General features: G+C 38.3%; 4 protein-coding genes across 16 annotated transcripts in view; all 4 read right to left on the reverse strand.

The window, feature by feature from the left end:
- The window catches only part of GRIK4 (glutamate ionotropic receptor kainate type subunit 4), a 714,483-nt gene extending 705,191 nt beyond the window's left edge, over positions 1-9,292 (reverse strand). For all 5 annotated transcript variants that reach the window (XM_043998089.1, XM_043998087.1, XM_043998088.1 and 2 more), the window contains exon 1: positions 9,102-9,292. The gene's annotated coding sequence lies outside the window, so the exon portion shown is untranslated. The remainder of the gene's footprint in view (positions 1-9,101) is intronic.
- Positions 9,293-43,331: 34,039 nt separating this feature from the next.
- ARHGEF12 (Rho guanine nucleotide exchange factor 12) lies at positions 43,332-232,286 on the reverse strand. 7 transcript variants are annotated; one of them, XM_043994776.1, is made up of 42 exons: positions 231,933-232,286; positions 136,697-136,720; positions 134,814-134,899; positions 134,191-134,206; positions 133,075-133,131; positions 111,096-111,194; positions 110,297-110,346; positions 109,432-109,489; positions 99,563-99,741; positions 98,994-99,071; positions 98,681-98,800; positions 96,556-96,696; positions 92,446-92,520; positions 82,396-82,488; positions 78,728-78,838; positions 78,263-78,361; positions 75,231-75,273; positions 74,584-74,689; positions 73,864-74,001; positions 73,313-73,345; positions 72,661-72,775; positions 70,589-70,694; positions 70,066-70,275; positions 69,583-69,715; positions 68,524-68,559; positions 68,221-68,375; positions 65,171-65,317; positions 63,603-63,688; positions 61,743-61,868; positions 60,807-60,921; positions 58,382-58,482; positions 58,056-58,133; positions 56,683-56,758; positions 55,669-55,836; positions 55,136-55,223; positions 54,242-54,328; positions 54,052-54,131; positions 53,485-53,709; positions 46,957-47,445; positions 46,344-46,633; positions 45,089-45,158; positions 43,332-44,347 (listed from the first exon to the last, which is right to left on the reverse strand). In XM_043994776.1, exons 3-42 carry the CDS (start codon positions 134,829-134,831, stop codon positions 44,337-44,339), a joined length of 4,506 nt encoding a protein of 1,501 aa, XP_043850711.1. In that variant the 5' UTR covers positions 134,832-134,899; positions 136,697-136,720; positions 231,933-232,286; the 3' UTR covers positions 43,332-44,336. The 7 variants fall into 7 exon arrangements, with proteins under 7 accessions (XP_043850711.1, XP_043850712.1, XP_043850713.1 ...); XM_043994777.1 differs by lacking the exon at positions 231,933-232,286 and adding an exon at positions 179,891-180,049; XM_043994778.1 differs by lacking the exon at positions 136,697-136,720.
- A 7,746-nt stretch (positions 232,287-240,032) lies between these two features.
- TLCD5 (TLC domain containing 5) lies at positions 240,033-247,806 on the reverse strand. 3 transcript variants are annotated; one of them, XM_043991879.1, is made up of 5 exons: positions 247,126-247,806; positions 246,394-246,442; positions 243,335-243,534; positions 241,349-241,941; positions 240,033-240,461 (listed from the first exon to the last, which is right to left on the reverse strand). In XM_043991879.1, the coding sequence occupies exons 3-4, from the start codon at positions 243,531-243,533 to the stop codon at positions 241,403-241,405; spliced, it is 738 nt and encodes a 245-aa protein (XP_043847814.1). In that variant the 5' UTR covers position 243,534; positions 246,394-246,442; positions 247,126-247,806; the 3' UTR covers positions 240,033-240,461; positions 241,349-241,402. The 3 variants fall into 3 exon arrangements, with proteins under 3 accessions (XP_043847814.1, XP_043847812.1, XP_043847813.1); XM_043991877.1 differs by having other exon boundaries at positions 246,390-246,442; XM_043991878.1 differs by lacking the exon at positions 246,394-246,442 and having other exon boundaries at positions 247,126-247,802.
- A 16,483-nt stretch (positions 247,807-264,289) lies between these two features.
- The window catches only part of POU2F3 (POU class 2 homeobox 3), an 88,956-nt gene continuing 64,887 nt past the window's right edge, over positions 264,290-288,358 (reverse strand). Inside the window, exons 4-13 of the mRNA XM_043991875.1 lie at positions 284,644-284,748; positions 282,665-282,767; positions 280,154-280,236; positions 275,816-275,998; positions 274,879-275,020; positions 273,403-273,539; positions 272,957-273,118; positions 267,677-267,743; positions 266,616-266,745; positions 264,290-265,417 (exon numbers count right to left, since the gene is read on the reverse strand). Of these exons, the coding sequence (XP_043847810.1) occupies positions 265,378-265,417; positions 266,616-266,745; positions 267,677-267,743; positions 272,957-273,118; positions 273,403-273,539; positions 274,879-275,020; positions 275,816-275,998; positions 280,154-280,236; positions 282,665-282,767; positions 284,644-284,748 (1,152 nt within the window). The 3' untranslated portion in view covers positions 264,290-265,377. The remainder of the gene's footprint in view (positions 265,418-266,615; positions 266,746-267,676; positions 267,744-272,956; positions 273,119-273,402; positions 273,540-274,878; positions 275,021-275,815; positions 275,999-280,153; positions 280,237-282,664; positions 282,768-284,643; positions 284,749-288,358) is intronic.

The following is a 288,358-nucleotide window of genomic DNA, read 5'->3' on the forward strand; positions in this document are numbered from 1 at the left end:
AACATGTAATCAAATAAAGAATTACTGAGTAACAACTAAGGAGCATAAGGTACTATGGCTGCCCTCAAGGAACTTTGAATCTGGCTGAGAAAACAAGATATATACACTTGAAAGGGTAACTAATACCAGCAGCAGATATATAGAGTTCCAAAGGGCAATAGGTGGAAGAAGGATGACTTGAGAGCTGAAAGAGGCTCTGCAAAGGCTTCACAGAGAAAGTGTGAATTCATCTGGACTTTGAGGGATATGAGTGGTCCAAGCAGAGAAGGCAGAAGGTCACTTAAAGGACCATAAAGAGGCACAGGGTGTAAGAGTACCTGGGTGGTACAATGGATAGAGCGCTGGCCCTGGAATCAGGAAGACCTGAGTTCAAATCCAGCCTCAGACACATTAGCTGTGTGACCCTGGGCAAGTCACTAAGCCTCAATCTCTCTCTCACACACACACACACACACACACACACACACACACACACACACACACACACAGAGGGTGTGCAGAAGCAGGTTGCGACATTACCAATGGAGATATGGTGAAAAAAGAAAAAGATATCAACATCAAGATCATAGTATATGCTAGTCTTCATAGCCATTATCTGGGGAATCAACTTCTATAGAGAAGGAGCCAGCCATCCTCATCACCTGGCAACCAATTGCCACTTGAAGGGCAGGTATGCCAGCCTAGGTGAAGCAGTGAAGCACCTGAAGGAGAGGCAAGAGATAGCATGTGACCAGCAAGTCAAGCCTCCATCACCACCTTGAACATCATCTCTCCTCAGACTCCAATGAGGGTAGCCCAGGAGCTGACCTGAGTCCAAGCACCACAGGAATAATATAACAGGAAATAATGACTTTCAAGAAGAGACATTGCCATCTGCTTTGCTGCCATGCCCTAAGGACCATGGGACCTTTCCATCTGACTTGCAGCGGAAACCATCAATATGTGCTCTCTCCCCTATTAAAAGGCAAGCTCCCTGGGAGCATGGACAGTTTGGTTGTTCTGGTTATATCCCTGGTGCTTAGTACACTGATTTAAACACAGAAGGCACTTACATGTTTCATTCATTCATTCATTCATTCATTCATTCATTCATTCATTCATTCATTCATTCATTCATTCTAGAGCTAGAAGGGCCTTTAGGAGTCAAATAATCTGACTGCTTCATTTTACAGATTAGGAAAATAAACCCCAAAGAGGGAAGTGACTTGCTCAAGATCACATAGGTAGGCAGTGCCTGGATTCAAACCTAGATCACAGGACTAGAGAGCAAGGGATAAAGGATGGACAAGCTCTGTGGCTGTACTCCATAAGCATCCATGGGATGTCAGCTGCTCTAGAGGAGGGCCCTCACTGAACTGGGAGGACCCCCTGCCTGCCTGTAATGGCCTTACAAAAGGGCACAGACAAAAGCTACACAGAACGAAGAGCTGCGTGGGTGGTCTGCACCACTAGTGGAGTCCACCTGTGGATTAGATAGATGGTGTATCCATCCAAGGCTCAAAGTACTGAGTGAGGAGCATAATGCTTCACTTGCTTTCCATAATCCTAAACTGGTTCTTGGGTCCAAGCCCACCTCTAGCATCAGGAGAAACAGGTCTCAGCACAGTCTCTGGATTTACTCTCACTCCCATCCACAGGCCTGAACCCCAGAGGGCAGCTGACTGTGCCTTCCCACAGGCTTCTAGAGGTAACCTGGAGAGGCAGGAGGGGGGGGGTCCCTATTTTTCAGGAGCCCACATGTTTGTGCTTCCCAATGTCATTTAATCAATTAATATCAATTAGCTTTTATAAGGGGATATATAACAAGTACTGAAACACCAAAAAACATCCCTAAAAATCCTCCCCAAACAAAAAGACTGGGGCATATTCTCCCACAAGCACACACAGGGTTACGGGCAAAGTGGGCTCAAGCTTAGAGAGGATATTTGGCACACAGAAGCTCACAGCTCCTCCTGGGATTTCTCCCTTCCTGGAATCCTCATTATGTCCCCCTGAGTTCTATATAGCTCTTTCCAGGCCTTCAAGGGTCAGGGACCTTGTAGAATCCTAAAGTGGCCTTTCTTTGGTGTGTCCAGTTTGTCACAGAGACAGCTAGGTGGCACAAGGAACAGAGCACTGGGCCTGAAGTCTGGAAGCCTTGAGTTCATATCTCATACTAACTGGCCATATGGCCCTGGGCAAGTCACCTAACCTCTCTCTGCCTCAGTTTTCTCACAGATAAAATGGGTTTAACAATAGCAGCTCCTCCTACCCCCCAGCATTATTGTAAGGATCAAGCTATAAACATTTATTAAGTGCCTACTGTGTACCAGGCACTGTGGTGAGTGCTGGGGATATAAAAAGAGGCAAAAGACAGTATCTACTTTCAAGGAACTTTCAATCTAATGGGAGAGACAACATGTAAATAAAAATAGACAAAACTATATACAGGATAACTAGAAAATAATTAATAGAGGTAAGACACTAGAATTAAACAGGGATGGGGAAGGCTTCCTGGAGGAGGTGGGATTTACATTGGGATTTAAAGGAAGCCAAGGAGGTTGGTAGTCAGGGCAGAGGATGAACAGTATTCCAGACATGAGAGAGAGCCAGGAGCTGAAAGATGGAGTATCCTAGCCAGGAGGCCAGTGCCACTGGATCAAAGAGCACATTCTGGGAAGTAAGGTGTACAAAGACTGGAAAGGTAGGAGGGGGCTGGTTATGAAGGGCTTTAAATGCCAAATAGAGGATGTTGTATTTGACCCTGCAGGCTACAGGGAGCTACTGGAGTTTATTGAGCAGGGGAGTGACAATCAGACCTGAGTTTTAGGAAAAGGACTTTAGTGGCTGAATGGGGTAAGGACTGAAGTGGGGAGAGACTTGAGACAGGCAGACCCACCAGTAGCCTATTGCAGTAGTCCAGGTATGAGGTAATGAGAGTCTGCACCAGAGTAGTGGCAGTGACAGAGAAGAAAAAGAAGCATATTCAAGAAATTTCGCAAAGGTAAAACTGCCAAGCCTTGACAACATCTTGGATTTGAGGGATAAGAGATAGTGAAGAATAAAGGATGACTCCTAGGTTGGGAATTTGAGGGACTGGGAGGATGGTGTTGCTCTCTAGAGTACGAAGGAGGCAGGAGGTGGGGAAGGATTTAATGAGAAATATTATGAGTACAGTTTGGGGTATATTGAATTTAAGATGTCTATTGGGCATTGGGTTCGAGATGTCTGAAAGGCAGTTGGATATACAAGATTGGAAGTCAGCAAAGAGACTGGAGCAGGATAGATAGATTTGAGAATCATCCACATAGACATGATCATTAAATCCATGGGAGCTGATGAGATCAACAAGTGAAGCAGTATAGAGGGAGAAGACAAGAAGTCCCAGGACAGAACTTGGATCAAATGAGATGATATTCATAAAATGCCTGGTACATAGTAGGCCCTTTAACAATGGTTCTTCCATCTATCCATCACAAGCCTTTGATGCAAACGATACCATTAGCACTCACTCTTCTAAGAACACTGGTTATCCCTTCCTCTGGGCAAAGGGGGAGGATGAAAGACAGAAACGCTCTCCTCTCTGATCCCCTTCCCCCAAGTGCTTTCCTCTTAGGAGCTTGGCTGGTGCTGTTCCATCACTAGACTGGCCAGTGCTATTGGAAGCCTCGATTCTAAACTGGTTTGCTGTTTTTATCCAAGCCCCACAGGCCTAGACCAAATTCTCTTCAGCCGAGCCCAATATACTTTCTCTGTAGCTTCATCCCATTTTGTCCAATGGTTGTTAGCATTTCACTCCTTTCAGATTGATTAAGGACTTTTCCCCACCTAGTTTATGCCTTTAGTTGATTGATTGATTGATTCAAATGAGGTGTTTAGGAATTGTTCCTACCTATTTTTCATCTTTCACTGATTCTATAGCTCAATCAAAGAAGTGGTATCACCTGATAAAGGAATCAGGACATATATCATATCTTAGTTACATTAATTAGGTGGGAGTAATTGGTTGACTGATTGGACTGAAAAGTACAGGTCTTCCATGTTCACTCACTGGCACCGAAGAGAGAACTTCCTAAAAATGAGAGAGCCATTCTAAAGTAGGATGGCTGCCTCCAGCAGCAGTGGGTTCTCCCTCACTGGAGGCCTTCAAATAAAGGTTGGCTTGTTGGGACTGTCCTGTAGAAGGGAATCCTACTCAGATCCATGTTGGAGGTCCCTACCAACTGAACTTCTGTGATACTCCGTAAAAGCACAAAACGTGTCAAGGAGATAGTAAAGAGGCCAGTCTAACTCACACTAGGAATGAGTGGGTGATGAATCTAGAAGATGAGGAGCCATGGAGGGCCTTGAATGCCAGACTAAGGAGTTAACAGTTCATGCTGCAAACAATGAGCAAGTGCTGAAGGTTTCTGTGCAGGAGAATGATTTGTCAAAAGCAATGTTTTAGGAAAATTAATCTGGCAGCGGCGGCAGGGTGGAGAAGGGTTGGGGGGGCGGTGAACTAACTGGAAGAGAGGCTGCAGGCAAGGAGACCAATGAGGAAACTAGTGCAGTAATCTAGCCAGGGCCTGGACTACATAGTGGTAGTTGTGGGAATGGAGAAGTTCTAGAGACAAAAAAGGAAGATTTAGCAGGACTTGTTGATAGTAAGGAAGATGTCAAGAATGGTTCCAAGGTTATCAGCCAGGGTGACCTGAGGATAGCAGTTAACGAGATAGAGAGAACCTGCTTAGAAATAAATGAAGATGTTTGAAGGCCTTGCACAATATTAGACATATTTACTAAGGTAAATGCATTGGGATTGAATTCGATATAGAGCTAGAGGGATGTATGGATAGATAGATAGATAGATAGATAGATAGATAGATAGATAGATAGATAGATAGATAGATAGATAGATAGATAGATAGGGGATGGATAGATGGATGGATGGATGGGGTGGGGGTAGAATGGGGGTGGATGGATGGATAGATAGATGATGGATAGATGGACAGATTGACACACAGTTTAAGTAGGTAGAAAGATAGATGGATAGATAAATAATGGGTAGACAGACAGACAGAATGATGGACAGACAGATGGACAGACAGATAAAGGGTAGATAGATCGATAGACAGACAAATGGATCGAGAGACAGACTAGCTAGGTAGACAGACTTTGCCTAAGAAGAAACTTTCTTAAAAATAAAGCATTCAAAAGTAGGGGTACACACATATATCTATATCGGTATATGTCAATAAAAGGCAGTTTTGAGCATGTACAGGGGACACAGCTACAAGAAATAATGAAGTTAGAAAGAGTTGGTCAGGATTCTTGGCAACTGTGAAAAAAGTAAGTTTTGAGCCAGGTTTTAAAGGAGATAATAGAGATGGACAGAAAAAAGGAAGAGGGTGGCTCTTGAAGTGAATGAACATGTCAAGCATAGAGCATAGGAGCGGGTAACTTAGCTGTAATAGATCTAGGGACCAGAATGGAGAGGTGGGCTCGGAGAAAAGCACTGAACTTCAAGTGTTTGAAAACCTGGGTGTGAGCTCAGGTCCCAGATGGAGAAGAATGGCCTCTAAGGTGGCTTCTTTATTTTTTAATCATAAAAGCATTTTATTATTTCCAGTTACATGTAAAGATAATTGTCAATATTTGTTTTCTAAGGTAGCTTCTAACTCTGAGATTCTGCGTTTCTGTAAGACTCAGTTTTACCACATTCTTTTGTGAGCTTGGGCCTGAGCCTCAGTTTCCTCATCAAAAAGACCAGAAATAATTAAAAGCTGCCCTGACTATTTCCCCATTTTGTAGTAAAGAACAAATTAAATAATCTATTTGAAAGCTTTTTGAAAGGTGTTACACAGATGGTAAGGTATTGTTATGCAGAAATAGCAAGCGATTCTTTCCCAAACACATTAACCACAATTTACCTGCTCATTTCCAGCCTCATAACCATTTTCTCTTTTATTGGGCATGGGGTGGGGGAAGGGAGATAAGCATTTATATATACCTACTATGGATGTGCCAGGCATTTTGCTAAGTGGTTTACAAATATCTCATTTGATCCTCACAACAATCCTGAAATAAGTATTGTTCTTATCCCTGTTTCACAGTTAAGGAAACTGAGGCAACAGAAGTTAAGTGACTTGGGTTTCACAGCTAGTAAGGATCTAAAGTCAGGTTTGAACTCAGGTAGTCCTGACGCCCTGCCCAGTGTTCTATCCACTGTGTCACCTACCTGCCCCTAGTTCCCTCCTCTCCTAGGTGATTCCAAACACATCTAATGTTTCCAGTTCCCTGGTATCACTCCCAACCTCCTCTGCAATGGGTTGCAACCCGAGTTGGTCAACATCATTTTGCAGTTTGCAAAGGTTTTGTTCTTTTTAGGGAGGAGGACTACCAAGGGTCCTCTTCTGCAACTGCCTTGGGACCTTCACTTATACTCAGCCCTACTGTTGCCATGCTCAGGGTACTCTCTCAGTTTCTCCTTTTAAAAAGTTCTCTCCTTTTCTTAAATGACTAAGAGAATAACACCTCCCTCCTTTTCCATTTCCCCCTCCCTCTCTCCTCTCTGTGTATCTTTTTGTATGTCTCTGTTTCTCTCTGTCTCTCTGTCTATGTCTGTCTCTGTCTGTCTCTGTCTGTCTCTGCCTCTCTCTCTCTCTCTCTCTCTCTCTCTCTCTCTCTCTCTCTCTCTCTCTCTCTCTCTCTCTCTCTCTTTCTCTCTCTCTCTCTCCCAAACTAAAAAACAGACACAAGGAATTTTGGGGCAGAGGACCAATATCAGTCTGTGAAAGAGTTGAAGGGACAGAGAAAATCAAGGCTTTTCCCAAGCTTTACCCCACTCCCAGTAGCATCAACATCACCTCCCTCCCCACAGGGCTCAGAGGCCTGAGGGTGGCATCTGTAGACAGGTGGGTAACCCCACCACTCACCCTCTGGTGGAACAGCAGGCACAGGGACTTTAGGAAACCAGAAGATAAGACTAGCTGGGGGTAGGGGAGGGGGAGGGGAAGGAGATCTGAGAGAATGCTGATGGGAGAGCTGAGGCCTTGGCTCCCAGTGGAAGCCTTGATCAACAGAAATGGAATAAAAGGCAAAAAAAATTAAACAAACCCAGACACTGTAGTGTGTGCATTTTAGATTAATTCTCCAAAGGGTCATGACCTTGAGGAACACATCCAGCCAGTAGGAGAAAATAATAAACCTGATTAATTATAAGGAATGAGCTACAACTTCAGAAAAGAAGACTAGCACAGTGATGCTGAGCTGGAAGACCCCAGTGGTCCCCTCCTTCTTTGTGAGACTAGAGGAGTGAACTCCACACTGCCTCCCATCAAACATCCCATGAGATCCCCAGGATAAAGCAGAAGCTCATGTCTCCATTGGCACTGTATGGGTGTCCGCTGCTGAATGGACAGCTTCTGTCTTGTCCCAGGCGAATGCTAATCTGTTTCCAGGTGTGGAAGGAGGTGTTTCTAACCACCCAAATAACCCACAGGTAGTGGGAAGCCTCCTCTTTGCTTCTACTAGGAAACGGTCTCCTTTGCTAAGGCTGAAGCAAGTGTCCAGGAAAGAGGAAGAAGTCACATCCCAGTAATTTTTAAAACACCAGGGGGCACAGGTGTGCCCAGCCCCCAAGGAGAGAGCCAGCACAGGATCCCACTGCCCCTTCTGAACAATCTAAGCCACTCCAACACATGCTCAGGAGATCCACTGGAGGGAGACAGAGAGGTGGCACCAGCATGGTAACCAGACAGCAGGCACTGGGAGGAAGATGGCAGCGGAGAGAACAGATGCCAAGCTCTCTACAGCTAGAGGTCCGGATGGGAGAAATCTTAGCCTGCATGACTTTAGCTCCTGCCAGTCAGAAAGAACCAGATAACTCTGCTCTTACCCTCCCTCCCTCCCCAAACCTCAGGCACCCTGGCCAACTCTCTGCCCTGCTTCTCCCCAACTCCTCCCCTTTGGACTTAGGCTCTCAGGAAGCCAGGGGAGACATAAGCATTTCAAGTGTTTTGAAACCCCAACCCCAGAAGAAATTTTCTTCCTCCCAGATCCTCACCTCCCATCTCACCTCCCCCACCAACACACACACACACACACACACACACACACACACACACACACACCCTCTCTGTCTCCCCAGGCCTGAACCAATTCCAGCTTCACAGCACTGTTTGTGCCTCACTGGAGTGAATCTCAATCAGCAACGCCCCCCCCCCTTACACACATACACACACACACACACACACACACACACACACACCCCACTGCAGGTTTCTGGAGTTTCTCCCTCACTTCTAATTCCAGATTTTGGGTTCTGGTAAACTGGGGATAGAATGAAGGGGGGCACAATTGATCTAAGGGAGGTCAATGCTAGGCTCCCCCAGGGATGCACAAGGTAGTAGGGGTGGGGGGTGGGGGAATGAAAGATTGGTAGATGGAGTCCAGAAAGGGGGTGAGGGGGAGAAGCGTAAGGGAGAGGGAGGAGGAGGAGAAGAAGAAGCATATAGTACAGAAAAGGAGACTTAATGGGGGTACTGGGTTATTGGGCTGAGATGGAGGAAATGAGAAAGGGGCTAGATCCAGATCAGAGAAGCAGAGGCAGATGAGGTATGGGAGAAGAGCCCGTGTTGGGAGCCAGAAAGAAAGGAGGCAGGAATTGGGCAAGGGGGCCCATAATCGCGTGGAAGGGGACAAGAGCAAGAGAAGGAGTTTGGGGGGTAAGGCAGGATAGATGGGGCTATAGAGGGTTGGGGAACAGGACTGAATGAAGAGGGCTTTGAAAACTGGAAATAAGGATGCAGGAGACGGGGGTGGAGAAGGGATTCGGAAGGGTAGGGACTAAGGGTGCAGAGGGATGGGGGCTAAGAGCAGAAAATAAAGACGCAGGGGATGGGGCTTCGGGGGCAAGAGCAGAGAAGCAATGCAGGGGACGGGATGGCAGGGAGAGAAGGGGATGGAGATGCGGGGACACGGGGCAGAAAGGAGGGGAGGAACGGATGCGGGCGGGCAGAAGTGGGGGGGGCGAGGCAGGAGGGCGCGGGTCGGGGTACCCCGCACAGGTGGGACTCGGGGAGCCTCGCAGACGCGGGCGGTGAAGGTCCGAGGCTGGGGCGCGGGGGCGGCTGCCCTACCTGAGCGGGTCCGAACTCCGGGAGACTGGGCTGGGGGCCGCGCCGCGGGTCAGCCGGCCGCTGGGCGGTTGTTTTCCTCCTCCCTCCCCCCTTCTTCCGCAGCAGCCGCCGCCGCGGCTCCAACCCGATCCGCCGGCAGCTGAAGGCAGTCTGTGTCCGGCCCCAGCGAGCGAGAGAGCGAGCGAGCAAGAGAGCTGGGGAGCCAGAGAGGGAGGGAGGAGAGAGAGGGCCCGGGGAGGCGCGGGGCGACACCCGGTGGGCAGCCGGTTGAACTGCAGCGGGGCGTCCGGGCGCAAGACCGGGCAGCGGGCAGCGGGCGTACCATTGGCGCCCCGCGGAACAAAAGCGTTCTATGTGTGTGAAGGATGTGTGTGTGTGTGTGTGTGTGTGTGTGTGTGTGTGTGTGAAGGGCATTTGTGTAAAGGGAATATGTAAGAGGTGTGTATATATTGTGTGCGTGTGCAAGGGGTGTGTGTGGTGTGCTGTAAAAGGAGTGTGTATATACGGTGTAGGTGTAAAAGGTGTATGTGCAAAGGACCTGTGTAAAGGGTGTAAGTGATTGTGTATGAAAGGGATGTGTGTGGTTTAGGTGTAAAGGAGCTGTGTGTATATATGGTGTAAATGTAAAAGGGTTATGTGTAAAGGGCATGTGTAAAGGGTGTATGAAAAGGGGGTGTGTGTATAAGGGGTGTGTAAGGGGTATGTGCGGTGTGCTGTAAAGGGTGGGTGTGTGTGTGTGTGTGTGTGTGTGTGTGTGTGTGTGTGTGTAAAAGGCTTGTGTAAAGGACGTGTAAGGGTGTGTATATCAAGAGGGTTGTGAAAAGGACGTGTGTGTGTGTGTGTGTGTGTGTGTGTGTGTATTTGTAAGGAATATCATACTAAAGAAGGAAAAATAAAAGTTAACAGTCTGGGTGCTGGAGAAGGCGACACACCTGTGGCTGCACAGGGAATAGGAGAGGGTGGGGGCGAAAGTAGGCGCTTAGAGGAAACAGTGAGGTGCAAAAGCAGGGCGGCCCGAGGAGTGTTGTGGAAGGGCGGGAAGGAGCCCCGGGAATGTCAGGTATGCAAGGGGCCCCGCAGAAGCAGGATGACACAGGGGCACAGCTGGCCCTCACGCGACCAGAGGGATGATTGAGCTGCTGAACTAGGCGTCAAACCACGAAAGCCAAGCGTTAGTAACTTCGGAAGAGGCGAAGGGAAGCAATCTCCTCTGCCCTACAGGGTACAGAAAGAGAGGCCAAAATAAACCCTGGGCCACTGGGCCATGAGGATTTAGAAGACTCGGGCATTCTTCTGTAGGCAAAGGGCTCCCTCTGGTGGACAAAGGATGGACAGCGGGAAGGAAAGGGCTCTGATGAGGCTGAGGACAGAGAGGAATTTTAGTATTAGGGAAAGAGAGTGGGGAACAGGTGTTCCCAGAGAGATGGTGTTGAGTTAGAAAGAACTAAGGAAGGAAACATTTAGATATAGGTAAGGAGGGGACAATGGGAGAGGAGGAGAGGCAAAACAGAGAAGGAGGAAGGTTTGTGTCCCAAGCCAACCAGCTCTCCTGAAGTAAACCAAATATCTTCCTCCCCTTCCTACCCAGCTTAATGGATGAAATTCTATGAATTGTTTGCATTCTGACATATAATGTTGTACCAGTCTATCTCCTGAACTTGGCTATGATACCACTGGGAGAGGTATGGATCCCATAGTCATTGGGGAAAGATAGCTTGGATCTTTTCTTGGTTTATCTCTATAAACAAGGCTTTGAGGAGGAAAGGAATTTCCCCAAGAGTCAACGAGGCATTTGGATGGTATTGTAAATACAGAACTCAACCTGGAGTATGGAAAACCTGAGTTCAAAACAGGTTTCTGAGTCATTTAACTTACCTGCCTTAGTTTTCTCATCTGTAAAATGGGGTGAGTAATAGCATCTATCTCCCAGAGTTGTCATCAAAATGAGATATGTGTAAAGTGCTTTTTTTTTTTTTGGTGAGGCAATTGAGGTTAAGCAACTTGCCCAGGATCACACAGCTAGTAAGTGTTAAGTGTCTGAGGTTGGATATGAACTCAGGTCCTCCTGACTCCAGGGCCAGTGCTCTATCCATTGTGCCACCTAGCTGTCCCTGTAAAGTGCTTTTTAAACCTTAAAGTGCTATATAAATTCTAGCTATCATTATAGTACAGATATTATCACACCATTTTATATATTCAAAAACTGAGAGTCAAACAGGTAAAATGATTTGCCCTCTGCCACATAGCTAATAAGTAGTTGGGCTGGATTTTTAAAGCGTGATTCTGATTATCAGTCCTTTGCTCTTCCCACAATGAGAATCTGTCAGTCTAAACCTAGAACCTCAGATTGTATGTCAGGAACCCTGGCTTTAGAGTTAGAACTGGAAGGGACCATAGAGGTAAACTAATCTTAACTCCTTCATTTTATGCACTAGGAAACAGACTCAGAAGGGAAGTGACTTGCCCAAGGTCACACAGGTAGTAAATGACAAAGCCAGGATTCCAACCAACCTAGCTGCCATGACTCCAAAAGGAGAGTTTTTCCTACTGTATCACCCAACCATTCAATTATTTTTCTGTGGTGACCTTAGATAAATGACTCAGATTTCTCTGGGGCAGAACTCAATCATCTTGTCAATCCCCTCAATACTTTATACTATCCCTTATGCATAGGAAGTGTTTGATATTTGTCAAATATAATTAAATTCATTTCCCCATAAAGCAAAATGGACAGAAAGTAGTGGATCAAAAATGTAAAGCTCATTGAGGGCAGGGGATCATTCTCTATGTGTGTGTCTTTCTGTCTCTGTCTCTCCCTCTCTGTCTCTCTCTGTCTCTCTCTGTCTCTGTGTGTCTGTCTCTCTTTGTCTCTCTGTCTCTCCCTCTCTCCCTCTGTGTCTCTGTCTCTCCATGTATACACACGTGCACACACACACAAACACATCTCTCTAGGATCTACCACGGTGTCTTTCACATAAGAGATGTTTAACATATGCTTTTTGCACTGAATTAATAATGTCAGAAAACCTGGGTTCTAGTCCTAGCTTTGCAAGTGACTCACCATGGAGCTATGGAGAAGTCGTGTCATATCTTTGAGTCCCACTTTCCTTACTAACAAAATGCAGGGCTTGAGCTGGATGACTTCTAAGATCCCTGCCCCTCTCTTCAAAGAGGTCTTGAAGATCAGTGAGACCTGGGAAGAAACTATACTTTGACTGAAGACTGTGCTTTATTGCTAGGGGTGAGGACAAAAGAAGAGGGCTTTTATAGTGAGGAGAGAAAATCTGTCCACTGGTCAGCCCCACCTTAGGTAGGGATTGACTTTTTACCCAGAATATCTGGAAGCAGAATGATCTATTTATCAGGTGATCCTCCCAGAAAGTGATGTGGATGGAAGCTTGGCTCACGTCGAGCCAGAATAACCATCCATAGCCTCCCCTGGCACCTGGCCTTCCCTTGGGGGTACTTGGCATAATGGTAATGCCCTTTGACTTTCTGTCATCTCCACTTATAGACTCTCTGTTCTTTCTGATAAGTGTTCATCTCTTTTGGAGACTTGCTGCTTCTGCACCTTCCTTACCACCAAATATCAGTGCTACTTGCCAATCAAAATTTAATTCCAGTCAATCTCATTTCTTTTCCCCTCCCCCAATATCCCTCAACAGAAGGGGAAAGAAGGGAATACCAACTCCTTTTTGGAATCTACAAGCTATAGGATAAGGTTTCTTAACCTGGCATCGATGAACTTTTCTGTGTGAAACTTTTATTTTTTTTTACAGTGGCAAATTTTTTTAATTTTGAAGTTTTTGTTCCAAATTCTCTCCCACCCTTCCCCCACCCACTGAGAAGGCAAGAAATATAACCCATAATACATATGAAGTCATAGAAAACATATTTCCACGTCAGTGAACTGAAACAATATTTTGATGACTATATTTCAATACAATTGGTTTTCTTTGTAATCTTATACATTTAAAAATATTCTGAGGAGTGGTTCATAGGCTTCAGCAGAATGACAAAGAGTCCACTACACACACACACACACACACACACACACACACCACATATTAAGAACTCCTGCTATAGGGGAAAGATAAGAATGTCGGGCTGATTCATCTCTGGGACCATATCATTGAAGTAGAGCAAAAAGAAGACCAAAGCTCCATAAAGTCTAGAATTGTGCAATGTGGGGTTTCAGAGAAACCTAGGGAGGTTTCTATGAACTGAAGCAAAGTGAAGTGAGCAGAACCAGGAGAACACTGTACACAGTAACGGCAATATTTCACTTCAATCAACTGTGAATAACCTAGCTTTTCAGAGCAATACATTGATCTAAGACAATTCCTAAGGACTCATGATGGAAAATGCTCTCCACCTCCAGAGAAAGAAATGATGGAGTCTGCATGCAGATTGAAGCATACTATTTTCTACTTTATTTTTTTCATGGCTTTTTTTTCCTTTTGGTCTGTTTCTTCTTTCATAACATGAATAATATGGAATCAGTTTTATATGATAGCATATATATAACATATATTACATTGCTTGCCATGGGGGGAAGGGGGGGAAAATTTAGAACTCAAATTTTTTAAAATGAATATTAAAAAGAGTCTTTACATGTAATTGGAAAAAATAAAATACCATTTTTAAATAAGAACTGTGCTGGGGCAGCTAAATGGTGCAGTGGATAAGGCACTGGCCCTGGATTCAGGAGGACCTGAGTTCAAATCCAGCCTCAGACCCTTGACACTTACTAGCTGTATGACCCTGGGCAAGTCACTTAACCCCAATTGCTTCACAAAACAAACAAAAAAAGAACCGTGCCATGGTGTTGGACACAGTAGAATCTCTGTCTCCCATATAGCCTGGCAGTAATCTTTCACTGTAATGGTTGGGACCTACATACATTTACAATCAAGCAAGGACTCTGTCTGTTGTATGCAGACTAGTGAGGGGATGACCCAGGAGGCAAGTTCCTGAGCTCCCTTCCTAGATTTCAGGCATGGAAGGGTTGCAATCTGTATTGTTAGAGGGAGTCCCCCCATTGATGTTCCCACTGATTCAGTGATCTATTAAAGTTCCTAGCATTCGTTCAGTGTGTCTGTCTCCTTTGTTCCCAGGGAGCAGAATACTGTACCTTACAATGAAAAGTGAATAAATCCTGTTCCTTCTCCTCCCTACCTCTTATCTCTTTTCCAGTTCTAGTCTGGATCCAAGAAATAGATAATATAACATTTCCATCATAGAAATGGGAGAAGTATCTTGTTCTCCCTCTACCTTATTGTGGATGTAATATAAAAAGTAATTGGGGCAGAAAAAGGAGTCGCTCATGGAAGGAGGCAAGTATTTATTAATCACCTACTATGTGCCAGTTACTGTGATAAGCAATCTACAAATATCTAATTTGATCCTCACACCAGCCCTAAGAGGTACATGCTATTATTATGACCATTTTACAGTTAAGGAAAGTGAGGCAGACAGAGAGGTTAAGTGACTTGCCCAGGACCACACAGATAGTAAGTGTTTGAGGCTGGATTTGAATTCCAGTCTTTGTGATTCCAGGCCCAGTACTCAATCCACTGTACCACCTAGCTGCCACTAGCCAGTAAATCAAGATTTTTCTTTCATCTGTCTGGACTCAGCAAATATAAACGGTTCTTCATTTGTTCCCTTCTGTCTAGCAAACTCAGGAAGTCAGAGCTATAAGAAACGCAGAGGCTTGAGAAGAGGCTGATAATCTGGTGCTTTTTTTTTGTATCTTATACCAGTATATGTGCAGTTAGATCAACCCTGGAGTACCCCATGGAAATCTCTAAAAATAAAAATAATCCCCTCAATGTCTCACTCTCAGGACCCGCTCAGGAGATAAATGATTCGTTCCTAAGGGATTAAGCTCCTGGAGCCAGTAAAGAGGCAGAATTAAAGTTGTAAAAATAATTTCTCTTTTTATTTGAATTTATGTCCTGAGGTCCCAAATGAAACCAAAACTTTAGCTGTCATCATAGGATAAGGAGCAATTTCTGGCCAAAATTGGGGTACCCTGGACCAGCTTCTCAGGGTTAGTAAAGAACAAATATAGTTCCTTTCCTTTGCCAATCACTTCAAATTTATCATATGTATGTGTGTGTGCATGTGTGTGCACACGTGTGCATTTGTTATGGGCTTGGGATATATCAAGGAATTTGGGACTATTAACCTTTAAGCTGGCCGGCTAAAATAAAGGACATGGGTCTGGGGTAACTCTCCTTGGGAATCTAAGCTATTAGGACTGACACACCTAACAAGTAAGGGAGATAAGCAAATTAGATATGGCTATTGCCCGATCGGAGCTAGGGGACAGAGATAATTCCAGAAGTCTGGACCACAAACTCTCATTCAAGCTTTCCCCACCCCCAAAGGGAACTTTCCATTGTCAGGTGGATACCCCATCCAGTCACCCCATTTATAAAAGCTTTTGCCTTTCTCCTGTTCAAGGAAATAGATATCTCAGAGAATCATGTCTCTGAACCATCTCCACTTGAGAGAAGTCCTTGACTCTTCTCTTGGTCTCCTTTCTCTAGTGCCTAAATAAAAGATTATTTTATTCTAATTGGATTTGTGTGCAAGAAGGTGTAATTCTTTAAAGAGGAATACCTGGGGGCAGCTAGGTGGCACAGTGGATAAAGCACTGGCCTTGGATTCAGGAGGCCCTGAGTTCAAATCCAACCTCAGACACTTGACACTAGCTGTGTGACCCTGGGCAGGTCACTTAACCCTCATTGCCCTGCAAAAACAAAAAAGAGGACTACCTAAGGACCCCCACACCACCAATTTCCCCCATGACACACACACACACACATATATGTATGTATATATGCATATATATATATATGTAAATAATATGTATAGTTTGTACATAGCTATTTGCCTCTTGGCTCCCCCATTAAACTCAGCATTCCTTGAGAGCAGGGGTTGTCATTTAACTTTTCTTTGTATCCTCAGCCCTTACCACAGTGCCTGGCACATAGTAGGTGCTTAGTAAATGTTTGTTGACTAACTGCCTGATGAATTTGTGCATAGACATGGGGTCCTAGGTCATAGACTTCCATTACTACTCAATCCAACTCAGTTAGAAAGACCAAGTGTAACCTTAAATGTATCCCAGCCTTCTCCCACTCCTGTTTGAAAAACAGTTTTATTATTCTGCTACTCCTTCCTCCAACATTTTCTTATCTCCTCTTTATTATTCTGGGCATAAAGAGTGATGGTCATGGTGGAATTAAATTGAAAATACAGATTCTCCTTGATTAGGACAGAGCTTATTTCTTCATAATTCCACTTCTGTTACTGTGTCTGATGGGTCCTCCATCCCATTCATGTGCCCTGACTTCTCTGCACATCTGGAGGAAGGATGGGAGGTAAACATGCAGTGAATTCTTAGATTGAATCCCACAGTTTGACTTAGTAGCCAAAGGTGGGGGAACAGGGCTTTGCCATGTATAATCATATTGTTGGGGCATCCTTCCTGTACTTTCCCTGCTTCCTAGTCCTCCAGTAGCAGGTGGGAAAATTTCCACTAACCCACAGTCTGAGGGTCCTATTGCCCTAAGACCCTTCTTCTGATGCCCACTTTCACCTCTTGTCATCTGGATACTTGCAGATAGTAGGAATATCCCCCATGCCCTGTTGCTGCCTCTAAACTGAATCTTTGGGGGAGGCGGTGTGCCGGGTGTGCGATTACAATTGTATTCTCCAAAGTCCTGACCAGAGAAAAGGAGACAAGAGATTCAGCCTTGTAAAATCACTTGCCCACTTCCCTAGGGCAATTTCTAAATTTATTATTATTGTTTTTATTTCCTTTATTATAGCACCAAGTTAGACTTCTCTTTTTTTACTTTTTTTATTAATCCTATGCTTAGAAAACACCAAATAAAATGAACATTTCTATAACCATAGAACAGGGGGGGAAAGGATTGTATGTGAAAATGTAGCTCTATTACATCCAGCTTAGTTTTCTCTTAAAGTATATAAGTTCAATCTGTAGTTTTCAAAACTGGTCCTGCTTATTTGTCTTCTTTCTGGCCTTCTTTCTATTCTTTGCACTTAAAGAAAAAAGTCCTCCATCCCTTCCTTCCTTCCTTCCTTCCTTCCTTCCTTCCTTCCTTCCTTCCTTCCTTCCTTCCTTCCTTCCTTCCTTCCTTCCTTCCTTCCTTCCTTCCTTCTTTCCTTCCTTCTCTATTCTCCTTCACCCTCCTGGCCACCCCTACCCACTGAAAAAACAAAAAACAACAACCCAAAAGTCCATGTAACAAATGTGTATATTTACAACTTCTATTTCTCTAAGTGTTGGGGTTTTTTTTGTACTTTTCAAATTATGTTCACATCCATTATCTATTTGAACCTTACAACTAAGTCTGGATCATTACAGATAATGATCCAGATCTGTGCCTTACAAATAGAGAAAACAGACTGAGTGATGTGCCTGTGGTCACTTAGTAATTAAATGAAAAAACCGGAACTTGGAACTCAGATCTCCTCATTTCAAATTCACTGCATTTTCAACTAAGCCACACTATCTACCTGCATAAATTGTTTTGATTTAAAAAATGGCTAGGGGAATCACCCTCATTTTAATTAAACAAGAGAAACAGAAGCTGAAACACAGCCATTGCCCCCTCCCCACCCCTACTTCCTTACTATAATTTTAATAACAAGAAAGAGAATCTAACAAAATAGAAGGCCATGGTGGAGGTGGTAGTCACTAAGTTGGCGATGAAACCAACCCCCCCACACACACACACACTTTCAAAGTGGCTTTTTCTACCTGGAAGCAAGCCATAGCCACAATGATCCTATCCAATTAATCTTCCTCAGAAATACCAGACTGATATTCCTAAAACTCAGGTCTGATCATCTTTCTTCTCTGCTCATGAAGGTTCAGTGGCTCCCTATTGCAACTATTGTAAAATATACACTTTTGTTTGGTATATTAAAGCTTCACATTCTGTCTTTTCCAGACTGATTTCACATGATTCCAATTCACACATTCTATTTTCAGTCAAACTGAAAACTTGCTCTTCTTCATACACAACATTCTCTTTCCCTCTGTATCTTTGCATATGCTGTGCTCCATAACAGGGCAGCTGGGTAGGCAGAGTGCCAGGCACTCCTCTTCCTAAGTTAAAATCTGGCCTCAGATACTTACTAGCTGTGTGACCCTGGGCAAGTCACTTCACTCTGTTTGCCTCAGTTTCCTCATCTGTCAAATGAGCTGGAGAAGGAAATGGCGAACCTCTCCAGTATCTTTGCCAAGAAGGCCCTAAATGGGGTTGGAGTCAGACCTGACGGAAAACAACTGAACAACAAAAAATCTTGGGATTACACTACCTCTTAAAATCTCTAGCTTCCATCAAGGGGAAATAGGGAATGAACATTTATGTAGAGCCTAAAAACTCTTTATAATATGATCCTTATATAACAACCCTGGGACATAGGTGCTATGATTATTCCCAATTTATAGTTGAGGAAACTGAAGCAGACAGAGGTTAAGTGACTTGCCCAGTGCCAAACCACTAGTTAATGTCTGAGATTGGATTTTAATTCAGATCTTCCTCACTCCAGGTCCACCTATTTCTGGGCCAGCTCAAGTGCCACCTCCTAAATGAAACCTTTTCTGAATATCCCACTTTTCTCCCCCTAGAGTTGCCTGAACTTATATATTCCTGAATTTACTGTATTAACTCATCTATGCTTTCCTCCAGTAGACTGAAGATCATTGAGGACAACCATTCTTTCATTTTAGTATTCCTATTTCTGATGTCTAGCACAGTGCCCAGCAGGTAGTAGTGCTAATGAATACTAAACAAGTGAATGAATGGGTCTGTTGTTATACAATAGTTTCCATAAGAGCACCAAAAACCAGCTGGCATTTTTTCCTACCAGCCTAGGGTTTTGTTTTGTTTTGTTTTGTTTTGTTTTAGGGATTTACAACTTGTCCAGAATACTGTCTTAGCTGAAAGCAGGCATAAAATCATCTCATGAATTATAAAAGGGTATAGAGCTATCTTATATCTGTAGATCTCTATGTGTATGTTTTAGGCAGACAGTTTGCAAAAAGGGATACCCAAGTCATACACTTGGGTGCGTCTAATAGCAACACCAAGCATTTAGATGAAGCATTTAATTTGCTCTCTCTGAATAAAGCTCTCTCAGCAAGAATGCATACTTTACTGACTCACAGCAGTCTTCTTAGTAGTTTTGGTTTCTCCCAGCAATACACTAATAGTAAAATGAGTAAGTTCAGCATGCTTGTCTATTTGCCTGGAATAATTCCTTCCTCACCCTATTTCAAAGAGTGTGTGATTACTTTCAACTTTTCCATGTCACACCAGGCTATGCTACTAGACTTGCTGCGGGGAGTGACCTGGATTCAAATCTCACTCTACCATGTGTTCTCTGTGTGACTGTGTGGGCTGGTTAATTTATTCCTCTGGGCCTTGGTTTCGTCATCTGTAAAATGAAAGGATAAGGCCAAATGATCTCCTTCCAAGGGTCTTTCCAAGTCTAAAATCTCATAATTTTCCAGGGATGCTGAAGAAGTCATTAAATCTCTCTGAGCCTCAGTTTTCTTGTGTGTAGAATGGGGATGAAAGTACTTGCATTTGCAACCTCAAAAGGTGGTTGTAAGGAAAACTTTGTAAATTTTTAAAGTGCTTCATAAATGTTATTGTTAGATTATTAGAAGTATATTGGTGCTGGGAGGACTTCCATTCCAGCTAGCTTAATAAATAAAAAATTAGGATCACATGATTTAGAGTAGGACAAAATCTTAGAGATCAACTAACTTCAAACCCTTCAACTTATACACAAGGAAACTGAGGGAGGTTGTAATAATTGCCCAAGATCACTTAGGTATCAGTGTCAGAGACAGGATTGCAATCCATTCCTCTTCCTCCAGAATCCGAGCTCTTTCCAGGAGTATCCCACTGACCTCTTCTCTAATTTCCCCACATCTGGACAATTAATTGTATTGTAACCAGTCATTTTCAGTTGTGTCTGACTCTGTGATCCCATTTTGGGGGTTTTCTTGGTGAAGATACAAGGGTGGTTTGCCATGTCTGTCTCCAACTCATTTTATAGATGAGGAAACTGAGGCAAACAAGCTTAAGTGATTTGCCAAAGATCACAAGCTAGTAAGTGTCTAAGGCCAGATTTGAAGTCAGGAATATGTGTATGGAGACTACCCAATAGAGTGGTGTTGAGTGAGATAGGGAAACAATGGAAAAGAATCCCAGGCTGAAGCCAGATTATGAAGGGCTTAAATGTCATTGGAAGGACTTTTTAGTTTAGCCTAGAGTCAATGGGGAATCAATCTCATGAGCCAGGAAATAACATGGTCAGACCCGGACTTTGGAAATATCAATATGTACAGGAAGAATTGGAGTGGGGAAGAGACTGGAAATACATGGATCAGTGAGAAGGCTCATTATTTAGTTATGTTAGTAGGTGTTTTTGCATTTTGTAGTATTAAACGGGGCCCAGAGGGAGGGGTAGAAGGGACAAGAGATCATCAAGTCTAATCGGCTCATTTTATAGAGGAAACTGAAGGACAGATAGTTTAAGGTCTTGCCCAAGGTCACACAAGTTGAACAAGGTTGTAGGTTCTCTCTGACTACAAATCTGGAGTCAACACAGGGTAAAATGAGAAAGGCTGCCCTAGTGTTGTCTCTGAGCTTTATAAAGCCAGATATTTCACATTTGTAGGAAACTGAGGTAAAGAGAAAAAGGAGTTTTCCTGGGCATCGGCTAGGTGGGTCAGTGCATGGAGTGCTAAACCTGAGTTTGATTCCTGCCTCAATTACTTACTAGCTGTGTGGCCCTGGACAAGTCACTTAACCTCTGCCTCCCTCAGTTTCCTCATCTACAAAATGGAGATCATAACTGTACCTACCTCACAAGGTTATTGTGAGGATCAAATGAAACACCCTGTGTAAAGTGCTTCAGAAACCTTAAAAGCTAGCAATTATTAATATGATCTACCTATCCAACTCTAATCTTCTCCTAAGCTGCCTCAATCTAATATTATTATCACTGATCTTCAACCATCAATGCAAACTAAATCATTGCATTAAGTCAAAATGCATGAGGAGTTTACATTCTGAACAAATCTTATGTAAATGTGCAAATGGTAAACAGTAATACAGTCAAGGTTACTACAGTAAATAACTATTCCCACACTATGGAGGTATCTAGCACCTTTCCTATACCATTATTATTATACATTTTGACAAACATAATACCCCTGGACCATTATAGATGGAGAAACCATGGCATGATGTGGATAAGTGACCAAAGGTTATATGGTAAACAGCATTGACCATAATCCAAATTCATATTCCTTTTAAAATCCCAAGTCCTTTTTTTTTTTTTTTTTGACTATTGGTCTGGCCAACTGGGTGGGGCAGTAGATAGAACACCAGACCTGGAGTCAGGAAGACCTGAGTTTAAATTCAGCCTCAGATATTTCCTAGCTGTGTGACCCTGGGCAAGTCACTTACATCCTGTTTGCCTCAGTTCCTCATCTGTAAAAATAGGGACATTCTCGAGAAGGAAATAAATTGTAAACCACTCTAGTATCTTTGCCAAGAAAATTCCATGGACAAAGTCCATGGGGCCACATAGAATCAGACTGGACTAAATGACTCAACAACAACCACCAGGACTGTGGGTCTGGGCTCTGAGGCAAAGAAAGACAGAAGCCCTATCAAGAGAGGAGAAGATAGGTTCCAAGCAAAGCAGCTAACACAAGAAAACAAAATTAAGGTTGCCCCTCCACACACACACACACACACACACACACACACACACCTAGTTGTTGTCAGCCAGAACCAATGTTCCCCTGCTTACAGAAAAGGCTGTGCTTACTGGAATCTGGCTATGTTAGTAGTGTTAGAGAGGCTAAGTCACACACATACCTTAAGCTGAGGACAGAGGTTTACCAAATCATAAAGAAATCACATGGTCACAGTCCTGCAGGAAAGATACAAGCAGACATCCACTCATCTTTGGACCTCATCATGACCTGGGTTCAGGTCTTTTTCTGCCCCTAGATAACAAGGCTGCTGCAGGCCTCACTGCTCCCAGAAGGCCTGTTCCATTCAGGCAATAATTTTGTAAGCATGTGTGTATTGTGTGTGTATAAACATATACATGCATAGACACACAAACACATGTGTATATGTATGTGTATGTTTATTTTGTGTGTGTATATATGTGCACATGTATTTATTAATAACGATAAGCCTAACTATGACAAGGGAATATCCTAAAAACAAGAGCAGTTTCATGCAAAGTTAGACAAACGGAGCTGGAATCCTTGAAGAATCTAGAAATCACATGATGAAAAATGCTACTCACCTTGAGAGAGAGAACTGATGAATTCTGAGTACAGATTGAAGCATGCTTTTGTAACTTAATTTTTAATTTTTTTGTGAGGCAATTGGGGTTAAGTGACTTGCCCAAGGTCACACAGGTAGTAAGTGTCAAATGTCTGAAGCCAGATTTGAATTCAGGTCCTCCTGACTCCAGGGCCAGTGGTCTATCCACCGCACCACCTAGCTGCCCCTTTAACTTTATTTTTATTGTTTGTGTGTATGTGTGTGTTCTTTTGCAACACAGATAATATGGAAATAAGTTATACATGATTTCACATGTATAATTGAGGTCATATTGCTTATTTTTCAAAGGACAGGAGGGAGGGAGAGAAGTTGAAACTCAACATTTTAAAAAATGAATAAAGCCTCAGACACTTAACACACACTTACTAGCTGTGTGACCCTGGGCAAGTCACTTAACCCCAATTGCCTCACTTAAAGAAAGAAAGAAAGAAAGAAAGAAAGAAAGAAAGAAAGAAAGAAAGAAAGAAAGAAAGAAAGAAAGAAAGAAAGAAAGAATAAAAATTTTAATGTAATTGGAAAACATTTAAATAATAAAAATATTTTAAATTATCTAAAGATCCTATATACATGTTTACATAGCGAAATCTATCCATAGATGTTAGAATTCATTTGTAGTTAAAGGCTATACTCAGTAGTGTTTATTTACTGGTCATTCTAGTTCTCTTGTTCTCTCCCTTCCCATCCCACGAGTACAAGACTTGGAGTGAGGGGCAGCTAGGTGGCGCAGTGGACAGAGCACTGGCTCTGGAGTCAGGAGGACCTGGGTTCAAATCCAGCCTCAGACCCTTAATACTTACTAGCTGTGTGACCCTGGGCAAATCACTTAATCCCAATTTCCTCACCAAAACAAAACAAAAAAAAAAGACTTGGAGTGAGTCTGAAAGACCTGACTGAGTTCAAAATCAGGTTCAGATTTTTCTATCTATTTGTTTCTGGGCAAGTAATTTGCCTCAATTTCCTAAACCATCAAATGGGGATTATAACAGTATCTATTCGGCAGAGTTGTCTTGAGGATCAAATGAGATAACACTTGTAAAATGCTTAGCACAGTGCCTGGCACATACAAGGCACTCTATACACATTAGTTATTAACTATTAAGGCAGGGGGCGGCTAGGTGGCGCAGTGGATAAAGCACCGGCCCTGGATTCAGGAGTACCTGAGTTCAAATCCAGCCTTGGACACTTGACACTTGCTAGTTGTGTGACCCTGGGCAAGTCACTTAACCCCCATAGCCCCACAAAACAAACAAACAAACAAACAAACAAAAAACTATTAAGGCAAAGGTTCTCTGGAAAGTCCCAGGATACTCAGGAAAAGAAATTCAAAAGCACCTCAAGATAAAGAAATAAATTCTGCTTCTGATACTTAAGTGCCTTCAAAGTTCTCTTCTAGCTGTAAGTTTATGCTCCACATGACCTAGAACAAGCCACTTCTCTGTGGACTTTAGTTTTCTCATCTACAAAATGAAGGGGTCAGAACAGATGGCTGGTGAGGTTGCTGTCTAGCCCTAAGTCCTGTAATTCTAAGATATTGACAATACATAGGATTGAGTTACCAATCCTAAAACTATATTCAAAAAGTATTCCGGTCTGTAAATCTACTAGATAGGAAACATGTTATCCTTTCTGTTTGATATAGCACCTAACACAACACTAACATTTAATAAATGTCAGATAATAAAAATAGAAGACGACCTTCCAAGTAACTTCTTCTAAAGAATCTTGCTAAGCACAAAGTAACACACACACACACAAGCTGTTGTCACACATCTGGGTTCATCTAACTAGGTGATTTTCTTTCTTCCAGTACAGGAGAGATAGAATAGTTAGTAACCCATCTGACATGCTGTTCAATATGCTCACCCATCTAACATCCTGTTGCAAAGAAAGTTAATGTTTATTCCCTGGGTCAGCACCGACCTTTCCCTCATATCTCCCTTATCCCTAGGCTAATTATACCTTATATATGAAGAAAGAAAATATACCACACGTGTCCAGAAATAATTTACAAGGAAAGCAAAGCAACAGAGCAGAGCGTTTAATCTCATAATCAGTGTTGAGGTCAAAAGAAATGGACAGATGGGAGCATCATATTATGTATAATAGTATGAAACTGAAAGAAGGATTAAGAACCAGAGGAAATGAGGCAAGAATTTATAACTTGGTTCCTATGTTAATTCAAAACTGTGTTCTTTTAGGTATGGAAGAGAAGAAGCAATGAAAACTCCAGCAGGAAAAATACTCATTAATATCCTACTATAACGGTAACCTCGGATAATGGGAAATATTATGAAGCCTCCAGAGAGCAGAAAGAAATGTGGATTTACTCTCCCATCCTTGGAGCTCAGTTTAATGCAGTGTATTCAGCAGAGCTGAATAAATATCAGAAAGAAGGTTAAAACATTGATCAAATGTATAATATTTTACACAGCCAGCATCTGAAAACAAACACAAACCAGTTAAGAACCAGGAGGAAAGATTTAGGGTGTTTTATTCTGCTGGACAGTAACTGGAGATTTGTGAGTCTTGCAATCCCAGCTAGTGGAGGAAAGGGGAGGTGCTCTTGGTGCAAAGCTATTGAGGGAGGCAACTATTGGCTTTATTACTGTGTTTTATGTAGCAATAGAAAAGATTACTGAGACATCTTCAGTCAACAACAGGATTGAGTTGGACACATGATGTAACAAATGGCTTATAAAAGGTTGCCAAGTCTTCTAGATGATTGAACCCAAATAAATTGTCTCCTTCCTGCTTCTCAGTACCATGCTGAATCACAACCCCACCACACAAGAAGAAGCAAGGAGAAATCATAGTTCTTTTTTAAATGTCACTTTTAGTCTCCCTTTATTTTTATTTATTTTTAATTTTTTTATAATAAACATTTTTATTCATGGTTTTGAGTTCCAATTTTTACACCCTCTTTCCCTCCTTCCCCTCCCCCCTCCCTGAGGTGGCAAACAATCAGATATGGGCTATACACGTATGACCATACAAAGCATCACCATATCTGTCAAGAAATCATAGTTCTGAGAAGTCATAGTTCATAGACCTGTAGACAGAAGAAATCTTCTAGTCCAAACCCTTCATTTTGCAGTTGAAGAAACAGATCCAGAGAGGTTAAATGACTTACCCAAAGTCACCCAGGTAGTAAGCATCAGAGGGGAGATTTGAACCTAGGTCCTTGGAGAATCAGTGCTTTTATGTTGAGCTCAGGTATAGGAAACGTTAAATTCAAATTTGGCTATTATTTCACATGCCTTTCCAATGTAATTTCTGCCTCTGGAAACTCAGCTTATAGCATTTATTTACCATGAGCATAAGGGTATTAGGAAAGTGGAGGTCTTTTACCTCATTATTGTTAAGTATTGGATGAAGACCACACCATACTTATTATTTCTCCCACCTAAATTTCACCTCTTGCTCTGGAGTGTAATTGAATGGCTGTTTCTGGAAAGGGCATTCCAATGTACTACCCTATTGTTTAATCTTTGTGACTTCCCAGACTGTGACTTCCTTCCTACGCTACCACTCCCCAAAATAGGTTGTCTTCCTTATTGGAATATAAGTTCCCAAAGCACAGGGGCTGTCTCCCTTTTGTATTTGTATTCTTAGTACTTACTCAGTACTTGACATAGAATAAATGCTTTACATTCATTCAAGATCTTGCTTAAGGAAGGGTTTACTGGATCTTCCACCCTGTGGGGGGCTCTTGAGATCCAAAAGCAATAGCATGTGCAGAGGTACACTTTGTGTTTCCACAAGAAGGGAAATGCATGGCAAATTGACTTAACTGAGAGTGAAAACCTGTCAATGATGGGTTTCTTTATCCCTGTCCATTTATCTTTTAAAAGCTTATCATTGAGGGCAGCTAGGTGGCACAATGGATAAAGCACTGGCCTTGGATTCAGGAGGACCTGAATTCAAATATGGCCTTAGACACTTGACACTTACTAGCTGTGTGGCCCTGGGGAAGTCACTTAACCCTCATTGCCCTGTTTAAAAAAAAAAAAAGCTTATCATTTCTACCATCTACTTCAGTAATTTCATTGCCTTATAATCAGGGGCAGTCAGACCATGGACTTACTAGAGCAAAGATCACAATTAATACTGAATTTGAAGAATACAAATTAGAAGATATAGTATGCAATTAAAACTTATATGACCTATTAAACTAACCTTGAAAAATTGAAAATGGATAAAAGAATAGACACTTAAGTACATTATTACCATTTCCTTTGGAAGTTTAAATCATTCACCACAACAAAGAGATCAAAAGAACCCACCTTAGCTAGTAAACAACTGATCTCCATGGACAGCATGGAAAAGTGGGAAAAGTGCTGAATTTGGAGTCGAAGGACCTTAATTTAAATCCTGGTTCAGTCAATTACTGAGTGAGTGACCTTGGGGAAATTGCTTACCCTCTCTGCCCTTCAGGTTCCTCAATTGTAAATGAGGATATGGCCCTAAGATCTTTTTCAAAATGACTGATATAGCAGCAAAAGGCAACATCGGCTTAAAGCATAAACTCATCTGTTTAAAAATTTTACAAAGGATGATGGTAGAAGATTATGAACAATAACATCATAAAACAGCTAGAAGCTATAAGGGGGGAAAAATTAACAGAAAGCTTAGCAAGAAATAAGCAAATCTGATCATTCCGAAAATATTTAAAGATAAAACTGGAAACAGGAAAGCAAATATGCAAAACTGTTGTTCAGTTGTGTCTGACTTTTTGTGGCCTCATTTGGAGTTTTCTTGGCAAAGATACTGAAGTGGTTCACTATTTCCTTCTCCAGCTTATTTTACAGATAAGGGAACCAGGATCATATATTTTGAGGTAGGAGGGTCCTCAGAAACCGTCTAACCTAATTCTATTATTTTATAGGTGAGGAAACTGAGACCTACACAGTGTTTGGCCTAACTACCTACAGAGGAAAATCTAAGTGGATGTATTGCAGAAGGCCTACTATCTCTAGACTATGATATGTATTTGAATGGGCAGCCCATTTAGCTCAGATTGTCCAACAGTGTATATGTCTTGGAGGGAGACTGAGTAGGAAACAGGATGAATAGCATTTGAGATATCACCTAGTGCTTTTAATAACCCAAGCTTCTTCCTAAAATGAAGAATCACCTTTTTAACACTGACATTTTTTAGTTATGTCATTAGTCAGGGAATCATGGAACACGATAATGGTGAAGAATTAAAGCTTCCCAAGGAACCATGATGAGGCACGCGGTGGCTAGGAATAAGCTATAGCATGGTATAAATGCAATTGAGGAAAATGCAGAAATCTGCACAAGTTTTCTAAAACCATGGTATCAATCTCAAATAGAAACAGGGGCCACCAACCATACATAAGGAGTCCTGTGGCCAATGTGTTTGATATCTCTGGTCTGAAAACAAAAACAAAAACAAAAAAAGGAAGAGGGAAAGGAAGGGGCAGTCTGAGAATGTGAGGTAGGAATAACTGATGGACAGTCAATGTGTTCCACTAGTATCTACCTACTCTTGAGGTATCTAGAGGAAGACTGAACTTTTTAAATGAACTCCCTTTGGAAGATTTATGGGAAGGCATGGACAAGAGTTACATAATTCAATTCACTTCAACAAACACTCAGTAAGAAGAATGCATTTTAATTTGAATTGTTGGAGGGATTACCCACAACAATCACAGGTCCACTCAAACATCAACATGCAGGCATGCACGCATGTAATATACATGTATACACCTTTCTATATTTGCACACATATAAATTATGGTTGGTCGATTGTGATCCTTTGTGCTTGAAGAAAACCAAAATGACATCACTATATTAGAGCCAAGGTATAATGTGTCTGACTGGCTGCTTAGAACAGTATAAGCTTGGGATACAAATAGTCCACATGAACCTTTGGAGTGGAAATGTCTCTAAATTTGCCCACACACCCACACACACATACATATATACTGTGTGTATACAAATTTGCTAGTCAGCATGGTAGGAAAGCATTAAGGAAAAAAGGTGAGCCTTAAGATGAGCCTTGAGAGATGGTTGGGGTTGGGATAAGGTCTTCTGGGTTGGAGGAATAGCATGAGCAAGGGCAGGGAGGTAGGGATTGACATGGCATTAATTGAGGAAAGTTACAAGGCTACAATAGAGGTTTTGTGTTAGGCAGAAGTAGGAAATATGGTTTGATGAATATAAAAGCTTTTGCAAGCCAGGCAGAGAAGTTTAAACTTGATTGCGGTAGGTGATGGAGAGCCACTGTACATTCTAGAGTGGAAGAGTGACGTGAAAAGAAGCTATATTTTAAAAAGAATACATTGGTAATGGTACATAGGATGGATCAGAAAAGAGGAGCATCTCAGATCTCACAGAATCTCAGATCTGAAAGCAACCCACCTCCAAGGCACTTATAGCAGAATCCCCTTGGTAATCTTGTCAAGTAGCTATCAATTTTGTACCTGAAGATTTCCCATAATCAGGAACTCACCACTTTCTGAAGCAGAAAAGGGCACAGATAGCTTCCTTTTGTTCTAAGTTATCTGTTCTGCCCCACATGGACCAGTCCTTCCACAGTAGACAAGAGACCTGGACCTCCACACCTGGGACTTCCAGATTCCATGTCCCCAGTCCTTAGGGAAAATGAGTAGGCTGGATAGTCTGATGTCTAAAGCAGCTAGTTGGTATAGCAGATAGAGCACTGACTTTGGAGTCTGGAAGACCTGATTTTGAATCCTACCACAGGCACTTAATAGCTGTAAGCCTCTTGAAAAATCACTTGACCTCAACCTCAGTTTCCTTACTGTATAATGGGGATATTAGTAGTACCTTCTTACAAGGTTATGAAGATCAAATGAGACAACATATATAAAGTGCTTTGCAAATCTGAAAGTGTTATTTGAATGCTAGCTGTTATGATAGTATACATAGTGGGTTAAGTGGGCTAGGTGACAAACACTCCAGTTCTAGCCTGTTCTGTTATAAAGGTTTTTTTTTGTTTGTTTTTGTTTTTTTTTTCCTGGGGGGTAGCTAGGTGTGGGCACAGTGGATAAAGCACCAGCCCTGGAGGACCTGAGTTCAAATCCAGTCCCAGACACTTGACACTTACTAGCTGTGTGACCCTGGGCAAGTCACTTAACCCTCATTGCCCCATGCAAAAAAAAGGGGGGGGTTCCCCCTTACCTAAATTCTCAGTCTGCCTCTCTGTTACTTAAGCCCATTGTTCTTGATTCAGCATTCTGGGACCAGGCAGAACAAACCTAAACCTGTTTCTCCATGGCTGCTGGTCAAAGCTTAAAGATAGTTATCATGTCTTCTCTAAGTCTCCTTTTCTTTGGGTTGAACATTCCCTCTTCAATCCATCCCATATGGCATGGCTTCCAGTACCCTCACCATTCTCGTAGCTCTCCCCTCCATGTGGACCTTAAGGTCCTTCTTAAAATGTAATGCCTTGAATTGAACATAATATTCCACATTTTGCTTAACTGGCCTGCATGCTAGGATAATTGCTCCCCTTGTTCCAGCTATAATGTCTCTCATGATGCATTGGCTTTTTTGACTGCCTCATCACACTTTGATATTCTGTTGGCCAGTTTGGAAGTTGATTCATATTTGGCATGATTAGGGCAGTTGTAAAAACAAAAATGGAGAAAAAAATGTAAATCTGAGGAAAGGATTAGTGGCATGTTATTTTAACTATTAATGCTGCTATGCATCACAAAGTGTTTTTACAGTTTTCACTTTCACATATTATTTAATTATCATCTAAACCCCGTAAGGTGAGTAGCATTATAAATCTTGTTTTAAAGAATAAGAAACTGAGGCTCAGAAAAGTCGGGTGATTTTTTTTCCTGAAAAGTCACTTATCAAGTGTTTACTATGAACCTGGCACTGTGCTAAGTAGGAATGATACATATAGTAAAAATAAATCTGAAAAAAAAGGGCAGCCCCTGCCCTCAAGGAGCTTATAGTTGAATAAAGGAAGACAATACATATAAGGGAGTGGTTAGTAGGAAGGGTATTTTGTTCTGGGAAGGTAGAAAGTAGGGAGGCTCTGACAAATGGCCTGTGTAGATGGCTAGATGAGATTTGAAGCTGAAACTTGGTCTAGTATCTAGGATGAGCTAAAAGATATAAGACGACCAGTCTGCACAAACAAGCAGATGGGTTGGGCCTTTGGGCATCTTCTTCTAGCCCAAGACTGTTTCCATTTGTATCATGCTGACAGTCCTATCTTAATGCTTTGTACTCTTCTTCTAAGCCACTATCCCCTGCCCTTTTCCAGTGTCCTTTGCTCTGATTCCTCTAAAACTCTCCCATCTCTGTTGTCAAGTTGAGTTGACCCAGCCTAGATAAATTCCTGCTTGAGATCTGCCTAGGTATGTCCAACTTCAACTGTTGTTCAAATAACAGTTCCATGGAGAGACTGCAAGGGAGAGTTGAGAAGATATGTTCCTAGCTCATGCCTGAAGTGGGTCCATGAAACTCTTTAATTACAATATAAACCTTGGTGCTCTCCACTTGACTGTCATAGATGAGACTGTCTTCAAAATAAATGGATGAAAGGATGCACAGATGGATGAAAAAGCATTTATTAAGTAAAGATGACTGGTTTCAAAGAAAGAAAACCAATAAAGGCAGGTGATACCCTGGGTCACCTTTAGTATGTGGCAAGTCATAAGGAAAGGTCTTATCTTCTCTTCCTCTTGTGCTTTTAATGTTTGTTGTTGTTGTTTTATTGTCTTTATAGTGGGTGCATGAAAGCTTCCCAGTTCTTTGGGATTTGTTTTTGCTGACTGGACCGATTTTTCTCATGATGCATTTACTCATTAAATAATATGGCCAGCTGGAGAGATCATGTTATAGGCCCTCAAAATGATTTTTTAAAACTCTTCCATCCTTCATTAATGTTAAAGAATAGACCTACATTTATGGAGGGGGTCATGTAATGGAATTCACAGAGGTCATGGAGAAACCTGCCAGCCTTCTCCCAGACAAAGTAGTTCTTCTTTGAACTAATAAGCTTCCTTGGGAAAAGGAGTGAGGTCCTAAAATAATAGCTAAAAAAGTTGATTTGCTGACCTCCTTACTCTGAATAGCACTGGACTAAAGGGTTTTTTTCCCCCCCAAATAAAAGCTACTCCAAAAAAGAAAAAGGGAGAAAGAATTAATCCATGGACAGTGAATAACAGAATTAACTCAGTGATCCTATCCTGCTCCTATTCAAAGCATCTTCCTACTAAGGAGGTCCCAAGTTTATGATGCTGGAAATTGGGAGAGGGGACCCTTTGTAGCAAGTTTCTCTGACAAAGGCCTCATTTCTAACCTATGTAGGAAACTCAGCCAAATTTATAAGAATAAGAGCCATTCCCCAACTGTTAATAGTCAAAGGATATGAGCAGAAAGTTTTTGGAAGAAAAAATTCAAGCTATAGCCATATGAAGAAAAATGTTCTAAATTACTAACAGAGAATTGAAAATTAAAACAAGTCTGAGGCACTACCTTATAACCCATAAGTTTGGCAAAGGTGACATAAAAAGGAAAATGACAAATGCTGGAGGGGTTGTGGGAAAAGAAGTACTTTAACGAATTGCTGGTGGAGATGTGAACTGGTCCTACCACTCTCGAAATCATGTTGGAATCATGCCCCACCCCCCCCCCAAAACCCAACTAATAAACACTCCAGTTCTAGCCAGTTCTGTTATAAAGGTCAGACACTTGACCCACAATCAGCAAGGACTCAAAACCATTGAGATATAAAGGAGATCTACCAACAGCTAAGAAAAGAGTGAGGAGGAGAGTGGTTTTTCATAAAGATAAAATATTCTGCACATATTTTCTGTGTGTCATTCCACTGCATCCAATTTCTCAAGTCTTCTCCAGGATCTCTGATTCCCCTATCTGGCTAGAGCAGTTTTTTTTTTCCATAAAACTATTTTATTATTTTCCAGTTGCATGTAGACATAGTTTTCAACATTTGTTTTTATAAGCTTTCTAGTTTCAAATTTTTCTCCCTCCCTTCCTTCCCTCCCTTCTCCCCAAGACAGCAAGCAATCTGATATAGGTTATATACGCACAATCACATTAAACATTTCTGCATTAGTCATACTGTGAAAGAAGAATCAGAGCAAAAGGGAAAAACCTCAAAAAAGAAAAAAAATAGAAATAGTATGGTTCAATTTGCATCTAGATTTCATAGTTTTTTTTTTCTGGATTTGGAGAGCATTTTCCACCATGAGTCCTTTGGAACTATCTTGGACCATTGTATTGCTGAGAAGAGTCAAGTCTATCACAGTTGATCAACACACAATGTTGTTGATACTGTGTACAATGTTTTCCTGGTTCTGCTCATCTCACTCAGCATCAGCTCATGTAAGTCCTTCCAGTTTTCTCTGAAATGTGCCTGTAGAGCACAGTTCTAAGAGAGCTTTGGGAGAAAGCTAATACTTCTCTAGGGCCTGAATAAGTCTTATTTTAACTTTCAGGCAGCCTCAGAAACGGTATTATGAGCACTAAGTATGAAATGGGGCTTTCAGCAAGATGAAAACTACCATATTTACCCATGATTATGAAAGAACTGCTAGCACATTCACTATAATTCCACTCAAAAGCAGCAGTACTCAGCTTAGGGCCAATATTTAAGTTACTTTAAAATTGAAGTTTTAGTAAATCAATGGAAAAGCTTTTTTTTCTTTTCCTAAATTCTGGTGGGTGATTTGGTTAAAATACATAGAATAGAGGTTAAAATTAGAAGTAGAAGTAGAACAAGGGCTGAAGAATTTCTCTAAAAATGCAGACTATTCTAGTGCCAGAAAGGAACATTAATTATTCCAACCTTTTCATTTCCCCCCTTCTCCCCACCCTCTCCACATAAGTCCCCAAACTTTTGCCACTGGTACAAGATACACATTCATATCTTCCTTCCATACTCCATATTAATATTTGGGTAGAGCTGTCCAGAAAATGGAATAGCCTGTCTCAGGAGGTCGTGAGATCCCCAGTCACTACAGATTTTCAAACAAATGCTTCTTGCCATCTGGTCTGCCAAACCACAACAGAGGCTCGGGATATACTCAGTCAGAGGTTGTGACATGGATGCTCTAGCAAAGGGTGAATCAGCAGTCAGACAAGTAGGGGAACCAAGAGACATGTCACAAAAATATAGGAGGGACTTTAGAAGAGGGTGGCCAAAAGTGTTGAAGGGATAAGGAATGAGAAAAGACCACTTGTCAAATTGATTTGAGATTTGTCAATAAGAGACCATAGATAATTTTGAAGAGAAGTTTCAGTTCAGTGATTAGGTTAGAAGCCAAATTACAAAGGATTTAGAGGAGAGGAAAGGAAGTGGAGTATAGACAGCTTTTATAGGGAGGTTGAGAAAAGGTAGAGAGATACAGGATACCTTAAATTATGGTAAGGTTAGTAAGGGTTTTTTTGTTTTGTTTTGTTTTTGGTGAGGCAATTGGGGTTAAGTGACTTGCCCAGGGTCACACAGCTAGCACGTGTCAAGTGTCTGAGGCCGGATTTGAACTCAGGGCCTCCTGAATCCAGGGCCGGTGCTCTATCCACTGTGCCATCTAGCTGCCCTAGTAAGGGGTTTTTAATGGAGGATATTTGAATGTGTTTGGGAGAGAATAGGGGAATTCCAGAATATTTTATGTACCCTAAATAACCTTGAAAACAAAGTCATTTGATGAAGTGCATGGAAGGATATATGATCCATCACTACCACCAGCGAGCAGCTGGCAAAAAAATCATGGAATCTAAGTTAAATAGACCAGAGTTCATTTAGTTATGAGTACAAGTTAGAAAGGACCCTAAAGACAATGAAACCCAACACTATCATTTTATAGAAGGAATTGAGACCCAGAGAGGTAAAAGGATTTGTTGAATGAAAGTTACACTGCAAGTCAGTGGCAGAGAAATCTGGGGTCCTGATTCCTAATCCAAATCTTTAGCATTTTGTTTTCAAGTAGCAAACAAGACTCACATGTGACAAGAAGAGGTACATGAATGAGAAAGCTGAATTTTTCTCCCCCTTGTTCTGACCTTCATTGATAACTTCATTGATGGAGGAAGAATAAAACTGGTCTCTAGGGGGGCAGCTAGGTGGCGCAGTGGATAAAGCACCGGCCTTGGATTCAGGAGTACCTGAGTTCAAATCCGGCCTCAGACACTTGACACTTACTAGCTGTGTGACCCTGGGCAAGTCACTTAACCTCCTTTGCCCCGCAAAAACACCCCAAAACCAAAAACCTGGTCTCTGGACAAGTTATTTAACCTTAGTGTGCCACCATAAACTCTCTTAGACCATAAATTGCAGCACAGGTGCTGTTGTTTTCTTTGAGTTGTGTCCGACTCTTCGTGACCATATTTGGGGTTTTCTTGGTAAAGATACTGGAGTGGTCTGCCATTTCCTTCTCCAGCTCATTGTACAGATGAGGAAAGTGAGATAAATAGGGTTAAGTGACTTGCCCAGGGTTGCACTGCTAGTGTCTGAGGCCAGATTTGAAATCATGAAGATGAGTCTTTCTGATTCCAAGCCCAGCATTCTATACACAGCACCACCTAGCTGCCCAGAACAGATGTTAATCTTCTTTGGGAGAGGGATTTCCTCACTCAAAAGTTCTCTATACCAGTGAAATCAAGTTGCTTCCAGTCACTAAAAAAGAAAAAAAAAAGTCCTATTTACTTTCATGTCATTGATGTATCATTCTTTTCCCTTTAAAAACAAAACCTCTAGGAAACTTTACTTACTCTCCCTGCCTCTACTTCCTCTCATTTTAGATAATACTCAACCCTTTGTAATATGTCTTCTGAGCTTATCGCTAACTAAAAGAATTCCCTCTAGGGGCAGCTAGGTGGTGCAGTGGATAGAGCACCAGTCCTGGAGTCAGGAGGACCTGAATTCAAATCTGGCCTCAGACATTTGACACTTACTAGCTGTGTGACCCTGGGCAAGTCACTTAACCCCAATTGCCTCGCCAACCCCCCCCCAAAAAAAAACAAAAACAAAACCAGTTCCCTCTAAAGTCACCCTCTCCATGACATCTTTTGTTTCTCCTAACTGCTACTGATGCCACTACTCCTATCATGTGTTTACTGTATATGTACTCACAGAGTACATGTGGTATCCCTGATAGAACATAAGCCCCTTAAAGGCAGACACTTCCATTTTTTCTTTATATCCCTAGCATCCAGCACAGTGCCTGGCACATAGTTGTGCTTAATAGATGTGTGTTTATTTGTGGCTGGCATCCATCATATTATCCAGGCACTATGAACAAACAAAACCCAAATGGCATGGCAGAAAAGAGATAACCTCTTTTCTAAATTATCTAGTATAAAAAAAAGTCTTGTATAATAGCTGGTCTCAGAGAGGATGAGGGCAAAATTCAGGGTGGTATACTGCTAACAACATTGGACCTAGATACGTTCTCTGGACTTTATTTCCCTCATCTAGACAATAAGAGAATATTGCTTTTAGTATCTAACACAAAGGTCTGCCCACAGTAAGACTCAAATGAGAATGTTAAAAGTGCTTTATAAATGTGGAGAAAAAGTGTTCAGAGCTCCTGACACAACTACTCCAAAAAAACTACAAACAGACATAAGATAATTCCTGGAGCAGCAGAACCCATAAAAGGATGGACTGAGATCATTTTTCAGCCAAAGACTGCTTAGAAGTTCGGCAGGAGGGGGCTGCTGTGCTGGGGTGGGGGAGTGGAGTCCAACTCAGTTGTCGTGCTGATATAGATCCAGCCCCAGGCAGGCCATGCCAGAGAAATTTACCCCCAAGCCTCCAAATTAGTGCCAGCATCATCTAAAACTAAGCTCAGTCTGGTGAGAGAGCTGAATGGCTGGCTGCAGGAGACTACAGGGATTTCTGCTGGAGCTGAGGTGGAATTTGGTTGTTCTACCTCATCTGGAAACCAGGAAGAAATCTTGAGTGGTGGTGAACCAGGTGGGGGAGGGGTGCAGGCTCATCAGAGCTAACAACCAGAGCATACAAAGTTTTGCTGTCTGGTTAATTAGCAAGTTGGCCTGTGGTTATCTATGGACCAGAGAATAAGCCAGGCAAGTGAAGAACCTGCCCCTCCTTAAACCACACCACCTGGGACCCCCTAAAGCTTGGGACAGTGCATGCTAGAAGCAGAGCTCCACTTTAAGGAGTTAAAAGTCAAGAAATAGGTGGGCAAGATGAGCTGACAGAGAAAAATGCGGACCATGGAAAGTTTCTTTAGTGACAAGGAAGATCAAGGTGTACCCAGAGAAGAGGATAGCAATGTCAGGGCTCCTACATTCAAAACTTCCAAGAAAAATATAAATTGGTCTCAGGCCATAGAGGTGCTCAAAAAGGACTTTGAAGAAAAAGTAAAAGAGGTAGAGGAAAAAATGGAAAGAGAAATGAGAGTGATGTAGGAAAGTCATGGGGGAAAAATAAATAGCTTGAAAGGCCAAATGGAAAAGCTTTCTGAAGAAAATAATTGCCTAAGAATTATGACTGAACAAATGGGAGTTGATGACTTCATGAGAAACCAAGACACAATAAAGCAAATCCAAAAGAATAACAATAACAACAAAAAAAAAAGAGGACAAAGTGAAATATCTTCTTGGAAAAGCTACTGACCTGGAAAACAGATCCAGGAGAGATAATTTGAAAATTATTGGACTACCTGAAAACCATGATCAAAATAAGAGTCTAGACATCATCTTCCAAGAGATTGTCAGGGAAAATTGCCTTGATATTCTAGGAACAGAAGGTAAAAGAGAAATCGAAAGAATCTACTGATCACCTCCTGAAAGAGATCCCAAAAGGAAAACTTCCAGGAATATTAAAGCCAAATTCCAGAGCTCCCAGATCAAAGAGAAAATATTGCAAGCAGTCAGAAAGAAAAAATTCAAATATTGTGGAGCCACAGTAAGGACAGCACAGGATCTAGCAGCTTCTACATTAAAGGATCAGAGGGCATGGAAATATGATATTCCAGAGGGCAAAGGAATTGGGATTACAACCAAAAATCACCCACCCAGCAAAACTGATTTTTCAGGGGAAAAAATGGGACTTCAATAAAAAAAGGGACTTTCAGGTATTCTTGATGAAAAGACCTGAACTGAACAGAAAATTTGACAAGACCCTAGAGAAGCATAATAAAGATAAACAGGATAAAGAAATTAAGAGGGATGTTAAAAGGTCAAACAATTTACATTCCTACATGGGAAGATGATATGTCTAACTCATAAGAACTTTCTCAGTATTAGGGCAGATGATAGAAATACATTTAGACAGAGGGAACAGATGGGAATTGTTATGATGGGATAATGTATGTAAAGCATTTTTTTAATCTTTTTTTTTTTTTGGTTGGGTGGTCTGAATTGGGTGACATGCTCAGGGTCAAGCAGTGGGGGTCTTGTGACTGGGGCCAGATTTGGGCTCAGGTCCTCCTGGATTCAGGGTGGGTGCTTTGTCCACTGTGTCACCTAGCTGCCCCATGATGACATCTTTAGGGTAAAATTGAGGGGGGAGAGGATTGCACGGGGGAAGGGGGAAGGGAAGAGGAAGAATGGGGTGAAATCTCACATGAAAGAAGCAGGAAAGGGCTTATGGAGTGGGGGAGGAGTGGGGCAGCAAATGAGTCTTACACTCATCAGAATTGTCTCAAAGACCATAATCTCATCAGAGTAGCTCAAGGAAGGAATAACATACACAGTCAATTGGGTGGACCCAGCAGGAAAGTAGGAGGGGAAGGGGATAAGAAGGGAGGGATGAAAGAAGGGAGCACAGATTAGGGGAGGGGCAGTCAGAAGCAAAACAATTTTGAGGAGGGATAGGGCAAAAGAAGATAGAAAATAGAGTAAATATCATGGGAAGTGAATAGGATGGAGGGAAACAGTTAATAATAGTAATTGTGAAAAAATTTTGAAGCAGAGGCAAGGGTAATGTAAGATGATGATGGATGGATGGATGGATGGATGGATGGATGGATGGATGGATGGATGGATGGATGGATGGATGGATTGACTGAATTGATGATGATTGGAGGAAAATGAGGATTGATGAGGAGGACTGATGATGAAGAGGATTGAATGAAGATGAGGATTGAGGATGATGATGGCAAAATGTATGGGCTATTGTGAAGAAAAGTCTTTGTCAAGTATAAGGAACTATATAAATGTTATCTATTACTGTTGTTGCAATAATCAACCTCATCGGTTTATTGTAAGGAAATCTCTCTTAAAAGTATTATATAAATGAAGTTTACTATTAAAAAAAATGATGAGCAGGATGCTATCAGAAAGACCTGGAAGGACCTGCATGAGCTGATGCAAAGTGAAATATACCTTATACAAAATAACAGCAATACTGTGAGATGATCTACTCTGAATGACTTGGTTATTTTCAGCAATGCAATGATCCAAGACAATTCTGAAGGTCTTATGAAAAATGCAATCCATCTACAGAGAGAGAACTGATGGTATCTGAACAGACTGAAGCATAATTGTTTTTGTTAGTTCCTTTATCTGAAGTTTTGTTTTTGTCTGTTTTCTTTCACAACCTGGCTAATATGGAAATGTTTTTACATGACTGCTCATGTATAGCTTATATTGAATTGCTTGAGTTCTTATGGGGGTGGGGGAAAGAGGGAGAGAGGAAGAGAATTTGGAACAAAATTTTTTAAAAAGTGATGTCAAAATTTATATTTTACATATTATTTGGAAAATAAAATTCTAAATATAAAAAAATATGGAGGGGCAGCTGGGTGGTGCAGTGGATAGAGCACTGGCCCTGGAATCAGGAATACCTGAGTTCAAATCTGACCTCAGACATTTAACGCTTACTAGCTGTGTGACCCTGGGCAAGTCACTTAACCCCAATTGCCTCACTAAAAAAAAAAAAAATCAATATTAAAATTTTGGGGGCAGCTAGGTGGCGCAGTGGATAAAGCACGGTGCTGGATTCAGGAGGACCTGAGTTCAAATCCAGCATCAGACACCTGACACTTACTAGCTGTGTCACTTAACCCCCATGGCCCTGCCAAAAAAAAAAAAAAAACCTAAAAAAAATATGGAGAAAGCATTTTCTTTCATTTTCCTCAGAAGGTTGTTTTCTGGAAACAAAAGGGGAGGTACTAGACTTTTATTACTTATACAAAAGATAACAGGGTTGAAAGGACTAAGGAGTTAAGGGACTAAAGTACTTCTGGATAGTCTTAAGTAATTTATGCCACAAAATACTAAGCATATTCTTATGTGAAGACTTTTAATGTAAGACAGTAGTCATGTTTACTTCAGGATGACTGAAAATCAGAACAACATTGCAAAATCAAGATACAAGACTGTGTTCATTTACACAAATCATGCAGCCTCTCATTTCCATGAAGAAGAAAAGAATCAAATCACAGAGCTGTCTGAGGTTCCACTGGGGTAAACTGGCATCCATAAGAGCAGAGATGTTGGTATTTTAGGAAGCCTCAGCACCTGGTAATAGAAGTCACCCTAAAAACATTAAAACTTCAATTTAAGGCAATATTTAAGTAAAAATGTCTCTCTGTGAGCTATATTGAACTCTCATCAGATACCTGGGGCCCATGAACCCCAGATCCAACAATATTCATAAAAGTTGTCACATTTCTGAACTGTACTCAGGCATCTTCCCTAGGAAAGAGGCCTAGAGAAGCAAGATTTCTGAGAGTAGTTTCTACCAAGATTAACGAATGCTTGCCTTGCTTATCACTTTTCCCTATAGAACAGGCAACTGGAGATAGTCTAACAACACAAAAACAAACCAAAAATGGTTCCTTTAAACTTATTTAATGATATTTGAATGTTCATTTTCTATTTTCCCAGATCCCAGAAAACAAAGTTCTTTTTAGATGACCAATATTTTGTTCCAGAAACATACAACCTTATCATCTAGTTCATAAAAGAGCTATTTTACAAACATACATCTGGATAATTAGAACAATAAAGTCTTTCAGACATTTCAAAACATGATCAGTAAAAATACAGGATTATTAATAAAGTTTTCTTTAAAGAATACTTCCAGATTTTTTAAAGTAATCTCTGTTAAAAGAGTACATGATTGTATGGTGTACAAGGAAAATAAGATGTTCTAGTATGAAGAGATTCAAAGATTTATTAAAAATAATAACCAACCGTTTGCACATTACAGTAACCATTTTTGCAGTACACCTCCTTGTCAGTTTGCACCTGGAAATAGTGGGCATTGGGGGGGGGGGGGGAAGAAAGCACACTCCTTCAGCAAATTCATTAGCAAAACCACCAACACCAGTGGAAATGCAAACTCTTCGGAGAAAGGAAAACACTTGGGGAGGACATTTTAGAAGATATTGGGGATGTGAATTAAAGAACATTTTACAAAAATATAACAACACTGAAGGTGGGATACACGAGTTAAAACAACTAAATTTTTCTATTAATTTGTCTTTTTGAATTTTGCCTAAAGTTTTCAACAGTGGGATATCTGAGGTTATGAGTCCAATAGTCCAAATTAACACTTCCTTTTAGGGTATAGAGATAGATCCCAGCTTGAAATAAGTATATATCAATCCCCTTTCAGTCCCCATATAACTTACTGAATCTACCACCACCAAAGAGCAAAGGAAGTAAGCAATGGGAACTCCATTGACATTTTCAAAGTGATATCTGTTCTCTTTTGTACTAGCTTATAAACAAAGAATAAAAAACAAAAACAAAAAAAGGGATTAATTCTATCAGGGAAACAGCAATATGTTTGGGGGAAAAAAACCATGTAGAATTCTACAATAAATGTGATCCTTGATAGCTCTTAAAAGCCAAGATTCAGATGGAAATCTGGAAGTTAATTTCAACTCATACTTGTCCTGAATATAAGCTGATTTTAGAGTACACAAAGCATATGGCTTCTAGGGCAGGGAACTCGGTTTTAAATCATGGTGCTTTGGGATTGTCAATATAACTTGACTAACTGTTCTCTGAAAGGGAATGAGATGTTCTAAATGTACTTGACTACTTAACAGTCAAGAAGGCCATTAAAACAAACAGGACAGAACACATTTTATTAAGTCTCTTCAGCCTCCCCCAAAACAGCTCACTGGTTTTCTGTAGATCACTTTTTCTACTCTTGTGTCCTTCTGGGAAAATAGGATCCTATCTTCTCTATCTCTTCCCAAGAAAATGGCTTTCTAGTGACCAGTTTTGCTTAAGGAGTGTGATTCCCTAACCCATTCAACTGGAAGGGCAGGTAGGATGTTAAAGTAACAGAAGGATGTGGATTGAATGATTTAAAGGGAAACTTTCTCCCTCTTAACTGGCAGCTCTAAGATGGAAAGGGCACTTGAAGCTTTGGGATCTCTTCTGCACTATGCTCTGGAGATATGAAATAACTTATTTTGCAGTACCTGAACTACAGTTGATGTGCTTTTTTTTTTTTTTAGCTAGCCTTTGAATCTCCACTGTGCAGAGTAATAAGCTGAAGGAAGGACAAGATAACTAACTTGTTCAAGACCATTTAGTGAATTAACTAGGATAGAATTTAAAACATTGCACTTTTCCTACCTCCTGAAGGAGTTATGTAGTGTTAAGTGGTTACTCTATAGGTGTTTGGAGCAAACTTATAGCTGTGTTATACTGCTCTTACCCCAAATTAAACTGTCATGGCAAACACTTCTCAAATACCCACTTAACAGCATTTCCTTTGATGCAGCTGGGCTGGTGCTGGTGCATGGCTGGAGATGTGTACAGGTAACCCTTTGGGTTGGCAGTGACCGCCAGCATTCTTGCCAGCAGAATATAATGTAACCATTTCCTTACTGTAGTCTCCTCCTGTTACTTTAGGGAAAGCTCCAGGCTGGTGTTCTGTGTACTAGGGTTCTGCTTTGAAAGCTCCTTACTCCATTCTAATTTAAATTACATTTTTTTTTAGAGTCTGAGATGCAGTTCCAGTCTACAGGCATATCTCCAAGTGAGTGACTGTGGTCATGTCCAAAAAGCATAGCTCAGGTGACAAAACACAGACAGGAAACTCGAAGCAGTCTGATGAGCTGGTCAAGTTGTAGCTTCATGATACTTGAAAAGCAGCTGGGAATTCCTGCCTTTTATGGAGATAAATCTGATTTCTTTGAAACAGCTAAAAAGGGAGTAAAAATCACACACTGACCGTTCACAGAAAGTGGAGGACACTACTGGAAGATATGATGAAATTAATTCTTTGTATAGGAACAGGATTTTGCAGATTTGGCACATGGTTTTAATTGGCAAAAAAACAAACAAAACTCCAAAGCTTGTTTACTTGATGAACAAAGAATATTGTTCAAAGACTGTGACTGAAGATGTTTTCAAGTGACAGTTCTGAAACCCCTATCCTCTGTAGGGTACTGCCAATGCTGCTACTAACCCTAGTGCAGGCAGTATCCAGAACCAGCCTGGAGGGTCCAGTGTATGTTCTGGTATTAATCTGCAGGTTTCAATTTGCAAGGTCAGTCTTGTTCCCAGGATGGAAAGGGCTACAGCAGTATAGCCAAAGGAAGTGCTTACAGAGCTGGTGTGGGCAGTCCTGTCTTCTCCATTGCATTTCTTTCCATTCCAGCCTTAACTCTCTTTGCAATACAAGTAGAGAGCATTCTGGCACAATCAGTGCAAAAAATCAGAGTCAAACCTCCAGGTACTCAAAACTTACTGGCCCTATAATCAGCAGTCCCCGTGGCTAATGAAGCCATGGTTCAGCTCAGTAGTGATTCAGTTTGACAAACGACTTTCCAATTTCTCTACCCTTCTCTCCCTCCCACCCCCCACCCCACCCCACCCCACCATTTCCCTCTCTCTGAAGCATTTCCATTTTTTTTTTCTGCTCAAATTGCAGGGATAATTCATACAAGTGCCAAAGCCCTATGTATAACTGTAAAAATTAAACAATATCTAGACTATTTTACAGTCAAGAAAATAAAACTTGGCTTCTCTTTTCTCTTCCAGATCCCATGATTCAATGGAAGAGAAGAAAAGAAGAATGGATTTTGGGGATGTAGGAGGATGACAGGGAAGGGAATAAATCAATTTTCAAGTGCCTGGCTATTTAGTGCATTAAGAATTTTTGTGACATGGGAGGTGACCTTAGCTACAGAAGATGGATGCTTGCTCCACAGGTAGGAAGCTCATCTTCTATCTGACCCCTCTTAAATATAGTTTAGGTCACTCTGCACATGAAAATTATAGGGAAGTAGCCCTTCAAGAAGCAGTCTAGGGGCTAGCAGGGAGTGCTAAAATTCAGTCCAGTGAAACCAAAACACCCTAGTTCCCTCTAGCTCTCCCCAAATCACCCCAACCCCCAGGCCTGAATTGTGATTTCAGGAGCAGCTGATCCTTGGGTGTACTAAATAATAAGGGCTAAAACTCTTGCTACGCAATTAAAACAAAACCATAAAAGCAAAATTAAAATTAAAATGTGCTTTTAAAATGTGGAATGAAGTCAAATAAATACATCTGATTCTCTTTTTTAAAAATGTCTAAATACATTTTTTATATCCTACACCCAAAGCTCTGTACATTTGGTTTTTGTTTTGAAATCAAAATTAATTTCCAATAGTGAGGGGAAGAAGAGGAAAGAATGGACACTCCCTCACTGACAGACAAGTGCAGCTGCCATACTGGGAAACAATGGTTCCCACTTTGAGCATACTGGGACACGGCTAGCACTAAGATGGTCCACAGGAAGATCCTCTGTCACATACTCTCTCCCAGGCCACCTTGGAGCCAGGATGTGGTGATGCAAGGCTGAGGCTCAGAATCCAACCTTCAGCCACAAATAAGAGCTGTGGCTTTAACTTTTATCTGAGAAAAAGCAAGACATACAGAGATCACAGTGAGTATGGGGAAATGGTTCCCAGGACCTTAATAACATGCATTTTAATTTCTACACACACATACATATGAGTATATATACATAAACACACATGATATATATGAAATATCTGCCATTTTGCTAAATCAACCCCTCTCTCTCTCTCTCCACACACACACACACACACACACACACACACACATCTATGTATATCTCTGAGGGCCTCTATCAGAAAGTAGAGGTATACTCTGATGTCATTTTGCAAGAAAGTCCAAAAGGACATAGCTAAATCCTCCCATGATGACATGAAGCTTTCTATAACAACCAGCTGATGGTGCTGTAGGAACAATGTTAGAAATGGATGAAAACAATGAATTGGTAATGGTGTGCTTAACCAATTACCCTTAGGGAGATATGATAAATAACACATTATAACATCTACATCGAGTACAGACCCATGCAAAGGCATAGGAAAACCCTTCTTTAAACACCTTTTTTATATAAAGGACACACAAATGTTATAAAAGCCAAGGGAGACTCATTTTCTCTATCGTTAGGAAATCAGAGAAACATCAGTAAATCTTTCTCTACTGTACTCATGATTTTTAAAATTTACTGTTTTCCTAATCCCTGGCTCTTGAAAAAGTTGAGGAGAGAAGATAAAATGACACTAGAGCTGCTAACTGAAGAAAATATATGATCACTTAAGAGCATATTGATTCTGCACATACCTGAGTGCTCCTCTGTGAGGGCTGATCCAGCCAGCCTTTGGCAAAGAGTCATGTAACTTTCCTCCACCTTCTGTAAAACACAACCCATATGATTTTCATCTGATTTCAGGGTTGAGGGGAGGGAAGACTTTTAGAAAGGGGAAATAAAGCTTTTTTATGCAGTAACAGTGCAGAAATGTTTTAGTCTTTACTTATATTTCACTTACATGCCTTCAAATAACATTATCTTGTTTAGAAATTTTGCTATGAAAAAGAACAACTTTCATTTCTCTTACAAGCCTATGCTCATAAATAATTTAGAAGTGATACATAAGAAAGATGGCAAGAATAAGGGATGGCAAGTGGACATCCGGAGTATTCCTGGTACCCCAACAAAGTCAGTAGAAAGTCCTATAGTACACTGGGCTGACCCCCTTGTGCCAAAATTTTGAGAGGATGTAGATAGAAGTTAAATAGGAAAGGCAGGCATGGATGAGTAATCATGTGCATTGTCCTGAATCAATGAAATTACAGATCCATATGAGTACACACAAAAAATGGAGAGAAAAACATGTAAGGTACCCACAAAGGTTTTTGTTAAGCTGCCTTATTAACTATTTGATGTTGTATAACACAAGGTTCATTAGAATTAGTCTGCTTATGAATTCCAGACATTTCATCAACAGGACAACACACTATAACACTGTATAAAAATCAAGATAATCTATTTGAATGAAGCCAAAATTTGGAAGTGAGAGAGGTTAGACTGCCAAAATGATAGAAGACTCCCACCTTTCCCCTGTAGGTGGGACTATCAAAGGAAAAGGTTGTAGGCTTAGTCTAAGAGCCACCAAAGCTCATCTTCATCTGCCACAAGACTCAGAAAACTACCACCGCCACCACAATGTGTCACCAAACAAATATTAGGCAACAGCAAGTTATGGCTTTTCCTAGCCTAGATTTAAAATTATACAGACACCATCTACCTTAACATATTACTGAAATCTTCTCAAATATCAGCCAAGAAAATCACATACACTCGGAACAAACAAGAAAACAGACACAGAAACATGCTTCCCGTCCTTTGCTTTCACCACTGGAGAAGCCCAGCCGCCCATCCTCGCCATGGACAGGGAGAGTGCACACCATCAGATTCTACCAGGTTTACTGACATCAGAGCTTCCTTCTTTCTCTGCTTCCATTCTGCAGCATTTGCCACTTGGAAGCAAGTGTTAGGGATGCTGAAATAGGCTTTTAAAAAAGCAGCAGTGGATACCTTTAAGTGTTCAAGGTCAGCCTCTATCTTCTGGATGTACTGCATGATTTGGCTGTGTGAGTCTGCAGAGGAAGAGGGACTCTGGGCACCGAAGCCAGACTCTTCCCCAGGCCCCCAGCGCTGCTGGGCTAGGAATGCAGGGGTGAATGGAGAATTTCCTCCATCAGACCGAGTGTCACCAAGTGACTGCTGATGCTGAGCCCAGCCCACAGAAGGAAGGCCTGAAGCAATTTCATCCTCTGTTGAGCTCTCCTGAACTGTATCATAGCCATCGAGAATCAGAACATTTCCTAGTGATGGAGCAGAAGAACAAGTTATCACCACTATCAACAGCTGACAAATCAGAGCTGATATTAGGCAAGAAGTCTGTAAATACCCAAAGACCTATATTTAACCATTCTGTGGCTAGTGTTTTTCTTGTTTTGTTTTGACATTTCCAAGCTGTTTAATAATTACAGATACAATTAGAATTTTAAAATATTACACATTCCAAACAAGTAAATAATTCAATACTTTTTATCCAGCTTTCTTGGTACATGTATACCAAGATATCATCTATTTCAGGTGAAGGAACAATATACTTGCATCAGAACTGATTCATAATTGAACTTGCCTGAGATCCGTAAGTGAAGAGCTTCCTCTTCCTTTCTTTCTGTTCCATCACTTTCTGAAGGATTATCATCACTGTGGGCTTCACGGGCATCAAAAAAGTGCTCTCCGCTGTCATCAGGACCCCCTTCTAGCTCTGTGCTAGATGGCTCTGGGGTCATGATCATGTGGTCCATGACTAAAACATTACTTGCCCTGCTATCTTGAGATGCCAGTTCCATATAATCCTGTGGAACTGGGGGTTCAATTGAAGTCCTTGGGCTGTAACACATGGCAATTTCGCCAGTTCCGGTTTGGAGGGGTATCTGTCCTTCACCAGGTTGGGTGGTCTTACTGTTTTCAGAGTGCTCTAGGACATTTTGGACTGCACCTGGACTTTCTACCTGTACCCCCTGAGAGGCTGTCCTAAACCTAGGGAAATGCTGCCAGTCTTCATGAGTCTTCTTCTCAGTCAAACCTAGCTGCTGTACCAGCAACTGCTTCAACAGACCCACTAAAAGAAAAAATAGAATATTCACCAGTTTCTATCAGGATTCAGTTGAGTGGCCAAGCCATTTCTAAATGCAAATCAATCAACAAGCATTTATTAACATCTAATAAACAAACAAGTTTCTAATAACACAAATACCAAATGCTAAGGCCATTTTGTATATGGTTCGGTATTTAAAACACTGAAAAAAAATTGCCAAGTGCACCTATGGTGCATTTAAGTTTGGCTTTAGAGCCAGAAGGTATCATCTAGTTGCATTATGATGCCTTCAAGAACCTGCTACGTGACCTGGACAAGTTAACCAGATACTAATGACTTAATTTCCTCTACTTTCTAGATATACTCAGAAAATTAGGTTTGAAAAAAAGGCATGACCTTTTTTGAGCTACTCAGAAATATATGTTCTGTGAATTAATGAGTCTTTTTTTGGTAATTCACTTAGTAATCTGATAATTCCCTAAAGCACAGATCTTACTGCTCAATACATTCCAGCGGCTCTCTATTTCCTCTAAAATCAAAGGAAAACTCTTCTGTGATTTCAAACCCTTTGTAACCCGGCTCCTCCTTATTTTTCCAACCTACAAACTAATCACCTTCATGAGCTCTGCTCCAGCTGAACTGACCTGCTTGCTGTTCCCCCTTCCATTTCTGTTCCTTTCTATGGGCTAATCTTCCCTAGCTGGAATGTAGGGCACTCCTTCCTTACCTCTGCTAGTTTCCTTCAAAGTTCAGTTCAGGGGCCTCTTTTCCCAATACCCTCACTGTGGGTGCCTCTCCATCCTCCCTCCCCCCATTAAACTGTATTCACTTTGCATAGACTTCTCTGTATCCATGTTTTCTCCCCTATAGAATGTAAGCTCCTTGAGGATGTGAACATTTCACTTATGTCTTGATATCCTCAGTGTCTGGACAAGTCTCTAGCACAAAGCTGGCAATTAATAAATAGTTGTTGGCTGAACAGTAGAGAGTCTTAAAGTAGAACATTTAAAATGCCAAGGCATCAATAAGAGGGCTGTAACAACTGAAGCAAATACATTTTAGTTAGAATCAAAATTTCCCTACTAACTATAATAAACATACTACAAAGTTCTCAGTTGATGATCTATTTTCTCTCATCACATCTGGGTCCATTAATTGTAAGGAAAGTTGGCAGTACAATACAGAGTCAGGTTTAGTGCTTTTTAAAATTTTGATTTAAAATTGAACACTTTCCTGGGTTATTTGGACACCTTAGGAGTAGATCAGTGTACACACATATCAATCATTCTCACAAACATTAGCTAACTCTACCACACTCTCCTTGTACTACCCAATCAGCCAACACACATTTATTAAATACCAGCAATGTTCCAGGTACTGTCCTCAGTCAGCCCTGGGGATAAGAAGATGAAAATGAAAGTCTTTGCCTTTGAGGAGCTCACCTTCCATTGGGCAAGAATGAAAGGGGTACAGAGTAAACTGGAGGAGAATTAAGGAATTAAGAAAGGATTCATGTATTCGTGTGTTCAGAAGGAAAAATAGGTTGTTAAGGCAAAGGTGAAGTAAGAGTGCAGAGTACATTCTCAGCATGAGAAGGTAATGAAAGGTACAGAGAAGGGAGCTGGCATGTCACAGAAGAGGAACATAAAAAGATCAGTCTGTGTGAGGAAAGGAGCCATGCATAATACAGTCTGGAAAGGAAGAATGGGCCAGGTTGCAAAGGGCTTTAAAAACTAAACAGAGGAGTTTATATTTAACCTTGGAAGCAAAAGAGATCCCTTGGAGTTTAGTAAAAATCATTTTAGCAGGAAGACAGTCCAGAGAAGAGAAAGATTTGAAGCTTGAAGACCAATGAGGAGGCTACTGTAAGAGTCCAGGCAATATGTGAGAAGTGCCTAATCTAAGGTGCTGATAAACAGAAGGGGAATGTCAAGGAGGGGCAGGATCAACAAAATTGAGCAACTGGTATAGAGAAAGGGGGAGTGAGGAGGCAGTGACAACACTGAGGCTGAGAATCTAGATAGTGCTGCCTTCAGAAGAAAGAGAGAGGTCCATCAGGGCAATGACATTTAGGGAAAAGAGAATTTGTTCAGTTTTAGACATGCTAAATTTGAGATGTCCATAGTTTATCTAGGTTGAAACATGTAAGCGGCAGATGGTGATGAACAGCTGGCAAGGCTTTAGCTCAGGAAAAATATGAGGGCAGGATAGATTTGGGAGTTATCTGCATCAAGATGATAATTACATCCTTGGGAGCTGATAAATGAGAGGACACAGCCTTGGGATACACCCACAGTTAGGGACAATGATATCAGAGATGGATCAGAAAAGTAGACTGAGGAGATAAACAGAAGAACCAAGAGAGAATTATCATGAAAACCCAGAAAGGAGAGAGTATCCAGAAGTGTGGTCAACTGTCAAATGTTGCAGAGAGGTCAAGAAGGATAAGAACTGAGAAAAAGCTATCAGCTTTGCCAGTTAAGAAATCATTGGCAATTTTAGAGAAAGGTATTGATTGAGGGTTGAGGTTGAAAGCCACACCGCAAAAGGCTCAAAGGTATGGGAGGAGAGAAAATGGAGGCAACAGCTATAAGTAGCTTTTCTAGGAGTTTGGCTATGAAAGGGAGGCAGGATATAAACTGATCAAATGAGGAGGTGGTAGCTTCTGAAGGGGGTTTTTTTTTCAAAATGGGGGACACAAGTATGTCTTGTAGGTATCAGGAGAGAAACTAGTTAAAAGGGACAAACTAGAGGAAGGAGAGAGAGAGAGAGAGAGAGAGAGAGAGAGAGAGAGAGAGAGAGAGAGAGAGAGAGAGAGAGAGAGAGAGAGAAAGAAGAGAAGAGAAGAGAAGAGAAGAGAAGAGAAGAGAAGAGAAGAGAAGAGAAGAGAAGAGAAGAGAAGAGAAGAGAAGAGAAGAGAAGAGAAGAGAAGAGAAAGGGGGAGAATTTGATGGAAAAGACCAAAGGGGAAGGGATCAAGGTCACATCTAGAAGGAGTTAACTTTATGGGGGAAAGGGCCACTCAATTATCAGAGGCAAAAAGAGGAGAGAGTGGGGCATGATATCAGCAGGTTGTATGATACAGCAGAGAGAAATTAGCCAAGTCTAATACAAGGTTCTCAGCTGAGAGAGCTGAGGAAGGGGTGGTGTGGAAAGCTTGAGAAGAGAAGCTTTGAACAGCCTCTGTGAGAAGAAGGAGAATCAATCAAGGAGAAGGAAAGTAAATATCTTGCTTTGGTGAGGGCCCAACTTGAATTAGATAGCATAAATCTGTAGTGGATAAAGTCTGCTTAGGTGCCTGATTTCCTCCAACTCCATCCAGAAGTATGTTAGCAGTAGGAGACAAAGCAAATGATGGGAGTAATCTGCAAAGAACACTTCAAATAAAGGAAACTAAAGAAAAATTTCTCATTAAATACACAAACTTAAAACATGTAAGTTATTATTCTGCTCTTAAAAAATAACCTAAGGATTTTTCCTCAGGTGTTTAAGAAGAAAAATGAAAATGCTCCACAATTATCTTTGGTTCCAATCATTTAGTCAGGTAGTAGAATTAACTAAAGGACAATGTTTTTCTGCTTTGTTTTGTTTAGACTGATATACACATTTATTTTGGATATATACAAGAGTTTGTTTTGCTTGACTGAACATTTTTTGAAAAATTTCCATATTGGCCATGTTGCGAAAGAAAACACATACCAAAAACGAAACAAAACAAAACAAAAAAAACAAGAAAAATAAAGAAAGTTAAAAAAAACCCCAACATGCTTCCATCTGTATTCAGAGTCCATCAGTTCTTTCTCTGCATATGGACAGCATTTTTCATCATGAATCCTTTGGGATTGTCTTGGATCATTGTATTGCTGAGAATACGAAGTCATTCACAGTTGATCCTCACACAATGTTGCCATTACTATGTACAATGTTCTCCTGGTTCTGCTCACTTCACTATGCATCAGTTCATTTAAGTCTTTCCAGGTTTTTCTGAAATTGGCCTGCTCATCATTTCTTATATCACAATAGCATTTCATCACAATCATAATCCTCAACTTGTTCAACCGTTCCCTAATATTGTTGGGGGGGGGAATCCTCTCAATTTCCAATTCTTTGCCACCACAAAAAGAGCTGCTATAAAAATTTTTGTACAAATAGGTCCTTTTCCCTTTAATCTCTTTGGGATACAGAACTAGTAGTAGTATTGCTGGACCAAAGGGTATGCAGAGTTTTATAGCCCTTTGGGTATAGTTCTTGTTTTCCAGAATGGTTGGATCAGTTCATAGTTCCACCAACAGTGCATCAGTGTCCTAATTTTTTCCACATCACCTCCAGAATTTGTCATTTTCTTTTTCTGTAATGTCAATAAATCTGATAGGTGGTACCCCAGAATTGTTTTAATTTGCATTTCCTTAATCAGTACTGATTTAGAGCTTCTTTTCATGCGACTACTGACAGCTTTGATTTCTTCTCCTGATAATTAACTTTTCATATTTTTTTTACCATTTATCAATTAAGAAATGGTTTATATTTTTGTAAATCTGGCCCAGTTCCTCACATATTTGAGAAATGCAGCCAAAGGCTAAGTTTTGATGAGTTCTGGTAAAACTACATTGTCAAAAATGGACATTTTCTTTAATTTATTTTAAATAAAAAAATTAGTGTAAATTCTGAGCTTCAAAGTCTATCTTGCTGTCCCCTTTACAATGAGGATGTTAATAGGAGTGGGCAAAACTTATCCATAAATTAGATAAGAGGAAGAAGCTCCAAGTAGATTTAATAGATTCTACAAGGCTCTTGAGTTTTGAGTTAACCTTCTGTGCCCTTCCCAGGCACTAATTCTCACCATCTTTAAATAGCCTGCTCTTCAAATACTGAAACTCTCCTTCAGAGATCCCAGTCACCCCAACAGCTTTAACTTACTTCTACATGGATGATTCCCAAATTTAGCTCTCTAAACCTATTTTCTTCCACATACTCCAGTCCTACATCTCCAAATTCTGCCTAGACATTTTCACTTGGATATATTGTCACAACCTGAAGCTCAACATGTCTAAGATATAACTCAAGCTTCCCTCTTCTCTTTCTTGATGCTGTTAACATCACTATCATTCTTTCCATTATTCAAAGGTAAAACAATGATGTTATCTTTTATTCCTCCTTTTGTCACTTCTACCCTACCCAGATCCAGTCACCAAGTTCTGTGGATTCTTCCCTTAGAACATTGCTAAAATCGTCATTTCTATCACTGCTACCATCCAAGTTCAAGCCTTTCCAACCTTAAATCTCCAGGCAAATGGTTACCTTACTGCAATATCTAACCAACTAATATCTCCATTTCTGGCCTTTATTTGCTCAAATCCATCTTGCATATTGCCACTATTTCAGTTTAATCTTCTTAAAATGCCACTCTCATTATAACATCACCCTGCTGAAATACCTTGTCTTGCTCCTGACTATCAAGAGGCCTTTCACAATCCGGCCTCAACCTCACCTTTCCAATTTAATCTATCATTACTCCTTTGCATGAATCTTCTACTTCTGTCATACTAGTCTAATTCACGATCTGCCAACCAAGACACAGGCCTTTCTGCCTCCATGCCTATCCATTTTTCAAGCCACTGCACAGATTCTAACTACTCAATGATCCTCTTCCCTGTCATTTCAGCCCATGGCAGTCTCTAAACTTTTTTAGTTGTTAATGTCTCCACCATTTATTAGATACTCAACTGTCTCTTACTGTCAGGTTTTATTTTTGTTTTTAACTCGTATGTATATTACTAATATAAGAATATAGGATTTTGTACCAGAAGGGACTTTAGCAATCATCCAGGCTAACACCTTGATTGTGCAGATGAAGAACGTAAGGCCCAGATGTGCTAAGTAGCTGAAGGTCACCCAGGCAGTAAGAGCACAGCCAGGATCTGACTCGTAATCCAGCACTTTCAATTATCCTATGCTGTCTTGTCATTTCAACGAAAACTGCTAACATCTTTGAGAGCAGGCATTCTCTCTTATCCTTATGGTACAATGCTTTGCACAAAGTATGTGACTGACTGAATCACTTACGGTTCCTCAATGCATCCAATGCCCACCGCTCTTCAGAGACAGGGAAATGTGGCTCTGGGACAGTACTCTGATAGTCCATTCTAGACTCTTTCGATGTCTCTTCTGCTTGTTCCTTTTCAAACTGTCTTTCAGCCAGTAGATCACTGACCTCTGATTTCCCAGATGTAACTGATGAAGGAGACTGAGGTTTTGACATTAAAGGAGTCTCTCCTCCTGTGTGTTTTTCTGCTCAATGAAGAAGGAAAAGTGCAATGTTTATAAATGGTAGGGCCCCAAATACCAAAGTAATCCCCTCACATGCTCACAAATGAAAAAAGAAATTCTATATAACGTTCAAGCATTTTAAACAGAAACTTAGCAAAAAGCAAAGAAAACCATTTCTAGCAAAGCTTATCATTCTCAACCGGAAGAATTCAAATGGAATCTCAATTGTATGGGCTACCCTAACAATCTTGCTGTGTTAGGTCAGTAGCCCAAATCTATGAACTACAGAGTCTTCAAAGACTACTTAAAAATTTAATAAGCTATACTGATCACACTTTTCCTTGAGCTAATAGTAAAGTTCACCTGGACTTTGAAGACTAGAGGTAGAAACACCATGTGATTCCTCCTTCAGCTTTGATGCTTCTTCTTCATCACGTTCCCCTCTGCAGAAAGATAAAAACCATCTTTCAGTACCATCAGGTACCTAACATCTCTGCACCAAAATGTACAAAATACAAAATCACAGTCATCAAAAATCAAAGCAAAAACTCACTCGCAAGGGGGTGAATCTGGCAGTGAGATGGACTTTGGGGACTGTTCCTTTACTGTCAGGGCCATCCTGCCAATCAAGTCCTGCCAGCTGCAGGAAGTTCCAAGAGGTTGTTGAGGTGGAGATGGAAGGTGCCACAAGGGAGGATGGAAGAAAAGAAGAGAAAAAATAAGGGAAAATGAAAAAAATTACATACAACACAACCAGGAAAAAGAAAGTAACTTTCAAATTTGCAAAAAGGAAATTTCTATGCCAGCAAAGTGCAGGTGCCAAAGTCATATCTCAACAAGAAAACTAACAGTAATATAGTAATCTATTTAAAGGCTCCACTAGTGACGTGAGGCAATTTTTTTTTTTTGGCACAGTGATGAGGGATAAGTGACTTGCCCAGGGTCACACAGGTAGTAAGTGCATGAGAGAATTTTTGGTGTTTTTTTTTTTTTTTTTTTTTTTTTTTTTTTTAGGCAACGGGGGTTAAGTGACTTGCCCACGGTCACACAGCTAGTAAATGTCAAGTGTCTGAGGCCGGATTTGAACTCAGGTACTCCTGAGTCCAGGGCCGGTGCTTTAACCACTGCGCCATCTAGCTGCCCCCGAGAGAATTTTTAAAAAGAAAATTTATGAACAGATTAAATTTAATTCAATAAACATTTATTAAAAACCTACTAAAATTTGGTTGCGGTGGGTGCTGGGAATACAAGGGCAATAAAACAAAACAATCCTTGCCCCAGAAGAGGATAAACTTCCTCAAAAATTGGAGTGGGAAAGATATTCAGTCTCCAGTCAGTGTTTTTGTAGTTCAACTGATTCTAGACAATAAAGCAGGTTTGTGAAATATTATGCTTTGAGACTAATAGAAATGTTAGGTAGAAAAATAAAGTTGAGACTGTCACTTACACTGCCTTTTCAGAAACTGTCTGTGCCACCAATTCATAAATTTGGGCTCCATTGTCTGACATAGAGATGACGAATAATGCTTTGTTATCTGGAAGAGAGAACAGGAAATGCTGATGTACTGATATTATTGAATCAAACATTATTACTGCATTGTACTTATTTTACATTGTAGATATGACATTCCAACTTCAACTATTCTAAACTCTTAAATATTCACTTATTTTACCTAAGACAAAAAAAGTTTCCTACTCTTCATGTATATAATGGCATGTGTTAAAAAAGCTCAGAGAATCTAGGCATCTCAAGTCTCTTGTGAGATATGTGTCACACACACACACACACACACACACACACACACACACAGACACGTAAATTGCTTCACTTTACAAATGGGAAACAAAGCTTGTGAAGTTTCACCACATTTACCCAAGGGCAGAATTTGATGACCCCTGCCCTAACTAGACAATATGTTATTTCTAAAGTCACTTTATAATGAACCATGAGTTGTAGTTTCTCCCAATGGAAATACTTGCCTGTTGCAACTTGTCGAACCAAAACGGTATTCAGTTTGATTACAGGGCTGAATGTGTGTTTGCTATCTGCTGTAGATGCTAGAATTTTACTATGACACCTCAACACCAGTCTATCATCCTGCTTTTGTAATAATACAAGGATGTCTTCCAGCAGCAATGTGTATAGATCTACAAAAGAGAAGGTACCATACATTTATACCCAACTTCATTGGGGAAAATAGCAGTATGATGATGTATGAGACCCAATAATCAGTTTGCTTCCTTAAAATAGCCAAAATTCACACAGCACTCAAAGAATTGCAAGGTATCTCCCTCAATAAATATTTAATAAGCACCTATTATATGCCAGACACTGTTTTAAGTATCAGGGATACATAAAGAGGCAAAAGGTACTCACTGCCTTCAAGGACCTCAGAATCTAATGGAGGAGCTCACATTCTGATTTATTATTTCATTTAAGCCTCAAAACAACACAGTAGATAAAGATTAAGTGACTTGCCCATAGTGAGTCATCAAGTGTTTGAGGCAAGATTCAAATTCATATCCCTAAGTCTATGTCAAAAACTTTAACCACTATGTCAAACTTCCCTTGCTTAGAAATGAAATGCTTACAAATATTTTTTAAAACAGTAATAATACTCGGGTAGAGATGGAATTGGATCATAGCAAAGCCCACTGCTTATCATCCCTGAATATTTATAGTAAGTGTTATATAAATGTTAGTTGTTAGCTATGGGCTTAGCACACAGTGCCTGGCACATTGTAAGGACTATATAACACATTTCAGAACTAACCAAAACAAATAAGCAATAAAACAACTCCTAAAAAAGAGATCTTCACATTTATAAGTTGTTCAAGGTAGCACTGCAATTTGACATTACTTGAAATCATGAACAAGAAGTCTCTTCTCCTCATGGGAATTTCACCTTCCTCTCAATTCCATTTCCATATTCCCATTCCCACAACTGGAAAAAAAAAAGCAAAAAACAACTGAAATAAAGAAATACAACCTACCAATAGTCTTATCTCTATTCACCTTCCATACCAATGGTCCTTCATGAATCATCTTCCTCTTTGTTAAATCCAAATTCTGTCAAAATGAAAAAAAAGCAAACCCAAGTGACTTCTTGGAACTCAGAGTAAGGTAATAATATTCTGCCAAAACTTGTACCTTCATTATTACCATCACCAGTGCAATATGTATATTCATTATTTAAATTCAAACTATCCATATAAAGCAGGCATTACTCTTTCTTTATTTTTAAATTTTTTTTTAAATTTATTTATTTATTTTTTTTATTTTAGTGAGGCAATTGGGGTTAAGTGACTTGCCCAGGGTCACACAGCTAGTGTTAAGTGTCTGAGGCCGGATTTGAACTCAGGTACTCCTGACTCCAGGGCCGGTGCTCTATCCACTTCGCCCCCTAGCTGCCCCATTACTCTTTCTAAATTAACTGAAAAAGGGACAAATAAGGTGGAATAATTAACACAAAATGACACAAAGGAATGGAGATACCTCAGAAAGCCATTGCAAGACCTGCTTTCTCAATCTTCTTATTACCATGAGCTAACTACTTTTTCAACTTGACTCTCATCATTAGCCAGTCACCAGATCCTGAATATATATGCTTGGTCCCATAAGGACCATTGTTCATACTCAGTCTAAAAAGCCTAGATGATCAAGAGGCTTCAAATAATACCAATTATTAGTATAAAAATCCTCATTTTGTCATTCACTTAGTCATGAAAGAAAAGTGTTAGGACAACAAAAAGAAGACAAACTCATTAAAACATGCTTAACCGTGAAGAGTTGTAGCACACAATGAAGTCTATTTTAAATACCTATTCAAGAGATCTACCTAAATTGGCTATATAGTGAGGGTAGCATTTAATGAAATTATATCTTTAAGGATACTCAAAAGTAGTCATGAAGAAATAATTTTGTAAACCAGAAGTAGTTTTTAGTATAGGTTTTGCCATTGACCATGGTCACATTTATACTAGTTGAGCTTTTTTGTGCTTTAGAAGTATCTAAAATATCCTGCCCAACCCAATAATGTGTGCAGTCCATTCAGTAAACAGCACTACTGAGCAAACTACAAACAATTTTTTTTTTAAAAATTCAATTATAATTAGCATCCCTGAGCTTCTTGGAAGCTTCCTCCATACTCTCACGTGCAAGAGTAGAGAGAACCATACAAACAGTCCTCTAAATTAGCTACCATCTCAATATGGTACAGAGGCTTAAAGGAACATCAAAAATACAAATGTAGACAATATGTCATGTCCTTTACGTGGTGGTAAATGCCAGCAAACCTTGATTACCTATCATTTTCCTGTTAAACCGAACCCTATGAAAACTATTAAGACCATGAGACCTCTCTCACCCTGAGCTCTTCAACATTTGGATACTCTGACAGCTTCAAGTTAGATGTATCGAGGCGGCGCTGATAATCTTCTAAGCGCTGGAAATGAGATAACATGGAGCAAGGGTTATTGCTTTAGTGAAGTAATGTTCACATAATGGTAGCATGACCTGCTGCTGTACCAGGGCACAGTGACCTTGATATACCAATTACAGAAACAAAGTCTTTCCCTCCAATTTTCCAATAACTAAAACCGGTGGTCCTTCAGGGATATCAGTTTCCTTTTTACCAGTCCCACCTTTTCTTCCCTTTGCTGCCCTTATAGCTGTGCATTTTTTGCTCTTTACCTGTTTGTTCTCTGCCTCCTTGACAGCTTGATTCACATAATTTAGGATCTGACGACAGTGATCTGCTGCTTTCTTCACCTTCTCTCTTTCCTTTGGTCGTTCTGAAATTGGGCAAGATAGAAAAAAACAAAATGATAGAAATTTGATGAGCAGATGGAAAATGGAATTTTATTTCAATCCATTAAGTCAATGCTCCAATACTTTGTTTTTTTTTTTCTACTGTGTTTAAAAATAATTTATTTGTAAGTCCAAAAAGGTCATGACAGTCTCAGTCAATGTCAAGTGACTAAACAGGTTTGAAAACATTTTGCTTTGCAGTAAAGCTATAAAAATAGCACAACAAAAGACCTCTGGCAACAGCATTATTTTAAACAATAAATAGGGTACAGAGTACCATGTATAAGGAACCATATTAATTTTAAGACACAATTGTTTGAAAAGTGCTATGAATCCAAATAACTCCATGAAAAGTATTTCATTGAATGTGAAATCAGATTTAAACAGAGAAAAAAATGGTTTACAAAATCCATATTACTAAAAAGAAATTCACTGTTTGTTATACTCTTGCTGAGAATTTAAGAGATGCTAAAATCGGTTATCAAAGTTATACTTCCCCAGACAACTACAATCCAGTCACAATGTATAAATATAGTAAAGCATAATATTTAATGGCATTTTTTAATAAGCCAAAATCCTACTTATACAATAAGAAGTATGCTATTTTTTCTAGGAAGAACTATAATTTTCAATTTCCTGATTTGTATATTCAAATTTCGAGGTATAACATTAGATGATCAAAAGTTTAACTGCACTAAATTATTTTAAAAGCTATAATCATATGACCTTAAAGGAAGACTGAAGAAAACTTTGTTTCAGTTTTCACCAAAGGAAAGTCAGTATTACAGTAAGTACTTTATGCATCTCTATAAAGCCTGAAGAGAATCAAAGAGCCATACATAGGCAATTGAACCTAGAAAGACCTTTAAAAAGAACATTTAGTCCAATGTTTCCCAATTACCATGACTTGGCAAATTTCCAACAATTCATAAAACATTTACTAACAAAAGACTATTACTTCTTAAAAATAGACTTGAAAAAGTTTCAAAAACTTACTCCTTTTCAGCAGCTTTCTATCTTCCCCTTCTAGCTACCCTAGACTCCCAAACTCTTCCCTTAAGGTATTTGAAATTGCCTAGAAGGGCCCTTGGCAGATAGTTCAAACAAATTACCAGTCTAACGTATAGTTTGGGAAATCCAACTATCTCCTCAGGACCTCCCTACTCCCCAAACTAATTTATAGACTAAGAAAATTTCCCTTGATCCTGGTGTAGCATGCACTACACAATATGAGTATATGACATTTTAAAGAGGCCACAAAGTAGACTAATATCTTGGTTGATAATCTTTCCATATTATTTGGTCAGCTGGTCAGTCAATATATACTTATTAGGTGCCTACTATATGACAGGCACTGTGCTAAGGGCCAGGGATAAAAAAAGAGGCAAAAGACAGTCCCTGAACTCAAGGAGCTTACAATCTAATGGTGGGGAAAAGCAAGCAAGCAAATAAGTACAAACAAGCTATATACATGATAAACAGGAAATAATTAAGAGAGGGAAGGCCCTAGAATTAAGAGAGATTGGTACAGATTTCCTGAAGAACAGAACTTCTGAGTGCTGTAGAGCCAAAATAAAATGTAACTAGAAAATGTTTAACAAAATCAATAAAAATACAATACATCAGAGATAATGTTAATTTGTGGTTTTCCAAGTCAATATGCAACCTAAAGGAGTCATTTCCATTTGAATTTGACACCTCTGCTATAAAAGATGGGATTTTAGATGGTATTTGAAGAAAGCCAGGGAAGCCAGAAGGCAGAGCTGAGGAAAAGCATTCTAGCATGGAGGAAATATCCAGTCAACAAATGGAGTGTCTTGTGTTAGGAACAGTCAGGAGGCCAATGTCACTGGATCAAAGAGTATATACTGGGGAATAAAGTGTAAAAAGATTGAAAAAGGGGTGGGGGGAGGGAAGGAGGCATATTATGAAGCGCTTTGAATACTGAACACAGCATTTCATATTTGATCCTTGAAGTGATAGAGAATCACTGGGGTGGAATAAATTGGGGATGGATTGAGGGGTGGAGGGTGACATTGTTGGTCTGGGAAAGAAAGAATTAGAGGTCACTGTATGAATGAAAAGTAAGGTTTGGTAAGAAAAAGCAAAGGGAAAAGAAGAGAAAGTAGAGCTAGTGCAGGGGAGATGGCCTGAGAGAGAACTGAGGGGGTCAAAGGATTAGAAGACTTGGTATGAGGTTTTATAAGGGAAAGCAGAAGGAAAACGAGTCTGCAGATAAGGGGGTGTCATGTGAGGCTAACAGGAGGTGGTATTTTATGACTTTTTCATTTAAGTGGCAATACTATACCTGTGTACTTAGCAATATTATCCAGCAGAAGGGGATATTTAGTGAGCCTCTGCATCTGAGTAGGAATAATATCCTTGAGCTGCAGTCGACGGCACAGTGGATTACTCTCAGCATCCTAAAATTAAATAGTATAAAATTAAACTAAAACTGCCACTTATATTAAAGCTACAATTACTTGAACACGTACCATCTACCTTTTCATAATATACATATCTATTATTCCACATTTCCAGTAATTAAGGCAAAAAATGCCAAGATTTATCACCAATATTTCACAAACCTCTTGTGTCTTTAATCAAATACAGAAAAAATAGCATCACTAAACCAATGACTTCCTTCCTACATTACAGATACCTGTTATCATTTGTAAGAAATTTAAGTGACTGTCTCTTAGGGACACTATCAATTTCATATTAAAAATTAAGAAACCATATGCCATTTTTCAAAATCAAACTACATTTTACAACATTTGACATTTCCTATTACAAATTAGTGATCTAAAGTGGTATTTTTTCATGGAAATGGGCACAGTACACAATGCATCTACATCATTCTCTTTCCCAAAGCATATGCCTACAATTGTTTTCTTGAGTTTTTTATTCTACTACTTTCAACTTAGTATCCTAATGGATGCAAACTATCTCCTGATCATACGTCAGTAGCACTGCTGAACATCTGTGGCAGGTGTCTTGATCCTGATATTAAATATTCTTTTTATCAAAGTATTAGTGACCACTTTACAATGTTAATATTCTGCCCTCCAGAAATGATTTAATGGAGATAATCCAGGGCTGGGAATAAATCTTGATATAAGGCCAATGCCAGACACAATTCTAATAAGTAATTTGATCTTAATTATACTCTTACTTTATCCTAGCTTTGTTAAGAACCAGAATTGGCACTAGCTCTTACTGCTGACTCAGCAACTCAATTCACCTGCACAAAAGTCTGGAATCGAGAGTCCTTTTTCTGACGAGACTTGATCATTTCCAGGGCAAAAGGCTGGTTACTACAGAAGGTAGCAGCTGCATGTTTCAACTTCTCCTCTCCTGCTCCACTGAACTGTGCCAAGAATGTAAGGAAAACAATAGAGAAAGGGAAAAAAGACAACACAAGGCAAAATGATGAACAACCAAAGTCCCTTTTGAGTGGAAGTATTTTCAAGTGATTATAGATATAGATTAACTACTTATTTACATGGCAGGGAGGAGAGAAACTTTCACCCATTAAAAATAATATCCTTTCCATTCCACTAAAATAATCAGGTCTTTTCTCACCATCTAAGATCTTGATCTCAAAAGATCAATTTGTCAATCAAGAAATATTTATTTAGAGAAATTCATAGATTAGTAGAGTTGAAAGGGACTTAAAGGATCATCTCCATTTAACTGTCATCTTAAAGGAAAGGAGACCCAAGTCCAGAGTGGGGTAAGTGACCTCTCAAAGATCTTACTTGACAGTCCCCTTTCTGTCAATGACATATAACTAAAATGCACAGAAAAGCTAGTTCTTCACTAGCATGGAACACCAAGTGTATTTGCTGCTGTTCTGGGGAAGACGAAACATAAATGTAAGGTGACAAAGTTAAAATTTACCTAGGTAGTAACACTGTTGCTAACCATCTTTGTAAACTATTTCAGGTATCCTTCGCTGGCTCATCATCCACAGCAGGTCCTAACTATGGGTTCTGCACAGGCGGCCTTCTTGCTTCCCTCTAGACTCTCTTTTGGTAACCCAATCAGTTTGCATGGACTAACAATTATTATCTCAATGAAGACAACTCCCAGATGGACAAATTTTGCTGCCATCCCTCCTCTGACCTCACTATCGTTCCACTAAATCCTTTCCTATCCAAAGAGTTTTCTTTTAGACTGCACTGAGTTACTACCTTCTGCACGAAGCCTTTCCTGATCCTCATATTCTTCTTGCTACCTTCCTCTCTAAGGTTACCTAGAATTAGCTTTATTTTGCATATACCTATCTGTGTGGTTGTGGTCTCCCTTGTAAGAATGCAAGTTATTGAAGGGAAGGGACTGTTATGCTTTTATTTCATTGAGGCAGCTGGTGGTGCTGTGGAGGGAGTCCTGGGCCTGGAGTCAGGAAAACCTCAGTTCAAATTTGGCTTCAGAAACTCACTAGCTGTGTAACTTTGAGTAAGTCATTTCAACTCTATTTGCCTCAGTTTCCTCACTATAAAATGGGGATAATAAAAACAACTACCTCACAGAGTTACTGTAGTCTCAAAAGGGATAATATTTGTAAAATAGTTAGCACAGTGCCTGTCATGCAGCAGATATAAATGCCTACTTTCCCCATCACCTCCATCCCCTACCCACCCCCACTTTATCCCTAGCACCTAGCACAGAGCTTATAAAACAGCAGATGTTTAATAAGTGCTTGTCAGTTGACTGGTTTTGCTATTTCCTTCCCTATATTTTAAACAGGGTGAAGTTATATTCATTTTTAAATTGTTGGGATAGTGAGAATATATCAACATACATACTCTAGGTATATATACAGGTCTTGATGGAATGTAGGAATTGGAGTCATGCCGCTGATATACAATTTTAGCCAACCTATTCATTTTACACCATACCCTTTAGAAGACAAATAACTCATCTCTTTAGATAAATGAAAAATAGCACAGTTTGAGTACTTAATGTGACACAACCAACGGAGTTCAGGTTTATAAAGTATGGCAGCTTGCATATTTTAGGAAAGGTTATATTTGCTTAACTTCCATTGTGATTACAAATCAATTGGTTCTAGAAATATTCAGAGTAAAAATATTTTTACCCAGATCAATAAATCTTCTCCAATCTCATCAATTACTGAAGTCTCATTCCTCTTCCGAACAGCCTTCATTTGTTCATTCAACCCAACTTAAAAAAACAAAAGGAAAAAAAAATAATTCTCAACTTAATCATAAGTTTAAACTCCAACAAATATTTATTAAAGGTCAAATATATGCTCGGCTATAATCTGGGAGAGACAACAATTAAATAAGATATTTTCCCTCACTGAGCACACAATATAGGGGAGTGGGAAGAAATGTTAATGAAATACACACAGAAAAAAGATGATATCTATGCCAAATGCATAAGAGAGGCACAAACCAAGTGCTATGTGAGGTCTGAAGAGGTAAAGATTATTACTGAATTGGAGAGGAGGGTGACTAGGGAAGTCTTAATGAGATAGTCTTCTGAGCTGGGCCTTAAAGAATGGTTAGGATTTTGTAGGCTGGGGGTAGGTGGATAGAAAAACAGCATTATTTCATGTAGGGGCAACAGCATGAATAAAGGAAAGGAAGTAGGTCTGCATGGCATGTACATAGTTTTGTGTGTGTGTCTGTGTGTGTGTGTGTGTGTGTGTGTGTAGTACATATAAAGGGAAGTAGTGAGAGGTAATAACAGAAAAGTAGAGTGTTGCCGGGTTTTGGAAAGCCAAGCTAAGAAGTTTTAACTTTATTCTGTAGGTAAACTTTAACTTTACATATAGGTAATGGGGAACTTATGAAGCATTTTGAGCAGAAGACTAACACGATCAAGTTGGCAAATAAGATTATATGGCAACAGCAGAAAGGACAGAATGTAAAGAGTTGATACACAAAGGAGGACAAAAGTACATTGCAATAAGGGCCTGTACTAGGGTAATAATAGAGAGAACAGAGTGAAGAGAATGAACTGAAAGAATCTGACAACTGACTGGCTGGATGAGAAGGGTGAAAAGCCAGTCATATCAAAACCAAGGTTCTAAACATGGATGGAGGTGCCACTGACAAAGATAAAAGAAACAAATGTATGGGGAGAGCAACTAAACTTAGCTTTATATACCTATGTCAGTTTGTTGTATACCTGGGATATACACGTGGAAGCATACTGTTTACAGGTTGAGATATAAGACTCAAAAGAAAGATCAGGGCTTGAGACAGAAATTTGGGAGTGATTTTCATAGAGGTTATTAGTTGAAGCCATCAGAATATGATGGATTACTAATGGATACAGTGCAGGAGAACAAATAAAAGAGCTGAAGAGAGAATTTGATGGAAATATTAGCATCAGATTTATTTCACCTTGGATTTTCAGAGTAGCTTCTCCCTTTTAAAAACAGAATCTGCACATTAATTAACAAATCTAGTCATCAATAAGCATCTATGGAATATATTGTTAGGGATAAATTCCACAGTAAAATACTCTTCCTAAAAACTGCTTTATATGCACTAGAATTTAACCAAAAGGACACACTGCTCAAATCAAAAGGTTTCTCTTTATAGATGTGCTCGTTTCTTTCCGGGTGGCATCTTCCTGTGTTTCATACTCTGCGCCCTGCAGCCCCAGTGATCATGCTGTGTTAGTCTCTCTTACCGTGAAGCTGAAGAATCTCTTCCAGGTTAGAGAAGATTCTTCTCAATTCTGACGTTGATAGAATCCCCTCTCGGGACACTCGCTGGTAGAATACCTGATCTAGAACCTTCAGGGTACGGACGTGAGCTCGCTCAGTGTAAAACAACTCTGCACGGGAAAGAAAGGGTGATTTCAGTGGAGAAATGGTCCTATGATGCCATGCAAGGTTTCTAGCAGAAGTCGGGGCTCAGGAAGGATGTAGTTATGGAATATAGAATTCCATTTAGAGAGGATATATCTATTTTAAGCTGTTTATTCACACTGGCTCGGGTAAACACCTATTTGATGTCACAAGCCACAGAAGACCTGAGCTAACTATTCCATGTCTTGCATAATCTAGGTGACCTTGGGGAAGGCAATAAGCCTCTCTGAGCCTCAGTCTCCCTATCTGCAAGCTGGGATGATGCAAAGGAGTCCTTTAATCAGAATCTACCATTTATTAGTCATGTGATATTAGGCAAGGAAATTTACCTTCCTGAGACCCAGTTTCCTGATGTTATATAAAATTGAATAATGTATAGATATGTGATAAAATAATGGAATTTGGCAGATGCTCAGGGGACCCACCTGACTGATTCGGTATTATCCGAATTGGGTGAGAATGAGAAACTGACTAAGTACCTACTTGGGGATGATTAGATGGAGGCCACACCTGGTCAGCCCTGAGTGACATGTTGGCGTACTACTGACTTCAGCAGGGGACCACTCTCAGCCAACCAGCTTGAAGGACCTCCCCTTTCGGGGAGGGAGAGAGAAAGTAGGAGAGAAAGTAGCTATGAGAAGCTCTCTTTCCTTCTGGTGAGCTTCCGGAGTGTATCGGCGAGGGACTAAACAGCTGACTCTCATTGAAAAACTACAGACCCCAGGTGGTGAGTGGAAGTGAAGCCAGCTCTTCAAGCTAGCTGAGCGGGAAGCGAGTTTGCGGTTTGAGTCAAGTCTTTGCTAGAGCCAGGGAGCTTATTCTTTTTTCTCTTCCTCTATTCCCTTGTCCCTGGCTTTATTAACTTCACCTTTGTTGTAAATTCTGTTCCCATTAATAAAACCTGGTTTGTTTGTGGAAAAGAGGCTGTTAATCTCCTTTCTTATTAGCCTGGGAGAATTAACTAAAAAAGGCAGTTTGTAAGGGAGGAAACTTTGGACCTAGAGGTCTCTCATTATTTTCTGAACCCTAATATTACAGTAAGCCACCCAATTAACTCTCCCCATAATAAATTTGGCCCTCACAGATAGCATTTGGTAAACTTTAAAACAATCAACAATAATAATACTATAATCTGTAATATAAAGATGGAAATTATAGTACTTCCACTGCCAACCCTGAAAGAGTTGTTTTAAGGATCAAATGGAATCATTCACATGAAAGAAATTATCAGGTAAGGTAAGAACAGCTAGATGGCGAGGTGATACAACACCAGCCCCAAAGTCAGAAAGACTTATCTTCTTGAGTCCAAACCTGGACTCAGAAACTTACTAGATGTGTGACCCTGTTCGCTGTTAACTAGCTGTTAACCCTATTTGCTTCAGTTTCCTCATCTATAAAATGAGTTGGAGAAGATAATGGCAAGCCACTCCAGAATTGTTGCCAAGAAAACCCCAAATGGGGTCACCAAGAGAGTCAGACACAACTGAAAAATGACTGAACAACAGCAAAAAACATAAGGTACCTGAGTACGGACTATTAGGGAGAGAGAGGAACTGGACCTGTGATTTCAGTGTCCTGGCCAACTCTAAGGTGAGGAAACTAACTCTGCCGAATGAAGTTGACAACTTCTCTACAACTTGTTATCTTAGAAAAGTTCCCAGAGCACAAGGGGTTAAATGACCTGCCCAGTGTCTCACCTAAATGTTCTGAGCCTAGTGAGGTGGGACTGAGGCCAGGTTTTCCTGGCTTTGAGGCCAGATCTCTTTTCCTTAAACCAAAAGGCCTCTCCTAGTGACAAGGAGGAAGTACCATTCTAGAATTTTGAACTTTTAAGCTAATAATAATCAAGGACACTTACTGTAATTAACTTTTTAACAGAACACCACTGCTCGATCAAAACTTTAGCACCATCAATTTATGGGTTTTGCCATCAAACTTAAGTCCCATAATTATTATGGTTAAAAGACTATACTATAGTTAGAAGGCTTGTGATTTTATCATATCAGGTGCTCCATGGTGAACATTCCTCCATGCTTAAGTAGACGGTCTTCACAGAAAAGGTCATTACCTAGATGGGGGAGGGGGAGGAATGAACCTCATGGTAAAATGTCTTCTTGTAGAGACAAAATTAAGTAATATTTGTAAAATACTTAATACAGTGCCTGGCACATAGGACGCACTATGTAAAAGTTATTCCTCTTATTGTTGCTGTTGTTGTTACAACAGGAGTCTTTTTTCACTTGAAGCAGAAAATCTACCTTATTCTAGTTATGCTCTAAAGGTGGTGGATAGTCTGTTATATGCTTGCCACAAATACATAGTCTAGTGGTTAAAGTACCATATAATGATGCAGAAGGCCTCCAATATACACTCCTATTACCAATGTGTCCCTAATTAAGCCCCTCCCAAGGTCTCAGCCACTTCTTTTTTTTTTTTTTTGGTGAATCAATTGGGGTTAAGTGACTTGCCCAGGGTCACACAGCTAGTAAGTATCAAGTGTCTGGAGGCAGAATTGAACTCAGGTCCTCCTGAATCCAGGGCCAGTGCTCCATCCACTGCGCCACCGAGCTGTTCCACTAAGCCACTTCTATAAAAATGAGGATAATGATACTTTATCTGCCTGAAGGCACAGGACTAGAGCAGATGATCACTTAAGGTCACTTCCTGCTATATGATCTACAAATATCTGTATTCTGAAGGCTGATTAATAATAATCAAAGATTTTAAAATGGAAAGTACTTTTGGGGTTCATCTTGTCTAACCTTATTTTATGAGGCTAGAGGAGACTGATAAAAGACCAAGGATGAAGAATGTGCTTTATTCCTACAGAACATGATAAAAGGTCAAGAAGAAAAGTGATTAAACTTACCATTGATCACTTCCTGCCGTTTGATTTCACAAGGTTTTAGCCCTAGTAGCACCTCTCTGCTAACAAGCTGCTGCCAATTTGGTGGATCTGTTTCTAAGTCATTTTCAAACTGTTCATCTTCACTCTGACTTTCTCCAAAAGCTATACTATCAAGCCTAGAAGAGAGAAAGTCAAACTTACTTAAGATCTAATCAGTGAATATAGATACAAAATGGATTTTTAAAACAGTAGCAATTAGCTATATTAAAATGTATCTATCTTAATATATGTCTTTGCCAAAAGCTTTTTAAAATGAGTACTCACTTTCGAAAAGATTTTGGTGTTCCATGTTCAGGTAACCTAAACAATAAAAAAAAAAAAAGATAACATGAAAAAATAGAGGACGCTATTAATAGCAAGTGAGTAGAACCAGGAGAACCAATTTATACCATGACTATAATGCAAAGGAAAATTAACTTCTGATAATGGCCCTGACCAATCAATACAAGGACTTACTTCTGCAGAGAAGTAATGGAGTAAAGGTGGAGAATGAGCTATATATTTTTAATCATGGTGAGTGTATGACATTGCTTTGCTTGAATAGACTTGTGTTACCAGAAAGTGCTTTTCCTGGAGGAAGAAATGTTGATAGGTGATGTTAATGGTGAAAGAAAGAGAGGAAGGGAGGGAGGGAGGAAGGAAGGGAAGAAGGAAGGAAAAGCAATAATGCAAAACCAAAGAAATAAAAAGAGAAAAGCATAAAGAAGTTCAGAAGGAGAAAGACAATCAGGACAGTTTTGTTACTATTATGTTAAATTTAATGTAGACTTAAATCTATGTAATGGAAATTCACAATTTCATATTCATTTTCTATTCTTTGAATACTGAAATGCTCGATATGTGGTCAAGTTAATTAAAAAAAAAATGATGACAGAATGGGGGCAGCTAGGTGGCGCAGTGGATAAAGCACTGGCCCTGGATTCAGGAGATCCTGAGTTCAAATCTGGTCTCAGACTTGACACTTACTACCTGTGTGACCTTGAGCAAGTCACTTAACCCTCGTTGCCCCCCCCCCCAAAACAATGGTGACAGAAAAAGAAATGTATCTCATACATTCAGTTAAAGTAAAGGCTAAGTCATCAATGAGATAATCAATTTTCCTAAATATTATAATAGTTTAACAGTATCTTTTCTTAGAATTTGGACTTCTTATTCTAGTTACTAGTTCAATTTGAAAGATAATTTCCAAAAGGCTACTTGTGAGGAAGACTGAAATAATTCATCAAGTCATATCTGTACATTTATTTATATAAAAAGATCCTAACTGTTCCTAAGCAATTGAACAATGCCTTAAATCCTCAAAGACTGAGTGTCCAGCATTACCTTTCTACTTCACCTTCCTCCTCCTGCAATTGGTCTAATGGTGGAGCTGGGAAATCAAAGACTGTATTGGGAGTCCGTGGTGTACCATCTGTAGAATCTCCAGAAGCTGGTGCTTCTCCAATCTGTTTTGACCCTGAAGAGAGAAATCAAGCATTTCAGTGGCACTTGTACTAACCAAAGCAACACTTTTGTCAGTTATACATTTCTTTTAAAGGAACTCAATCTAATCTTCAAAAACATATGAAGAGTTGGGATCAAGAAAGATCTAAGTTATTAAATTCTACCCTGAGTAACTTGGACAACAATTTCTAAGGCTTATGAATAGTCCAGATTTGAGCAACTCAAAAGTTACTTCTTTCTGATAAATAAGAAAAAATTCAAACTAAGTAATATGAGGTGGAATTACTTTCTGATTACTATAACCTGACAGAAAACTATAACAACCAACATTCTGAAGTATGTTGCTCTATATCACCAACTTACCCTCATTCTCTTTCCCTCCTTCTTGGGAGGCACTAGTCCCTGAAGTCAAAGAAGACATGGGATTAGCAGGCATATATGTAATATCTGCTACATCACTGGAGGTCCCGCTCTGGCGCAACTTGGCAGAGTCCTGAGGTTCAGGACTCACTGATGAGGGTGTAGATAAGTGCTTGGGATGGCGTTGCTTTTGTAGTTCCATGGCTCTGCCAACTGAACAGACAGAAACTAATTAGAAATCAAGGAGGTCACTGTTGAAATTCTGATTTTTGCTAATTCAAGTAAGTATTTTCTCAATAAAAGTGAAAATGAATTTTATATAAATATCACATTTTATATGACCCCCCCCAAAAGGGATGAAAATCTATATGCAAAAATATATCAAGTGTTTACATATTCACCTATACATGTTATTTGGATTGATCTCACTTTTAATTCCTCTCTGATAATTTATTCTAATGAAATAAACATCTGATTTGCCAAGTGGCAAACAATGGAGAATGGAGCATTTTGAAAACCAACATACTTGCACTGCTATCATGACGGCTTGGCCTCCGTGGGGGTCCTAAAATGCTTGGGAATCCTCTTCTCTTCACTTTTTCTTCGCCTTCCCTATCTTTCTTTATACTTTGCTATAGGCAACAAAAACAAAGAATTAAAAAACATATCACATTTTTTAAAGGGTCTATTTTCTCTTGGTCCTTGTAAATAAAAATACATTCTCAAAATCTAAGTAAAAATTAAAAGGATTATAAAGGCTTGGATACATTAACTTATCATTTACTTATATTAAAGAATAAAGTATTTAAATAATGTAGACAGATCCGCTGATCATTTAAATAAGTTATTTACAACAGTACTAATGAGGCCATATTATAGGATGATCTTTTGATGTTACAGATTGATTTTGCTTCATATGCTGTATCCATATGTTAGAATACAAGGCTCGGGGCAGCTAGGTGGCACAGTGGATATAGCACCAGCCCTGGAGTCAGGAGTACCTGAGTTCAAATCTGACCTCAGACACTTAACACTTACTAGCTGTGTGACCCTGGGCAAGTCACTTAACCCCAAATGCCTCACTTAAAAAAAAAATACAAGGCTCCTTGATTATAGGGTCAGTCTCTCTTTTGTATGTGAAATTTCAGTGCTTTAGCAGTGCCTAGCACAGTGACAGGCAGTCAAAAAGCATCTATCAAGAGCTTACTATTTGCCATACACTGAGCTAAATGCTAGTAATACAAAGAAAAGTAAAAACACGGTCCTCATTCTCAGTGAGCTCACATTCTAAGCAGGGAGACAGTATGCAAACAACTGAGTACATATATGATATAAACAGCATAAATGGGAGGTCATTTATTCCATCCAAAGTTATACTCCAAATACATGCTCCTGATTTCAAAAGCACTAGACCAAAAAAATAATATATCTAATATCTAATATATATATATATATATATATATATATATATATATATATATATATATATATATATATATATATAGACATTAATTCAATCACTCTATCAACACTATTGGACAGACAACTCTAAGTACACGCCCTACTGATGGAAGGCTAGTATTTCTTAGAATCACAGAAATGGAGAGTTAGAAAATAACTCTGAGATTATTCCAATGAATTTTCTTTCACAGATGAAAAGATTGGATGAGTAGCCCATAGAGGTTAATTGTCTTCCCCTAGGTCACAGAGAGATAGGATTGGAATCCAGGTCTCCTAACTCCAAATCAATGTCCCTTCCTACTTCTCCTATGCTGCCTCTTTTAAAAAAAAAAAAAAAGACAACTTTACTGTGCGGAACATTACATGTTCCCCTGGTGAAAAACAAAATAAAACATGCATCTGGCCTTGGTGAGCACACAAAGTCTTTACTATCTAAGAGAGGATTCTATTTAAATTCATGATATTTATTCATACTGCTATCTGAGTCAACTTCTATTGAAGGCCAATAATTTAAATCAAACCACTTTTAAAGCTTTCAAGAGTACAATAATATGCAAATAATAGTGCAAAATACTATTAAAAATGGGCTGGGGGGGCAGCTAGGTGGTGCAGTGGATAAAGCACTGGCCCTGGATTTAGGAGGACCTGAGTTCAAATCTGGTCTTAGATACTTGACACTAGCTGTGTGACCCTGGGCAAGTCACTTAACCCCACATTGCCCTGAAAAAAAAAATGGGCTCTGAATCTAGAGGCTGGACAGAAAAATAGAAAATTAATCCATATGTTAAGAGTCAAATTGAACAATATTGCACAATCAAAGGTAAAATACCACATAGAACAGAAATATCTTAAAGGAAAGTTTCAGAAGACAGAAGGAAGCTTGACAACATATTAAATTTTAGGAAAAATGAATAAAGTAGGGCAGGGGAAGGATGAGCTGAATGGGGAAACATAAACTTGAGAGATTAAGCAAGGATACAGAAGACTAAATTTGCTGGAGAGTATTTTCACAGAGTATACAGCCAATGGAGGGGGAGAGGGGGATTATCAATAATATAAACACATAATGAGGAAAATTAAACCAACACAAATAAAAGATAGGGATCTGTGCAGAAATCCTCTTTATGCCACTTGTACCTTGATCTTTGGCAGAAATCCAATGCGACCTCGCTTATGCTCCAAATTCCGAGGCTCTTTTACTCTGACTCCCAAATGCTTCATGTACATAAGGATCACATACTGCATTGTTGAACTAAAAGAAAAAAGGTTAACTGTTACTTTTTTTTTTGGTAAACAGTATTTTATTTTTCTCAATTATATGTAAAAATAGTTTGCAAAGTTCATTTTGAGTTTCAAATTTTTTTTTTAATTTGTTTGGCTTTTTTTTTTGAGGCAATTGGGACCGAGTGACTTGCCCAAGGTCACACAGCTAGTAAGTGTCTGCAGCCAGATTTGAGACTGATGCTAAGGCCAGTAGTGCTCTATTCACTGTGCCACTTGGCTGCCCCTCAACTGTTACTTTTGATAAAGAAAGGTGAATAGGATAAAGTCATCAGTGACCTTTATAGACCTATGGGCAATATGCCTAAGGCAATAAATATAAATAATAATCTATAGCTCCAAAGAGAAAAAAAATTCCATTCATAAAGAGACTAGGAAGTCTCTTCGTAAATATATGCCACTAGAGGGAGACTGTTGTATTACTTATAAATCACAAAGAATGAATCACAAATTAGGATTAGGGAATTTTCTTAATACTCCATTGAAAATGTAGGAAACAATATATTACCTCTTGTCTTCTTCAACAGCCTGAGCTGTCATCCTACAAACAAGAAACAGTTTAGAAATAATAAATTAAAATTTGATAAGCTATCTTTTCATCACTTAACATTGATAACTTGTAATTCAAGATAGTAGATGCCAAAGTCATGGTACTAAATTCTTAGTACAAAGAATTTGGTGCCAGAGGCAGTCTAATCCATAGTAAGGCTAAAATCTTTTTACCTTTATTTGGTGTCCTATGAAATTAAAACCAAAATAGCTAAAAAATAGTTTATTTTTTAAAAAAGCTTTACTCATTTAACAAAAATTCTCAGAATATCGAAACAGAAAATCATTAACATTTCATGTGTGTGTGTGTGTGTGTGTGTGTGTGTGTGTGTGTGTGTGTGTGTGTGTGTGTATTGTCCATTAATCTGTAAAGAGGTGTATTCTCCACCCCTCCCTGCTTTCTTATGCTGATTCTTTCAGTCTGGTTTTATATATATATATATATATATATATATATATATATATATATATATAAAGAAAGTTCCATTTTCATAGACTCCTATTACTTACAACACTTCTTCAATTTTGGCAATGATCTGCTCTGCACATGCCCGTTCTTTGTCCAGGGTTACCCGGTCACGGTCTCGCTCTGCATCAAGTTTGGTCAGTTCACTTTCAGCTAAGGTTAGTCCCATACTACGTTTCTGCCTGGAAAGAGTGAAATGAATGCTATAGAAGAAAAATCTCCCTTTGGGGATGTTGGGACTGCATGTCCCTCTAGCTAACAGTTTCTGGCTCTGGGGAAAATGTATATAGTTGCATACTCTAAACTGATGTTGGGGGAATGCTGGGGAAAGAAACTTTAAACACAATCCCATATCAGAACACAGACTTAAAACCCCGAAGGGATACATTTCTTTCTTTCTTTTTTAAAGTGAGGCAATTAGGGTTAAGTGACTTGCACAGGGTCACACAGACAGTAAGTGTTAAGTGTCTGAGGCCGGATTTGAACTCAGGTCCTCCTGACTCCATGGCCGGTGCTCTATCCACTGTGCCACCTAGCTGCCCCAGGGATAAATTTCTCACTACAAAACACAGAGCTCTACAACTCTGCAAGCAACTGGAAGAATGGACCAAGGTATGTCAGGTCTACTCCACGCACAGAAGACCTAGATGTTCAAGATTGGTTTGAACCATGCTCCTAAAGTTAGGGTTAAGGGTTTTAAAGTCTAACTCTACCTAAAATAATCTCTAATGATGAAATTAATTACAATATACCAACATACAGACCTAAAGTCTTCCAAGTGCTTCTGAACTTCAGGATAGACTTTATCTTGCATAGTTTGGACATAATGTCGGTGCAAATCTTCAGGAATAAGTTCTGGCCTTCTCTTCTCTAAAGGAAAATAAGAAAGGAATTATTTGTAACATACACCAGTTGACAGAAAGATCAACATCACCTCTTATGTTAAATACAATCTAAAATTATTTATTAAAAACTTTATCTTTACCTCATAGCTTTTTGGCTATGGGTCTGAACCTTTGAAACAAATCTGGTGACTAGCTATTGTGTCTCTCCTTCAAGTTAAATAAACCCCACTTGACATGACCTTGTAAAGAAATTAGTTGGAAATCTCTCAAAAACAATAACCATAACAATAGCTTTTATATATTAATTCAAGGTTTACACAAATTATCTAATTTTGATCCTCACAACAACCCTGAAAGGTAGATGTTATTAGCATCTTCATTTTACAGATAAGGAAATTGATGCACAGAAAGGTTATATAACTTACCAAGGGTCACAAAGCCAATAAGTATCTGAGGTCAGATTTTAAATCAGGTCTTGCTGACTCCAGACCCAGCGCTATATCAACTACATCACCTAATTGCTCTATATGTCTTATTCTCTGAGAATTGTGGTGCCATGGACTTACCCAGGTCTAGAGATATTTCATCTGGAACAGAAACCTTCAAGTGCTTTTAAAAAGAAGGGGGGGGGGGAGACAAAAAAAAAAAGCTAAGAAACAGCATGGTATAGTTTTCAACGTGTGTGTGTGTACACATATATATACACAATGTCAGTGATATAGTCTAGATTTTATGTGCTCTTTAGTGCTTAGCATGGTAAAGATAACACTTGATCAATATTTACTGAATTATATACATACACACTGATCTATGCATATTGTAAATATTATATTACTTTCTTTGCAAGGCTGAAGAATAGCTTAAGTTCTAATACAGTTATCTATATATTGTTAAAATACCAAAAGAAAGGAATCTAGTCTGCTGGGGGACTGTCTATGGAGTATGTGAGGACAAGAGCTGTGGGATGTCTTCCACCAGTGGAGGGTCTGTCTGTACCACCTGAAAAAGTACCCATACTTATGAGATTGTAAGTCCACTTTAATGTTTACATCCTCATTGTCTATGTCCCTACTTATCCAAATCTGTTAGATTTAGACCATTTTTATATTTGACCCATCAAATATTTTCTTTTAGATAAAAACTCATTTTAGGGGGTTTTGAATCAGAGATGTTTTCTAGGTACTTATAACAAACATGTTTGGTTAGTTTGTCCTCCTAGCCATTTTGCTATGTAAATTCACAGAATTCATGCTATCCAGTTCTAATCATCAGAAAATTCATCATCTTCTGGATCCAATCCACACCTCACTGGTACCCTTAGTACCTTCTATCCTACTGATCTGAGGGCTAGACAGCAGAGCAAAGAGATTCTCCCAAAGCCACCATTTAAAGAGGACCCTCAAGCCCTTACTTGCACCCTTTTATCCCTCCTCCCCAATTCCCATCCCTTTGCTTTTTAGTTTCATTTTGTGTATTGTCTTCCCCCACCCCCATTAGATTGTAAGATCCCTTATAGCAGAGACTATCTTTAGACTATCTTTCTTTTTCATATTTATATCCCAAGCAGTTAGCCCAGTGTCTTTCACAGAATAAGCAGTTAATAAATGTTTTACTGAATAACTTAATTGATTATTCCAAAGTAAATTTCTGAAGTAAAAAAAAAATGAAGTAAAATTCACTAAGTTTACAGGTAGTACAATCAATTGATTGCTTATTTGGAGCAATATGGGTAAATTAATACAATTTATATATTATCAAGGTCCTCTCAGTTATCTGTTAGCATGTAGAGATGCACCTGAGTTCTCATAGCCTATGCCAGCAGGATTCAAGTCCTGGCAGTTTCTATGTAGTAGGAAAGGCTTTTGGTGTGGGTCCAGATGGCAAGCCATCTAAAAGCCAGATTAAGTTTAGACAGCTAATCAATCACTAGAAGGCTGGCTACTAGGTGAGGAATATTTTTGATGATAGCTAACCATGAAGACAGTCTATAAAGACAGAAGGAGAGTGATATACTTTGATCAACAAAAGTACTCACAGGAATGAAATCATGTTGAGTTTGAAGCACTAAAGTTTATATTATCATGTATTTTTAAAAACCTCATATGAGACTCATAATTTGTGGATACAAAATCAGAGATGCTTTTTCTAGATATCCACAGTGAACACTCTCTATACAGAATACACTCAGTCATTCTGCTATCTAAGTTTATAGCATTTTTCACTTGAGGAAGTATTGAAATAAATGTTGTATTTTTAGAGTCTTATCATCTCCTCTGCTTAAACTTTCTGCAATTATGTCTTATTGAATTAAAATAATGAAAGGGTTGTACCATAGGTGCTTTTAGCTACGCTTTATTTGGTATTCTCCCTCTGAGGATACTCAAGGATCTATAAAACCCTTGATTTATATATAATAACCACTTCAGTTAAAAACCTTCTAAAAAGGTCTGTATCTCTAAGATTGTGTAATAAATCACAAGAGTTGCAGCCTGTGGTTCTAGTAATTTTTAAAAAAGGGTAAGTGCAGAACATAGGAAGAGACTTCTAATATTTCAGCAAGAAATTTAATATGGAAGTTCTTAAAAACTGAGTTTCAAAGCTTTTATTTGACTGAATTAGTCAATATAACAAATCGCCATTTCTTAAAAATGTTTAAATGTGTTTATTTTAAATCTCCATTTATGTGTTAAATAAGCATTAAGACCCAATGGTAATAGTATGTATTATGTGAGATGGCTTTCTGGGGGAAGAAGGAGGAGAGTTTACTAGGGAAAAGTATGATGACATAAAGAACAGGGGGCATCAAAAAAAAAAAAAAAACCCTAATCAAAATTTTTTTTTAAAACCAACAGTGATGACTTATCCTGAGTTGCTACTATAAAATGAAAATGCATGAAGTCCAAATATACTTGGGAAATTTAAACACAACTCACTGTTAACAATTTTAACAAAAGTAGGATATTTTACTTAAGAAAAATGAGTAGTATTGATAATAGCAATATATATACAGGGTCTTACCAAATTTGCTAACATTTAGCCATAAAATAGTTTTGCTAACATTTAGCCATAAAATAGTTTAAAATGTTAATATTTTCTTATGGGAAAAATCCACCAGCTCATTATGAATGACTTTTTTTCCTATCATAATTTTGAAAAATATTTATTATGTGCCAAATTGTTGGCATCTCACTTAGAATGTAATTAGGCAGGTATTACAAGAACTGTGCACACATATACACACGTAAACATATAATACACACTCCAAAACATATACTTGTGTACACTTAAATATGTTTTAATTCAACAAACACCTGACTACACACTAACTTATAAGTGTAATCCACAACAGGAAGTGAGGCATCCCCTAACTGATATTGTTTCGTTTCTGTATTCCTTTTAGGCATGTATCATATCCTAATTTATATTATACATATGTACATATGTATGCCACTTCCTAACAGACTGTAAATTCTTTCAAGACAAAAACTTTTTTTTGCTTGTCTTTTTATCTCACACAATAATTAAGCATATGGCAAGTGCTTAATACATAGTTGGTAGACATTCAATTATAGATGAAAACATTAAATTGGCAACTCACTGCTGCTCGGTCTAGGAAGAACTGGTGAAATTCAAGGAAGATGCGCCGAGTCTCCTTGGAATTGGTCTGTTTATATAAGTCTGAATAAAGATAACAGAGCTGTAGTAGAGGAAAAAAGAACAAAAGAGAGAAAATGAGAGGTCATCACAAATTCAATCTGTTCATTTCCTCATAGAATAGTCATATGTCCTGATAAGTTATTTCAAGAAATATTATTACTAAGTCACCAAGAACTCTACATCGAAAGGAGTTTTGTGGTGATTTCTATCTGTCTTTACATTTGTCATTCTATGCCAGGTGAACAGGAATAGTCTGAACTTCATAGGCAAGAATTCTTACCCATTCCTCCATTCCCCGCCCCCGTGGCCCATTCTACCTATCCTTTAATGTGAACACCCGAACTTTAAGCTTTGAGAGGAATACGGTTCACTTATGAATAGAATGGGTCAAAGAGAGATGCGTCACCAATGTTGCTGGGTCGAACTGTGAAACCACATGGTGTAAGAACACAGCTAGGTGAGCAGGGCGGGATCTCAGCAGTTCAATACTTTGGAAGCAGCTGCATTGTCCATTAATCTGTAAAGAGGAATAGTAACATCGGGAGAATTATATACATGTGTGTGCACACAGAATGCTGTGTGACCTGCCTGGTCAGATCTCATTTTTTATTTTTTAACTGGATGGAAGGAAGAGAAAATTTAAGGCTATTAAAAATAATTATAAGAATTCATTAGCAAAGTAAACTATCGAGTTTTTGTCTCTGGAGATGAGTCAATATTTCAGGGTGGCCAGAATGGCTCTTTGATAGTAAAGGAATGAACTAGATTAAATGGCTTGGCTTTAACAATGTCGGGAGTCAAAAAAAATTATAAAAATCAATTTTACTCAAAGTGACAACATGGCACTTCTTCCTGTACTAAATAATAGTTGTCCTACAAAGGAGATAGAGTGCTGAGCCTGGAGTCTAGAAAAGTCATCATCCTGAGTTCAAATCTGGCCTCAGACACTTCCTGGATGTGTGACCCTGGGCAAGTCACTTAACCCCTTTTGCCTCAGTTTGTCATCTGAAAAATAAGCTGGAGAAAGAAATGGCAAACCACTTCAGTATCTTTGCCAAGAAAACCCCAAATGGGGTCACAAAGAGTTGGACACAACTGAAAAATGAATGAACAACAAAGTTATTATATACATTTTAACTCTGCAATGGATTTCTCTTCCTTTTGTACAGTCAATAAACACTTATGAAAGTGGTGTAATGAAAAGAGCACTGGACCTGGAGTCAGGAAGACCTAAGTTCAAAGCCAGTCTCAGATACTTAATAGTTGTATAACCTAGCAAGTTACTTAACCTCCCTCTCTGATTCTTCATCTGTAAAATGAAGACAGTAAGAGCACCTACTTCCCAGGGTTTTGTTTTGTTGGACAGAATGACAGAATATTTGTAAAATGCTTTGTAAATCTTAAAGAATAAATGCTAGAGATGGTGATGATGATGGTGCATTAGTGATACAAAGATAGAAGTGAATCAGTCCCTGCCTTCGAAAGCTTACATTCTATTGTGGGGAGATAACATATACATATATAATTATATTTAAAATATACATTAAATAAATACAAGGGAATAGAAAGAAATAGAGAGGCACTGGCAGCTAGGGGATTCATGAAAGGCCTCACACATAAAAGGTAACATCTGTACTATTTGGAAGAAAACTAAGGATTCTAAAAGGTGGATGTGAGGAGAGAAGGTATCCCAGATATGAAAGCCAGCCTGTGCAAAGGCACTGAGACAGGAGATGAAATGTCTTATATGAGAAACAGCAAGGAAAGTCTGGCTGCATCCCAGAATACAGAAAGAGGAACAATACACAGTAAGACTGGAAAGGTAGGTTAGAACCAAGTTAAGAAGGATTTTTTTTAAAGCCAGAGTTTGTGTCTGAGATAATGGGAAGACAATGGAGTTTACTGTGTAGGAGAATGGCATGGATCTGACCTGTGTTTTGGAAAATCCCTTTGACAGCTGTGTATGGAATGGGTTGAAGAGCAGAAGACACCAATTAGCAGGGTAACAGTAATGAGAGAGGTGCTGGAGGCTTGGATACACAAGAGATATTGTGGAGATAGAAACAGTAAAACCAGGCAACCAACTAGGTATGTGTGTGAAGTAAAGGAGCATGAAGCACTAAGGATCAGGATGAAGTTAAAACCTTGGGCAAGAGAAAAAATGATGATGCCCTCAACAGAAATGAGGAAGTTGAGAAGAAAAGGAGGTTTTGAGCAAAAGATTATCAACTCTATTTGGGGCGTGTTGAATTTGAGATGCCAAAGGAGAGTAAGTTCAGAGCAGAAATTACCAAAGCAGGGGGCCACTGCTTGACCACAAGGTGTGTGTGATCAACCTGTTGGAAAGCTGAAAGATGAGCTGTATCCCATCCCCCCATAGGCAACTGGTGGCTTATCTCCAGCACATTTACCCTACTTCTCTTTCAATATTCACCCCAACCCCACCCCCTCCCTCTACTGACCAACTTTGGTGAAAAACTCTCAGATACATTATAATCTCACCCATTCCCAAGCTCTCCACAGGCAAAGTTTCCTGTTCCTCACCCTCAACCCCACATCCTGGATAATGGCCTATGAATAAGTCCTCCCCAGCACTTTTCATTTTTTGGTGAGAAAGCCTGAGTGGTATGGGATGAGCAGGCATGGAGGGGTTGCAATTACATTACCTTAATCCCAAATCCCAACCTCTTGAGAACTTCCCTGTGTCTATCAGATACCACTAGCCTTTCAGTTTCTCAACTGTCTCATTACCCTTAATCAATTGAAATTGCTCTCTTCAAAGTAACCAGGAATCTAACTGCCAGATCTGGTGGCCTTTTTCATTCAGCCTTCTTAACCTCTCTGTGGCATCTGACACTTACTTATTCTCTCTCTGGGTTGTGCTGACACTTCTATTTCTTGGTTCTCTCTCAGTCTGAACATTCTTTTTCAGACTCCTTTACTGTATTATCATCTATATCATATCCCCAAACTTTGGATGTGCCCAAAGGCACTGACTATGGCTCTCTCTTCTCTTCATTTTGTATACTCTCTCACTTAAGAGACTTCATCAGCTCCCATGAGTTTAGAGCATTTCAATGAAGATTACTCCCAGATGTGTGTATATACACAAATGTGTGTATATGTACTTGGCATTATCCCTCATGCTGTTCTTCATCTCATACAACTAATCAGTTACTAAATTATGTTGCTTTTACCTCTGTGACATCTCTCATATCTGCCCCCTTTTATTTACACAGGCACCATACCAATTTAGGCCCTCATTGCTTAAACTATTGCAATAGCTTCCTAACTAGTCTGTCTGCCTCAAATCTCTCCATTCTCCAATACATCCTCCATGAAGTTGCCAAAATGTTTTTTCAAAGTACAGATCTGACAGTGTCACTCTCCTATATAACTAAAACTTCAGAAGCTCTTTACTGATTCTAGGACCAAACATTTCTTCATCTTATATTCTTCTTAATTTTTATTTCTGTGCAAGTTTCAGAATATATATAATTACTAATACAAAATTACCTGTATGTAATTTATAAAGAGGCAAATATAGAATAAATAGGCAAATATAGTAAATAAGCAAATAATAAATTAAAAACTTTGGAGACTACTAATTTAAAGAATGGAGAGTGAACTTATGTGTTTTTGTTAAAACTATCACTAAGTTTCTTTGCTATTCATTCTATGCATCACATAATTAAAATAATACTATCACCATAATTATACTATATCAACTCAAATTTGGGGGGATTTAAGTATGAGGAAATTGGTAAGGCAAGATAAAGACAAACTAAAGCTTTTTTTTTTAAAGGCTACTTGAAAGAAACAAATTCTAACAGTTAATTATTGAGTGCACTTAATGCCCAAAGTGACATGAGCTTTAACACCAGAACCTTTACTATTAGGGAAAAGTTTAAGGATAAAAACTGCAATTTACCCAAGAAACTGTCAGCTTGAAAATTTAACATCAAATCCAGGCAAATGCTGTTTCATGGCCCCAAGAAGGTATTAGTTTCTGCTAACAAATTGGACAATATCTTAAAAATTGATAAAGTTCCTGCTTTAGTAAAAAAACATCACCTGTTCATGTTCTGTGCCAAAGTCATCATCCTCTGCTCCAATGATCTGAGGTGCTGTTCGAATTAAGGGACTCCCAATGTTTGACTGAGAATCCTGGGAAAGAATCATATATAAAGAACCAGGTGTTAATATTTCAGAGAAGGCAAGTCAATAAGCATTTATTTAAAGTTTACTACATGAGCAGCTAGGTGGCACAGTGGATAAGGCGCTGACCCTGGATTCAGGAGGACCTGAGTTCAAGTCTGGCCTCAGACACTTGACACTTACTAGCTGTGTGGCCCTGGGCAAATCATTTAACTCTCATTGCCCTGCCAAAAACAAACAAAAAAAGTCTACTATGTGCCAGGTGCTATGCTGAGTGCTGGAGATAAAGAAAAAGGCATAAAACAGCGCCTGCTCTCAAAGAGCTCATAATCTAATGGTGGAGACAACACATACAAAAATATGTCCAGACAAGATGCATACAGAAGTAAATGGAAGTGAGGAGAGGGCACTAGAATTAGAGGAGAAATCTGGAAAGAGAAGTCAAGTCATTCTCAGGCCTAAAAGACTTGATTTACCTAATGTGAGAGAGAATTTTTTTTCATATAGAAGCCCTCAAATATTCCAAAACATATACCACCTTGGCAGGGGGGAAACACCCAGAAGACTCTTCTGTTTGCGACAGAATCCCCAAAAACCCTTCTTTGGAGATAGAGTCCTATGTTTTAATACACTCTTGGCTCTAAACCTTTCTTATTTTACACTATTAGTCAAGGGAACACAGAGGAAAAAGAATGGGAGGAATGGATAGAGCCAGGAGTGGGGGGAAAAGGAAGGGAGGAAATTGATTTTTATTGTGTTCCAATTATTTTCAAGGCCTTGTACTGTAGCACTGGACCACACTACTGGATGAAACCTAAGATTCTGTATTCTTATAATCCATTACTCCTTCAGGAAGCTCTCCTCACATCAGGAGGATAGAATTCATGATGGAAGTAACAGTACTTAAAACTAGAAGAGAGGACTTAGTCCAAATCCCTCATAAAGCGGTTGAGAAAACAGGTCCTGAGAGGTTATGAGGTTTTCTTAAAGCTGCAAATCTCATTAGCAAGAAGAGCTGGGTTTCAGCTGTCCTAATCCCAACTCTAGTCATCTTTCCACCACATGATAGTAAAAGGCATTGAAGTCATATTTTAATTCTTTCAAATGTTCTAAGCCTGCAAGTCTTTTTGTCTGTTTGTTTGTTTTTTGTTGAGGCAATTGGGGTTAAGTGACTTGCCCAGGGTCACACAGCTAGTAAGTGTCAAGTATGTGAGGCCGGATTTGAACTCAGGGCCTCCTGAATCCAGGGCCGGTGCTCTATCCCCTGCGCCACCTAGGTGCCCCAAGCCTACAAGTCTTAACCAATCAAGTAGCTAATTAATTACTTTTTGTGGTCCCAATTTGGTTGAGAAACTTTATTCAAACAAATTCTATCTTCACACTTTAGATTAACCCATGAATCTTATTATCAGACAACACTTTAAGAACTACTGTTTTAAAGTAATCAGAGGTGGTTTAAATAAAATATTTGTCATTATGGTCCAATGGGTACCTAAATGTGTTTTTTTATCCTTTTATAGACCTCTCATTTTAGGGGTACAGCATGTATAGTGAGGGGTCTAATATTCAGGGCAACAGATAGCTTGAAAAGAGGAAGAATAAGTGAGATTCTCATCTAGATTCATTGCTATTTGAGCAGTTGAAAATTTTGTGAATATTTACTTAATCATATGTCCACTTCAGCTGACAAAGTGTAAATACATAAGCTACAAAATCTAGGTATCCTGTAATCATTTGTCTCATTAATTGAATCACTGAGTTCTAGCATTGGTAAATGATCCATTCTGTAGTAACACTTTGATTTGAGGCTAATTAAGAAGCAGAATATTAGAAAGTCTGAGTGCCCTCTTCAAAGTAACTAATGATCTCTTAGTTGCTAAATCCAATGGCCTTTTCTCGATCCTCATTCTCCTTGAATTCTCTGCTGCCTTTGAAACTGTTGATCTCTAGCTCCTCTTTGATAGTCTCTTCTTTGTAAGTTTTTGGGACACTCTCCTGATTTCCTTCCTACCTACCTGACCACACCTCCTTCTCCTTTGCTGGATCCTCTTCAAGAGCACACCCTATAACCTTAGGTATTTCTCGAGGTTCTTTCCTGGGTCCTCTTCCCTTCTCCCTCTACTTCTTCACTTGGCAATCTCATCAACTCCCATATATTTAATTACCATTTCTATGGTAACTAAATCTACCTTTCCTGCCTCAATCTCTCTCCTGACTTCCAATCTGACATCTCCAAATATCTTTCAGTGGACGTCCAGAGACATCTTAAACTCACCATGTCCAAAAAGAACTCCTACCTTCCCTATTACTGTAGATGGCAACACTGTTCTCCTAATTTCTCAACTCAGGAGCCATCCTGGGTTCCTCACTATTTCTCATCCCCTACATTCAAGCTGTTGCCAAGGCCTGTTGATTTCACCTTTGCAAGATCTCTCCAATATGCCCCCTTCTCTCCTCTTACACTGCTACTGCTTTGGTGCAGGACACTATCACCTCCATAATACTGGACGACTGCAATAGCCTGCTGGTGGGTCTGCCTACTTCGAGTTGCTCCCAACCCGGATAATTTTCTTAAAATGCAGGTCTGATCATGTCACTTCTACTCAATAAACTACAGAGGCTCCCTTTCGCCTCCAGGAGCATATACAAAATCCTCTATTTGGTATTCATAGCCTTGCCCCCTCCTACCTTTGCAGTCTTCTTCATCTTACTCATCAGCACATACTCATTGATCCAGTGACACTGGTCTCCGGACTGTTCCACAAACAAGATGCCCTGTTTCTCTGTTGCAGGCATTCTCTCTGTTTGTCCCTCATGCCTGGAATCCTGCCCCTTCTCTGCTCTGCCTACCGACCTCCATGACATCCTTTAAGTCCCAACTAAAATTCTATCTTTTACTGGAAGCCTTCCCCAATCCCTCTGAATTTAAATTACTTCCCTCCATTAATTATTTTCTATTTATCCTACACAGAGCTTGTTTTGTATTTATTTGCATGTTGTCTCCCCCACTGGATTGTAAACTCCTTGAGGGCAGAAACTATAGTTTGTTCCTCCCCCCCTTTTTTGCATTCCTAGTGCTCATTAGCACAGTGCCTGGCACATAGTAGGCACTTACTGATTTCTTATTTATTGACTGCTTCACTGGTAGCCCTGCAAAAAAGGAGAAAGTGATCAAGGGCTTACCACCCCCTGTGGCAAATTTATGGAAGAATATGGATAAGAGTCACATAGGATGGAAACTAATGACTGAGTTATAAAACATATTGCTGGAGGAAACTCCCAAATCAATGATGTCACAGATCCATCAGAGTATCTAAGTTAAAATCAATATAAAGAAAATACCATGAGCATAAACAATGAGAATTGGAGGTGCAAGAAAACCAAAAAGACTGACAACTTAGAAAAATGACATGACTAAAAATAAAACAAATAAAAACAAAGTTCTGCACTCAGAATTTAAAAAATAATCACCCAAGTATGAGATTGGAGGTAGGGAGAGGAAGGTGACAGTTAGAAGTGAAATTTTATGAAAAAGACAAAAGAGTTTGTAGTGGGTTACAAGATCATTAAATCAACAATATGATGTGAGAGTGAAAAAGAGTTATACAATATTACGGTGAATTAATAGAAGCATTGTGTCCAGAAGAAGGATACTGCTATTTTTATTACAGCCTACCCAATCAGATCATATCTTGAGAACTATGTCTAGTTCAAGGCACCATAGGTCAAGAGGAAGGGAGACAAGCTTGTGAAGAGTCTGATGCCATATAAGGAACTAGGGATAAAGAACTATAGGCATGTGGGGCAGCTAGGTAGCGCAGTGGATAGAGCACCGGCCCTGGAGTCAGGAGTACCTGAGTTCAAATCCGGCCTCAGACACTTAACACTTACTAGCTGTGTAACCCTGGGCAAGTCACTTAACTCCAATTGCCTCACTTAAAAAAAAAAAAATCCTCAAAGAACTATAGGCATGGTGTCAAGAATAAAAGAAGAGAATCATACCATATGAGGACTGATTGAAAGAAATGGAGATGTTTATCCTGGATAAGAGAAGAATTGGTAGGGAAGGGAAGGGGAACAGAGAGAGACAGTGGATATGGACCCTCAAGTACCTTAAGGCTTGTCAAGAGGAAAAAAGATCTGCCTTTACCTGCCTGGTCCTAGAAAACAGATAATGAACCAAAATCGATAAATTACAGCAATGCATATTTGGTTTAGAAAAGGAAGAGATTCCTAACTCTTAGAAGTCTAAAAACGGAACAGAGATAGGGTAGTCCTATGCGTCCGAGATCCTGAAACAGGCTGGATGACTATTTGTCATGGATACTCTAGAGCAGGGCTTCTTAAACTTTTTCCACTCATGACCCCTTTTTGCTCAAGAAATTTTTACGTGACCCCAGGTATATAGGTATATAAAACAGGTATACATAACCTTTTTCTGTTGCAACTCCCACATTCAGTATGTGACCCCATATGGGGTCATGACCCACAGTATAAGAAAATAGGCTCTAGAGGAGATTCATGCTTTCAGGAAGGAGTTGGACTAGATGACTTCTTTGGTCCTTTTGCAACTTCGAGATTCTTTAACGCCATGGCTTCTGGCCATACTCTCCTCTTTCCTATCTGTTCAACCCCTTAGTGAAATAATTCAAAGCTTTGCCATCCCTAATATTTGAGCCCTTATCCCTTTATCCTATCACTGATAGCAAGGTATACCTTGCTAAACCCCAATCTTGGATCAATCCCACCATTCACTGTCTTCAGTCCTATTCATATGGCGCTGAATAGAGCTGGAGGAAACACACACACACACACACACACACACACACACACACACACACACACACACACTCTCCCTCTGTCTCCAGTTCTGACTGGGTCCATTATAAAATTGTTAATCTCAACCGGGCCCTAACTTCAGCAAAGCAATCCTTTTATAATTCCCTCAGCTACTCATTAGAGTAGCTATTCAAAACCTTTTCATCCTTCCTCAAAGTATCCCCTTCCCTCATGCCTCATACTTCACCGAAAAAATTAAGATCGTTTGCTGAGAGTTCTCTCTTCCACCCTCTTTCTTATTTCATATCACTCATATGGCTCCCCTCACAGCCTCTTCACCCCATTTCACATGAAGAGGTGTCCATTCTCCTAGCCAAAGCAAACCCCTCTACAAGTCATCCCATCCCATCTTCTCCTACAGATTGCCCTCTCTATCATCCTTATTCTCCCACTACCTACTGATCACTTCCCTGTTGCCTACGAAGTACACCTATTACTTCCTTTATCCTTTAAAAAACAAACCAAAAACCCTTATGTATGCATCCCCTTTAGCTATCACCTCTTTCCCCTTTCATAGCTAAACTCTTTTAAAAAACCACCTACAATCAATGTCTCCGCTTCTTCTCTTGCTCCTCTAAAACCTTTGTAGTCTGGCACCCAATCTCATCATCCAACTGAAACTGTTCTCCAAAGTGACCAATGATAACTTAACTACCGAGTCTTTTCTCAGTCCTCATCCTTAACCATTCTACAAGCTTTAACACTGTCAATCACCTACCTCTCCTGAACATTCTCTCCTCTTCAGGAGTTTCACAACACTGCTTTCTCCTGGTTCTTCTCCTATCTTTCTGATCACACTTTTTCAGTCTCCTCCACCGAATTTTTATCCAAGTCATGTCCAGGCACTATGAATATCTCCCAAGGTTCCATCCTGGGCCCTCCTCTCTTGTTCTTCTATACTATCTCACTTGCTGATCTCATCAGTTCCTCTATTAGGATCTCCAGCAGCCCTAAGCTCCAGTCTTCCATTACCAACTGCCTCTGAGACATCTCAAACTGGATATACCACAGACATGAACTGCAATTATTATCTTTCACCAAAATCTCTCTACTCTTTCAGATTTCCTTACTATTCACAACTTACTACTACCATTCTCCCAGTGACCCTGGTCTGCAACCATGGCATATTCTCTGACTCTCAGACTTACTCCACATACTGAAGCTGTTGCCGAGTCTTCTTGTTTCTATCTTCACATCTTGATTATTTCCCCTTCACTCCACTCACATAGCTACCACCCTGGTGGAGGCTCTCACTGCTTCCTGCAGACTACTGCAATGGCTTGCTTCAGTGCAAGAAACTCCCTACCTCAAGTCTCTCCCAAAACAAAACCTAGCCTCTGCTCAACTATCAAAATGATCTTCCTAAAGAACAAGTCTATGTCATCCTCCATTCAATAAATTCTAGTGCCTCTATTATTTCCAGGATCAAATAGATTTTATCCTATTTTTGACTTTTTATGTACTTCACAAACTAGCCCCTTCCTACTTTTTCAGTCTTCTTACACTTCACTCTCTTCCATATATTCTACAATCCATCCACACTGGCCTGTTTCCACCCACACCTCACTTCCCAACTGATTGGCTTTTCCTCATGCCTTGCATGGGCTCCTTCCTCATTTCTACCTCCCAGCTTCCTTCAAGATTTGACTCAAATTGCATCTTTTACAAGGAGTTTCTTCCTTCCCCTCTCTCCTTAACACCTCTCCTGCTAGTACCTTTCCTTTGAAGTTATCTCCCATTTACTCTGTGTGTGTGTGTGTGTGTGTGTGTGTGTGTGTGTACATGCAGATCTGTGCATATATATACATGTGTGGTGTGTACATAATTATTGATATTTTGTCTTCCTCATTAGAATATGAGCTCCTTAAAGGTATTTTTTTTTTTTTGCCTATGTATGCCCAGTGCTTGAGCATGCATGTAATAAATACTTATTTGTTAAGGACAGATAATTAGAACGACAGTGTGCTGAACTGGACCTTGAGAGACAAGTAGACATTGATTCGGGCAGAGGAAACAACATATTCAAAGATGTGGAACAGGGAAGACTGAAAATAAGTTCAAGGAATATCAATGGGATTAGATATGCTCCGTGGATAGTAGATTTAGGGATTTTTCCATAGCATTATCTACAGTTCCATTTAAGTCATCTAGTTAAATCTTCCTTTTATAGATGAGGAAACAGAGGAACTGGCAACTTGCCCAAGGTCACACAGTTAGATGGCAGGGCTGAATTCAAACCTAGATCCTCTGATGTCAAATTCACAGCTCTTCCCACTGTACCATAAATAGAAGATAAGGCTGGGAATGTATGGTGGAAACAGCCTTAGTAGGGCTCTCAAATGTTAAGCTGAGGCTATTTTGTAGGGAATGGGGGACTATTTCTTTATGATCCTAAATACCATTTGGTTGCACTCAGTGTTAGCTGGTAAATTTTTAACAACAGACTCCCCCACCAATAAGTACACAACTAACTTTTAAGTTTAATTTGTATCACCATGAGTCTGTTAAGTCTAGACACAATCAGAATGGGGAACTTATTAAATATTTCTGAGCAGAGGAGCAACATGACTTAATGCAACATTTATTAAGCATCTACTAAGTTTAGGGCATTAATAATAACATTAATTCCATGTGTCAAGGAAGATGAAATTCCTAGAAGGCAGACATGAATGAAAGGGGCACATTGTAGACATGGAGGGACAGCTTGTGTGAATGCAAAAGACAATATATTTAAAAACACAGAGTATGTGAAGGGGAATAATGTGAAATAAAGTTGGGAAAGTCGATTGTAATTATATAGCAGAAGGCCAATTAAGATAATGTTAAGCTACTTTATTTTTTCCCTCTTATAAGCAATAGGAAATGCCTGAAAGTCTTTGAATAGGAAGTTGTGTTGTCAAACATGAGCCTTAGGACAATTTTTCTGGTAAAAGATAGATTAAAGAAGGGAAAGAAAGTCTATTGGCATGAAGACTGGGAGGTTATAATCATTCAGGCTAAAAGTGGTAAGAATTTGAAATGAGGTAGTGGCAATATAATGTGGAAAGTAAAATTTCAAAATGATGATTTAAGGAAGATAATTTGTTTATTTTTTCAAGTATTCATTAACCCATGATTTTCATACATGGATTCTGGAAATAACAATGTAATATAAAGTGATTTCACTTACACTACTTTATATTCATATTCTTTAGTTTCTGTTTCCATTTTCAACTGGGAAAAACACAAATTAATAAGGTATATTTCTTGCCCTCAAAGAAGTGGGTTGTTGTTGGGTATTTGGGGTTTTTTTTTGGGGGGGAGATATAGAATTATACCCACAGAGTGGTGGTGAAGTGGTAAGAGCATGAATTGGGGTGTTCTGTAGTGGGAAGGGTAAAAAAAGGATAGATGTAAGAGATGAGGGAATAGGAATTGACTAATGATCTGATGGTAGAGAAGAAGTAAAAAAGATTTTGAGTCTAAGTGACTAAGAAAATGATGAGTGGCATTACTGATAGAAGTCAAGAAAAGAAATGTTTCTGGTGGTATATGGGGGTGCTGGAGGGGTGAATGGATAATTATTTCAGATTCATATATTATGAGTTTCAGGTATTGATAATATAAGCCAGTCAAAACATGTAGCAGTCAGTTAAAACATGGGACTAAAATAGTGAAGAGAGGTCAGGACCAAAGACATAAATCTAGGTGTCATCTGCACAGCGATTGTAACTGAAGCTTGTAATGGAATTTATTAATTTGATCATTGACAATGCTATGCTAAGGTTTAGTAAAAATGCAGCAATTCAAACAGTTAAAGAAGAGAATCCAGCTTTCCAGACCAGAGTCCAGAATCCAGTTTTCCAGACCAGAATCCAGCTTCCTCCTGATGACATCTTACCACTTCAAGAAAACAAGAGAACTCAGAGAGTTTATATGAACTGTTTTGTTTTGTTAGTTTTTACTATCTCCTTCTGTTATTATATACCATCTGTAACATGCACTCTCTGCAGAGGCCCTCCCTTTGCAAGACTAATGTCAAAGCATTGGTTCATGAGGACGAAAAACCGCCCCTCTGGACAAAACTTTCCTCTCTTCCTTTTCTATATTGTTGTTCATATATTATTAGTTAGGAATAGTTATTATATTGTTATTTTTTGCTGTTCTGTCAAGGAAACATTTCGTTTCTTGAGGAAGCAAAGAGGGGAATGTGGTAAAAAAGTGAAAGTTTTTAAGTCGGTTAGCAATAACAGAAAGACGCCAGTTTTTGAAGGACCACCCTTTCGGGGAGGAGACCATGACGAACGGCCGTGCACTCCACCTCCATCCGCTAGGCACTCCACTTCCGGGGTGCGAGCTTAAAAGGCAAGGAGAGAACGGAAGTGATGTCTTTTGTTGTCTCTTTTCGCTCTCCTTGTCCACTGACTGGTGCTGCACACAGAGACACTGACTGAGGTTCTACTCAGCCCAGTTCGCCGTAACAGCACGTGCTTGATGTGCTCTCAGCTTCAGAGGTTGGCCTTGGGTTTTTGGTGAGTTTTATACGGAATATAGACTAAGCTTAGATTTAAGACTATTTAAGACTATTTCTCTAATCATCATCACCTTGTAATTTCCAAACAATAAAAGCTCTAACTAGAGATCAGAGGCTTCTTTAACTTACTGATCTGGGAGATAAATAAGGGAAAGGTTAAAGGGGAGGTTAATGCTCTAGTATCCAATTTTAAATCTCACAAGCTCCACAAGTGGATACAAATATGGATAATTGAGAGGTGGATGTGATTTGTTATTTCTCTATGTATAATGTAACAGCATGCACTAATCCCTCCTAAAACATCAATTTTTGCCTCTAATATTTCAAAAGGAATTCAGTTGAAAGAATAGAAATTGGTATGCAGTTTTGGTAACTTCCTTGATTTTACTGTTGATGAAAGGAATAGTCCTCCTACTGCTGGTCATTTAACATTTTCATACACTATTCTTGGTTATAACTCTTTATTTCAAAACACTAATCAAATCTAACTTTAATAATCAAAATATTTAAAAATCTTTATTTGAATGTTTTACATAAATCCCAGAGTTTATTTCATGTAAACATAGAAAAACATTAACAGAAAAGCACTAATACAGCATGGGCTACATACTTACATTATCTGGCATCACCTCACTTTTCTCTGGGCTTTCTTCTACATAAATCCTTTCCTTCAAGCCACCTCTGGGACTCTACCACCACCACCACCACAAAAAAAAAAAAATCAATGAGTTTCAGTAACTTCACAAAAAAAAAAGGAATCAGGAAAAAATTCTGTCATAACCAAAGTAAATCTTCTACCTGTTTCAAAATTACTGAACAACTATAAAGGAAAAAAGGAAAACACATGGTAAAATATGTGCAGAAACAACCAATATAGATGTGGGCATGAGGACTAAAGCTGTAGAACATGAGAAATATAAAGGATGTGGTACCAGCAAGACAATTTGAGAGAGTATCAGGAGATTTCAGCAGCAGTGAAAGCTTTTTGTATTTCTTTCACTTTCTAAACTAATTTCAATATGGAGGAAATATTAATCTTCCATACAATAAAGTATAAAACTAACCTGTTTACTTGCTGAAATTTAAATGTCTCACCGAAACTTCAAATTTACCTATTCAGGAGTCTTATCAACACCTTTCCAAAAGTTGCCCAAATTTCATTTGCATAGTATTCAAAAGTCTTGGATGATTCCCCCCCCTCAAAGATGCTTATTGCACAATATTCCTTATGAAATGGCATTTATACTGTTCCTCAGAGATTAAGTACATAACCCATCAAGGACTCACAGGAGCCCACAAACAAATACAGAAACACAAAATGCTCAAATCACTCATTAGTGCCCTCCCAAGAAGGAAACTGAATTGAGGGTTGTTGTCAGGCCAACTTTTCATCTTTCCAGTAAACCCTTCTTTCTTGAAGAGCACTGGAGAATTCTTAATAAAGCTTCCTAAAACACCTCTAAGTGTATACTTAATGACTTCTAGCCAAAATACTATATCTAAATCAATGTTTTTGGATGGGAAAGAATTGTTTGAAAGGAAAAAAAACTTACTTGATACCAAGTCTCTTTAAAGAAGATTAATATTGTAGGCCTACTAATTATTAAAAGCTATCTTTTTTTTAAGGCCATCTATCAACACATAGCTTTAATCCTACTCTACTGCTTGGAGGTCAATATAGGTCAAATATCATTAGAAATGTCATAGCAAAATCTCATTTTAATGAATCCATGAAATAAATCACATTATTTTCAAGCTGAGTCACTATGAGAATGGCAATACCATAGTAGTAATGTGTAGAGAAATGAGCACTAGATGGAAAATCTGCAAGTTCAGTTTTAGTCCAGCATTTTCCATTAAATAGACTATGGACATGTCACTTAATCTCTTTAAGTCCCAATTTTCTCATGTATAAAATAACAAGAGGATGCTATAAGATCCCTAATATCCTTTCTAGGTTTAAATACTATATAATTAAAAAACATAAGTCCTGGGGGCAGCTACGTGGCACAGTGGATAAAGCACCAGCCCTGGATTCAGGAGTACCTGAGTTCAAATCCAACTCAGACACTTGACACTTACTAGCTGTGTGACCCTGAGCAAGTCACTTAACCCCCATTGCTCCACCAAAAAAAAGAAAAAGAAACCCATAATTCCTTAAGATAAAATGAATTAACATATGAAAAGTGCTCTACACAGAGAAGAGGAAAGAAGGTGATATCATTCATACAACTTCAGGCCCTATCTTCCCCACACTCCATGATATTTTGTATATTTTTTTGCTCAGGGAGATAAAGCATTTTGATTTTCCATTTGTTTGGGGGTAGGGGCAGGAAGGTGAAGTAGGAGGTTAGGTGGTCAGAATGTCTGACAAGAGGAAGAATCTTGTTGTGATGGTGGTCATGACGTCTTATCCTACTCTTCCTCGCTCCATTTGGGATTTTCTTGGCAAAATGATGGATGGAGTGGTTTGCCATTTCCTTTTTCAGCTCATTTTATAGATGAGGAAATTAAGACAAACAGGGTTAAATGACTTGCCTAGGGTCACACAGTTAGCGCCTAAGGCCAGATTTGAACTCGGAAAGATAAGTCTTACTGATTCTCAGCCCAGGGCTCTATCCACTGTACCACCTAGCTTCTGGGGAGGAAGAATAAGAAAAGATAAAAAGTTATCTTTCTTCATTCCTTTTGAACATGAATTAATGAGTATGAAATGCTACAAAAACTGCAAAGTATTAAATAGAGTGCTATACTTGGGAGTCCAGAAAATCCATATTCAAATTTCACCTCTGATACTTAACCTTTGTGACTCTAAGTAATTTAGGGGCAGCTAGGTGGCGCAGTGGATAGAGCACCGGCCCTGGAGTCAGGAGTACCTGAGTTCAAATCCGGCCTCAGACACTTAACACTTACTAGCTGTGTGACCCTGGGCAAGTCACTTAATCCCAATTGCCTCACCAAAAAAAAAAGAAAGAAAGTAATTTAATCTTTTAGCCTCACTTTCCTCATTTGTAAAATACGAGGGTTGGACTGAATGGCTTCTAAGGCCAATTCCAGTTCTAAATTGGTAACCTATGATCCATATTTCTCTCTCTCTCTCTCTTTGGACAGGGATGAGAAAAGGGATAGAATGCTAAATAAAGTAACTATTGAGAAATACTGCTAAAATGAATTAACAGTTGTAAATAAACAAGCATGTACTACTACAACTGGACATGAAAATAATTTCGTCATATAGGATAACTCATTAAAGTGATTATTACTAGTCTAGCAATTGATCTGTAATCTTCTCAGTTGTCAAAACTGAAATGTCCTCAAAGGATAGGCTGAATGACTGGTTAATTACTTTCATCTATTCCTTTAAAGAGAATGTAGTTTTGACCAATCCAACGAGATTATAAAACTTTAATAAACTCTTCTTATATACTGACAGAAGAACGAGATTTAAGATTCAACTTATGGCTTTTTTATAATCTAGTAAATATTTGTGTGTAGTTGACAACTGAGAGATTAATGAAAAAACATCTATTGATAATCATAACCTAATAACTGAAGTCTATCTAGTAAGGCTGGTACTTTTCCTCTCAGCAATGGCAGTCTGCCCTATGATTCAGGACTGAGTCACTCAGACCACAAATGGAATATTAACATGCTTTTAAAGATATCAGCAAAAGACCCCCTGGTTCAGTAAGAAAGCAATAACATCACTGACCTCTCTATACAGTAAAACAATGCTTACTGGGAAATTCCACCTCCTTGAAAGAAACCACATTAGTTGTTGAGGAAACCTGGGGAAAAAGTGAGCTCCAAAACTGGAAGTCACAATACAATATTGCATTTAACATTTTCACTTATAATATTGCTCTGTTAGAAGATAATGGTGGTGGGGGCGGCTATGTGGCACAGTGGATAAAGCACTGGCCCTGGATTCAGGAGTTCCTGAGTTCAAATCCGGTCTCAGACACTTGACATTTACTGACTTGTGACCCTGGGCAAGTCACTTAACCCCCATTGCCCCACCAAAACAAAAACAAAAACAAAACAAAAAAGGTAATGGTGGTGTTCATAAGAAAGAAATGCTATAAATAATAAGATTAGAGTGTGAAAAAGGACCGAGCTCTGAGCTAGGAAACCTGGAATCATAGGATTATAGATTTAGAGATGGAAGGGACCTTAGTGGTCATGTAGTTCAATGCTTACATTTTACAGATGAGGAACTGATGCAGGCCCATAAAGGTAAAATAACTTGCTATAGTTCACTTTCAGAGCTAAGTGGGAAAACCAGATCCTCTGTCTCTAAAACTAAAGTTTTCTGATAACCTTGGCAAGTCACTTAGCTATTATAAGCATCATTTTCTTCATTTGTAGAATAAGGGTACTGGACTAGATGATGTCTGAATCGCTTTTCAAATTTAAGATCCTGGGGCAACTAGGTAGCACGGTGAATAAAGCACTGGCCCTGGATTCAGGAGTACCTGAGTTCAAATCCAGTCTCAGACACTTGACACCTACTAGCTGTGTGACCCTGGCAAAGTCACTTAACCCTCATTGCCCCACCAAAAAAACAAAACAAATTTAAGATCCTAAGAATCTTATTATTTTTAATATTAATCTACTATGATCTACTTAGCAATCAAATAACCAAAAACAAGATTTTAAAAGCAAAACAAAAAAGTAGATGTAGGGAAGAATAATGATTAAGGTTTGAAATATTTAATACTTACGTCTGCAATGTCACTATTCGGTCGAGAACCATCTCCACTGCTATAGTCAATTCTGCCCAATCCATCACCACTGTCTGCTTCTACTTCACTGAGTAGAAGGGAGTCACCAGAAGTCTTGCTGGATATAACTACAGCTCCATCCTAAAACAGATTTTAAAAATAAATGTATTTGTGTATATGTGTGCACATGTGTGTGTGTGTATATGTGTGCACATGTGTGTGTGTGTATACACATGTGTTTAAAAATCATTAATGAGAAGACAAAGGCGCAGGGACCAGCCAAAAGTAAAGGGTCATATTATAGGCTGGAAGCTGAACCAGCATGTAGCTAGCACAGTGCTCTGCAAATAGAGAACACTCAACAAACATTTATTGTAGCTGTTATTGTACACATAAACAAACGTAAAACAATGGCAGACTTAAAAAAAAAAACCTGCTAACTACTACTGTGGTTTTTAAAAAAACATGTTCATGAAGAAGGGTGAACTATCACTTCAGTGACTGCAGGTTGAAGCTACAAATGCAACACAGAGACACAGTGATCTATAAATCTGTGAAAATACAGTGTGTTTTACTTCTTTTCCATTAGTTTTTGTGTCTTGGGACTCAAATTACTACACTATAGCTTCTAGTTAATCAACTTCCGAACTTCAAGTGAAAGAATATTTGTGCAGTGATTAACACAGTGCCTGGCACATAGAAAGCATTATAAAAATGCTTATTAGCATCTCTTCCCTCTTTCATAGTTTAAATGAGTCAAACTCTTAGACACCTTTCTAGAAACAAACCACCACAACGGGCAAAGACCACATGTTTTGTATGGATCTATAAGCACTGAACATGTTGTCCATTACCTAGAAATTACAGAAAAATCAAATTATATCAATAGCACTGAGATAGAATTCTCACGGCTTTGGGGAATAGTGGAAAGAGCAATGGATTTGGAGCTAGTAGACTTGGGTTTGCATCTTGGATCAACTACTTATTACCTGTATGAACGTGGGTATGTCATCTAACTAACCTCTGCAGGCCTCATTTTCCCTGTACATTAACATAAGGGAGTTGGACAGTGATTCTGAAGGTTCCTTCTAATTTGAAATCCTATGATTTAGGGAATTCAGTCTATTCACACTATCAGGACCTAAATCTTTATCAGCTAGCTCTTTGACCTTGGGCAAGTAATATCTCCTTAAAGCTTCAGTTTATCTATCTGTAAAATAATGGTATTAGAGTAGATGATCTATCTCATCTCTTTGACAGAGATGTCTACATAAAAGTGTTCATTGTGTAATAAAAACATTCCTCGGGAGTCAAGTGACAACCACGACAAATAAACCAATGTGGGTATAAGGAAGTTTTTCCCCTTCCTCCCCCCCAACCTCATGTAAATGTTATATACAATGTTTTGCTTTATGATGGAAGCCTATAAGAGGCAGCAAGGTGGTTCAGTGAAGAAAGTGCCTGACCCTGAGTCAGAAAGAGTTGAGTTTAAACCTGGCCTCAGACAAAGATTTAGCTATGGGACCTTGGGCAAGTCACTTAACCCCTCTCTAACTCACTTTCCCCACCTCTAAAATGGGAATAATAATGGCATCTCCCTCTCTCAGAGTTGTTATGAAGACCAAATCCCTAGCACATCGTGTTATGTAAATATTAGCTATTATTATTAATGTTTAGATTGAATACTAGCTTAAAAATATTTTCCACCATAAATGCTTGACCATTTTTCTAGTAAGACATCATCTCTATCACTTCTACCAACAATATCAACTTTAAATGGAGTTTATTAAAACCACAGAAAATTAACTATCTTCTTTTGAGGGGGCACGCTGAACCAAACATACAGTGGCATACCTTAATACTTCTTAGTAGTATATCAAATAAGATAAAACTCAGTTAACTTCTTTAAAAAGGCACAAAATTGGGAAAGCACAAACATTTCAGAGTTCAATCAGAGACCTAGTTTCTTTCAGTTCATCAGCATTTCTGTAATTTCCTACACAGTGCTTCCTGCAAGATCAGTTTACAGGAATACATGACTTTCTTTAGTCATTTGTCAGCTCACTTAAAATATTTCTTGAAGGGAAACCTGAAAGATTGAAGAGCATTCAAATATCAGTATTACCTGAGGAGAACCTGTTGCTTTGGATAACTGCTCCTGCAATTGAGGGATATGTTTCTTGGTCTCCTGGATCTCCTTAAGCAATCGCTGAACAGGCGTGCGGCTGTAATCTTCTTGCAACCACTGATAAATAATAAAAAATATTTTGTTAATCACCAAAGCCTAGAACAATACAGCAAAGACTACTTACTGCTCTTGTGAGTGTATTAGCTAACACTATTAATGTGCTACTGAGATCATGATATTTCAGCTCTCAACAATCTGTACAATCTTTCCTTTCCTGACCTCTTCCCCAGTCCCATTTCTAATTTAGTACCTGTAGCCGTTCCTGCTCTTTCTGTAGCATTTTTCTCAGAATCTCTACTTTCTGGTTGTGAACCACATTGTTTTCTTCCTGGAAAAACAAGAAACAAAAGAAGAAAAAGTCAAGCTAAAAAATGAATTTTAAAAGACAGATAACTCTGTGCCTTTGTTCAATTTATCAGTAATAACAGAATTTCCTCTATTGTAGACTGTTGTAGGGATTTCCATTTGCATAGACCCATAGCTGAATGAACAGAGTGGGACTTCTAAATGTCCACATCTTATAATACTCAATTTGGTTCTCAGAAATATTAGCAATTAATAGCACTGACTGGAAAAGGAAGCTGTCTAAGCAAGTAATGTAAAAGTTTCCCTTACTCAATTTGGCTGGTGCATTTCAATCATTTGTTATCCCCATGTTTTCTCATTTCCTAAACTATCAAACAGGTTAAATTACATGGCAGTTTTCTAAAATCCAAATTTTTAATGTACACACATGCTCTCTACTTCAGCCCAGAAATTTTACGATAAAACATCAGACATCATTACAGCTAGGCTTTTTAGGCTTTTTCTGATTCTTACCCCCATCAACACTGGGCTGGTGATTCTTTCCGTATTTCCAGATGTTCCAGGTGAATGGGGGGATGTCATGATGGGAGACATATGTCCAAAGGCTGCTGGTTCCACTTCAGAATCAGCTAATGGAATCTGGGGCGACCCAGGTGGGCGTCCCTGAACAGTGAGAGCTACATAGGAACCCGCTAAGGAGAAATTTGAGAAAACAGGAGTAGGAAAATAGAGAAAGAGGAAAAAAAAGAATATAATATTGATATGGAATTTTTGATAATCAGAAGCTTTACTGTCAAATAATTAGTAGTTAGAAGGAATTTTTAAGTCATCAAGTTCAAATTTCTCATTTCCTAGGGGAGAGCACTGAAGGTCAGCCACATTAAGTGAATGGTCCAATATCACACAATTACACAGTAGCAAAGCAGATACTAACCCCCGCCCCCCTGTCCAGCGCTCTAGTTTGCCACATTTCTTCATACAGGCGAGTGAAAAATGAAAATCTGTATTTCTCAGGTCTGAAAGGACTGGCTACACCAGAATATCATCTTTTAATCATCTCTAAAAAGGGGCACTCTGTAATCTATTAACTCTTAAAGAGTTAAGTTATATGTTCCAGTGAGCAAGTTAAACTTTGAGACCAGATGAAATCAAGAAACTAAAAATCATACACAGAAGAGTTAGGGAATTTCAAACATACTATTGTCTCTGTTCAAAGAGTAAGTCATCAAAACTGCAGACTTCACAAAAATCTTATTCTGATGTCTTATGTTGCATAAATTTCCCTGGGTTCTTGAAAGTTATGTCATGAGCAGAAGCTTCAATCAAACTAAAGAAACTCTGAGTACAGTCCTGGAAATGGACTGTGTGTGCTGAGGACCATCCCTGCTAAATATAAAAGGACTTTTCACTGGGAGGATGACAAGAAACTGATAAATTATTTGACCACGGAAATCCTTAAAGTGGACAGAAATACAAAATAGTTCTTGGTCTTGTGCAATTCCCTTCTATTCAATAGTGAAGATATCAGAGTGAGAGGGAAAGGGGACACAAGAGAGCAAGGATCATCTAGCTAGCTTTATTAACATCTACTAAAATTAAATTAATTGTTGATATTTTAAGTACAAGATCTTTATCCAATCAGTCAATTGCTAAGCATTTATTAAGAACCCACTGTGCTAGGTGCCAGGGATATAATGAGCTAAGAACTGAACAACATACATGTTGCAGCTATATGGGAAGATGGTTTACAGATTCTCTTCAGAGAGTAAATAAAAAAAAAACTGCCAGGGTTAATTTCATCATGTACCTAAAGGCAATAAAAAATATTTCATGGTATATTTGTCATTTTTCTCTAGAGAACTAATAATGAGTTTAGCAAAAGGTCCAGCCATAAAACCATTTGCAACTTGTGTCAACATTCACTGTGGAAGAAAAGAGAATTCTAAAGAAAACTTGACCTGATCCTGCAAACCAAGTTAACATATATCTTAATACCCTGGGAATTTAATGTAAATGTGGGCAGAGTGTAAAATAGAGAAAAAATATGTTGGAAAACATGGTTTCTGATTAAAAAATAAAAGAGGCTAAAGGTTTATAAGTTAATTAGAAACCTCAGGACTATGTATCACAAATGCCTACTTCACAAAGAGAGCAAGATATAGTAAATGCCAAAGGAGGGAGGCAGCTGAGATGGTAGAAAGAACATTGACTATGGAGTCAGAAAACTTGTGTCCAATCATATTTGTGACATTAACTACGGGACTTTGGGCAATTCACTTAACCTCTTTGGGCATCAATTTCCTCTCTGACAAAGAGGGGGTTGGATTAGATGGCTTTTGTGATCCCTTTAAGATCTAGATGTATGAAACTTCAAAAATACTTTAAAAAAAGAAGTAAACTATTTATTAGTACTTATCTTAAAACTTACATCTTACCAGCCAGTGACTAATAACCAATGTAGAAGTCACTTAAGAATCAACTATGTATACACTCAGATCAGCTACTTAGAGCTATGGTCAAATTAGTACCAAATTAAAAGAAAAGATAAAGACACTGTGTGTCTTTACAATTACATCTTTAACTGTTAACTTTAGAAGGTGAGAAATAGATACCAGATTAGAGGGTTACAGATTTATAGTTCATCTGGCATAATCCTGCCATTTTAAAGAGGAAGAAACCGAGAACCAGAAAGATTAAATGGCTTGCCCAAGGTCATACAGGCAATTAAAGCAGAGCTAGGATTCAAGTCGAGGTCCTCTGACTCCAGAGCAAACACTATTTCTACTACCATACTCCCTCTCAATTCCTTCTTGAATCCTAGAGCTTCAGGCTCAGAGAATTTAAGGGACTTATTCATAGTCATACTACTAAATGTTGGAAGTGGTATTTGAACCCATGTTTCTCCTAATTCCAGTGTCAACACTTTTTTCAGTACCAGCACTGACTCTCAAATGACTAAGAGGTATACAGAATATAAGACCCAATAGCCTAAAAGCATCCGTCTTAGTAGAATAAAATTCAGCATTAAAGGCTTTCCTGCAAAAAATGACTTGTGTGTACAACAGATCATACATGATCCCTTGATGAAGAACACACAGATAATCTTTATTAATGATCCTGTTTTTATCAGTATCAAATAATGCTTAACATGAACACATAAGCTGATAAATATTGTTACTACTGTCATGGAGTATGTCCTACATAAAGTCCAAATATAAGAGTACCTATATAACAGGGTTCTCCAGATATTATTATTCACAGATGCTTTTTGTTGTTTAGTTGTGTCTGACTCTTTGTGACCCCAATTGGGATTTTCTTGGTAAATATACTGAAGTGGTTTGTCATTTTCTTCTCCAGCTCATTTTAGAGATGAAAAAACTGAAGCAAACAGAATTAAGTGACTTGTCCAAGGTCATAAAGATAGTAAATATCTGAGGCCAAATTTGAACTCAGGTCTTCCTAACTCTAAGCCCAGCATTCTACTTACTGCGCCACCTAGCTGCCCATTCAAAGATCATGTTAATTATATCAATGCATGGACCATTATATAGAGCCTCCCAAATGAGATCCCTGAGCCCTTATGAGATTAGCTAAGCATTCAATACAGGAAAAAACAAGCCAATAAAGAATGTACATTTTCAGTTTATGCCTTATAGTTAGATAGATGGCCTATATTTTTAGGATGTCAGTATGTATATTTATATACCAAAGGCATGCCTATGTATAGACATGCTTACTACACACACACACACACACACACACACACACACACACACACACACACACAGAGGCAGCTGGTCAGTGAGCTAGGCCCACAAATGAAAAGGAGGAAGAAAATAGGCCAAACCACATTTGGAAAGCTGAATAGCATAGTCAATGATTCCAATGATCCCAAGTAGTTCTCTCTTGTTGAGTACAATGTCAAATACAAAAACAAATACCAATGTATTCTGTGACACTATATGCTATTATTTGTGGAATCTCAGGAGGATCAAATTTTAAGGTGACCCAAAGATCAATGGGAAGATATATGCTGGGTTTAGGAAGGATAGGGTATATCACCAACAAAGATTTAGGTGCAAAAAGTGATATAAAGACATCTGCTACAGCATATATAACTGGGAAAGGAGGTGGTCAGTGATGTAGCAACATAACAGATAGGTAATAAAAATGTTATACTGGAAAGACTTGTGTCTACCCAGAATTATGGATTGATACTTTATTGAGAATTTATGGAAAGACATGGAAAAGAATGACACTGAAGAAGAATACATGAATAGGTGGTAATCAGCTCTAGTGGAGAGAGTACCCACATAGATGAAACCACATATTAAACAAAGTACCAAACTGAATAGGTTGCTAAAATTCTGGAAGACAGCGATCCAATTTTAAATGATTTTAATTAACTGCAAAAATGGTCTCACAAAACTGGTAAAAAAACACAACAGAGAAATACAGTGTGGTATACTTGGGACCAAAAAGAAAATAAAAGATGGGAAAATACTAGTTAGGCATCGATAGAGCAGAAAAAGATCTTGAGAGAAAAGATATGATCTGAATGAGCTAGCTAAATAAGTCAATGATTCATTTATCTGACATTTTGAGGGGATGCAGTATTTCCACATAAATGTATCTTAGAAGTAACCAATAGTTACTAAGTTGTAATTTTTAATTGCTATTTTATGGGAATATTTCTAAAGTATTCTAAACTTCTGTTTTCTTCTTGTGTAAAATATATTATTTAAACTTCTCTTCATGATTCACCATCTGAACATGTCACTTCCCTGCTCAAGAAGATTCAATGACTGCTTCTCACCTCTAAGACAAGACAAATGCAACCAAAATTAAAAGGAAAGCAGAAAGCTAGGAAACAATTTTTATAGCCAGTGTTTCTGATAAAGGCCTCATTTCTAAAATATATAGAGAACTAAATCAATTTTATAAGAGCCCAACTGAGAAATGGTCAAAGGAAGTTTGACAACAAAATAGGCAGTGTTCAGATGAAGAAATTAAAGCTATCTACAGACATATGAAAAAATGTTCTCAATCACTAATGATTAAAAAAATGCACATTAAAACTACTCTGAGGTACCACCATCACATATCTATCCAACTGGAAAATGATAAATGTTGCAGAAGATGTGGGAAAATTGGGGCACTAATGCAACTGATCTAACCAATCTGGAGAGTAATTCAGAAACATGCCCCAAAGGCTATAAAACTGTGCATACCCTTTGACCCAGCCACTACTAAGTCTATATCCCAAAGAAATCATAAAACAGGAAAGGACCCACATGCACAAAAACATTTATACCTGCTCTTTTGGTAGTGACAAAGAATTTGAAATTGAGGGGGATGCCCATCAACTGGGCAATGGCTAAACAAGTTGTGGTATATGAATATAATGGAATATTATTGCACCATAAGGAATGATGAGCAGGCAGATTTCAGAAAAACCTGGAAAGACTTAAATGGACTGATGCTAAGTGAAATGAGCAGAACCAAGAGAACATTATACATAGTAACAACAACACTGTATGATGATGAACTGTGATAAACTTTGCTCTTCTCAGCAAGACAATGCCAAAGACGCATAATGGAAAATGCTGTCCACATCCAGAAAAAGAACTATGGAGTCTGAATGCAGATCAAAGCACACTATTTTCACTTTTGTTGTTGTTTTTTGTTTCTTCTTTCTTGTGGTTTTTCTCTTTTGTTCTGATTCTTCTCTCTCAACATGACTAATCTAGAAATATGTTTAATATGATTGTATTGTATAACCCATATCAGATTGCTTGCTGGCTTTGGGAGGAGGGAGGGAGGGGAGAAAGGGAAACAAATTTAGAATTCAAAATCTTACAAAAAGGTAATAGGAAAAATAAAAATAAAATAATTCATTTTTTAAAAAGACAAAAAACAATTTCTTCTGTTTGGTTTTCAAAGCCCCTCACAATCTGGCTCCCACATTCCTGTCCAACCTTATTGCACATTATTCTCCTTCATGTATGGGGAGTCCATCCAAACCAACTGTTGTCCACTCCATACTAAATTCCATTTCCCATCTCCACAGCTTTGTACAGGGAGTTTCACAAGCTTAGAATGTACTTTCTCTTCATCTCTGCCATTCTATAGCTTGGGAGCTTTGTTTTGTATCCTTACTCCTTGTTAGGAACTTGTCATTACTTATTCTTCTCAGTGTGCTAGATTCTTTTCTTTACAATTTTGACAGGACTAAGATTCATACAAGAAGTATGGGCACACATAGCTCTTCTTCAAAGAAGGGGATTCGCAACCTTTACTCATCCGTTTCTCCTCCTACCTTTCTAATCTGGTGCTTCTGATGTGCTAAGAGCTGGAAAACAATCCATTTTACTAGAATTATGTCAAAGCAATCAGGATCTGAGTGAAGAGCCCTACTATAATTAAAATGCATAAACTACTTTATAGCTTGCACTTTGGTTGCTCAGAGACCACTTTTACTCAAGTGTTCATTCTCAGCTGGCTTTTGGAAAGAAGCTTTTTAAGAGTGAAGTTGCCTACAGTTTCACTATGAAAAAAGTGGTAGTGTCTAGTTGTAATTAATATATTTATAAAATGATACAAAGAAGATCAGGAGAAAAGTGATAAAAAGGGATGAAAAATAGAAATTGTGAGGAAAAAAATTTTTTTAATTAGGCTTGTTTGGCTTTAAGAAAAAAGAGCTATGAAGGTACTCAGTAAGAGTGTTTTGTGATGCAAAGAGTCCATATCTGGAAGCCATGAGACCTAATATTAGTTCTGCTACTTGTTTTATCACCTTAGATCAGGGTGTGAAACTCACAGCCTAAAAATCCCAAGTATGGGAACCATATTAAAATAGAATTCAGAAATGTTTAACAAAATAATTTTTTAAAAATACAATACAGATAATATTAATTTGTGGCTTTCTAAGTCAAGATATGACCAGAAAGGATCTATTTGTATTTGACACCACTGGTTTAGACAATTCACTTAGACTCTCTTAGACTTGATATTTTCATCTTTAAAATAAGAGCATCATGCTAAGAACACTTTCAGGATTAACAGTCTATGACTGAGCTATTGCCTTCAATATATAAAGGATATTTACATAAGGACTAGTTGCAAAGTCATAGGATCTAGAACTGAAAAACACCTAACAAGTTATTTAGTCCCATGCCAGATGCTCACTAGTATTATCTATGCCCAATATTAAGAGAAAATGGAATTAAATTGAATGCAATTCTGGTTGCCTGGTAGGATAGCATGGCCTGTTACCCACCAATGCCATGCTCCACTCCCCTCCGCCAGCCACCAAGGAAGAGAACAGGGCAACCTGGTAGGCCTGGGCCAAAGCCAGATCCAGGTCTGACTACTGACCAGCATCTCTTCTAGTCCTGTGGAACCCTCTCCCCTACTCTCCAAAAATTAGCCCCTCGACTCTCCCAATCTCCCAGGCTGCACCAGCTCTCTATGTAAGGCCTTGGAGAATGAGGTTGTTTCCCTATCTGAAAGCCACTATTACTCATATATCCTCTCCTATGTCTCATTTAGAAGAAACTGTCCCCTATCCCCTTTTCATGTTCTTTTATCCTCATCCTCTTCAACCAAACACTAGCCATGCACCAACCTAACCTGGTCCACCCCTTCCACTGTGCATTCTGGAATTTCTGTTCCATAGCAAACAAACTCCTCTTTATCCTGGACTTCTTTTTATCCTAATCCCATCTATTGGACTTCACAAAACCCTCTCTCATATAACACTGGATCCAAGCTATTCTCTCCAGCAGAGGCTATACCTTCTCTCATTCCTGCCCTAGAACCTAACTTTGGTCCAGGGTGGGAGAGACAGGAGAAGAGAGGAGTAGGAATACTCCTTGCTCCCCTTTATCTCTTCTAGACTCTCCCTCTGCCTCTTTCATTCAGTAATCTTTACTCTTTTGAAATCCACATAATTATAATTTTTCACCCAGTCAAAATTATGGTAGCTGTAAAATACTGACCCCCAGTTCATTCTCCCTCCTTTCTTAAGGAATTCAATACTTGACTCTCCACCTTCCTCTACTCCCTAACTCCTTCCCTTATATTGGGGGACTTTTAGTACTTATGTAAATACTTCCTCAAACTCTGACTTCCCTTTCTTCAACTTCTTTAAATCCCCTAAGTCACTTCTTCACTCCATTTCAGTCACATTTAGATATGGTCACACACTAGATACTGCCATTACTTGCAAGTACTCCATGTCCCAAATTAGAAACTGACATTCAACTATCTGACCAAATCTCCTGTCATTCTACCTGTTTCTATGCTCCACCCCCCCACCTCTATTCTTCAACCTCATTGGAGACCTCCATTCCTCCCACACCTCAGTGCTTTCAAGCCATTAATCTTAATCTTTCTTTACTTGCCTCCCCTTCCAACCTCAACCCAATAGTTAATCATTTCAACTCTACGCTGTCCTCTTCTCTTGAATCTCCTGCCTCCTTTGTCCTGTCATCACTCTTTTGTAAAAGTTCAGCCCAGAATTACTCCCACCACCCTTTTCTGCTCCTACTCACAAGCTGCTGAATGAACCTCGAAGAAATCCCACAATTGTGCTAAGTGGGTACATTACAATCTAATGTTCTCCAACCTCAAATGGACTCACTGGAACAAGCTAGTGCTACTTGAATTCCTATCTCACTCCCCACAGAAGCTATTCTAACCTTTCTTTTCCCTCCTGCAGCTCCCCAATAACCAATTATTCCCTTCTTTAGGTGAGACTCTTGCAGCTTACTTTAGTGGAAGCCATTCACCTTGAGCCTCTTCTTTTGCCATTCTCTTTAACTCAGAACTCCTTGCTATCATCTCTGAATTACCTCCTTTCCTCCACCTCTGACAATGGGGTAGCTCTTCTTGCTAAGTCAACTCCTTTAAATTCGTACTTGATCACATCTCTTGTCTCCTCCAGCGGACTCAATCACACCTTCCCCAAATGGTCAACCTCTTCCTATCAACTGGTTCATTTCCTACAGTCTTCAAACATTTCCAAATCTCCGCCCCCCTTGCTAAAAAAAAAAAAAAATCCTCACTACACTCTATCATCCCATCAAACTATCATACTATATCTCTCTTCTTTTTCTCAGTCAAAATCCTTGAAAAAGTTGTCTATATTTGCTTCATCTATTTCCTCTCCTCTCCTCAACTCTGTTCAACTTGGCTTTTAAGCTACTCATGCAAATGAAAGAGCTCTCTCTGAAATTATCATTGTTCTGTTATTAAGTCGTTTTTCAATCATGCTCAACTCTGTGACCTCATTTGGGGTTTTCTTGGCAGATATACTGGAGAGGTTTTCCATTTCCTTCTCCAGTTCATTGTACATATGAAGAAACTGAGACAAACAGTGTTAAGTCACTTGTCCATGGTCACACAGTTAGTGAGTGTTTAAAGCCAAATTTAAACTCACAAAGATGAGTCTTCCTGACTCCAGACCCAGTACTCTATCCACTACACCACTTAGTTGATCCACTGTTTCCTAACTGTCAAATCTAATAATTTCTCAGTACTGATCCTTCATGACTTATGTATATGAGACTAGTGGCCACCTTCTCCCTCCCAGATACTTTTTCCATTGTGCGTTTTCATTATGTTACTCTTTTCTGGTTCACTTCCTATTTGTCCAACTGTTCCTTTTCAGTCTCCTCTGCTGGTTTAATATCTAAACATCATGTCACCTATTCCCTCAGGTTCTTCTAAGGCTTCTCTTCTCCCTCTATACCTGGGGTTAACTTTTTTGAGGTTATTGGCCCCTTTTACAGTGTGGTGACCATAATGGATCCCTTCTTAGAATAATGTTTATAAATGAACAAAATATACACATAAAATTACAAAACAAGTCAATTATGTTGAAATAGGGTTATCAAGATATTAAAAGTTCCAAGTTCACAGAACCCCTAAAATCCATCCAGACTCTTTGGGTATCCACAGCCACAGGTTAAGAACACTTGTTCTATACTCTCCCTGTAACCTTACCAGATTCCACTGCTTTAACTATTATTTCTATATTGATGATTCCTAGATCAATATGGTTTAGACATTCATTTGAGCAAAAAAGTAGCTATACCTCATGATCTCTCAGATCCCTTCTAGTTTAGTTCATCATTCAATATAATCTTCCATTTCCTTTCATCTTCCCTTCCCCCACCTCCAAGGAATTCCCTAAAGCATACATCATTTCTTTTACATATGTTTCCAATACTATGTCAATTAATATATTGTGGAAAACTCTATACATTGAGTCCATAGCATAAAAACCTATTAGCAAATTAGCAGTTTTGCTCAGACACAGACATTTCTTAAATGTTTCAGGAAATGTCAAATTAGGAATGTCATAAACATTTACTTACATTTGATAAGCTTCACCACTTCCAAATGGTTTGAATGAGTCACTAGAGTTCCGTTTACCTATAAGAAACAAAAAAAGGGAATCGGGTATTTCTGATTCACTATAATGGTGTAAAGGATATAAATATTCATCTACAAACTTGCACACACAATACAAAATATCCATAATATAACAAAGATATTAAGAGATTTTGATATATTTGACCCCATTTTCCTTCATCATCATTAATGTTAGCAACTAATGTATATTTAACACTATTATGAATCTGAGCATAAGATACTTGCTGTGAAGCACATTACATCCTATTCAAATGAGAAGACTTATCACACAATGAATTTTCAAATTCTCTAGAGTGAAGAGTACTTGAAAATATGAGACATTTTTGTTTTTTTCATGTGAACTCCACAGCCAAGGTATAGAATAAGCAAACAAAAAGATAAGAAATAAATGTTTTCAGAAACATATTAATTTCCTTCCAAAAGCCTAACTTATAAACATTTCAACAAGTTCATTTTCAAACATTTTCAATTTAAATGCTACCCAAAGGCTCTAAAACTTAAGTGCTTTCTCATATTTTGTTTAATGTAACATTTTTCAGCAAATCCCTAGTAAGTCATATAAACTATTTGAGGACAGGAAAATGTCTAGTTTAACCTCTATATTACTAGCTCCTAGCACAATGTCTTATTCATAGTAAAAACTAAACAAGTGTTGGTTGAAATGAACTCAAATATAACAAATTAATCTTTTTCTTAGCTATAATACTTGTATAATATGCAACTGGATTGAAATTTAAGAAAGCACTAGTCAAGAAGTACATTTAGCATCATTCAGCAAACTATCAACAAAAGAAAAGTCTTCTTTACCTTGATGATTCGATCACCTGTTTGTACTCCAGCTCGCATGGCTGCTCCATCTAAAGAAGGATTTGCTTATGTAAAAATTTAGTTCATTTCTTTAATTTCAATGAATATTAGAATGGTCTTCATTATTCTTGGGTCTGAGCTTTATTCAAGATGTCTTTGTAAAACCCATTTCACTAGTATCACAAATAAATGAAATGTCAGGAATCCACACTGTATTATGGCCATCAAATATGCATGAGTGCAGTGCATGCACATGCATGCAGGCACTGTGGCCTAGTGGATAGAGAGCAAATTTCAGTGCCAAGAAGACTTAAATTTAAGTCGTCTCTCACATATATTAGCTATGTAACACCAAACAAGTTACTTAACCTCTCATTCCCCCAAACAACCACAAGTTGCAGAACAGGTACTAATTTGTACTGGCACAAGAATTTTCTCATTAAAAGCAGCCTATAATAATTAAATCACAGTTCTAATCCAATATATGAGCACATACATGTATATGTTTATGTGTATATTTACATGTATGTATATGTACACATATATATATTTTTTGCAGTAAACAAAAAATTCTTCTTGTAAAACACTAAACATTGATATAATTTCACTCTAAGGTGAGTCCACACCTCACCTAACATAGCCTATAAGGGATACAAACTAGTTTATCTCTCCCCACCCCACCCCCCGCCTCCCCCCCGAAAAAGTAAAGTGTGGAAAATGAATGCCACTTTTCTAATCTTACCCCCTTACTTCCTAAGACACAAAACATTTATCAAAATGCTTATCAAGAACTGCTTGCCTTCTTTAACAGACTGTACGAAGACTGGATTGTCTCCACTGACCGTCAGCCCAAATCCATTGTCATCCTTCTGGATAATCACACAGCGCTGAACAAGACCTATACAAAATATGGGATGAGGAAAGGAAGACGTGATATAAGAAAAAGGAAAAATACAGAAATGGTTATTAAATATTGATAACAAACCACATCATAGAAGAATTACAAAATAACACATGAAATCTTTGTAGATATATTAAAAAAATAGGGATCTAGGAACCAAAACAGAAGAGAAACATCAGTAAGATCACACCCAGATGACAGTCATTTCTCAATACAGTGTTAGAGCAGAATTAACCATAAGAACCAGGAAACTTTGGCTGAGATAGGTATTAAAAAATGACAGTATAACTGCAGATGTATAACCTATATCTGATTGCTTACCTCCTCAGGGAGGAGAGGAGAAGGAGGAAGGGACATAATTTAGAACTCAAAACTTTTAAGTAAAAATTTTTATTAAAAAAAAAAAGAATGTCACTCCTCTAAGCAAAATAGTCTAACAGTTTTTCTCCTACATTCTTATAACTTTACGTACTTTTTAAAACTACAAAATCAAGTATTTTAGGATAGACAGATTGTTAAACTCCTCCAGTCCTACAAAGAGAGATCCTAAAATCATAGATCTAGAGCTAAAAAGGGCCTTAGAAAAGATCTCATCTCACTCCTTCATTTCCTAAATGAAGAAAACAAAAGCCCAGAGAGAGTAAGAGACTTTTAGAAGCAAAGTCAATTTTGGAGTAAAGTTCTTGTTTGAATGTGTATATACACATATACATATGTACACATATATATTGGGAGGGGGATGGTGGTGCAGAGAGAAGACTATATAATTATGTGGAAGATCCAGTCTTCACAGTACATTTAAGAAGGTAAACAGAAAGAGCTAATAAAAGAAGAAAGAAAAGTCAAGAATGCATCACCACATTCACCCACATTCACTCAAGACTTATTTGAATTTTGGGAAACAGTTCAGGTACTTTATGCAACAAAAGAAAGCTGAAAAGGAGTGATATATAACATAAGGGATAAATAAAGACATATAAAGACAACCCTTGGCTAAGGAGGGGAAATTGGAATAAAAGCCTATACCTAGATAACACTCAGGAACCAGAGTCATGGATCTACTAAAGATGAGTAGAGCAATCATCATGTACCCTTTTACCTTTAGAGTATCTGTATAAGAACCTCACCAAAATGGAGTATATGGGCAATGGGTAGGGGAATGGGAGTGAGGCATGGGGATTACTGAAATTATCTTTTCCTACATTAAGATTTTCTAAATCTCAAAAAAAACAACACCATTTCAACTCCATTTGACCTAAAACCAAAGCAAAGATAATAAACAATGGCTCTAAGTTTGTAGTGCACTAGGCAAGGGTACTGGACTACAAAGTGAGAAACTAGAATTTTAGTTCTGTTCTTGCCACTATCTTACTACATGTTATTGATAAAGTCACTGTCATATTACCTCCACTCCCCTTTAGATATTAATGTCCTTGTCTGTAAAATGAGGGAATTAAGGCAAAATTATCCCTAAGGTCGCTTTCAGTTCTAATGATTTAGTATATACAGAGATAAAAATGGGATAAGTGTCAATAAGTCAAATCCAGTAACAAAAAATTCAAAATAAGTTCATGCATAATAAAGTATTAAATAGGAGGGAAAAGAAGAAGAAAAGTAGGAGGAAAAATTAAAGGAAAAAATTGGAACTGTGAAGCAGTGAGAAAAATTTCAGATATGGAACTAGAAGCCTATGGTTTGAATTGTAGCTCTGATAACTTGCTATATATGACTTTGAGCAAATCACATTATTAATCCTGCTAGGACTCACTTTCCTTATCTATAACATGGGGATACTACCCAAAAGAGTTAAAAGAAATGTGCTTTCTAAACTGCAAATCACTATGAGGTAAGAATATGATGAATATAAATTTTGATTCAATGTTTCTAATAACTTGTTAATAACCCCATGGAACCACTCTATTTCACTAATCCCGGTAAAAGACAGAGTCTCTAACTAAGATAAGGAAAAAATGCACTGCTATTTTGAGAATTCTTGGTGGGTTTTTTTGATGTTGGGAACAAATACAGTAAGGAATTCATATGTAAGGCCCCCACCCCACCACCATCTCCCTCCCATATAGCATAGCAATCAGAGATTATTTGGGGTTAACTACTCTCCTAGGGGTAGCTTAGGTGGCACAGCAGCTAAAACACTGACCTTGGATTCAGGAGGACCTAAGTTCAAATCCAGCCTCAGACACTTGACACTTACTAGCAGTGTGACCCTGGGCAAGTCACTTAACCTTCATTGCCCCGCAAAAATAAATTTTTTAAAAATTGTTTTAATAAAATTTTTAAAATTAACTACTCTCCTAGGCTACAGTACTCTCCTAAAATACAAAAATCCCTTGCAAAGTCACGTTTGTATAAATTATTTTAATCAGATAATCAGATCAAAATGTAGGGTATGTGGCACTAGGGTTTTATTGGAATATTCTTGAAAAAGGAAGAAAAATCTTGATGGTTAGGCTTTAAATAATCAAGGCATCAGGTGTAGGGGTAGGGGACAGTAACTAGGAAAGATATTCCAAAAGGAAAGTAGGAAAACCAAAGACAAACAATAACTACTTTTCAATCGTTCTAGGGCCCTAGTATGTCTAAGCTAAGACATCAAGACTAATTTTGAGTGCTTTAAATCTCTTCTTCCCCTAATTCAACTCCATCTTCCAAGTCTGGGCATTCTAAATCTGGTCTCTTAGCACTACCTTCAAGCTCAGCTTTCTCAGTTCAACTTTTCATTTCAACCTACTGAATCCTTAACTCTACATGGCCTTAGGAATGAAAATAAGAAAAACAAGAGAGGAATAATCATGTGTTTCCCACCCATATTTTCTCTTTTACTATTTCATTAGTAGTCCCATTCTCAGATCAGTGAGCTACATTTTACCATTCAAAAATTGACAGGCCTAGTAGAGAAGGTATATTTTAAGAATCCAAAACATTTTTATGCCATGTCTACGTTAGAGTAATTTCTGAATCTATGGGAATCAAATTTAATGATGATATCATCAGTTAACAAGTACTTATTAAGTACCTGATATATGCCAGAAAATGGCTTAGGTGCTTGGGATACAAAGACAAAAGTTAATAGCCCTTACCCTCAAAGAACTTAAATTATATCAAGCCGGACAATAAGTATATAGTACATATACAAAATACAAGTTAGAATTACTTATACGTTTTCTGATTAAATTATTGTTTTATCTTACACTGTACCTGAAAACACATTCTTTCAACTGAAAATACATCTCAGACTCAGAAATCTTATGTTCTTTAACATTCAAAATGTATAAAATTTCTCCCTTCAAAAGCAACTTTTTATTTTCATACTGGGTTATAAATTATCAAGCTATAATTGTTCTTACTTCTTCAACATATAACAGATAATAACAATTTGCTTTTGTTAACCCTACCTCTCATGTCACAGTACTGTGTCCTAAAAAGTACAAGTTCTCTTTGGAATCTTTCTAAAAATGCAGGATGTTAAAGCTGGAAGGAATTGATGATATCATCTAATCTAGCTTATTGAGACACAGAAGAATTAGTTTATGGGTCCTCGGCTACCGAGCTAATAACTGGTAGAATATAAATCAGAATTCAGGTCATTTGATTCCTAATCCAGTGCACCAATTCAAATCGAGTCAACTAAATATCATTTTCATTTCATTTCAACAAGTTTTTATTGACTTATATGCCTAACACTATGAGGCAGTATGGTAGAGGAGGGAGGGCTTGTCTCTTAATCAGAAATACATGGGTTTAAGTTTTGCTTGTGACATATGCTGATTATGTGGCCCTGAGAAAATCCCTTTTCAGTGTGCCCAGATTTCAGAGAAGATACTGATTTACATTGGTTAAGGGTGTTTTCTCAGTAGGAGTTCCCAATACAAATGTAAACACAAGTTTGGGCCAAGAAACAAAAACCAAACTCACTATGCTAGGTGTCTGTAACACGGAAAGAACAGTGTTTGATGTGGTATAACTGTCAAAGAATTTATCAGAGTCTGTTAAGTAAAGCTTCTTAAACTGGGGTCACATAACTGAATATGACGGTTGCGAAAAATTTGGCAGTAAATGTTTGATTTGTGTACCTATTTTTTATACTTATATACCTGAGGTTATGAAAAAATTTCTCAGGGAAAAAAGGGTTGCAAATGGAAAAACTTTAAGAAGCCCTGCTGTAAACTATAGGTCAGTGAACTTGACTTTAAGAAATATGAAAGTACTAGAATACATCATTAAAGAGATGGTTGATGAACACCTAGAAAGGGAAGCAGTATTACAATGACTTCATCAAGGATAGGTCACACTGGGCTGACATACATTCTTTTTTGTCAGGACTTTAAAATGAGTAGATAATGGTAATTTTGTAGACCCAGGTAACCTAGATTTTGGCAAAAGTTTTGATAAATTATATCACACCATTATCAAGAAGATAGATGTAGATTAAAAAAACCACAATAATATGGATTCAGAACTAATTGGATGGCTGGATTCAGAGAACAGTTATTAGTGATGTGATGTCATATGTGGGCTCCAAGCTCAATGGTTTAGAATTATGTTGTGGCAGCCAAACAATCTTATATAATTTTAGGATACAGTAAGAGAGGCAAAGCTATTAGGAATAGGGAGGTGACTAGTCCCAATAGACTCTACCTTTGCCACACTATAGCACGAGTACTGTGATCTAGTCTTTGTATCTTAGGTTAAAAAGGATATTTAAAAGCTGGAGAATGTCCAAAGGATGGTAAACCAGGATGGTAAAGAACCTTGAGCATGTCATATACAAATTGCCTGAAGGAACTAGCAATATTAAAATCCTGAGAAAGAGAAGAAACAGGGAAAGCAAGATGGTGGGGAAGGGGATGATGAAGATGGAAACACCATTTCTATCTTCAAGTATGTCTGACCCCAAAGGGCATGCAAAAGAAGTACAAAGGGTGGAAGATGCAGAGGCAAATTTAGGTGTGATGTCAGAAAGAGCTTCTTAATAATTAGAGTTGTCCAAGAATAAAACTGACTACCTAAGCAAGGTGGTGAGTTTCCCCTTGATGGAAGTATTCAAGCAGAGGCTGGAAGATCAATTAATGGGCACATGACATTGGAGATTCTTTATCACAGTACCTGACACACAGTAAGTGCTTAATAAATGCTTGTAGAATTGACAGGTATCAATAGGAATAGATAAATGCCTAGGTCCCTTCCAACCCTAAAATTCTGATTCTGCAATTCTGTGATCAACATGAAGTGTTAGAAAAGCTATCACATGAGAAAGAATTAAGTAATATACAAAAAATAATTAAGTAGTAAAATAAATGATAGTCAGAAAGTATCATTGAAAGTAATAGGGGGGTCAGCTAGGTGGCGCGGTGGATAAAGCACTGGCCTTAGATTCAGGAGGACCTGAGTTCAAATCCAGCCTCTGACACTTGACACTTACTAGCTGTGTGACCTTGGACAAGTCACTTAAACCTCAATGCCCTGTCCCCCTCCCCAAAAGAAAGTAATAGGGAAGAAATAAAAACTGGCCTCTCCAACAGCTAATCAACCTCACATCCCTAAAATTCAACTGTCATGTTTTTCCATTAATAAAAATATTTTCATGTTTTTTGTCTCTCATTTCAACACTTAATATAAACTTATATTTTGGTTCCACATGTATATGTGAAAATTTTATAAATCTCTTATGAAGTTATAAAATGTTGAGATAACATTGTTTGAGACTCCCAGGTCACTCACTAGCTAATGGACTAGAGACTTACCCCAATCCTCATTAACTCTGAATACCAATCCCCACCAGATGTGGGGTATTATAAAGAACAATTACAACTGATATGATAGAGGTATTATAAAGAATAATTTCAACTGAACATACTGGACAAAAGAGAGAACCCAGATATGGGGAAATCCTTATGAATTAACACTGAAGAACACTAATCCTTAAAGAGTTCACTTAGCACCTCTCTCCCACACTACACTCCCATAAGGGGTACAAAAAACAACCTCAGGGCTAGTACCTGGGGCCCATACCTTTCAGTTGCAAACTCTGTTGTTGTATCCCTTCAATTACTGATTCCCCTACCCATACCCATACACACACACACACACACACACACACACACACACACACACAAAATAAAAGACATTGATTCTAAGAATTAGGGAGAAAGAAAATACAGAAGCATGCTGCCTTTTGCTTGGGGCAGTCCCCAAGGTAGGGGCTCCCAAGCCCTACAAAGGTCTGAAACACTCTCCCTTCCTTCTTTCAAGCCAGGGGGGAAAAAAAAAGCAGAGAAAGAAAATATATGAACCACGAAAGGAACTGGTGGAGGGGTCTGGTGTGAGTGGCTATAAAGGGATTTAGGAAATGGAAACTCAGCTGGGAGTAATATTGTTCCTTCTACCCAGTTTACTAAGGACCATGGGTTAGTGAAATACATAAAATGGCAGAAGGCTAATATACCTTTTCAGCCCAAATCTTTCTTCACCTCTATCCATCAGGAAAGAGGGGAAAGTAAGAAATGAGTGGACAATATAAGGTAAAAACACTGAAACACCAAAACTTATAGGAAAATGAAAACTCAGTAAAAAGTCAGAGCAGCAACAGATTAATCAAAAAAGAAGATGCTAATAAGATTAGAAGGATGAGCAATAAGCCATCAAAGAGATTACAAAACTCTTATACTTCTAGGAATATTATAAGACAAAGGAAAGTGAACCAATGCCTGATGAAATAATATTATGGAATGTCAAGAGACCACAAAATAAGAAATTCTAGAATAATTCAAAAGGAAAATGAAATCCATTAAAAAATGGAAAAAGGTAATTTTTAAAAATTCCATAGGCAGACTAGAAAAGTTTTCCTAAGAAGCAAAAGAGAAATGAATTAATTTATAATACAAAATGTCAGTGGAACTAAAGCTGAAAGAAAATAAGCAAAAACTATTTTTTAAGTAGTCATTATCTCTGTACAAGCCAAAACTTCAAAGACAGGCTGGACAGAAACAACTTACAGATTATAGTGTTTTTAAAATAACATGACAAAATAGGTAAATGATTTACAGATAAAGGGTGATACCATAAGCAAATTAAGAGAGCATGGAATAGTTTATCCGTAAGATTTATGAACAGGAGAAGAATCTAGGACCAAAAGAGATATAAAGAGCATTATCCAACGTAAAACAGATAGTTTTATGTAAAATTAAAAATATGTTGCACAAACAAAACCAACGCAACCAAAATTATAAGGAAAGCAGAAAACTGGGAAAGAATTTTTGCAACAAATATCTCTGATAAAAGGCCTAATTTCTCAAATATATAGAGAACTGAGTCAAATTTACAAAAAATACAAGTTACTCCCTTGAGAAATGGTCAAAGGATATAAACAGGCAGCTTTCAGACAAAGAAATCAAAGCTATCTATAGTTATATGAAAAAATTCTCTAAATCATTACTGATCAGATAAATGCAAATTAAAACAACTTTGAGGTACCACCTCACACCTATTATAGTGACAACTATAACAAAAAAGGAAAATGTTAGATGTTGGAGGGTTGTTGGGAAAGCTGATGCTAATCCACTGTTGGTGGAGTTGTGAACTGATCCAACCATTCTGGAGAACAATTTGGAACTATGCCCAAAGGCCTATAAAACTCTGCATACCCTTTGATCCAGCAATACCATTGCTAGGTTTATACCCCAAAGCCATCCCAAAAAAGAGAAAAAGACTTATTTGTACAAAAATATTTATAGAAACTCTTTTTGTGGTGGCTAAGAACTGGAAATCAAAGGAATGCCCATCGACTGGGGGAATGGCTAACCAAGCTGTGGTATATGATTGTGTTATAATATTATTGTGCCATAAGAAATGACATGCAGGATGATTTCAGAAAGGCCTGCAAAGACTTACATGAACTGATATACAGCAAAGTGAGCAGAACCAAAAGAATGTTGTACACAGAGACAGCAATATCATTTAATGAAGAACTGTGAATGGCAACTATTCTCAGCAATACAATGATCCAAGATAATCACAAAGGTCTAATGATGAATCATACTATCCACTTCCAAAGAAAGAAATGATATTGACTGAATACAGAAACATGTGATTTTTCACTTCCTTTCTTTCTTTTTTCTTTTATTCAAGTTTTCTTCTACAAAATCCCTATTATGGAAATGTTTTACATAATTGCACATGTATAACCTATATCTGATTGCTTATTGACTTGGGGAGGAGGGAGGGGAGGGAGAGAAGGAGGGATAGAATTTGCAACTCAAAACTTTAAATAAAAATGTTTATTATCCTAAAAAAAGAAGAAAATTTTAAAATCCTGAATACCATACTGTAAGAAATGATGTAAGGAAACTATCCAGAACTTATTAATTTAGAAAAGAAAGCACCAGTGGAAAAAATACATAGATTGCTTCCATAGTGGTTCAATTTAACAATTCCACTACAAAGAAATTTTGCAATTGACCAAGAGACCTTCAAATATAAAGTAAAGGAAAGTCAAGTAACACAAGATTATGTTGCAAGCCACTTAAAACCATAAAGTAGAATGGAATAGTACAAGGTGTTCCAAAAGTCTTAGTTCATCTTTAAGCCAATTGTTCTAAAATTCTGGGGATACCATGCACTAGTTCAACAAAGCAAAGGAGTTCAAACTACAGCCCCAAATGACATAGTTTACAAATCTGAGTCTATTCATCAATGAAAAAATACAGCCATTTAACAAAGTAGAGCATCTGGGATATTTCTGAAAATCTCTCTCTCTCTCTCTCTCTCTCTCTCTCTCTCTCTCTCTCTCTCTCTCACTCACACACACACACACACACACACACACACACACACACACACACACACACACACACTCTCCCTCCCTCCCTCCCAACACACAGGGGAAAAAAAGTAGTTACCAAGACTAAGTAATTAAATCAATTACCACATGTTTAAACGTAATTTTAAAAAGAAACCCAAAAAAGCTTAAGTGTTTACGACCGTCAGATACTTAACATCAAGTGTTATGTAATACAGCATAGCATGACTTATGCTTGCCAAAAGTGTGTGCCACTATCAGAGGTTGTCCAATGCAGCTGGTAGTCATGATTCCATGTTATCTTGGAAGTAGGTCTTCAGTGATATACCCCAGGAATTTGTCATACATCCAATAACATTTTAGCTTTTTATTTTTAAAATAAAGGACTTGAATAAAGACATAGAATGTTTATGAAATCTGCAGAGGACACAAAGCTAAGAGGGATAGTTAACATGTTAGATAACAGAATCAGGATTCAAAAAGATTATGATAGGTTAGAAGACCGAGTTAAATTTAACAAGTGAAATTAAAAGGTTAAAGTTTCTACACTTGGTTTCAAAAAATTCAACAAGGTTAACATGAGGAATATTTACTATTGGTCTGAAAAAGTTAGAAGGGTTTTAGTGAACTCTAAAATCATAATGAATCAGTACAAAATGGCAACCAAAAAAATTTATGTGTGCATACAACCCCACACTATACTACATTAGGATAGACAAAAGGGTCCAGGACCAAAAAGCTGAGAATCATGATATATTTCACTGAACAGTCTGTGTTTTTCACTTGGCTATGGACACCACATAATATGAAGTTGCAGAACATCCAAAGAAGGGTAATTCAAATATTGAAGGATTTGAATCATGCTCTGTAAAGATGCTAAAAGAAGGAAATGGATATATTTATCCTAGATTTGGGAGATTTGAAGAAGATATATGAGAAATGTGTGATAGTTTTCTTCAAGGATTTAAAGGTGTTATCAGCTAGAAAAGGGATTTGACATTTTTTGCTTGATGCCAGAGGGAAGAATTCAAAAGAATGGGTAGAAGTTGCAAAGAGGCAAATTTAGGCTCAGAATAAAGAAAAAAAAAATCCTAATGCTTAGAGCTGTCCAAAAATGGAATAGGCTGACTCAGCAAACAGTAGTCACCCCCCCCCCCCAAAGATCTCTATATAAGACTAAAGGACCACTTATCAGGTATGTTGTAGAGGAGATTCTTGTTCAGAGATACTGGTTGGGCTAGATGGCCTCAGGCTTCTGTCAAGCCTGTGATTCTGTTAGTTGAAGTGGAACAGGAATTCCTTATAGACAGTGATGTTCTCTAGATGCTCTTATTCATGGATGACATGGTATCAACTGCATCAAGACCTGGAATACTGTAGAGATTCCTAAATGAGATCTATAATTACCCAAAAGAATTCAGCTTAACTATCTACACTGGAAAAATCAACTGGATATAAAATTACCTATTGACTAGACTACGGCATGCAGCTGAAGATAAAGCCCATACAACTAGGCTAACTAGGACAAACCCTGCAAATAGACAACGAACCGAAATGAAGAGAACAAAATTAATTTTAATCAGGAAATGCTTAGTGCTTTAAATTACCCACAGTTCCTTCTTGAGACAAAGGTTCACTTAAGGAAAAAATACTGATCACTTTTGGTTTTTTTATAAAACTTTCATTTATTTGACCTCTAATATCTCTATCCCTAAGTCCCAGGCCATCCTGCCCCTGCAATGGATACATTCTTTTCCATTCCCTATCTTCAACCCTTGGTGAATAAATTCAACTCTACATTATCTTCTAACAAATGAGTCCTTTGCCCCCTTATCCTATCACACATCATACCCTAACAAGCCCCAATTTTGCACGGGTTGCAATTCACTCCTACTGAGTGATATGATCCCATCTATCACCTCCAGAAGAATCTCTCTACCATTCCCACTTTTAACACTAATCTTCAATCTATATTTACTGATTGCTTTCCTTTTACTTAAATTCATTCCCAAATTTCCTTCCTAGCTATCTCTCTCTCATCTCCTGCTCAGCTAACCTCTTTGAAAAGGTCATCTATACTTGGTGCCTCTACTTCCTTTCATTTTATTCTCTTAAATCTGCAGTATAGGTTCTGATGTAATCATTCAACTAAAACTGATCCCTCCAAAGTTACCAATGATCTCTATTGCCAAATCTAATGGCCTTTTCTCAATTCTCATTCTTTTTCATTTCTCTGCAGCCTTTGACACTGCTGATCACCTGGTTTTCCTGGTTATTCTCTTTTATCAAGGTTTTTGTAACATTGTCCTCTCCTGTTTCTCCTAATTGACAACTGTTTTAGTTTTGAATCTTCATCCAAGTCGCACCTGCCAACCTGTGGGTGTCCCATAAGGCTCTGTCTTGGGTCTTCTCTTCTCCCTCTAAACTATTACACTTAGAGATCTCATCAGTTTCCATGGATTCAATTATTATCTTCTATGGGGATGATTCTCATATCTATTTATCCAGACCTCCGGTATCAAATCTCCATCCACCTACTAGACATCTAGAACTGGATGTCCTATAAACATGTTAAACTCAAAAACAGAGCTCATTTTCTTTCCCTCCAAAACCTCCCCTCTTCCTAAATTTCCTATTACTATTAAAGATACTACCATCCTTCCAGTTACCAGGTGACTAGGCATCCATCTTCAACTCTTCAACCTCTTACCCCACCAAAAGCAACTATCATTTCTACTTTCATAACATCTCTCATATACTCATCCTTCTATCCTCTGATACTAGCACCACTCTGGTGCAGGCTCAACTTCTGATGCCTGAAGTACTGCAAAAGCTTTCTGGTTGGTCTCTGCCTCAAGTCTCTCCCCATGCCAATCCAGCTTCCACCTAGCTGTAATGCAAGTCTGACTATGTCCCCTTCCTATTTAATAAACATAAGTGGTTCCATATTACTCCAGGATCAAATATATAATCTTTTGTTTAGCTTTTAAAGCCCTTCCTATCTTGGGCCCTCCTACCTTTCCAGACTTCTTACGCCTTATTCTCCCTTCCATGGACTCTATGACACAGTGCCACAGGTCTCCTTGCTTTTTCTCCCACAATACACTTCATCTTTCCCAAAGAAATCATAAAAATGGGAAAAGACCCACCTGTACCAAAATATTTATAGCTGCTCTTTTTGTGGTGGCAGAGAATTGGAAACTGAGGGGATGCCCATCAACTGGGAAATGGCTGAACAAGTTGTGGTATATGAATGTAATGGAATACTATTGTGCTGTAAGAAACGATGAGCAAAAAGATTTTAGAAAAACCTGGAAAGACTTTCATGAATTGATGCTGAGTGAAATGAACCAAGAGAACATTGTACACAGTACCAACAACATTGTGTGATGATCAACCGTGATAGACTTAGCTCTTCTCAGAAGTACAATGATCCAAGGCAATGCCAAAAGACTCATGAAGGAAAATGCTCTCTACATACAGAAAAAAGAACTATGGAGTCTGCATGCAGATTGAAGCATACTATTTAGTTCACTTTTGTTGTTGTTTCTTCTTTCTTGAGGTTTTTTTTCCCTTTTGTTCTGACTCTTCTCTTACAACATGACTCCTATGAAAATATGTTAACATGATTATAATGTATAACCTATATCAGACTGCTAGCTAGCCTCAGGAGGAGGGAAGAAAATTTGGAACTCAAAATCTTACAAAAATGAATATTGAAAACTATCTTTCCATGAAATATGAAAAAAAATAAAAGTCTGGAAAAAAGAAAAAATAAAAGACAATACACTTCATCCCCTCACTCCTTGTCTTTTAACAGTGTTGCCCATGCTTCCCTGGCCTCCTTTAGTACTCAGCTAAAATCCCACCAGAAAAGAAGAGAAGAGAAGAGAAGAGAAGAGAAGAGAAGAGAAGAGAAGAGAAGAGAAGAGAAGAGAAGAGAAGAGAAGAGAAGAGAAGAGAAGAGAAGAGAAGAGAAGAGAAGAGAAGAGAAGAGAAGAGAAGAGAAGAGAAGAGAAGAGAAGAGAAGAGAAGAGAAGAGAAGAAAAAGAAAACAAAATCCCACCGTCTGCAAGAAGCCTTTCCCAATTGCCCTTAATGTTAGTGTCTTCCCTCTGAGATCATCTCCAGCATATCCTATATACATTTTATCTGCACATGCTTGTTTGCAAGTTGTTTCCACCATTAGATTGCAAACTCCTTCAAAGGCATGGATTGTTTTTGCCTTTTTCTGTATCCCCAGCACTTAGCACAATGCTTGGTACATAAGAGATACTTAATGTTTCCTGACTTATTAACTTGACTATACAAGCGGGGTTGGATGAAGCTAGAAAGAGTCACAAAAAACACTACAAATTATATTACATAATCTCAATTAAGCCCTAAATGCAATAAGATGATATTCCTTAATCAATTCTTTATTCCACTCACCATTTAGGCTATTCAAAAGAATTTCATTTGGCCTCAGGTCTCCCACAGCAGATCGATACCCCATCCTATCAACTGAAGGCCTAGCCTCCTAATTCATTGAGAACACTGAGATCAATCCCCAGAATCCCTCTTCTTCCTTCTTCTTCATCACACATGCCTCACTATCTCTTCCTTCACTCATCTCTTATGAAGAAGTGACCTTTCTCCTTTCAAAGGCAAACCACGTTGTATAGACTTGTACTTATTAATTTTATACAGTGTGGGCCAAAAGTCACAAAGGGGTTCCAATATTTAATAACTCCTTTATTTTTTTTCTTAATATAGAATACCATAGCATCATATACAGTATAGATAGGAAATGAATTTACATTATGTGTGAAAAATCAAATCTTGTAAATAACAAAAAATAAAGAAAAAAAATTTTTAAGTTATTAAAACATTGTGACTTTTGGCCCATCCTGTATTTATGCTGTATGTATCATTTTACGTACTTGTGGTTTCCTCCATTAGAATATAAGCTTACATTAGAATGTGAGTAGGAATTGCTTCAGTTTTTTTTTTTCCTTGGGTGGGGCAATGAGGGTTAAGTAACTTGCCCAGGGTTACACAGCTAGTAAGTGTCAAGTGTCTGAGGCCAGATTTGAACTCAGGTCCTCCTGAATCCAAGGCCAGTGCTCTATCCACTGCACCACCTAGCTATCCCCTAACACCCACCTTTTTGCTCCAATTTAATTTTAAGCCCCTTGGGGAAATGAGATGTTCCATTTTGTTTTTGTATTCCCAACAACTAGCATAGTTTTTGCATATACCAGGCACAAAACAAATGTTCACTTAATGAATAAAATATCTTATTACAATATTGTGTGACTAAAAATCAAAGAATACCAGCATCTGAACAATTAAAGTGACAGACGACCAGAAGGGCAATGGAAAAAGACAATGTGTAAATAGGCTATCACATATGACTAACAAAGAATTATGCATAAAAAGTAGTGTTAATATTCTCAAAGATATATACTAGAAAAAGGAATAGGGAAGCTTATATAGCAAGAGTGATGGATAACTGAAAGATAGCCTCTGTGCCTCATTAGTCTCTCTATAAAGTGCATAGCAAAGACTCCTTATAAAGGATTTCTAGGAAAATATTAACAAGAAACAAAGAATAAGAAGACACTGATAAGCTGTGATCTGTAACACTGAAGAGAACGTGCACATTGATGAGGGCATGGATATAAGAAGTTTTTGTTATTCAATCTCTTGTTGACATTCTTTTCTGTGAGCATGTATATTTTTTTCCATTTAAATATAAGCACCATACAATCAGTGCATCACTTTGACTAACCCATGTATTTAAAAGCATAGTATATTAAGATAAAAAGGTGCTCAATAATCATTGATGATGATACTCAAATCCTAAAATTCAGTCTTTTTTATTTCTTTGTTCCTAAGTATCAAAAGTTCCATGAAAAATAGTTGTAAATTATTTTGCAATTTTCTGATGAAAAATGAAATCAAAGACCTAACTACCACTTATTACTCAAGGGGGGGAAATACTTGTAAAAGAGGCCAGATATTAACACTTTTTTGTTTTGACTGACTTCCAGCCTCACAAGCATATCCCAACTAACACCAATATAATTTTTTCTTCTCAATGAAGTCTGCTATGCTTAATCTTTCCAGGGCTACCATATTTCATTGGGAAAATGTTAAACATTTATTTTACATCATTATCAACAGTGATATAAAATGATCCTTAGTCACATATTTATTATAAAGGTTTCTTGAAAAAGTGCTAAATCAAATATTTGTCGACTAGATTTATCTCTATTTCCAGTGACCCCCATCTCTTGATAACAATAACAACAAAAAAACCTCTTCATTTAAAATGATGAAAATGACTTTTTAAAAAAAAAATGAGATGCTTCTTCCTTACTGTGATCTAGACTGCATTATTGAGATCCTGGGATAGAGGTGGAAGGCAAGGAAGATTCTCCTTCTGGAGAGACTAGAAAGTTATTCAACTTTACTACACTATACTTCTGGTAAAAGAGGCAAAGTGCAGAGTGCTAAGTAGTAAAATGTAGTGGAAATAGAGAATGTTTAAACAGAAGGTAAAAGAACACATGCTAAACCTCCCATAAAGTATGTATTTTGATGAAAGTGTGTCCTAGTCTTTCCTCAACTCTAATTTCATTACATGATCAAACTTCTTTAAGCCTCATGTCTAAAGAATTAAGCTTAAGGGAAAGGTGTGGGGAAAGACCATGTGCTACTCCATAAAAACAGCTCATTTTAAAACTCTTCTGCCAGACATACATGTTTTATGAGTAAGACCTCAGATAATCCTTTGATTAAGAAGCCTCGTGGTTAAATGTGTAAGAATGCTGCCAATTCCAGGGGGCCTAAAATTCCAACTATGTTAATTATATTTTTGTTCATGACTGAATATAACCAGAAATAAATCTCTTTCAGAGAAAAAAATAAGAAAAAAGAATAGACAAATTCAATTTAAGATATGTCAAGTTCGGCAGCTAGGTGGCACATTGGATAAAGCGCCTGCCCTGGATTCAGGAAAACCTGAGTTCAAATTCCACCTCAGTCACTTGATACTTACTAGCTGTGTGACTCTGAGCAAGTCACTTAACCCTTATTGCCCTGTGAATGAATGAACAAACAAACAAATAAATAAATAAATAAGCAGCTAGATAGATAAATAATTTTTTTTTAATTTAAAAGGAAAAAAAAAGAGAGGGCAGCTAGGTGGTGCAGTAGATAAAGCACCAGACCTGGATTCAGGAAGATCTGAATTCAAATCTGGCCTCAGACACTTGATACTTACTAGCTGTGTGACCCTGGGCAAGTCACTTAACCTTCATTGCCCCACAGAAAACCAAAACCAAAAGGAAAAACAAAAACAAAAATGCTATAAAGGTAGGGGTTGTTGAGATACATCAAGGTTCCATTTTTTACTTCCATTCACGTCTTTTTTTTTTTTTTTAAAGTGAGGCAATTGGGGTTACGTGACTTGCCCAGGGTCACACAGCTATTAAGTGTTAAGTGTCTGAGGCCAGATTTGAACTCAGGTATTCCTGACTCCAGGGCTGGTGCTCTATCCACTGTGCCACCTAGCTGCCCCTTATTAATGTCTTCTTACCAAACATTTTACCCAATCCCAAAAGTTATTCTTTTAAATCAATGAAAATAAACATGAATATCACCATATTATGGATGATATGAAGATGATTAAAACTGCTCCTGTACTCAAGGATATTTAGATCTTAATGGGGGAAGCAAGACATCCAATAACAGCACTTACTTACATGGTAATTTACAGTTAATAGCCAATTTCCAATCACCAATCTACACAATAATAATTATCACTTTTTTATAGATGAGGAAACGAAGGTTAAGTGTAAGCAGCAGAACCTATCGTAACATGTTATCTGTACACAACCAAAATATAAAGTGATATGGAATAAGAACCACAAGTAAAATGTTATAAGAGTTCAGAGGTAGATGGTGCCATTTCTGACTGGGAGGGTCAGGAAAGATTTTATGGAGAAAGTAGCATTTCATTTGAACCTTGAAGTATAGGTAGGATTTAGAAAGAATAGATGGAGGGGACAGCTAAGTGGTACAGTGGATAAAGCACTGGCCCTGGATTCAGGAGTACCTGAGTTCAAATCCGACCTCAGACACTTGACACTTACTAGCTGTGTGACCCTGGGCAAGTCACTTAACGGTTAACCTCATTGCCCCACCAAAAAATAAACAAACAAACCAACAAAAAGAATAGATGGGAAGAAAAGACATTCTGGACAGAAGAGACAGAATAATACAAGGGAAAGATATGAAAAGGCAAAACTGTATTTGGGGTACAAGGCTAAAAAGGTAGACTGGGGCCACATAATATGGAGAATTGTCAGATTATCTGGAATTTATGTGGCAGTCAAACATGAAACACTCAGTGTTTTAAAGAAGGAAATTATATGATCAGGAACGTGATTCAGAAAAAACAACTGGGAGCAGTGTGAAGTTTAGATTGAAAGAGAGTCAAGAAGCAGGAACACCAGTTTGCCAAAGTTCAAGATCATGAAAGCCTAAAACAGGAGAGGGCAATAATCAAAAATCAAGCAATCAACATTTATTAAGTGAATACTATGTCCCTGGCACTGTGCTAGGTACAGGAATACAAAAACAAAAGTGAAACAGTTCCTACCCTCTAGTAGCTTACATTCTACTGGGGGGGGGGGATTAAATAGGATAATAGATACATAAATAAAAGATGCATGAATCAAGCAAATGAAAAGCATGTATCAAGTGCCTACTCTGAGCCTAGAATGATGCTAGATACAGGAATACAAAGTCAAAAAGTATAATTATCACTGTTCCCGGGGAAGGATACAGTAAGTTCAGATAAGTAAACACAATATCTATAAAAAAAACAAATACAAAGTTATGGGAGGGGGCATTAACAAATAGGGGATTCAGCAAAGGCCTCCTGAAGGAAATAGTACTTGAGCAAAGCTTAAAGGGAGCTAAGGTTCCAAGTGGAAGAGAGGAGAGAGAACATTCCAGGAATAATAGGATAGGCTGTAAACAGGGCACAGAAGATGTAATGTGATGATGTGAGAACAGCAAATAAAAGTTTGGCTAGAGTGCAGAGTAAGTGAAAAGGAGTAATGTATTCTATAGGCTTAAAATCCCCATTTTCTCCAAATGATCGCCTAAGACGTTCTCAAGGCTCTTAGCCATCCTGGCTGTCTTCTTCTGGATTGCTCTCCTTTCTGAAATAGACAGCCCATAATGGAATACTACAAATATAACCTGATCAAAGCAAAGGACAGTGGACATGTTATCTCCCTAGTTGAAAATAACAGACTGGAGCATGAGAGAGACAAATGCTAGAGATACAGTGTTGAGAATGTGATGGAAGAAATTTTGGGAAACCTGACATTATGTCAAATCATTGTTTTCAGGGTAATGAGTAAATACTTTAATGGTATGTAACAGATATATTTATTTCCAATGGAATAAAATATCTCCTGTCTGGAATGAGGAGGGAGAGCATCTCATTTGCTAAATAATTGCATAGGGATGTGGGAGGATCACCATCATTTTGCCAGCAATAGGGCTTACTGAATAAATTTGAGATGGTAGAACAGGTCAGCAAGGCCAGGTAGGTGAATTCCAAACTGGAAGGAGGTTTTCTGAGGTATATATGATGCCATTGTGATTTGAGGGTTAAAAGGCAGTTAAATATCATGGCATAGGTTCTCAATAGAGAGAGGCTCATGAGAACCAATCTAAGTACAGGGGAATTTCATCTAAGTATTAACTAGCAAGTTCAGGCATCATACAATTAGACAGGTTGAAAAATTTTTTAATATATACCTCTAGTTTATCTTGAGATATTTTTTAATCGACACTCCCCTTTTCCTACTCAAAATAACTATCTCTGATTAAATCCTAGATTAACTGTAATCTAGTATGGAAAAGAGTCAGTAAATACTAAAATCAGATACCCAGTTCATAGAAGAAAGGGGAAAGGGATTGGGGTTCAAATGCAACAGAACCAGAAACCCAGAAGGCCCTGAAGACCTAAGGGCAAGAAGGCATTGGACCAAGAGTGATGTTTAGAAATTGCTGAGGGGGGAAGCCCTAGGGTCAAGGGCAAAGTCAAACGGATTCATTTTCAAGAACGAGATATTGCCCAAGAAACTTGTACAGTTCAATGATGCCTGAATCTCAGTCAGACACTTTGCAGAGAACAATATAACAATTCTACATTTTAAAAATATCTACTATGTCCTACAAATTGTGCTTGGTTCTAGAGTATACATAGAGGGAATAATTAAGCCTTAGAAGTAATAAGATTACCAAGGGAGAGAGTATAAAGAAAGAAGAAATATATAATAAGAACTAGAGCTTTTAAGAAAACATTTGTTTTGTTTTTCCTTCTAAATATATCCTCAAAGGTAAGGGGAATGAGAAGAAATAGAATGCAAATTTTCCAGTTATAATGAACAGTAACTGGGAAAATAACTTTTATGATGGAAACAAAAAACCAATTTTTATTAGAAATTAGCTAAGTAAAAGAAGCTCAAATCACTGTCCTCACAAATTAACTTTTAAAATGGCTAACTCAGTTTAAAAAACACCAAGCTTGTAAATTAACAGTTGGAAAGTATAATGAGTATCTGGTTTTCAAAATTCACTCCAAGAGAAAAAAAGTAAGCAAAACCTCAAAAGAAAAATCTCAAAGATTGACATTTCAAGACGCCCTATACCTAAGCCAAATGTCACCAATAGGTATTACTCATTCAAATTCTAGTCTGTGCTTACTTAACTTCATGATGTGAGTTCAGCCTCCCTTTCCGGGCTTCTTAGACATTACTCTCTTTCACACAACTTTTGGTGCAGTCAAACTTGACCTCCTAACTCTTCCTCCCATCTTCCACCTCTATTTTTTTGCACAGGCCATCCCTCTATTCCTGAAATTCCTCTTCTCGTTTCCACCTTTCAAAATCTCTAGATTCCTTTAAAAGCTTCACTCAGGTACCACATTTACATAAGGCCTTTGCTGATTCCCCCTGAAATTATCTTGTAGTGACTTTGCATAATTTTTGTATATACTTACATGTGGCTTTTCCCTTAGAAAGAGGAGAGCAAGAGCTATGTCACTTCGTGTCCTCAATGCCTAGCATAGAACTAGTAGCTTGGGGGGGGGGGGGGACACTTGTTGAATGAATGACTTCCTAAGAGATCCTTTTTAATGGAACTATCTGGCAAACTGTCTTCAACTGGCTAGGAAGGAGCTTTCTCATTTAAGTAACAACCTTCAGTAGCTTTGAAGCATTTCTATTACCCACTGTAAGATAGCTCTGTAGCATCTAGACCTCGGACATAGTCCAGAAACTGCCTCCCCCTCCAGTCCCTCTGCTAAGTGCTTTTGATAATCTGGGCTCACTCATAATGCTTTATTTCAAGAGCACAAATACGCAGAAAAAACCACACCTTAGTTCCCCATGACCACTTAAGATGTTTCTATTACTACACAGCCAATGGCATGTCTGAACCAGTGTTAAAATCCTCATCACTGGTAAGAAAAATATTAGCAAAACATTTCTTGTCATAGATCTTAAATTGTCAAGCCTTGTCCAAAGCAAATAGCAAGTATGTCTTCATATGGCACAGCCCTAGACAAATGGAAAGTCAAAGCCAATGGAAGGAAATGAGTAAGATTATGAAGAAATTCTATAAAGAAACTGAATTCTGAGCTTCTAAGAAGAGTATAAATTAAAGGAAATTATTTGTGGAGGCAAAATGTTGGAGTGAAAATCCAGTTTAAGTTAGTAACTCACCTCAAGCCTATAAAAAGCCAGGATACTATACAGTAGGAGGGAAAACCATATTTCCCCAGGCATTGTACACATTTTCTACTGAACAAGGTATAAAAAGGGAATAGGCAAAGGGCTCCTTCCCACAAGTAAAAGCAGAGAAAGGGCCCTAGTATTAATATTTTAGTAATGTGGATTCCTTCATAATTTTAACTAAATTCTGAGGTCTCACAACTATGAAGCCATTTAATACTGTGCCAGCAGATAAAAAATGTAAAATGCCTATATATGTGTATGCATATGATTGATATTATAAACATATACAAAATTTCCTTGATTTTCCCACTTGTATATAGCAGTTCAAAAAATAGGTACAACCAGGGAAGGTGCCACATGATAGATTTTCATTTCAACTAGAAAAGGCAAGAGTTCCCTTTTTACTATCAACCTCCTAACTTTAGAAAAAGTGTGAGATCTTCCTGAAAAGGGATAATTTACCAGCCCTGTTTCCAAATTATTTGAATAAATTTGATATGAATTTGTCTTTCCGATGTCTATGATTCCTGAAACACAGAACAGTCAGATATTAGGAGATAGAAAGATACTTATCTCAGCTTTCAAATTTGCATACCTCCCCCCCCTTTGGACTATCTTTGGAAGATACAAACATAGCCTAAAGGTAACTGAGGAAATCAACCACCCACTAAGGTAGCTGACCCAGCTAGACTAAACTTGTTTCTTCTAAAGATTAGTATATTTAAAAGATTCTGTTTTGAAATTTTCAAATTGAGGGGAAACTTTTTGAGAATCTTATGAAATGTAATGACAAAGTGCTTAAGCCAAGAAAATGAAAAAGGCTACTAAGAGTGCCTCTGTCATTTTTTAGGAACAGCTTTTCAAGATCATAAAAAGAAGAAAAAGAAGCTGATGTAATATGACATCTTAACCACTTGAAATTGCTGTTCCAAACTAAAGCAGTTTACCACAGTGATGGTACATGGCATAAAAAGGAGACAAAACCTGTCTACATCATGTGGAAAGCAACAAAATGGAGATATTGTACTTTCAGAAACAAGAAGACAACAGAATGTGGAGAACATAGCCTATCCCTGCACCTAGGCTGTTAGTCTCTAGTAACTACAAGCTGCCAAATCACTGCCACAGGAAAGCCCCAGACTCCCTCTCCCTTGCCATGCAGGGCAGACAAAAGAAAGAGGCTGCAGGAGCACAGAAATAAAACGGCACAAATCAGGCTGAAAAGTACAAGGCTGAAGGTGCTGCATTAGCTTACCATACGTCTCCGATCTACTCTCCTCTGAACTAGACTTTGTCTTCTTGGAGGAGCTGTCTGCACAAAAGCGGGAGAAAAGGAGAAAGATATAGAAAATATGGAGACTGACGTAAGGAGAAAAAACTTCATGAAAAAAGAATGAATCATGACCAGGTTAAATCGTGCAAAACACAAACAAGGTGTGAACACCACAGGTGACAGCACTTAGAACAAGCCATGAACAGCACATTCTAAAGATTTATCATAGAAAAGACAATTAAAAACACATTTATTCATACTATGACACATGGATAGAGAAATTCTTTAGAATAGAGTTCTAATGACTATACAGACAAAGATACTAAACAGGGCAATATCCTTAATAAAGACCACTGAATACAACTTCCCTAAATCTGTCTCTGGAGAGAATTCAACAGATCAAAGTAACAAAACCATCAGTATTTTCTTGGAGTGAGGTAGAAACTTGTGTCCCCTAAAAAGTATCTATTGTTACTGTAAGAAAAGCCACTGGGTCTCATGATCTCAAAATTAAATGAGAAACACAGAAACTGTTCTCTCCCAAACTGAGATCCAGCTTGGTAACACATTACATACTCCTACCATCCAAATCTCCTAAAATGATCACAACAAATATTTCTACTTTTCCTGTCCAAGAAGGTGGGGAATTATGGACATTTTTATTAGCTTGTCATACATTATCTTTCCTTTGTTGGATAAGATTTATTAGCTACAAGTTCACTTTTAATACTTTTCTCCCCAAAAGGGAAAGAGTAGCTTCTTTAAAATTTTTTTTTTTACTGTGAGCCATCTTACATTGAAACATGAACTATGTTTACTTTCCTTTGAAAATAGATTTCTATTCACATGTCTTGGACAAGCAACATCCTTTCTTAGCCTCCTCTTATCACATAATCTCATAGAGATATACAACTGAACATCATATCATGGGGGCACACATACATGAGTACACACACACATCTCAAAGGTCATAAAAGAATCACTCAGACAATTTTATAAACTAAATACTTAAATAGATTTATGTGGACTGGGGGTTAAAAAGAGGGAAAGGAGGTTCTATGTGTGTGGGGGGTGTATTATAACAAACAGTGAGTTTACCTTTAGAATGCAGATTCTGAATGCTCAGAAACAAAAGAGTGAGTTCAAGCAACACTATTTACATAAAATCAAATTCATTCATACTGAAAAACCCACATGCGTAATGAATATTTCAGGAAGGGACTCAAAATTACTAAGGTTTAATGTCAGATATTTCTGGGTATAGAACGCTGTTAAACTTACCACAACTGAGGCAAGGGAAAGTATCCACTATTCACTTACTTTTTTATACAATGAGATCTATTATTTATTTTGATATCATGTTAAATGTTAATCCATGACTATATCTTGAAAAACTACATTACTTTCAATTGTTTTATCCTTGCATTTATGACCTATTTGGGGCACATCTATGTTGGTTTTTTATGTTGAGCCGATGACAAGAAACACAAAGCCTACTTATATTGTTTCTGTGGAGGAAAAAATGGTTTGTAAATTCTATATAAATGTACTGTGGTAAGAAGCAGGGACTATCTGTATTCTTCCAAAACAAAGGTTTGATCCCACAGCTAAAAGTCGTTATGTGTCTCCTAACTGACTGAATGCTTGCAGGCGATTTATGCAGCTTTATGTCAAACTCTTCTACATTATGTACTCTCACAGTGAAGACGGATGGTCGTTACCTGTGGGGTCAAAGTCATGCGATGTACTGCGTTCAACTTTCTGCTTCTTGTCTGTCGGAGACTCTCGGGTCAAAATACTTGCATGCCTAAGTTTAAAATAGACAATAAAAAGGTAGGTAAGTAAATAAATAAATGGTTCGACAGATATATAAACATAAAATAACTGCATGTCAATCTCAAAATCACTAGGATGGAAACTTTGCAAAAACCTAAAAGGTTAAAAGTTTTAAAACAGGAACAAGGAAGAAGAAAGCAATTTTTTTTTGTCCTACATCTAATTTGTTCTACTTTTTTTCCTTACTCTATTCTCAAGTGGCTTAAAGCTTTAGTCTCTCTAACATACAATATTGTATGCTTCTTCAGTAATTAGATATATTTATAAACATTTAAAATGCTATTTACTCTTCATAGTTCACATTTGTATTTACACAAAAGTTTGTTCAAAAAATCTTGTAGGTTCATTAAAGATTGACCATTATTATTTTCATTTGACAAATAGGAAGACGGGTATTTAAGAGAGGCAGCTGGTGCAAATTTAAAAAACAAAAACAAACAAACCAAAAACCAATGGATTTAAGAGTGAAAGACTTAGGTTCCAGTTCCAATTCTGATAATAGCTATGCTACTATGGGCAAATCACTTAGCCTCTCTAAACCTCAGCTTCTTCAATTGTAAAATGGGGATAAGACATTTGCAATGTCTATGCAGCAGTGTTACCTGGAAAGCACTTTATAAACTGTAAAAGTTATTTCTACATATGAATTATTATTATTCACTTCTCTATCCAATAAGCATCAATTAAGCACCTACTCTATGCCACTAACTGTGCCAAACTCTGGGGTTATAAAACCTACATATATTAACAGCCAAGGTCAAATTCATTGTCTTCACTGCAATTTCGTCCATCTATACTAAAAGATAGCCAGCCAGGGAGCCAAGGTAATAATATTGAGCAAACCACACCCCAACTTGTCTAAAACTCTGACCAAAGAAACCTCAGCCAAACACTACTAAGTCTTGATAGAACTGGAACGATTACTGATTTTAAAGCTTAGACAGGACATAATCCTGAGCAAGCCAATTTATTACATTCTGGCTATAATACATAAAGGCTATTTAATCATTAGAAGAACCAATATTGGTGCTAAATCATTCTTTACACAGTTTATTCTAGATGAGAAAAAAAGCTATTACATTGCTTGTAAAACATTATGTAATATTTTATATAATTATGTTAAGATGAGAGAATAACTGCTGAAATACAAGTAGTGAAGAAAAAGAGAGCTAGTTCTTTTATCATTGGATTACATGTATATACTGGATATCTGAATTTAAATTTTCATTATATGTAAAGTTAACATTCCTTAAACATTTAAAAATTAATCAAGATTCTTGTAATGTATCAGCATGCCAGAACTCATTTCTTAAAATGAGGCCAACTGCAGTCATATACATGCTAAAAAAAAAAAAATCCCAACTGGCAATATACTCCCATCACCAACTCCAACCTAGTTCACTTCTTAAATTAGTTAGAAAGACTGAAAAATTAAGTATGTTCAGAAATTACAACCCTAAATACCATTTAACACTAACTTAACCAGACTACGATCAATATTTACAATCTACTGAAAACACATTATTAATGCAATGCTATTTTGTAAAAATAAAATTAGGAACATTAGGTATCTTTTACAATTGTAAAATATTCTGTTATTTTTAAGGTTCTAAAAAACGGAATCCTTTTCTACAATTCACATTTTCAACCCTAACATAATTAAATAAAAACATAACCTGTGATGTTTTAAACTAAATTCATAATGTATACTTAAGTCTTATAATGTAATGACTGAGAAACTTTTAAAAGTTCACAGTACTGAACTTACCTTATAGGTTTTTTGAGGGGAAACCTGAAACAAAGAAAAAAAAGTTAACATTGAAATAGCTTCTTCTAATACTGTATCAAATAGCCTAAGCTGGTAGTTTGTTTTCATCCAAACCTATGATTTAATTGATACAGGGAAACTCCAACTATGGAAAATACCTCCACTGATATAGATAATCAGCTTCTCTGTAGCAAAGCCTGAGAGAGCTGCCTAGGGCAAGAAGGAAATAAGTGGCTTGTCCATAGTCACACAGCCAAAACTTCTAGACTCCAAGGCTAGTCCTCTATTCACCATGCTAGGCTACTAGTCATCTAAGATAACATGATTCAATGGTTGATTATTTTGACCCAGAGATTCATCAAATATATAGAGAAAGAGACAGGTTAGAAGTTATCTTTTTTTAAAAGATCATAACACTCTAAATTCGAATGGATTTCTGAAGTCATCCCAATCAATCTGTACCTAAACATGAATCTCATTTATAAATATCCCTGAAAGTGTCATCTAAACTGTGCTTATTATCTCCATTAACAGGTAACATGACTCTATAATACTGCCTGATACACTTTTGGAAGTTCTAAAGATTGGGAGGATTTTCCTTATATTAAATAAAAATATGTATCTCTGCAACTCTCACTTATTATTTCTGGTTCTGCTCTCTAAGGCTATGCAGAACCAGTTTAATTTCTCTTTTATATTTCAAAGTTCTCCAAATAACTAAAGACAGCTCTCATGTCCCTAGCTCCCTATGCAAGTCTCCTCTTTGCCAAGCTAAACATTCCGGGTTCCTTTTTATTCAATCCTCAAAGAGCCCCGTCCTCCAGTTCCCTTCCTCTGGATAGATCCCAGATCTTGTTATTGTTTGATGAAGACAGTATTCTGGAGGCTATTTAGGGGAGAGTATTAACAATAGTAACCATTACCCTCACATTTATTTACAAATGTTATCTATCTATGTACATACATACACATCTATATGCGTATATTTGCAAACACACACTCTCTCTCTTTATGGCTTGCAAAAGCATATTATATACATTCTCCATTTGATTCTTAAACTATCCAATGAGATTTGGATATCCAACTGACTGGGATCACATTGCTATTATCAAAGCCTGTATAATGAATGACCTAAGTCTCTCTTGATGCCCTGGCAGTATTTTGTTCAATAAGCCACACTGCCATTCGGACTACCACTGCGAATACTATTGCTTCTATTAATGCAAACTAATATCTAATTAGCTTACTTTTTCTGCTACATCATATTCATAATGATTTTCTAGTCCACTAAAACTCCTTTACATGCTTCTAGCCATTACTGAATCCCTGTTAAATTTGTATTGCCAAAACACTTAGTGAGTCCTTCAATAACCGTGTATTTATTCTCTAAAAAACCTAGATCACCAAATAAATCTTTTCCTTCTCAGATAATGAAAATTCCAACCTTACTCTTAACAATCAAAAATGGTTAACTTAGTAAAAAAAAACCAAAATAATGATGATGGCCACTGATATTTATATAACAGTATATACAGTATCTCATTTGTATACAACTCCCCTATGAGAAAAGTACTACAAATATTATTATTCCCATTTTGCAGATAAGAAAACTGAGGTTTCAAATAGGTTAAAAGACTTGCCCAACTTCACACAGGAACTAACTTAGAAGGCCTAGGACTTACACCCAAGTCCTAAATCAAATTTCAATTCTTTTCTCACCATATAATATACTACTTCTCACTAGCACATAGTCTTATCTAGTATAACTGGGACAGTTTATAAGATGATCAGAAAGTGTCAACTTCTTTCCCCCTATGCAACTTGAATTATTTTTGTCCAAACACCCTTTTGTCAGCATGACCATTTTTAAATTACCCAAATCCTAATGCTCCATGACAGTACTATATTACCTTCTTGAAAATCACTCAAAGTTTGTTTTCTCAACTGTTTATGGCCCCCAAAGAATTCCTTAACTAATCAGGGTGGACAGTCCATTTATTTCCTACACTTGTCCCCTACCAGAGTTGTCCATGAAGGGATGAGGAATGGGTTTTGGCATTATGGAGTAAGTCCAGGGAAACAAAATACTTTCACATTATGTTATAATTTTAAAGCACCTACTAAAATATGAGAAAGTAGAAAATTTTGTGAAAAACAAATAATTGCCATTAATTTTACTACCTTTAATTATTTCAAGAATAAAGATACTGTTTTTATAAATCCACTAATTAGAAAACCACCACCCCAACCCCCAAATCTGGCTGTTAGTTATGATCCACCTTGACCAAGTTTCTGTTATACAAGGTGGACCAAAAGTCATGAAGGGGTGTCAATATTTAATAAATCCTTTATTTGTTGTTTTTAATTTACAATACCATAGCATCATATATGGTATATAGGAAATGAATTTATATTACATGTGAAAAACCAAATCTCATAAATGGTTAAAAAAAAAAGAAAAGAAAAGAAAGAAAGAAAGAAAAAATTTTCAAAAAGTTAGTAAAACATCATGACTTTTGGCCCACGTTGTATTTTGATCAAACTCATGAGCTTCTATTATAGGTGTATAGCTATAACCAACATATCTAATTATTGTTAAGAAATGGAGAAAACAGAAATTTATTGCCATTTCCTTTGGTTCTAGAGACTCGATCATATAAATGTTACTCTAAGGATTTTTCTTTTAGGATAAAACTCAACTTCTTTCTTTGAAAAGATGACTTTCTTCAGGTAAAAACAAACTATCAGTGAAATCAAGATGGTGCAATAAAATAAGGACTCACCTGAGCTCTCCCAAATTCCCCACCAAAAAACTTGAAAATAACTCCTCAAATCAAATCCTAGAGCAGCAGAACCAACAAGGAGTGGGGCTAAACCAATATTCCAGAGCAGGAAAACATAGGAGGTCAGAGGGAAAGATCTGACTCAGCAGGCTGATAGTTGGAACTGAAGTCCAGCCACATTAGAAGTGGGGATGAGGGTGATGATGGGGATGCTGAAGCTGCCAGCCGCAGTCTGTAGAGGCAGTTCTTCAATGCCAACAACAACTTTAGGAACTCTCAATTGATAGATAGTAAGGGGGTCAGACAAGTGGTCACAAGGAGACTGCAGTGGACCCTTTGCTGACACTAACTACAGGACCCTGTGACATTGCCCATACTTCTAGGTCACAGTCCCAGAAACATTAGCACACTAGTGCTTTCAGCCACAATGGGGCAGGGACCCTAATCACAGATTCAGGGAAGAGAAGAGTGTTTTTGGTCACTCACAGACCAAATTACGGGCCAAGAGGGCAGTGATCACACCTTTCTTTGGATTAGACCACCTTAAAAGAACCAAAAAACTGCAGACCCCAGAGCTAGTTCTGAAATACCAGCAAAGAAGGTCTGAAGCTTGAGACAGTGCTCTCTCCACCCCAGATGAAAGCCCAACTTTAACATAAAGTTATAAATCAAGAAATAGGCTGGAAAATGAGCAAGCAATAAAAGAACCTGACCCTGGAAAATTACTATAGTGGCAGGGAGGATCAAGACACAAACTCAGAAGAAGACAACAAAGTCAAAACGGCTTACATCTAAAGCCTCAAAACAAAATGTGAATTGATTGCATACCCAAAAAGAATTCTTGGATTAGCTCAAAAATTATTTTTAAAAATCAAATAAGAGAGGTAGAGGAAAAACTGGGGGTGGGGGAGACTGAGAATGATGCAAATATCTATATCTATACCTATATCTATATAAAACAGAGTCAACAGCTTGGTAAAGCAGGCACGAAAAAATACTAAAGAAATTAACACCTTAAAAAGCAGAATTGGCCACATTAAAAAAGAGGTACAAAAGCTCACTGAAGAAAATCATTCTTTAAAAATTAGAATTAGGCAAATAGAAGTTAATGACTTTATGAGACATCAAGAAACTATACAACAAAGTCAAAAGAATGAAAAAATATTTAAAAATGTGAAATATCTCACTGGAAAAACAAATTACCTGGAAAATAAAACCAGGAGATAATTTAAGAATTATTGGACTACCTGAAAGCTATGATCAAAACAAAAATGAACAAACCAACAACAATAACAACAACAAAAAAGCTTAGACATTATCTTTAAAGAAATTATCAAGCAAAACTGTCCTGATATCCTGGAACCAGAGGATAAAATAGAAATGGAAAGAATCCACCAATCAAAGAAATCCCAAAATGAAAACTTCAAGGAATATTACAGCCAAATTCCAGAGCACGGAGGTCAAGGAGAAAATATTACAAGCAGTTAGAAAGAAACAATACAAAAAACCACGTAGCCACAGTCAGGATAACACAAGATTTGGCAGCTTTGATATTAAATGACTGGGGAACCTGGAATGTGATATTTTGGAGGGCAAAGAAGCTTAGACTAGACTAAAGAATCACCTACCCAGCAAAACTGAGCATAATCCTACAGGGGAAAATAGATATTCAATGAAATAGAGAACTTTTGAGCATTCCTGATGAAAAGACCATAATGCATAAACTCAAGAAGCATTAAAAGGTAAACAGGAAAGAGAAATTATTAGGGATTCAATAAGGTTAAACTTTATACACTTTTACATTGGAATAATGATACTTGAAACTCTTAAAGGCTTTATCATTATTAGGACAGTTAGATAAAAAATTATAAAGGATAAGAAAGAGGGATACACTGGGAGAAGGGGTAAGGGAGCAGTGGAATAGAGTGAAATATCTCATAAAAGAAACAAAAAAGGAAGAGCTTTTACAAGGGAGGGGAAGCAGGTAGTTGACAGATAATGCTTGAATTTTACTCCCATCTGAATTGGTTCAAAAAGGGAATAACATACACATTCATATGGGTATAGAAATTTTTCTTACTATCAGGGAAGCAGATGAGGAGGGGGCTGAGAAGGAGAGGGTGATAGGAAAGCAGATTAGGGGAGGCAATGGTCAGAAGTAAAACAGAATTTTAAGGAGGGACAGGGTAAAAGGAAAAAGAAATAAGGATAAACAGGGAAAATAGGATAGAATGAAATACAAAGTACTCATAATTATGAATATGAAAGGGATGAATTCACCCATAAAACAGATGCAGATAGCAGTATATATTAAAAAGCCAAATCTGACAATATGTTGTTTACAAGAGATAGAGTAAAGGTAAGGGACTGGGGCAGAATGTTATATTTTACCTGATGCAAAAAAGCAGGGGTCGTCATCATTATTTCATAGAAAGCAAAAGCAAAAATAGATCTAATTAAAAGAGATAAAGGGACAGCTAGGTGGCGCAGTGGATAGAACATTGGCCCTGGATACAGGAGGACCTGAGTTCAAATCTGACCCCAGACACTTGACACTTACTAGCTGTGTGACCTTGGGCAAGTCACTTAATCCCAGTTGCCTCACCAAAAAACAAACAAAAAATTGTTTGGGCAGCTAGGTGGCGCAGTAGATAAAGCACAGGCCCTGGATTCAGGAAGACCTGAGTTCAAATGTGGCCTCAGACACTTAACAATTACTAGCTGTGTGACCCTGGGCAAGTCACTTAACCCCAAATGCCTCACAAAAAAACAAAAAACAAAAAAAGAGATAAGCAGGTAAATAACATTTTATTAAAAGGTAACAAAGTGAAGTAATATCAATACTAAACACATATATACTAAATGGTATAGCATCCAAATTAAAGGAAAAATTAAATGAGTTACAGGAGATATACAATAAAACTATACTAGTAGGGGCAGCTAGGTGGCACTGTGGATAGAGCACTGGCCTTGGAGTCAGGAGGATCTGAGTTCAAATTCAGACTCAGACACTTAACACTTACTAGCTGTGTGACCCTGGGCAAGTCACTTAACCCCAATTGCCTCACACACACACATACAAAAAAACCCCAAAACTATACTAGTTAGGGACTTCAACTTTCTCCTCTCAGAGCTAGATAAATGTAACCAAAAAAACAAATAAACAAGAAAGAAGTTAAGGAGATGAATAGCATTTTAGAAATTTTAGAAATGTTAGACCTCTGGAGAAAACTGAGTAGGAACAGAAAGAAATACATCCTTTTCACGGTGGTACATGGCAACTACACAAAACCTGATCATTTCTTAAGATATAAAAACCTTACAACTAAAACTAGAAAAGCAAAAATATTAAATGCATCCTTTTTAGAGCATAATGCAGAAAAAAAATTCAATAAAGGGCTGTGGAAACACAGATTGAAAATTAATTAGAAACTAATTTAATCCTAAAGAACGGGTTAAAAAAAAAAAACCAACAAATCATAGAAACAATAACTTCCTTAAAGAGACTGACAACAAGACAACATACCAACATTCATGAGATGCTGCCAAAAGAGTACTATGGGGAAATTTTATATCTTTAAACACGTACATCAATAAAATAGAGAAAGAACAGATCGATGAATTGGGTGTGCAACTAAAAAGAACTTTAAAAGAAACAAACTAAAAGTCCCCAATTAAACACCAAATTGGAAATAAAACAAAGAAAACCACTGAACTAATAAATAAAACTAGAAACAGGTTTTATGAAAAAAAAAATTGATAAACTATCACTACTTTGATTTTTTTTTAAAAAGAAAGAAAATCAAATAACCACTGTCAAAAATGAAAAGAGTAAATTCAGCACCAATTAAGAGGAAATTAAAGCAAATATTAGGAGCTATTTTGCCCAATTAAATGCCAAAAAATCTAATAATCTAAGTAAAATGGGTGGATATTTCCAAAAACATAAATTGTCCAGAACAGAATATTTAAATAGTCCCATCTTAGAAAAAGCAAGTGAACAAGTCATAAATGATCTCCCTAAGAAAAAGTCCCCAGGACCAGACAGATTCGCATACAAATTCTACCAAATATTTAAAGAACAATTAATTCTGTGATGTTTAAAATCTAAATTGTGGTCGCCTTAAATTAGAAGCTTCAGCACCAGTCTTTGGGCATTACACATTTATTAAAGCATGCAGGTGTTCAAAAGGAGTTCAGAAAGTTAAGAAAAAGCCTATCTCGCATAGAGTTCCAGCCTGGTTGGGTTCTACCTCAAGTCCTCCTCCAGGAGCCTGCTTTAATCAGGAACTGTACAGCAAGCTGACTGTGGAAGCTTTTTATAGTTCTGGAACAGAGGCGGTCCTTACACACTGCTTCAAGCTGACTGGTTGGCATCATCCAAATCCATTGGTTCTGAAGGTGTTCTCAAGGTGTGATTACAATCCAGTTAACTTGAAGTAGGCTAATCAGCAGTTAGTCACTCTCACTTGATTCAATCAGTCTAGATTAATCTCCAGGGGGTCTTTGAGTATCTGCTAAATCTCATTATTTCATCACAATTCTAAAACCATATAAACTATTTGGAAAAACAGACAAAGAAGTAGTCCTACCAAATTCTTTTTACAACACAAATATAGTGATGATACTTAAAGCAAGAACAGCAAAAACAGAAAAAGAAAACTATAAGATAATTTCCCTAATGAAACACTGGTGTAAAAATTTTCTTTTTTGTTTTGTTTTTTGGGTTTTTTGCGGGGCAGTGAGGGTTAAGTGACTTGCCCAGGGTCACACAGCTAATAAGTGTCAAGTGTCTGAGGCCAGATTTGAACTCAGGTCCTCCTGAATCCAAGGCTGGTGCTTTATCCACTGTGCCACCTAGCTGCCCCAATGCAAAAAATTTTTTAATAAAGTACTAGTAAGGAGATCACAGCAATATATCACAAAGATCATATACAATGACCAGATGGAATTTATAACAGGAATGCAGGCCTGGTTGGATATGGGGGGAAATATCAGTATAATTAACCATATCAACAACAAAAACCATAAGATTATCTCAACAGATACAGAAAAGGCTTTTGACAAAATACAACACTTGTTCCTATTAAAAATACTGGAAAACATAGGAATAAATAGACCTTTCTTTAAAATGACAAGTAGCATATACCTAAAACCAAAAGCAAACATCATCTGTAAAGGGGATAAGCTAGAAGCCTTTCCACTAACAGCAAGGATATCCAATATCACCACTATTATTCAATATTGTATTAGAAATGCCAGCTATAGCAATTAAGAGAAAAAAAGAAATTAAAGGAATTAGAATAGGAAATGAGGAAACAAAACTATCACTCTGTAGATGATATGCTTAAAGAATTCTAGAGAATCAACTAAAAACTAGCTGAAATTATTAACAACTTCAGCAAAAATGCAAATTATAAAATAAACCCACACAAATCATTAGCATTTCTATATATAAGCAAGAAAGTCAAGTAGCAAGAGATAGAAAAATTCCATTTAAAATAACAGCAAATAATATCAAATACTTGGGAGTCTATCTTCCAAGACAAACCCAGGAACCATATGAACACAATTAAAATTAAATCTAAACAACCAGAGAATTTTTTTTTTTTAAGTGAGGCAGTTGGGGTTAAGTGACTTGCCCAGGGTCACACAGCTTGTAAGTGTTAAGTGTCTGAGGCCAGATTTGAACTCAGGTCCTCCTGACTCCAGGGCTGGTGCTCCATCCACTGCGCCATCTAGCTGCCCCTAACCAGAGAAATATTAATTGCTCATGGGTAGGCTGAACCAAGATAATAAAAATGTTAATTCTACTTAAATTAACTTATTTGGTACCATACAAACAAAATGAAGGGAATTAATGAAAAAAAATGTGAAGAAAGGTAGTCTAGCAGTGTCAGATCTCAAACTGTATTACAAAGCTATAATCATCAAAACAATTTGTTACTGGTTAAGAAACAAGTGGTGAACCAGTGAAATAGATTATATAGTAATTATAGTACAGATTACAGTAGTAAATGACCATAGTAATCTAGTGTTTGATAAACCCCCAAATCCAAGCTTTTGCATCAAAAACTCACTATTTCACAAAAACTGATGGGAAAACTAGAAAGCAGCTTGGCACAAAATAAATGCACACTAGGATCTCCCAGAATATACCAAGATAAGGTCAAAATAGGTACATGATTTAGAAATAAAGGATATGGAACAGCTAGATGGGTGCAGTGGATAAAGCACCAACCCTGGATTCAGGAGGACCTGAGTTCAAATTTGGCCTGAGACACTTGACACTTACTGGCTGTGTGACCCTAGGCAAATCACTTAACCCTCATTGCCCTGCAAAATTAATTAATTAATTAATTAAAGAAGAAAGAAAGAAAGGATGATATCATAAGCAAATTAGGTGAGCATGAAACCACCTGTCAGATCTATGGATAATGGAAGGATTTATGTGCAAATAAAAAAATAGAGAACATTACAGGAAATAAAATGGATAATTTTTATTATATTAAATTAAAAAGGTCTTACACAAATAAAACCAATGCAGCCGAGATTAGAAGGAAAGCAGAATATTAGGAAGTAATTTTTACAGCACATGTCTCTGATAGAAACCTTATTTCACAAATATATAGAGAACTAAGTCAAAGTTAGAAGAATACAAGTCATTCCCCCAAATAATATATCAAAAAAAGGATATAAACAGTTTTCAGATGAAGAAATAAAAGCTATCTTTAGCAATATGAAAAAATGCTCTAAATCACTACTGATTAGAGAAATGCGAATTAAAACAACTGTGAGGTACCTCCTCACACCTATTAGATTGGCTAGTATGACAGAAAAGGAAAATGACAAATGTTGGAGAGGATGTGGGAAAACTGGGACACTAATCTACTGTTAAGAGTTGTAAACTGGGGCAGCTAGGTGGCACAGCGGATAAAGCACTGGCCTTGGATTCAGGAGGACCTGAGTTCAAATCTGTCCTCAGACACTTGACACTTAACTAGCTGTGTGACCCTGGGTAAGTCACTTAACCCTCATTCCTGCCCCCACCCCAAAAGTTATGAACTGATCAAACCATTATGTAGAGCAATTTCGAACTATGCCCAAAGAGCTATAAAACTGTGGATTCCCTTTGACCCAGAAATACCACTACTAGGTCTATGTCCCAAGGGAATTTAAAAAAGGGGGGGGGGGGAGCGGGAATGGACCTGTATGTACAAAAATGTTTAAAGCAGCTGTTTTTGTGGTATGTATATAAGGGCTATTTTTACATAATAGTTGCTAAATTCAGAATTTTGAAAATGGGATAAATAAAGCTAAGTTTTCAAAATTCACTTTATCTTTTTTTGAAAACTGTAGCATTTGCCCTTCTCTGATTTTGTTGTTGTTGTTGTTGTTTTTGCAACTCTCTTTATTCTGGTAATTCCTCAGGGGTTACTAATATAATTTCAACAATATATGGGGTAAAATTCCTGGTGAGAAGACCAACTGATTTAGAGTAATTAAGTGATCCTACTTTTAGGCTTGAATTCTACCTTCAAATTTGTCTTTATTCTGTTCTACAATTTCCAGTCTGAACATCATCCTCTAAATAAGAGTATAACCTTTTTTTGTGTCATGAACCCTTTGACAGGCTGGTGAATTCTATTGGCCTGTTCTCAGAACAGTGTTTTTAAATGCATAAAAGACCTAGTATTAGAAAGGAAAGCAATTATATTGAAATAGTTAGCAAAAAAAATTTTAACAAGTTTATGGACCCCAGATTCTTGCTCTGCATAAAGGAGATAAATGGAACTAAAAGATCATAGATCAGATTAGAAGACTGATAGCTGCAAAGAATCTATGAGATGACAGTCCAATAACTCCTTTATTTTACAGAAGCTAAAACTGAGGCTATGTGAGAAGTCATTTGTCTTAGGTTATAGAGATAGCTGGTAATGGCTGAAGCCCAGATTCTAATTCAGGTCTTTGACTCCCAAATTCCTTGAAGGAAAGGAATGTGCCAAGTATTTTATAAATATTAAATGGATGAATCAACAGAATGGTATGAAGTGAACTAATCTAAAATCCCAGCTTCTCTAAGAAGCCCTTCCCGGTCCCCCTTAATGATACTGCATTTCCTCTGAGATTATTTCCAATTTATTCTATACACAGAGTGTCCCAAAGTCTTAGTGTAGTTTTAAGCTATTAAAGAACTAAGCTGCACTAAGACTTTTGATTATTCCATTGTTTTTAGTCTGGTTCGATTCTTCATGACCCCATTTGGGGTTTTCTTGGCAAAGATATTGGAGTGGTTTGCCATTTCCTTCTCTATCTCATTTCATAGATGAGGAAACTGAGGCAAACAGGGTTAAGTGACCTGAGGCCACAATGAACTTACAATGTTTCTTCCTGACTGCAGGCCGGACACTCTATCCACTGTGCCACGTAGCTGACCTAAGACTTTTGGAACACACTCTTTATCTTTTTTGTGCATAGTTATGTTTGCAAGTTTTCTTCATAAGCTATATATGCTCCTTGAGGGCTGTTTTCCCCCCTTTGTTTCCCTAACAGTATAGTACCTGGCACATAGGAGGATCTTAATTAAATAGTTGCTGACTTTACTTTTGCCACAGCATTGTCACCTCTTTTTTTTCCACCCCTTCCTTAGGACACTACAACAGTAAAGAAAATTCATTCATTTATTCACCAACTGAATTTTTTGTTTTTTAAAGATTGGTTCTCCCTATGTCACCTAGGCTCAAAGTGCTCACAAACCGAATCCCCCAAATGATGAGCACAGAAGCTTTAATCTGCTCCATTTCCAAATTGGCCCAACCTGTCAGATATCTATTCTCTGCTGTACAGGTAGTCTCATTCCTAGAAAGCACACAGTAGAATATATTCATCATGGTAGAGATTTTCTTTTTCCCCCTTCCTTCCTTCTTTTTTTTTTCTTTTTGCCTTTTCTGGAACCAAAGCTTAAGCACAAGTGATAGCACGATTTATAACTTATAAAGTAATCGATTTTATCTACTAAACATTTAGAATGTATACTATTGACAGAAAAGACTTTTTTGTAGCCATTCTGAAGGAACAACAACAACAACAAAAAAAAAAAAAAAAAAAAACACCTGAAACTATCTGTAGGAATAGTTAACACTTTACTGACCTAGACTCTCAAAAGAAACAATTGGTGGAAGAAAGGTATTAACTCCTCAGAATGGACTATGAACTCTATAAGGACACTGATCCTCAGAGTCCTGTAGAGAAGTACATATAATGGAAACTTCATGAGAACTGAGGGGGCAGTTAGGTGGTGCAGCGGTTAGAGTACTGGCCCTGGAGTCAAGAGGATCTAAGTTCAAATCCAGCTTCAGACACTTGACACTTAATAGCTGTGTGACCCTGGGCAAGTCACTTAACCCTGACTGCCCCAAACATCCAGGGCCATCTCCAATTAACCTGATGTATATCTTGCTATTAGACCCGGATGGCTCTGGTGACTTTGCACAGCCCTCCCTCACTTAAATCCAATTCACTGCAAGTCACGACATCGTGGTCCTCTTTGAGAACCTGAAGGACAAACAACAACAACAACAACATGAGAACTCCACAAAGAGTAACTGAGAGCCATTAGTTTACCCTTTGGCCATAAGTACTCCCTAAGTCTGAGCATACTCTCCTTGGGGCCCTAATTGTGCAAGGGAAGATTAAGTCTCTAGTTTGGAGGAATGCTTCTGGCTGACAATCACAGGGAAGCACATTGGATGGGGGTTCAAAAACCATAATACTAGGAACCTCAAACTTCTATGGCTACCCCTGGAACCCTAAAAAAGAAAAAGAAATACCTGCCTTCTGGGAGCCCAGCCCATCAACGCAAGTGGAAGTTGAAAAATTAGCCCTGGAAGGGGTGTCAGATATGTGAACTAAGGTGGCCCAGCAAAAGATTTCATAAAAAGCATACATCTATCTATCTTACACAGCTCTAGTGGAAAAGTAGACTGGCTTATAAAATCACCTTGGATCAGGAGTCTGAAAGTGATACCTCTCATCAACATCTCTCTCTCTCTGCCTTTGTACACATACAGCTACAGATCATGAAAATGTAAAAAAGCTTTCAGAATTATACATCTAGAGCTACAAGGGAGCTCAGAGACCACCTAATCCAAAGACTTGACCAAGGTAATACATTTGGTAATGATTATAGGTGGGATTTGAACCTAGATCCAGAGTTAATGCTCTTTGCATTGTACCAATCTAATCCAACAAATATTTAAGAAGCACCTACTTTGTATAAAAGCACCACACTAAATGCAGGGGATATAAAGACAAAGGCGGCTCCAACCTCTAGCCCAGATAATTGGTTGGTTCAGTTACAGAACACTCAGGCAAAAAACACTTGGAAGTGCCAAAATTTTAAATTAATTAAGAAAGAAAATAGAGATTCAAGGAATAAACAACATTCAAATAGTTTTTAAATACTTTGAAAAAGCCAATCAAAATGTCTTAGGGCTAGAATTCCAGCTTTAATTCACTTCAAATTCAAGTAAAAGGAATCCCATTACATCATTTTCAGTGTTAAGTCATTTTAAAACGAATAGGATAGGGACATAATAGATGAAATTTCAGTCTAGACTTGTAATTTTTCTGGCCACTAGCCTCATAAAATTTTTTAAAGCTCACAATATTTTAGTTGACTATACATACTACATGATAGCAAATGTTTTTAAATAAACCAGATTTTCTATCTTCTTTTATATGCCAAAAATGATTAGGACATTTTGTGGTCTAGATATCTATATCTATCTATAGATATATCTAGATAGATACGTCAAATTTCATTTTTTATTCCTATATAATGATTTTTAGTCTAGGCCTAGTGCTATATGATTTCTCACAAAATAAGCAACCAAAACAGAAGGTAGTTTGTCTGCAATATATAAGAGCTCTTAAGTACAGGGATTTATCAGATAATGCCAATATCCCATAAATCTAAACTCAATCAATATAGAACTGAAGGCGGTTAAGCCTCTGGAAAGCAGAGTACAACAGAACTAATAAGCAAATGAGAAGAGGAGTTTTTTTTTTTTTTTTTTTTTGCGGGGCAATGGTGGTTAAGTGACTTGCCCAGGGTCACACAGCTAGTAAGTGTCAAGTGTCTGAGGCCGGATTTGAACTCAGGAACTCCTGAATCCAGGGCCGGTGCTTTATCCACTGCACCACCTAGCTGCCCCTGGAGATATTTTTTAAAAAGAATAACTGTCTCTAGCTTTATCCCTCATTCAAAATCTATTTTTAGGGAATCATCACTGTAAAGACAAGGCTCTGAATTACAGAAACAATACCACGAATTTTTAGAAATGAAAAAAAAACAGCACCGGTAAATAAAATATGAACATTTGGCTACAATGAAGTAACCAAGACATTTTAATGAACAAACTACCATACAGATCAAATGTATGCAGGAGGATAGAGCTGAGCTAGTGATAAAAACATCCTTGTTATTTCAGTAGGCGTATAAGTCAGGAGCCACAGCTGACAGAATGACTCATGGGAGAATTTTTCATGGTGTTATTAGTTTTAAATTTCTGCCAGTTAGGTGAGGGGTTCTTATCTCCATTCTAGCAGTGCAAAAGACTAACATACAAGGAAATCAGAAATCCTACTGAAATCTCCCCTCTAGCAGAATAAAAAGTCAATTGATCAAAACAACATAATTTCCCATTTAAATAAATGAAAGTTTATTCAACTGCTACTTTGATTAAAGCACTAAAAAAAGATATCAGTCATAATGTTTTGCAGAATCAAATTAGAAATTACAGACTGTATTTTGTTGTTGTTTCTATGGCACTCTTTTCAAAAGTCACAAATTCAATTCTAACATTTATTAGTTACCTAGTATATGCTTAGCACAGTTGGGTAGAAATTTGAAATTTGAATTTGAAATCAGAAAACCTGGGTTTGAATCCTGCTTCTAAAACCAAACAATTGTGTAACCCTGACCAAGTCACTAAAGCTCTCTGTTTCTCTCAGTTTCCTCATTTGTAAAATGAGGGGGTTGGACTAGACAATCTTTAACATCTATTCCAGTTCTAAATCTATGATTTTTATTGCGGGTGGGGGGGGGGAGAGTGGGGGATGGGGGATGGGGAAAAATAGAACAATCCTTGACCTATTTCTACACCCTCTGGTAAAAGGGATATGAAATATAGACAAAAACTGTGCCATTAGGATTTGGGAACAGGAAAAACTTCATGCACAGAGGTGATAGTACGTAAGCTAGGCTCAAAGGAAGAGGAATAGTTCAAAATGCTATTCATGCAAAGGCTCCTTCCTTATTGCTTACAAATATGTGTAGAACAGCTCTATCCTTTAAAAACCACAGCTTGACCCTACTAACCCATCAAGCTATATAAGTCTTCTATAGTCCTCTCACTTCTCTTATATAGCCAAACTCATGGCGGGTGGGGGTGGGGGTGGGGGTGGGGAAGGAACCTGTATAATCATTTCCTTATCATCCTTTTCTCTAATACACTTTCTGGTATCTTGAAAACTGGCTTCCCATCCCACTACTCTAGTGGCAACTGGTCTCTCCAGTTACCCATGATCTCTTAATAATTAAATCCAAAAGCCTTTTCTCGATACTCATTCTTCTTGACTTCTCCGCAGCTTGATAATGCAGCTATTGAGCTCTTTTCCCCTTCCTCTCCATCCTTGATACTCCAAGAACTTTTCCTGACATTGCTCTGTCCTGATTTTTCCCCTATCTTACACTGCTGGGTATCTCTAGCTATATGTGGCATCTCATCAATTCAAAATGTCCCAAACAAAACTAATTAAAGATGATATGGGACCTTGGAAGTCAAATAATTCAACTCTGACATTTTACAGATAAGGCGCTAGAGGATTAAGTGACTTGCCCAAGGTCACACATGTAGGAGGAGTCAAAGTTGTGTAAATTGATGTCTTCTGACTAGAGTCAGTGCTCCGTTCGTTCGTTGTACCATTCACTCTTTTTGTAGCACTCCTTTGTTCCTTATATGTTTGTATTTATTTTGCCTTCTCCTTTAGAATCTAAGAACCCTGAGGGCAGGACATTATCTTTGCTTTTTTTAAAATTCCCAGTGATTGGCACATTGTAAGTGCCAATAAAAAATTTGTGTATTTCTTGATTGTCTCTCTCTCTCAAACTTCACAATTTCTTTTGATTACACTACTTCTCTTTAATTAAAAAAATCTTCCTGATGCATTAAAAAATGCTGCCATCTAGATTCAAACTTGTAACAATAAGGAATGGTTAAGCAAAATGAACTGAAACACTGATGATATCTAATAGCACATGCTTCATTCTACACCTGCAGTCTAACATCTACTTCTCTACCAGGAGAAGGGAGATATTTTTCACCATCAGTTCTCTTAGAATTAAGACTGGTCACTGAATTAATCTATATTCTGATGTCTTTTCAGTGTTATTTTCTATTATATTATTGTGGTCATTATGTATGCTGTTTTTTAGGTTCTTTGTATTTTGCTCTGCATCAGTTTAATACAGGTCTTCCTCAGTTTCATTCAATTTTTCATATTTATCATTACTTAGAGCAAAAAAAAACATTCATATATCACAATCTGCTCAACTACCCCTCAACCACTGGGCACCTACTTTATTTCTAGTTCTTTTTTTTTTCTGTTACCATAAAAATATTAAATAAACATGTTGTTATACATGGGATTTTTCTATCTTTGACCTTTAAAGGATATATGCCAAATACAGGGAATACTGGGTCAAAAGGGGCAGCTAGGTGGTGGAGTGGATAGAGCACAGAACCTGGATTCAGAAGGACCTGGGTTCAAATCTGACCTCAGACACTTGACACTTATTAGCTGTGTGACCCTGGGAAAGTCACTTAACCTCCACTGCCTGCCCAAAAAACAAACAAAAAAAACACAGAAGAGTGGGATCAATTCATAGTTTTTTGTTTCTTTGGTTTTTTTTTGAAGGGCAATGAGGGTTAAGTGACTTGCCCAGGGTCACACAGCTAGTTAAGTGTCAAGTGTCTGAGTCTGGATTTGAACTCAGGTCCTCCTGAATCCAAGGCCAGTGCTTTATCCACTGTACCACCTAGCTGCCCCAATTCATAGTTTTATGAACAATATATATATGTATATATATTAAGAAAGTTTTCTTCTCCAAAATGGACTATTTCTATTTTTAATTCTTCATTCATTTCTAGTTACCAGTGGTTCAACAACCTTCAAATCATGCTTGATTCTTTCTCCTGTGTCCCCACCAGCCTTATCCCATCAGTTAAACAAGCCTTATTGATTCTACTTGTAAAACATCTCTCAAATCTGTTTACTTATCTTGATTCACATAAGCATTCTTACCTCCTTATTGATCATCATTTTCAGTCTATTTCCTACCCAATTCTTCCTCTGTACTACTGACAGATTAATATTCCTAAAGTACATCTAGCCACATCACTCCCCTGCTCAAGAAGTTTCAGTGGCTCCCTAGTTTCTTCTTTGATAAAAATATAAACACAGTAGTACTTGGCATTTGAAGGCATTCACAATTTAGTTCAAGTCTTTCCCTTCAAATTTACTTCACATTATTCCAGTTCATGAATTTTACGTTCCACCTCAACTAGCTTACTCAGTATTATTCCCTGTACAAAACAGTCTATCTTTTGCATCCAAATCTTTGGGACAGGCTTATCCCCATACTCTGGAAAGTGCTCCTTCCTTGTCTCTGTCTAGTAGACTCACTAGCTCCCTTTAAGGCTCAGCTCAGATGTCACTTCCCACAAGAGAACCTTTCTTAATCCTTCTAGTCATTAGCATTCTTCTCCCTAAACCCTATTACATTTTGTCATATTTACTTATCTGTTTACATGTTGTATCTAGCCCACCCTCACTAAGAATGTAAGTGCTCTGAGTGCAAAGACTTTTTATCTTTTAGTAGGCACTTAATAATGACATTTAATTGGGAGAACAATTTAACAAACATTTTTCAGACACAGTAGTATGCACAGGAGAGAATACAAAATTTAGATTAAATTTAGATCATCACAAAGCTTATGAAATTGTAAAAGCAGTGAGCACACAAACTCAGATAACTAAAAAACACAATGCAAAAGAAGCAAAATCCTAATCCCTTTCTCCATGAGGGTTAGACTAGTTTTGTTTTGTTTTTTCCTCAAGAGATACTGAGACATTCTTTCATATCCATACTTGGTTGGCTCAGGGTCTAAGGGTTCAGACTGTTGGTATTACATCCTTATTGCCTGGGTGAAAAGCAGGCACACGGAGCTAGAGGGGCTCTCAGAGGCATGACTGGTAGATGATGAAGAAAGCTTCACTCAACTGAACAAACTCAACAGGTTCTCAATGCCAATCCTTTTTTTTTTTTTAATATCCTTCTGTAATGGCAGAGTAAATCTTTTGTTAGATGTTGAATGACCTAAAAGTGTCTCATTGTGTTCTAATATCAAAATTTTAAAACCAGGGGACTGGTCTGAGAACTGACTTAGAACAGAACACACAGCCAAATACCACTGGAATTCTGAGGGGGAAGAGGAAGATATCCAGTAAGAATCCCTACAAAAGGTGGAATTTTAGTCTGATCAGGTGTTTGATCAAGGAATGAACAAACAGCAGAACTGATAGGGTTTAGGAGCTGACTAAATATGAGAGGTGAAAGAAAGATCAGAATTGGAGATAATAAATACTAAAGTTTCAGACACAGAAAGCTAAATGAATGGTGTGCTACTACTGACTGTACTACTAAAGTCTAGGTAGATGTCATTCCAAGAATTGGAAAGGAGTATACATAAAGATAGGAGTAAGAGGAGAAATCCTTATTAGGCAGGTAACCAATAACAGTCTGGTTTGGATGGAAGGCAGAATGCAAAAGTTGCATGGAGATGCAGCTGAAAAGGTATATTAGAGCTAAACTGTGATGGGGTTGTAGAATCTATATTTTGTTGAGCAGGTGTCTTTACCCCTACCTTTTCTGTTTATAAATTATTTGCTTCAAAAATTAGAGAGCCACTAATTTTTTTGAGCACTAAATATAATCAGGCATATATTAAGATGAGTAATCTGACAGTCATGAAGAAGGAACAGAAACACCAATTTGTAAGTCCAAGGGAGAAATAATAAGGGACTGAACTAGCGTCAGCAATGAAAACAGAAATAATGGGACAACTCAGAGACAACTGTAAGAGTACAATCTCCAGGAACCAACTATTAGATATGGCTTTATCTGAATTAGGCGAAAATGCTTTACTACTATAACCATTTAAAACAGCTTACATTTCCTTATTATTTTCGTTTTGAGTTTTTTTGGTTTTGGGTTTTGGTTTTTTTTGGTGAGGCAACTGGGGTTAAGTGACTTGCCCAGGGTCACACAGCTAGTAAGTGTCAAGTGTCTGAGGCCGCATTTGAACTCAGGTCCTCCTGAATCCAGGGCCAATGCTTTATTCACTGTGCCACCTAGCTGCCCCCTCCTTATTATTTTCTAAAGATGTTGTCTCTTTTGTATATTTAACCTGTAACCTAGAATATTTCCAATGTCACTTCTGCCTTTTACGTATCTAAATTATTTCATAAAATCAAGGGATAAGAATACTTAACATCTGAAAAACGATAGGTTACCCTCAAGGGTACTAAATAAATTGATCATGGATACATTTAATATTACCCCTTCTATTAATGCCAAGGTAGCAGAACGTTTTCTTTCCATTAATATGTTAATGAGCAAGACTTTGTTTATAATTCTCTAGACCTGTTGTCTATTTATGATTTTGCAAAATAAAAATAAGTAGGGTTTTTTTTTCCATTTCATGGGAATGCAATACTTTGTTTTCATCTATCTCTATTTTAGGATTACTGGTATGAAGCATAGCATTCCTAAGCTGTCCTAGGTATTCTTCTTTCAAAAAAACCCCAGAAAATCCATCCTTTGATCCAGCAATACAAATACTAGGTCTGTATCCCAAGGAGATTTAAGAAGGACTTCATGTTGTTCAGTTGTTTCAGTTATGTCTGACTTCATGACCCCATTTGGGGTTTTCTTGGCAAAGATATTAGAATGATTTTGACATTTCTTTCTCCAACTCATTTTACAGATGAGGAAACTGAGGCAAACAGGGTTTAAGTGTATACAAAGATATTTATATCAGCTCTTTTTGTGGTGGCAAAGAACTGTAAATTAAGGGGATACCCGTCAATTAGGGAATGGTTGAAAAAACTGTCATACATAATTATGTTGGAATACCACTGTGCTTTAAGAAATGAAGAAGGGGCAGCTAGGTGGCACAACGGATAAAGCACAGGCCTTGGATTCAGGAGGACCTGAGTTCAAATCCAACCTCAGACACTTGACTTACTAGCTGTGTGACCCTGGGCAAGTCACTTAACCCTCATTGCCCTGAAAAAAAAAATAAATATGAAGAAGATGATTTCAGGAAAACCTAGGTACTTATATGAGCTGATGTAAAGTGAACACAGCCAGGAAAACACTGTATACAATAACAACAATATTGTAAAATAATAAATTGTAAAAGACTTAGCTATTAGCATCAAAACATCGATCAAGACAATTCTAATGGACTTGTAATGAAAAATGCTATCCACCTCAGATGGAGAACTTCCTGATGGTCTCAGAGTACAAATGAAAGCATTTTTTTCACTTTCATTTTTCATTTTCTACTTTTTTCAACATGGCTAATGTGGAAATGTTTTGTGTGACTTCATATGTATAATAGATATCATATTTTTTGCTTTCTTGATGGGCAGGAGAAAAGATGGAGGAAAGGAGATAATTTGGAACCAAAAACAAAACAAAAAAAATTAACCCCAAAAAATCCATGATTCCTAAATGTTGAAATCTGATAAGCTCATGTAGGATTTGGGCCATATACTATTTGTAAAGAAAAACCAAACATATTTGGAAGAGACCAAGAACAGATACTGACATTAAAAAAACATGAAAAGTCTCAGCTGACTTTCTATTTTGTATATTTTGAAGGTGCCATTCAAACAAGCTCTAGCACGCAATACTTCTTTCCTGATTTGAGCACAATATTTTTTCTAGCAAAATATGTATCATAGAAGGCAGCAGTTAAAGATCTTTCAATAAGACTACATAGGAAAGAAAAGTTCCACTAGATATTTAACTGTATACTTTTCAAAAATATTCCTACAAACTCAGCAAAAAAAAAGGGGGGGCAGGGGTAGTGGGGGATGGGAAGGGGAAGGTGGGGAGACTAGCACCCCAGTCTGTTTGCTAAAAGTAGACATTCTCTCTCAAAGGGAAAGTGACTCATGATGAAAATAAGCTACTTTGTCTTTACCTAAGTTGCCTTGAATTTTCCTTAAAGGACTTAATACTTCTTTAGGCACATGGGTCTCCATTTCTGAGAATCTCAGAGGAAAAACAAAAGACCCTAGCATCCAAAGCTATAGAAGAGTTTTTCATAGCTCTTCATTTACCTGTGGGAGAGTGCTGTGTTTGGTATGCATTCATTCTGTGAATACAAAAGAGTATATAACTGCAGTCTGACCTTTAACACAAAGCTAAACAGACAAGAATTTGCCCAGAAAACACAGGGCCGTGGAACCAGGAAGAAGTCAGTCCCCACATACTTTGTGAATGTGGGTATTAATTTCTCTGAGCAAAACTACACAGGTATAGAATACATTATACATATTTCCATTAAAAGTTCTATCCTAAGAACAATGATTTATCAAATCCCATTTTCTTCGTTTGAAGAAAACGTTTTAATTATGTAATCACTAAGTTTTAGATAAGCCTGTAAGTTATATATGCTTAAGTTTCTATGAATCATATTCTTTAGCCAACAAATACAATTTCACATTTAAAAGCTAATCAATAGGGGCAGCTAGGTGGCGCAGTGTATAGAGCATGGGTCCTGGATTCAGGAGGACCTGAGTTCAAATCCGACCTCAGACCCTTGACAGTTACTAGCTGTGTGACCCTGGGCAAGTCACTTAACCCCAACTGACTGCCTCACCCCCCCCCAAAAAAAAGCTAATCAATATAAACTTGAAAGACAAAGAGTTAAAATCTTCTTATATAGAGAATAACATTAGGATAAATATTCCATATAAACAAATATTTTAGTTAATAGTGTTTTGTATTTCCACACATAACAAATGCTTTCACGATGGTCCCTGCCCATGTAAAACTCATTTTAACAAAACTGTTTTTATTAGCACTACTTTTTTTAACTGAAGGGAAAACTGAACTCCTTTGCACAACTTTTTGTTCTTGCCATGAAAAGCAATTACTTTTCAACTCTCTCTTACACCAGTCTCAGCCAATAATCTCAAACACCTCAGGTAAAATTAAATACTCAAACACAGGTAAAATTAAATACTCAAACTCCCAAATTATCTACAAAAACAAAGCACAAACACAGAAAAAAATCAAAGTGTGTGGAAGAAGAGGTGAGAGAATTGTGTGCACGACACCTCACTCTTTCCTTTACATAGTTCTGAGTATTTTGACTGGCTAAGACCACTGAGACTAAAAACAGGGTTTCTGGCACACTATCCATCAGAACATGAGAGTAATTAAAGGTGAGTGGAGAACTTACTGTGTTTTCATATGCTTCTCATCTTTCCTTTAGCTTCAGCCATGAAAATCTGTTTATGGGCTTCAAAATCCATTTGTACAAAAATTTCTGACATCTGTACTAAGCAACTCGGAAACATAGGCCATGAAAGTATTAGCTGTCATCTATTAAAAAGTAGTTACTCATTTCCAGGTCAGTACCTATACTTCCTCCCTCAAATACCAGTTATCCATTTTAAAGCTATTTCCAAGTGCAAAAGATGCTGCATTTCTAAGAAGAATAAGGATGGCTAGTGGTATATACACAATAACCCAATATGCAAATATCACCAAACTTATATCATTTTTTTTTATTTTAAATTTTAATTTTTGGCAGGGCAGTGAGGGTTAAGTGACTTGTCCAGGGTCACACAGCTAGTAAGTGTCAAGTGTCTGAGGCTGAATTTGAACTTAGGTGCTCCTGAATCCAAGGCTGGTGCTTTATCCACTGCGCCACCTAGATGCCCCCAACTTATACCATTTTAATTGACAAAAATAAGAGAAATTTGAAATGTAGAAAATGATCTGTCCTCTTTATCTCAAGGTAAGAGAAAATATAGACAAAAGACCATTTCTACAATTTTCCCTCATTCATTCATTCATAATTCATTCCGTAAATATTTATTAAGTACCTACAAATTACAGAACACTATGCTAGGTAAACTAAGATAAATTAACTGAAACACCACCAGTATGTCAAAGATCTCAATGTAATTTTTTGTTGTTCATCCTTCATTTCAAAGAGGTTCAACCACAGGTGATGTCTTGATTTGTGAGTGAAATGGATTTAAGTGAGACAGAATTGCACAAAGTTTTCAGTCTCATTCTCTCATCCTGAGTCATCAAAGTCCAGTGGCAGGACAAAATTGAGGATGACTGGCCATGGCCCGAGATACAGGGCATGATGTTGGCTTCTTTGATGTCTGATCAAGCTCTAAGTGTTCCACAGTACCTGCTTCAGTCCTCTTCATGGCCATTGGAACAAATTGTCCTCATTTGTCCATTCCACCAAGGAAAGTCTTTACATGCTTGGGACAGACAACTCATTAATGCGTTTGGGACCTATCAGTTATCCTCAACTTGGTTTAGCTATCTGCCCAGATGGTTTTACCAGGGTGTGGCTACTGCTGAGAATGCTATAGCTTCTTGGAGCCACAAGTGAGAATTGGGTGAAAGGTGAACACCAAAGGTACAGGAACAACTCTAAAAAGGGCTGAGCAAGTCCTCACACCAGATGTGCTAGTCCTCCCAGAAAACCCTGTACAAAGTAGTAGTGGAATATGAAACATATATGAATATAATACAAGTGTATAAAAAGTACAAAGACCTGAGAGGTAAATTAAAGAAGGTTTTAAAAACGGCCACCTGATTTGAGTTTTCAAGTTTAAGCATGATTTCACTAGGAAAAGAGGATGAGGAGCACATTTTAGGCATGTAAATGGCTTGAGGAAAAGCACAAATGAGAAATTTTGGAATGTGTATTGGAAGCAGTAAGTAGCTCCTTTTAGATGTGGTACAGAAATATGTAAAGGGGTGTATTAAGGATGAGGTAGAGTGGCATCAAAATTATAAATGGTCTTGAACACCAGGTGAAGGAACATGTACTTTGTTCTCTAAGCACTAGAAAGTTCCTGAAAATTTTCATCTGAAGGACAAATTGGAAGGGAAGGTGTGGAGATGCAATGGTCTAAGTTAGTGGTAATGAAGGCCTATACCAAGACTGATAATGATGATAATAAGAGCTGACATTATATAGCCTTTACATAGCTTATGTGATCCTCATAAACCTTTACCTCTGAAACAGGAAGAACAAGCATTCCCATTTCAGATGAGGACAACTGAAATTCAGAAAGTTTCTTTCCCAGGTCACATGGGTAGTAAGTGGAAAGAGGTTTTGAGGTGTAAAGTAGGAAAGAGGGTAACAAAGTGGGTAACAGAGAAATTGAAATAGGAAAAAATTCCAAAAACTTGCTAATGAGAGTGTGATAAACAGGCAAGGGCGGGGGCAGGATAAAAGGATTTCTCTGAAGCAGTAGGGGCCTATTTGAGATGAGATATTAAGAATTTAGGAACAGGCTAATCTGCAAGGTTGTATGACTTCACCAAGACTAAATAAATTTAATCTGGAAAAGAGAAGACTTAGGGAGAACATGATAACTAACTTCAAGTATCTGAAGGATCATCAAGATGAAGAATGATTAGACGTATTCTACTTTGCCCCAGAAGGCAGAAAGAGTGATGTATCATAATTGCAGAGATTTATGTGCAGCATAAGGAAAACATCTAACAGTGATAGCTACCCAAAAATGGAATGAAATGCCCCAGAAAGAGGTTTTCTCTCATCAGAAGATTGAACTAGATGGCCTCTAAGATCCCTTCCAATTCACACATCCTGGGATAATCTTTCTATCTTCCCATTTCTATTTCCTCCTTCATTACTAAACTTCTTTTAAAAGTCATCACTTTGGGGCAGCTAGGTGGTGCAGTGGATAGAGCACCGGCCCAGGATTCAGGAGGACCTGAGTTCAAATCCAGCCTCAGACCCTTGACACTTACTAGCTGTGTGACTCTGGGCAAGTCACTTAACCCCAATTGCCTCACCCCCCCCCAAAAAAAAGAAAGAAAGAAAAAGTCATCAATTTTCAATGCCACCTCCTTATAATCTGCTGGTTCCTCAACCTCTTGTTAAGGCTTCTGATCCCACAATCCTACTGGAACTGCTCTCTCTAAAATCAATGAAGACCTCTTACCAAAACCAGTAACTTTTTCTGGTCTTCATTCTCTTTCACCTCCGGGCTGACACTGATATAGATTAGTCAGTCAATAAACATTTATTTGTGGTTACTATGTGCCAGGCACCATGTTAAGCACTAAAGATACAAAAAGAGGCAAACATCAGTAACTGTCCTTGAGCTCACAATCTAATGAGAGTGCTAACAAGTAAACAAATATGGACAAGCAAGTTATACATAGAACAATTAGGAAATAATTAAGAGAGGGAGAATACCAGAATTAAGAGGTTGGGAAGGGCTTCCTGTAGAAGATAGGATTTTAGCTGAACTTAAAGGAAACCAGTGGGCAGAGATGGTAAGCGAGAGGATTCCAGTCATTGGAGATAGCCAGAGACAATACCTAGAGATGGAGTGTCTTATTGGTGGAACATCAAGGCCAATGTCAGTGGAGAAGAAGAATGGAAATAGAGCAAGGGGGGACTAAATTATAAAGGTCTTTCAACGTCAGAGGATTTTTTATTTGATCCTGAAGGTGATAGGAAACCTCTGGAGTTTACTGAGTAAAGGGGTAAGATAGCTGGACCTATTATACTTTAGGAAAATCACTTTTGTGGCTGAATGAAGGATGGACTAAAGAGGCAGGCAGACCCATCAGTAGGCTATTGTAATAATCCAGGCATGAGGTAATGAGGGTCTGCACTAGAGTGGTGGCAGTGTCAAAGGAGAAAAGAGAGTGTATTCAAGAGATGCTGCAGAGATGATATCAATAGTCCTTGAAAAGAGATTGGATATGAGGGGTGAGAGACACTGAGGAGCCAAGGACGACTTCTAGATGAGTTTGAGGGGATTTACTAATTTATCCACCTGGATGTTTGTTCCTTGGCTTCAGAGGCACCACACTCTTTAATTCTCCTATCCATCTAATATCCATTTTCAGTGTTTGTTGCACCATTCTCCAACTTCTTATCCTCATTTTGGTGTATTTCCAAAGGAGTTGTTCTTGGCTCTCATTTTTCTCTCTACACTATCTCCTAGGATAATCTTATTCACTCCTATGGCTTTAATTTGCTTTATACAAATGTCTTTTTTTCTATCCAATTTTATAATTTTATTTTCAGGTCTGTTATCTTCTCTCCCTATCTCTCTTCCCTCTTGAGAAAGCAAATACACACACACACACACACACACACACACCACAGCTGCTACAAACATGCATAATCAAGCAAAACAAATTCCTGAATTGGCCGTGTCCAAAAACAAACCATGTCTCAATCTGTACTTTGAGTCCATCACCTCTTTATCAGAAACTGGGCAGCATGCTTCATCATGAGGCCACTGGAACTGTGGTTGTCCATTATACTGATCAGAGTTCCTATGTCTTTCAAAGTTGTTTGTCTTTAAAATATTCCTGTTACTGTATAAATTGTTCTTCTGGTTTTGCTCACTTCATTTTATATCAGTTCACACATGTTTTCAGGTTTCTCTGAAATCATTCCCTCCAACATTTTTAATAGCACAATAGTATTTACTGTCACCTTCTTATGCCCTAACTTGTTCAGCCATTCCACAATTAATGAGTACCCTCTCAGTTTCCAATTCTTTGCCACCACACATACACAAAAAGTTGTTATAAATGTTTTTGTACACATGGGTCCTTTTCCTCTTTCTTTGATCTCTTTGGGGTATAGACTTATGAGTGGTATCACTGGGTCGAAGCATTTCCAGAATGTAGTAACTTTTAGGGGATAATTCCAAACACATTTCCAAAATGGCTGGATCAGTTCACAAGTCTACCAACATTGCATTAACATACCTGTTTTACCACAGGCCCTCCAGCATTTATAATTTCCCTTTTTTGGGGCGGGGGGTAACTTTGCCAATGAAATGGATATGAGGGAGTACCTCCAAGATGTTTTATTTTGCATTTTTCTAATTATTAGCAATTTAGTACATTTTTTCATATGTCTATGGCTAGATAATTTGGGTTCTTCCTCTGAAAACAGACTCTTAATAGCCTTTGATCATTTATCAATTGGGGAATGGCTCCTATACTTATAAGTTTGAATAAGTTCCCTATATATACCTTACCAATGAATCTTTTATCAAAGAAACTTTTTCCCCATTTGCCTTTTAGCTGAACTGGTTTTGTTTCTAAGCAAAATTATTTTATCTATCTCTAGCATTAATCTCTATGCTGTTACACTTAACCCATCTTAGGCTCAGTTTCTTCATCTGCAAAACGGACACAATACTACCATGAACCTCACAGGATTATTGTAGGTGTGTATATGTGTAGTACATGTACAAGTACATACACACATATGTATATATACATATACATGCACATTTGTACATATACATACTTGTATATATATAATATATGTATACATGTGTATGTATATATCCCTTTGCAAACCTTAAAACTCTATATAAATATTAATCATCATCATTATTATTATTGACCTCTCTTCTGAGCTCCAGATCCACATCCTGCTGCTTTTAGATATATCTACCAGAACTTCCCACCAACACTTCAAATATAGTGTCCAAATGGAACTTTTTTTTCCTACCTTTTTACTTGTGGGAGCACCCTTTATCTAGTCTGTCATTTTTACAACTTTGGAGTTATCTTTGACTCTTCCCTCTTTCTCCATATCTAATCAGTTACTAAATCCTGTCGATTCTAATTACACAATATCCAGGATCTGGTTCTTATCTCTATTCCCGTTGCATTAGGCCAGGCAGGTGTTAATGAAAGCCTGTATTTGGAAGGTAGCATGAATCTCAGGTTTCCTTGACTCTCTTCTCTCCAATCTGTGTTTGATATCAAAGCCAAATTAAGCTTTCTTATATATAGTTAAATAATTTTCTGCTCAAAAATCTCATAGCACCACAGGTTTAGTGCTGGAAAAACTGTTAGAAGCCATAAAATCCAATCCCTTCGTTATTGTGATGAATAAATTGAGACTCAGAGAAGTTAGGTGACTTATCCGAACTTACACATTTAGTATCTGAGGAAGAATTTAAACCCAGGGCTTCTTGTGTTCTAACCCACTACACAGGAAAATTAGGGAAGATAAATGGCAGAAAATAGCTAATATACAGGTCATCAGGTGGACTAGAAAAACTGGATGAAGAGTTCTTGTTACAAATCAATAAGCCTAGAGGTAGCTAGGCGGTACAGTGGATAAATCACTGGCCCTGGATTCTAAAGGACCTGAGTTCAAATTTGGCCTCAAACACTTGACACTTACTAGTTGTGTGACCCTGGGCAAGTCACTTAACCTTCATTACCCCACCCCTCCAAAAAAATAAATTCTGAAGTACTGCCTCACAACCTATCAGATTGGTTAATAGGACAGAAAAGGAAAATGACAAATGTTGGAAGGGTTATGGGAAAAATTGAGACACTAAAGGCACTGTTGGTGGAGTTGTGAAGTGATTAAACCATTATGTAAAGCAATTTGGAACTATGCCCAAAGGGCTATAAAATCATGTATACCCTTTGATCCAACAAAAGCACTACAAGGTCTATATCCCAAAAGAGATAAAAAAACAAAAAACAAAAAAGGGTAAAGTATCTATATGTACAAAAATATTTATAGCAGCTCTTTTATGGTAGCAAAGAATTGAAAATTATGGGAATGCCCATCAATTGGAGAATGGCTGAACAAGTTGTGGTATATGAATGTAATAGAATACTATTGTGCTGTAAGAAATGATGAGCAGGATGCTCTCAGAAAAAAAAACTGAACTTACATGAACTGATGCAAAGTGAAATGAGTAGAACCATGACAACAATGTATAGAGTAACAGCAATACTATAAAATGATCAACTGTGAATGACTTAGCTATTCTCAGCAATACAATGATCCAAGACAACTCTGAAGGACTTATGATGAAAAATGCTATCCATCCCCAGAGAAAGAACCAATGGAATCTGAATACAGATCAAAGCATATTTTTCTTGGTTTGTTTTTGGGGGGGTGGTCTATTTTCTTTTACAACATGGCTAATATGAAAATGTTTTGCATGACTACACATGTATAACCTATATCAAATTCTCCGTGAGGGTGGTAGGGAGGGAGAGAATTTGGAATTATACAGCTAAACTGGACAACTAGCATTTCCCAGTTCCTGACCAGTTCCTCTCCAGCCTCCATGCAATCTCAAAGGCTGACCCCCATGCCTATACATTTTTTCATCTCTACAGGTTGAAATTCTTCTCATTCTTCAAAGCTTGAAAGTTCAGGTCTCACCTGTTTACAAACCCCCACCCCCGAAGATGAAATTGACTTCCTAAAATTTTCCTTGTTACCTGTTTGAATTCTGCTCTGCTATGAATATACAATACCTTTTTTCATATGTTCTGTGTATGTCATATCCCCTCTTAATAATCAGTAATAAATTAGTTGAGAAAAGAATTGTATTTTTTTTCATCTTGGTAGCCTCAATGCTCTGCACACAGTAGGCATTTAAGTGTTAGCTGACTTGAAACAATTCGGTAAATTAAATCTTTAACCACCACATGGCTATGGCATGGGAGCAAGGGAAATCATTTAGTAAACACACATCTGTAGTTCAACCATTTAGTCCCTGCCCAGGCAAGTGTTTGAGCTCTGTTCCATGACACAAGTGTTTGGATTTTTCCAAGAGCTGATGTCAGGGCTTTTCATGGAGACAGAACAGCATTTATAGGGCAGAGGGGGAAAGAGGGCTTCCCCAGCAGCTCTTCTCAATGTGGGCTTTGTACTGTTCTGCTGGGAAAGCCAGGAGGACCCTGCAGAGCTTTAGTCCCTGAAGAAATTCTGCCCTAGAAGGATGGGGGTAGGGCAGTGGGCATTTTACAGATAGCCAGTAAAGGAACCAAGCATCGTTCTTCTAAATTTTAAATTCTCCCATCATTAGGACCCCAGTTATTTTACTCTCATACAAGTGGGGAATGTACTGTTCAACATATTCTGCTGGTTTGGGATAGGGAGGAAAAAAAAATGAACATGCATTTGCAAGGTCAAAAGATTAATGAAGCAAATAATTCTGTATTCTCTAAAGTATGCTTTCTCAAAGCAAAGCCTTAAAAGGTCTCATACACCAGGTTTAGTTTCAATGCCATCTAATATCTATGCATTCAAGGATTAGAGGAAGGGCCAAGTCCCCTCATTGGCTTAGATAATTGGCTCCAAGACAAAAAATTGGGATATTCTATACACGAAGCTCATAGAGTAAGTACTAGTAAAATTTTATTTCAGTGAGTATACATCCCCAAATTTATGCTTTGCTTATTATTTATAATACTCAGAAGATTTTTTTGAGCATGTTGAAGCATTCGAGTAATCTTGTGTGCTTTTAACATATGGATGGGAGAAATCTTGAAGAAGTATCCTTAAGATGTCATTGTGATTTACGCAATAAAATGCTTTTATAAACTCAGTAAACAATAAGCACAGAATGATTAAATATAGTTATATCTGCGTTTAAGAAAGGTTCAAAAAGAATGGTGTGAGGTTTCCTCAAACTGGGGGAGATAATATACTCAACACTGAAGAAAACCCTGGAGTAGAACTGATATAACTAAGGATAGAAGAGTGAATTCCCCCATCAGTCAGGCTCTGGGACTCCACAAGACCATGAACTTGTCATTTGCTCAGCCAATAAGCATGTACTCCCTGTTCCTTCTCCATTTTTTGCAAATGGATTAATACTCAAGTCAACATTATCATTGTGTTTTTGAAGGGAATGACAATCTACTGCCCTGTGGTTCTGAGGCAGCTAAGGGGCACAGTGAATACAGTGGTAGGCCTGGAGTTAGGAAAACCTGAATTCAGACACTTACTAGCTGTATGACTAGCTGGGCAAGTCACTTGACTTCTGTTTGCCTCAATTTACACAACTGGAAAATAGGAATAATAATTGCATCTAACAGCCATTGCCCCTTCAAAGAGCTTACATTCCAGTGGAATCTTTTATTTCCTGCTCCATGACTTTACACAATGTCTCCTTATTTGTAATGTTTTTTTTTTCCAACACTTTCCATATTTTGAAATTTTATCCCTTCTTCAAGGCACAGTTCAGTCTGTAAGGCTTTCACTGATTTTTCTACCCATCCCCCAGCCATAAGTGATTTTGCCCTTCTTAAAATCACTTCAGTAAGCATATATTAAGGGCTTACTATGTGTTATGTTAGGTACTATGCAAAAATAAATAAATAAATAAAAAGGATGGTCTCTACTCTCAAGTCACAAACTCTTTGAGTGGAAAATAGCAGTTAGGTATTTTTGAATCTTAAGGACCTAGCAAAATCCTTAGCTGATGAGTGCTACACTTATACTTACTGAATTGAACTGAATTGTTTAAAGGGCAGAAAAAGCAGCATATAGTCCAGTTTGGCTAGAATGTTGAGAATAAGAAGGGAGTTTGGAAGGGGAAAAAAAGGCTGCAAGGGCAAGTTGCAGCCAACTGACAGAGTGTCATGAATGCAGAGCTAAGGAGTTTGAATTTATTTGGCAAGCTTTAGCGAGCCATCGAAGATTTTTTACCATTAGCATGAATGGCCAAATAAGTGCATTGGGAACATTACTCCCAGCGGCTGACTAAAGAGCAGAGATCAGAGGTAGGAAGACTGATTAGAAAGCTAATTCACAGGAATGGGTCCCCAGGAATGAGAACCTTACCTAAGATGGTGACAATGGAAATAGAGAGAAGGGGATAAATGCAAGAGACATTGTAGAGATAAAAACAATAGGACTTGGCAACTGATTGAATTGTGTAGAGTGATAAATATAAAATCTTAAACTTCACAAGTATAAGGTAAGGGAGGCATGGGGTTTTAATAGACTGCAAGCTCAAATATGAATAAGCAGTGTGCTATAACAAACAAAAATCAAATACATAAACTTAATATGATCTTGGGATACATTAAGAGAGTCAGAGCTTTCAGTACTAAGAAAGTGTCAGTACCACCATACTCTGTCCTCATCAAGTGTACAGTGTTTATTTATAGGCACTACAGAAAGACACTGATAAACTGTATAGTATTCAGAAGGGAGTAACCAGAATGATGGAAGGGTCCTAAGTCCATACCATATGAAAATTATTTGAATGAACTAGAGATGTTTAAACTGTAAAAGAAAAGGCTCTGCTGTCTTCAAATGTCTGAAGAACTGTCACAAAGAGGCTAATTTAAGCTTGATGATAGGGAAAACTTCCTAAACAGAGCTGTCCAGAAGAGGAACAGACTACCTCTACTCAAGTAGAGGCCTTCAAAAAGAGGTAATATGATTCCTTTTCAAATACTATACTGTACTTAGTAAACATTCTTTTTTTTCATGAGTTAAACTGGATGGTCATTGAGGCCTCTTCCAAATCTCAAATTCTGTGAATATTTGAAATTACAAATAATGGTATTCAGTCAAGCACCAGTTATATGGAAAGCTATTGAAAGTTTGGGGGGGGGGGATGTGTTTCTCTTGGCAACTTAAATCCAAGAAATGCCATAGGGATTACTACCACAATATTTAATGTTGTTTCTATTTCCATAATTAATAAACCAATGGGGGAAAGTGATTTCTATGTGTTTTATTTAAAAAGCAACTGATTATTTTCTTTGTAAAGTGAGAAACTTAGAATCTAATCTGTTTTCCTAAACAGTACTTAATATTAATATTGAATTAAATGTTTGTTTCTTCTGTCAATAATCATTTGAATATGCAGTAAATAGCCAAAGTAAAATCAAAAGTTAAGTAAAAGCTTTTTAAGAAAGGAAAAATGATTGTCAATTTTATTCAACCAAATCAAGTCCCTGAAAATTGGGAACATTTCAATGACCACATTCTTATTCTCTTAATATATACTAAAGTTTAGAAACCAGATATTTAACTGCCTGTAGAACTGCATATAAGTCTAGTTCATTATAAATATATCTTCCTTATAGCTATAATTGACCAGTAAGAAGCATATATTAAGGTCCTCCCAAAATAATAATGTTACCGTAAACATAAAGCACCAGAAAAGCAATGTGGAATGGCAGAAACGTTTGCTGGACTGGACAACAGGAAGCGAAACTTATAGTCCTGACTGTGGCTTTGCTACATACCCCAAACTTCCCTTCTCTGGACCTGTTTTCTCATCTATAAAATAAGAAAATTGAGCTGTTTGACTTCTAAGTTTGTTCAGTTTTTTAAAAAATTTTAATTCCATTTAGAAATGTAATGGAGGTAACCAATGAGCACAGAATAAACTAGACTTTGGACTAAAAGGTAACTGGTGACAATGAAGTCAGATAATACTAGAATGATGTTTATAAGAGCTAGCATTGGTATACTATAAAGCAGCAGTCATCAAAACTATTTGGTACTGGCTAAGAAATAGTGGTGGATCAATGGAATAGGTTAGGCACAAGAGACAGAGTAGTAAACGACTATAGTAATCTACTGTTTGATAAACCCAAAGACTCCAGCTTCTGGGATAGGAACTCAGGATTTGACAAAAAACTGCTGGGAAAATTGGAAGATAGTACGGCAGAAGCTAAGTATAGACCAACATCTTATACCATATACTAAAATAAGGTCAAAATGGGTACATGATTTAGACATAAAGAATAATACCACAGGTAAATTAGGAGAGGAAGGAATAGTTTACCTCTCAGGTCTATGGAAAGAAGAACAATTTATAACCAAACAAGAGATAGAGAATATTATGAAATGCAAAATGGATGATTTTGATTACATTAAATTAAAATGATTTTGTACAAACAGAAGCAATGCAGCCAAAATTAGAAGGGAAGCAGAAAGCTGGGAAACAATTTTTACAGCCAGTGTTTCTAATAAAGGCCTCATTTCTAACATATATAAGAAGGGGGCAGCTAAGTGACACTGCCCTGACACCGGCCCTGGATTCAGGAGGACCTGAGTTCAAATCTGGCCTCAGGCACTTGACACTTACTAGCTGTGTGACCCTGGGCAAGTCACTTAACCCTCGTTGCCCAGCAAATAGATGATATAGATATAGATATAGATATAGATATAGATATAGATATAGATATAGATATAGATATAGATATAGATATAGATATAGATATAGATATAGATATAGATATAGATATAGATATAGATATAGATATAGATATAGATATAGATATAGATATAGATATAGATATAGATATAGATATAGATATAGATATAGATATAGATATAGATATAGATATAGATATGGAACGAAATCAAATTTAGAAGGACTCAAGTCATTCCCCAATTGAGAAATGGTCAAGGGATATGAACAGGCAGTTTTCAGATGAAAAAAATCAAAGCTACCTATTGCCACATGGAAAAAATGCCCTATATCACTATTCATTAGAGAAATGCAAATTAAAACAATTCTGAGGCACCACCTCATACCTATCAGATTGGCTAATGTGACAAAAAAGTAAAATAATAAATGTTGGAGAAACTGTGGAAAAATTGGAACACTAATGCATTGTTGGTGGAGTTGTGAACTGATCCAGGCATTCTGAAGAACAATTTGGAACTATGCCCAAAAGGCTATGGGACTGTGCATACCCTTTGACCCAGTAATATCACTACTAGGTCTGTATCCTGAAGAAATCATAAAAAAGGGAAAAGGACCCACATGTACAAAAATATTTATAGCAGCTCTCTTTGTGGTGGCAAAGAATTGGAAATTGAGGGAATGCCCATCAATAGGGGAATGGCTGAACACAAGCTGTGGTATATGAATGTAATAGAATACTATTGTGCTGCAAGAAATGATGAGCAGGCATCCAGGAAATACCTGGAAAGACTTAAGTGGACTGATGTTGTGAAGTGAGCAGAACCAGGAAAACACTGTACACAGTAACAGCAACATTGTGTGATAATCAACTGTGATAGATTTAGCTCTTCTCAGAAATACAATGATCCAAGACAATTCCAAGGAACTCATGATGGAAAATGTTCTCTACATCCAGAAAAAGACTGTGGATTCTGAATTCAGATTGAACCACACTGTTTCTACTTTTATCTTTATTTTTTGATGTTTTCCCTTTTGTTCTGATTCTTCTTTCACAACATGACTAATGCAGAAATATGTTTAATGTGATTGTACATATATAACCTATATCAGATTGCTTTCTGTCTTAGGGAGTGGGGAGGGAAAGGAGGGAAGGAGAAAAATTTGGAACTAAAAATCTTATGAAAACAAATGTTGAAAACTATCTTTACATGTAACTGGAAAATCACAAAATACTTTTATGATTTAAAATAAAGAGCTAGCACTGGACTTAGCTCTGCAATGTGATAAATTAGTATCTTCTCTGAAACAACTTTCAAAACAGCTACTTTTCTCAATTCTCATCCTTCTAGAACTCTGGGACCTTTGACATGGCCAATCACTCTCTTCTCTTTGATACTCTTTTCCTCTCTGGTTTTCATGACACTGCTTTCTCCTAGTTCTCCTCCTACTTTCTGACTGCTCCTTCTCTGTCTCATTTGCTGGCTATTCAGCCATATCACAACCACTAACAGTAAGGATTCCTCAAGACTCTGTCCTAGGCCCTCTTCCCTTCTCCACTATTTCACTTGGTGATCTCATCAGTTACCATGATTCCAATTATCTGATGGAGGAGATATGGAAAAATAGGGACACTAATGCACTATTGATGAAGTTCTGAAGTGGTTAAATCATTCTGGAGAACAATTTGGAATTACATCCAAAGGACTATAAAACTGAGTGTGTCCTTTGACCCAGCAATTCCACTACTAGGTCTGTATCCCAAAGAAATCAAAAATAAAGGAGAAGGACCTATGTGTACAGTGATAAAATAATAGGATTTGGCAGAGGCCCCACCTGAAGACTGATTTAGAACTGTTTGAATTGGGCGAGACTGAGAAACTGACTGAGTACCTACTTAAGGGTGATTGGATGGAGACCACACCTGGCTGGCCCTGAGTGACCTGTTATTCTCAGAGGCAGTGTACTACTGACATTAGCAAGAGACCACTCTCAACCAATCAGCTTGAAGGACCTCCCTTTTGTGGAGGGAGACAGGAACTAGGAAGCAGAGGTTAGCTAGATGGATTGTGGCTCTTTTCATTGAGGAACAGCATGTGGCGGCAGACGGGGAGGAAAAAAGGAGGGTCCCTTTTTTCGTGGCTGGACGGGGGCTTGGTGGCAGAGACAGGCAGGATAGGGAGAGCAGGCAAATCTCATACTTCATCCACATGTTTCTCTTTACTAACCCTAATATACTTTAATAAATACTTAATGCCCAAATATTGGTGCTATACATTTTCCAGTTTAAGGTGACCACTCATTAGATTTTAGACATCATAGCTAGAATTTTAGACCCTTACAGTACAAATATTCACAGCAACTCATTTTGTGGTGTCAAAAAAACTGGAAAATTAAGGGATGCCCATTAACTGGGTTAAGATTGAACAAGTTGTGGTATATAATTGTGATGGAATACTACTGTGCTGTAAGCAATGATGAGCAAAATGATTAAAAAAAAAAAAAACCTGAGAAGACTTATATGAACTAACTGATGCAAAGTAAAGTGAGGAGAACCAGAAAATTATACATGGTAACAGCAATAATGTAACAATATTTAAGACTTAGTTACTCTGATCAGGGAAATAATCCAAGACAATTCAAAAGGACTCATGATGAAAAATGTTGTTATCCATCTCCAGAGAGAGAACTAAAGAATTCTGAATATAGATAGAAACATATTGTTTTTCACTTTATTTTTTCATGGGTTTTTTTTGCAACATAATTAATATGGAAATGTTTTGCATGACTTCACATGTATAATGTATATCATATTAACTTGCCTTCTCAGTGGTGGGGGAGGAGCTAGAGGAAGGAAATTTAGAACTCAAAATTTTTTAATGGAAAATTAAAAATAAATTTTATAAAATTAGTTTGATTATCATTTCTATGCAAATGATTCTCACATCTGTTTATTTAGTCCTAACTACTTCTACTGATCTCCAGTCTTGCATCTCCAATTGCCACCTGGACATCTCAAACTGGATATCCTTTAGATATCTTAAATACCAAAAGTTCAAAACTATTATTTTCCCCCCAAAAAACCCTCTCCCTTTAATTGTCAAGGCACTACCACCCTCCCAGTCACCTAAGTTCACAACCTAGGTGAGGTCAACTCCTTCCAGTAAGTAATATCCCATATCCAATCATCTATCAAATCCTGTCAACACCACCTTTATAACATGTTTACACTAACCTTTTCTCCTCTTACATTGCAGACACCCTGGTGAAGGCCCTTTTCACTTCACACTTAGACAACTGGCAATAGTCAGCTAGTTGGTCTCCCTGCGTCAAGTCTCTCTTTACTCCAATTCATTTTCCACTCAGCTATAAAACTGATCACCCTAAAATTCAGACTTAATCATATCACTACGCTATTCAATAATCTCAATGGCTCCCTATTACCTCCAAGATCAAATATAAAATCCTCTCATCTTTCCAGGCTTCTTCCATTTTACTACCATTTTACTACCATTCAGGTACTCAATGATGCAGCAACTGGACTTCTTGCTATTCCTCTATCTCCTGATTTTGAACTTTAAAGGTCAAAGTCCCTTCCTCATACCTTGCCCCTTCCTAATTTTCTAGTCTTCTTATACATTATTCACCTCCAAATATTCTTCAGTCCAATGACACTGGCCTCCTTGTGGCTTTTTCTACAAGACACTGACTCCCAACTCTGAGCCTTTTCACTGCCTGTGCTCACTCCTGAAACATTCTCCCTGCTTTCCTTTCTCATCTCCACCTTCTAGTTTCCCTGGCTTCCTTCAAATCTCAGCTAAGATGCCACCTTCTGTAAGAAACCTTTCTCTGTCCTCCTTAATCTCAGTACCTTCTTTTTGAGATTATCACTAAATTATCCTGTGTATATCTTCTTTGTACACATATTTTTGCATGTTGTCTCCCCCAAAAGATTGTGAGTTCCTTGAGAGCAGAGACCTTTTGTATTTTGTTTTGTTTGTTTATTTTGCATGATATGACAGTGCTTAGCACAGTGCTTGGCACACAGGAAGTGTTTACTGACTGACTGACTAGAAGGACAGTGGTTCCCTAGAGAGTAATAGCTAAGCTTAAAAGAGGAATAGTTTGAGGGAGGAAAGTAGATGAGTTCTAACTATCTTGGATATGCTCTATTTGAGATGCCCATGGAACAGTTTGAAAGACATCATTCAGTTGTCTTCTCCCCACTGCCTCCTCATTCACTCCTACCTCTTATAACTGTGGTCCTTCTTCTACACGCATCTTTGATCCTATTCCATTCCATCTATCTTCTCCAACAGATTGCCTTCTCTATCATTCCCCATACACTCTCTCATCTCCAATATATCCCTATCTACTATCTCCTCAGTTGCCCAGATATGCCCATGTCTTCTCCATTCTCATTCTCATTCTTTCATTCTCTCTCTCTCTCTCTCTCTCTCAGGGGTGTGGCAATGAGGGTTAAGTGACTTGCCCAGGGTCACAAAGCTAGTAAGTGTCAAGTGTCTGAAGCCATATTTGAACTCAGGTCCTGAATCCAGGGCCAGTGCTCTATCCATTTCACCACCTGCAGCTGCCCCCTTCTCCATTCTTTTTAAAGGAAAATAAAAAACCCCTACTCAATCCAACCTTCCCAGCTAGCTATTGTCCTAGAACTCCCATTCACCTCTTAGCTAAATAAAGAAAGCATGCTACAATCAGGTGGCTCCATTTCCTTTCCTCTCACTCTTCTAAACTCTGCAGTCTGGCTTCTGATCTCATCATGCAACTAAAATTACTCTCTCAAAAGTTACCCGTGATCTCTTAATTGCCAAATCTAATGTTTTTTTTTTCTTCTTCTTTTTTTTTTTTTGGTGAGGCAATTGGGGTCAAGTGACTTGCCCAGGATCATACAGCTAGTAAGTGTTAAGTGTCTGAGGCCAGATTTGAACTCAGGTACTCCTGAATCCAGGGCCGGTGCTCTATCCACTTCACCACCTAGCTGCCCCAAATCTAATGGTTTTTTAATCACTTTCCTTTTTGAACTTTCTGAAACCTTTGACACTGTCCCCCCTCCCTTCTTCTTGACACGCCTCTCTAAATTTTCAGGGTAGCAGCTCTCCTGGTTTTTATAGCTATATGAGCATTCTTCAGTTTCCTTTGGGGGGGGCATTTAAGTTATACCCAGCAATTATGGGTGTCCCCCAAGGTTCTGCCCTAGGCCCTCTTTTCTTCTTCCTTTATACAATTTGACTAGGTGATCTCACAGTTCCAATGAAATCAATTATCATCTCTATACAATAATTCTCAGATCTATTTATCTAGCCCTAAAGTTTTCTCTTCACCTTCAATTTGCAATTCCGACTGCCTCTTTAACAAGTCAAACTGGATGACCCATTGACACTCTTCTCACACTCACTCCACATATATAATCTGTTGTCAAGTCTTGTTATTTTTCACCACAACTCTTGAATGAGTCCTTTTCTCTCTATTCACATAGCCACCACCTTGGTATAGGTCCTAATGACCTCATGCTTAGTCTATTAGAACAGTTTTCTGGTTTGTAGCCCTACTTTAAGTTTCTCTCCACTCCAATTCATCCTCCTTTCAGTTGTAAAATTAATTTTCCTAAAGTGTGGTTCAACAATATCACCCCCTAATCAATAAACTCCAGTGATTCCTTGTTTTCTTCCAGGATCAAAAAATCCTATGTTTAGTTCTTAAAGCCCTTCATAACCTGATCCCTTCATATCTCTACAGTCTTCTTCCACTTGACTACCCCTCAGGTACTCAATGATCCAATGACATTGGCCTTCTTGCTATCCCTCCATCTCCTGACTTTCTGCCTTTTGATTAAGCTGTCCTCCATGTCTAGAAAGCTCTTCCTCCTCACCTTCACCTCTTGGCTTCAGCACTCGGTACAAATCCCACCTTCTACTGGAGCACTTTCCTAGTTTTCCCTAGTACCCCAATTGCTAAAAAAAAAATTTTTTTTTTGCTTAGCAAAAAAGAAATACAGGGGGAAAACAGTACATGTAGAGAGGTTGGCCTCAAAAAAACCTCACTCTGAGATTATCCCCCATTTACTCTGCATATATCTTTTACCTACATAGTTATTTGATGTTGTCTCCATTAGAATGTGACTGTTTTTGCCGTTCTTTGTATTCCCAGTGCTTAGCAATATGTGGTACATCCTAAGTGATTAATAAATGCTGACTGACTTGACTCAATTGTGAATTGGTTTAGCCATTCTGGAAAGCAATCTGGAACTATGCCCAAAACATCATCAACTGTGCATACCCTTTAACCTCGTGAAATCTCTATCAGACTCAAACCCCAGAAAAAAGTCAAAGAATGAGGAAATGGACCAATATGTACAAAAACATAGCTCTTTTTTGTAGTAGCAAAGAACTGGATTGAGGGTTCCCATCTATTGGGAATTGGCTGAACAAATTATGACATATAATGAATATAATATAATATAATATAATATAATATAATATAATATAATATAATATAATATAATATAATACAATACAATACAATATAATACAATATAATATAATATAACACTTTTGTACCATAAAGGATAAGAAACAGGTTAAAGTTTAGAGAAATCTGTAAAGACTTGTATGAACTAAAGCAGAGTGAAGAAAGTAGAATCAGAAAAACAGTAACACTGTAAAAGCAAACAACTTTTTTTGTTTGTTTGTTTTTTTAGTGAGGCAATTGGGATTGAGTGACTTGTCCAGGGTCACACAGCTAGTAAGTGTGTGTTAAGTGTCTGAGGCTGGATTTGAACTCAGGTACTCCTGACTCCAGGGCTGGTGTTCTATTCACTGCACCACCTAGCTGCCCCGCAAACAACTTTCAAAGACAAGAATTCTGATTAATAGTGTCCAACCAGGATGAACTCCGCTGCTTACTTTCTGTCAAAGAGGTAAAGGATTCAAGATACAGAATGAGAAATACATTTCTGAACATAATCGATGTAGGTTTGTTTTGCTTGACTATGCATATCTGTTGTAAGGATTTTCCTTTTCTTTTTTTAAAATTAGAGGTGAGAGTTGAGAGGGGGCATTTTTTTTTTTTTTTTGCTTAGCAAAAAAGAAATACAGGGGGAAAACAGTACATGTAGAGGGGTTGGCCTCAAAAAAAAGTTATTTCTTAATGAGAGGCTGATAAAAAAGAATAGATGATGGAGAATGATGCCACAGGGTTGTAAATGAAGAAAAGTAGCCCATGGAGGACTGACTCAATAGCCTAAGCATTAGTATTATTAAAGTAACAATTTTATAAGTATAATAATCAAATGGAATATTTATAAAGTGCCTGGCACATACTAAGCACTTAATAAAAGCTTGTTCCCTTCCTTGTTAAAATACTGATTGTTCCATATTTGTCCTATTTTCAAAGCATCATTGAGTGCATATTTCTCTTCTACTAGAGTGTAATACCTTTAAGCAAATATCATTTATGATTATTCCTTGAGAAAAACAAAACAAGAAGCAGAGAAGAACTGATCCAAGAGAAGCATTATATTTTGCTGAAAGTCAGGTGGTCAAGTTTATCAGTCCCAATTTCTCCACTAACCTTGGTCAAATAACTAAACCTCTTTAGCCTCAGTTTCCTCATATGTAAAATGAAAGGTTGGATGAAATTATCTATAAAGTCCCTTCTGGCTCTCAAGTTACATAATTCCACTCTATATTACTCTAAATCACACACAATACCTACAAAATAATATCCAATAAACTTGTTGAAATGAATAAAAATATTACTCCTCAAGGAGGATTAGAAACTAAAAGAAGGGGGCAGCTAGGTGGTGCAGTGGATAAAGCACCAGCCCTAAATTCAGGAAGACCTGAGTTCAAATCCGGCCTCAGACACTTGATACTTACTAGCTGTGTGACCCTGGGCAAGTCACTTAACTCTCATTGCCCAGCAAAAAAAAAAAAGAAAAGAAAAGAAAAGAAACTAAGAGAAGCAAACTAGTTGTCAAAGTAGGTTAGTTAAAATATCTTGTATTTTCTGTCAACAATAATAGAACTAATCAAATCAAATGGGATGCTCCTAAATGTGCCTCAAGATGTTTTGGGTTTATAGTCTTTAAAAAGAACAGTTCTCGGCACAAAGCACCCATCAATGTCATAAAATATCAGAAGGAAATACATTCTTGTTGATTAAAAAAACCATTACCTTTCTTTTTAAAAAATACTTTGAAGGAAAAAAAGTCTTTAGCATTTTCAGTTTCATGCCATCTCTATATTTTAGATAGTTCTTTTGCTTATTTTACAAATAATTCTTATTATACAATGTGCTTCCAATGCCATCACAAATTAACATGGCAGTCTTTTCATACTGCTATCCATCAGTTACCTAACAAGGTAAATAACACAGAAAATCAAAGGACAAAATCCAGGTTTAGAGAGGTAGTACTGAATATAATATTATTTAAGTCTCTTTCTCATTCCCACTAAAGTATTATAGATTATTTTAATCTAGCTTGAATTCAAAAAGCCAAAGCTGAAATATTATTCAGAGTGCTTTTATAGAAGAAAAACCATTTCCCTTCCCCCATACAAATCCCTCACCTATAATAATAGACCCTTGGGTATAAAATGGAAACACACAACCATTCTAACACTTTGGTTTATTAAATCTCAATTCACTAGATCATATTTCAAAATGCCCAGAACAGAATTCACAAGAGACTATGCAGATATATTTCTAAAAACAGTAAGAGGAGAAGCTGCTTTCTATGCGTTTGGATGGAAACATCTTCACAATGCTGGAGGTTGAAAACCTTTGTTCTCAAGATAAGAAATTGATGCAGACTCAGAAATAACAGGTTTCTCTCCTTTGGTTCAATTAGGCTTTTAAATTAAAAAAAAAACCCTCAGGACTTATTTCAGAAATCACAATGAATAATGTAAGAAAGGCTGTCCATTTTAATGTTCCTTCCTATTATAGCAACATCCTACTCACAAGAACTATTTTTCTACCCTTTCACTACATTTCACATACCAAACTAGAAACAAAGACTACCAGAAATTACCTGGATCACAAGACAAATCGGCTGACAAAAGGCTTGTTTCCATGGAGTAGATCAGGCTGAAACCCTTTCTCCATAGCACCATTCCCCCGGCCATTCCTTGGCTTTTCCTTTCACGTTTTCATGTGACTTTCCTGGAAAGGCATCTGTCTGATGGTTTTACTGACTATATGAAGGATGCTAAGAAACTCCACCTCTTCCCTTATCCTCCACCACCAATCATCTACCATCATCATCTGAGGCCCAGCACTGCGCTGCTAATGGACAGGCAGAGAACAGCATCTATTTGTATACCTCCCCCAACAGTAAAGGAAGCAAAGATTTAACTTGAGATTTTTTACACAGTTACTACATAAAGAATATGATGTAAGTATAAAAGGTCAAACTACAGCATCACAAATGTCTCACCATAAATATATACGTGTAACTTTCCTCAGAATTTAACAGCCATGATTTTTAATAAATATAATCCTTCACCAGAAAGAGAGGGGGAGAAGAGGGTGAAATGATCCTGAGGACATCGTTAAAATTTGTTGTTCCTTATTCCTCCTTACTCTTAGAATATAATAAACCAATAAGCATGATTTATAAAAAGGCATTTTCAGATTTCCCACTGTGACAGGTTAAATCCATAGACAATTAAGGGTAAGGTGCACAAAAACTGAGAGAGGGGAAAGCATTTTCTGCCCCAATGATCTGAAATTAGGTTTGTAAGCAAGGTTAGCAGGAGAGAAATTTCTTCAAGCTATTCTGTTTGATTATTGTAATCTTCCCTGGGCCCTAACTGTGCCCAAGGCAATATGAGGTCTAGTGGTCTACTAATGCATCAATACTGCAGCAGAATGAGACAGTGACAGGGGAGAAAGTCATTTAAACCATTTTCTAGAAACTATGCAGTTTTGCTAAAAACAAAAAGTTGAATCCAACACTACTCTCATAAAATCATAAGATTGTAGACAGGACTTCAAAGACCATCTACTTGAACTCCATTTCACAAATGGGGAAAAAACAACAACAAAAAAAACAGGTACAGAGTGGTTAAAAGACTTGCCCAGGTTCACACTAGTAAGTGGATGAGGCAATATTTGAATCCAGGTCATCGTGACCCAAAGTCAAGAGCCCTAGCTACTACAGCACTCAATGCCCTGAATATTCCACTGCTATTCCAAATGATTTCCCAATATGAAGAGGTCAAGAGAACTTTAGGAATTGTTTTTTTCACCTAGTTGCCAAAGGTAAGGATTAAGCACCAGCTTCTACTTGCTCCTAGACTGCAATTCAACAAACATTTAAGTTTCTACCATGTACAAGTGACTCTGTTTGGTATTAGGGACCCCCCCCAAAAAAAGCCAATCAATAAAAGATATATAGTTTCTGGACTATCCCAAATGAAAAACAAGCACCTTACTTTAATCAATCATTAATGCAGTACCTACTATCGGTCAGGCACTATGCCAGATAGGCACTGATGATACAAAGACAAAAATGAAATAGCCCTTACAATCCAGGAGCTTACATGGTATCAGGAGAGATAACATATGTACCTAAAAGTACATACAAAATATATGCAAAGTAAATTACAAGTTGGGGGGGGGGGTGAGACGATATGAGGAGGTACTAGTCCTGGAAGATCAAATATAAAATGACATTTGAGTTCAAGAATTCAAATATTTATTAAACGCCTACTGATCTCCTCAGTACTCACTGGTGGTTGTTTATAATATTAATCTCAAAGAATATTAGGGTTCTTAGAGATTATTTACTTTAACATATTTATTTTACAAATAAAGAATTTGAGGTCCACAGTATTGAACATTTCTTTGGCTTTGAAAAAAGGTATTGCCCTCTTCAAGGCAGTTTCTATTGAGGAAAGAAGTCAAAATCTATACTGTAGTGAACTAAGTTTCTAAATCTTTCCCCTCATCCATCTCCTTTCCATAGATCGGTGATAAAAATGCATACAAACAACAAAAATATACAACAATGATAAGGATTGTGAAGTGTGCACAACATCCACCAAAGCAGATTGCAACTCCCTTCACAATTTAGAAGATAAGCTATGAGAATGGTTTATACAGAAAAAAAATTCATCGACCTATGGCCAGCCTGGTGAAGAACCTCTATAATAACAGTAAGATGTAAAAATATTAAAAGACTCAGAAGACAGCCTCCAGAACATTGAGGGGATTTATGAGTAGATATGGCCAAGAGCAGATGGGATGGGATGAGAGGTGATGAACAAGGAACGTAGAAAACTTTGCCTTGGCAAAAAAGGGCCACCTCTTTATGAGATGGGTGGAGGAGGTGGTGAGAGCAGACATCCTATGAGACAGGAAATATGAAAATTACTAACTGAATTTTACTCAAGAGGAAATCAAGTCTTACAGAGTTAAGAAACTTATCCAATATCACATGTTAGGGAGTCTGCAAGTCAGGATTCAAACTGAGGGCTATTAACTCCAAAGCTAACATAACTCTTACTAAATTTTGGCCTGTTATTGACAGAAAGCAGTATAAAACAAATCCAATCCTGGGTCTTTCTTAAACCTCAGTAACCTTTAATCATTTTCCCAGCAGAGCAATTATACTACTCTAGGCTGGGTATATCCAGTTATCTGCTCAAGTTATCTAGTCAAGTCAGTCCATAAGCATTTCTTAAGAGCACACTATATGTGTGCACTGTTCTAAGGGCAGAGGATTTAAAAAAAAAAAAAAGCAAAAATAGTCCCTATTTTCAAGGATTCTAATTGGGGAGAGAACATAAAAATAATTAGGTATATACAGAGAAGGAAAGTAATCTTAGAAGGGAAGGAACTAGCAGCTGCAGTGACTTAGAAAAGGCCTCCTGCAGAAGATAAGACAATTTAAGTCTTGGAAAGAAACCAGGAAAGAATCTCAGGGCCCCAGCTAAGAGTATCTTCCAAATCTTTGCATCAAATTTCTCTGATAGGAGTTTGGTATCCAAGATAGATATACAATTAACAGATTTAAAACCAAAAGCTATTCCCTCAATAGATAAGTGGTCAAGGAATATTAACAAACTTCTCATAAGAATAAAAATGATAACAATAGCACTGCTATATTACTATAAGATTTGCAGCCAGGGATACCTAGATGGCTCAGCAGATAGAGTACCTAGCCTGCAGTCAAGAAGACCTGGATTCAAATCCAGCCTCAGACACTTCCTACCTGTGTGACCCTGAGCAAGTTACTTAACCCTGTCTGCCTTAGTTTCCTCATCTGTATGAGAAATAAATGGCAGTATCTTTGCCAAGAAAACCCAAATGCAGTCATGAAGAGTCCAACACAATTGAAATGACTGAACAACAATGGTCTGTAAAGAGCTTTACAAATCTTCTCTCATTTGATCCTGTCTAAGGCTATATTTTAACTCAGGTCTTCCTAACTCCAGGTCCAACACTTTCACTATACCACCTAGCTGCCTATTAAAAACCATAAGAAACAATGCCTCAAATCATTAATATTTAAAAGAAATGCAAATTAAAATAACCTTGAAGTTATACCTTACACCCTGAACAGACAAAGATGACGAAAGATGGTAATAATCAGTGTTAATTCGGGAATGGGTAAACAAATTGTGGTACATGAATGAAATAGTTCTATGTTGTAAGACACGACCATTTTTAGATTTATGATTAATATGGAGAAGCATGGAAAGATACGCATGAACTGATGAAGACTGAAGTAAGCAGAGCCAAGAATCCAATAAACACAATGATTCCAATGACATAAATGGAAAGAACCACAGAAAAATCAAAAGTATATGAGGGGGCAGCTAGATGGCGCAGTGGATAAAGCACCGGCCCTGGATTCAGGAGTACCTGAGTTCAAATCCGGACTCAGACACTTAACACTTACTAGCTGTGTGACCCTGGACAAGTCACTTAACCCCAATTGCCTCACACACACACACAAAAAAGTATATGTATGCTACAATATTACAAAGAACAAGCAAGGCTCCAAAGAGAAACAAGATGCTCCCATCTCAGTCCTTTACACAGAGGGAAGGTCTACAAGTGTAGTAGAGTACACATACTTTGAACAGTTTCATGATGTAATAATCAATTTTGCTGATTTTTAAAATCTTTTTTATTTTTTAAATGCATTATTTATTATATAGGGTGGCTCTCTTGGAAGGGAAGGGAGAGCAATACTAGGGAAAATTTTGGTGATAAAAAAAGACATCAAAAATTTTTTAAAATTCAATTATCTTCCACTGCAGAAGACAATCCTATAGCCAGATTCACCTACTCTATGAATTGAATTCACTGTTCCATTTTCTGATCCCGAATTTACTCTCAGCCAACCAGGAAGCTTCTCAAAATTATGCCAGACTTGTGGGAATAGAGACCATACAACCACTCGGCTAATCGACTTTCCCTCACAAAAGGAAATACAGATGTTTCCTTCACTGCAAAAATAAAAATTTAAATGGACAGATGTCACCCCCAAAGTTTCCAAAAGACCCTTTCCATACTAACTGCATTAGCAAGTGGGACATATTAGAGGATCTAAATCAAGAATGAAATGGCATCTTAGTATATAAAATAGTTTTTCAAGCCCAGATTCTATTTTCATATGTAGAAAATTTCAAATCCAGAAGAGTAGAATTTAACCACAAATTGAAATATAAGGCCAATGTATTTTAGTGTCAAAATTTAAAATAACCATCCTATATCAAGCAATAACAATAAACAACAACAAGGACAAGAACAACAAAGCAGACCACGCATTCCAATCAAAAAAAGAGGTCCAGAATTTAACAGAGAACACAGAAGAGAAGGAAAGGGGGAAAATGCTTTGGAGAGGGTAATCAGCCAGTATGCTAATTTAAGCACCACCATTATAGCTTCAGAGTACTAACTACTTGTTCCAATAAGGATTTTTTTTTTAATTAAGGGAGAGTGGAGGAGGAATAGAAGGGTCAAAGAGGAGCTCTAACAGGGGACATAAAAATACTCTATCTGCTGCTTACACAGCTGTATTACTGTCTTGACGTCAATCTCAAGACTCCTGGGGAGTTCAGCAACAACTCATTCCTTGGTGTTTGCTGTATAGTACGAGTTGAAAAGTAAAATTAATCTTGATTATTTTTTAAATTAGTTTCCATGATAATTATTTTCAATTCGAAAAAAACTTGGGGCATGAGAAAAGAATAGCAGGAGTGGACAAATAAACATTACCTTTGTAAGACAATAACTGTGATTTTATTGGTAAGGGTTAACTCACATTAAAAAAAAAAATCACTCTATTAACACCTGTCTGTAAACACTCTAAAATTTATAGGTGCAGTCTGAAGTACTGCGGCTAGAGATAGAGAACTAGCCTCAGTCGCTGAGTCTAGGCTTCAAGACTAGCCACTGACACATATGAGTAGTGTTACTCTAGTTAAGTCACAACTTCTCAGTGCTGCAGGTATTTCCCAAATTAAGCAGTTAACACTTAATTATTCAGAGACTGATTAACCAGTTTGTATATGAATTATGTCTTTTTTGTGCTTGGACTCTGAGTGGCAGTTTATTTTCACTGTAAGAGTAAAACTCCAATCTCTCAAGTTAACATTTTTCAGTTGTGGTTATGGGGAAAAGAGATAGTGAGTGACTCTGCAGGAGTAGTTTAGTGGGCAAAGGGACAAGAGAGCTATATGAAACTAAATGGTGAATCTTTATGTAAAAAATTATAATGAGTTATTAGTAAAATTGAAAACATCTATGTAAAGTAGGTGAGGGCAGATTTGATTAAAATCAAACTGATTTAAATCATGACAAAGCAACAGACAAGATTCTATTTAAACAATTTTGTTCACAATTCTCTGATATAAGATTAATAACACTTCACAACTCAGATAACAACACACACAATAACATTCACAATGCAGATAAATATTAAGACACTATGCAGTTGGGGGCGGCTAGGTGGCGCAGTGGATAGAGCACCGGCCCTGGAGTCAGGAGTACCTGAGTTCAAATCCGGCCTCAGACACTTAACACTTACTAGCTGTGTGACCCTGGGCAAGTCACTTAACCCCAATTGCCCTGCAAAACAAAACGAACAAAAACCCCACAAATAACAAAGGAGAAAAAAAGTTAAGCTCAATATATATAAACCAAATCTGACAGTGTATGCAACATATACATATATAATCCTGGACCTTTCATACAAAACGGAGATGGGACATTTTTTCATTTCTTCTCTGGAGTAAACACCAGTCATCAATAAAAGGTGTCACATTTTGTTTTATTCTTTTCATTTATATTTTGTTATAGACATAGTTTCTGGTTCTGCTTACTTGATACTCTACATCAGTTAATACAAATTGTTCTGAATTCCTAGTACTTAAAACTCAAATTATAGTATATTATATTATATACTATAATTTATGCAATTCCTAAGAAATGAGCACCAACTTCGTTCCCAGTTTTTCACTACGACAACAGGTCCTACTATTAATATGTTCTGGCTATGTAGGGCCTTTCTTTTGATCCTGTACCTCTTCATGGTATATAACCAGCAGTAAGATCGCTGGGTCAGAGGTCATGGACAGGTGATTCCTTTGTTATCTCCCCCCACCCTACCCTCACTTGCCACCCCACAAAAGAAGGATGAACTAATTTGTAGCTGAATCTCTATAGTCTCTATGTAGCTCTTCCAATGCTGACTATCCCATTTTTGCCAATTTAGATATTCATTGGTTGTAGCTGGGCCACACTAATACAATTAACATGATAATACTATCTAAATTTAGTGATTTAGTGCTATATCAAACTATCAAGGAGTTCTTTTATAGAAAGAGACCAAAAATTTTAAAAGCAAAATTTATCAGAATAAAAGTCCTATAATATCAAGGAACTGATGGGGGGGGGCAGGAAGTATTAATGATAGGAGTACTTCTAAATTTCAAACATGTCAAACATTATAAAGGTGTAATCAAAATAAAACAAAAAAGCAAACACCCCAACCCTATTTAATACTGATTTTAAAAATAGAAAATTCATTAAGGGACCAAATAATATAAGCAAAAATAAAAAACAACTGAACTTAATAGCCCAGTGTTAGATAAACCCAAGAACATAAAATATTTGGGAAAAGACTTCCTATACAAAAACTTCTGAAAAACAATTTGACAAAAAATATGTTTAAATCAGCATCATAAACCATACAACAATCACAAGATCACAGATTTATAGCTAGAAGGGAGCCTAGTCCAACCTCCTCAATTTAAAAATGAGTAAAATGAAGCACAGAGAAAATGAGGGACTTGCACAGGGTCACACAGCTGCTAAGTATTTGAGGTGGGATTTGAACCTAGGTCTTCCTAAATCAGATACAGTGTTCTTTCCAGTACACTACGCTGCCTCTCAAAATACTAAAAATAAATAAATAACTGGTCTAAATATAAAAGGTTATACCATAAAAAAAAAGAATTGGAGGAAAATAGAAATGGTACTTTTCATAACAAGAGCAATAGGGAGAATTCTTAACCAAACAGGGGATGGAAGAGACAAAAGAAGATAAATTACAGGCATCTAAGTGACAGTACACAAAGAGGTACACTCAGAGTCAGAAAGACTTAAGTTGAAAATCTGTCTCAGACACTTGATGGCTACGTGACCCCAGATAAGTCACTATACCTGTTTGTCTCGGTTTTCTCACCTGTAAAATGCAGATAATAATACCACCTAGTTCCCAGAGTTGTAAGGATCAGATGAGGTATTTGTAAAGTGCTCTGAATATGTTTAAGAACTATATAAATGCTAGCTATTATTAATTTTATTTAAATAAAATTGAAAAGTTTCTCTAGGAACAAAATCATGGGAAAGAACTACCTATTTTACAAGAATTGTTAGTAAAAACAAGCTGACAGAAATTAGGGTTAGACAAAGGTCTTACATTACAATAAGTGCAAAATGAATATCTGACCTAATCATTATCAAGAAAATCAGAAGAGATATAGATCTTACATCATTCACAGTTATGGCTAGGACATGAATTCTTATCCAAATAAGGAACAAAAACAATTACAAAAGACAGAACACATAACTGTGACAAGATAAAATTAAAGATCTTTTACATTACCAATATTAATTCAACTCTGATAAAAAGAGAAGCAGCAGAAAAGGAAAAAAAATTGTATAAAATAACTCTGATAAGGGCTTAATAGCCAAGTTATGTAGACAACTAATAGAAAAATGTATGACTAAAAATAATTTTCCAATAGATAACTGGTCAAAAAATATAAAGAAGCTGTTCTCGAAATAAGAATTACAAACTAGAAACAACCATAACAGAATATTCCAAATCATTAATGAGAGAAATTCAAATGAAAATGACTGAGGTTTCACCTCAAACCCAGAAAACTGGCAAAGATGACAAAAGGCAGGAATGATCAAAACTGAAAGGGTTATACATATTAGTACAATGTTGGTTTTGCTCTGAATTGGTTCCAATATTTTGTAAAGTAATTTGTAATTTTGTGAAGAAAATAACTAATTTGTCTATATACTTCGACCCAAAATGTCCAATGTTAGGTATATACTCCAAGGAGGTCAACAATAAAAATAAATAACCCACACAGATCAAAATATTTATAGCAGCATTTGTTATAGTAGTAGTAGTAGTCTTCAATGAAAAAGAGGAAAAAAACATAGTTGGGTCTTTTTTTAACTTTGAAAATTACAAAGTTATTTAAAATATGCAAGACTATTTACACCAACAGTAAGGAAGAAAGTCTTTCTATGACAACTGTCCCCATATTGAGTTTATTTTTAGGTAACGACTAATGGTTCTGAGGTTCCTTACAAACTCAATGTTTTCATTAATGACTTCTGGCTTCCTTTTATGGTTTGTGACAGGTTGGTAACCGTCATTCTATAAATGATTATCTGAAGCTCATCTGCCATTTTTATGCCCATTTTATGCCATCTTCTACAATTTATGCCTTTGTACTTAAAATTTTACTACCTACAAAACTGTACCTTTCCCTTTTCTCCCCAGACCATCTATAAAAATGATAAGACCAGTTTCAGGATCAATTCCTACAGAATCCTACTTTTAATACTTATCCATCCATAAAAGTGCTGATTTATTCCCGTTCTTTGTTTTCTTTTTTAAGTCAATTTCCTATCCATCAGTAAACATTCCCATTCATCAGAGAGTAACTTAATTTGTTTTAATTTTTTTCAAATATTCTTTGGTGAGATACCAACCTCTTCAAAGATTCTTTGAAGTCAGCAAGATATAGTTTTTTAAAAAGAAAGAAAAGAAAAAAGGCAATGGATTTTAAGTCAGAAGCTCTGAGTTCAAATCCTGACTCTTCCACTTACTACTTTTGTGGTTTGGGGAAAGTAATTTAGTATCTCTAAACCTCTGTTTCCTCATCCGTAAAATATGGTTGAGCTAGATTACTTCTAAGGTTCCTTCCAATTCTTTATGATCCTATTTAAGTTGATATAAATTGCATCCGCTAGCTCCCTTCATCAGCCTATTTGGGATGTACCCAATACTATCCACTTCTTACTTGTCTCCTCAGAGGATTTTTCTAAATTAACCTAGATTTCCTTTATTGGAATTATCTTTTCTCCCAAAAGGAGGTTGTAATAATAGTTTCAATACATTAGTGACTGTCACCAAAATATGAAATAACTGTAAAATAGCTAGTTGAGTTTTTTAAGAACATAGCAAAACTGACAAATATTTTATCTTCAAAGTAGTAACCTCAAGAAACAAACTTATTCCCAACAATGTCACCATTACTGAAAACTTTTTTGAAACTGCCTTCAGAGTTATACCTAGGAAAATCGTATTACTCTGAAGTCACTACCCAGTACTCAGTCTTCTTCAGCAGATTGCCCCCATTATCATCTCTTCTTTCTCACTTCTTATCTTCAATCTCCAGCTGCTTTCCTACTGCCTCCAAATATGCTCATTCCTCCATACTCAAAAAATTCCACTTAAACTAAACATTCCCATTAGTTACTGTTTCATATCTCTCCTTCCTTTTCTGGCTAAACTTCTTGTGGAGGCTATCTGCAAACTGTGGCTCCACTTACTTTCCTCTCTCTTCTTACCTCTGTATGGTTTGGCTTCTGACTTCATTATTCAACTGAAACTCTTCTCTCAAAAGTTACCAATGATCTCTTAATTGCCACATCTAATACCTTATTTTTCAATTCTCACCCCTTTCTTTTTAACCTCTCTGCAACTTTTGTCACTGTCAATCACCCTCTTCTCCCTGATAACCTCTTCCCGATAGGTTTTCACTATGCCATTCTCCTCTGGTTCTCTTCCTACTTATTTAACCACTCCTCATTCTCTAATGAATTTCTATCCAGATCACAAACGCTAAGAGTAGATGTTTCCCAGTGCCCTGTCCTGGTCCTTCTCTTCTCCCTCTATTTCATTCAGTGATCTCATCAGCTTCCATGGATTCAGTTATCATTTCTATGCTGATGATTCTCAGACCTACTTACCTAGCCTTAACCCCTCTCTTAACCTGCACTCACCAATGACATATGTCAAACAATGTCCCCATGACATCTGAAGCTCAACATATCCAAAACTGCATTCATTATTTTCCCCCAAAACCTTCCCTTTTCCAAACTTACTTATTAAAGTTGAGGGCACCACCAACTTCCTAATCACCCAGGCTTACAACCTAAGTGTTATCCTCAAGTCCTCACTTTCAACACTCCCCCCCCCACCCCGCAAATCCATCTGGTCATCAAGTTCTGTCATGTCTAGCTTTCTAGCTTCATAGATCTCGTTTAATCCCCTATCTCTTCTCCAAGATCACCACTGATGCATCACCCTGGTGTAGACCATAATCACTGCATGCTTGAACTACTACAGTAGCCTTGTGGTTGGTCTTCCTGCCTCAAGTCTCTCCCCACTCCAATCCATTCTACACTTACCTATCAAGCTAATCTTCTTAAAGTACAGATCTGATCATTCCCCATTCATTCAATTCCAGTGGTTCCCTATCTGACTCAAATATAAAACTCTCTATTTGGCATTCGAAACTCTTTATAGGCGCTCTCCTTCTTTACTCACCATCAATGACTCTGTGATCCAGTGACACTGGGTTCTTACTGAGCCTTTGCACTGGTTGTTCCCCTTGGCTGGAATGCCCTTCCCCCTCACTTCAGTCTCCTGGCTTCCCTTCAACAGGAAGCCTTCCCTTTCACATCTCTTTTCTCCCTGTACTCCCCCATCCTAGTGCCTTTCATCTGAGATAGAATCTTCTCTAGATATCTTTTATGTACAATTTTTTGCATGTTATCTCCCACATTAGAATGTTATTAGTTCCTTGAGGAAAGCACTGGTTTTTTGCCTTTCTTTGTATCTCTAGTGCTGTAGCACAATGCCTGGCACCAAGTGCTTAATAAATATTTGTTGCATATCTCTGAATAATCTAGTTTCCAAAATCCCAATCTGCACTTAAAGATCAAAGACTTGTTACTACTTAAAGATATTAAGTATATGCTAAAGATCATTAGAATTTTTACAAAATAGCTTTGAACAAAAGCAAGCAAAATGGCTGAATTAAACACACACACACACACACACACACACACACACACACACACACACACACACACACACACCCCTTTCTAAAGTGACTACTTTCATCTGTGTGTGTTTAGGCCCTAGTATGCATTTAAAAATCAATACTTTATAATTAGAACATGTTTATAAGGCTTATTATTCCAGTTCCATAATTTTATCCAAGTTCCTTCAGAATTCTTGATATAGATGATCTTGATGATATCCACAGTTTAACAGCTTCATCTAAATATATGCATATTTACCACCATTTCATCTTATATAGGTCACAAGTCTGCATTAAAAGACAATGAGGAAATTTTAAAAAACTTATAAAAGACAATTGTGGAGTGGAAGTATTCTAGTAAGACTAAGGAAAAAATAATCTTCTTGGTCTCTCTCTTTTTTCATTAGTGAACACGCTTTTTTTCACTATACAGATAGATCAAGTGGTGATCCAAATAGTTCAGAAAACATGAAAATTACAAAGTGTGCCTTGAATTCAGTTTTAATCCAGCTAATTTCCAATCTTGCCCACCTAGCTATAGTCTACATTCTTTTACCTTCTTTGCTTGTGGTTAATGTTTGCATAAAAAAAATAATAACATAGAACGAACATTAAAGAGAGCTGCGCATTAATCCTTGTGCTACTGAGTAACTTTTGCAAAGTCACTTAAAATCCCTGTAGCTCAGTTTCACTGAGTGTAAAATGAAGGGGTGTTGGCCCTGATAAATTCCAATGTTATTTCCAATTCTAAAATTGTATGTCTATGACCTTTCCCCTCTCTACAAAAGCCACTCTGTACTGTGTCTCCTAGTATCTAATCTTTTTTTTTAATCTATGACACATAATATTCCTGGATTTTGAATGGTCTTATAATCACAGATATTAAGAGTTGGAAGGAACCTCAAGAGATCATCTGGTCCAGACTCTTGTCTTTTGGAAGGTGAGGTACTATAAAAACAATTTACAGATGATCTTAAAAATCATGTAAGATATGGAGAAGCTAAATGATTTATCCACTGAAAACTTGAAATACCAGAGAGGTTAAATAACTCACCCAATTTCACATAGTTAGCAAGTAGCAGAGGAAGAAATGGAACACAGATCTTCTACCTACTAGTGTGTACAGATCTTTTCAAAATTGCATGTTGTCCTTTCCATATGGTAAAAAGTCCAATGAAATGTTTAAGTTGAATGGACTACCTTATGAAGTAATACGTTACCTCTCACTGATGATCGTCTAATGAAGACTAATGTAACCACTTATCCATTAAGTTGTACAAAGGATTCTCATTCAGGTATAGATGAACTAGACTAGGGTCCTTTCCAACTTATACTATAACACTTATTATTTATATTTACCTCAATATATACCACCCTTACATTCAACCTTCCCTATGAGTTTGAAGCTTAGCAGCACATTATTATCATCACTAATAATAAGTATTATATCAATAATTAGGCACTTACACGAATATACACTTTTTAAACTTAGCAAGATCTTTCAACACTTTCAATCACAGTGATATTGATCCATTTATTTTCAAAGGATGAACAACACCACCATTACATCTCACTTTCTAAGCGTCTCACGTGTTCAGATTCACATATAAAGCATGACCTTACTTTCTTTCCCAATACTTCTCACTTCTGTCTTCTGCACATATGATGGTCAACTACTTTGTCATATACATGTTCCTTAAGTAAGTCATCAAATTCCCTCCTGTTTTCTGTCAATACAAGTCTCATGCAGTTCATTCTTAATACAAGCTCTCTCAACCCCCTACTTTTCAGTTTAAAAAATATTCTTGTATCTTTTTAATTTCAACAACCTGGTACAATTTAGTTCATTTTCATGTATAGGCTACATCTTTACAAGGCCTAAAAGGTTTTCAAAAGTCTGAAATAAATCTAAATCCTTATTCTGACCACACATTAAGACTCTACAGGGAGGCAGCTAGGTGGCGCAGTGGATAAAGCACTGGCCTTGGATTCAGGAATACCCGAGTTCAAATCCAGCCTCAGACACTTGACACTTACTAGCTGTGTGACCCTGGGCAAGTCACTTAACCCTCATTGCCCTGCAAACAAATAAACAAACAAACAAAAAACCACAAAACCAAAAAAAAAAAAAGAATAAGCTTTTAGGGGGCAGCTAGGTAATGCAGTGGATAAAGCACCAGCCCTGGATTCAGGAGGTCCTGAGTTCAAAACCGCCCTTAGACACAGACACTTGACACTAGCCGTGTGACCCTGGGCAAGTCACTTAACCCTCATTGCCCTCCAAAACAAAAACAAAAACACAAAAAACACCCCCCCCCAAAACAAACAAACAAACAAAAAAGACTACAGCATGATGTGGCAATTTATGACAAGTATAGTAGGTTGTTGTCCTTTGTAGTAAAAGAGGACCAAAACTATATCACTAAGGTCAGGGTCAGTGTACATACATTATGTCCAACTGTGGCTGAACAGACCAATACAATCTTGGAAGGCTCTAACACAGGTTGGGCACAAATAGTTCATATGAACATTTGAAATAAATGCCTCTAAATTTGCACACCTCACATCTCTTTTGAGCTATGGAAATATGACTTTGTTCATAGAATACAGCAACATCTTTTATGCGGGCATGGCATGCTGGGTGATCCTATGCCAGTGTCTCCCATGTCTCACAACAGATTCCAGAGTTCTACAGAGAGGCCTTGGGAGTGTCATTGCAACACTCATGACCTCCATGTGAACACTTGCCTTGTGTGAGTCCTCCATAAAACAGGCTTTTAGGCAAACATACTTTTGACATTCATGGTCAGCCCATCAGAGTTGCATTTTGCCATAGTTTGAATGCTTGGCAATTCAGCTCAAGAAAAGACTTCAGTGTTTGGTACCTTATCTTGCCAGATGACCTTCAGAATTTTCCTTAGACAATTTAAATGGAAGCAATACAGTTTCCTGGGTTGGTGCTGGTAGACTGTCCAGGTTGCACAGGCAAACAACCATTAGGTCAGCACAATGACTCTGCAAACCTTCAGTCTGATAGGCAGCCTGATACCTCTTCTCTCCCGCACCTTTCATTCCTTTGGAGCACCCAAACACTGAGCTACCTCTGGCAATGCATGCACCAACCTCATGATCTGTGTGTACATCCCTGGAAAGTATACTGCCAATATTAAGTAAACGTATTCACAGCATTTAAAATGTCTCCATTTCCTTTAACCAATAGTTCCAGGTGTGGATGGTGTGGTGCTGGCTAGTGGAGACCTCTGTTTTCTTGCTGTTGCCAGTCCAAAATCAGTACAAGCAGGCTCTGTTTCATCTCAACCTCAGAGGATGCATTGAGTACACAAACAGCACTGAACAAAAAGTCACACAACAATTCTCCCTCCTCTTTAGTCTTGGTTTGTAGCCTTTTCAAGTTAGGTAATTAACCATGAGTGTGATAGCTGACCCTGATGTCATTTTCATTCTCTTTGAAGGCATCCAACAAGGCAGCACCACATCGCTGAAATCATCATGCTAAACAGCACAAATCCCTTCACTCCACTGGTGACTGTGAAAGTGCAAAAGCATCATCCATTATCCAAAATCCACGCACGCTATCATGGATCTGGTGTACAATACTTATGAATTTCTCACAGCCACCAAATTTTGCCATGATCTTCCACAATCCATCACAACTGACAGTATCAAAGGCCTTGGTCAGATCAATGAACATTGTGTGCTCTCTTCTGCTCCTGGCATTTCTCTGGGAATTGTCAGGTAGCAAACACCGTATCAACTGTACCTTGGCCCTTTCTGAAGCCATACTGGCTCTCGGGTAGATAACTATATTCCAGGAAAAGGATCAGCTTATTAAGGAGGACTCTGGCAAGAATCTTGCTGGCAATGACTAAGATAGGGATGCCCCCTGTGACTGTCACAGGACAACTTCTTTCCTTTTCCATTATAGAGCTGGGAAATGGAGGCAAACTTGAATTTCTGGGGAACAACCTTCTCTTGTAATATAGTCCAGAAGATTTCAGTCAGCTTTTGTATGAGCAGCAGACCCTCTGTCTTGTAAACCTCAGCTGCAATAGTATCAGCACCAGGTGCTCTGCCACACAAGAGAAGCCTAGTGGCGGGCATTCAAAACTTCTTATTTGGAACTTCAGCTAAAGAGGGGTTAGCTTCAACCTGAGGTACACTGTCAATGGTTTCAGCATTGGCTGATGTCAATCTGTTGAAAACATTATGGAAGTGTTTAGGCCATCTCCCCAGGATCATGTCCTTATCACTAATCAATGTAGCTCCATGGTGCTGAGTCATTGAGATGCACCACAGGCCTTTGGCCCACAGCCTTCAGGGAATCATAAAAGCACTTTAGATTGTGTAAAACGAAATGTCATCTACCTTCCTTCTGAGCCAAGAATCCTCTATCTCTCTAAGCTTTGCTCACACTTTAGTTTTGACAGGGTCAAATGCTGCCTTCTTAGAAACAAACTATCCTCTTGGCAAAACCCTGTGGAGTTCTTGCTTTACATTTAGTAATGTCTGAATTTCTCCATCATTTTCATCAAACCAATTCTGATGTTTGCAAGTGTTCTGACCCAAATGAGTGAATGCAGTGCTGTACACAAAATCTCTAAAAGCTGCCCACTCCTTTTCTGCTACACTGTTGCCAACCATGTGTTGGCTCAGCTTTCCCTCCAAATTAGCAAGGAACTCTTCCCACTCTGAGAAGTGCTTTAATCTGTTCACATTAAATTTTCTGGTAGTCATCTTGCTTTGGGGGCCATCATTTTTGTCAAATGTGAATGATTAGCATAGGCCCTATACTCTGTGCCACACACTGCCTTCATCATTCACATCCTTTCTGTCTCTTCTCCTTGTGATGACATAGTCTATTAAATGCCAATGTTTGCCTTGAGGGTACATCCACAAAGTTGTGTTGCTTTTAGATAAATGCAAAACAGTGTTGGTGGTGAACAGGTCATGAGACAGACAAGGCTGACAGATGCTGTTGCTGTTTCTGACTCCATTCCTTCCAAGGACTCCCTGCCATGTCTGATAGACTATAATGCCTACTCTGGCACTATATTCACCCAACTGGGAATAAGGAATTGATAGTCCCACTCTACTCTGTCCTTGTCAGACTTAATTTGATGTACTCTATTGGGTTCTGGGAATGATTGATTAAGGATATTGATAAGCTAGAGAATACCAGAGGAGGGCAACCAAGATAGTAAAGAACCTTGAATTTCATGCCACAGAAGGTTGAAGGAACTGGTGATGTTAAGCCTGGAAAAGAGAAGACTCGGGATTATGACAGCTGTACTCAAATATTTGAAGGAATGTCATGAAGAGGAGATACTAGAATTACTCTAGTCCCAGTGGTGAGAAACAGAAATAATTATGAAGAAGTAAACTCAGGCTTGATGTCAGGTAAAAGTTTCTAGAAATTTGACTTGTTCAAAAGCAGGGTGGTCAGCTTCAAGAGATAGTGTGCCCATCAGCTGGGAATTGGCTAAACAAGCTCTGGTATATGATTGTGATGGAATATTATTGTGCTATGAGAAATGACAAGCAGGGGGCAGCTAGACGGTGTGGTAGATAAAGCACCAGACCTAGATTCAGGGGGACCTGAGTTCAAATCTAGCTTCAGACACTTGACACTAGCTGTGTGACCCTGGGCAAGTCACTTAACCCTCATTGCCCCCCCCCCCAAATCACACATAAAGACCATTCTCCTAGACAGAAAACAAAAGCAAAATAAGAAATGACAAGCAGGGTGATTTCAGAAAAACCTGGAAAGACTTACACGAACTGATTTATAGTGAAGTGAACAGAACCGAGAACATTGTACACAGTAACAGCAACACTTTTCAATGAAGAACTGTGAATGATTTAACTATTATCAGCAATACAATGATCCAAGACAATCCTAATGATGAAGCATACTATCCACCTCCAGAGAAAGAACTGAAATGGATTGAATACAGACTGGATCATGCTATTTTTTTTCACTTTTTTCTTTCATTTTTTTTTATTTGAGTCTCACATAATTGCACATGTCTAACCTATATCTGATTACTTACCACCTCAGGGAATGGGAAGGCAAGGGAGGGGAGAGGAATAGAATCTGGAAGTCAAAACTTTAAACAAAAATGTTTTTTTTTAAAAGATAATGGTGGGGCAGCTAAGTGGCACAGTGGATATACCACTGGCCCTGGAGTCAGGAGTACCTGAGTTCAAATCCGACCTCAGACACTTGACACTTACCAGCTGTGTGACCCTGGGCAAGTCACTTAACCCCCATTGCCCCGCAAAAAAAAAAAAGGGGGGGGCAGCTAGGTGGCGCAGTGGATAGAGCACCAGCCCTGGAGTCAGGAGTACCTGAGTTCAAATCCGGCCTCAGACACTTAACACTTACTAGCTGTGTGACCCTGGGCAAGTCACTTAACCCCAATTGTCTCACTTAAAACAAAACAAAACAAAACAAAACAAAAAAATCATCAATCCCCCAGACCCTAAAACATATAAAGCTACATTATGCCTAAAAACTCTAAAGTGAGGTCACCGTGGCTGTCACAGAGAAATTAATTAAAACCCCACCCATCTTTATATAAGAAAAGTGCCTTAGTATATGTTGCAGCCACAGTGAACATCTCAATAAAGAACATCATGTGCTGCATACTGTCAAAAAAAAAAAAAAGAAATAATCTAAGGAAGGGAGGACTAGCAAATTGGGGTTGGAGATCAGGCAAGGTTTTACAGCTGGTGTCCCTTGAGCTGAATCTTAAAGATGCTCCTAAGTATCTAAGCAAAGCAAACAACACTTAGCCCAATCATGGCCAGAGGCTACCAACACTTCTAAGAAGTAGAACTTCAAGTACTGGGAAAACCAATGAGGGCTGAACTTACAAGTCAAGATGCCTACTTGGACTTAGGTAAAATAGTTCTCACACATCTACTCCAGAAAGGGGAAAAAAAAAACCACTATAAATAGCAGCATATCAAATAATGATCAAGAAATGCAATAAGACACTACAATAAGTCATTTCACCTATCCCAGAAGTGAACGAAAAAATCATCCAATAGCCCATGGACAATAGGAAAGGGCGTTCACCAGAAAAGCCAACACCAATATAAACAAATAAGAGAGAAGCCTCCCAGTGGGACCAGAGACAGAACAAACACCTGTAGCCTAAAAGCACTGGTAGGCTACTTATTCTGAGGCAGCAAGAGCAGAGGGCTGCCATGGGTGGTCAGAAACCCATTGCATAGGTGACCAGGAATAGCCAGGCATCTGAGACTCCAAGGTCCATAGCACTCTATCCTGTGACATCAAAGAGGGGCCTGAAGATGCAGCACCATGAACCTCAGATCCAGAGGGGCTAAAAATCTATCATCTCTCTTAGTGAGAAAATACCTCAAGAGATGGCAGTCAATGCAGGAACTCAGGTGAAGAACAACAAGGGTCAATCACCTCCGACCAAAAGCATAGTAGAGGCTAGAGACCAACCCTGACCCAAAGCTGCAATCTGGGGACTAAAGCTGAAGATATGGGTAAACAATAAAGACTATAAAGAATTATTATAAACCCAGAGACACTCGAATCCAGAAATAGAAGAGTAAATTCAACAATAACTACAATATACACTCAAAGGAAAAAAATTATTTCTTATAAGGATTACATGAAAAATGGAAGAGGGTAGGAAGTGGGAAATGAAATTAAAGCCCAAGAAGAAGGGATTGGAAGAATATATAGCTTAGAATATAAAGAGGTAAATCTTATTTAAGTAATGTATGTAAGCCCCAATCTGAGAACTAAGGCTGAAGATATGAGTAAAGAGAGGAAGACACTGAACTTTATAAAGATATATCCAGAGGAATTCAAATACAGAAATAGCAGAAGAATAAACTCAACAATAACTCCAATATTGACTTGAAGGAAAAAAAATTGGATTTTCCACAAAAAGGACATGAATGGAGGAAAGAAAGAAATGAAATTAAAGCCCTAGAAGAAAGGACTGGAAGTAGAATAAACAGTTTAGAATAGAAAGTGGTTGAATCTTATCTAATAGACTCCCCAAAAATTAGAAAGGGGGTGGTGAAGAAGAGGAAAATACAAAGATTGAAAAATAGAATAAAACATAAAATGTTTACTATCAAAAACAACTGATTTGGAAAACAGGTCAAGGAGAGAATTAATGAAATATCATTCTACCCCAAAATCATGATTTAAAAAAAAAAAGTCTGCTCTCTTTATTTCAAGAAATCATAAATGAAAGCTGCCCAGATCTTTAGAACCAGAAGGCCGACAGAAAGAAGTCACCTTATTCTATTTCCTGAAAGAAATCTCAAAGGGAAAAGTTCCAGGGATGTCACAGCCAAAACTCAGAGCTTCCATAGCAAAGAAAAAATACTTTAAGCAGCCCGAAAGATTTGAAATTCCAAGGAACTACAATCAGGATGACACAGGACCTGGTAGTTTCTATTAAAAACAAGAAAAGAGGGGGCAGCTAGGTGGCGCAGTGGATAAAGCACTGGCCTTGGATTCAGGAGTACCCGAGTTCAAATCCAGCCTCAGACACTTGACACTTAACTAGCTGTGTGACCCTGGGCAAGTCACTTAACCCTCATTGCCCTGCAAAAATTAAAAAAACAAAAAAACAAACAAAAACAAGAAAAGACCTTGGAATATAATATTCCAAAAGGCAAAAAGATATGTTCACAATCAACAGTAACTTAACTCTGCAAAGCTAAGTATACCCAAAAGGGGGAAAAACAGATCTTTAATGTAATAGAGGACTTTCAAATATTGCTGATGGAAACACCAGAGCTGAACAGAATCTCTGAGATACAAACACACAACTGTTACACCTAAAACAAATCTAATCCCTCTTCCATGTTATAGACCTTCAAAAACTTGACAAAAGCTATCATCCTCTCTAAATTTTCTTTTTCCAGGCTAACTATCCTAGTTCCTTTAACTGATCCTAATATAACACAGTTAAATAAACCTAACCACCCTGGTCAGGTTCCTCTGTATATGTTTCCTAAAATGTGGCACAGAGAACCAAGTATAATATTTGTATCATGGCAGGGATTTCGTAGGAGCCAAACATTTTCTGGCTTGGGCAGCTAAGTGCCACAATGGACCAAGTGGGGGGGTTGTGGCATCTGGAAGACTCTTCTTCTGGAGTCCAAATCTTGTCTCAGACACTTGGGCAAATGTATGACCCTGTGCAAATCACTTAACCCTATTTGCCTCAGTTTCTTCATTTGAAAAATGAGCTGCAGAAGGAAACAGCAAACCACTCCAATTATCTTTGCCACGAAAGCCCCAAATGGGGTGACAAAAAGTCAAACATGACTGAAATACCTGAATAACAACAATTTTTTTTTTCTATTTCTGCAAATAGTTTATGTTTGGAATTGATTATTCTTTAACTGTTTGATAGGATTTACTTGTAAATTCATCTCTATTTCAACCAGGGTTGTGCCCTCCCCTACTACTCATTTGAGAGTCCATTTGTAACTTTTTCATTTTTACCCTGAGATTGATTTATTAAAATTCTCTATTTCTTGTTTTAAGTCTCTTAATCTTTATAAGCTTCAGTTTCCTCAGATGCAAAATGAAGACAGTAATACTTATATATGCTACCTCTCAGTACTATTGTGAACAAAATTATCTGTAAATTTTAAAATGCCATGTAAGTTTGAGATGTTCTTTTCTCTTACCCGGGTATCTCTTAAGTGGGCTGACTGAATAATAGGCACTCAATATATCAAAAGATTATTAGATTTAGAGCTGGAAGAATTATTACAATAGCTATTTTTTAATACTAGAGAGGCTGGATTTGAGAATGTGTTACAGATGATGAGAACAGGATATATTGCCATGGTAAAATTATTTTTTTAAAAAAAGAGAATAAGGGAGGGAGAATAAAAGCAAAAGGAACCTATTACTTAGGCATTGCCCTTCTAAGCATTCTTAAGGATGTGAGGACCTTCTATTCCTTAGGGAAAACACCACACATCCGCTATGTGGTGTTTTGGGAAGTTGCTTTTTTTCCCATGCTTGAAGCCTCCTTGTTGGGGTAAAGGTCTGAATTTTGGATAAATATTTACCATATCCCATTCTAGCTAACATTGCCTCTTCACACTGTTAGTAAAAGGAGACCTTTCCTTGTACAGCCTGAAAATTTTACTGTTATTAATATGACTACATTGAAAGAATGTCCTGTAATTTCATGAGGTTAAAGAAAATTAAGGGGGGGGGTATATTGTAGTAGGGAGTTAATAAGGATAGAATCCATGGAAATTTTAGTTATTTTCAGTAATAAAGAAATTAGTGTGTTTGTTAGAATAAAGTAACAACACTTTATATGTATAAAGCACATTACAGTTAGAATTTCAAATACATTCTTATTTGATTCCCCTCATAATAATGCTGAGATAGACAAGGTATTTTACATGTAGCAAAATTGAAGGTCAGGGAGGTTAAGTGAACACTAGTGGTAAAAAGAAGACTAGAAAAGAATTTGGTTTACCTGGGTTCCAATCCCAACTCTGCCATTAATTCACTGTTATTTTGGGTAAATCATTTAAACTCTTTAAGCGTCAGTTTCCTCATATTTAAAAAGAAATGGTTGGATTAATTGCTCTCTTTAATTCCTTCCAGCATAAGTTTCTATGGCTGTGGGAAATGCTTGTGATCACAAAATTAGTAAGTTATGGAGCCAGAATTTGAGCCCAAGTCTTTATTGAATCCCATGATCTCCCATTATCAAGCAATAAGCCTTGAAGAGCCTACTATGTAGTAACTGGCTCTATACTAAGGAAGGCACTAAGGAATAATGAGAAAAATCAAAGAGTTCCTGCAGTCAAAAAGCTTGTATTCTATTGGGGAAAACAACATGTTTTATAGATGATTATATACAAAATCAGAAAACATCAGAGGTAAGCACTAGCAGCTTGGTAGAGATCAGAAAAGGCTTTATGTAGAAAGTGCTACTTGAACTAAGATTCAAAGGAAACAAGGGATTCTAAGAAGCATAGATGGGAATGCATCTCAGGAACAGGGAACAACTAGTACCAAAAAAGCAGAGATGGGAGATATAATATTATGTGTGAGGAATAATAAGACAGTCTGAGTAGACCACAGGGGGCAAAGAATAGAATACTATATAATAATGGTAGAAAAGAAGCTAAAGCTAGCTTACAAATAGCTTTAAAAGCCAATGAGAGGGGCAGCGAGGTGGCGCAGTGGATAGAGCACCGGCCCTGGAGTCAGGAGTACCTGAGTTCAAATCCGGCCTCAGACACTTAACAGTTACTAGCTGTGTGACCCTGGGCAAGTCACTTAACCCCAATTGCCTCCCTTAAAAAAAAAAAAAAAGCCAATGAGAGGGGGGCAGCTAGGTGGTGCAGTGGATAGAGCACCGGCCCTGGAGTCAGGAGTACCTGAGTTCAAAACCGACCTCAGACACTTAACACTTACTAGCTGTGTGACCCTGGGCAAGTCACTCAACCCAAATTGCCTCACTTTAAAAAAAAAAAAAAAAAGCCGAGGGGGCAGCTAGGTGGCGCAGTGGATAAAGCATCGGCCCTGGATTCAGGAGGACCCGAGTTCAAATCCAGCCTCAGACACTTAACACTTACTGGCTGTGTGACCCTGGGCAAGTCACTTAATCCCAATTACCTCACCAAAAAATAAAAAAAAAGAAAAGCTGATGAGAGAGGGGCAGTTAGGTGGCACAGTGAATAGAGCACCAGCCCTGAAGTCAGGAGGACCTGAGTTCAAATCCGGCCTCAGACACTGAACACTTACTGGCTGTATGACCCTGGGCAAGTCACTTAACCCCAATTGCCTCACCAAAAAAAAAAAAAAAAAAAGCCAATGTGAGGAGGCAGCTAGGTGGCGCAGTGGATAAAATACTGGCCTTGGATTCAGGAGGACCTGAGTTCAAATCCAGCCTCAGACACATGACACTTACTAGCTGTGTGACCCTGGGCAAGTCACTTGACCCTCACTGCCCCACGCAAAAAAAAAAAAAAAAAAAAAAAGCTGATGAGAGTTCATTTTTGTTCAGCTGTTGGAATTTGCTTAGTTGAGGAGTAACATAGTCAGATTTAACTTTAAGAAAATTATTTTAGCACCTCTGTGGAGAATGAATTAGAGTGGAGAGAGATTAGGCTAGGAGACCAATTTGGAGGCTATTCAATAATCCAGATAAACTGATGAGGACTTGAACTAGGGAGTTGACAGTGTGTATAGAGAGAAGGAAACATTTGTGAAAAATGCTGCAGAAGTATAAATAAGATTTGGATTTTGGGGATGAAGGAAGCATGAAGAATCTAGTATAATGAGATTATGAACCTGGGTGACTGGAAGAATGGGAATATCTTTAAATAGAGAAATTCAGAAAAGTGATGGGTTCTAGAAGAAAGATGAGTCCTATTTTGGCTATTCTATATTGTTATATAGGAATTACTAAAGCATAAACATTTTAATAAATAATGAGATAGTAGAATACAAGTAGAAAGTCATGAAATGTAAAATAAAAAATGTTTGTCAAAACTACAAATTTGTGTGACCTTGGGCAAGTCACTCAACCCTCCTTGCCCCACCAAAAACAAAAACAAAAACAAACAAACAAAAAACCTACAAAAAAGTACTTTAAAAGTTTACATTTTAGAATTCTTTTGTCTATTTCAGGATGAAATGAAGTTTTACAAACCTTATAATAGTGATATCCAAATTTAATGTAAAATTCCTCCTCATTCCTTTTAATAACAACTGTTATGTGTGTCCTCACACTTCTAATAATTTATCCAGATATGTTGATCAGCTCAAATTATGTTAAAATAAAATTCATTAAAAATTTATAAAATGTTAAATGTATTATAAAATAGCATGTACAAATTTATGTATTAATTTGTGCATTTTAAACTTTTCATATTTGTAATTTATAAAAATAGTAACCTATTATTAATGTAATGAGTAAGCTTATTTTTCAGCACAAAGTTTCTTAAAATGTGATGTCATCAATCATATTGATATTCATAATTCCACTAATTAACATATTTTGTCTTTTTAACAGATGCAACAGAAAACCCTGTAATACATATGTAGGGTATCTTTTTATTCACTTACTGGCATAGCTAAAGATTTTCTAGTTCACATTCCTGTTTCAAAGAATCAACAAACATTTAATAAATGCCTACTATATGCCACAAACTGTGGTAAGTGGTAGGGACACAAAGAAAGGAAAAAGACAGTCCTGCTCTTAAGAAGTCTGCAGTCTAATAGGGAAGACAAGATCCAAACAATTACTTACAAACAATAAAACAGGATAAATTGGAGACAATCAAGAGTGAGAAGGCACTAGCATTAAAGGGGATCATAAAAGACTTCTTGCTGAAGGTAGTTTTTTAACAAAGCCAAGGAAACCAGGGGGGAGAGATGAGGAAGAAGAGAATTCTAAGCAAGAGAGATAGCCACTGAAAAGTTGTACCCAAGGATAAACAAGAAAATTAGTGTTATTGGATCACTGATTATGTGTAGAGGTGTAAGGTGTAAAAAGACTGGAAAGGTAAAACAGGGCCACATTATGAAGTACTTTTTTTTTTAATTGAGGCAATTGGGGTTAAGTGACTTGCCCAGGGTCACACAGCTAGTAAGTGTTAAGTGTCTGTGGTTGGATTTGAACTCAAGTGCTCCTGACTCCAGGGCCAGTGCTCTATCCACTGAGCCACCTAGCTGCCCCCATGAAGTACTTTAAAAGCCAAATAAAGGATTTTATATTTGTACTTGGAAGTTAGAGGGAGTAACTGGAGGTAGCTAAACAAGGGGATTGACATGGTCGGATTTCAGCTGTAGGCAGATCAATCTGACAACTGAGTTAGAAGAGTCTTAAGACAGAAAGACCCACTAGCAGGTCCTACAGTAAGGAATGGCAGTGTCATAGGAGAGAAGGGGACTCTTACTAGAAAGATCATCAATGAACAAGACTTGAGAAGAAATCGGATATGGAAGGTAAGAAAATGTAGAATCAAGGATTACACCTAAATTACAAGCCTGTATGAATAGAACAATGGTAGTAATACACTTGAGAGTAATAAGGAAGTTACAAAGGGGTGAGAATTCAATGAGAAAGATAATGAATTCAGTTTTGTTTGTATTGACTTTAAGATGTTTATAGGACATCCAATAAAAAATGTTCAAAATGCAGTAAATGTGAGATTGGAGATCAGGAAAGAGGTTGGGACTGGATAAGAGATCTGAGAATCACTGGCATTTCGTTGTTCAGTTGTTTTAGTTGTAACACTCTTTGTGACCCCATCTGGGGTTTTCTTGACAGAGATACTAGAGCGATTTGTCATTCCCTTCTCCAGCTCATCTAACAGATGAGGAAACTGAGGCAGTCAGGGCTAAGCCCAGGGTCATAAAGCTAGTAAGTGTCTGAAGCCACATTTGAACTCAGGAAGATGAGTCTTCCTGACTCCAGGCTTGGTGGCTCTCTATTCACTGTGCCACCTAGCTGTCCAAATCATTGGCATAGAGATGAGAACTGAAACTTAAAACATTTCAAGCACAGTGAAGTGAGCAGAATCAGAACAATTTATAAAATAATAAGAGCACTATAAAAACACTGATCAATGCAGTGACCAACCAGAATTCCAGAGGACTGAAGATGAAACATGCTGCCCATGTGCCCAGAAAGAGAGATGAGGTTTTACTTGTTTGCATGTTTTTAATGATTAGGTTACTTTATTAGCATATTTTATAGCTAATAAGTTTCAAAGTCAGGATTCAAATTCAGGTCTTCTTTACTCCAAGTTCAGAGTACTCACTACACCAAACCACCTCTCCAGGCATCCTAAAGACTATAAAGCTTTACATAAATGTAAAATGTTAATTTTTATTACATAAATCAACATATATCTGATTTCTTTCCATGGATTTTGTACCTTGCTCCTTTAAAGAGAATTTTTAAGTTTTTTATAGCCCAAAAAGGTTATGTTCAGGGGCAGCTAGGTGATGCGGTGGATAAAGCACCAGTCCTGGATTCAGGAGGACCTGAGTTCAAATCCAGCCTCAGGCACTTGACAGTTACTAGCTGTGTGACCCTGGGCAAGTCACTTAACCCTCATTGCCCTACAAAAACAAAACAAAACAAAAAGTTTATGTTCAAAAATAAGATAGCAAAAATGATGAGGCAAGTTTTGTTTCAATTGTCTAGATTATATCTTAACAAAGTTTACTATTTTTTTCTTTAACAGCAAAAATGGTTATTGGACAGGACAATAATAAAAATAAATGCTGACATTCACATAGCTTAAGGTTTTCAAAGCACTTTACAGATATTATCTCATTTTATCCTTACAATTATCCTGTGAGGCAAGTCAATATTATTATGCTCATTTTAGAGATGAGAAGACTGAAGCAGAAAAAAACAAAGGGATGCAAACATGATCACACAAGTAGTTAAATGTCTGAGGTGGAATTTAACCTCAGATCTCTATTAACTCCAAGTCTAACATGCCATTTCACCATGATGCCTCACCTAAAAAACTATATTCTTATTCTTTTATCCTGTATCTCAATGTGAAAATTGAAACACCAATTGAAGAAATATTTGCTAGGGGGAAAAAAAGGTCATTTACAGAAAAAAAAAAGTAGTATTATTAGTACTTACTGGCCCAAAAGGAATATTACTAAACTAAATATTCCCTTTAAAAATAGTTAATAGAAAAGCTAAATTTAATTGCTAACAATCTTTAATTACTACTAAAACAGAACATTTTTAGATATTTTATTAATACATTTTGGTTTTTATGCCCTAATCAATTCACAATAATCCACCCCATAGCAAAAAAAAAAAAAAAAAAGCAGAAAAACAAGTTAAGTAAATTTGATCAATATATCTACTACAACAGAATACAACTGGGGCTGCTAGGTGGCACAGTGGATAAAGTACTGGCCCTGGATTCAGGAGGACCTGAGTTCAAATCCAGCCTCAGACACTTGACACTTACTAGCTGTGTGACCCTGGGCAAGTCACCGCCCCACAAAAACAAAAGAATACAACCTGCTCTACATTGTGAGGAATAGAACATGTCTCAGTATGAAACCAACATCAATTGCTATGTTTTATTTAAATTTGAACCCTTTATAAACATATTGTCAGTTTCTTCAATGATGCCTGAGAATATAGTGAAAGAAGATACATTTAAATATAAAGTCTGGGCCAGTGTAAGAAGACCCAGGTTTGAATCCCAGGCTCAGATACTCCCTAGAAATGTGACCATGGGCAAGTCAATCAACTTCTATGGGTTTAAAGTTTCATCATCAGTAAAATAAGAATAATGCATGCTCCCTCCGTAAATCAAAGAGGTACAAAGAGGAAAATGCTTCGAAAAATTTGAAACACTATAGAAATGTGAGTTACCAGAATTGGTATGATATGTCACAATTGGGAAATGTGGGTTTTATGGTTATCACCAATTTTTTAATACTTGGAGTTATTTTCCTTTTTTTGGGGGGGGGAGTACTATATATTTTTTAATTAATCTATTCCTCCCTCTTCCCTCTCCCACCACCCCTTCAATTGAGCAAAGAAAAAAACAAACTGAAAAACCATCAGCAGAAAGAAATCCCTACATTGGCCATGTCTTTCTGCATTTTAATGCATCACTTCTCTGTAAGGAGAGTGGTATGTTTCACTTTCATTCTTTCAGATTTGTGATTTATCACTGCACTGATCATCGAAGTTTTAGTCTTTAAATAATGTTGTTTTTCTCAAGAATATTGTTACCATTATATAAACTGTTCTAACTCTGCTCAGTTTGTTCTACATCGGTTCACAAACATCTTCCCAGTTTCCTCTAAAATTGTTCATTTCATAATTTCTTATGATGCAACATTCCATTACATTCACACACTACCATTTTTTTTAGTCATTCCCCAACATATTTCCTTAGTTTCCTATTTTTGGCTACACACACACACACACACACACACACACACACACACACACACACCCCTTTTTCCTCTTTCTTTTGATTTCTTTGAGGTATAGAACCAATAGTGGTATCATTGGGTCAAGGGGTACTCACAATTTAGTAACTTTCTGGGTGTATTTACAAATTGCTTTCCAGAAAGAGTGGACTAATTCACAGTTCCATCAACATTATATACTTGGCAAAACTGTTTTCCCACAGCTCCTCTAACAGTTGTCATTTTCCTCTTTTGACATCTCTGCCAAACTGATAGGCATGGAATGGACTATAAAAGTTGCTTTAATTTTAATTTCTCTAATTATATGTGACAGTACGGTTTTTTGGGGTTTTTTTTTTTGTTTTTTTAAATTGGGGCAATGAGGGTTAAGTGACTTGCCCAGAGTCACACAGCTAGTAAGTGTCAAGTGTCTGAGGCTGGATTTGAACTCAGGTACTCCTGAATCCAGGACCGGTGCTTTATCCACTGTGCCACCTAGCTGCCCGACAGTACGTTTTTTATACAATTATTGGTAGCTTAGACTTTTCCCTTTAAAAATTGTCTATTTATTTCCTTTGACCATTTATCTATTGGAGAATAACTGTCTTAAAAATTTGAATAAGCTCCTTATATATCTTGGAAATTGGATGTTTATTAGAGAGATTTATTACAAAGATTCCTTCCTGGTTACTTATTTCCCTTCTAATTTTTACCAACTAAGATGTTTGTGCAAAATTTTTTTAATTTTATATAATCAAAACTATTCATTTTATCTCCTATGAGCCTATTACTTCTTCAGTCACAAACTCTTCCCTTATCCCTAAATCTACTCCACTGTTTCTCTTCTGTATATTGTGTGCCTTAGTCTGTTCTACTCATTTTTTATTTATTTGTTTTTTGTTTGGGGGCAGGGCAATGAGGGTTAAGTGACTTGCCCAGGGTCACACAGCTAGTGAGTGTCAAGTGTCTGAGACTGGATTTGAACTCAGGTCCTCCTGAATCTAGGGCCAGTGCTTTATCCACTGTGCCACCTAGCTGCCCCCTCTACTCATTTTTTAAATCATTACCAAACTGTTTTAATGATTGTTGCTTTATAGTAGTTTGAGAAAGGTATTAATAAACCCTTTTCCTTCCCACTTTTCATATTACTGTTGAGATTTCTGACCCTTTTGCTCCTCCTCATGAATTTTATTAGTTTTTTCTAGTTCTATAAAAGATTATTTTTTGAGTTTGCTACAGCACTGAATAAGTAAATTAAATGAGGTAATATTATCATTTTTATTATACTGGCTTGGTTTATCCATGAGAAATTAATGTTTCTCCAGTTAGGTTTGTCTTTAATTCTGCAGGATATTTTATAGTTAGATTCATAGAGTTCCTGGGTGAATGCTGAAAGATATACTACCAAATATTTTGTAACTTCTCTGGTTACTTGGAATGGAATTTCCCTTCCTCACTCTTCTTGCTAGGTTTTCTTGAAGATAGAAAGATAGAAAGATAGAAAGATAGAAAGATAGAAAGATAGATAGATAGAAAGATAGAAAGATAGAAAGATAGAAAGATAGATAGATAGATAGATAGATAGATAGATAGATAGATAGATAGATAGATAGATATGAAAGCTGAAGATTTATATGGATTTATCTTATATTTTCCAATTATGCCGAAGTTTTTATATCAATTACCTTTTAATAAACTCAGAATCTCTAAATATGTCACCAAAATCACAAAAAGTGACAATTTTGTTTTCTTTGTCATGCTTATTCTCTCAATTTCTCTTTCTTGTCTTATTGCCATAGCTAGTATTTCTAGTACTATGTTAAATAGTAGGAGTAATAGTGGACACGTTTGCTTTACTTCTGATCTTAATGGAAAGGCTTCTAACTTTTCTCCATTATATAATAACACCTGCTTTTAGATTCAGATAAATAATATTTACAATTTAAGGAAAGGTCCATTCCTTACTATGATTTCTAGAGTTTTAACAGAAATGAGTGTTGGATTTTGCCAAAAGCCTTTTTAGCATCTAATACAACCATATGGTTTTTATTTACATTAATATGTTTAATTATATTTACAGTCCATTGAGCCAATACTGCATTCCTTGTATAAACCCAACCCAATCATAGTATATAATCTTTCTAACATGTTTTTATGATTTACTTATGAATATTTAAATTCTTACACCAATATTCATTAGGGATAGTTCTATTTAGTTTTATTTTTCTCCATTATCTCTCCCTGGTTTAGGTATCAATGACTTTATCTGAACCATAAAAAGAAATTGGAAAGGTGTCTACTTTTAATATGATTATAGTTTATACAGTAATGGAATTAATTGTCCTATTGTTGTTTGATAGAATTAATTTGTGAATCCATCTGGTCCTGGGGTTTGGTTTTGTTTTTGCTTTGGAAGTTTAGTCATGGCTGGTTCAAATTCTTTTCTAATACTGGCTTATTTAAATAATCTATGTCTTTTGTTAAAAATTATATATTTTGCACTTTGTAGGTATGTATATATTTCCCCTAAGTTATCAGTTTTCTTAGCATAAAAGAGTTCCTAATAAGAGTCTTTATTTCTTCTTCAATTTCAATGTTCTTTTTCATTTTTGACATGAACAATTTAGTTTTCCTCTCTTTTATAAAAATCAAGTTATCCAGTTTTATGTATTTATTAGCTTTCCTTTTTAAAAAAGGTCCTAGTTTTATTTATTAATTTCAATGGTCTTTTTACTTTTAGCTGAATTCCCCAAGTTTTAATATGTTGTCTCATTATCATCATTTTCTTTGATAAAATGAAATTTTCTATTGTTTGTATAATTTTTCTTTGCCCTAACAGTTCTTGAGAATTATGCTATGTCTTGGAAGTATATTTTATTAAATTGGGAGAGGGGGCTTAAAATAAAAAGAATTCAATAATTGGTTCCTCTTAAAATGGCCTAGTTAGGAATTGCCAAACTCTATGTTCATATTTTTTAATGTTTCACTTGGTCCTGCAAACACATTTATTACTAGTATTAGTTCTTTTGCACAAATTATAAGATCAAAAATGTATAACTCTATAAAAAAAAATGTATAACTCTAGGGAAGCTAAAAATTTCCTTAGTTCAGCCATGGACTAAAGATTAGCCATTTGAGTAACAAATACAATGAAGCATGTAGAAATCAAGGAAAACTAATGCCAGGTTTATCATCACCGTCAACTAAAGATTACAGCTGACAATTTAATATTCAATTACTGTTTGAAAGGTTACATTTCCATCTAAAATGTTTTAACCCCAATGTTAAAAGGTAATGAACAGGGGCAGCTAGATGGCACAGTGGTTAAAGCACCGGCCCTGAATTCAGGAGTACCTGAGTTCAAATCCGGCCTCAGACACTTGACACTTACTAGCTGTGTGACCCTGGGCAAGTCACTTAACCCCCATTGCCTGCAAAAAAAAAAAAAAAAAAAAAAAAAGGTAATGAACAATTAAAACTTTCAACTCATCCCACACCCCATTATAGGTCAGTCAAACCAAAAATGAAGACAAAAAACAAAACAAAACAAAAAAAAAAAAAAACCAAGAAGGATATAAGGAATATTTTTTAACAGCTAGACTACCTTAAAATTTTTGAAGTTTATCTTTAACTAAGATAGGTTTAATTCAATAAATATTCATCAAACACCTACAAGGTACTGATGGTACTGGTTACAAGACCAAAAGTTTTGCCCTGTCCTCAAGGAGAGTACATTAATAATTAAACATGATTGGGGGCAGCTAGGTGGCGCAGTGGATAAAGCATCAGCCCTGGATTCAGGAGTACCTGAGTTCAAATCCGACCTCAGACACTTGACACTTACTAGCTGTGTGACCCTGAGCAAGTCACTTAACCCTCATTGCTCCACCAAAAAAAAATTAATCATGATTACCAAGTCCTATTATCTCATAAATAAGTGATTTTATAGACTGTATTTTTAGCACATATAATGCATGATTTATCACAGGAGTATAGCAGGGGTCATCCTCTATCATGAAACAAGCTCAAAGATGCCATTCCTGGTTCTAGTGACCACATGAGTGTTTTGATGCTTGCTTCCAGCTAAATGGTGGCCCAGTGCTTTGAAGACTTGCCATTTTGGCATGGTGTGGAAAGCTCTGAGTGGTCCTTTAGTGTTCTCTGTTTCTCATGACCAATGAGGGTGGAGGGAGATTCCCAAGAATGGGGTATCAGTTTAAAGAAGGGACAGCTTCCAAATTGGCCTCTCTACTTTGACTCTCCAGCATATACTGCATTCTTTGTTTTGACTCTCTCTTTTGAAGGCAGAAGGTGGGAGTAGGGAACAAGAAACATGAGGCAAGGGGATGGAATAACTAAATAATTTGTCATATATGCAAAAGTATATTCAAGGAAAGCTGGCTATTTTCTAAACAAGAAACAACCCATAGGACATTTAAGGATCACTCAATTTCTATACATTACTTTTCTTTTAAAAAGAAATGCACTTTCATTGCTAAGATTGTTCTACATTTTTTTAAGAAAATAAGTATTCATTATTTCTCCCACTATCCTCCCAAACTGAACAACTTTTAAAATAAAGACAAAAAAGGAAAAAGAAAATACTTACAACAAATATACATAGTCAAGCAAAAAAAAAATTCCTTCATTGGACATATCCAAAAATGTATGCTCTTCATTCTGAATTCTCAGTCTATCACATCTAAGGAAGAAGTAGATAGCAAGCTTCTTTGGCATTGTAGCTTATCGTTGAATTAAAATTCTAAGTCTTTCAAAGTTAATTTTTTTTATAATGTTGTTGCCATTGTATAAATTATTCTTCTAGTTCGGCACACTTCATTTTGCATCACTTCAGAGATTTTCCCAGTTTCCTCTGAAACTGCCCATTATTTCTTATGGCCCAATAATAATTCTATTACACTCACATAATTTGTTTAGCTATTCCCGAATAGATAGATTATAACACACTTTAGAAATTACTTCAAATGTTTAACTTTGGCAAGGAAAATAATCTTTTAAAAAATAGCTAGAACGCCCCCATTCAATCCAATAATTACAACCAGTTTCATCCCTACAATTCTTAATTTCCATTTTTGGAAGTATGATTGTATCCTAAGTCACATTTAGTTGTGACTGTATGGTGTAAAGCTTCTCATTTACACTTTATATGCAGACTACACAATGAATTTACCTTCAAACACTGAGTAGAGAATCCCGCCCATGTAAATCTTCTAAACTAAACCACAATACCACCTAGAAGTAATCAGTATCTAAATGCCACATTTCTTCCACTGCACCAATATAGTAAACTATTATCCTGATGAAGGTAGTCATAATCTTAAAATCTCAAAGGATTAAAATTTTTTTCCTCTGATGAAACAGGAAAAAAATGAATAAATGGTAATTCAAGATTTCAAATTTTCTTCAAAGAAAATTGGGGCAAGGGATGAGGGAAACTGTGTAGTACTATCAAACAAAGTCATAACAATTCACTTAAAAGGGAAAAATTGTTGATTTTATTTATAAGCAAACTATATTAGAGGCATGTATTTCCTGTTCAGACTCTGAAATAGGATTAATAATATAAATGAACTAAACAAAATTGGAAAACTGAAGTCACTTAGATGCCAATGAAAGTAGATGTAATGAAAATCTCTAAATCTAATAAAGGAGAGGTCAGTTAAAAAGACAAATTTAATGACAATCTGCTCCTGTCCTATATCATCTAGCAAAAATCATTACATTTATAGGATTTAAAATAAAACATTTATAGTATGCCATAAGTACTAATGTATTTTTTAATTGGCTGTATGTCTTCAGTCTATATCACTGTCATCTATCAAATTATAAATAAAGGACAAGGACATTGTTTAATCTGTTTGATATGGGGCCCTACATTGAATCAAGTAAGTATTTGATGTTTTAGATGATGATCCTAATTGTCCTTGGGAAATGGTAGCTCTATAAAAGTCTCTAACCTAGCTCTAAGCTGACTAGGTGGCTCTAATCACCTTAAGAATTACAGATAGAATGCATCAAAGACGGTTAATTGGTTCCAGAAAAGAATGGGAGTCACCTAGGCAGCTAAAATTCTGATTATAAAATCTTAAATTGGGTCAGTTAGATCTTTTAGTCTTTAACCCTCTAAGAGTAATACTCTCCAGCCACAGAAATCCATGATTTTGTTCACCTACTAGGAGGATGGAGGAGCTATTCTACATAGATATTCCTCCATGTTGGAGGTGGCTACACATGCATGTGTGTATATGAATGCATGTATGTGTATAACACAGGATCACAGACGTAGAGCAATAAGCAAACAGAGAAACAACCCTTTATTTTACAAATAAGGAAACAGTGGCTTTTAGAGATTAATTAACTTGCCAGGGTCACATAGCTACTAAGCTTCAGAGCTGGGGAATTTGAACCCCTTAACAACACTATCCACTAAACCATGCAGCTGGGGTTAGATATAAATGTCAATAGTGCATGTTTCTCTCTACAGTTTTGTTGGTATGGGGTTCCCTGGTATTGGCAGTAGGCATCCTTTGTTTCTAGGTTCACCCAGGGCCTTTCCAGCTGCTGTTTTCCAATTGGCTTGAATATTAAAGCTTAGAAGTCCTCTCCTCTTCACCAGAGGACAGCAATAATCAGCATGTCCCCCTTACAATGGAGATTTAGCAAAATTATGGTAAGGCTTATATTAAAATTGTTACTGTGAAAGGACACTTATGGGACTAAATTATGTAATAATGAATATATAATCTACTAACAATTATTAAGTCTTGGAATGAATTGGAATTTTTAATGTTCTCAAACTCAAAAATTAGATTATTTCTTAATCAAAATTTTAAAAGATATTTATCTCACTGGTTTATATCATCTTAAAAATCTCTGTAGTTCTTCTAGAATTATTTCTCTATAAAACTAACAGCATAAGAGAATGTGAGATTTTTAAGTCATTCTAACTTTCTTCTTGAAAGTAAAATAAGAATCACTGACAGAGAGCTTCCTGAAGTCATGGAGCCATTAAGGAGAAGAGTTAGGAATCCTTTCAATTGGCTTCATTCCATCAAAGACTGGAAACCCCTGGAAAATCAAATCTGTGGCAATGTTATTTTTTCCAGTTAATTACCTGCTTCTGCTTCACTCCTTCCCCACAAAGTGTATTTGTATGTTAGAGGAAAGGGAGGATGGCATTCTGAAAGAAACAAATAGTTCCCCCCCCCAAAAAAATCCCCCGCAAAATTAAATCAAAATAGGTTTCTATCAAGTGTAGAATACACCACATTAACTTCATTTTCCTACCTGACACCTTTCAGTCAAAAGAAATATGATCTTGAGCTACTAGAAAGTGATATCCAATAGTTCACTCTCTCCTTCACAAAGTATATCCATCTGATAAGTAAAGGATCAACATAAGCTCTCTCCTACCTCTACCTCCACCCCTCAAAGTATAAGAAAAAGGCTGAAAAAAGTCATACATTGGCCAAAAGTAATGGAGATACGTAAGTGTGAGAAAATTATTAATAATAAGGGTTGCTGAAAGAGCTGGGTCTGACCTTTCTTAAGGTCAGCCCAGAGTCAGGAAGTTACCTCACTCAAAACCACACCTATCTGAAAGCCTTGTTCCTACCAGAGGGTCTGTTCTCTGACCTCAGCATGACTTCACATCCAGTAAACCAACAGATTTGAGTGATGCTAGCCAAATTAGCTTTGAACAATACTTATGAGCAGACTCTGCTCCTGCCCTCAGCAAGCCTCCAGAAAGACTCACTCTCTGTTGTGGGAAGTGGGTAAGAGGAGACGAAGCCCTCTAAAGTTCCCCATTTTCTTTCTTCTCTCTCTTCTATTTCCTAGCTAGGCTTTCCTATCTTTCAAAGCCATGCACACTCTCTTTACTAATATTTAATATACTTTTAATAAATACTTAATGCCCTAAAACTGGTGCAGTAGCCTCTAGTTTCTAAGTAACAAATATATTAGAAACCCCAGTTAATTTTCCCCTACACTTGGGACAGTAATAGGGTCACCACATATAGTTTTACTTGCTACATAAGAAAAAAAATGAGCTTCATTTTTCAGATTCCTACAGTCTGGTAGGATCAGCAATAAGCAAAATATATGCTTTAAAAATAAAAATTTTAGTAAACACAAAAGAAAGCATTCTCAATATGACTTTTGTAAAACTCTAGTTAAACAAGCAAAGAACCTTGCTCTAGGCAGCTAAAACTAGTGAACATGTCTCAACCAGTGCCTACTCTACCAGAGACAAGGCAGCTACTTCATAAAGAGTCCATCTAGAATAAAATCTTAAGAAGTACAGAGAGGGGTAAAGCAGGGATGCCCATTATCACCTCTATTGTTTAATACCGTACTAGAAATGTTAGCTCTAGCAATAAGAGAAGAAAAAGAAATTAAAGGAATTAGAATAGGTAATGAGGAAACTAAACTATCACTCTTGGTAGATGATGTTATATTTAAAAATCCTAGAGAATCAACTAAAAAACTACTTGAAATTATTAACAACTTTAACAAAGTTGTAAGATACAAAATAAACCCATATAAATCATCAGCATTTCTATATATTACCAACAAAGTCCAGCAACAACAGACAGAAAGAGAAATTCCATTTAAAATAACTGTGGACAATATAAAATATTGGGGTGTCTACCTGCCAAGACAAACCCAGAAACTATACAACCAGAACTATAAAAGCTTTTCACACAAATAAAGTCAGATCTAAACAATTGGAATAATATTAATTGCTCATGGGTAGGCCGAGCCAATATAATAAAAATGACAATCCTACTAAATTAATTTCTTTAGTGTTATACAAAATCAAACTATCAAAATATATATATGTATATATATATATATGTATGTGTATATATATATGTATATGTGTATATATATGTATATATATGTGTGTGTGTGTGTGTATATATATATATATATATATATATATATATTTTGGTGAGGCAATTGGGGTTAAGTGACTTGCCCAGGGTCACACAGCTAGTAAGTTTTCAAGTGTCTGAGGCTGGATTTGAACTCACGTCCTCCTGAATCCAGGGCCAGTGCTCTATCCACTGTGCCACCTTGCTGCCCCTCAAAAAAATATTTTACAGACCTGGAAAAAATAATAGCAAAATTCATATGGAAGAACAAAAGCTCAAGGATATCAAGGGATGTCCAGATCTCAAACTGTATTATAAAGCAATAATTATCAAAACAATCTGGTACTGGCTAAGAAATGGAGAGGTGGATGAGTGGAACAGGATAGGTACAAATCACACTATAGTAAATGACTATAGTAATAGAGTATATGATAAACCCAAAGATCTAAGCTTTTGGAGCAAAAACTCATTATGTGACAAAAACTGCAGGGAAAACTGGAAAACAGTATGGCAGAAACTAGGTATACACAAATATCTCATACTGTATACTAAAATGAGGTCAAAATGGGTACATGATTTACACATAAATGGTGATACCATAAGAAAATTAAGAAAGCATGGAATAGTTTATCTGTCAGATTTATGGATGGGGAAGAATTTAGGACCAAAGAAGACATAGAAAGCAATACAAAATGCAAAATAGATAATTTTTAGATAAAATAATAGATAAGAGTTTTTACATAAACAAAATAATGTAACCAAGAATTTAAGGGAAGCAGAAAACTGGGAAAGAATTTTTGAAACAAATATCTCTGATAAAGGCCTCATTTCTCAAATATATAAAGAACTGAGTCAAATTAATAAAAATACAAGTCATTCCCCAACTGATAAATCAAATATATCTATAGTCATATGAAAAAATGTTCTAGATCACTATCGATCAGAGAAATGCAAATTTCTGAGGTATCACCCCACAATGATCAGAGTGGAAAATCTAACAAAAAAGGAAAATGTTAGATGTTGGAGGAGATGTGGGAAAACTGGGATGCTAATCCACTGTTGGTGGAGTTGTGAAAAGATCTAACCATTCTAGAGAACAATTTGGAACTATGCCCAAATGCCTATAAAATTGCACACCCTTCAACCCAGCAATACCACTGCTAGGCTTATATCCCAAAGACACCCCCCCCCCGAAAAAAAAGAAAAAGACCTATCTGTAAAAAAATATTTACAGCAGGCTCTTTCTGTGGTGGCTAAGAATCAATTGGGGAACGAATGACCAAGCTGTGGTATATGACTGTGATGGAATATTATTGTGATATAAGACATGACAAGCAGGATAATTTCAGAAAGGCCTAGAAAGATTTGTATAAACTTATGTTTAGTAAAGTGAGCAGAACCAGGAGAATATTATGCACAGTGACAGAAATATCGTTTGATGAAGAACTGTGAATGGCTTAACTATTCTCAGCAATACAATGATCCAAGACAATCCCAAAGGACTCATGACAAAGCATACCATCCACCTCCAAAGGAAAAACTGATATTTATTGAACACAGACTGAAGAATGCTATTTTTCACTTTCATTTTTTTATTCAAGCTTTTTTACACAAAATGACTAATATGGTAATGTGTTACATAATTGCACATGTATAACCTATATTTGAGTACTTACTGTCTTGGGGAGGCAGGGAAGGAGAGAAAATTTGGAACTCAAAACTTTAAATAAAAATGTTTATTATTTTAAAAAAGAAAAGAAAATGCATGTTATCTCAGTGCAGTTCAATGTAATTTTAATTAAACAAATTAACAATAAAAAGTAGTACAAAAATTAAAAGATGGATTGGGCAGATGAGAGGCAGGATTTCTGGCCAGGAGAGTTGCTCTTACAGTAGATGAAATGACCACCTCCATGTATACAGTAGAAGTACAATAAAGTAATACATAACTGCAAAAGAAAATCTTAGAAATGTGAGCAATATCTCTGTAATAACATATGCATGTTATTACCACATATAAAAATGTCTGCATCTTTCATTGAAGGATTTTAAGGCATCTTATGAACTTTAATTTAAACATCATATCACCCAAAAGATAGATAATATACAAATTATTATATATCCTTTCATTACAGAGTATCTAAATGTCCCTTAAGTAACACTTCCCCTGACTAGGTTTGCCCAAAGAGCCAATAAAACAGGAAATAAGTTGCTAATGCAAATTATAAGGAAATACATGCATATGCCACCAACAATCTCTGAAAAGATCAGACCTTCACCCACAAGAACCACTTCCTCCAAGTAAACCACAGAGATTGTACAGGACAAACCACAATGTATCAACGTATGTCTCTGAGTCTGATCCCCAATTTAAAGACTATGGGAAGATCTTTAAGAGAAACTTCACAGGATTTTCTAGGTGTATTTCAGAATCTAGAAATCTCTACTCTACTTTTAGATATTGAAAAATATATAGAACTTTCATGTTACTACTAACTTCATTAAACCATTATGCAATCTAATCACCCCGGTTCAAAACCCCAAAGCCATTGTCTTCACTTTACCCTATCCCTTAATCCAAGCAGTTGTCAATAACAAATCTGCTATCATTTCTCACCACTCCCACTGGGGCCCTCATGATCTCTCACTTGAAATCTATAGATAGCCTTCAAATTGAACTACCTGCTTCTGCATTCTTTCCCTTTTCCAATCCATTCTGCAGAATTACTTCATGCAAAATACCCAGAGTAATATTCCTGAAACACAGGTTGGACCATCTAACTCCCCTACTCAAGAATCTTCACTGAATCCTTACAGCCTCTAAGATTAAATATAAATTTCTCTGCTTGGCATTTAAAGTCAACTTTTTTTCACACCTAGTTCACATATCTCCCCTTGAAAAAAGCTGCGCATTCTAGTTCATCTAGCCTACTTAGTCTTCCCCGAATTTAGCATTTCATCTCCGAGTTTCATGCCTTTCTTTGCACAGGCTGCCTCTGATGCTTAGAACATACTCTACATCACCTTAGCTTCCTAAGGCCTAATTCAGGAAAGACTTTACTTCCTAAGGGATTCTGCCCTAGTTTATGTTTTATCTTTGTATTCCCATTACTAGAATGGTGTGTTGTACATAGTAGGTGCTTAATAAATGCCTGCTGGATTGAATTTTCTATTCTAATAAAAATCTTTAATTTTTCCAAAATATCATTCTACAACTACTCAATCTAGGGAAGATCTAAAAAGTCCTAACCTAGAAACAAAGTTTCAAATGTGATCACCACAATAACTCCTAAAACACCAAGATTCAGAGAGGAATCATTAGCATTTTTTTGGTCTTAAATGTGTCCTTAAATGACTACAATAAGTCTTAAGTCTTCAAAAGAAAATAAGCTGACATTGAGAAGCTAACTGGTCTCTAGCATTAACAAATCCTAGTTTCTTTTAAATCCTTCCAATTCCCTCATAGACATGTTACTCACAGTCTCAAGACAGGAAAACTAATTTTTTCACTGGCCAGTAGATTCTCCAGTCTCTCAACACTGGGAAATCACCCAGGCTGTCATGTGACTATGATCTCAGAAACCAGGACTCAGCATTCAAATTGGTAAAAGATCCTGTTTTGGTATGAATCTGAACTTGGTCAGCTGAACTGGTACATGCTGATACAATGAGGTAAACTTTGGTATATTTTTTCTCTTTTACCAAAAGTCAGTGACAGATACTTGAACAGCTTAGGAGAAGATGAAAACAAGTTAGATGATTAGTTTCTGTACCCGAAACATTACTAACTATAGGATCAGGCAAACTAAATGTGGCTCTAAAGCTATTCAGTTCTTTGGGCTCTCCTAAAGTTAAAAACTCTAACAAACCTATTTCAAAGATCAAATATTCAATACAGATATAGAAAAAGAAAGTTTCTAGATTTGAAGGTACCAAAGTCTAAGTAGTTATGAAAGAGACCAAATCTCACTGGTAAAATAGACAAGAACAACATGTTGCCATGATGTAAGTAATCTTTTAATCATTGTAATGTCTTTTCAAGGGTTAGTCTTTGCTTATATACATAAGGTCCTTACCAACTGTAGCAGAATTTTCATAGCAGGCAAATACTGCAACCAGAAAACAAAATGTTTATCTCAATTTAGACTTATTATTTTAAAATAGTAATAAATAAATAGATTCCTTATTAGCATTAAGATACAGTACCAAGTAGTTTCTAATCATTCAGAAACCAGAAACAAATAAAAAGTATCATTAATAAAAAAAGTTCACATTTATATAATGCTTGATTAATGATACTTTATCTTCATCTTTAATTAGTGACTGAGAAAGAGCTGTCAAAGGAAAGTCAAACAGTTACTAAATACTAACTCATAAGATACAAAGTTTAGATAGTCTCCTACCCTCATGAATCTTAAAGTGCAGCATTAGAATAAGACACAAAACCATATCCTGTGATGGTATATATTGTAGTTAAGTTATACTCCAAAGTTACAAAATAATGCGAGGTCTAGATGGTAAGTACTATAATGGAAGGTTGCAGGGATGAAATAGTATTTGAACTAGTCTTTAAAGGACAGACAGGAACTTGCAGTTCGTAAGCCTCCATTCCAATCCTGCCCCCAGCCCCCCCACACTCACTACTGAGCCACAACCACTCTGAGCCTTATTTATTTTCTTAATCTGTTTAAAGAAAGGTTGATCGAGTGGGGTGAAAATTAAACCTGCAGAACTAAAAAGTGGCATGATCAATAATTCTTAAGGGGATTAAAATTAGTTTTCAGATTTTAAAAATATATATTTAAGTAACTGGTATAACCAACTAACAAGGTATAGAGGAATCAGGAAGACAAGTTCAAATCCAGCCTCAGACACTTACTTGCTATGTGACCCTGGGCAAATCATTTAATCCCTCTCAGCCTCAGTTCCCTCATCTGTAAAATGGGGATAATAATAACACCTACCTCACCGGGTTATTGTGAGGATCAAATGAGTTAATCTATCTAAAGCACTGCAAACTTTAAAGCATTATATAAATGCTTGCTATTATCATTATCAGAACTGTTGCAAAATTAGAATTGGGAATCAATGTTCTACAATTCAGCAAAATAAAACATGGACCACTGTATTCAAAGACTGGGATGGAATTTCAGTAAGATTATTAACCATCTAAGAAGATTGGAGCTGCAAGTTTGGCAAAGCAAAGGAAAAATAAAATGGATGACAACCACTTGCATCCTTTAGATATGAGTAAATATAAAAAGGGAAGAGAACTATTCAGCCTGGTGTAGAAAGTTTAATATAAGTAGTAGAACAAACTAAAAAGTAAAGTCTGGGCTAAGTATCAGGAAAAACTTCCTGACTCAAAGATCAGATTGTGGTCCAGTCTCCTCAGGAAGTAACGGAAGTTTCATCCCCTTGAGATACTTAAAATTAGACCTACCAAGGCACTAAAAAGAATCCTGTTGGGAATTATCCATTTCTGACCTAAAGCAGATTTGTTAGCTTACTGCAGGGGATAAAGGAGAGAAAAAAATAAAGATATATAGATACAGATATATACATATCCAGGCAAAGACATGTATGTGTGTATGTGTGTGTACGTGCGTGCAATGTATATGTACCCACATAAATACCACTGCCAGAACATTTGCCATGATCCTCAAACTGGATATCTAATAGATAGATAGACAGATAGATAAATAGTGTAGGTGTAGGTGTAGGTGTAGGTATAGGGGTAGGGGTAGGGGTAGGTATAGATGTAGGTGTAGGTGTAGATGTAGATGTAGATGTAGATGTAGATATATAATATTGATTACAGGTCATACTCAGATTTTATACAATCCAGGAAATAAATATGATCTAATTTTAACCAATGCATCAAATGCATGTCACTTCACATGATGCTAGAAAAATAAATGTAATTAAATTAATTTTAAACACTTTGCTGAACTAGTGGTACTTAAGAACTTCAAATTTTAAATGCAACAAAATACATGTAGAGAATACTTTAATTCAAAAAAAAAAATTAAGTACCTACTACACATACACTAGGCCAGCAAAGATAAAGAAAATCCTTACCCTCAAGGAGACTAGCAGATAATAGCCATAAATAAATATTTCTTTTATTATTATTATTTTTATTTTTATCATGGTCAATTTTTGAATATGTGTCATGTACCACTGAGAAAAAGGTATATTCCTTTCTATCCCCATTCAGTTTTCTTCAGACATCTATCATATTTAACTTTTCTAACATTCTATTCACCTCTTTAAATTCTTTCTTATTTATTTTGTGGTTAGATTTACCTAATTCTGAGAGGGGAAGATTCAGATCCCCCCACTAGGATAGTTGTGCTGTCTATTTCCTCTTGTAACTCATTTAACTTCTCTAAGAATTTGGATGCAATACCACTTGGTGCATACATATTTAGTATTAATATTACTTCATTATCTATAGTACCTTTTAGCAAGATGTAGTTTCCTTCTTTATCTCTTTTAATTAAATCTATTTTTGCCTTTGCTTTGTCTGAGATAAGGATTGCTACCCCTGCTTTTTTTACTTCAGCTGAAGCATAATATATTCTGCTCCAACCTTTTACTTTTACTCTGTGTGTATCTCTCTGCTTCAAATGTGTTTCTTGTAGACAGCATATTGTAGGATTCTGGTTTTTAATCCACTCTGCTATTCACTTCTGTTTTATGGCAGAGTTCATCCCATTCACATTCACAGTTATTATTACTATTTCCCTCCATTCTATTTACCTCCTTTGTACTTTTTTTCCCTTTCTTTCACCTTATTTCTCCTCACCAATGTTTTGCTTATTACCCCTGCCTCCCCCAATCTTCCCTCCCTTTTATCAGCCCCCCTCCCTTTTCTTTACCCTTTTTCCCCTGCTTCTGCCCTCCCTTCTATCAGTTCCCCCCTTTTCCCCTTACCCTAAAGAATAAGCTAAATTTCTTTATCCAAATGAATGTATGCTATTCCCTCTTTGAACCAAATCTGATGAGAGTAAGGTTGAAACAATGCTTACCCCCTCCCTTCTTTCAATTAACCCCAGTCCACCTCCCCTTTCATCTTCTCCCCATAAACTCCTTTTCTTTTCACCCCTTAATTTTCTTTATACCATCACATCAAAGACAATTTATATTTATACCCTCTGTGTATATTCCTTCTGTCTGCCCAAATAGATATAGTTCTCAAGAGTTATAGGTATTACCTTCCCGTGTAGGGATGTAAACAGTTTAACCTTATTGAATAACACCCCCCCTCCCCCGTTTACCTTTTTAAACTTCTCTTGAGTCTTGTATGTTAAGATCAAATTTTCTATTCAGTTCTGGTCTTTTCATCAGGAAACCTTTAAAGTCCCTTATTTCATTGAATGTCCATCTTTTCCCCTGAAAGAGAATGATCAGTTTTGCTGGGTAGTTGATTCTTGGTTGCAATCCAAGCTCCTTTGCCTTCAGGACTATCATATTCCAAGCCTTGTGATCCTTTAATGATGAAGCTGCCAGGTCCTGTGCAATCCTGACTATGGTTCCATGATATTTAAATTGCTTCTTTCTGGCTGCTTGGAGTATTTTCTCCTTCATCTGATTACTCTGGAACTTGGCTACAATATTCCTTGGAGTTTCCCTTTTGAGATGTCTTTTAGGAGGTGATCAGTAGATTCTTTCAATGATGATTTTATCCTCTGATTCTATAATATCATGGCAGTTTTCCTTGATAATTTCCTGGAATATGGTATCTAGACTCTTTCTGATCATGGCTTTCAGGCAGTCCAATAATTCTCAAATTTTCTCTCCTGGATCTATTTTCAAGATCAGTTGTCTTTCCAATGAGGTATTTCACTTTTTCTTTTATTTTTTTTTCATTCTTTTGATTCTGTTTGACTGATTCCTGATGTCTCATGTAGTCATTAGTTTCCATCTATCCAATTTGAATTTTTAAGGCATTGTTTTCTTCAGTAAGCTTCTGCACCTCCTTTTCCATTTGGCCAAATGAATTTTTTAAGGAATTGTTTTCTTCAGTCAATCTTTGTGCTTCCTTTTCCAAGTTTTTGATTCTTTGTGTTTCCTTTTCCAAGCTGCTGATTCTTTTTTCATAATTTTCTTGTGTTGCTTTCATTTCTCTCCCCATTTTTTTTCTTTAACCTCTCTCATTTGATTTTTTTAAAATCCTTTTTGAGCTCTTCCAAGAAGGCTTTTTGGTCTTGAGACCAATTCATCTTCCCTCTTGAGGCTTCACATGTAGGCAATTTTTTGAGGGAAACTTGGGAGAGCTCAGGCAACTTCCTGGCTTCTCCCCACCATCTTGGCTCTGCCTATGAATAAATATTTCTTGACTTGACTTGACAATCTAGTACAGGAATTAGAAGAAAGATAGGCATACCCTACATAACTTTGCCATGACATAAAATCATGAATATATCATGACCAAAACCCATTATAACTCATTCTACCACTCTAAAAAGACAAATGAGATGGTTGGACCCAATGGGAATGAGTGAATTCAGCTACCATTAGCTTGAACCACCTCTTAAGTGGTAAATGTAGCATCTAATTTAAAAAATTTTTATAGATCCATTTAATATATTACATTGTTGTTCAGTTGTCTCTGACTTTTCATAAACCATACTGTACATGGGGTTTTCTTAGCAAAAATACTGGAGTGGTTTACCATTTCCTTCTCCATTGGATTAAGGCAAACAGAAATTATTAAGTGTTTAAAGCTGGATTTGAACTCAGTCTTACTTACTCCCAGTCTAGCACTCTACCCACTGACCCATCAAGCAGCCATTTAGCCAATCTAGCATATGAATGAATGAATGAAAGAAATAAAAAATAATCTTAAATTTTTAGTTTGAAAAGATGATATGGATTATCTAATCTAAACCTGCCATTTGAGGGAAGTGAGTCCCAGAAAAAGCAGTGTAATATAGTGAAAATAATACTGAATTCAGAATCAGAGGATCTTGCTTTGAATCCTAGCTTTGTTCCCAAAACTTTGTGACCTTGGGCAAGTTGTTTCAACTCTCTTGACTTCAGTTTCCTCATTTATATGAGCAGGGGAATGGAAGAGATGACCCCTAAGTACTATTCCAGCTCTAAATCCTTTTACATCTGCCCATCCCAAATTTCCTTTTACTTATTTTGCATATATTTTGTATGTGCAATATCTAAAGAGACATCAAGACGCAGTGGATAGAAAATAGGCTTCCACACCAGGATGATTCAGATTCAAGTCCTACTTCTGCCATGCACTGGCTATTGGGACTCAGGGCAATGACTTGACCCCCTCAAGCCCAGACAATTCTTTGAAGTTGTCATTTTGTACTATAGTGGAAGCATCCTCACAGAAGAGCTCCCTACCTAAACACACACACACTCACACCCTATATGTACTAATACTATACTATACTACACTATTACTATACTATACTACACATGTACATGTCGTCTTCCCTTATAAACTTCTTGAAAACAGGGACCACATCATTTTTATCTCTGTATTCTGAACACTTAGCACCATGCTTTCACACATTAACAGAAGCTTATTCAATGTCTATTGATGGATCTATCCTAAAAGTGCTAAGGTTCAAAGATCTTGGTCTTTCTAGGAACCCTAATGTAGAACAGCAGTAAGACCGAATCATAAAAGAAACATAATAGTAATTTAGACATGCTAATGATCAAACTAGAAAATCAAACCAGAAAATGCCTTTACTTATTCTACAGGTATAAGGAAGTCTCTCCTATCCACATTTAAGAACAATGTTAGTTTCTGAGATGTGCTAAAAAATGTTTCCACAAAGTTTGCTAGTCCATGAGCTAAATTACATCCTCAAATTTAGCACTTTAGTGTTCCAGGTAGCACAGCTATCAGAATACCTTATAAAATATGAGGTCAGTTAACACCAATGAACCTTTACCTTGTAATTTTTTTTAAAACTTAAAGGATAATACAGAAGCACTTAACTATGAAACAAACTTGTGCTGACCACATTTCAATTAAAACTGAGGACTAAAACTACCCTTGCCTTCTCAACTGACTCATTAAGTGACCCTGGGGAAAAACATTGAACTGTCTTCAAGAAAAGAACAAAAATTAAAATAGCACATAAGTGAAAAACTTTTGAATTTTTTTAATACATTACACAGCATTAACTTTCTTGAAAGAAAAAATACTTTATGATTAAAAGTGCAAGTCTGCACAATGACCTATGGGATTAACCCAAATGCCTCACTTTTCCGCCAACAAAGCAGACTTCAATACTCCAGTTGTCCATATCCTCCCAAGTTTACCACCTTCAGTGCTATATGGCTCCATGCCAATTCTTCAGTGGTAGAAAAAGGGGTAAAGGATTCTAAGACATGTGGTTTTTTAAAATTTCTAAACTGGTTGTTGATATTCTAAATAAGGTATTTCATAAATCTTCATATTCTTATTATAAACAAAACCAGCAAGAAGGAAAATGCATCTAAATGGAAGGATGAATCACAGGTTCTCCTCAGAGAGATAAATAAAAGAGTTGACCAGAAATGGTTTTATCTTGTACCCAAAGATAACAAGAAACATCAGTTCACTGGTCATATTTGGTTATCTCATATTGCAGTGTTCATGATAAAATATCTGCAAAATGACTACTATAAAAATAATAGCAGTTTAAATACCAACATCTATTAACAGAAGAGGAAGCGATGGAGAAATTGTATGCAGACCTCAATAAGATCCTCCATGTTAAATCAACATACACTCTGATACTTGGTTAGAAGAGGTGAGTATTCCAAGAGAAATACTGGAAAAATATGGATTAGTAAAGAGAGGCCAAAACTTTGAAAACAGAAAATAATTTACTCCTTTAAAATTTAAATACTGTCTTGAAGGAAAGCATAAAAAAGCACTGGACATGGAGAATATCAAATAACATCACACAAAGATTAAATTCATTTTATTTTTTAAAATTAATTTTATTTTGCAGAATATAACATGCTATTGATTATGAGGGTTATTCCTAAATTGACTATCTAAATAGGTTAAATATCAAAATTTCAAGATTCATATAAAAATCTAGTATGATTAAAAATTGTGCTAATTTCTAAAAAGCTTGTTAATAATCACTTAAGACAATTATTTCCCTTATTGTACTGAAAGAACTTTCTATTCTCTGGCACTCAAAAACATCCCCTTTACCATGGATCTCTCCATTCTTAAGGATGGCAGAAAGTTATCTAAAAAGACTGAAACAATTAGAATATTTAAGAATTGAGTGACCAGAAAAGCAGTCATCAAAAACCTTCCAAGGGCAAATAATATGTAGATTCTACCACCCTTCAAATGAAGATTATGGAAGATGTACAATCTAAAGTTTGCTAGGACTCACATAAAAATGCAAAACAAGAGAATGCTCATTTGTAAATGTCTTACATAGTTTCTGTTTTTTTCTTATTTCTTCTCAAATACACTAACAACATAGAAAAAACTATAGCCATTAATCAAAAATGGTCTGGATTGCAAGAAGACCACCATTTTTAGGTTTCAGTTTAGTTTGAGTTTGGGTTCTTTTTTGTTTGTTTTTAAAGAGAGAGAAGGGAAGAAGAGAGAATGAATGTGTTAATGTAACCACAAAGTAATAACAGGATACAACAAGGTTCTGGGCATCAAAAGTGGCCAATCAGAGCATCAGCATAGCTGAATTCGATCCTAGTCCCAGCACGTCCCTACTAAGAAGAATAAAACCCTTATCTTGTTCAACCATGTGTCGCCTGCCACAAACTGCAAAACAGCAACGCCCAAAGCCAGCCAGTCTGATTTTAGCTAGGGACAAACAGACTGTGCAGTCAGAAGCACTACAATGAAAGAACACGAACTCATACACAGCTGGTTTGGGTGATTTTGCACATACTACAAAACATACCACATATAGTACTTCAAATGTGAAAAGACCATAAAGAGATCCACTAGCACTGTCAGTTTGCCAATCACTGCAAACTTAGCTCTCAGACATCAACTATACCATCAGCACTTGTTTGGAGCTGAATAATGGGAAGGAGGAGGCCACAGTGGGTGGTGCCTAGAGGAAGCTGGGAAGTATTCCCTACTCTCCACTTTAAGGATCCTTGGCACAGGAAGCAACAGTAAACCAGTACTTCCAGATTTTATCCCCAATACATTCGAATCAGTACTACAAGTCAAATTAAGTCAAAGTTGTGCACAGTTATAATAGAACATCTATTCACACTACTATCATGACTAATAATTTGGGAAACTATAACCCCTACAATCAGTACAAAGTGGTAAGCAAAAGTATGGTCTTTGGGAGAAAGAACTTATAACACAAATACCTAAGAAACAAGCATCCATACTGCCTAGTTAAATTGCCTATATTTTGTCCTCTCAAACTTAAAAAAATAACTGTAAAGATTTGGTCATATTACTCTGTAAATAAGTTAGCACTGTGAACTACCTGGAGAAACTGACTCCCAAAACAAACTTTACTATTAACAACTAAAATACAGAAGCTTTAAAGTTACATTTCCCCTGAGTTGCAACTTAGTCTAATGCTTACAAGAATCATATACTGTACCTCGATGACAAAAAAATACATACCTAAAATTGAAAATAGATGGACAAATACAACCCCCCAATAACACTCAAAAAAGATCACAATCTAGTGACTCTTTCGTGTCATAAATTGGTGTCCTTAAGCTCCATTTTTACAGAATTAACCAGCAACAGGAAGAAAAAAAAATACTATTAACACATTTGTTTCTTATAGGGTTTTTCTGTCAAATGGCACCAAAAAAAGGACAAGAATTGAATGAGCCAGGGAAACAATTACCCACTCACCCCTGAAAGTGATTCTCAGAAGGAAAACACCCTGAAAGAAAGGGAAGCAGAAGCAAATGCCAGCAGCACGAGATTAGCATTGTGGCTGCTCAAAGGAGACAGAAAAAATATTTCATAGCCAAAAGATCTCATTTTTTAAAAATGATCCACTTCAAAAAACATATGTAGTGTTTTAAAGCATCAGTGGAATGCTTTAGGTGAGTGTGCATGTGACATTGTGGAAAGCATCAACAGGAAGAGGAAGTGCAACTTCTGTCTCTGGAGGAGCTGTTTTGGTATGATAATGGAATTCAGCCCTTTTTTAATCAACAATTGAGTCCAGCAATTGGGTGTAACTCTTACAAAGTAATTTAAACACTTTCTGCCAGAGTCCTATTGTTTTACCTTACAACAAAGACGTTTAAAGACAAATAGGCTTTTCTAAATCTGATGTGTCTTTTATTAAACTTCAATTTTATTTCCTCCCTACACTTTCTTAAGTGACGTTAAGAGGTTTGGTTTGTTGTTGTGTTTTTTTTTTTTTTTTTGCAGAAAGAACACATCCAAATTAGAATTCTGATCCACAACACAGAAAGAAAAATATGAAGTTGACATATGGAACACAAGTATACCACATTATTGTAAAATAGTGTGAAAGGAATCCAGTCATAATGAAAATGATATAAGTAAAAACACTGTAAAGACGAATATGCTCAATTTTTCTACATCACATTTAAAAGCTTAATTCTCAAGGGTTTAGAGTACATAACCTAAAAGAGTATTTACTGACTTATTAACTCAGAAATTATTTATCTATACTAAATGTTAATAAAGACAAATGCATATATTACCTAGCATGTCAAACACTACATCATTCCTTTACTACTTATGATATTCTTTTAAACTACATTTTCCTGGGAAATATAACAATCAGAAATTATGGAAATACAACATATATGGAATGTTATACATAACATTCAAAAAGCTTTAGCAAAGATCCCCATCCAGATGCTTTACACTAACTCCAACAAAATAGATACTATACAACAATAAAAAACTGGACAAGCCAACATTTTAAAAAGACCAAGACCCGGATGGAGTGCTAGGCCTGAAGTCAAGAAGTGTCATCTTCCGGAGTTCAAATCTGGCCTCAGACACTTACTGGTTGTGTGACCCTGGACAAGTCACTTATCCTTTTGCCTCAGTTTCCTCATCTATCAAATGAGCTGGAGAAGGAAAAGGCAAACCAACTAGTATCTTTGCCAAGAAAATCCCAGATGGGATCGCGAAGAGTCGGACACGACTGAAAAGACAAAACAACAACAGAAAAGTCCACCAGTCCCAAGTTCCCGTTTATGAGCCCAAGATCACACTGCCCAGAACGTAGCTCTCCTTCAGGGATAATCAAAATATAAAACTGCTCACACAACAACTGGGTGATTGATAGTGCCCCGGTACCCAGCGGACGTCAGGCACTGACCTTCACCCAAAGTGACCTCTCTCCGAGGTCTTGTGCTATAGAATGTCATAAACGCCAACATAAACCCAACCTGAATTTTACCTACGTGTCTCCCTGAGAATCGGAAGGAGAGCTTAGCTTCACTGAAAACTCAAGGTGCGCATCCTATGTCCGGTGGGTGACTCGGCGGCTGCAGCTCAGCAACATTTAAAAAGATCCGAACCCCACTCTGCCCCCGGCCTGTCAACCTGAGCGTTGGACAGAGGTCGGGGAAGTCCCCCGATAAAAGGCGTTTCATACTAACCTGTCCGTGATAGTAGACTGTGTGCCACTCATTGGGGCCCTTGGCGAGAGGTCGTCTCTTTATCCAAATTGCATTTTACAACAACATCCCAGTCCCCACCCCACCCCCCGCAAGAGCTGCTCCGATAGGGACGCCCAAGTCCGACTCCGAACTCCGGCCAGTCATAGGGCATCCACTGAGAGGGGGGGACGGGGGGACGGGAGGGACTTCTCCGGCGGCAAGAGAGTCTCAGGGGCTTGGGCGGGTGGGGGGGGAGAAGCGGGGGGGGACGAGCTCCAGGCCCGCCGGGGAATCCTCGGGACGGGCAAAGGGAGAAGCCTCGAGGCTCCGCAGGGGCGGCCAAGGGGTGGGGGTGGTTGACTCCCCGTCCTCGGGCAGCGACCGGGCGGTCGGCTCCTCCTCCTCCTCCTCCTCCTCCTCCTCCTCCTCCTCCTCCGCTTGCTCTCGGGTGTCTCGGGGGCCGCGGCCGGGCTGGGGCCCTCTCGGCTCTATCTGGGGCTCCGGGAGAGTCGTCGCTGCTGCTGCTGCTGCTGCCGCCGCCGCCGCTGCTGCAGCCTCTTCTCGTGGGGCCGTCCCGCGCCGGCTTCGCTCAGCTCCGCAGGCTTCGGCTCCTCCATGTCCCCCGGGGTGGGGTCCCCTCCCGCCCCGTCCCGTCCCGTCCGCCCGGGGGGAGGGCTGTCCCGGCGGCGGCGGCGGCTGGGGCAGGGGCGCGGGCACTCGCTGAGTCAGTCCGAAGGGGGAGGAGAAGAAGGTGGGAGCCGAGGTCTCTCAGCGCCGCGGGCCGCTGCTCCCCATCCCCTGGGAACTGGCTCGAGCTTCTTCCGCACTCCGCCGCGGCTCCTCCCTGGAGAGGAGCCTGTCCCGGCTCGGCCCGCAGCAGCGGCGGCGGTTGCAGGGACTCCCTTCAGGGCTGGTTCGCCGGGTCCCGCGGGGCTTCCTCGGGAGCGCGCTTGGGACGGAGGGGGAGGGGGAGCGGGGAATGCGTTGGACGCCCAAGGTAAGGAGGGGGAGGGGGGGAGATCGCGACGATTCCAGCCGCGCGCACGGGTTCCGGTTCCGGTTCTGTCCTTTCCAGCCCCAAGCTCGTTCTCCCACAGTCGCCCTCTTCCCCCGCCCTACTTTTCTCTCTCTTTTGCTTTTTTTTCCGGCCTCCTCGCTTACTTCTAGAAACCGCCTCACTCAGGATTCCTCCGCACGGCGCACACATACAAGGGCGCAGCTGCAGCTGACGCCTCCTCCGCACGCTCGTCCGGGATCCGGGAGCCTCCCCCGCGGGCAGCGTTGTGGAGAGGGAAAGGAAAAGTAGTCCTGCGGAGGAACGGCCGGCCGGACTTTAGCTCTCCGCGCCCTGTAACGAGACTACGCACTTTGACATACAAAGCGGCCACCAGAAGAGCTAGTTATGTGGGACCCACGTCAATAATCCTTTTTTCGGGACTTTATGTAGTACTGGAACTTGGAATTAGTGTATTAAATCTCAGCAGTGGCACTTGAAGCAATTCACTGAGGACCTCCAAGCCTCTAGTAGCCTCATCTGTAAAATGGGGGTTAAGAGTAGGTTGGTTATATTCAAGATCTGGCCCTAGTTCATCTAACTTTATGATCTCTCGGTGAACGATGTTTCTCCTTTGCCTCTTATTTTCACACAAATATCCTAAAGAACTGCTGGTGCCCAGTTATGTTGTCCTGACATCCGTGTGTGTGTGTGTGTGTGTGTGTGTGTGTGAGAGAGAGAGAGAGAGAGAGAGAGAGAGAGAGAGAGAGAGAGAGAGAGAGAGAGAGAGAGAGAGAGAGAGAGAGAGAGAGTAAACTAGTTTGTAAAGCTTGGCTGTCAATGCCAAGCAAGGAATGAAGGAAAGAGAGATGGAGAGGGAGGGAGAAAAAGAGAAAGACCTACCTTGCAAGACTCAGCATAGAGAGAGAGAGACCTAAGGCTCAGCTAGCACAGAGAGACCCTATGGTCTTGACAACAGACTTGAAACACCCCAGTGGGACAAAAGCTTCTTCACCTGTGCAGGAGGGTGTGCTTAGGTGCCCAATCACCATGTCTAAAGATTGGTGATAATGGGGATCATTGGAGGGCTTCTTAGTAAAGTAGAAAAAAGCAAAAGGTTTGAGAATTCTGGCTAGATTTAATAACTATGTAACCTTGAGCAAGTCACTTTAATTCCCTGTTTTCTGATCTCTCAGGTCTCTTCCAACTGTACATTTTGTGATTTCTTGGTATGCTACCTTTAGCCTGTTTCAGCCTTGAAAAACAGGGTGTGTTATTTGTAGTCACTGAAGAAAACATGCTATGCTGTTTTCTCTGCAGGCCTTCATGGCTATTTATGGAAGGAAAAGAAAAGGCATTTTCTGGTATTTTGATCAAAGGAAATCTATACAGAAAATATTTTCTCTGGAGGTTTTTCTACATATTTCACGTTATCTACTTATAAATGATGTAAAGGTCAACATTATAGGAATCTGAGCCCAATATATCCGTGTTCTACAAATCTTTGTGTCCAGGTATTAAATGCCTTGGCTGTTCCTTTTGCTAGAAACACCTCCCTACCCTTGAATTTCTACTCATACAGATGCCCACATGCCCTCTCCTCCCACCCACTCTTCCTCTGGACAGTAATGACACCTGCCCACCTCTCTATTAGAGTATTTTGTTTACATTTCCCTTTATGCATTATCAGAAGGTTGGAGCTTTAGGGCTGTAAGGGATTTTAGAAATCATCTAGTCCAATCCCCTCATTTTGGAGATGAGGAAAAAGACAAGAAAGATGACTTTTGGGGGCAGCTAGGTGGCGCAGTGGATAAAGCAAGGCCTTGGATTCAGAAGGATCTGAGTTCAAATTCAGCCTCAGATGCTTGACATTTACTAGCTGAGTGGCCCCGGGGCAAATCACTTAACCCTTTTTGCCCTGCAAAAAAAAAAAAAGGTGACTTTCCCAAGGTAACACAGGTATTGAGTGTCAGAGCTGGGATTTGAAGGCCACTTTCTACAGGTATTTTTATTACAGTTATATGTGTATATGTCATATTCCCCTTCTAGATTATAAGTCCCATGAAGGCCTGTATAGTCTTAGCTATGCTATATCTCTGCTTGCCCTCAGATGCCTTCTCCTCATGGGAGAGCTTTCCTACAGTAACTACAGGTAGTGTCACTCCAATTATTACAGTAGTAAGAAGATGGAAGGATGAAGGATGAAAGTCTGAGGGCATAACAGAATCAATCTACTACTAGTAAGAGAGTGGAATTGTGGGCTCTCAGAAAGAACTTTGGAAAACCATGGTGGGGAGTACAGTAGCCAACTAGAGATCAATACAAACGTTGCTGTGCAGCAGTGAAGTACCAGTTAGGGGCTTGCCAAATTGTTGCCAAATTTCACATGCTTAACCTATTCTGAATAACTTTGTTCATTGTTTCATTTTCAGAGTCTTGATGGCCTAATGATTTCAGCTACTTGGTGGAAACTGCAATTTAATAATTTTAGGAATTTTAGTTAAAATAATTCCATTTCAACATTGCTTTCTGTGATTGTCATTCTGAAAGAAGGATCACATCCCTGAATACTCTTTGTGTTTGAGCTAAGGGTGACGTAGCACAGGAGAAAAAAAAATAAAAACAGAATCCAAAGATGACTCTAGCTGCTTGATTTCTGAGATCAGTGAAAAGCCAGCTAATTTTGTAATGTTTATTTTTGGAAAGAAACAGATTTAATGAAACAGGTCACTTCAGTCCTAATGATGTCAGCAGGATATATTGCCACCTGCTGGAATATCCTAATATGACAAAATTCCATCCTAAGAACAATACAAGCAAAAGTGCAATTTTTAAAAAAATAATTCTTGAACAGCTAGAGATCCCACCATTTCAATAAGCCTTGGCCAAGATCCAAATGCAGTCCATAAACTCAACAAATATATTCTGTATAATCATGCAGACTTTCACAATTATGGAATAGCTGTGTTTTTCCTTTGACATAATTCTTTTGTTGATGCACTGTGAATATGGGTTCCCCTCTTCCCTTCAGGATCCTAAGGGTCTTTTTTTCTATATCATATTTCTGGGAAAACTGTTTTCAATATAATTCCAAACTTAGACATTCAGCTGTTAACAAAGAATAAACATTATACTGTTATAACTGGAAGTCTCCTTAGAAACAGTCTTACCCCTCATTTCACGAGTAAGGAAACAAAGAGATGTGAAAGATGAAGTGACTTGTCTAAAGTCACACAAGGACTTAGTGGCAGAACCAAGAAACCGAGACTGAAAGTCAGGTCTCCTGACTCCCAGGCTAGTGCTTTCCAGTTGCTTCCTCCCTCGGGAATTTGGTAGTGGAAAACGGCATGGTAGTGGTGGTGAATTATCTAGGATAGGAATTATTTACTGAAGTAGTCACTACAAAGCCAGTATCCCCTCCCCTGGCTCTCTACAGAATAGTAAAGGCTTTTTTTTTTTTTTGGATCTACCTATAGCTTATGGAATCCCAGAATTCAGAGTTGGAAGGAACCTCTGTAGTCAGATTTGAAAGAATCCCCACTATAATACCCTCTACAAGAGATCACCCAGTCCTTGTCTGAAGACCTCCAATGAGAGGAAACCCCTTACTTCCTGAGATAGCCCATTCCACTTCTGGATAGTTATAATTGTTAGGAAGTTGTTTGTTGTTTTGTGGGGGGGTTTCTTACATCAAACCTAAATTTGACTCCTTGCAATTTCCACCCATTGTTACTTGTTCTTCCCTCTTGGGCCAAACAGAATGAGACTAATGTCTTCCACGTTCATCCTTTCAAATACTTGAAAACAGCTATGTCATCTCCCCTGAAAAGTTTAAAAGGGAAAGCTCCACTTAAGATCATGAATTTACAGCTAGAAGGGAGAAATAAAGATTATTTAGTCTAGCCTCTTCATTTTTTTTTTAGTGAGGCAATTGGGGTTAACTGACTTGCCCAGGGTCACACAGCTTGTAAGTGTTAAGTGTCTGAGGCCGGATTTGAACTCAGGTACTCCTGACTCCAGGGCTGGTGCTCTACCCACTGCACCATCTAGCTGCCCCCTAGCCTCTTCATTTTAGATGCAAGGAAAGGGTAACCAGAGAAGTCAAGTGAATCGAGCAAAGTAGTGAGAAGCAACGTCAGGATTCAAACCCAGATCCTCTGACTTCATATACAGTGGTCTTTCTCCTGTGCTACATTACCTATGATTTGATTGTTTTTAATTAAAAATAAAAGAGGTAAAACTTTATAAAATTTGATTAAAAGGGCAATTTTAGATCCAAATAAACTAATATCCCTGACGTATTTTAGGCCCAAAAGAAATATACTGATTTTCACATTGGGAAATGACACTAATGAGCTGACATTAATAGGGCATGTGTTTGGTAGTGGTGCTTCTGCACTGAGCTCTCTAACACATTCTCAGCTGGCTCTCCTTGTGACCAGCAGTGCAAATATGCGACTCAGCTGGCTAAGGGCTTGGGGTACAGACTGTGGCCAAGGAACACAGACAAAGTGAAATGATCTCTGTGGAAGGGAATCGACCCTCCACCTTAACCTTGCTTGCTTAACCCCTGACCTAACCTAGTTCAGCCTAGGTGAGTCTAAATGAGAATGCCTCTAGGCTTAAGGAAAATCAGGCAAGACTTTACAAAATATAAGTACTTCCTCTTCTTTTTCTTTCTTCCTTTCTTTCTTTCCTTCCTTCTTTCTTTCTTTTTTGTAGTTAGGTTTTCATGGGAACATATACATGGGGAATCTTTATAGGTGAGGACCACATCACCTGTCACATAGATTATTGCACTAAGCCCCTAACGGAACTTGTGGTTTCTATTCTCTTCTCTATGGCAGTTTCCACATAGTTGTCAAACTAATATTCCTAAAAGATCTAATTCTGAATCTACCTTACTCAGAAATCTTCAGCAGCGTCCTATTCCCTCTAGGACAAAATATAAAATCTTCAGCATGGAATTTAAAAGCCTCCAGTCTGTCTCTGTCATGACCCAGTGTTACTCCTCTGCCCAGCTAACTGTCCCCTGTTCGTGGCATTCCTTCATCTTGCCTCCATCCTATTAAATGAGTGTTAAATGGGTGGCTCACCATGTTTGTAATGCACTCTCGCCACTTTCCAATAGACTCACCATCTTCAATACATAGCTCATGGGCTACCTCTAACTTCAGGTTTTTCCTTCTCCACTCTAACCCCTACTGATGTTAGAGGTCTCTTCCTATTGAAATTACTACATACTTTGCACATGTCTGCTTACTTGTTTTATGTCTCAGCAGCAAAGTCTCTCCTGTGACTTATGCAGCTAGCTATCCTGTTATTTTTGCCAAGAGATAAGAAGTCTCTCTATGGAGGCTTAAGACATTGATTCCATTTCTTACCTCCTACACATACTAATTCTGAGACAATGGGAGAATTCTATAACTCCACTGGGTCCAGGTAACTCTCTCCGTCCATAATCTATATCTCAATTGCCTATCTCCATTAGTAAAGGGAGTTTCCATGCCAGGAAGTATTCTCCCTCCATCCCAGCTCCCACATTGGGGCACTAAAAAGATAAAAGGAATCCTCCACTAAAGTCCTACTTTGATGCATTGAGAAGACCCTCAGGTTCTTGCAGCCTCTGCCAATAAAGCACAAGCTCTAACAGGTCCTACCAACCTAGAAAGGCTTTGATTACAGACTCACTGATGCACCATATAGGTCTGAAATCCAAGGACCATCTCAGCCCATTTTAAAGAGTCTCATCATCAGCTTGGCTGCAGTGATGAATTTTATCAGTCAAAGCATATCATAAAAGCTCTCTAATAAGGGACAGAGGAGCTGTAATGTGACTGGGAAAAGTACCCATACAATCATCCCCAAACGACCCAAAGTTAAAAGACAGAAGGAACAGTAGTGATGGCTGAGTGGATAGGCAGGAAAAGGAATTTGTTTATTTTAATGTGTAGTGTGGATGAAGCCAACTGAAAAACTGAAATGTTTGTGGGCCCCACAGTTCTTTTAGCCAATTTACAAAGCTACAAATGAAGATATAAATACAGGTTTAGTATTAATACAAAGTTGTTTATTTTTATAAAATTTAGTACAAACAATATATATACTTATATATAAATCCTTCATGAGTAAAGTGTTATTATTACATAGTAATCCAAATGCAAATTAGTACTTCATTTTCATTCCACAGTACCACAGGTGAGTTAGCCCTTTCTTTACTTGTGATGGAAGATTCAAGCTTATTCCTTCAGCAGCTGAGTCATCTTCATTTCACATTTTCTCTTGGGAAGGTTTCCACACAAGTACCAACCACAACATACAGGAGAGCTGCTATGAGAAATCCCTTCCCGCTGCCAGCTGCCTAGGAGTTAACTCATCATTCCACAAACTACTAAGTGCTTCTTTCTCATGAGATTACCCACAAATAGCAAGATTCCCCCGTCCACTTGTCAAGGGGAAGAGGAAAGGAATGTGCTGTAATATCAGGAGCATTCACTTGGCTACTACAGAGGTTTCACTGTGCCAAAATCCAAAGGCCAGTTTTCTTTGGAGTCCATGTGCCAAGCCACACTCCTCACCATGAGCTTTTGCTGAAATCAGCATTCCTCAGATACCCAGATGTAGCTGAAGTGTAACTCACTGGCTTTCTATGGGCATGGCAATCCAAGCAGATGGAGAAGACCGATGCTAGATTATCTCAATGCCCATCAAGAAATGCTTTTCGAACCAAATATGAGTAATGTCCTGTGTTTCTCATACACGTGCAATGCTACTGACCTGACTGACAATAATAGGAAAGATCAATTGTATTGTTTTTTCCAAGTGGGACATATTGACTTATTACCATTCGTTCCTATGCCTGATCCCTCCTGTGGCCAAAGGCATCCCTTTTTGTGACAACTGGATGAAGTCATAGTAGTCTCTGGACATGGAACACAGCGAACTTCCTTAATCTATATGGAGATTGACCTGTGACCTAAATTTCAATAGCACTGTACTCTAACCAACTGAGCTAGCCAGCCACAGACCTATCTGAAAAAATAAACAGCACTTTTGCCTTTTGTAAATATTGTTCACTACAGACATCCAAAATAGCTCACGATACCCTCTTGAGATAGATGTTACCTTCCTTACAGAGGGGCAAACTACAGCAAGATCTTAATTGATCCTAAAGGATATAGAGCTGGAATCAGTCTTAAGAGATCATCTAATCCAACCCCCTCCCTCATTTTATAGATAAGGAACCGGAACCTTAAGTGACTTGCCCAAAGTCACACCAGTAGTACATGGCAGAACTGGAATTTGAACCCCAATCTTCTAAATAGAAATCCAGTGCTCTTCCCAGCAGACCACAGTGATTTGGTGTCTATCTCATCTGCCAAGTTAGTGGCCATGTTGGACCCAGAAACCAGGAAATTGTGATTCCCAATTCCTTTCCTGCAGCAGGAGTCAAGCTTGATCCAGGTAAGTGTTTTTGTTCTTTTAGGATTGGCGATTCGATATGATACTCACATCTAGTGGCCCATTTTTAAGAACTAGAGGAGACAGAAAGTAATAGATGAGAGAGAAGGAAAATGCGGCCTCACTGCCCTGGGGCCAGCACAATGTACTTGTCTTTGGTTGTCGTTTGCAGTGCTTACAGCCGAGCTGAAACCTGAACTGCCGTCTCAAGCCCAGTGGAATCTACAGAGTAAATCCCCATGGAATCCAGCCACAGCCTCTCAAGCGCAAGAGATTAATGTACTAAAGCCCCTGAGAACTGGAATACAGTTTTCCTGGTATAACAGAACCTGTACAACAGGACCCTATAAATTTCTCTGCCCTGCAGCTTGCCTAGAAGAACCTGAAGCCCTCTAGCTATAGAGTTTATGTAGCTAAGGCTTCAAGTGTGTGTGTTCCTTCCCCTGACACCCCTCTGCTCTTCAAGGATTATCTGTTGTTAAGGCAGAGAATAAGTCTGGTCTCCACAATCCATTTCTTGAAAATGCCAATGACACTTCCACCAAATTCCCTCTAGTGGGGGTGGCATAGACGAAGTGAGAATATAATTACATGGGGTAATAAATAGATGGAAGCAGTCACTCTTCTCAAAGTAACAAGGGCAAAACAATTCACTTCTCTGGTCCTTCCAAGCTGCCCAAAGACATGAAGGCCTTCCCTTCAGTCAATAAACAGGGATCCCAGCAGAGTTCTCCATACAGTTCTGGCTTGATTCGAGCCCTCACACCTCCTAATTTTGTCGCCTCAGTTGCTTCAAGTGTGCCAGTGCAAAAGTTAGTACTCAATACTGATATTTATGTTTGTGCTATAGAACAGAATACATTCCCTGAATGAATTAAGCCCTTTAAAAAAGTTCTCCTACGTTTGCTATGATCATCCCATTCCACAGCAGACAGACCCTCAACATGATTCCCAATCCTACCCTTTTAAGAGGATGAGGAGCCTATCCCCATTCATAGCAAGCTGCAAGCCCCGATTAATGCACTTTGAGATGTCCATTCTTTTTCAGTGGTCGGTCCTCACCCCGCCGGCTCCTCCAGGCATGGTATTTCTTGATGCTCTTCTTCCAGGCAAAGCGCCAAATGCTAAACATGAAACACCAAGACACAGCATACATGGCCACTCCACCTGCCTTCACAAACCACTTGGGCTTAGGCGAGGCCATTTCACAGAAAAGAAGCCATGCACCGACCCCAATCCTCACTCCTGTGAACAGAGCCACAAAGAGAAAGTCTACCACATCCCCTGTGAAACTGTGATAGTGCCCTGTTTCCCGGAGGAACCATCGTATCTGTAGCAATGGGTTAGTGATCTCACTGCCAAAGAGAACGGCATTGACCTCAGTGCCTGACTCCCCAAGAGCAAGGGCCATGATGATGCCCAAGATACTCAGTGTGTGGTGAGCCAACATCAGAGCTCCCTCGGTCTGGAAGTAGACACACCAGCCAAGATCAAAGATGAAGTAGCCAAGGGTGAGACATAGAACATGCACTTGAAGTGGAGTGTTGGGTAATCCTGAAATAAATGAGAAGAGAATTAAATGGAGTAACTGAACCATGCTACCTTGCCCAGAGATCCAGTGCCATCTCCAAAGTTTCTATAGCTTCAACTGAAGCCAGAATATGGCAAGTACATTTCTTTGTTACTTTTAATACTTGCTTTTTGATGATAATATATCGCCTCTAGGGAAAACCTGTGTACCAAATTATTTTTAGAACCCAAGAGATTAATTTTGTATCAATTAGAACTGAACCAAGTCACCTGGGTATAAGAGATAGAACTCTGGATTTGGAGACAGGAAGACCTGGGTTCAAATCCTCCCTCAGATACTAGCTGTGTAATACTGGGAAAGTATTAACTTAATCTCTCTGACCCTCAGTTTCCTCATCTGTAAAATGGGGATAATAATAGCACCTTGTTTTATGAAAGGTACTTTGCAAACCTTTCAGCACTTTGGGTCATTTAGAATAAAATTTCATGACTGCATACTCAAAGATGAATTGTCCCTTATATTCTCATATCATATTTCCTTCCCTGGACGTCAAATTTATTTCTAAACCAATGTAGTAATAATAGCAAGTAGCAGAAAATAGTAGAAAGATAGTAGCCTTGTTCCTATGCTCAAAGTGGATTACAGTCATTGCAGCATATTATCAGTATACCTGAGCAGCTAAGTGGCACAGTCGATGGAGTGCCAGGCCTGGAGTCAGGTAGACTCATCTTCCTGAGTTCAAATCTGGCCTCAGACACTTACTAGCTGTGTGACCTTGGGAAAATCACTTAACCTTGTTTGCCTCAGTTTCCTTATCTGTAAAAATGAGCTGGAAAAGGAAATGGCAAACCATTCTAGTATCTTTACCAAGAAAACCCCAAATGGGATTACAAGGAGTTGGACATGACTGAAAAATAACTGAACATACATACCAGTATACCTGTGAAAAAGAGCCTACAGAACTAACATGCTTAATTCACATGAATATTTCTATTATGAAACAAAGTTTGAAGGCTGCTTTCTTCTAGTAATGGAAATTGAGGAATAAACCTAGGAGTTCAACAGGGGACCATACAAAATCAATGGCTGAGAAATGTTGACAGCTAAGAAGGAGAAAAAAGCTTTTGCGCACTCTACTCTAACCAACATTTACTCTGGTTGGATACTCAGTGAGTGGTATCTAAATAGCATGACACACTTTCCCCAGGCCCTACTCACAACTGAGGCACTAGGAAAGTGGAATCTCTGTTCAAGTACATGGACATATAAAGCAATAAATGTGTAGCAGAGAGATGAGTGTCTCAGCATCAATCCTAATGGAAATAATCCTTCAATGCTCCAATTCTATAGAAAATTCCCTTTCTTCCAAGGCATCCCCCAGTCCATAAATCCCAAGGAAAAATTCCTGAAACCCACCTGGGTGAGTAAAAGGCCAGGGACCATCAATAAAGCCAATATAAGCAGAGAAGCCTATGGAAAGAACTCCATGGGTAAAGGTAACCAGTCTGCAGCTCCATTCATAGCTCCGATGCTTATTCAAGCGGCAGAAGGAGAGGTAGAGTGAGAGCCAGCCACACAGGCTGCACAGAACCTGCAGACACAAAGCAGCTGCCATCCTGTCACAGAGAAACCAAAACCAGACACATCAAGGGGAGCTCACCCTAAAAAGACAAGTCATGGTTTTTGTAAGCATGCATCTTCATCTCTGATGCAAAGTGCTATGAAACCACAAACCCACATGCACACAAATAACTTGTCGTGTTGTTGCAATGACTCTTCTTCCCAACCTACAGGACCACAAATTTTCTATTCAAATTTAGATGGAACTTCTCCTGACCCTGCATTACCCCGAGAGAGCATGCTCTAAAAAGGCAAGCTGCAGAAGGGTCCTTGGGAGCCTTGCTGTACTTAGGATGGTACCTAGCATGAGCTCTTTTGCTGACTTACCCTGTGGCCTCCAGGAAGTCACTTTACTTCTCCCTGCATTAGCTCCTCTAGGGCAGGGCAGCTTTAATAACATACATGTGAGGAGAATGCATTCGCATTTCAAAAACCTCAGTGAATCTTTTCCTGGGAGAAACTAGAAGAATTGCAACCACAGAACTCTGAACAACTGTGACATGAGTGAAGCAGATCTTCCATTTTTCTGCACACTATATATTTTGTGTTTTTTCTGTATATCCTTCTACATGTATATGTTGTCTCCTCCAATAAACTATAGGCTCCTTACAAGCTAGTACTGTTTTTGTCTCTGTATCTCCTGTGCCCAACACAATGCCTGGCCCGGTTTTGTTTGTTTTTAATGAGGGGGTTGAAATAGATGGCTTCCAAGACCTCTTCTAGCTCGAAATCCTATAAACCACTTTTGATGGTATAACTCATCATCCCACAAAGCTACTCATCCCATTTTCAGATGGCTCAGATTGTTAGGAAATGCTTCTTTGTTGTTGTCTAGTAATTTTTCAGTCACGTCTGACTCTTCATGACCCCGTTTGGGGGTTTTCTTGGCAAAGACATTTCTTTCTCCAGTTCATTTGACAGATGAGGAAACTGAGGCAAACAGACAAGTGACTTGCCCAGGGTCACACAGCTAGTCTCTGAGACTGGATTTGATCTCAGCTGCTTAATAAATGTTTGTTGACTGAAGGACTGGTTGATTAAATGAGGCTTTTCACACATGGCCAAAATGTGTACTGACTTATTATAGAAGATTGAGGTATGGAATGGGGAGAAGGAATATCACTAAGAAGTTTGGTTTTTTATATTCATCAACAAAACATGTTTTTAAAAAGAAATTGCTATTGTTTGTTGTCATTAAGGGACAATTTTAATCTGACACCACACACATCCAAGGTTAGGTTTTAAGTCACATGCTTATCAGAGCCTTGGAGTAAAAATCAAAATGCAAGGACAGCTTTAAATCAAGTTAGATTAAAAAGTTCACAGATGTTCTGCAATGAAGAAAAGCAACAATCCAGCCAGAGTTGTATTCAATTCTGAATTCTACACAAACCTTCATTAAAGGGGGAAAAAGGGGATGAGGAAAGGAAGGAAGCAACTTTAGTTTTCCTATAGAAATAACTTTTTAAAGACATTTTTGGGATAATTAAACAAAGGCAGAAAGTTTCACTTAGGAATTTGCCCAAGTTGGGACTGGAAAAACTATAACTGGATGAATTTAATCATTCAAGATGGGATTATGCAAATTACTTCATTATTTTTGTATCCATAAAGTGCTTCCCTATAAGTATAAACAAGGCCAAAAACATTTCTTGTCTCCCTCTCATTTCAACAGGAATTTTCTGTACCATTATAACAGTTTGTAACTTCCATTTTGATAGGTGGAACAGTGCCTATGGACCAATGAATTATAATACAGCAGGATTTTTCCCCAACTCATAAACCACTCCCCAAAGTATATTCAAATAAAGACTTCTACCCAACCACATCCTATCACACTTTCATCATCTAAAATTCATTCCAGGAGGTGTGGTATGATGTTTTAACACTTAAAGAAAGAAACAGGAGACATGAGTTCTAGTCTGCCACCAAAGGTTTAGATAGGATTTAAAGCTAGAACAAACCTTTGAAGTCATCTAATTCAAACCCTCTCATTTTACAGATAAGGAAACTGAGGCCCAGTGAGCTTAATCATACAGTTGAACTCCCTAATTTTTCACCTGAGGAAACAGACCCAGAAAGGTTAAAGTGTTCCCTGAAGTTGTGTGACCTTCCTCATCTGGAAAATTAGGGAGTTGGACTATATGATTAACCTCTCTGGACCTGAGTTTCCTTATCTGTAAATGAGGGGGTTGAATTAGATGACATCAAAAGTACCTCTCAGCTCTAAACTGTATGAACCCATCTCGAAGGTCCCTTGTAGTTCTAACATTCTATGCTTCTGGATAAATTTTATAGAAAAACAACCAATTTTCAGAAAATAGAATGAAAAAAAAAACCAACAGTGTCGCAGGACACCTGTAATGAAAAGAAAGAAAGCACCCACCCATCCTCCCTCCTAAAGGTCAGTAGCTAAGGTAAGACGGATCAGCCTCTTTAGACATGCTCATAATACTTGGTATTTATAGAGCTATTTTCTTCTATGGGATCCTAATTCCCTGACAGCATGTACACACTAACCCACTTGCAAATACTAAGCCTAAAGAAATAAGTGGATAGCCAACTAAAGAGAGATTTGTTATGGAGAGATACTCACCTACAGTCAAGTTCGGGAGGGCAGTATGGAGAAACAAAGTTTAAAGCTATCTCGACCCCCGCCCCAATACATAGATACTTTCTCCTAAGCCTAAAGGCAGTCACTGCAAATACCAAGGATCTCTTTTCACACTCTGACCTGCTCTGCAGTTCAAGAGTTCTAGGGTATCTGTCAGCCCCTCTTCACACCACCCAGGACTCTGCCACTGACAGTCTCAGTTGGGGAAGACCAAGGAGAGCTGGATCTGCTACTTACTTACTCTCCTTAAGGCTGGAATTTAGGCCAACAATCTGCACGCCAAGGAAGCCCTGGGCAGGAAGAACAGGATGACAGGAGTGAGGTGTAAAATTCAAGGATGGAAGTGCAGAGTGCTAGGACTGTGGTAAGGCTTCGAAGTGGTGAAGGGATAGGGTACTGGACTTAAAGTCAGGAAAACCCGAGTCCTAATCCTGCCTTACACACATGTGTTTGGGTGACAAAAGGCAAATAACTTAACCTCTCTTGGCATCTGTTTTCTCCATCTATAAAATGGAGATAAAAATAGCACCAGAATCCACGTGAGGACCATATGTATGTATAAAGTGCTTTGCAAACCTTAAACACTATATCAGTACTAATTATTATGATGTATGGAATACAGGGTCCAGGATATTAACTGTGGAGTGTGAGGAGTGGGCAAGTGCAGAGTGCAAGACATAGGATGCAGGAGGGAGGAGGATGCTGAATTTTAGGAGCAAGGGTAAGAATTCTGGGTACAGGATTCCTTGAGAAGCATGCGAGGAATAGGAGCAGAATGGGAACAGTGGGAGGCGGAGAGGGTGGTGGCTCAGGATGGGGCCAGCGAGGGGAGAGCAAGGGCCTTCGCTGGGAGGGAGGCGGGGGAGGGGGAGGGAGAATGCCTCTCCCTCCCTCTTCCACCGACCACATACCGGGGCGCTCTGGGGTGCGGGAGAGTGGGGATTGGGGCCGAGGATTCGCACCACCCGGGTACCTGCAAGCGAGAGCCGAGCGGAGCCGGGCAGGGCCGGGCGTGGAAAAGCAGCAAGGATGCTGCCGCCGCCGCCGCTACTGATGCTTTGGATGCTGTGGATGCTGCCGCTGCTGCCGCGGGCTCCTCGGAACCCTAGCTCTCAGGCCCAGATCCAGGCAACAGGAAGCAGCGAGGTGGGCGGGCAAGGAGGCGTCGGGGGTCTGGGGGCACCTGGTGGCGGGGAGGACGGAGCGCAGAAACCGAGCTGGGCGGGAGGAGGAGAAGGCCCCCTAGGAGGGGGCCCGAGCGCCCCCCACGTAGCCAGGGCGGAGCTTGGAATGAAATGTGCCCTTCGGGGCTGAACGGACCGGAGCCTCCTCTTTGTGTTTAGTGGTTGTTTTCCCAAGCTAGGCCAGCCTCCGCTCGCGCCCCCTCTGCTTTAATTCGGTCCTGGGAAGGGTCCGTAACTGGATCCGCGATACGTGCCCTCTGCCAACGCAGTCCCATCCAACCACGTTTTCTTTCACCCTGTTTTTTCTGTGGATGCTTCCCGGACGCTAAGAGTCAGAGGGCTGAGTTAGAGAGCTGCCCTTGAAACCAAGTAGAGGTGAGCTTAAAATCCTGCCTCTGAAACCTCCTGTCTGTGTGATTGGGGGGAGTTAATCCACTTCTCAGTGCTCTAGGGTAACTCTCTTAAGACTAAGTTGCAAACAAGGTGCTATTTCTTCACATAAGTGTTTCCTATACCAGTGAAATAACAAGTTTACTCTCTATCCTCTCTTCCCATAAATCCTCCGTTGAGGTTATACCTTTGTTTCTTTGCCGTTCGTTTAATATCGTTAAATGGGTAACATTTAAATCAATATAGGAAAAAAAAGTGTATGTTGTGTTGTATAGATATCTATATGCCTATATATATATATATCTGTAGATTTATAAAAATATATAGATACATAGATATCTAAAGATATCTGTGTGTATATGTATGTATGTATATATGTTGACCACATAGATACATATAGAGCTATCTATGTGTATCTGTATATCTATAGACATTTATATGTATCTATACACACATATATACCCACTTTTTTTTTGAATATTGATTTGTATGTTATCCATTTAGAAGACAAAAGTGTAACTTCAATGGAGAACCTATGGGAAGAGAGGATAGGGACTGAAGATAGATAGATAGATAGATAGATACATACATACATACACGAATGCATGCATGCACATACATATTTGTGTTACATGCATGCACAGTTTTGCTATATTGACTTGTATGTTATCCTTTTAATATAGAGAGAAATCTTTATATTTAAATTATATATACTTTTATTTACTATATTGATTTGCATGTTATCCACTTAATGATATTAAAAGAACAGCAGGGAGACAAAGATGTAATCTCAATAGGGAATCTATGAGAAGAGAATATTGAGATTGAACCTATGATTGCACTGGTATAATTACATAGATATCTAAATCTATCCTCATGTATTTAGATACAGATACATATACAGAGGTATATATATATTAGAATAATAATATATATATTTTAGCAGAAAACCAAGATTAAGAAGTGGAAAATTTTCCTTCCTGTCTTCCTCCATCACTGTTTTCAAAGAATTTAGAGTGGTGAGACCACAGAGTACTGAATCAGAAATAAAATTGACAGGTTGCCTATTCAAGTTCTGCCACTTGTTGTCTGTGTGACTTCAGCAACTCATTTAACCTCTACAGGCTTTAGTTTCATTATCTGTAAGATAAGGGGTTGGGCTATACAATGTTTTTCAGCTCTAAATCCTATGAGTTTAAGGCTGTTGCTGCTAATAGAAGAGTTGGGTGTGGTTTTAGTATGACTGGATTATCAAGTTTCAAAACTCCCCAGAACTAGGTTCCAAATCTTGATATATTAGACAGGTTCATGCACAATTTTCACAATATCTGTAAAACCAAAAGTCATAATGTCCTCAAGAATCACATTTTAGGGTTGTTTTTTGTTTTTGTTTTATTTTGTTTTGTGGGGCAATGGGGGTTAAGTGACTTTCCCAGGGTCACACAGCTAGTGTCAAGTGCCTGAGGCCGGATCTGAACTCAGGTACTCCTGAATCCAGGGCTGGTACTTTATCCACTGCTCCACCTCGCTGCCCCCCCCCCCACATTTTAGTTTTAAAGGAGTTGCCAGAGATGTTTTCATCATGTGTCCAAAAGCAGCTACTTTATATTGCACTAGGTTATCTCAAATTGCACTGTTCATGATAAGCGTGAGTAAAACTTTTACCATGAAAATGCCAGACATTATGCCAAAATCTTTGGCAAAAGAGGCAGAAAAATTTTAGAAGAATTTGGTTGATGAAGCCATTTGATGACAGGAAGTATTTTTCATTTTTTCATTGCATCTCCAGAACCTAGAATAATTCCTTGTACATAGTAAGTACTTTATAAATGCTGCTGGATGGGATTGGCAGATCCTCCAAATTAAATCAACACATATTTTAATACCTGATTATTTTAATGCAAGGATGGGTATAAGGGATAAAAACATGGTGCAAGATCAATAAATGAAAGAAGCCAAAGGTTTGTAGACCACTCAGAAGCCTCCCACCTATCTAATCATAGTTTTTTTTCCTCTAAAAATAAATGGAAATGTATTGGAAATGTTTAACATGGAATAGCATCACACACACAAATGAAATTGACTTAATCTTAACAGATAAGAAACAACTGATTGCCAGTATGGGATTAATTTCCAAATCTGCTGTTTGTGTACAGTTATACTATTGACTTGTTAGAGAAAAGACCAAAATTGACACCAAATTAGAAGGAAGAATAACAATGATATGTTTGATTAATTAACATATTACAGATGACCTATTTAAACATACTACTAAACCCCAAAATAGTGAGAAATAGATAAAAGGAAAGATACTGATATGGACTGTCATGATAGCTATGGAAGTTTAATTAATGTCAAGCAGTTGTTACAATGAGAAGTCCAAAATGCCTCATCCAGCAAACAATCTCTATACCAAGCAAAGAGATATGGCCCTGGATTCAGGAGGACCTGAGTTCAAATTTGGCCTCAGACACTTGACACTAGCTGTGTGACCCTGGGCAAGTCACTTAATCCTCATTGCCCCGCAAAAAAATAAAAATAAAAATAAATGTGTATATATGTGTGTATGTATAGATGGATATGTATTATGTGTATATATGTGTGTGTGTATATATATGTGTGTGTGTGTATGTGTATATATATATATATATATATATATATATATATATATATATATATATATATATATATATATATATATATATATATATATATATATATATATATATATATATATATATATAATGTTGGGTCCACAGAAAATTTGGTATTATACACAACTAAGTTATATCATTCAAATAGTATTTAAATTTAAAGATAAAATAGATGAAAAATGGACAAGATCTATTAAGATTTCTAAAACATTTGGACTCTGACATTACAATTACTTCCAGTTCTTCATGAGCCCATTTGGGGTTTTCTTCGCAAAGATATTGGAGTAGTTTGCCATTTCCTTCTCCAGCTTATTTTACAGATGAGGAAAGTGAGGCAAACAGTGTTAAGAAACTTGCCCAGGCTAGGTGGCGCAGTGGATAAAGCACCGGCCCTGGATTCAGGAGGACCTGAGTTCAAATCCGGCCTCAGACGCTTGGCAGTTACTAGCTGTGTGACCCTGGGAAAGTCACTTAACCCCCATTGCCCCGCAAAAAAAAAAAAAAAAGAAAAGAAAAAGAAATTTGCCCAGAGTCACACAGCTAGTAAGTGTCTGAGGCAGAATTTGAATTCAGGTCTTCATGACTCCAAGTCCAGTGCCTTATCCACTGTGCCACCTAGTTGCCCTTATAATTACTAGTGTACAGATTAAGAAAGTAGAAATAGCACTTTAAAAAACAACCACATTTAGGGAAGACTTCTGAACCAGGTGAATATACACAGAAGAGGTCCATAAAAGAAGCAACACCATTTTGAGGGCATTATGGAATTGGTTCTCAAGAAAACTGGGAAGATGTCATGTGATTAGAAGAAAAGAATCACATTTTGTTATAATTACTGAAAAGATAAATAAGACTATCAACAACTACTCACCCTAGATCTACTTTCTAATGTCCACAAAAATTTTATTTGGATAATTTACACACATATTGAAGGCATCCTTTTATTTTTTAGAGAAAAACTCAAAATTGTTTTATTTTGTATTTCTCTAATTAGTAATTTGGTACATCTTTCTTCTTTAAACAATATTTTATTTTTTCCAGTTACATGTAAAGACAGTTTTAACATTCATTTTTTTAATAAAATATTGAGCTCCAAGTTTTCTCCCTTCCTCCTCCCCGACTCCCCCCCAGCAATTTGATATGGGTTATATATGTATAATCATGTAAAAGGTATTTCCATATTAGTCATGTTATGAAAGAAGAAACAGAAGAAAAGGAAAAAACAATGAAAAAATAAAGTAAAATCTGCATTCAGACTCCATCAGTTCTTTCACTGGAGGTAGAGAGCATTTTCCTTCATGAGTCTTTTGGAATTGTCTTGAATCATTGTCTTGCTGAGAAGAGCTAAGAATCTCATAGTTGATCATCACACAATGTTACTGTTACTGTGTACAATGTTCTCCTGGTTCTGCTCACTTCAGTTTGCATCAGTTCATATAAATTTTTCCAGGTTTTTCTGAAATCTGCCTGCTCATCACTTTTTATAGTACAATAGTAATCCATTAATTCATATACTACAACTTAATCAGACATTCTACAATTGACGGGTATCCCCTAAATTCCAATTTTTCCCACCATAAAAAGAGCTGCTATAAATATTTTTGTACTGTATTTGTGCTGTAAATATTTTGTCTCTTAATGATCTCTTTGGGATACAGACCTAGTAGTGATATTGCTGGGTCAAAAGGTATGAACAGTTTGATTGCCCTATGGGTATAGTTCTAAATTGCTCTGCAGAATATTTGGATCAGTTCACAACTGCACCAACAGGGCATTAGTGTCCCAATTTTTTGACATCCTCTCCAAAATTTATCATTTTCCTTTCCTGTCATATTAGCCAATCTGATAGGTGTGAGGTGGTACCTAAGAGTTGTTTTAATTTTCATTTCTCTAATCAATAGTGATTTAGAGCATTTTTTCATATGACTATAGATAGCTTTGATTTCTTCATCTGAAAACTGCCTGTTCATATCCTTTGACCATTTATCAATTGTGGAATGACTTATACTATTACAAATTTGACTCAGTTCTCTATCTATTTAAGAAATAAGGTTTGTATCAGAGACACATGCTGTAAAAATTGTTTCCCAGCTTTCTGCTTTCCTTCTAATCTTAGCTACATTTATTTTGTTTGTACAAAACTTTTTAAACTTAATATAATCAAAATTATCATTTTATATCTCATAATGCTCTCTATCTCTTGTTTGGACATCAATTCTTCCCTTCTCCATAGATCTGATAGGGAAACTATTAGTTACTCTCCTAATTTTCTTATGGTATCACCCTTTATGTCTAAATCATGTACCCATTTTAGCCTTATCTTGGTATATGGTGTAAGGTGTTGGTCTATACCTCATTTCTGTTTTCCAGTTTTCCCCAGTAGTTTTTGTCAAATAGTGAGTTCTGATCACGGAGGATGGTTTCTTTGGATTTAATCAAACATTAAATTACTGTGGTCATTTAGTACTATATATCGGGTACCTAGTCTATTCCACTGATCCACCACTGTATTTCTTAGCCAGTGCCAGGTAGTTTTGATGATTTCTGTTTTATAATATAGTTTGAGATCTAGTATGGATAGGCCACCTTCCTTTGCATTTTTTCATTAATTCCCTTGATATTCTTGATCTTTTGTTCTTCCAGATGAATTTGGTTATTGTATTTTTCTAGCTCTATAAAAGAATATTTTGGTAGTTTGACTGGAATGTCACTGAATAAGTGAATTAATTTAGGTAGAGTTGTCATTTTTATTACATTGGCACTGCCTACCCATGAGCAATGAATATATTTCCAATTACTTAGATCTGACTTTATTTGTGTGAAGAATGTTTTATAATTTGTCTTTATATAGTTTCTACATTTGTCTTGGCAGGTAGACTCCCAAGTATTTTATATTGTCTACAATTATTTTAAGTGGAATTTCTCTTTCTGTCTCTTGCTGCTTGGCTTTATTAATAATATATAGAAATGCTGGTGATTTATGTGGGTTTATTTTATATCCTACAACTTTACTAAAGCTGTTCAATTTTTCAAGTAGGTTTTTAGTTGATTCTCTAAGTATATCATCATGTCATCTACAAAGAGTGATAGCTTTATTTCCTCATTGCCTGTTCTAATTCCTTCAATTGCTTTTTCTTCTTTTATTGCTAAAACTAACATCCCTAACACTATTGAATAATAGTGGTGATAATGGGCATCCTTGCTTCCTCCCTGATCTTATTGGGAAAGCTTCTAGCTTATCCCCATTACAGATAATGCTTGCTGATGATTTTAGATAGATACTACTTATGATTTTAAGGGAAGGTCTATACTCTTTAGTGTTTTTATTAGGAATGGGTGAAGACAACTTTGGTAAAAATATAAGAAGAGAATAGATAGACTCCTTCAAACTATATTGTGTAGCAGAGCAGTTTTTTACAGTCACACAACTAAAACGTATAGATAATATAAGATTCTATTTCCCTTTCTGCCCAATTACTATAAAAAGGCATTTGACTCAGGAGAGCAAAATTCATCCTTAAATGATCTCCCCCAACAAGGCTTTTCCTATGAATATGTTAAAATCATAAATGATTCTTGATAGGCAATAGCAGATATAATTTTGTTTGATTATCCTCCAATTGTTAAAATCAAATATATACATGTAAGTACAAATAAATAGTGATGTGTAATATTATATAATATGTTATATATAATATAACAATTATACATGATATAGAAATTTTACATACACATATAATACACATGTATATACATATACATACACATACTTGCTAATGATGCTTGCCACTGTCTTTGAGGATGTGCAGAGCAGAATTGAAGAATCCAAATATAAAAGGTATTACCTATAGATACTAAAGTCCTCTAGGTGTTCCTATTTATGGATGATATTGAACTGATTGCTTTGAGCCCCAGAACATTGCAGACCCTTCCAAATAATGTGGATAATCACCTAAAAGAGTTTGGCTGGACTATCCACCTGGGAAAAAACCAAGTATATAAAAAATAGCTATTTCTAGACTTCAATATATAGTTGCATGAAAAGCCCATAGATCAAATCCATTGGAACATACATCTTGAACAGACATGGCAGATGAACAGTGAACTGAATTAGGACTAAACAGAAGGAAAAGAGTAGATTAAGTCAACTTGAGAAGTTTTGTAACACTTTGAATGGCCCCAAGCATCTCCCTAAAACAAAGGTCTATCTTTTTTTTTTAATACCAATGTTCTTCTAATGATATTGTGTGGTTTCAAATGAGAGAATACCACTATCAACAATTAACTGAAGGAAAATGATGAGTGAAAAAGGTCACCAAGAAAGATACATGATTGGAAAAGGTAGACCAGTCATATAGTAAGGGATAACAGGTGAACATCTTACACTGTTACTGTTACATTGTAAAGAAAATTAGAGGAAGTCTCATAGCACATTGAACTTATTTGCAAGAAGACATGAGCAAAGGTCACACAGGATGAGAAAGTGTAGAGGGGCTTCTATCTGTACTATTGGAGGAAGTACCTGATATTATGAGATCACAGATCCATTTAGGAAATATGTATATGTTTAGTGGGCATATGTGCACATGTGCATCTATAACCACATACATACATACGTATGTGTAAAGAATTAATTGTTATTTGAGGTTTTTATGACCCCCATCTTTTGGCTAGAATTTTTTTTAAAAAAAACCTTGGCGCACGCACTGGCCTCTAGAGCTCTGCAAATGGCACGGTGCTCCACCCACTGGTTGTAGCTGTTGCCATGGCACTGGCACCTCACGTCATCACCACTCGCTGACGCCTACATGGGCCTGGCAAAATTATAATGATTGGAAGCCTAGTGAGGGCAGTCGTGTGACTGTCAGAGTGGCCAGCCAATTGGCTGGGGGTTGTCCGGGGTCTGCTGGGAGGAAGGGAGGAGATTCACCATTCTGGCTTGAAGCTGGAAGGCAACAGGACGCTGCTGTGTGTTCTCAGCTGATTCCTGTGCGGTGGTGTTATTCAGGTTGTATAATTTCCCTTTTTCCCATTTTATTTCCTTTCCCTCGATCCTACTAATCCTGTTTGTGGTGTTTTTTTTTTTTTAGTTCATTCTTGTTAAATAAATTCTGCTCTGTTTTGAGGGAGGCTGCCAGTCTCCTTCCTTGCCCCAATATTGTGGTGAGCCGCTTAGCTAACACTCCCCAATTAAAAATTGGTCCCTACATATGCAAATAAGTATGCATGTCTCAGTGTGGGTATAATGCTTAGAGAACAGTTAGAAAGATCTGGGTTCAAGTTTGTCCTCTGATACTTCCTGGCAATGTGACTCTGGACTGGTTACTTAATCCTTCCATGTTCCAAGAAAGTCTCTAAGACTATATTGAAGATCTGCATTGGTAGAAGGAGTTACTTTGCCAGTTCCCTACACCAGTGAAATCACATGTCTGAACAAAATAAACATGCATATGCATGCATGCATAAATATACCTCATAGAGATATCTGTAGGAAATTGCCCCATTATGAACAATGCAGTATAACTTTGGATTCCGTAAATATTAATAATAATAATTCCTATAATATCCCTGGGTGAGGATAAAAATGAAGAAAAGGTAGATTAAGAAGTTCCTTGGTGGGATAGGGCGCCTAAAACAGAAGAGGCCCTTATGTGGTGGAATGTGTCAGAAAGTCTCTGATCATCCTTGAGAGAGTCACAGGGCAAGAAAGAACCATGAGAATAATTCATGTAAACATTGCACTCTAAATTTACAAAGTGCTTTCTCCACGGTATTTCATCTCAAAATTTTCCCCAGCTAGATTCTAAGTGCATGTTTCTAGAGGGCAAGAACATTATCAGGCAACTATGTCAGAGGCAGCTTGGAACATTGGAAAAATCATAGGTTCTGGGTGCAGGAAAACCTTAGTTCAAATTCTACCTCTGATAGCTACCAACTCTATGAATTAGGAGAAGCCAAGTAACCTCCCTAGGCCACGGTTTTCTCATCTTAAAAAGGCAGAAGTTGGAATGGAAGATCTTTGAGTTGTCCCTTCTAGAAGTATCATCTTAAATCTGGGGTTCCTAACCTTGGACTGCAAATTTGTTGTTTAAAATAGTTTGATAATTACATTTCAATATCATTGGTTTCCTTTGTAATCTTTTGTATTTTACTGTACACATTTAAAAACATTATTCTAAGGAGGGGTCCCTAAGCTTCACTAAATTGCCAAAGGGGTCTGTGACAAACACAAAAATTTAGAATCCCTGCCTTAAATGTATTTTTTATATCACCTTCGTTCCCTTTCCCCACCCTGCCTTTCCCTCCCACAGGACTGAGACAATGTTGGGTACATGCACTGTAGGCTTTGAATTCAAGTCAGTTCACATCAGCAAACATTTATCAAACTCTTGTGGACAGTCAAGGTGTCAGAGGGAGGATTGGAAATCAGTCTTTGTAACTGCTCTCTATTCAAACTACCTACATCCATTTTTATGTACATAGTGTTTTGGACTACTTATATACATGTATGTTCACTCCCATATGTGTATGTGTTTGTTTAAATTACTCACTTTACCTTTTAACTGATTTTTTTTTCCATTTACTGTCATCCATTAACACAGAAAGGCCACTAGGGCACATAGTTCTATACTGTCAAAAGGGGACAGCTAGGTGGTGCAGTGGATAGAGCACCGGCCCTGGAGTCAGGAGGATCTGAGTTCAAATCCAGCCTCAGACACTTAACACTTACTAGCTGTGTGACCCTGGACAAGTCACTTAACCCCAATTGCCTCACTAAAGAAAAATAAAAATATATACTGTCAAAAGTTTGGGTCCAAATAAAATAAGACAAGGTATGTGAGGAAGGGAAGGGGAGGAGGAGGAGAGGTTGATCCTGCCTCTGACAATTTCACTGTACACAGACACTTAATATGTATATATTTGTTGAATTGAACAGACTTAAATTCAAAACCTATTATGTATATACCTAACACTATACTGAGTTTTGTGGAAATTATAAAAAGAATCATTTAAGATAGGAATTCTTTTTTTTTTACATATAAGGTATTTTATTTTTCCATTACATGTAAAGATAGTTCTCAACTTTTGTTTATACAAGCTTTACAATTTCTGATTTTTCTCCCTCCCTCCCCTCCCTCCCCCCTCCCCTATACAGCAGGTAATCTGATATAGGTTATATCTATATATCTATATGCATATACATATACATATATATATCTATACACACACACATATATATATACACATAATAACATTAATCCTATTTCTGCATTAGTCCTGTTATGAGAAAAAATCAGAGCAATGATGAAAAAAACTCAAAATAGAAAAAAAAACCAACAGCACCAAAAACAAAAGAAATTAGTATGGTTCATTCAGCATCTATACTCCACAGTTCTTTTTTTTTTCCTTGGATTTGGAGATCCTCTTCTATCATGAGTTCCCTGGAACTCTTCTGTACCATTGCATTGGTGAGCAGAATATAGTCCATCACAGTAGATCAACACTCAATGTTGATGATACTGTGTACAATGTTCTTCTGGTTCTGCTCATGTTGCTCATCATCAGCTCATGTAAGACCCTCCAGGTTTCTCTGAACTCCTCCTGCTCATCATTTCTTACAGCACAATAGTATTCCATTGTATTCATATACCACAACTTGTTCAGCCATTCCCCAATTGATGGGCACCCACTCAACTTCCAATTCCTTGCTACCACGTAAAGAGCAGCTATAAATATTTTTGTACATGTGGGTCCCTTTCCCCTTTCCATGATTTCTTTGGGAAAAAGACCTAAAAAAGTGGTATTGCTGGGTCAAAGGGTATGCACAACTTTATCACCCTTTGGGCATAATTCCAAATTGCTCTCCAGAATGGTTGGATCAGTTCACAGCTCCACCAACAATGAATTAGTGTTCCAATTTTCCCACAGTTTCTCCAACATTTATTATTTTCCTTTTTTGTCATTTTAGCCAATCTGATAGGTATCAGGTGGTACCTCAGAGTTGTTTTAATTTGCATAAGATAGGAATTCTTAACCTTTCTATGTGTCATGCACCCAGAGTCCTTCTCAGAATAATATTGTTAAATGAATAAAATACATGGGATTTACAGAAGAAACTAGTTAGATCAAAATAAAATTATCAATTTTTTTTTAAAAGTTCACAGAGAGGGGCAGCTAGGTGGTGCAGTAGATAGAGCTCCAGCCCTGGAATCAGGAGTACCTGCGTTCAAATCCGGCCTCAGACACTTGACACTAGCTGTGTGACCCTGGGCAAGTCACTTAACCCCAAATGCCTCACTAAAAACAAAAAGTTCACAGACACCAAATTAAGAATACATAATATATTTTTCTCATACACACATACATATATTGTGTGCTAGGTTCTGGGAATACAAAAGACAAATATGACACAAGCCTTGTTAATCTAGAAACTAAAAAAGTAATTAGGAGAAAGATGAGGATACAAATAACTATGATACAAGAGAGAGTGAGATGAGTACAAAGAAGAGATTCTGGAAGTTTTATTCGATTTTTGAGGAGGAAGAGATCACTTTGATCACTTTCACTTGGGTCATCAGAGTAAGTGCTTGTTGATGACTTTGTAGAGGAATCAGAATCTGTTGAGTTTTGAAGGAAGGGTGGAGCCTTAACAAACAGAGGTAGGAAGGGGTAAGGAAAGTACATTGGGGGAGGGGAGCACATGCTCAATGTGAGTGAAGATGCAAAGATGGAAAGGGGCAGGACAAGAACAGAGGATGAAGATTAATCCAGATTGACTGGAATGCAGGCTATAGGAGGGGGAGTTGAATGAGACAAGAAAAGAGAGGTAAAATTGAGCCAACTTTTGAAGGGCTTTGAATGCCAGAATCTGGAATTTATGCTTTATTTCATATGCAATGGGAAGCCATTGAAGTCTTTTGAATAGAGTAATGACATCATGGAAATATAGTGGAAGATTACTCCAATAGTATTGTGGAAGATTGATTGAATGCGGTACCTACCAGAGTCATGAATAGTATGAAAGATGCTATTATAAAAACATAGGCAAGAAGAAATGACAGGCTGAGTGAGGGTGGGCGCCGTAGATAGAGATTGAGAGGTAGAAACAACTTACTTGGCAAATGAATGGGATGCTTGGGGTGAGAGAAAGGCAAGAATCAAATCAAAGATGACGTCAATGTAATGAGCCTGGATGATTAGGAGATTGGTCATATCATTTTAGAAATGGAAAAATTGAAAGGAAGACAAAGTTTTGGGAATAATTGATCAGTTCATTTTTAGCCATATTGCTACTGAGGTGCCGGCTGGATACCTTGATAAAACTATCCAGGAGGCAATTGAAAATATATGTCTAGGACTCTGGGGAAATGCTGGCACTAGATATACAGATTTGGCCATCATCTGTCCAGAGGGGCAATTAAAACCAAGAGAGGGTTCATAATTACTTTATAGACAGAGTGTGGAGAGAAAGAGAAGAGGCAGATTTGTATCTACTTTCAAAGGAAGAGAAGAAAATGAGAATCCTGAAGCAGTAACGGTGGAGTGACCTGAAAGGCAGAAGAAAAACCATGAACCTACAGTATCTCAGAAGCCCGTGGGAGAAGATATAAAGAGAGGAACCAGAGTGGGAAAACCAGTTCAAATTATCTCATGTCATAGAGTGGTTAATGATGATAAGGACCTAAAACATTGATTTTAGTGATAAGGAGGGCATTAGTGATCTTGGTGTGGTGATTGAGTGATTGGGATGCAGGCAAGTTGTCAAGAGATCAAGGACAGAATAGTAAATGAAGAAGTTTAGTCAGCAAATATAGGCAGATTACTCTTTCTAGGAGTTTGGTTGGGAAGGAAGAGAGAGAGAGAGAGAGAGAGAGAGAGAGAGAGAGAGAGAGAGAGACAGAGACAGAGACAGAGACAGAGAGAGACAGAGACAGAGAGACAGAGAGAGAGACAGAGAGACAGAGAGACAGAGAGAGAGAGAGAGAGAGAGAATGATAGTTTTAGGGATCCTATAGGTATTTGAATTTACTTAGGTGTCCATGCTGATGGAGCCTGTAATATTATTCCTCACCTTTGGGTTCATTTAAACATATAAAAAAATTTAAGTAGGGGTAAAAGCATTCATTAATCCTCTTTCCCTACTCCCCCATCCCCTACCTCCTAATGACTATATTTTTTGGTGTGTTTTTTTCATTTTTTAAAAATAAAAGTATTTTATTATTTTCCAGTTACATGTAGAGATAGTTTTCAACATTTATTTATATAAGATTTCCCATTTCAAATTTTTCTCCCTCCCTCCCCTTCTTCCCTCCTCCCCTAGACAGTAGGTAATCTGATATAGGTTTATATATATATAAAACAACATTAAATATATTTCTGCATTAGTCATGTTATAAGAGAAGAATCAGAGCAAAAAGAAAAAAACCTCAAAAAAGAAAAACAACAGCACCAAAAACAAAAGAAATAGTATGGTCCAATCAGCATCTATATTCCACAGTTCCTTTTTTTTTCTGGATTTGGAGAGCCTTTTCCATTATGAGTCCTTTGGAACTTTCTTGTACCATTGTACTGATAAGAAGAATCTAGTCTATCACAGTTGATCAACACATAATGTTGATTTTATTATATACAATGTTCTTCTGGTTCTGCTCATCTCACTCATCATCAGTTCATGCAAGTCCTTCCAGGTTTCTCTGAACTTCTCCTGCTCATTGTTTCTTACAGCAAAATAGAATTCCATTACATTCATATACCACAACTTGTTCAGCCATTCCCCAATTGATGGGCAGCCCCATAATTTCCATTTCCTTGCCACCACAAAAAGAGAAGCTATAAATATTTTTGTACATGTGGGTCCTTTTCCGTTTTTTATGATCTCTTTGGGAAAAAGACCCGAAAGTAGTATTGCTGAGTCAAAGGGTATGATCAGCTTTATAGCCCTTTGGGCATAATCCCAAATTGCTCTCCAGAATGGTTGGATCAGTTCACAGCTCCACCAACAATGCATCCTAATGACTATATTAATAAGATCATATGATATCTATTATTAGCAAGTTGCTGCTAAGGGAGAAGTCTAAACCCAGTTGGAGCTGATGGGCTGTAGACATCAGGAGCTCCCTCTTAGGCCCTTCCCCTCCCTGCAACTGATATGACCCATAAATAAGTATTAGAAGCTACTGGAGGCTGAGTAGTTAAGCCATGTTTCTCTTTATTTCTTTTATAAATAAAAACCAAATGTATATGAATTAAAACCAAAGGATCATGGGGTTAGGCAAAGTGTCAAACAAAGTGGTATTACTGTGAAAATGTGTTAGCTCAGGGATCAGGAGTTGGGGAAGGGAGATGTGCATATAGGTTTGGACATATGCCTACAATAGCATATGTTTGATCCAATGTGTTGAGAGAAATATAACCAATTATGTACTCAAGACAAGGCTAATGGCCCCTGTTGCCAACACTTCTTGCCCCCTTTTTTAGTACTCACATGTTGTTTGACTACTTTTTTGTGATAGATCTTTTATTGTCTTAAGGAAGTAATTGCCATAACTGGCAAAAACACCTCTTTAATTCTGTGACATAGTAAGTACAAGCTCTGATTGTTCACTCACAAGATTACAGTCAAGTCTCTAGATGTAGATTACCTAGAGCTGTAGATTGCCCCTTCAGCATATTTTCTGAACAAATGTCTAATATGAGGTTGGGTTCCAGCATCACCCCCTCACATTTCTGGACTTCCTTGTTTACCTTTTAGTCACTATGTGCCTTGAGGACACTGACCATATAATTTTATGATAGACCAAGGAAAAACAATTAGTAATATAAATCTATTCTCTTTCCCCACCCTATCCTACCCCAATTCTGTACCATTCTGAGAGAACTGGAGGATTGAATTAATTACTGAGCCAGTGTCAGTGATCTTTGAAAGATCGTGGAAGATGGGAGAGGTACCATGGGTCTAGAGAAGGGCAAATTTCTCAATTCTTGTGTCTCCCCCCCCCAAAAAAAAGGTAGAAAATGGAGTTTGCAAACTATAGATTACTGAGCACTTTTGATCCCTGGAACAATTCTATATTATTAAAGGGATGGTTAATGGACAACTAAAAACAGAAGCAGTGATCACCGATAGCCACCGTGGCTTAAGAACAGATCATGCCAGCTTAACCTCATTTTATTTTTTGAAAGATTATTTGACTAGTAGATCAGGGGAATTCCATAGATGTGGTTTACCTAGATTTTAACAAACCATTTGACATCTCTAACCCTGTTCTCATGGACAAGATAGAGAGATACAGGCAAGAAAGGAGTGTAGTTAGGTGGATTTGGAAATGGTTGAATAGCTAAATCCAAGGAATAATCATGAATGGTTTAAATTAATCTTTCAAGAAAATGTAAGATTGAACCCCAGGGATCTCTTCTTGGTTCTGCGCTATTTAGGATTTTTATCCTTGACTTGGATGAAGGCATAGATAACATGCTTATCAAATTTGAAGATGAGGAGGGACAGGTGCTATAGCTAGAAGGAATACCTAATATATTGGGTGGCAGGACTCCAAACATCTCTACAAGCTATAAAGTTGAACCAAACTTAATAATATGAAATTTAATTGGGATAAATATAAATTCTTACACTTGGGTTTTTAAAAAATCAACTTCCTAAATAGAAAGTGTGGGAAGAGTGGGTAGATGGTAGTTCATATGGAATAAAATTGGAGGGGTGGAAGTGTTACAGGATTGCAAGCTTAAGTCAGTAGTGACATATGACAGTCAAGAGAGCTAATGCAATCTTGGGCTTCATGGGGACTCTCCTGATAGTGTCCAGGAGTAAGAAAGAAATAATCTCACCATCCTCTGCCCCGGGCAGGTCATATCTAGAGTATTGTGTTCAGTTCTGAGCGTCATATTTAGTGCCATTTTGATCAGTTGGAGAGCATCCAGAGGAAAGCATCCAGAATTATGAGTCTTTAAGACCCTGCGCTATGAGTATTGGTTGAAGGAACTGGGGGTGTTCAGCCTAAAGAAGAAAAGACTTAGAGTAGACATGATGGCTGTGTCTTCAGGTTGTTGAAGGGCTGTCACATGAAAAAGAATTTAGACTTGTTCTAACTGGCCCTGGAGACTGGGATTAGCAATAAGTAATGGAAGTTGCAAAGAGGCAGATTTAGGCTTGATGTAAGCAAAGACTTCCTAACAATTATAGCTTTCCAAAAGTGGAATGTCCTAATTTGGGAGCTAGTGGGTTCCTCCATTATTAGAGATCTTCCAGCAAAGGGTGGATGACCAGTTGTTCTAGAGAGGCTTCTTGCCCATAGATGGGTTGGACTAGATAACCTCTGAGCTCCTTTACAACTCTGAGATTCATATATGGGGTGTCCCAAAAGTCAGTGCAGTTTTGACACCTTAAAACTGCACTAAGACTTTTGGGACACTCTCTGTGAGTGTATGTATATATGTATGTACATAGATTTATAATATACATACATATATGTATATATTAATATGAATACACTCACGCATATTATATACACACTGTATTTCTATACACATCTCCCATTCCCCTTGGCAAATAGGTATCTACTTTGCAATATGTTGTCATGTATTACAGTAAAGCTTCAAAGCCTCTGATGAAAGGTGACTCACAAGACAGTACAACTTTTAAAACTTGCTTACAGCACACGGATGTCTTGTCCTCAGTTGGCTGCAATGGCTTCATATTAAATCCGTATTCATCAATGAGTAGTGAGGACAACATAGGGATCTCTCTTCATCCCTCCTTGTTATCGCCCTCACCAGGAAATCCAGCTAAGATGCTCTTAGCTGATAACAAGGCAGCATGGTATAGTGAATGGCAAGAGAACCCCACCTAAAGTCAGATGTTCTGGGTTCAAAATCTGTCTGCTGCTGACCACCACCTGTGTGACTTTAAGTCATAGCTTCTCTAGGTCTCAGTTTCCTAATCTCAGAGGCCCTTTCCAGCTCTAAGTCCTAGGAACTCTGAAAGCTACCAGGGTATTTCACACTTTGGTATTTTTCTTTTCTTTTCTTTTTTTAAAAAATAAGACAAAATATTACACGTCTTCAAAATTTGCACCTGAGTTATGTACGTTTAAAACTCCATCTTAAGGAAAGAGCATACTGGGGGGGGGGTAGGGGAGGAGGTGGGCAGGGGGGTATTTACAAGTATGTAGTTGTCATTATCATTTATGTATGTGTGCGTATTTAGTCCCACCATTCCACAGCCAAGGAAGCCCAGAAGAGCAGGGAAGGAGGGAAAGAAAGAATACATAAAGAAGCAACATTCTGAGTCTGGGCAAGGGAAAGAGATTGACTTAAGGAGACTAAGGATAGTTCAGTCTTCTGCAAACAGAAGGATGGTGGTTAGCAGTGGGGAAGCACACAAATATAGGTAGATTTGGATGTCTTTAAAAGAAAGAGAAAGGAAAAGAGTATACAGACCTAAAAACTTTGTTGAACAGATAAAGAAATGAAGCAGAGGGGCCTTGTAGGCAGCACCAGGTTCAAATTTCGATACAATTCTCTATTGAAATGAATTTGGTGACCATGGCTCAGTTTATACTTAATATCAGTATAGCCCCATTGGTATTTGTGGTATGGTATGCTAGGTAGACTGTTCTCATGGGAAACCCTCCTTTGAGCTGTGAAGAAATGACCAAGGTCTCCTTCCTCCGAAAAACCCTAAGCATGAGAAGTATCTCAGGTGTTTGGGACTATAAGAGCAGGTCCCAGACAGGGAAGATGAGGTTGGCAAACTCCTAGAGAGAGGGGGAGATTTATATTTCAAGAGCATTAAGAGTCAACACATGGTGCAATCACAGTTTGAATCTCTTGAGCCTCTTGCTGCTGAAGAAGGCAAGAATTTGGGCTTGTTGATAGTGGAATCTCCTCTCCTCTTCTTAGAAAATTTGGTCCATAACCCAAAGGCAAGAGGGAGACTTCCCTTCATGCAACAAGGGAAACAGCGGCAGAGATTCTCTGGTCTCAATGGAGGTAGGTGGGGTGATTCCATCGGTACCAAGGTCTAGAGTATAGAAAGAAACCAACAGAGAAAGTAAAAAACACATTAGAAATAGATGCATAATTATATATACCTATGTGCATATATTCAGTCTATATTGATATAGATCTATTGATGATATATTTCTATAGATATACACATTACACTACATATACATACATGTATACAGATATACATGCATGTATGCATTGTGCGGGGATGCATATATACACATACATGCATATATTTTTTTTAGGTAGGTAAAACCTATAACTATCATGCAAACAAGCACATGCCTGTAACATAGTACAGTGGAAATAACATTGGATTTCAAATGAGAGGAACTGGGTTTAAATTTTGACTCTGCCACTTACTACAGGCTTCACTTTAGGTAAGCTACTTCCCCTATCTGAGCCTCACTTTCCTCCTCTGTAAAACACAAAACACAATGTTGGACAAGATGATCTCTAAGTGTCCCTTACTGCTCTAGATGCCATATAATCAGTTAGGAAGGTGGGCTCTCCTTTTCTCAGGCTTCATCGGTTGCCTTGCTGATCTGTATCAGACAAAATTATCTGGACAAGTTTAGGTCCTTAACAGCTCCAGGTTTTTAAATTGTCACAGGCCTTTGAATTTGGACAAAACCTCCCAGATTGGGGAATTATGTTTCTAAACTGATCCTTTGGTTCATGAGCAAAGGAGTCCATGATTCCTTGATGAAAAGTCTCTGTCCTCTGGTGTGTATGCTGGGAAACAGGAAGTTGAAGTTGAGAGGGATAGGAAATAGGGAAAGGGAGAGTCTGGCACCGTCTTGCTCCAAACTCAGTGTTTTCTTTGTGCCTAAACAGTGGGCCCATTTCAGAACAGCTTGGAGAATCCGGGGATTGGCTTGAAATGAGCAGCACACTTGCAGAGCCTAGCACATGACCTAATCCTTTCTAATGGGAGTGTTTGGAAATTTCCATCACAGAAGAGAGGAAAATGTTGGCGGAATCTGTTGACTTCAGCTACTAGCCAGGAACAGTGACTGCCACTTCCCCTTTAATTCCCACCCTCCACAGACTAAGCTCCAGAGGGTGACTCTCCAATCCTGTACTCTGGCTACCTCCCTCATCTATTTTTTTCCAACACTTATGGCTTGAACTATTTCTCATGGCATTGACCCTAGCTTTGCACCCTTCCTTGGCCTGATGTAGGGCATGTTGGAAGTCTCCCACCTTACCCAGAGGAGTTAAAACTGGAATTCACTGCTGCTTTTGAGTGAGTCTGAGATACACTGGGGCTGCCGGCATGGAGTCCTGAGCCAGGAGAAGAAGGTCTGCTGTTGTTCCCCGGGGAACAGGATGACGTTACTACAGAGAGAGGCAAAAACAAAGATGAAATCCTTCCTGTAGATGCTAGGCACCTCTTTCTCCTCCCATCAACTCGCTTGTTCACTTGCCTCTCCCAGAAGGGATCTCACTCAGTGACAGCTGGTATGTTCACAACCTTCCCTCCTTCCTTCCAGCTTCTAGCACATTTATACAAAAGCCACCCTGAGCAGCCCTGAGCATGGTGCTCTTTCCATCCTAGCACTTGGAGAGTGGAAGAGCTGGTTCTGCAAGCCCAAGACTTGGCAAAGACAGATACTCAAATCAGCCTGCTCCAGGAGGACACACCCAGGGCTGGGCATGTATAGCTCTAGCTCTTCCACTCCCATCAGCCAGAGAGATGAAAAGGGACCTTTTGCTAAAGGACTAGTAAGCCATGAGAGGAAGGGAAAGGGAAATGAGTCTCTGCAAGAAGGCGAGTCAGACCATGGGGGACTCCTTTAGGGCTTTTTGAAGAAAATTAAGCTAGCCAACCTTTCCAGTTTTCCCATCCCTAACAAAAAGGTGGCAGGCTGTTGTGGAAAGTACACTGGGCTAGCTATAGTCCTGATTCTGCTGTTTGCTACTAAGTGTGACTTGGAACAAGTCCCTTCACCCCTTTAGGCCTTTCCTTATTTGTAAGCTAAAAGAGTTAGACTAGATCATGGTTTTAGAGCTGATATTTAATCTAATCCAATCCCCTCATTTTACAGATGATGAATCAAGGTCCAGGGGGTTAGCTTTATTTATCTAAAATCCCACAATTAATAGTTAAGTCAGGATTTGAACACAGGACCTACTAATTCAAAATTCTGTTTTTCCACCATCACTTGTACCACCATTGCAATCAGATGATCTCTAAGGGTCCTTTCAGCTCAGATTCTATAATTCTCAGGATTCCTCAATCTCTTGGATGCATCCTCATAAAACTTACCTGTTCCGGGCATGGTGGTATGAACAGGAGTGACAGAGAGGGGACCAAGAGACCCTGTAGTGGAGACCTGAAAAGTAAGAGTCTTGTTATAGTCCAGCTCTTCTCTCCCCTTCCCTGAAATATCTCTTGACACAGCCCCAGAGTGGGATCATTTTGTGGTCACACACACACACACACACACACACACACACACACACACACACACGGTTTGTTCTCTCTCTTCCAGGAGTCTTCCCACTGAACCTGTGCGAGCACCCAGCCCATGTGACAGTAGCTGGTGTGCTACTGTGGGCCCATGCTCAACACACGCACTACTCTGGTGCATTGATGAATGCAATGCCACAGTGCCTCCTGGTGCCAAGGCAGGGAGGAAAAGTTGGCTGCCTCAGTCCAGTGCAGCTCTTTCCTGGAAATGAGATGAGTCGAGAGAGACTGAACCAAAGAGAGTGTTTCTTCTAGGAGAAACACTTGGAAGACTTGAACTCAGACCACTGACCTTCTCCAGGCTGGCCTGAAGACTTCAAAGAATCATAGATTCATACTCATTGGAGCTGGAACTTTAGAAATTAGGCAGTAAGTAGTAGAGATTAGGGCAACTAGGTGGCACAGTGGATAGAGCACCAACCCTGGAATCAGAGGACCTGAATTCAAATCCAGCCTCAGGCACATTAGCTGTGTGACCCTGGACAAGTCATTTAATCCCAATTGTCTCCAAAAAATAAAAAATAAAATAAGTAGCACAGCTGAGATTAAAATAAAAATTCACAGCTCTTCAATCACACTAGAAGAGTTAAAAGGCTCATCAGTATTCTACTTATGCTTCATAGTCAGTGCAAGAATTTTTTTTTTCTTTTCTGTATAGTAGATAGAGGACTGGACTTAGAGTCAGGAAAACCTGAGTTCAAATCCTATCTCAGACCCTACTGGTTATGTGACCCTGTAAAAGGCTTAATTTCAGTCGGCTTCAGCTTTGTCATTTTAAAAATGGAAATAAAGGGGGCAGCTAGGTGGTGCAGTGGATAAAGCACCGGACCTGGATTCAGGAGGACCTGAGTTCAAATCAGGCCTCAGACACTTGACACTTACTAGCTATGTGACCCTAGGCAAGTCACTTAACCCTCATTGCCCCACAAAAAAAATGGAAATAATAATAGCAATGATTTCACAGGCTTGTTATGAGGATAAAATGTAAATAAATGTAAGTGCTTTGCAAACATTGAAGTGACATATAAAAGTTATTATTTTTATTAGATTCCTGTCTATAAAACACAGACAATAATGGCATCTATCTCATTTTCTTGTTGTGTGGTTGCTTTCAGTAATGTCTGACTCTTCATGACCTCATTTGTGGTTTTTTTGGTAAAGGCACTGGAGTGGTTTGCTATTTCCTTCTCCGGCTCATTTTAAAGATGAAACTGAAGCAGACAGGGTTAAATGACTTAACCATGGTCCTACAGCTAAGTGTCTGAGGCCAGATGCACTGTGCCACCTAGCTGCTCCCATTATTATTATTGTTAAGAGGCAGTGTGGTATAGTGGATAGAGAGCTAGTTTAAACACACACCAAGAAAACCTGGATTCAAATTCTGGCAAATCACTTAACTTCTTAGTATTCCAGGCAATTTTTACAGACTATAAGTAGCAAAGAAGGTAGCAGTCTGCATTGGTAGAGGGAGTTTCCTCACCCAAGAGTTCCCTATAATACTCGTCCCTATCCCTATTATTGGGATGTATAATTATTGATTGATTCAGTCTGTAGACCTTTGAAGGGGGAGAGCTGCTCAGGGGTCTATGATTTTTTTTCTCCACATTCTAGGATCCACAATTCAAATCTTCCATTTCAACAGGATGCAGCAGGCACTTGTTTTCTAATTTATTAGACCTAGTTCCAACTGTGGTTGTTCCCTTTTTCTTTTATTCTAAGGCTCATCAGTAGGCTGGGAATGCACAGACATGGGAATGGGGCCAGGGGAGGGGGGAGAAGCTCCCAATGGCTCCCCTGTGACATCCTAAGAACTTCTGCTAGATACTTTCAGACTCATCATCCCCCAGCACTTCTGATTCCTTTTGGCTCCTTTGTCAAATCCCAACTAGAGTTGGGTACCCTTAAATGACTGTGTGACCTTGGGGAAATCAGGACCAATCTCTAGAGCTCAGTGTTTTCCTCTCTAAAGCGAGGATGTTGGCTCTTCTGGCTCAGATATTCTGTGACTCTGCCATCCCCTTGTCCCTCTTTGCCCCTGTCACAAGAGCAACCCACTTAGAGCAAAGCGTCTTATTCCCTGCAAAGCACAGAAAAAATCAGGCTTGTCATGAGGACAGAGGGGAGTAGGACAAAAGAATTAGCAAAGCAGGACCCTTTCCTCCAAGAAACAAGGATAGGTTATCTTGGTAGAGGAGCAGCAAGAGAGGAGCTAGAGCCACTTTCAAATATTGAGAAGGGTGGAGGGAGAAATTAAATTGTCTTCTTTCTTTTCTGCTCCTCCCCCTTCTGGCAGGCAAACTCAGTAATGTCATGGGCTGGGACAGAACAGAAACTAAGACCTGCCTGGCATTTGCTGTAAGCAAAGTTTGATCCTGATCCCTAGGCCATCCTGCTCTCCTTTCTCATCTCCCCTTCCCTTTCTCCCAGGAAGGTGAAAAGGCAAATTATTGTTGCCATTTATGACAGAAGTAATTGCCCAGGTAATGGTAGTGACTACAATAGGGACAGATCTCCTTCGAGTTGCAAGGTAGATGAACTTGTCATCCCTGCTGAGAAGAGTCAGAAGGAAACCAGGGCAGATACCGTTTGACCCAATGGTCTTTCTTTTAGCCATCTCATCATCTCTAATTAAGTGAATGACTATTTCTATGTAAATGACTCTTAAATCTATATCCAGCTCTGGTTTGTCTCCTACATGACAGGCCAATCACATCATTATTTGTTGGATGTCTCCACCTCTAACTCAAAATACCCATAGTGCAACTCATTGGCTTCTCCATTAATCCCACCCCTATTTGACATCTCCCTATTTTTTGGTAAGGCACTCAGTTTCATAACCTCAGGTTTCTCCTTGACTCTTCTCTTTCCCTCACTACCTAAATCCAATCAGATGGCAAATCCTTAAGATTTTACCAACAAGGGGCAGCTAGGTGATGCAGTGGATAAAGCACTGGCCCTGTATTCGGGAGGACCTAAGTTCAAATCCAGCCTCAGACGTTTGACACTTACTAACTGTGTGACCCTGGGCAAGTCACTTAACCCTCATTGCCCTGACCCTCCCCCCCAAAAAAAAGATTTCACCAGCAGAATATATTTTTCGTTTGCTCTCTCCATTCACATGATCCCTACCCTAATTTGGGCCCTGATCACATGCCACTGTTGCATCAGCTTCTTAATTGGTCCCCCACATTTCTGTGTCCCCTTTCTCTAGTCTCTCCTCCATATGGCTACCAAAATACTTTTCTTTGTGCACTGGTATGATCATGTCACTCTCTTTCTCAAAAGCCCTTAGTGGTTCCTTATTATCTTTAGGATAAAATACCAACTCCTCAGCCTAATATTTAAAGCTCAGCACAATGTATAGACAACCTAGTTTTTCAGATAGTCCATAGCCTATACACACTCACTCTTCCAACCAAATTGTACCTCAAACTTTGACATTCCATCATTAATCTCCATGCATTTTCACAAACCTTCCCCACTCTGGGTAATGTGCTTCTTTCTTATCATTGTCATTTGGCATACTTATCTTCCTTAAAGGCTTAGTTCAGGAATCACTTCCTAAGCAACATTTTCCCTGATCCAACCGATTTTGAGTGCTCTCTTTCTCCTCCAATCACCCTTTATTTCCCATCTGTGTGTGAGCTGCATCTGCACAGCCAAACACAAGCTCACAGAAGGCAATGACTATCTCTCATGTTTATGTCTGTATCTTCAGCCCCAGGAGGGGTCCTGTGCCTAGCACATGTCATGTCTGTAGAACGAATGAATTTCCATCAGCTCTGGGGAGATAAACAGGGAGAAAAGAAAGAAAACAGAAGCAGACAGGATAAAGTGGGTTGTTTGTGGAGGGGTCATGAACAATCAGCAGGTCTTTAGCAGGTTCTCAAGCTCTGAGCTCCTTAGGCTTTTTCTTAGCTTGCCTTTAGGCCTTGGAGACAGGGAAGGTAGGAAGAGCTCCCAAGAAGGCAGCTGTACAGATTTCTTTGCTGGGAGGTGCCACCTTGTGTTTCTTGCTGTCTTTCCCACCTTGGGAATAGCAGATTGTAGTGGGAAAGCACCAAACTTGGAGTCAGTAGTACTAAATCACATTTTGGACATTACTGCCACTTAATACTTGTATGACCTTAACTTTGTTATTACTCAATTTCTTTATCTGTAAAAAAAGGGATTTAGACTAGATAACTTCTAAAGTGCTCTAAATCCTAAGATTCTGTGGTCTCAGATTAATAGCACCTTATTCGCCCACACCCTCAAGAAACCAGTGGAAAGAGATTTGTTGGCCCCTCCCTTCCCCTGAAGGGTCTAGTTCCCACCATCATATTCCCTGAGTGGTCAATGGGAAGAGCACTAGATTTGTAGTCAGATAACCTGGCTTTGGTTCTCGATGATGATGCTTACTCCTTTACCATCTGCCACTGAGTCAGTCATAGCTTTTTGAGTCTCAGTTTATTCTTCTATTAAATTATGAAGTTGGAATAGAATAGAATTGGTTAAGTCTAAGTTATGATTGTGCCCTCTCCTCTCTTTCCCTTGCCCCTTCATCACAGGACCAGAGACTTAGAGCTACACAGGATCTTCAGGTCATTGAGTTCAACCTCATTTTATAGATAAGGAAACTGAGGCATAGAAAGGGTAAGTGATTTGCCAGCTCTTACAATTAGTAAGTCTATGAGGTGGAATTTGACCGTGGGTCTTCCTGACTTTAAATACAGGTCTATATCCAATGTGCCATGCTGCCTCTCAAAAAAACCAACCCAAACCCCAACCCAACCCAAAACAGCTCTCTTGTTGCCTTGAGGAGTTAGCTTTAAGTATTTATTCTTTGCTCTCCTCATCCCTATATAATGGTGGTGGGATAGGAGCACTGAGGCACTACATTGTTGGGCACCCAGATACCTGGTATAATTTTGTGGCTGCTGTGTTTCCCTTCAGAGGAGGCTATACTTCAGTCCCTGAATACTCAGGGATGCAGGACAAAAGCTGGGCCAGAGGATGACTCTTTCCCCACCCTGTTACCCTGTAAGCATCACCCCCCTCAGACTTCTGTAGGCTGCCAGGCTTGGTGCCTCGTACCAGCCTCGAGTTGTAGATGGGTGACTTCATGGGGGTGGCCATGGGGCAGTTGATTCGCTTTTCTTTCTGTCGGCGATTGCAGAACCAGACCCGCACCACCTCCTTCTCCATGGAGAGCTGTTCAGCAATTAAGGAGATCTCCTCAGAGCTGGGCTTGGGGTTCTGTAAGGGAGAGGAAGTCCAGTAAGGGGTAGCATAAGTGGAATATCAGGGTTGGGGGAACAGTCACCTCCCACTCAGCCTTGAAGAGGGGAGCCTAGGACTTCCATGGTAGGTGGGGAATTAGATATTTGGCTGGTGGTCTTGGGAGGGGAATTGAACTTATATTCTCTGCATCTTTCTAGGTCAAGGGAGGAATGAGCTTCTGAACATCCTTCCTAAATGGACTGATATTCTGGGGACAGTTTGGTGGAGGTGGTCCCAACTTAAATGAGAAGCAAACTCACATCTTGAAATCTCTTTTCCAGAGTTAGGCGAATATTAGTTTCAATGCTGGTCCTCTTCTTCCTCTTCCGACCAAAAACCTCACTGAGGGAGGGGTAAGAGCTGGGGGTGCTCACTGTGGAATCTGAAGGAGAGGACTCTGTAGGGAATGGGAAGGAAGCACAAGAAAAGTTCCATGAAGGAGAGAAGGGGTCAGTACAGATCCCAACCCCAATGGTCTTGCCATTTTACTCCTTGGCTCAAAAACCTTCCATGGCTCCCCATTGCCTCTAGAATAAAATAGAACCCCTCCCAAACTACCATTTAAAGCCCTCTACCTTTTCTACCCACCTTTCCTGTCTTAGCTCATACCACTCCCCTACTCTCAACTCTACTTTCCAGTTAAATGGGCTTCTAGCTGTTCCTGTTTCTTGATACTCCATTTCTCATCCCTTCACACAAGCTATTGTCAAGCCACATTTGAAATGTACTCTCTCTTCCATCTCAGAATCCTTGGTTTTCATTAAGGCTCATATCGGGTATTACTGCCCAAGTGAATCTGTCCCTGATTCCTCTGGTTGGTACTCTTTCCCTCAATTTTCTTTACATTTTGTTTATTTGGGAACATAATGCTCACCCCACCCCCATGGCTCCTTGAAGGCAGAGATTGTTCCGTTTTTATCTTTGCATCTCCCCCTTAGCATAATAGAAAGTGCTTAATAAATATTAGTTGGATGGAATTGAATTAACTTAAGGCCAGATACCACTGAATAGGTCCTGTGTGAATATGCAGAATCATTACCATTACCAGGGCTGCCCAGCAGGGAGGAAAGGGCATGCCCAAGAGCCTGCCAGATTCAGATTTTTTTCCAGCTGGATTGTATCAAGGTTATTGCTCCTTCCTAATAGCAATGGATCTCAGATTTATAGCAATGGATCTCAGATTTGTAGCTCATGGTGCAGGGATCCTTCCGGAAGCAAAGGAAGCGGGGAGGGGGAGCTAGGTGGCGCAGTGGATAAAGCACCAGCTTTGGAGTCAGGAAGACCTGAGTTCAAATCTGGCCTCAGACACTTGACAGTTACTAGCTGTGTGACCCTAGGCAAGTCACTTAACCCTCATTGCCCCGCCAAAAAAAAAAAAAAAAAAAGGAAGCAAGGGAAGGTATATGTGTGCATATGTGCACAAACATACACACATATCAGTATGTTTATAGTAGGTTAGACTAATTAATTCATTTTATTTAACATGCCTGGATGTTTAACTAAAAGAAAAAGGTAGATTGGCATTTCAAGCTAAGGAGCCTGGCACTTTGGGAGTGGTGGTTGTTTTGCAAGGTAACAATACTAACAATACCTCCTTACTCTCCTAAGTGCCTCATTGAAACCTCCCCAAGGTATAGTCAAAGTTGGCAGGAACCATTTTTATCAGGGCATCTAGGGGCAGGCACCACCCTCTCTGGGCCTCTGAAATTCCCATGCATGCCATCTGTGCCACCCACCTGCATCGTTGAGCCACTTTTCCAGGAGTGGTTTGAGTTTGCACATGTTCTTAAAGCTCAGGTTGAGGGCCTCGAATCGGGAGATGGTGGTCTGGCTGAAGTCATTGCCATAGAGCTTCCCCATGGCCAGCCCTACATCACCCTGCCCATTGAAACAAAACGGAGACCAATGAGAGAGACCGTCCTCCTCTTCATCCATTTACAAGCCACCCAGGATCCAGTCCTCACCATACATATCACAGAAGGTTCTTTACAAGCCTGTCTCCTTTTAGGCCAGGAGATTAGTTAATGTACCGTTCACTCTAGGTAGAGCTATCCCCATCTGCTCTGGGATCAGTGCCCACATGGTGGCACTGCCTGGACCTGTCACCTTTCTACATTGAAAGTCTGGCTTTTTCCTTATTAATACAGCATTTACTCATTTTCCTTTTGTTGAACCTTGAGCCAGGGGCTTTTCCTTTGGCTGCCTGGGGAGGAAGAGCGGGGAGATATGGATGGGGTAGAGGACATGCAGGAAGAAGAGGACTAAATATGACTTCTTCACATTGCAAAAGGGATGAGGAAGGCAAAAAAGTCTTAGACCTTAAATGGGGAAAAGGCATAAACGATGATGATGCTTCCCCCAAACAGTCCTGATGTCAGCCCCTAAGCCAGCCACCCCTACTAGAATGTTCTCTAGGGAAGAGGTAACCTATCCATGTCCTCAGTTTCCCTATAAGTGACCACTGTATTCTGGATTTCAGAGCACAAAAGAGAACGAACTCACAGCAAACCTGGCATTGCTTTTATATATCTGAAAGCCCCTTTCTCCTATAAGGACTTGACTAAGTTTCTGCTTTATTTTGCATTAGTCTTATCCCACCTCTCTACTAATAAGACCAGGTTTTTTTCTTTTCCTTTCTCAAAATTTCCTCTTCTCTCTACCCCAAATCCCAACCTGAGTGAAGCCGAGCTTGATGCGTCTCTGCTTGAAGGTCTTGGCAAACTTTTCTAATTCCTCCAGGTCACTAGGTTCATCTGGCCCTCCAGAGTTGGGCAAATGTTTGGAGACTTGAATATGTTGTGACACATCCAGATGGGAGTCTAAGGACGATCCTGGCAGCCCAGGGCGACCAACTGCCTGTTGGGTAAAAAAAATATGAACCCAAACCCACAAACACTCTGAATCCCAGGAGGTGTTGTGTCTGATGCTTCTAAACAAACAGGTCCTCAAGGAGTATGTTGGCCTACTTACATTTGAGTGGTAATAATGTCATGGGATTTAGATAGGGAAACTGAGCCACAGGGAAGCAAACTGATCTGCCCAAAGTCTCATGGATAGTAATTAACAGAGCTAAGAGCCATACTTAGGTCCTCTGACCCCAAATCCAGTATTCTTCTCATTTTATAATGTTGCTTCACCTTGGATACAACCTAAATTCCAATTTCTATGAATAATTAATCAATCAATAAACATTTATTAAGCACTTACTATGTGCCAGCCACTGTGCTAAGTGTTGTGTGTTACAAAAAGAGGCAAAAGACAGACCCCTGCTCTCCAGGAGCTCATAATCTAAGGGGAGAGGCAAGGATTTTCAAAGTAAGAGAAAAGGGATGTGGACTTCTCTAAGAAGCAGTTTGTTATCGGGGAAGCTAGGTGGTGCAGTGGATAGAGCACCAGCCCTGGATTCAGGAGGACCTGAGTTCAAATCCGGCCTCAGACACTTGACACTTACTAGCTATGTGACCCTGGGCAAGTCACTTAATCTCAATTGCCTCACCAAAAAAAAGAAAAAAAAGAAGAAGAAGTTATGTTATCATGGACAGAGCACTGGGGTCACAAAACCCCAACCCTATAGACCAACACCTTAGAAAATAATAATAATAATAATAATAATAATAGCTGGCATTAAGAAAGTGTTTTTTAAAGTTCACAAAGCTCTTTACGAATATTATTTCATTTGCTCCTCACCACAACCCTAGTAAATAAGTGCTATTATCACCCTCATTTGGTAACTGAGGAAACTGAGGCAGACCACCTTTAAGTGACTTGCCTGAGGCCACACAGATAGTAAATATCAGAGGCAGGTCTTTCTGATTCCAGATCCAGCACTCTATCAAGGATATCACCTAGCTGCTTAATAATAGCTAGCATTTATATAGTGATTTAAGGTTTTCAAAATGCCTTACAAAATTTATCTCATTTGATCCTCCTGACAATCCTGGGAGGTGAGTGCTCTCTTATTATAAACATTTTTACAGATGAGGAAATCTAGGCAAACAAAGAGTTAAGTAACTTGCTTGGGTTCACCCAGCTAGGGTCTGAGCTCACATTTGAACTCAGTTCTTGTTTTATCTGTTTCTCCAGGGCAGACTAATGGTGTCCAATAAGCATTAATTAATGATGACAGAGGGAGGTAAGACAGCTAGAGAGGTATCATTAGGTTTAATACTCAATTATCCTAATAGAAATTCCAGGCTTCAGTGCAGACATTTTCAAACCATAATGAGTACTCCTTTTACTTCCCAAACCACCCTCATCCTTTCTAGGGAGAGCTGATTTTATTGGTAACTGACTTTGTGCCATCGTATCATCTCTTGCACATTATCTCCGCCCCCCCCCATTTAACCTCATATTAGCACAGAAGTGTGGCTAGAAGTTTGGACTTGAATTCAGTAAGACTCAGTTAAAATCTTGTCTCAGATATTCACTTGCTGTGTGATACTGGGCAAAACACTTGATGTCCCTGAGCCTCAGTTTCCTCATCTATAAAATAGGGATAATAATACCTCTAGTAGCTACATTATAGGGTTTTTTGTTAAGTTGAAATGAGATGATAATGTATATAAAGCACCTTGTACACTTTGATGTACCACATAAATGTTAGTAGATTATTAATAATAAAAACTAACATTTATATAGCATTTACTATGTGCCAGGCACTGTGCCATTATTATCTTATTTGATCCTTACAATGACCCTGAGAGGTAAGTACTAATATTATCCCCAATTTACAGATGAGGAAAATGGGGCAAACAGAGGTTAAGTGACTCGCCCAGGGTCAGAAATGACTTGCCCAGAGTCAGACAGCTAGTAAGTGTCTGAGGCTAGATTTGAGCTCAGGACTTCTGGTGTTCGTTCTGCAATGTCACCGTAAACCCTTCATATTATCAATACATTAAAATGTACCTTATACTTTACACGACACCAATGTTGGGGGGGGGGAGGTAGTCTGTGATATTGAATCAACTTTGCAAAGTGTTCATTCCCCAAATGATGCAAAACCCCATTGGCTCAGGATTCTAGAGTGGGAATCTATAGATTCCTAAAGAAGTGAGTAATTAGGGGCAAGTCCCTTCTCTTTGACATTAAGGTAGGTGATGACTCTTTAGAAGGAAGCTTTGTGGTTTGGTCAAAAGAGCACTTGATTTGGAGTCAGACAGCCTAGTTTTGTGTCCTGGCTCTGCCATCTAGAATCTACATTGACATGACATTGGTCAAATGATTTTCCTTTCCTGTGCCTCAGTTTCCATCTGTACAGTGAGGGAGTTGAACTAGGTGATCTCTTAGAACCTTTCCAATTTTTAAAAGTAGACTGAAGGTGTCCCATAAGTATTAATTGATGTTGATGACAGAAGAAGGTAAGTGGGTTAGATAGGTATCATTAAGTTTAATACTCAATTATCCTGATAGAAGTTCCAGGCTTCAGTAGCTCTGAATGTGAGACTCAAGTCCCATTATTCGTTCATTAGAAGTTCTTTTAAAATGGAATGGATTGGTACCTGTCTGGGCTGATTTAGATAAATGCCAGCTTGAGGATAGAGTATGAACATGAAGGCTTGTCAAGGTCCTCATACATTTTATTTGGTGACTTGTAGGGGTCAACTAAGATCCCTTCTAGCTCTAGCATTTTCTGATTCCAGGATTCTACTCAAGGTGAGACGAAAAGGGCAGTGACAGATGAAATTTAGAACCCAGGTGTTCCCTCTTTTATTTAACCACCAGGTGGCACTCTCTCCTCTTGAAGGCTCAATCAAGGGGCAGGCTTCATGGAATTCATGTCTTACTCCAACCCTCTCTTGGCTTGATTCCTGGAGCCTAAGGTCAGGAATAGGACTTTTAGTTTCCATGTGCATGAGAATCCCAGGGAATAGACACTATGCACCCATGCTCGCTCGCTCTCTCTCTCTCTCTCTCTCTCTCTCTCTCTCTCTCTCTCTCTCTCTCTCTCTCTCATTCCTAACCATTTGTTTTCCCCATCCATCTCAGGCCTCTACACCAAGATCTACTGGAATGAACATTACATTTTGAATCAAAGACTTCCTTTTTAATTCTAGTTCTGTTATTACCTATGTCGTGACCTTGAGCGAATCGCTTTGGGCTTCTTTTTCACTACTTGTAGAAGGAAGGGGGTTGGACTACGTGATTTCTAAAGTGCTAGTTCTAGTTCCCATGATCCTTCTTCTTGGTGTAGTACCATTGGAGGATCAAGCTTACAGCAGTCTCTTTGCTGGCCTCAAAGGCGGTCCAGAGCTTAAACAAGACCCAAATACATCCCTAGTACATCCCTGTGGCCTTGTGACTTGCTAGTTCACCATAGGTCCTACAATCAGTGTAGAAAGTTAAGTTGGTGGTCACCAGGTCGGTCCCAACTTGGAGAGCCTGGGAAATTGAAACCCAGTTCCCAAGGGCATGGTGCCACTTCAGGATACTCTTCCCAGGGAAATGGGACTCAGTTAGAGGGAGCAAGGTGGTGCAGTGGACAAAGCGCTGAATTTGGAGTCAGGATGATCTGAGTTTGAGTCCTGCCTCAGACACTTATTAGCTGTGTGACCCTTGCCAAGTCATTTAATCAGTTTGCTTCAGTTCCCTCATCTGTAAAGGAGGGTTAATAATAGCAGCTACCTCCCAAGGTTGTTGGGAGGATTCAGTGAGATAATATTTGGAAAGTGTTTTGCAAACTTGAAAGTACTCATGCTAACCATTATAATCTAAGGAGGTATGTGACTTAATGGGGAGAGTGCCAACCTGGAAGTAAAGTGTTTGGGTTCTTGGTCTAGATCTCCTGTTAATATTAGGTAAGCTATTTCTTCATTGATGTAGCTGTGGTTTTCCTATCTAGGACAGTAAGATCACAGAATTGAAAGGAACCTTAGCAGTCTTTTAGTCCAACTTCCCTCATTATACAGAGGAAAACTGTTGAAAAGAGAATTTCTCTGCTCATGGGGTGTCAGGGTAAGGGTAGGAAGGAGCACAACTAGGCTTCTTAGAGGAAATATGGAGAATGCTGATTACCTGAGATGCCAGGCCAGGTCCAGTCTGTGGGAGGAGGAAGCTGCTTTGTTGCTGAGGAAATGGGAGAAGATTTGACTGTAGACCTGAGGAAGAGAGAGAGAGAGAGAGAGAGAGAGAGAGAGAGAGAGAGAGAGAGAGAGAGAGAGAAACATGGTAAGTATGGGGAGGGGGAGAGAGAGAGACAGAGAGATGGGGTTGGGGGGAGAGGATGAAACATATACTTTGTGAGTTCTAAAGCAGGGTCCCTATTACCTCTCTCATCCCAGGTCCCTTAGTGTATTTCACACCCTGGGGAAGCCTGCCCAGAGTGCTAGCAGGCATTGATTGCCACATGCAGGCAGTGGTGAATTGATGAATCAGACAGGGGGACAAACAGGGATGGGAACATCAGTCCCCAAACCAGTCCTTCTGCTAGGCAGGGAGAGGTGAGTAGAAGAGCAAGGGAGGGCCAAGTTGATAACTCTGGGAGGTATAAACAAGATGGGAATCAGATAACACACAGACTGTTCATGAAGAAATTTAAGAGGGGAGGAGGCCTGAGGGCCCAGTACTAGGGGTTTCTTCTGAGAATTCAAATGGGATCTTAGGGATTTGGGTTTATCTCACAAATCCAACTGGGTTAGCTCTGAAGATGCTGGTTGTGCCCCAGGAAGCCTCCAAGTCTACACATAATCAATCCCTTTTTTCACATTCCGAACAATCAATGTCATCTAATACTTGGGGGTCATTTTGACAACAGTGCTTTGGGATGGGTCCCAGAAAGCTGAAGCAAAGGTCTCCCATGATCCACTTCAGGAACTAGACCATCAAAGCCAAAGTGTAGCCCTGTCAATTGTCACAGGAAGGAAAATTTGAAGTTATATAGTCCAAGCTCTTTATTTGCCACATATTGAAGCTGAGACCCAGGGAGGTTGATCAAGCATTTATTAAACACCATCTTCTATGAGTCAGGCAAGAGGCAACATATAATAGTGGGTAAGAAGCTGGCCTTGGAGCCAGTAAGACCTCAGTTCAAATCTTGACTGTTATATACTTTTTTTGCAACCCTTAGCAAGTCACTTAACTTCAGTGGTATGGACCAGCCTGTGTCACTCCCAGCATGAGGAATTATTTAACAAAATAAAAAAACCACAACAGAACATAGATAATGTTTAATATGTGGTATTCTAAGTCACTATGCCTCTGAAGCATGTATTGTTTTCTACTTGAATTTGACACCATTAATATAGGCAACTCTCTAAGAAGGTAAATTACACCTGCCTTGGTAGAGGAAACTTCCTTGCATGAGTATTCCTTATACTGGTGAACTGACAGGTTGGGTCCCTACCCTTATCCTCTATCCAGCATGTACCAGGGCACTCAGTTAAGTACTGATGAGGTGGTTTGTGTAATTCCAATTACCCTACATAGGACAGTACCAGTAGCTGCCCTTGCTGTTTACACTAAGTAGAAAATCCATTGATGCTGGCATTGATACTCAAAAAAAAAAATAGGTGAAGAGCACAAGAAGCAAGCAGTTAGGAGGACCAACCGGGTCCCAGTGTCATGGCTGTTGCTCGATGGTAGGAATGCCTTGTCTAGTCCTGTTTCTCCCATTCTCAGAAATAACAAGAACTAGCTGTTCCTGCCTCTCTTTGCAAAGGGGTGAGGAATAGTTAAATAAACCCATGAAAGGAAGGTTCAGGGCATAGTCATTATTCTCAGAAGCTTGGAAACTGAGTCTAGGTGGCATCCTTCTGACAGTTGCTGGGAACCAAAGGGAAGGATGAGTAAATACTTTTTTTTTTTTTGCTTTGATTCTGGTCCCCTGGCATTTTGGGGAAGTAAAGGTAGAGAAGTAGGAGGTAAAGAAGTATATGGGATATATTTATGGGATGGTGCTTTGCCTATGCTTTCTGGTCATCTAGTGTGGGAGGAGGGGTGTGAGTGGGTGGAGGAGAGAAGGAGGGATCCAGGAAGCAGAAGGCTGGACACAGTGCTCTGGAACATTCTTTCAAATTACCCAGCACAGTCCAGTGTGGCAGCTTGCTCCACCCACCCCAGACCTCCCAGCAGCCCTCCATGCTGCCCCTGGGTGGCACCATTACTCTGCCCCAACAAAGCCATAGTTAGTCGTTCCCCACTTCCCTCCACTCCCCACCCTGGGGCAGTCAGGCTTGGAAGAGCCTTCCTTCCCACTGTAGCCACAAGTTGGTCAAGATAGATTTCTCCAGAACTGGGATTTCCTGGTGCTGCAGTTGCTGGTCTGCTTTAGAGAGCCTTCACTTTTCCCCTTTGCCCCTGGGCCTGGGGCCTAGAGAGGAGAGAGATTGAAACTGATCTGGCAAAATCTGGGACATGGAAGCAGAATAGTACAGCCAGAATGAGGCGTTCCAGGGGACCTTTTCTTGGGAACAGTCTGTGCTCCCTACCGAGGGGCGAGCTACTAACAAGTGGGCACTCAACAAATATTTGTCCCTGGTTTGATAAAATGGTATTTGGGTTCAGGGAGAGAACCTCAGGGCTTCTTACCTTGTTGCCCAGACTGAGACTGAGACAGCAGGAACTGTGACACAGACTGCAAGGGACTGGGAACCAGTACAAGTTGCTGGAGAGGATGGAGGGAAGCCATGTCCTATATATGGGGAGACATAGTTTACAGAATGTATGAACTGGGGTCAACTGGTCCACCCACCTGTATCTAATGTCTAGCATAACCACTATTTTCTCTCCCTAGCCCTTATTCACACAGATCCTTGTGAAACCTTTTGTACTGTTCACCTCTGTTATTTGCCTTGTCATTTACTTAAAAACAAAAAACAAAAAACAGAGCTAGGTTTATCTGCCTAAACTCCATTATGCTCTTTGAGGGCACTGGAAACTCGGAAGCATTCCCAAACATCTGAACTGATTTAAGTCAAGTTCAATGATCAGGCCAGAAGCCTTGCTAAGAGTAATTATATGAGATTAAACCCAGCAATGAGTAGTGATTTAAAGATATCAATTTTGGCTAGGCCAGGGTTTCTTAACCTGGGGTCTGTGAACACTTTAAAAAAAAAATTTGATCACTGTATTTCAAAATAATTAGTGTCCTTTGTAATCTTGTATATTTTATTTTATGCATTTAAAAACATTATTCTTGGGGGCAGCTAAGTAGTGCAGTGGATAAAGCACTGGCCCTAGATTCAGGAGGACCAGAGTTCAAATCCAGTCTCAGACACTTGACACTTACTAGTTGTGTGACCCTGGGCAAGTCACTTAACCCTCATTGCCCCACCAAAAAGCCCCCAAAACAAAGCAAACAAACAAACAAAAAAACATTATTTTGACAAGGGGTCAATAGGCTGCCCCACCAAAAAAAATTATTTAAAAACCCTGTGCTAAATAGATGAGGGAATCCCATCAAATCATATAAGAGCAGCATGGTATTGCTGGAAAGCATCCTGAACTTTAAGTCAAAGGACCCAAGTTTAAATTCTAGCTCTTCGGGGGCAGCTAGGTGGCGCAGTGGATAAAGCACCAGCCCTGGATTCAGGAGTACCTGAGTTCAAATCTGGCCTCAGACACTTGACCCTTACTAGCTGTGTGACCCTGGGCAAGTCCCTTAACCCCCACTGCCCCACAAAAAAAACCCCAAAAACAAAACAAAACAAAAATCTAGCTCTTCTATTTTCTTCTTGTGTGACATTAGTGAAGTTGCTTATTATTTGGATCTCAGTTTCCTCATCTTTCACATGAGAGTATAGATGATCGCTAAAGTATCTTTCCAGCTCTATTCCTATGACCTCTTTGAATAGGACCCAGTAATGAGTTTTTGGCCTAGATCAGACCTAGATCAGATCAGAACTTCTCTCTATGGTCCCCTTTCCAACTTGCCATAGGAAATTTGGGAAGCTTAGAGAATCTAGGCTTCTCTGGTGCCATGTAGCTCTCACAGAATATAGCAGGGTGCTATGCCTATAGTCAAGTGTTCAATAAATATTTGTTTAACAAACAAATGAAAGGCCTCAGGAAAGAAGACTTCTGTCTCCCTAAGTCAGTGGTTCCAAAATACTACATTCCCTTCATCTCTGTCTTCTTGTCTTCCCTCAACTTAAGAGTTAATTCTGAGGTATGCTATGACTGACTTAAAACCCTAACAGGAAAGAAGCCATTGGGACTGTCAGATCATGTGGAAGTAACCCTGGCTGGATATTGACGGCAGGCCCTCCTGAAGATACCAGCATTTCAGAAATGGCCTTCCACTGAGCATCTTTGGCTTTCAGCTTTCCAAGAGAACCAGAGTCCTTCCTCCCCTTCTTAGCCAAGCTGATCCTTTGACAAACCTCATTCTCTCTCAATTTTCTAACCCATTCCTAACACTCACTGCTTGGGGCTTCTTCAAACAGAGTATGGGTTGACTTCGAAGGGAGTGGGTCACTGGGTGCCAGGCTCTGCCTTCAAGTCCCCTCTGAGGAATGCCACCTTCCCATTAAGAAGATCCAGCCTTCCTGAAACTGGCTGATAGTTACCCCAGGCATCTGGTTTCCTGACATCATGGCAGGTCCTTGAGATAGGTGGCAGGGCCTGTGTGATAGTGGTGGCTGCAAGGAATCACTGAGGTCTTCAGTTTTGATCTGCAGGAAGAAACAGAAGAGTTAAAATAAGTTTCTTTCAAAGTGGGGGGAGGGGGCGGCTAGGTGGCACAGTGGATAAAGCACCGGCCCTGGATTCAGGAGTACCTGAGTTCAAATCCGGCCTCAGACACTTGACACTTAACTAGCTGTGAGACCCTGGGCAAATCAGTTAACCCCCATTGTCCCACGAAACAAACAAAGTGAGGGGGAACTGGAGTAAGCCAAGAAGGGGTGGGACAGGAAAAGAGTAGAAAGTTATCAGGTTTTATAATTAATGACTTGTTTCACTACTCTGAAAAAAGTATGATGAGCACTTGGTATGTGATAAATTATCTTGCTTTGACTATCTTTTCTACCTTATGCAGAGAGGGTGGTAGGGTAGTGGAGTGTCAGACTTGGAGTGGATAGAGTGCTAGATTTGGAGAAAAGAATACCTGTATTCATATCCCGTTGATGCTGTGTGACCATGTTGCCTCTTCAGTAGAATGTGAATTTTTTTTTTTAAGATTTTGATCATTGTATTTCTTTCTTTCTTCTTTTGGTGGGGCAATGTAAAGTCACATATAAATCATTATTGTTATTTGTGTGGGCCTCCCTTAGGCTAGGCAAGCCCAGAGTCAAAGTAAAGGGGCTAATCACTATGAGTCCTTGTTTACAAGGCAAAGGAACAAGGCTGAGCTTCCCCCATCCCTCCCCAAGGATTCACTTCTGATTATCTATCTCGTATATTGCAGATAAGGGGTGCATGTTCAGGTACATTTCTCAGTTCCCAATTCCCTCCCCAGCTTCTTGAGCTTTCCAAGGTCACCTTCCACCTATTCTGTATCTGTCCTCTGCACATGTCTTGTATATAGCTATTGATTTACACATTTCTGTCTCTCCCATTAGAATGGAAGCTCCTTGTGGGCAAGGACTGCCTTATGACTTTCTTTGAATTCCCAGTGCTTAACAGTGCCTGGTACTATTTAAAGCTTAGTGAATGCTGGTTAATCCATTGATTGTTCAGGTAAGACTAGATGATTTGTGAAGCTCCTTCTCCTTCTGATATTCTGCAATCCCGTGACGTGATGCTGTTATTTCCACTGCTGCTTGCCCTTCACATGTGAAGCTGCCACCACACCCCAGGGAGTTTGGTGACAATCTCCACCATCCCATCCCGCCACCCCCTCAGCCCCCTCCACCCCATTGCCTACTGGCAGGAATCAACGTGCTTAATGACTTAGCAGCAACTGCAGGTGCCCAAAGGGTCTTTTTTGGTTTCTTAGTACCACCTCCTATCTCCACCCTACAATTGACACGACAGGTTGGCTCCCATGGAGCCCATCTCCCCATCACACCAGAATAAGTTAGCCACACTTTTTCTTTCATGTTTGTCCACAGAATCAGCTTGTGAAGACCTGCTTTGGACCATCCCTCTTCCAATTTGTTATGCCATCTTCTAGCATTCAGGGGACTTATTACGTCTTGAAAGTGGCTTTCAAGTCTACATAGGGAAATAGGGTGTTCATCCTCCCCTACCTCTCTCAATAATTACTTTGTCTTAATTTTGTGCTTATTCATTTATGTTCATGCTACTTCTCCCCAACAGAATGAAAGATCTCTGAGGGCAGGGACTATTTAATTTTGTCTTCATGTCTCCAGCACCTAGCACAATTCCTGGTGCTGGTAGATGCTTAATGTATTTGTGTTGAAAGAATGAATGAATGAGGATCTCTGAAAAAAAGCCACCTTTAGATATGTCTAAGTTTAATATGCATTATTAACATCTTCTCCATCACTTTCTTAAGTCTAGACAATCAACAAAACAATAAATTCAAGCAGCTGGTTCATAGCATTTACCATATGAATACTCACACTGAAAATTTAATAATCATGCTCCAGGGAGCCCATGAGTTGGCTCCAGCACACCTCTGTCTTCCCCCAACACACACACACACACACACACACACACACACACACACACACACACACACACACACCCTCCCTTCCAATCTTCTTACACTTTACTTCTCCATTCTCTTCTCCCAGCTCCTTCCCAACATACTCTTTGATCCAGTGACATTGTCCTCCTTGCTGTTTCTTCTTGCACAGGACACGGAATCACCTGACTTTGGGCATTTTCACCAATTCTCCTGCATGCCTGGGTGTCTCTAGCTCTCCTCATCTCTGCCTCCTCCATTTCCTTCAAGTCTCAGCTAAAATTCTACTTTCTGCAAAAAGTCTTTCCAGATCACCCTCAATGTTGGTGCTTTGCTTCTGTTGACCATCTGCAATTTTTTTCCTGTATATGGCTTGTTGGTAGTTTGCATGCTGGTTAGAATGTGAGCTCCCTGAGAGGAGGATTGTCTTCTGCCTTTCTTTGTATCTCTAGTGCTTAGAACAGTTCCTGTCCCATAGTAAACTCAAAATGTTTATCGACTGACTGATTGACAAATTAATCATTTATTAAGCACTTATTGTATGCTGAGCACTTTCAGCATAGGTGTTGGGGGAGCTAGATAGTTTAGATGCTGTCAGATATGTTCAAATCCCCTCCCTCTCCTAGTGGAGCTTATACTAGATAATCTATGGCAAGTTCTTATGTGAATAAGAGTGCACTAGGTCAAGGGGGCAGCTAGGTGGTGCAGTGGATAAAGCACCAGCCCTGGATTCAGGAGGACCTGAGTTCAAATCCAGCCTCAGATACTTGACACTTACTAGCTGTGTGACCCTGGGCAAGTCACTTAACCCCCATTACCCTGAAAATTTTTAAAAAAGAGTGCACTAGGTCTGAGGCTGTTCTTCACTTAGGCAAAACACACTTTGGCTAGAGATAGATACATGAGGATCTATCAAATGACTCTGGTCCCTGAAAAGTGAATTACAGAGGTTCAATTTTCCCAGTTTCCAGCACGGCATAATAAAACTGGACTAGGAATCAGGACACTCTGGGATCCAGTCCTGACTTTGCCACAGACTAGCTATGTGCTCTTAGGTGAGTTACTCAACTCTTTTAGGCCTCAGTTTCTTTAGTAACTCTCATAGACTCTTAGAGATGGGTGTTTAGCTACCATCTAGTCTACCGTACCCCTTCCCTCATTATTCTGAGGAGGAAGCTGAGGCACAAGGAGGTTAAAGGACTTTCTCAAAGTCACACATCAAGATCTAGGACCCCTTCGTGCTAAAAATCCTCTGGTCCTCTGATTTTTAAGGACTCTTCCAGTGCTAATAGTCTTTCTATGATTCCTTCCCATGAACCCATGAAACAAAGATAGCAATCCTTATGACACAGGAGATTGGGGCACTTGCTGAATGTTTTTGAACTTTGCCAGTACTCTGGAGTGAATGGGTAAAACTATAAAGTACAAAGAAGACCTATTTTTACAGACAGTGGTTGAAGGCAGCCTCTTTCTGTAATGGTCTTACTAATCTACTTCTCCTTCTCCTCCTACCTCAGTGGACCACTCTTGGGTCCTGCGAATAAAGGTTGTGAACAGAGAAGAAAGGATGAACCTCAGAGGAGAAAAGGAAGTCCTCAGGAACCTGTAAGTTGCTTCTTAGGTGTTGGCCCACTAGAAGAGCCTTTGAGACTCTTTCCCCAGTAGCCCCTTCACCTTTTTCCACCCCCGCC

Source organism: Dromiciops gliroides, chromosome 3, assembly GCF_019393635.1.
Source record: "Dromiciops gliroides isolate mDroGli1 chromosome 3, mDroGli1.pri, whole genome shotgun sequence".
NCBI classification, from domain to species: domain Eukaryota; kingdom Metazoa; phylum Chordata; class Mammalia; order Microbiotheria; family Microbiotheriidae; genus Dromiciops; species Dromiciops gliroides.

What these genes read in the sequence shown, in the direction of transcription:
- ARHGEF12 (XM_043994772.1), bottom strand. Translation starts at nt 231,964, where the DNA reads ATGAGTGGCACACAGTCTACTATCACGGACAG. An exon ending in AGAGATTCTTCAGCTTCACG is followed by an intron (nt 63,689 to 65,170) that starts GTAAGAGAGACT and finishes TGTTTTTTTAAG; the next exon opens with TTGGGTTGAATGAACAAATG. An exon ending in CAAATGTTGAAGAGCTCAGG is followed by an intron (nt 56,759 to 58,055) that starts GTGAGAGAGGTC and finishes TCATTTTGACAG; the next exon opens with AATTTGGATTTAACAAAGAG.
- TLCD5 (XM_043991879.1), bottom strand. Translation starts at nt 243,533, where the DNA reads ATGGCAGCTGCTTTGTGTCTGCAGGTTCTGTGCAGCCTGTGTGGCTGG. An exon ending in CTGGCCTTTTACTCACCCAG is followed by an intron (nt 241,942 to 243,334) that starts GTGGGTTTCAGG and finishes CATTTATTTCAG; the next exon opens with GATTACCCAACACTCCACTT.